This window comes from Mauremys reevesii, linkage group 8 (genome assembly GCF_016161935.1).
Source record: "Mauremys reevesii isolate NIE-2019 linkage group 8, ASM1616193v1, whole genome shotgun sequence".
NCBI classification, from domain to species: Eukaryota; Metazoa; Chordata; order Testudines; family Geoemydidae; genus Mauremys; species Mauremys reevesii.
Window position 1 is genome coordinate 6,119,143 of NC_052630.1, and position 241,866 is coordinate 6,361,008.

The 241,866-nt window shown below is 52.7% G+C and overlaps 7 protein-coding genes across 18 annotated transcripts; 3 read left to right on the forward strand and 4 right to left on the reverse strand.

Moving 5' to 3' along the window:
- Positions 1 to 3,062: 3,062 nt before the first annotated feature.
- Positions 3,063 to 47,054, reverse strand: LOC120370512 (proton-coupled amino acid transporter 1-like). Of its 2 annotated transcripts, none has more exons than XM_039485344.1 (11): positions 46,916 to 47,054; positions 40,063 to 40,210; positions 38,965 to 39,055; positions 37,451 to 37,539; positions 35,291 to 35,386; positions 33,475 to 33,559; positions 30,520 to 30,738; positions 29,753 to 29,851; positions 26,041 to 26,207; positions 19,110 to 19,279; positions 3,063 to 8,512 (listed from the first exon to the last, which is right to left on the reverse strand). In XM_039485344.1, the coding sequence occupies exons 2-11, from the start codon at positions 40,203 to 40,205 to the stop codon at positions 8,250 to 8,252; spliced, it is 1,422 nt and encodes a 473-aa protein (XP_039341278.1). In that variant the 5' UTR covers positions 40,206 to 40,210; positions 46,916 to 47,054; the 3' UTR covers positions 3,063 to 8,249. The 2 variants fall into 2 exon arrangements, with proteins under 2 accessions (XP_039341278.1, XP_039341279.1); XM_039485345.1 differs by having other exon boundaries at positions 46,937 to 46,958.
- A 3,640-nt stretch (positions 47,055 to 50,694) lies between these two features.
- GM2A (GM2 ganglioside activator) lies at positions 50,695 to 61,250 on the reverse strand. The gene is made up of 4 exons (XM_039485654.1): positions 60,891 to 61,250; positions 57,244 to 57,396; positions 54,243 to 54,425; positions 50,695 to 52,995 (listed from the first exon to the last, which is right to left on the reverse strand). The coding sequence occupies exons 1-4, from the start codon at positions 61,002 to 61,004 to the stop codon at positions 52,840 to 52,842; spliced, it is 606 nt and encodes a 201-aa protein (XP_039341588.1). The 5' UTR covers positions 61,005 to 61,250; the 3' UTR covers positions 50,695 to 52,839.
- An 11,301-nt stretch (positions 61,251 to 72,551) lies between these two features.
- Positions 72,552 to 101,339, forward strand: CCDC69 (coiled-coil domain containing 69). Its single transcript, XM_039486025.1, has 10 exons — positions 72,552 to 72,693; positions 87,049 to 87,121; positions 90,018 to 90,187; positions 91,241 to 91,328; positions 92,576 to 92,649; positions 93,837 to 93,938; positions 94,533 to 94,652; positions 95,143 to 95,240; positions 95,878 to 96,090; positions 99,206 to 101,339. Exons 1-9 carry the CDS (start codon positions 72,646 to 72,648, stop codon positions 96,044 to 96,046), a joined length of 942 nt encoding a protein of 313 aa, XP_039341959.1. The 5' UTR covers positions 72,552 to 72,645; the 3' UTR covers positions 96,047 to 96,090; positions 99,206 to 101,339.
- A 2,361-nt stretch (positions 101,340 to 103,700) lies between these two features.
- On the reverse strand, positions 103,701 to 109,457 carry LOC120370819 (platelet-derived growth factor receptor-like protein). Its single transcript, XM_039486024.1, has 6 exons — positions 109,329 to 109,457; positions 107,644 to 107,989; positions 106,377 to 106,528; positions 105,870 to 106,163; positions 104,958 to 105,097; positions 103,701 to 104,066 (listed from the first exon to the last, which is right to left on the reverse strand). The coding sequence occupies exons 1-6, from the start codon at positions 109,381 to 109,383 to the stop codon at positions 103,845 to 103,847; spliced, it is 1,209 nt and encodes a 402-aa protein (XP_039341958.1). The 5' UTR covers positions 109,384 to 109,457; the 3' UTR covers positions 103,701 to 103,844.
- Positions 109,458 to 123,933: 14,476 nt separating this feature from the next.
- On the forward strand, positions 123,934 to 162,144 carry ANXA6 (annexin A6). 4 transcript variants are annotated; one of them, XM_039484698.1, is made up of 26 exons: positions 123,940 to 124,190; positions 130,508 to 130,566; positions 134,575 to 134,665; positions 135,475 to 135,569; positions 135,946 to 136,059; positions 136,463 to 136,553; positions 140,392 to 140,471; positions 140,568 to 140,624; positions 141,471 to 141,564; positions 143,224 to 143,319; positions 144,527 to 144,585; positions 145,155 to 145,277; positions 145,964 to 146,022; positions 147,337 to 147,415; positions 148,509 to 148,590; positions 150,431 to 150,525; positions 151,316 to 151,429; positions 152,767 to 152,857; positions 153,816 to 153,895; positions 154,728 to 154,781; positions 158,037 to 158,054; positions 159,188 to 159,281; positions 159,789 to 159,884; positions 160,789 to 160,847; positions 161,174 to 161,296; positions 161,849 to 162,144. In XM_039484698.1, exons 2-26 carry the CDS (start codon positions 130,549 to 130,551, stop codon positions 161,906 to 161,908), a joined length of 2,022 nt encoding a protein of 673 aa, XP_039340632.1. In that variant the 5' UTR covers positions 123,940 to 124,190; positions 130,508 to 130,548; the 3' UTR covers positions 161,909 to 162,144. The 4 variants fall into 4 exon arrangements, with proteins under 4 accessions (XP_039340636.1, XP_039340632.1, XP_039340633.1 ...); XM_039484699.1 differs by lacking the exon at positions 123,940 to 124,190 and adding an exon at positions 124,221 to 124,332; XM_039484701.1 differs by lacking the exon at positions 123,940 to 124,190 and adding an exon at positions 127,693 to 127,711.
- An 8,389-nt stretch (positions 162,145 to 170,533) lies between these two features.
- TNIP1 (TNFAIP3 interacting protein 1) lies at positions 170,534 to 216,884 on the forward strand. Of its 6 annotated transcripts, none has more exons than XM_039483335.1 (18): positions 170,534 to 170,613; positions 193,506 to 193,676; positions 195,176 to 195,298; positions 197,325 to 197,413; positions 198,041 to 198,109; positions 202,034 to 202,222; positions 203,018 to 203,112; positions 203,262 to 203,352; positions 205,131 to 205,220; positions 205,902 to 205,967; positions 206,474 to 206,605; positions 207,471 to 207,599; positions 209,030 to 209,158; positions 209,407 to 209,532; positions 211,024 to 211,104; positions 211,668 to 211,865; positions 212,678 to 212,768; positions 213,278 to 216,884. In XM_039483335.1, exons 2-18 carry the CDS (start codon positions 193,544 to 193,546, stop codon positions 213,319 to 213,321), a joined length of 1,875 nt encoding a protein of 624 aa, XP_039339269.1. In that variant the 5' UTR covers positions 170,534 to 170,613; positions 193,506 to 193,543; the 3' UTR covers positions 213,322 to 216,884. The 6 variants fall into 6 exon arrangements, with proteins under 6 accessions (XP_039339269.1, XP_039339268.1, XP_039339270.1 ...); XM_039483334.1 differs by lacking the exon at positions 170,534 to 170,613 and adding an exon at positions 175,309 to 175,426; XM_039483336.1 differs by lacking the exon at positions 170,534 to 170,613 and adding an exon at positions 175,309 to 175,426 and having other exon boundaries at positions 213,429 to 216,884.
- A 683-nt stretch (positions 216,885 to 217,567) lies between these two features.
- Positions 217,568 to 228,628, reverse strand: GPX3 (glutathione peroxidase 3). Of its 3 annotated transcripts, XM_039483341.1 has the most exons (7): positions 228,338 to 228,628; positions 227,765 to 227,961; positions 221,632 to 221,785; positions 220,825 to 220,942; positions 219,653 to 219,752; positions 219,411 to 219,541; positions 217,573 to 218,223 (listed from the first exon to the last, which is right to left on the reverse strand). In XM_039483341.1, exons 2-7 carry the CDS (start codon positions 227,849 to 227,851, stop codon positions 218,082 to 218,084), a joined length of 732 nt encoding a protein of 243 aa, XP_039339275.1. In that variant the 5' UTR covers positions 227,852 to 227,961; positions 228,338 to 228,628; the 3' UTR covers positions 217,573 to 218,081. The 3 variants fall into 3 exon arrangements, with proteins under 3 accessions (XP_039339277.1, XP_039339275.1, XP_039339276.1); XM_039483343.1 differs by lacking the exon at positions 227,765 to 227,961 and having other exon boundaries at positions 217,568 to 218,223; positions 228,462 to 228,628; XM_039483342.1 differs by lacking the exon at positions 217,573 to 218,223 and having other exon boundaries at positions 218,268 to 219,541.
- Positions 228,629 to 241,866: the final 13,238 nt, after the last annotated feature.

The window sequence follows — 241,866 nt, forward strand, 5'->3', positions numbered from 1 at the left end:
GTCCATCCCTTTTCCCCTTCCTCCAGAGATGGCCACTGAGGCAGGAGCCGTTGTTAGGGCAGGATGGGCTCTCAGAACTGGAGTAAGGTCCTGAGCTGCCCTAAACTTCCAGGCTGGAGCTACTTTCGTCCTGTTCTGGAGCTCATACATTCCCAATGCTCAGGCCTTCCCTCCATTATGGACAATTTCTTATGCTTGGAAGCCAAGCATCCTTCAAACACAGAGCCTAATTTCTTTAGAGTTGATTTTCCAAATGGCCCTGCTAATGAGATACAGCAGCAACATGAATTATTCAGCAGTATCTGAAGAGAATTCAAGTTCCAGCCTTGTTGCTGTACTTTCCAAATGAGTAACTATCAAAGAGTGTAGGTTGAATTTCAGTTACTCAGGGCTAGTCTACACTTACCAGCTGGGTCGACGCGGTGAGTTCGACTTCTCGGAGTTCGAACTATCGCGTTTAATCTGGACGCGATAGTTCGAACTCCGGAAGCGATAGTTCAAACTCCGGTACTCCACCACTGCAAAAGGCGGGGGCGGAGTCGACCTTGGAGCCGCGGACTTCGATTCCGCGGCGTCTGGACGGGTGAGTAGTTCGAACTATGGTACTTCGAATTCAGCTACGCTATTCACGTAGCTGAATTTGCGTACCCTAGTTCGACCCCGCTTCTTAGTGTGGACCAGCCCTCAGTGTGTCATACCACGCTGTTGGGTGGATCAGGTATAACTGTGCATCCATGTGGCCACAGACACACTCTCATATACAGGAGGTAGATCTACAGACCTTTCCTGATCATATTGATACATTCTGAAAACCTTAGCTCCAGCTGCAGTTTAGAAAGAAAAGGCCCTGTCCGTACTGTAGAAAGGTTGACATGCCCCATACTTAGAGCCCTGCAAACCTGCAGCTATCTGCTTTATAGCCACAGACCAGGCTTCAGCTGGCAGATGAATGCAGATAGGAATTTTGCATCCATGCAGGGCTCTACCCAAGCTTGTCTCCCTCGCTGATAGGCAGAACAAATTAATTTCAATTGATAAGTCACAACCTTTGGAGCCACAAGCTTGACCTGTTAATTGAAGATCAAACTTTTGCTTCTGCTTTGCACACTGGGACTAGCAGTAAAGATTCTGTAACAAGCATTTAGGCAGCAATTATGTTGATCATGCAGGCGGCTAGTAGAACACAGCTGGCTTTCCTGCAATCCCTCCCAGCAGGAACATTTTGACCAACACTAGAACAGTGAAAGGAACAAACCCAGCTCCTTCCACCCAGATGCAGGATTAAGACATCATTTTAGTCACTGTTCTTGCAAGTTGGTTTCTAAAGTGAGGTGATGGTCAGAACTTATTACAGAAGAAACAGCAAATGTTAAACTGAATACTAGTAAGCTGGGCCATTTACTAGAGAGGAAAAATCATTTTATGGTGCAGGCACAAGAGGAGGAGCAAGGACACACAAGTCCTATTCACAGCTCTGCTGCAGCTTCCAACATGACCTTGAGCAAACCACTTACTTGCTCCCTGCCTCAGTTTCCCCACTTGTAAAATGGGGATACATGAATTAACTGGCGAGTTAGTTCATTGGTGTTTGGCAGGGGAAGTACTATACAAGTGCAAAATCAATTCACTGGGCGTACCGTTTATCGGGTGCTTGTCTACACTGGGAAGCGACATTGCAGAGTTATGGTAACAGTGTTAAACACAACTTAGCATTCAGTGTTCACAACTCGCTGACACAACGTCAAATGACAGGCCTTGCTTGCAATTCCCCAGCATAGACAAGTCCCTTGGAAGAAAAGAAAAAGGAAGCTCATGCCATCTAAGGGCAAACAGGCTGGCGTATTTTAAGAGAGTACTTGCTTAGCATACTGCCCAGTAAAATTAGCAGTTTCTGTTGCTCCCATTTGAATCTCTTGGGTGCACCATGATGCACCTGCTCAATAACCCACTCCCAACCAGCTCCCATTGAGTAGGATTTCTTGCAGATGAAGCCCTGTGAATTCTCCAATGCCGTAGAAGTCTCCACACATTTAGATACAGTGCTTGGAACTGAGGGATTACGGGGTCTGTGTGCCCGCTGCAGAAGGGCTGGTTCGGTCTCTCTCAAAAGCAACTTGTTAGAAAGTGCTAGGAGGGAAGGGAGGAGAGGGAGTTAGGAGGTGTGGGCATAGATTTTCAAAGCTGCCTCATGGCAATTAGAAATACATGGGAGCTGGACAGCTATTTCCCCTGGTGGCTTTGAAACCCTTTCTCCCACAATGCAGATTTATAGTCACCATGACCTCTCCTTTCCTGGTCAGGGGAGAAGTAACCCATTTGCACAGATCTGGGATACTTTAGAACCAGACATTCATTTTATGTTGCACATGTGTCCGTCATATCCTTATTTCCCTGCCAGCTGCCTTCTCTTTTGTTTTTCCCTCCTGCGCCATTGCCATGACCCACATGTCTAAAACCTGGGCCCACAAGGCTCCTGAGGGTCAATGCTCCACCCAACAGCTTAATGGCATCAGCTAGAAGGCTCCACCTCTGGGCCCTGATTGGTGGAACACCCGAGGTCTTGATTGGCCTGTGCTCCCCCTCCCTACTTAAGCCAGGAGGAACAGGAAGTCATCTGTACAATTGGGCTCGACCCTGATCACGGAGTGCTAACTGCGCCTGTCTCCTGATCCTTAACACACCTGATTCCTGATAACTGATTCTCAGTTTGACCTCAGATCCTGGTCCTGAACTCCATTCTGACATGGGAACCCGGTCTCCATCCTACACTAACCCCGAGGCCCATCCACCTACGTCCTGGATCTGACAGGAGTTTCATCATTTACATGCCAAGCCCTTTGGGGGCTGGGACCCAGGGCTTAAGGTCATTGATAAAGGGCCTTGCACACTTTGGGTGCCAAACAATATTCAACAGTGTTAAATAATTAAGAACAGCCTACTTGTTACATATAAATGATCACAGCTGGTAGCTATGGACATTTAACCCAAAAGGATAAAATTTATCCAACATCTAAAAAAAAATAAAGTTCTTAGTATAAAAATGGCATCATGGAAGCCTTTAATAAAATAAAAATAGACCTTATTTATTGAATAAAACAGAATACATGATCCAGGTACAGCACCAAATACAAATAAGTTCTTTCACTGGGCAGATATACATACTGTGTGCTGGCAATATACATACATGCTGGCACAAAAAACACACACATCAAATATATTTACACACACTTTCCCTGGTCACTGACCTGCTGCCAATGTAGAAGTCAAATGGTAGGTCTCACTGATCATCCAGTCCAATGCTGGCTGTGACTACCTTATGTCAAAATACACTTCGCTCTGCAATTATTCAGTCATTCCATGGATAAGTGTAACTCCAGGTAAATGCACACTGCTCCCCACCCCTTCATTTTCATTTAAATATAGCGGAAAGGCCCAACATAAGCTAATCAAAAAAATTTGAACAACATTGTCCTGATCATAAGAATCTACAAGCACCTCAAATGCGAGGACTTCAGCGCTGATTAGTCTAAATTCACAACTATTTGAACTGCCAGGTCAACCATTCATTCTGAACACCAGAGACCAAATGCTGTTCTCATCAGGGGTAAAGCCAGCGCAACGCCATTGACTGTGAATGGAGTTATTCCGGGGGCAGATCTAAAGTGGAATTTTGTCCCGGGTTTCTTGACCATTGCAGATGGGCATGTCATGCACTCCTTCCCTCTGCTCTGCCACGAAATGCCCTTTTCAGTCCCGTGATTGGAGATGTGGCACCACACCAGAACTAGCCCCCCACTGGGAGTGAAGAGGGACAGCATGATATGCACGTCAAATGCGACCAGGGCCACTTCTCCAATATCCCTCTAAACATGATTATATGGCCAAGGCCATTACTACAAACAAAAGTGTTTTCCCTCCTCTTCTGAACCAGCAGCAAGCTGCTAATATTCAGAGAGCAAATAATCCCGTGTTATCCAAGTGCTCTGCAACGTTGTATTTAATCTATATTGTGTTCTGTGCAAGAGTGCCCACTGAGCCAGCCCCCGGAGCTGTACCGTGTCGCATCACCTCAGGGCTGACAACAGAAAGAGCTTTGAAATGGAGGCGGGGGAAGAGGACACAGACGACATGTTATCGCCCCCAGCGGTACATGTCCCATTAGCAATCATCCTGACATTAGTCTTTTACATGGTGTGAGGGAGGGGAGGTTGATGCAGTGCTGGGGTTAATTTGAACGGTCACTTCTACCAGGGAAAATGGAGAAGAGACCCCTCAGTGGTCAATCAGGACTGCCTAGTGGCCAAGAGCAGCACATGTGGATGGGTGGGAGTGGCAGGGGGAGTGTTCCATTAGATGTAACAATCCTTACGCTGGCTGGCGGGCAAGGAGAGCCCTGCTGATAGCAGGAGGTAGCGGCTATCAGTTGCTGCCAACGTTCCATCAAACAGAAGACAAAGCCAAGAGACTGGTCCCCAAGCCTCCAGCATGCAATGACGCTGGGTAGGAAAGGTGAGGCCCAATGATTTTGCATGTCAGTAATGAAATCAGACACCAGCGTAAGTTCTATATACAATGATCTTTTACATTGCACTCTTGCCATATGTAGTGTGCACGTCAGGCTCCATTCCCCAGTGCAGCTCCATGGAACAGGAGCCTGCTGATCCTGATCTCGCTCACACTGATCTCAGGGCCGTTACCTGAGCTTTACACCAAAGCAAGCGACACCAGGGTCAGGTCCTTCGTCTTAAAGGGACTCTCCAGCTAGACAACTCAAGAGCGTCCCCTAAGTAAACAGTAATAAGCCCTCACTGGCTGCTGGGCTTGCTATGACCTTCAGCAGGTTTTGCTCTGCAGCTGCAGCCGCTCCAAGGATGCGAGTGGCAGTAAAAATGTAAAGGGGGGGACCTGCAGCTTAAAAAAAAAAAAGCTACACCACCCTACGACTGGCTTGACAATCTTGCAGGAAGACACCAGGCCTGGGCACACTGGTGTAGAGGTCTCAACAACGTATGCACCTGTGCTGAACTGAATGCAATTTCTATACTGCGACCGCATTGCGGGGAAAGAGGCTACGTAAGTAGCCTCTGCACAATAGCAGGGACCCGGGGGCAGTTTATGAATTGGAGCTCATCTGCAGATGGCTTCTCATCCTGACATTTTGTCTTCTCTCCAAAGAGGTCTAGAGCACCAGAGAACTGTAAGCCCCGCTGTTCTCCAGCGTCAGAAACAAGAAGCGAGCATGCCAGATCTGCCTATATTTCCTCAAGTTCAGTTCAACCCAATCACCGTGTTCCTTGCCGAAACCAGGGCTGGCCCTCGGACCAGCTGGGACCTGTTCCTAGAATCCGCTGGCCGCAGCGAGAGCAGGGTATCTGCGGGGTGGGAGAGGGGATCTCTAAAGGAAAGGTGTGCCCCTGGGGAGGGCACACTGAGGCTTTGAAGGAGAGGTGATAGGGAGTGGAAAAGAAGCTCGGCCCACACCAGGGGTTGGAGAGGTGCCAATATGCATTGTTTTGGTCAGGCTGTTTTCAAGGAGATATGAACAATGCTCTGTGAAGAGTTGTTTGCTTCAGGAAACAACCCGAGTAACAGGAGCTGATGAAGGAAGTGAACTCTCCATTTAAATGAAAACATCTGTGTTAGGAATGTACATGGAGAGAGCAGCACAGAAAATGTAGGTCCACAATTGCTTCCTAAACAGCTCCCTAAGGGCTCCTGGAGACAGAAGCAGCTTTTGGGGAGTGCAAAAGCACAATAAGCCCCATTTACCAGTGTACCCTCTAAAACCAACCCTTGGTACTGCCACAGCATAAATCAACATCTTCCAGTAAAGCCCTCGGGTCAAGTACTCACAACCCAACCTCTGGGGTGCAGCAGGACCTGCTGGCCGTGTTTTGGAATTGCCATTAAAAAAAGAAAACGCGCACGGACTCCATTTCCAGGCCTGCGTTAGGGCTGCAGAGGTTAGCAGCTAGGCCCTACTAGTTACCTACGACAGCCACTTTGCAGCCAAGGAAATCAAACCCTGCTCCCGTTCTAATTAAATGAAATGCTCCAGCCATTGTATAGACTGAGCTTTCCATTGCTACACTAGTCCAAGAGATCAGCGGTTTTGGATGGCTTAGAGACAGCATCAACCCTCCCTTCTGACCATTCATATTACAGCACAGGGCTTTGGGAACAAACCTCTGTTGATCACCTGCTGCAAGTCTGGCTTCCAAGCTTCTATTTCAAGAAGAACATACATTGGCCCTGCCTTGCAAAAAAACCACCCTAGCAAATAAATAAATTCAGTCCAATGCACGTTCAGACTGTGCTTTCTTTTAGACATGCGATTAACTAACCATCCTGCTGAGGTGTCGGTGGCGCCTTTAAAAATCAATGTAAAGCTAAAAAATAAATCCCTACAAAGTCATCCTGGATGGGTCTGCATGCTGAAGCGCACACTGGGACGCTATTTGATTTCCAGCCGTCGCTCTACGTACACTCCATTCATTAGCACTTTCATTCAGATGTGAGTGATGCCTTCCTCTTACGCTAACGGGAAGGAAGAGATTTTTAAGTCAAAGCCTCCACCAGGTCCAAGATCACGTACTCTAGTCCTTTGGTCATTGACAAACTGATACAAGCTGCATGAATGAGAGCTATGGCGTCCTGTCCAGCCTCGCCTTACCAAAGCATGACAATGACAAAGCTTTGAACAGCTTATCGCTGTCTAGAGATCGAGCGCCAAGTAAAGGGAAAGGAATGAAAGAGGAACACAAGAGAGACAGCTCCCTTCCCTCACTAATCAAACCAAGTGGGTAAAACAGAGAACGCTTCTTCCTACCTAGCAAGTGGTGGGACCCCAACTTCACTAGCCGGAGAACAAAGGATAGATCCAGCAAGGGAAGAGAAGAGGAATGCGGGCTCATTAGAACAATGTGCCTTCAGTTCTCCTTGTCATGATTCAGCATTGGTGCTATCAGTGATTTATAACAAACAGTGAGGTAGCACCGCCCAGCAGGGGCGTAGCTCCGGTGGGTGTAAACACAAGACATCCCTTGTAGGCGGGGTGCGTTCCAGGGGGAAGGGGAGTGAGCTGAAAGTACTGACAAGGGGACATCCCTGTCCCAGGCCCTTTTTTTGAAGAAAAAGGTGTAAAGGAAAGTGGGCTCCTAGTTCCAGAATAAAATAACTGCCTCAGCAGTTAAGTACTTTGGAGCCCCAGACACCCTCCCAGCCTGCTCCGGGCGTACCTTGTTCCTAGTGCTTTCGATAAAGCCCATATCCCTTAGACAGAGTCCAGGGGGAGTGGGGGGGAAATCACAACTAAATTTAAGTCAGGGATTTAGCACAACCCCCCATTCCTCTCTGAAACCCAGACACACACACTTGCCTCATCCCACACTACCTAGAATGGACGGAGCCGGAGATGGGGTGTGGCAGGGGGATCTAGGCCCAGACGGGGTTTGTAACATGGCTTCCAATAAACGTTGCCATCTAATGCTCATGTGTTTGGCTCCTCAAGCTAGGGAGCGCTCTACCCACTGAGGCCCGGCTTACACACAGCGAGTGTCAGACGGGGCCGTGACATCAGCCTGCCAGGGCAGCGCACACAAGAGATTCATTCTCCTTGTGCAGTTTCCTGCTCCCTTTTCCCCTTGCCATCACTGTAATTTTCCAGGTTCTACGGCTCTTAGGGATGAGGGCTCCAATGTGTCACTCACTGGCTGGAGCTGCTCTGTTGCTATGAATTAAAGTGCTGAAAAAAAGAGTTGGCACCAGAAAAGACTCAGATTCTCTTTTTCTGGGCAGAGGGGAGTTTGGAAGGGCAGAGGTACCCTTGGTTGTGAAGCAGTTGTCTAGATCCCTGAAAGAGCCCAAAGGTTTCTCCCCTCCCCTTGGTACTCTATAGTCTAGAAGCATGTTCACTTCAAACTGCAGTACCTCGGCACCTGTAGGTCTGTCATCTGAATCTGCCCCAGAAGGATCCCGGTGGAGCAAAGGAAGGCACTCCATCCCAACCAGGGGCCGCAAGTCATCTCTGCAGGGCTCCCAGACCCAAGCAATGAGACCCCCAAAGTGGGAACTGCACGCTAAGAGGAGAGGGAAAGGGAATCAGGGTCCTGTCTTTTCTGGCTGGGCACTCACCCTCATTTCTCCTGGACAAATGCCCTGAAAGAGAAGGCAGGGAGATTCGCTGCCGTGACCCTGATGAACACCCAGTGAGCGGCGTTGCTGGGGTGGAGCGGGAGAAGGAAAAGGGGTCAATGTACCCAGGCACTGGTGGTGTTGGAAATGGGGGGGGTGGCCAGTGCCCAAAGGGACTCGTAAGTGCCCACCACAAACCCCGCAAAGCCCAGGACGCTGATCAGGATGTCTTTGGCGATGGTGACGGGGTGGAGACCGTCTGAGTAATAGGTGGTGATCTCCAGCAGGGGAGGGATGATGAGGGCGAGAGCACTGCTGCTCACAGAGCCCACCAGAGAGATGACGATGTCCAGGCGGGGAATCAGGATTGCCAGCAGGCCTGGGAGAGAGAGAGAGAAAAACACAGGGCTGTTAGTACTGGCACCTGGAGAGAGACCGCTCTCCTCTGAGCAGGTGGGAACAGACAGGCCACCACAGCGTAAGGTGAATGAGGCACCAGGGGTCTGCGTTTGGCCCCCTAGATTATCTCTCTGCCTCTGCCCACCAATCAAAGCAAGCTTTGCTGGAAGCCAGCAGCCTGGGTGTCTCTTCCCGCCTCCCTCCCCAAGGCTGTTAAAGTGACAACACACCTCTAGGGTACAGAACGACCCAATCCAGGCACAACCTCCCCCGTGCCCGAGGCAGCATTGTCTGTTAGACAGGGCACTCCGGAGCCCTGGGCTTTACTCCTGGCTCTGCCAATTGAGTCACTGTAAACGGGGCACATGAGATTCTCTGGAGATAGCACTTAGATCATAGACCCATAGAATATCAGGGTTGGAAGGGACCTCAGGAGATCATCTAGTCCAACCCCCTGCTCAAAGTAGGACCAATCCCCACTTCCCTAAATGGCCCCCCTCAAGGATTGAGCTCACAACCCTGGGTTTAGCAGGCCAATGCTCAAACCACTGAGCTATCCCTCCCCCCATTGTCCACCCATCTAAAGCTGAGAGAGCTACAGATGATGGGTGCTGAGGTCATTAACCAAAGCAAGCAGTAACTTTTCAGAGGTTGGTCTTCCTGAATGGCCCCTTGGCACTCAGCATTAGGAGGCCATTAGGAGTTCCACCTTGCCCCAACGTGCACACAAGATTGGCTAGAGAGACTGTGACCAGATTGCGGGGGATTCAGCACCATCGCTCCTGGACTCACATATCATTAAATGATGAGAAATGCATCAGGCAGCACCCAGAAATCCCCACAGTGGCAGCTTCGCACTGGGAATAGGTCAGGTTCACGGTCCCAAGAACCATGGCCACTATCTTTTCCTAGAAGGACACTGACACACGGCCACGGCCACGCCCTCTCCCCTTCAGTCCGGGGAGGACGGGGTCCCCTCAGTGGCCACCAGACCAAGCTGTCTTGTCTGAGCGGGAGTCAGAAGGGTGACGTGCTCCCAGCTGGCCAGGCCACAGAAAGGCCGGCAGCCTGAAGGGTGAGTGCCTCCTTGCAATGGGGAATGCTGCTCTTCAGCGGAGGGTAGGTTTCTTCAGAGCAACAGGACATGTCAGACAACAGCCCTGTACAAAGGAATAAGCCCCAGATCCCCAAGCCTCATCTGCTGTCTCAGGACTCCCTGGGCACACAGGGGCAAGTTATTTCAGAGTTTAAGCTTAAGCCCCATCTACTGCCAATGTAACCCTCCCCACCCCCGCATGGGTTCTGCTGCCTCTGCAGGAAGGTGGAGGGAAGATGGGGCTGGATCATTAGTGCAGAGGGCAGCTTGCGATGGAGGTGGGGAGGGGTGTCCCAGCGCTCTCACCAGTCAAACATTCACACATGCAAGGGCCCCCTGTGGAACAGAGGCCCGCTGGCTAGGGTGAAGCAAGGCACCGATGTGGAAAGCAGAAGGTGCAGCCCACTGGACAGGAGGAGTTCAGATCGCTATTCGGAAACGGCATTTTGAAGTGAGCCATTAATGGCACCATGGCAATAGGACTGGGCTACTCGCAGAGCCTCAGTTTTATGAGGCGGCTCATTTAACTTATTTCTATAGGGCCTCTGGTTGTGGCAGCAAGACACCCACTTATGGACAGGAGGCGCGTCCCCTGAGAACAAGAGCTAAAGACCCAGGCCTTTGGCATCGTGCCCTGGAGGTCTGCTGGACGCTGGCTCCAACAGGCTACTGAGGGGAGTGAGCCTATAGCCGAGAAAGCCGAGCACACACGCAGCCAGAGTCCCCCAGCCAATCTGCACAGCAGTGGCAGAACGCCGAGCTAGGCACTAACAGATAAACAAGCCTTGGGCCAACCTGGGCCTTTACAAGCCTGCCAAGGCCTTGGACTGCATCTGGCGGAGCCAGCACAGAGACCGGGTGGATGTGCTTACAGCAGGTGAGCAGCTGTGTGCTGCACCCTCTGCACAGGGACACCAAGGCCTTTGTCGTTCTGCGCACAAACGGAGCTTTCCAGCTAGTCCAGAGTCACATGTTTCCCCCCACCCGACCCCATTTTCAAAATCAGGGGGTTAAACTCAGATCTACGTGCCCAGCATCAGGTGCCCATGCTTCACATTAAGCCAACCCTTCTGGTGTTGGCCCGAGTAATAGGTGCTCAGATCAAAGGTTGTGGGGACCATAAGAGCAATAAAGAGGATTTTCGAGGGACACTGATCTCTTAGGGCAGAAGAAGGGTTAAACAGCCATGACCTGCTGTGTGTAAGGAACACCACGAGATCCACTGCCTTCGTAGCATTCCAACTGCCAACAAGCACCGTGGTCATTAGCAACGATCAAGGCAATATGCATCAAGAACATGATGCTTTAAAAAGGGAGCTTGGCTTGTTAGAGGGGGAATTTTTATACTAGAACCGGAAAGAAAAACAATCACGTTCCTTGGCCAGGCGTTTTCTCTATTTGCCAATGGGTGTGTATCCAATATTGTGTTGAAACAGCAGCTCTCTCCTTAATCCCCCAGCCAAGTCACAGTCCTGAATTAGTGGAACCATTCTCTTGCTATGGAAGGTAATTGTGGTGTCACACGTGGCATGGCAACTTCAACCCTTCCCACCTCAGGGCTTGGATGGTAGTTAGAAACATGCAGACGTTCGCCACATGTGTCCCATTTTCATTAGGAACCTCCTGACTTGAACAGCTAGCAGTGAAGGGAAATTACTGCAGTTCTGCCTTCGTCACTAGAGGATGCCTCTCCTGGCCATCTTCAGACAGCCATGAATGAGGGTCACAGTTCTGGCTCAGCCCTCACTGAGAAGATAGGAAACGTGTGTTCAAACAAGAGGGAGGAGTGGAGGGTGACACCACAGAGGCCGAGGCAGAGGCAGTAGGGGGGAACACCACAGAGCAGGAAAAGACGTCAAAGGCAGCAGAGGAAGATGGACAGTGCTGCCTCTGACTTTACCACTTGACACGCTGAGTTGGTTAAACAATGACCTCCATGATAATGACCCGAAACAAGGATCCTGCTGCCGGGCCAGTGCCTTTTGTTTTTTTGTTAATAGAATCTGTAAAGTATTACAGGCCCCACTGAACTCTATCTGCAGTCCCAGCATTCCTGCACAATTCACATTCTTCACCCAGACAGTAACTGCCCAAAGGAAAAAGAAACCAAGAAAACTTAGCACCCTACTCAACCCAAAAAGGTGTAAATTAAAACAGAGATCGGTGCCCTTCTAGCACAAGTGCTGAAGGGCCATCATCGCAGTGAAGAAAGGAGCACGTGACACCAAGTCAGTGAGGGTGACAGCCAACAGACTCCACTTCCAGAAATGTGAACAACTTCTGACACTCAGCATGTGGCTGGTAGGGTCTTTTGTTGGACCTGTCATGAGACTCCCTCACATCCATCTCCACCTCTCCCCACTTTCCCAGTGTCTCAGGCCACTCCAGTGCTCCACCATAGCCACCAGAACACCTCTGGGTTTCATACCACGATTAAACCATTGACTCCGTGAGCTCCAAGCCCATAAATCCAAGAACTCTCAAACCACAAAGAGGAGGAAGGGGAAAAGTTGTATCCCGCTGCCTCAGAATAGAGCAGAGAGTTTTTTTTTTACATTCAGAAATGACACCAGCACAGATGAGCCTATCAATAAACCTAGAGAGGTTTTTAGAGGTAAGGAATTCCTTAAAAAAACCACAGGAGGCCTAGTTTTTTGTTTGACATTACAAGTGCCCCCAAAACAGTGCAAGCTTCATTATTTTGAATTTATTCAGTTGTCGGGGAGAAGTGTTCCCAAGATGGCACACACCTCCAGCCCCAGGCCAATGATTTGGTGGGTGCAGCTCTTGATATGATTTGTAGAACCGGTTGAAAGTTTTTTGTTGAAGCCGTACCCAGCAAAACATGGCTTTTTGATAAGGACAAAAATTGTGGAAAATTTGTTTTGGTCAAAATTTTAAAGACTGAAAATACTAGACTGACAACTGAAAAATGTGGAGAATCTGGGATTCTATGCCTCCAAGCCCTGCCACTCTTCCAGTTGGGATGAGATGAGAAAAAGACAAAACCCTCAAATTTTGTTTCAAGCCATAGTTTTATTTAGTGAAAACCCACAAGATTCCATGGATAGCTTCAAACAAAACAAAAATCTGTCGTCCCCCCCAGCTTCAACACTTACAGAAAACTTACCCTGGTTTAACTGCCCCTAATGATTTCCATTTCTGAAGTTGCATATTGGGCCCTGGGTGTGACATGCTCTGCTACACAGAAATGGAGAGAAACTCGAAGCTAGTTGTGAGATATTCTCTCAGCTGCCAGCCACATTAGCCTGGGTGTATGCAGCTTCATTTTTTGTAATCCTAAGCAGAATGATGAACCTACAACACTGAAGAGAGACGGCCCAGTGGTTAGGGCACTAGCCTGGGATACTAGAGAGCTGAGTACAATCCTCTGCTCCGCCACAGATGTCCTGTGTGACCTTGGGCAAGTCACTTAGCTTTATACTGCCTCCGCTTCCCATCTGTAAAATGGCAATACCACTACTTCCCTATCTCACAGGACTGTTGTGAAGATTAGTGCCTTAAAGCCTGAGGCACTCCAACAGTACAGTAGTGGGGCCCGATAAAGTACCACAGACAGTAGTTCAGTAAAATAAATCAATCAAAAAAAATTGCTGTAAGGGCCAAAGCCCCAGACAGGCAACTTATTATGAAAGGAGAAAAGACAAGGTGGGTAGCTCTCCAGCCCGCTTCATCTCTGGTGCTCAATGGCATTGTTAGGATTTTGTGTAACTGAAAAGCCCTAAGAAGGAAGGTAACCGGATTCTGCACAACAAACAAAGATTCTCGGCAATGAAAGTAGGGCACTTCAAAGCATAATCACCACAGAGAAAAGGAAATTGGTTGATTGCTTTGAAAACACGGCCTGTCAAAAAAATACTGTCAGCTACACACTCAGGGGAGGGATCCAACTCCTCGAGCCCAGGATATAGAAAAAACAAAACATTGCATTTCTGCACCCAGAGCTTATTTGTTTCAATATGGGTCACCAGAAAACAGATCTCTTGTGCAACGGAACAAGAAACGTGCTTGGAAAGAAACGTGGCTCTGTTCCGCTTGCATCACAGCGCCCCCAACGCCAGGGGTCATTCTGCCAATACAGCTGCAGCGTGAGGGGCAGCAGGGTAAGATGGCAGCTCTATTATAGCCACGGGAACCAAAGGTTCTGACAGCATGGGAGTCTGCATCTAGTTCAGTTGTTACGCTGCCCCGTGACACTCAGAAAGTTAAGTACAGAGCCGCCGCTGCAGGTAACTTGCTTAGGTTAGCGCCTCTGACAGAGCTTTCTAATCATGTCACAAGATCAGGGCCTTGAAAGTAACAGACATCTAATTCCACAGCACAGGCAAGCCTGGCTGGTTAGCTAAGGACTGGCCACGGTGAAAGCGCAGGGAGGACAGAGGGATTGCAACAGAAATCTGTTCTCTATTGAGTTTTGCTGGAATTAAACACAATGTGTCAACACAGGCAGCAACTCCTGAGTTAAGGCCAACTTGTCCTTCCGTGGCCCTACTGTGCTTAGACAGTGCAGGACCTTCTTTAGCATGTGCTGCAGTCAGTATCCGAGTAAGGTTACAGCAGCAAGAGACCAACTGGACGCAGAGCTCATCCTACCACTTTCCACTGTAAAGGTGACCTGGGGAGAAAACAAATCCGGTGTGTGGTCTTGCCTGTCTTTGGAGCATAAGAAAAAGGGGTGGAGAAGTAGTCTTAGGGTTTGTCTATCCCTTACAGCACCGAGCTGCGGTGGCGCTATCTTTGTGGACAGGAGAGCTTCTCCCATTGGCGTAGGTACTCCACCTCCCTGAGAGATGGTAGCCATGGTGACAGAAGCCCTCCCGTCGACATCGCACGGTCTACGCCAGGAGTTCGGTCGGTATAAATGCATCACTCAAGGGTGTGGATTTTCCACACCGCTGAGCAATGCACTTATATCAATGTACGTCTATAGTGCAGCCCAGAGCTTGGTATCAAGTCCGGTCTTCCTGTTCTGCTGCAAGTCTCCCTGGAAAGACCAGGAGCACTGGATTTAAAGTTGTCTCATCACACTGATCTGAGGCACAGAGGACTATGGCTCTTATGGTTTGGAGCAAGTAGCTACAACCCACTCCACCTGCCGGAAGAAGCAGAGTAGGCACCAGGGTTCTGGCACATTACGGTGCTTTCCGCAATGAGGCAACACGTCTTTTTGCATGGCAGGTAGCAGGAGCCAGCCCACTAGAAGGCAGGCAGTACCTAGCAAAGGAGACCACATGTTCACTGATTAAGCAGCAATGAGGATAGCAGAGATGATCACAATCAAGCCAGCAAGCAGCTCACCGTATGAGTGCTGGAGTGAGATTCCTGCTACAACAGGGGTTCTCAAAACTGGGGGTCAGGACCACTCAGGGGGGTTGCAAGGTTACCACCTGGGGGGGGGGTCACAAGATGTCAGACTCCACCCCAAACCCCGCTTTGCCCCCAGCATTCATAATGGTGTTAAATATATAAAAATGTGTTTTTAATTTATAAGGGGGGGGTCGCACTCAGAGGCTTGCTGTGTGAAAGGGGTCATCAGTACAAAAGTTTAAGAACCACTGTGCTCCATTCTCTATATAGAAGAAAGAAGTGAGCTGTAGCTCACGAAAGCTCATGCTTAAATAAATTTGTTAGTCTTTAAGGTGCCACAAGTACTCCTGTTTTTTTTTTTTTGTGCTAAAACCTGTTCATAATGCAGCATCTTCTAAAGCCAGTAGGGGGCACCTTTGAGCAATGTGTGAACTTGTAGCATTCCTGTAACTTTTCCTATATTACCACCACAGCTCTGTCTGCCTGGAGTCCTGTGGTTTGCTCTAGACAAGCATTAGTGCATTGAACTTTAGTGTCACCTGCTCATCTAAAGCTAGTAAATTAGCCTCTGTAAGCAGGCTGCTGTTTGCATACGATCGCCACAGATCCCTTGAACCACAGCATCAGGATGCTCATTTGAGTAACACAGGGGCCACCTGCAGACATGGAACTGGCGTTTCAAGTGGAAAGGACTCAGTGCGAGAACTCTGCCAGGATCACAACGTCGCCCCCCTCCCCATTCTTCTCTTCAGTAGCAACAATAGCTGAGAGGGGGCACAGTGCAAGAAAAGCTCGTTGTGAAGTGTTCTCAGGCGTTGAATATCAGAGGGGTAGCCGTGTTAGTCTGTATCCACAAAAACAAGGAGTCCAGCGGCACCGTGAAGACTAACAGATTTATTTGGGCATAAGCTTTCGTGGGTAAAAAACCCACTTCTTCAGATGCACGGAGTGAAAGTTACAGCTGCAGGCATAAATATACTGATACATGGAGAGAAGGGATTTACCTTACAGGCATTGAAAAATCCCACCAGCTAGTCTGAGGGCACTTTTGGAACTGTTTCTTCTATCACCTCCAGATCTTCCTTTACAAGAGCGACTGACCGTCCATGAGGATCATGTCAGAACTGGCCTCAATCTAAGGAATTGTGTGCATGGACAATGAGTTCCCACGTCACCTGCTGAGAACTAGATTAAAAACCCTGACTTGGGTAACTAATGCAATGGGGTCTGATCGCCTCACTGCAGTCTTCCAGGGGGCTTTTCGTCCCTATCCCAACACTGCAGTTTCCCAGAGTTCAGCTGGACTGAGAGCTGCGGGGTTAATGGAGAACAGGCCCGCGCAGTCTTGTTGCTGCCATCATCAGTTTCTCATTTATGTGCACTAAAGCCACAAACCAAGGGAAGCCTACAATTGTGCCAGCGAGAAAGGGAGCAATCTTGTTTTCCCATTTTTGATGGTTTTGCACCCAAGTATCATTGGCAGGGGTTATACAGAGAACACTATGAGCCTGGACATTTTACATTGGGGGGCAGGGGGAGAAGCCACATGGTTGTAGATCTTAAAAACTAAAGTGTTCTGACAATACTGGGGCCCAACTCTGCCCTCGGTTACAGGGTGTAGTTCCCACTGAAGTCAATAGGAATTGTAGCCACATAACAACTGATGGCAGCTGCAGCCTCTCGGAATTTACACAGTCCTTTTCACCTCAAGGCGAACCACCTTGTCAGGAAGGTTGGTTAGCGTCAAAGGCGAGATTAGAAGTCGGGTCTTTGGCTCCCAGGCCGCAGAAGCAGGCTCAACAAGTGGCCCAAACACGACACCGGACAGAGTGGTCGTACTGAGATACTGGCTGCTACATAGAAGCAGATATTTCACGGGCACCGAGCCACTTCCAGGAACAGGCGGCCATCGGGCCACGGCAACGGCGCGAAGGAAGCCAGGATCACTTACAAAGCTCCAGAAGGGAAAAGAGGCTTCACCTCTTGACAAAAGCTCCAACTCCAATGCTGCAGCTTAAGGAGGGGGCTCCCCTGTTCCACGGCATAACTCAAGTACGGTGCTTGCTCGGTTCTAGCTCAAGTTAAGGGAGGGAAGATGCTGAGAGATAACAGGAGCCAGACACTTTTACACCTCATCTTCCGCTCTCTCCTCTCCCTCCCCCTTTCCCCAATCAAAATAATTTCCCCCTTCTCCAGTCTCCAAAGGGCACAACCCTACAGAGAAAACTCGCAGGACAAGCGGAGTAACAGGCTGCAAAATGTGCCATCGTGAGCCCCCTACGACTCCTTGGATTGTGATGGCTCAAAGTAAAGAAGCTTAAAACCCCACTAAAAACAAGCAGCAAAAGTAAAGCACCAGCTGCAGTTCCGCAGCCTCAGGGGACAACCATTGTGCTTTCCACAGATATTAATTCAAAGGGCTTTTAACGGCGTAGGTTTTGAAGTGCTAAACTAAAACAAATCCAAACTGCACCCTCTCTCGAGCCACTGAAGCTGTGACGCAGGCTTGGTCCAAGGCCATGAGATCATTCCAATTAATATTCCTGCAAACCACTTAATGGCTTTTATCCTCTCTGAGAACCCAGTGCGATCTCACACTCATTCCGCTCCAGGGGCACAAACCCAGCAGGGATATGCCCGACAAAGGAATCCAGGCCTGTCCCCTTAGCACCTCTGGGATGACCGTTAATCCACCATCCACTTGCTGAGGGCCACCAAAACCCATCTCCTTTAACCCTTTGTTCTTTCCCAGCCTCTTGACGTACCTGCTTGGTTCCAGCCCTGGATTCACTCCAGCCTATTCCACTTAGCTGCTTGAAATCGTCTCTGGGACCTGGAGAGTCTGCATGGTGCTGCACTCCTAGAGCAGTAACGGGGGGAAGCATTCCCAGCAGAGCACTCCCCCAGTGCCAGGGGAGCTCTGCTCCTGTAGTAAAGAGCCCCACAGTAGAGGAAAGCAGAAGGGTCTGTTTTCTGTGCACACCCCCACCTTATTTCATCTATTCTGTCCTGCTCTGCCACTCCAGATGCTGGCAAATCCCTGTCCTCTTATCCTTCTGAATGACAGTTCTAATCTTTCCAGTATTAGCCTTAGTTCAAAGCAGAGCTGAGAACCCCACACCTGCCTTTTTAATTCCATTTTCTCCTAGCTACATCTCTTTTCAAACTCAGGGAGGAAGGAATAAGTCACTAGAGAATAAAAAAGCCCCCACACTTATTAGCCGGGTGGACAATAGGTCTAAGGCAAGGAAGGGTTATCAAACTGGTGGTCGGGACCCCTCAGGGGGTCGCAAGGTTATTATGTGGGGGGTCGTGAGCTGTCAGCCTCCACCCCAAACCCCACTTCACCTCCAGCATTTATAGTAGAGTTAAATATTTTTAAAATGTTTTTTATTTATAAGGGGGGGATGGAGATGCAGAGTTTTGCTTTCAAAACAGAGTCCACAGAACGCAAAAGAAAGAGGCCTGGTGAAGTAGGTCAGTTATATATGAAAGTGTGGTTGGCCGATTTAAAATGCTCCCCCTCCCTATCTTGCCCCCTCCCAGCCAGCAACTTCTGAGTCACTGGAGGAAGTTGCCTGTTTGTGAGCTGCTCACAAGCCTTAAAGCAAGGAAGAGCAGCTAGAAACCGTCTGCAGAGCGTGTAACGAACGCACAGGAGCCCTACACAAGCAGCCAGGGAAGGCACTGCCCGGTGTACTCGGTGTGCCAGGAGGTTTGCCCCACGCTCTGCATTCAGAAAGGGATTTCATCGCCAACCGGCACTTTGGGAATGAGTCCCTGATATGTGACCCAACACGGGCAAGCATTGTGCAAGTTTTCTACGTGCTGCTTCAACACAGACCACCTGCAGCTCCTACTCTGGGTGCATGCAGAGCCAAGCATGACAGCCCCTGACTAAAGCCAGGGAAAGGACAGATGCTGGGCAAGTCTTAACCACAACCTCTCTGCCCAGGAGAGCCTGTGGAGTGGGATCAGAGTCTAACAACTGTGCCAAGGGGCGTCCGACTGCGTGGAGGAGGCGAGCGGCCAGTAAGCAATGGGGGAGATTCAAGGATACGCTGCCAATACTTTCCCAAGGGTTCCCACAGCGCTGGCACCTCATCCCCTCACTAGAAGGCGAGCAAACCCAACGGGTTTGGCTCCTACTCACATGTCACGCAGACGAGGCACGTCCTGAGGAGCAGGTTGACCCACAGCGCCCAGCGCTCCGGCACCTGGGAAACAGCCCCGGGCACAATGATTTCAGCAGGGACGTAGAACTGCAGCGCGTAGGTGAAGAAGATCCCAATGGAGTAGAGCAGCTTGACAGATTGGTACAGCCTGCAAAGGGAACAGGGAGAAATCCAGTCACCTCCACTCACACCCCAGCTCCCTCAGGGGCAGATTTAAGACAAAGGAAAATAAAAATAACTCTGCGACAAGAGTGAATTTGGACGGGAAAGAGAGCTGGGCTTAATCCCCGTGGCTGTGAAACCTGCCCCGCGATCCCTCGTTAAGCGAGCAGCTCATTCCCAAGACAGGGCAGCACCAGCCTTACGCCCACAGCAGAAAGGCACCTGCTCTGGCCAGATGGCTCTGTATCCGCGAGGAGAGAGATCTCAGTGTGGGGTGGTGCCCTAGGAGTCAACAGGGCCAGAGTTATCGAGGACGAGCATTTTGAGCGCTCTGACCCCGCCCTGCCCATCGTGAAGGTACGACGGGCCAGACTGACACAGGTATTTAAGTGCTTAAAGGTGCAGCTGGGTGCCTGGGGGAATTTACAAAACTGCCTAAGGGACGTACCTGCCATTGAAAACAAGGGGAGTTAGGCGCCCAACCTACTTTGAATGTTTGGAAAATCCCACTAGATGCCTCGCTGCATCTCTGGGCACCTAAATACCTTTGGCTTCCGTGGAAGCTCCTCAGACCACATGTTCAGCCCCTGGCTTAAAGCGGGCTGCTGCTAGTCAGTTCTGGGGCTTGCATGCGAGTCTTCTCCCACGGCTCAGAAAGGGGGACATTTCATACCCTCGTCAGGCTGCGTCGCAGGGGCCAGGGATTTGAACTTGTGAGCACGTGCACACACAGCATGACACTGTCCACCAAGCTCCTGCCGACTGGAGTCCGAAGGCCTTCACTCAGCTACAGAACGGGCACTGACTTGCAGGGGCCACTTTTAAGGAATGCAGGGAGGTTAATCCCTACGAGGGCACTAACCACTGGGGCACCTGGCCACCCATCCACCAGGAAATGGGCAGAGACCACAGGTTGCCTCACGGAGGAACCAGCTGATCAGACTTCAGTTTTCACCAGCAACCTATGCTGGCTGTGAGCCAGAATTACAGAAGTTGTCTCTTATTACCTGTTCCCTGAGCTTTCTCTCATCCCTACCTTTGCTAGCAAAATTTGGGTTCTTTGCGGGAGGAAGAAAAAGCTCCTTTTCCCCTCGCTCTGCGGCAAGCCTGATTTTACTCTGTGCCTTAAAATAAAAAGATCAAGGCTACCTTCAAAGCGGTTTATCAGCTTTCGACATGAATATTTCACAGTTTTTGATTACTGCCTTTCCCCCCAGCTAGGTGGAAGGACTGCACTGCCAGGATTAGCACGGGCTTAGGAAGCTAAACGCAATGCGGACGTCACCACTGCCTGCACTTTAACCTGCTCGATTTAAAAATAAAAACAAAAACGACTATTTTTGGAGCTTGGCGCAGAGGGTTTGGGGGATGGGACTGTTAAAATAGCAGTGCTGGGCAGGTTGTGTCCTGGGAGAGACCCTAGCTAAGTCCCCAAGTCAGCAGGGCTCTCGCTAAGTACTCATTCTACAGTGACAGACGCCAGCAATACAAAGGGAAGGAGTTTGTCTTCTCTGCGCGAGAACGACGCCGATCTCGGCCCAAGGATGGCTAGGGGACACCAATCGCTGTGCAATGTCCAGGGATCCATGGGCAGGAGAACCGGCCTTTTATAAGAGTGTTGTATTACCTGGGCCAACCAGCTGGCTAGATCCAAGCATTGCATGGGGCAATCTAGATCAGGCTTCCAGTTGGTGCGCGCGCGCGCCTGTCTGGAGAAAGAAGAACATGCAGGGGGGAGCAGAGCTAGACAGCGCTTGTGCGGCACGGGGGGGAGACAAAGGGAAGCTGGAGACTCAAAAACGCCAGCGAAGGCAGGAGGGGCTGGCCACCTTTTTACAATCCTTTGGCTTCTACAGGCTGGAGGTGCTGCCCCTTCGTAATCATACAAGGTACCAAAGCCAAGTATGCTGAGAAACTGCAACTCTGTGAAGTCAGGGCTGGTGCACGGGGCAGGGGAGACCTGAACACATTCTTATGGGCAAGAGGCTCTTAAGCATTGCAACCCACCAGTGAGGGATTCAAAGATAGGAGTCAGGCAGCTGCGATGAGGAGAGAACCACCTGATCAATGAGGCCTCGAACAGCTCGTCGGTGTGAGGATGAAGCACTTGGCAGTTCTAACCTAGAGACAATAAAAATCACTCTTCCCCTTGGGACTCAATTTCAAGCAGCGCTGCTTCTCTGCTCCACACACAAGCTGATGGGGGTTGTGGTGAAATGACATTCCTGCTTTGGCTTGGGAAGATCAACTCAATGGTGGCAGTGCCAGGAGAAAAACCTACACCCTGGCTGGCTGAAGCAGTGATGGGGACAGGTGAGGTACAAAGTGCAAGCTAGAGACAGGAGCTATTTGCTGCACATGTTGGAATAGATCTCCCTCAGGTTATTTCTATGGCAATATGCCTGGAATCTCTTTTATAAATTCTCTAGTCACTTGATGCAGTCTTCAGATAGCGAGTAACTCAGGAATTCGGACTACACGGCCCACAGAACATCCTAGCTACTGAAAATGCCCACACTTATCAAGGCAGCCTAATGTACAAAAAGCTACAGGCAAAGTTTTCACATTGGCGAGAGTCCAATTTAAGGGTGTAAATACGCTGATGCCTGTGCAAGGTGGGGCTTGGGGCATAAGCCACATCCAGGTATGGGGGTGAGGTTCTGAACATCTGACCGTAAGTCACTCGTTCCTGGGTTTGGTTATATTCCTACTGTGTCACACTAAGTGACCACCAAAGATGGGAAGAGGCTACAGAGAACTAGCTCCTAAAGCAAGAAGTTTGTATCAATGCAATGCAGGTCTTCAAGGATCCAACGCAGGGCTGGCCCAGGAGTCTCTGCAGGTCACAAGGAGTCAACAACTTCCCCCCTGCTCCCCTAGGTAGGGGCAAACAACAGAAGCCCGAGTGCAGGAAGAGGGCCAGGAGGGCTAGCGACTGCTCAGCCCTTACCCCCGGCAGGGATGGTCCCACTCCGGGATGATGAAGAAGAGGGAGTCCTGCAGACGAGTGGTGCAGTCACTGCACTCCGAGGGGCAGACATGTCCACCTTCGAGGCCATGCTCCAAGAATCATAGAATTCAAGATCAGAAGGGACCATTATGATCATCTAGTCTGACCTCCTGCAAGATGCAGGCCACATAAGCCGATCCACCCACTCCTTAAGCAAGCGACCCCTGCCCCATGCTTCGGAGGAAGGCGAAAAACCTCCAGGGCCACTGCCAATCTACCCTGGAGGAAAATTCCTTCCCCAAGAGCTCCCACTGAGGCCGTCGTCCACACCAGCCCCCACCCAGGGTGCCGTCAGTGTCACAACAGCTCAGCTTTCATTCTGCACAGTTTGACAGCCACGGCCAAAAACCCCTGGCAATGAAGGAACAGTGCAAAGCCCTCAACTGCCGCAAACCTGGCATTGCTGCTCAGCATCCCACTAATGCTGCGGTTACACAGACTTGCATTCCTCCATTGATGTGGCCCACCAGCTTATGGGGAATAAACCATTTGTGTATGAACAGCAGGCTGGGACACATGCTCCAAGGACACACATTCATCAGCCACCTTAACTCAGCATTTCCACACTTAACAGAAAGTTTTTACCCTAATTTAGGATCCCAAGTTTGTTTTTTGTAATACTTCCAAGTTACCGATACTTATTTACAACTTGATCCAAGTGTTCTGTCTGGAAATTTAATCAATGGCTGCACAGTGCTATGAAAATATTAAGTGCTCTGCTTGCAAGGTGTAGAGGATTCCATTTCCCCAGAGACTGTACTGTCCAAGGGGATGAGCCAGGGTGCTATTGGCAAGAATGGTCTGGGAAATAATTCGAAGTTTAAAAGTGTGCGGTTTCTTTGCCTTCGTTGGCCTGGAACCCTGCATGTCCCAAGGTGGCTTATGAAGCAGACAGGTCCCTTCCAACCCTAACATTCTGTGATCATTTGCAAGATGATTCTGAAGCAGTACTAGCAGAGGAATAGTAAATTTGGGTAACTTGCTTACAATTTAAAGTCCTCACATCGAAGCATCTTACTGTAACAACAGCACGCCGCCACCCGGCAAAGCATATGGTTTTCCACCATTTCTTGTTGTGATGCCTGGGGAGTCGGGGAAGGAGGAACAGAGCTGAGCTGACACGAGGAGAGGAGAGACGTTTCACTTTTAGAGACCAGAAGTTGGAGTCACTCTGTGTCCTAGTAAGGGAGGTTGTCCTCCCAGGAAGGGGGGCCCACTTAAATCTCCCCCTACAACCACCTTCCTGAGTGGCGGAGGTGGAAATCAATGTCAGGAAGTCTAGACAAAAAGGGAGTTACACAACATGCCTTCTCCTGGACTTAGGCTGGCAAATGTTAAACCTCAAACAAACAGTTTCAAAAGCCTCACATCTGTGTGCCTCATGGAATCAGTCACCACAGCCTCCACGTTCCAAACAAGCTGCAAAACACAGCCCCTACCGGCTAGGAGACAGCACTGGGCTTTGAATTAGTTCCTGTTCTCCTGCTTCCCCGCTACCGTAGTTCCTTCGAGTCCTTTGAAACCCGCCTCTTACAAAAAAGAGACGGCAGCTCTGTAGCTGGAGGGTTTTGATTGGAGCAGCTGCTAGCACCTTTGTCTGGGCCCGCCAGGGGCCACGCAATTCTGTTTTTAATCTCACTCTCCATGACAAGACTAGGGTGTGAAAAACTGGGACTGGGTGAGGGTGTAACAGGTGCCTATATAAGACAAAGCCCCTAATATCGGGACATCTGGTCCCCCTAAACAAGACACTCCCCAATGTCAGCCTATCAGCCAGTTTTTATTTAGATTAAATTCCTATTTGGTAAAGCGTGAGGCAGCACAGGCTGCTCACTGACACCCGTCAGTTAGAATGCCACATGCAAGCCGTTCCTGCAAGCCCCCTGCTTGAACTGTAGCTATGTGTTGCCTTGGATTAATAAATGAAGTGTGTGTTGGACTGAAACGCACAATGCAAGCCTAGTAGAAACACCTGGGACTTCATCCTCAAAGCGCTTTAAAGCCCCTTACTTCTCACGGCCATATCACCCCAACTTCAAAAACAGGGAAACTAAGGCAGCAAAATTAAATGTTTTACCCAAGGCCAAAAGAGAGCCCTGCTTACAACCCGTCTCCCACTCACACCTTTCCCGGTAACCTCCAGGCCACTCACCCTGCAGACACTGAATAACTCTCATTGGCCACCAAGCACCAGCTCCCTAATGAAGGGGTGGGGTGGGTGTAAAAACTCTGGGACAGTCTGGTCCAAATGGGTGGAGATAGATGTATATCCTTGCAGCAGGACTGGAGCCTGATAGACACCCGCCTCTGTATTGCATGTGATGAATCAGAAACCCCAGCAAAGCTTCCACTTACAAAGGAAGACTCACCGCAGAGAGGCACAGTATCCCAAGGAAAGGGACAGTACCAGACGTGAGCCCGGAGGGAAAAGCTCTGCAATCTAAGCACCCACTCCGGAGCTATGGGTTCAAGGCCCACCAGAACCAAGCTTAGTCCTTATACAGATGCAATTTAGTGCCTGTCTTTTGGAGACCACCTTTACATTAAAGCTCCAATGGCACTTTTCATAATGGAAGAGGTTTCCCTTGGTGACTTTGGCCAAAACCTCCCCTTCCCAGGGCTGCCCAGAGGATTCAGAGGGCCTGGGGTCTTCCCGCCGCCGAAGACCCGGAGCAGAAGCAGCTCCGTGGGCCTGGGCCCTGCAAGAGTTTTCCAGGGCCCCCAGAGCAAGTGAAGGACCCTGCTCCAGGGGCCCCAAAAAACTGTCATGGGGGCCCCTGTGGGGCCCAGGGCAAATTGCCCCAATGCCCCCCCCCCCCTTCCTTCTGATACGCGCTACACCACACTGGCACTGGCTGCGTGTCACTGAGGCATTTCACAGCTTATGGCTCCTTTGAGATAGAAAGTGCCATGTTCATATTAACCCTGCCTCCCCTGCACCCACGTATGACGGAAACAAGTAGCGGGCTCCATGACAGTAGAATGTCTGGGCTACTCTTACAAGTACGCTGAAGAGACCAGGACAGCCAGAGCCAAATCTCTCCAGAAATGGCAGAGACATTCACTTTCGCTCTCCTGCCACAGAGGAAGTGACAGCAGACATGGGACAGGGCAAAGGCTGCAGGGCCATACACAAGTGTCAGTCAGACCACAGGCCAAGTGGTATCCTGACATGCTCCTCTGGACAGCAGGCAAGTGTGGTCAAGCTACACTCCTCCCCTCAGCAGCCCTGCACTGAGACCAATTACATCCACCGATTCCCTTTCGGCATCATGTGAAATGCAAGCTCCACACACACAGAACGCAAGAACGGCCACACTGGGTCAGACCAATGGTCCGTCTAGCCCAGGATCCTGCCTTCCAAGTAGCTGGTGCTACAGAGGCAACGGACAGAAAAGGGCAATTTATCGAGTGATCCAGCCCGTTGTACAGTGCTAGCTCCTGGCAGTTAGAAGTTTAGGGACACCCAGAACATGGGGTTGCATCCCTGGCTATCTTGGCTAATAGCCACTGATGGAACCTATCCTCCATGAACTCATCTCATTCTTTTTTTTCTTTCTTAAGCTATATTTTGGCCGTCACAACATCCTCTGGCAAGGAGTTCCACAGGCTGTCTGCGCACTGGGTGAAGACGTACTTCCTGATGTTAGTTTTAAGCTGCTGCCTATTCATGTCACCTGGTGACTCCTAGTTCTTGTGTTACGGGAAGTGGTAAATAGCATTGACTGGAGACTCACCAGCAGTCGGGCAGGTTGAGAGTAATGCTGGCTCGGATGCTGGCTCCAAATCGCAGGTAACCCAAGGTCCCCAGGCTGATGTACAAGATGGTGACTATGGCCATTCCCACATACAGGATCACTGGGAAGTGCCGGGGATTCTTCATTTTGTTTTCCAGGGGGAGCACCTGGGAGGAGGAGGAGAAGGAGAAGGAAAACACAAAATTAAATTTCCCTACCCTTCACCTCCAGGGGTTCGGAGTCTAGCACACCACCTCTGAGCCAGCATCTTCCTGCACGGGGCTGGCTCGGGAAGACTCGTTGGGTCCGTGCCCCAGAGTCAGAGGAGACTAAGCAGCAGTGAGGAGCAGCCATGGCACACAGTCAACTGCTGCAGTTTAGCCATTTGTCAACAGTGCAGCAGCCGCACAAGACGAGATGCTCCCTGGATCATGGGGAACCTCCCCCACCTGGGTCTTGTTGCAACGAGACCCAAGGAAAAGGAGCAGGGACTCATGTGACTGCAGAGACTAACCAAGTCACTATGCTGCAGAGGAGTTAAGGAATTGGGAAGGTAACAGTAGGGTGAATGCAGGCCCAGGGGTCGATTACATGGTTTAAGACTCTGGCATGAGGTATCCAGACTCCTAGGAATCATATGGTCAAATCCTAATGGGGTCAGCTCATTCCGTCAACCTTTCAAAAGAAGAGGAGAGTGCCGCACAACGTACCGTAGCACCGAAAGCCCTGCCGCTACCTTGTGTGCGCGGTTAGACACCCATGCCATATTCCCCACCTTAAATCCTGCTCTTGGGCAAGATTTCCTCTGTTGCATCAGCTGGTTGCCACACTCCACTCCAGAGGCAGGCATCATCACCATCCCCCTGTCCAACCCAGTCTCCCTGCACTGCTGGCTCTCAGAGAGCTACTGGCTGGGATTGCTGGGGGTGGGGAAGAATTCTACCGCATGGGTGGGACTAGTCTATACTGGGATGATAAAGTTATATTTTAGTTTGTCCTATATCTAGAACTGTTAACTGGCTTAACTACCTTTGTGAATCCTGTAGGTTTCCATTCCCCCCCTTCACAATAAATGGTTTCAAGAGACTCTCCCTTCTCCCCTTAATAGATAAAGGGGAACCCCTCCCTCTTGCGTTCTTCCTCATTCTTTAAGACTAACTGGCTTTACCATGTCATCTCCTGCTGAAAGTACCAGCACTGCACCCCTGTAAGTTATACATGAACTTCACTCAGGATCTACCAGAATGCCATTAAACTCATGTACTTTCTCTGTACAGCCTCGGCTGCTAGTCTCATGCTTGGGCCACAGGTAATGTAGCTGCTAAAGGAGTTGTGTAGGAGTTAGCAGGCGTCAGGTTTTATTTACAGGAAGCTACTATGCCTTCCCTACTTTGTAAACACAGTGCTATCTTGAGTAATTTTTATCATCTGCACATTTTGCCACCCTAGTGTTCACCCCTTTTCCAGATCATTTATGAATATATGTTGAACAGCACTGGTCCCCATACAGATCCGTGGGGGGCCTCTGCTATTTACCTCTTCATTGTGAAAATTGGCCATTTATTCCCACCCTTAGTTTATCATCTTTTAACCAGATACTGATCCATGAGAGGACCTTCCCTCTTATCCCATGACTGCTTACTTTGCTAAAGAGCCTCTGGTAAGGGACTTTGTCAAAGGCTTTCTTAAAGTCCAATTTCCTTTTCCCACTGGATCACCCTTGTTACAAGCTTGTTGACACCCTCAAAGAATTGTAATAGATTTGTAAAGTGAAATCTTGCCTCACCAAAGCCGTGTTGCCTGTTCCCCAATAAATCATGTTCATCTGCGGGTCTAATAATTCTGTTCTTTACTATAGTTTCAACCAATTTGCCAAAGTTAGTTTTTCCAGTCTCTAACTGCCAGCATTGCTTCTGCAGTGGAGCCTTGTTCAACAAAAAGGCTCATGCTGCAAAATGTCTGTTAGTCTATAAGGTGCCACAGAATTCTTTGTTGCTTTTACAGATCCAGACTAACACGGCTACCCCTCTGATACTTTTTCAACAAAAGTTAGCTATCATCCGGTCATCTAGTACAGAGGCTGATTGAAGCAATAGGCTACATAGCACCATTAGTAGTTTTGCAATTTCATACTGGAGCTCCTTCAGAACTCTTGGGTGAATACCCTCTGGTCCTGGGGACTTGCCACTGTTTAACTGATCAATTTGTTCCCAAACCTCCTCTACTGACACCTCAGTCTGGGAGACTTCCTCAGGTTTGTCACCTAAAACGAACGGCTCAGGTGTGGGGTTCTCCCCCACATCCTCTGCTGTGAAAACAGACGCAAAGAATTCATTTAGCTTCTCCACAATAGCCTGGTCTTCCTTGAGGGTCCTTTAGCACCTCAATCACCCATTGGCCCCAGAGATTATTTGGCAGGCTTCCTGCTTCTGATGGACTTAAATTTTTTCTACTAGTATTTGTGTCCTGAGCTAGCTTCCCCATCAAATTCTTTCTTGGCCGGTCTTATTCTTTTACAGTTGATTTGTCAGTGGTGCTTTTGGGTTTTCAAATATAGACTTCTGTGAGCTCCTTTGATAGCAGCTATATGTCTTAGACTCCAGTGGTTTGTAGAGGGTGCACCAACAGGGCACAGAAGCACAGCTGTTGGAGCAGCAAACTAAGCCAAAGAAAAAGCTTTTATCCCCACCGCCCCATGCTTGCTTTACAGTTCTGTGCAGTGCATTGTGTCAATACTCTGGTGTTTTAGATAAGAACTAGACAAGTTCCTGGAGGGTAGGTCCATCAATGGCTATTAGCCAGGATGGTCAGGGATGCAACCCTATGCTCTGGGTGTCCTGAGCCTCTGATTGCCAGAAGCTGGGAGTGGACAACAGGGGATGAATCACACGATGATTGCCTGTTCTGTTCACTCCCTCTGAAGACCAGTGCTTTGGCCACTGTCAGAAGACAGGATACTGGGCTAGATGGACCACTGGTCTGACCCAGTATGGCCGTTCTTATGTTCTTAATGGACTTGGTGCTTCCAGCTCATGTGTTTATGCAGCCAGGTAACACAAAACTGAAGACAGCTGTCCTCTTAGAAAGGGAGCTCTGGGAAATTGCCTATGATGTTTAACCAAGATAATAAAAGTGCTCCACCCACCCACCTCCTCCTCCTCCATATCAGCATGCTGCTTTATTTACAGCACCTACTAGGAAGTAGACAAACATAATTGGCATCACCGGAAATTAAACCGAAACCACTGCAAGATAGCAGGTTACTCAAGTGGAAGAAATAGACCAAGCAGTCCAATCTTCATGTCACTTTGTCTTTTCTGTCTCCAGCAAGGCAGCTTTAAAACCCAACCAGGTAGAGATATTCAGGGAAGCTCACTCCTATAGGCCACACAGGTAGACCCCAAGGTCTTTAAGTCAGAACACCAGCTTTGAAAGTATTAGATCTGAAGAGGAAGTAATCGAACAATTGCTGCTTTAGTATAAAGGTCTTTCAAGATTTCTTGAAAGGGCTCGATACCCCTGCATTCCCCCAGTAGCAACGAGGTTAGACAGAGGGAAGCTGTGTCTGTGCAGTGACTACACGATGAATACCAGTCACCCAGGTCAAACATTTGGCTTACAAGCACAGAGAGATCTCAGCACATACAGAACAGACACTGCAGAGCGCACACAGAGCAGCTGGTTCTTGCACTGCCTACAAGCCAACACTTACCACGCCGATACCTTCGAAAGCAAAGATAGCCGTGCCGAAAAACAGAGGGTAGGTCTTCCAGCCCGCTACGAGAGGCAGGTTGCTGGGATCCGGAATGCCCTAGAAAAGAACAGCTTGGATTTAAATGCAAGAGAGAAACCGAGGCCTACTCCAAAGGTTTCTTTTCTGTGGCACCTGCTCAAAGTTTCAGCTCACAAGCACTCAGTGAAAACATGGACTAGAAAGCTCCTGAAAGCAAGTGCACACCCAGCACTGCAAGAGTGGAGTAAGTTTCTCCCTGTCCAGTGCACCTAATGCTTTACCTACAGTACCCCAACTACTCCAGTGTACAGCCCCCTTCCTCGACCTGCAGCAGCCCCTAAGAGTAGCTCATATAATGCAGGGGTAGCCAAACTGGGGCTCTTTTACAGTTAAAGTGCCGCTCACCGAGCCCTCCATGCCCCCCTGATTCTCCACCTACCAGACTTGGGGCAGGGTGGGAGCTCTGGGCTTCTGCCCTGCAGCAGGGTGGCGGGTCTCAGAGCTTCTGGCCAGTGGGAGGGGGGCTCTTGGGGCTTCAGCCCTGCTCCTGATCCCCAAGACACACATCCCTCCCCTATGAGCCAGGCAGAATCCCCCAGACCCCTTCCTACCCCGCCGGGCTGAAGCCCCGAGCGGCACGCCCAGCTCTCAAACATCTGAAGATCATCATATGCAGTCCCTGAAGTGAGGTCTGGAAGGTGTCAGGAAGGTCTCTAGACTAGAGAGGCATTCGGCTTCACACGTACCGTGAGGATATACCAGATCATCATGAGGAGACTGCTCAGCATGGCGAGGTTGGCCAGCATGGAGAAGATGGACAGGAACTTGAGATTCTGTATGTACACGAGCAGCACCAGGAATGGCAGCAAGGAGAGGATGAACAACCGGGAGTCCATGGTGGGAGTCAGCGCCGTGGTTTTGTTGGAATGGCAGTCATTGGTGGTGCCATTTGCTGCAGAGATCACCTGGAGGGAGAAGCCAAAAAAAAACAAAACCCCTGGATCCTGAACTGTTCCCTGTCATAACTTGAACTTGGCAACCGAGTCGCGTGGCTGATGGCGAGTCCTAGCCACACAGTTATGGTCTCACAATTTAAGAGCTACACAGCCTTTATCTTGCAGAGAGGCTGCATTTGCAAAACTTAAATACTGCAAGTTCTTTTAATAACCCAGGGAGGGAAGGGGACATTTAACATGGTTCTTCCTATGAAAACACTGAACTTCTATAGCAGCTTCCATATGAATTTTGCAGAGCTTTGTAAACACCAAACGAAACTCAGACTCAAGCAAGACGCGTTATGGTCCCTGGATGGGGAAAGCGAGGCGTAGCGACTCAGACTTGCATCAAGGTCATACTGCACGCACAATGAAACGCTGGGAACAGAGCCCAGTCCTGTGCTTTAGACACAAGAGCATCCACCCCCTGCCATGGTCACAGATCCTGGATCCTCAGACACTTGAGACAAACACCTTGCCTATCACATCAAGTGTAAATCCGTCAGATTGCTGGACAGCTGAGCTAGGATTTCCAAACAAGTTGCAAATAACTCTTTTTAGCCAACCCATGACTAGTCTATGAAAAAGACAGCACAGTATATTTTTGTAAAGAACTCAACGCGCGCGCACACGCTGCATAAAGCAGAAACAGACTGTTCCTTTTTATGCCACATCATGATTGGATTAAAGACACTTTGGCGTTAGCATACAATGCATTCCCCAAGCCGTAACCACTCCTGGGTGGCGAAGCACAGCACAAAATATAAACACATATTGTGCGAAGACTTAATGCTCAAGATCTCATAGGAGGATTACCTTCACCATCATGTAAAAGAATGCCCCCAAAATATGGGCTTCTGAAACCTGCCAAGGGCTTTTCCCCACTCTCAGCCAGTAAATAAGCCAACATCTAAACTCCATTTCTAATGGTCTGCTCCTTTGTAGCTCAGCCAGCATTGGAGCTCCGAGATCGCTCCATTATTAAAGCAACATGAAGGGTTCCTGGGGAAGGAAGCCTGCCTCGAAATAGCAGTGTCAGCCGGTCAGCGAACTAACAGCTGGCTGCATTTGTCCACCTGCCCTCTATTCACGACTGAGTATGACACGGTCTGCGAGGTGAAGGAAAAAACAGGCCATCATACAGAGACAGCAGTGATGCAGAGCAGCCACTTCACATACTAATTCACTGCCCTGTGGAAAGAGAGACAGGACACCTCCAAAAGACAGAAGGCAACGTAATGCTGGGAAGGATATGAAACCCCCAGGAATTCATTCAGGTGTATTCCCAAGTGTGGTGACTGGGAGATCCCCTCCCTCCTCTCTCCACCTCCTGAGGCGGCTGGTTATCTTGACATTACGGCCCAGTTCTTTGGAGCAACCTGAGGTGGTTCTCCCCTCTCCCCCCCACCTCCACCCAGACGAGTAATACTTTACACTGATCTGAATAAAACCCAGCTAAGCCTGTTTCCAGCATTCTCACACTCCCACCAGCATCCGACAGATCAAAACACTAGCTGAGCTGCTCCGCATCTGTGGATTTCTCGCAGGAACTCAGCTCCCCACAGAGTGTTTATTAAGTAGGCACGACTGCTGATGCAGTCTCCTTTCCAGCCACGTTTTTTTTTTATAAAGAAAGAAGATACATCACAGCATCGAGGGAGCGCCCCCAGAAAAGCTCCCCTCGTGCTGGGGAAGCAGGGGGGCAGGGTTTCCCCCGACACTTTGTGGGACACTTGGCAGCGCTCCCGCAGTACACTGCCTGGCTCAGAGAGTGGGGCACGGTCAGATCTTCAATGTTTTCTTTTTATGCCCTGCCTGCTGGATTCTGGTCATTTAAAAGGAAAGGGGTGACTGGCATGGGGAGGCATGCAGGGGACTCCCAGCTTGCTTTGAAGTTTTGCAAACGCCTGTTTCTAGGCTGTAATATTTTGGTCTAATTTCAGTTGCTGGGCTTAGGGTGTAGGTGCCAGGTGGTGTTGGTAATGTGTGATATACAGGAGGTCAGCCTACATGATCTGATGGTCCCTTCTGGCCTTAAACGCTATGGTCCCTGCCCTGGGAAGTTTGCCGTCCGGAGAGGAGAGACCTAATTAATTTGTTCCTGTTTAAAAGGGCTCTCGTCGGCATCATTCTACAATAGGAACCTCCCCCTGAAACCGAGATTGTCTCAACAGGAGCGTCGAGGGACTACCATTCCGTCTAGTCCAATATCCCATCAGATTGTGGTCAGTACCAACTGCTTTACAGGAAGGTGCAAGATTCCTGCAATAGGCCATGTGGGATAATCCCCTTCCCCTCTTAACCCCTGAGGCTTGGAAGCATCCAAAGCCAAGGATGTGGCAGGCAAGTTTTATCTAGTGCAGATTTTTTCCCCAGGTCGTTGCCTTGGTTCGCTCAGTGAGTGTGGAAGACAAGAGGTCTAGCAGCTATTTATCACCTGTGACAAATACATGGTAGGGGGAGGTTGTATCTGTCACTTTCCCACTTTGCACAAACGCGGCCGGGATATTGATCTTTGCCTTTGGGCTGAAGGGTTTCATTTTCCTGTACTGCTCTAGTTATGGAAGCAAGACTCTTCTCCCTGGGTTTGGGTTTTAGTTTGCAGGAGGAGGAACAACCTGAGCTCCTCCCTCACCCCAAATCTGGAAGAGAATTTTTAAACAAGAACTCCCCACCCCCTTATCACCAAAAAAGCCAAAGTCTTACCTGTTTCAGATTGTCAGCCAGAAATACGAAATACACACAGCAGAACCCCAGCTGGGTGAGAATCAAGAAAAATCCCACTACGTACCTGTGGGGGGGGGGAGGGAGAAGAGAGAAAGTATTTAAAAAAGAATCATTAATGCTAAAGCCATGCAGCCTGCAAGACACGGACTCATGCTAGAGGTGCATCTTTTGTGAGCGATTCCTCGGCTAGGAGGTTGCAATACAGAGCTAGAGGTCAAAGGGTGACCCGGATGGCTTGCTTTTGCTGATGGTAGGCGGGAGCATTGCCAGAGGTAGAAGCTTCCCCTCTCCCTCCGTTTCACCAGGAAGCTTGCACAGCAGAAGGTCCTTTGTGTCCTCTCGGACCTTTTTAAGGCTGCGCCAGCAACTGTCAAACTAAAGTGTCCCAGGAAGGTACCAGGTGGAAGCTCCCAACGGGGAGACAAGCCAATACCTGGAACAGGCCCATCAGAAGAGCTGCAAACAGAGAAAGGTGCGTGAACAGATCTCAGCTATGCAAGAGTGGTTTCCAACCGCTGGCTCAGCAAAGGGATAAGATGGGATCCTGCATCTTATGCTTAAAAATGCCGAGCTCTCCGTTCACCTTCTCCACCCCATCTCCCATTTTAGAAGGGGCTTAGTTTCCTGTGCTAGATGTGGGTATCTGACAGTGTGGCCTCTAGAGATTTAGCCAAGAGACCCGTAAAGGCATCTCAGAGATTGTGGCCAAGGAGGGGACATGATCTTGCAGCTTGGAAAGGCGCAGAAGCACACAGTTTACACTGGGTGGGGATGAAGATCTGGACCCCCCAAAATTCATAGATTCCAAGGCCACACAGGACCATTGTGCTCCTCTAGTGTGATCTCCTGTATAGCACAGACCACAGGACTGCCCCAAAGTAATTCCACGAGCAGATCTGTTAGGAAAACATCCAGTCTTAATGTTAAAGTTGCCAGTGATGAAGAATCCACCCCAAGCCTGGGTAAGTGGTTTCAATGGTTAATTGAAGAGTGTCCCTCCCCACCCCCATGAGTTTGGATTGCCCGTTCCGTGGAAGGGACCAGCACCGCCCCCTGTAAGTACAGCCTTGCCGTCTGGGAGACTCAGCCACTTCTCCCCCCTGCATTCAAAGAGATCTGTCCCAGCAAGAGGTGTTACAGGCTCTTGTTGCTCCATAGAAGCACTGCCTCACATACGGATTGTCAGTGTGTGTAATGGGCACACTGCTAACATACGGACTTTGGCAACACCTGCAAGGCGGTGGAGTTACTGAGATGGACGGGAAGCCTTTGAACTGGCGGTTAAGCTTTCTCGGTGTCCAGCAGCTGACAAAGATGTGCCAACATGCAACGAGGTAATTAGCGTTATCTGTCCCTTCCTTGCTAGGCTGCGGAGCAAATGAGTTTCCTTTTCCCACCCAGATACGTGCACTAGAGTACCACATTGCACATGAGGAAGGATGACCTCCCGCATTTCAAGGCAATAAACACAATCCTTTCAGCGAGACAGACTCCAGCATCCTTCCAGGGCTGTCTACAAGCAACTGCGGAGCGCACAACAGTTGTGTTTGGCTAGAGCCTGGCCAGACCCTAGCGCTTCGCTTTGGGCAGCCTCTCCCACGGTAAGAAAGGTGCCACGCACAAAGCCAGGCTCCCATCAGAGTAGGACAAAGCCGAGAACGCGGATGTTGCGTCCCCTGAACTGGAAGAACCGGTTAAGTCTCTTATTTTACTCACTATTTGATTAGCATGTTTTAGAGCCCAGCCAGTTCTTCCTCTCCCAATCCAAAGCCAAAGCAAGAAGAGAACACGGTACCTTCCCCAGATGGCGTGGGTCCGAAGCCAGGCGATAGGGCTGGCTTCCAGCCCGTACATCACAGCGTCTCCATAGTCCACAAAAGGCCTTTGATATCTGAAGGGGAAGGAAGGCGACATTGGTGGCCCAGTCTACTTTCAGAGGCACACAGCGGGGGAATAACACAAGATTGCTGCTACTGGATGCAAGTCTGAAGATATTTCTGATTGGCGACCGTTAGGCCAAGGTCCCCAGACTTTTTCCATGATTCCCCCCGTGCCACGCAGGCCGCAGTCAGGACCGGAGCGATGGCTAGGGCCAGAGGCTGCGGCCGGGGGCAGGGCTGGAGGCAGAGCGGAGCCGCAGCTGGGGACGGGCTAAAAGCAGAGGTGTGGTCGGGTTCGGCAGCAGGGGCTGAGGCCAGGGCCGCAAGTGGCGCTGTGGCCGGGAATCAGGGCCACAGCTGGGGGCAGAGCAGGGCCCGGCAGTTCTCCCGTGGAGGTTGGCCCGGGCCCTGCTGCACCTCCCCAAACAATCGTCCGCATCCCCTAAGGGGGCGCACCCCATAGTTTGGGGACCACTGTAAATAACTGTCATGCCCAGATACCATATAATGGAGATGGGAGCTTCAGAAGCTCGTGTAACCACAAGCGATAACCCCACAGTATCTGCTCAGAGGAAGATGGGAATCCACCCAAAGCAGTGTGAGCCAGGGACTCGAACCAACAAACAAGGAGTGCTCCTGGCTACACTGGTGCAAGCAGGGAGATAATCCCCAAATCAACCAGGCCACGGGAAGTGAAAGTGACCTCCTCCATTTTCTGTTTCGTTCTTTAATACTTTCCCCCTCTGCGGCTCTTCCTAATCAGTGATCTCACGGCACATCCTAGGTGTTAGTGACGTGCACCTCCCAAGGCCCCTGGGAGGTAGGGAGGTGTTGCCACCCTCCTTTTACAGGTGGGGAAGCAAAGGTGGAGAGCGATGAAGTGATTCACAAAGGAGTCAGCAGAACCAGGAGAGCTTTGATTCACTGCCTGGTGGCAGCAGTTTGAGAGATCAAGGCAGGGGTGAAAGTAATTTACAGGACTTACTGGTACTGCTGGAGTCCTGAGGGGGCGTGGCCTCATCCGGAAGAGGCGTGGCCTCTCAAGATTTAAAGGCCCTGGGGCACCAGCTGTGGCTGGGAGCCCCAGGGCCTTTAAATCAACCAGGGGCTCCCAGCTGAAGAGGTGGCTGGAAGCCTCCCGGGGCTCAGGGGCAAATTAAAGGGCCCGGGGCTTTGGCTGCCAGGGGGAACCCCGATATTTGTGGGGTTGGGTCAGGGATTTAAAGGGCCCAGAGTTCCTGCTGCTGAGGGGAGCTCTGAGCCCTTTAAATCCTGGCCCCAGCCCACCGTCAGAGCCGCGGCTGGGATTCAAAGGGCTCTGGGCTGCCCGCAGCCGTGGACAGCCCAGAGCCCTTTCAATCCTCATCGTGGAAGCCAGTGCAGTCCAGCACGCCGTACTGGCTCTTGCCGGTATGCCGTAGCGGACCAGCTTACTTTCACCTCTGGATCAAGGACTGGGACAACACACACAGTGCTGTCAGGTGCACTGCCAGGCTCAGCACTGGGATAATGGGGCGTAGTAGGACATCGGGACCGAGGAGCACACCCATAGCACACTGCGTGAGTGACTCTGTGGGCCAGGAACGGCACAATCACGCGCCGTACACACTCGCCTTTATAATAGCCTCTCTCCTTACCCCCGGTGTAAGTGTTCCTCCTCATCAGCTCTCTCTCTCTCTCGCTCTCTAACAGAAACTGACCAAGCCCTCAGAAAGTCTGTGTAACTTACCTAACCTGGTAGCTTGCAAAAAGCCTCTTCCCAATATGAAGAACTTGGTGCAAGGCTCTGCGAATCTGGTTACAAGATTACAAAGGCGACATCCTCTCCAACCCTCTAGCCCACCATGCGCCACCCCCAGGGATTCAGGAAGGAAGTTTCCTGTCCACAGGCTGCACAAGGGCTTTCAGCACTTTGGCACACTTCAATGGACAGAACGCTGCCTGAGGGCTTTAAAGGACGTGTCACCAAACAGCCCCATTTCTAATGGGCTCCATAAAACTAAGACAAGGGGGGTGCTGGGGAGGGGATAGGAGGCCAACACCTCAGGCCCGACAGCAGCGAGGGTTTCTCTTACTTGTTGCAGAAGTGGTGAGCGCATTTAACCAGGATGCCCATACAATGCACTGCGGCAATTCCCATCACCAGCAAACTGAGCGGGCCCAGCTAGACAGCAGTAGGCAGGGGAGAGAAAGAGAGAGAGAAGAGCGCACTCTGATGGTTAAAACGAGAACTGCAAGGCTGGGTTCACATTAGACAGCAATGTAAAGAGAGCGGAGAACACAAGCGTGGTCCTGCCTGCATTAGACGAGCGCACCAAGGAACCCACACAAAACTACTAACACAGTGGGACACCGCTCTGATCCTGGAATCAGAGCTGCGAGGGGGAAAAGCTCTGTAGGATCCAGGCTCTGCCTTTAATGCTGGATTGTTCCCTGCAGTACAGCACAGTCCCAGGTTTGGGGCAACCTCGCGCCTGCGGACTGGTGGAGAGCAGTGGAAGCCTCAAGCGAGGTATGTTGGCTTTGTCTGATGGCAAAGCCCCTCAAGGAGCTTTACAGAAGATGGATGATATTTAAACCTCGCATGGCACCAGATTAGTAGCAAAATCAAGGGGGAAATGGAACCGCTGAGGTTTGACTCAGCGTCAGGATCCCCAGCATCCCTGGAGCTCCAGAGGGAATGGGCAGAAGGGCGGCCTGCACCCTCCACAGGTGCTGAAGCTATGCACTGTATGGCCTGTTCTAGATACTGGCGAGATGAATACGCCTGTATCAGTGCCTGAGGGTTGTAGGAGCAGCTAGATTCATAAGAATGTTAATAAGCAAGCAGGCTCAGCGGCACCTGACTGCTTAGGAATGCAGTTCAGAGCGAGGTGCTTCTGGGACAGCATTAACGCCCAAGTTCTCCCACCTGGGCTAGGCGGACGTGTTGTCGTCACACAGCACAAGGCTTTGTTTTAAGTACAAGTGTAAGTCATGACCTAATTACTAGGAGCCAAGAAGAGCCCGCCTGACGTTACACAACATGTTTTCTAAGTCTAGATAAGGGGGTGAGAGGACACCTAGCAGCCAGGGGCTTTACAATCACTGGTCTAACTGCAGCATTGCAAAGAGACCTGCAACGGGTCGCTGTACGATTGGCAAAAAGCGCCAGGCCCACAGCTCTGGAGCATGCAGCCCTGTTTGTCTACAGGATACAGCATGGTGACCAATGCATGGGCAAACCTTCCCCAACCCCCCGTTTCAAGCCTGGGCAGAGGAAATGGCACCAAGAGGAACAGCAGCGAAGCCCTGCTGATGCCTTCCCCCAAGGAACCAGCCCGACACCGCAACTCTTCACTCGGGCTTCTGAACAGCCAGCCGCTAGCCGCGCAGTCACTACTGACCTAGCAGGGAGTGGAACCAGTGACGTAGGGCTGGATGCTTTCTAGCCTATGACCAACCCCAGCACCCATCTAAGCAGGAGGTGCTAGACACACAGAAGGCCTGAGTTCAAGTCAGCAACATGCCTCTGTCTAGAAACCAAGCAGGAGCCCCACCCGCAATCGGAGTGGGTGCCTCCGTGCTATTAAGGAAGACGCCGTCTTACCACGATGCCAGCGTTTTTCACAGCCAGAGGCAGTCCCAGCAGGCCAGTGCCAATGTTCCCTTTCACCAGGTGGATCAAGGTTTGAAAACATCTGCAGAGGAGAAGATACAGAGACGGTCAGGAGTGCCACAGGATCCTCTAGCCCCAGTGCAAGCCTGCCAGCGTACTTCAGCCCTGGCCTCCCCGCCACACGGCCACTCTAGTCCTAGGCTGCTCTTGAACAGAGATTGCCAGTGGTTGGGAACAGAAAATCCCCCGGCATGATGTCTGAGCAGCGGATACGTTTGCCGGAGCAGCAAGAAGAGCTCAGCACCTGCAAGTCTTCATAAGCTCAGCTGCACCAGCAGGTGACAACGCAGCAACTGATACCAAATGAGTCTGTGAACTCAAGCATCCTGCACTGCCATTCAGGGAGATGCTGTGTAGCCCCGAGCGAACTTTGCAGGTCAGGATCTTCCCCATTTGGCAGTCTGGGCACCCAGGCTGTTAAATCATTTTTGATTACAGCTGCTTTAATGCTAGCTGCCCCAGCGGGTGCCTTTTTGCTTGAACTGGGAGCAAGGAAGATGGAGACATTAATGCAAGCATGCCACTGATTTGCTGTTAATTCGGCAAGTCATTTGCCTTCCACATCCCCAAGTCAGAACTGGCTGGAAAAAAAAGTGGCAGAGGAAGGGGCAGGGAGGAGAGGGAAATCCAAAGCTACTTTTAAAAAAACCAAGATGCTGCCAATAAGTCAGGCTTCACAGGGGAAATAAACTGCCCCTCCGCCCCCACAAAAAATAATAATCTGCTGAGACACAGCATCTGTGGAAAGTACCCAATCTATTCACACCTGGACTGCGCTTACAGCAATCCTGGCGGGCGGAGCACTTGCTCCCAGAGACCTGTACAGACAGGCACAAGAGAGTCTGCAAGGCAAGCCATAGCTCTTTACCGGTTACACAGCACATTTCACGCCCAAAGGATCCCGGAGCATCCTCTGAAGAGCACAGGGGGGCCGTGGTGGCCAGCAGCTGAACGCAGTGCCCACTCTCAGTAACGCACGGGCCGTCTGCGGCAGCAGAGAGAGGAGGTGGTTCTGAACCAGTCACTTACGTTGTCCCGTTGCTCTCCCCGAACCGCTGGTAGGCTGAAGGAGCGACAAAGCCGTTTATGCCTTCGGGGGGGCTCCCATCAGGCGTAGCCTCTGTGGAGCTGTAGTCGTTGTAGTCCTCGCTGCGCAGCCTCCTGGTGGACATAGTGGCTGTGGAAACAGTCGTATTAGGAAGTGCTACTAACTCTATGCTCCCTGCCGGAGTCACTTCTGTGCTCCCTGCCTGGAGTTTCTTTGGCTCAGCCATGGCCACAGGACCAGCTCCCTGTGCTAGTGCCAGGGCAGGCTATTATAGGGCACCACCTCACCAGCCTGCCCAGGCAGTCAGTGTGGCCAGGCCTGAATGGAGCATCCAGACCAACCAGAGAGCTTAGGCCTGTGGCGGGGTCAATACAAGTCCCGCACTCCTCCTTGAAGCTAGACACACCCACCCGGGATGCACCCAGCAATTCCTGCAGGGACAGATCACTCAGAGGTGACCTGCCCAGATACTGAACACCAGACGACACTGACGTCTGTAGCGCTTTTCCCAAACAGGCTGGGTACACAGAGCAGCCAGCCCGTGCAAGCTGGCAGCACACAGCCCCAGAGATCTCCATCTCCTTGTGACAGGTGCTCAAGGCAGAAAGGGGAAGGTCCTGTACAGGCCAGGCGGTAGGGCTGCCAGCAGGGCCAACCAGGCATCCTCAGGACTCAGGACTAAGGAAGGACTCGCAGTGAAGACAGGAACAGACATGGATGGGGTGGCTGTGAACCACCCACACCACCCATCACCTCAAGTCATCTTTTTTCTCTTCATTATTTTTTTTTTTTATTTTGAGATCTGTGTTGACAACAAGCAGGTCCCCCCCCCCACCAGGAGCCACAGGAAGAATTCAGGAGGGTTCAGGACTTCCCCTCCCCATGAAATCAGACTGATCAAGTTGGACTAGGGGTTTACACGGCTTCCTGGATAAGATCTAGGCTGACCAGACAGCAAATGTGAAAATCAGAACAGGAGGAGGGAGGTAATAGGAGCCTATATAAGAAAAAGACCCCAAAATTGGGACTGTCCCTATAAAATCAGGACATCTGGTCACCCTAATAAGATCTGATAAGAGAAAACAATGGAGAGGCTTTCAGGAGCCTTTCTACTCGGTCAGTGCTGTAGCAACTGGGCGCCCTACAGAACCGATGGGTTATCACTGCAAAGGAAGGCCTTTCTCCTGGGGCCGAGCCAAGACGCAACCAGATGCTTAATTCCAATATTAAGCCTGGAGAGTCTCCAGATGCCTTTGCGCCCTGCATGCTGACTGCAGGCCCAGGCACTATCCCTTCCAAGTATGATGTTTGCTGTGTCTTGAGATGGCAAACGTTCAAAGCCTGTAAATGGAACGAGGAAGCTTTGGAGGTTTGCAGGAGGCTTGGGAGGGAAGACATGGAAATCCACCCAGCATCTAGTTTCACTGCTGCTGGCCCAGCCCTCAGAGCAGCAGTTCCACTTGGTCTGAAAACATCAGGCAAACCAAGAGACAAGTCAGCTGTTGGGGTGACCAATGGTGGCAGCCCCACAGGCAGTATTAGCAACTGGCTGGAAACCTGTCACTAATTTGCGGAGACACGAAGAGAGAAATATGCTTTAATTACTGCTGGGCTGATCCAGGCTCGGTTTCCACTCCTACCACAGGAGTGTCACAATTCACCTTTCAGTAACAAGCCACAAGCAGAAGCAGCAAGCACCACAGCCTCGGAGATCTGCAATATACCTGCATGGAAGTGCGTGGCACCATGCGGCTCTGAGAGACTCCCCTGGGCACAAGGGGCCTGCCTCTGCTCCGACTGAAGCAATTGTGAGACTGCAGTGAAAGCAGGTTTGGGTCCAGAGCAAACAGCCATTCTCCCTGGCCAACAGGCACTCAGGTATTTGCTATAGCTTCTGGGCTGGTCAGGGAGACACTACAGAGAGGGAGAGAACAGAACAGGGAAAGAGAGGTGCAGGCGGCGGAGGGAATTGCTAGAGAGAAGAACAAGGAGTGAAAACAGAAAGCAAGGCCCAGAGAGAGATAGGACACAAAACAAGGGATGGAAAGATGGATGGATGCCTGGCCTTGGGGTTACACCACTGGACGGGGACTCAGGAGTCTTGGGTTCATGTTTCTGGCTCTGCAACACAGTCATGTGACTTGACCAACATCCGAGCCTTGGATCCCTATCTGGCAAGCAGGGATCATACCCTCCTCTGACTTGTCTGTTTAGACTGGAAGCTCTTTGGGGCAGGGACAGCACCTGACTTGACTAGGGATCTCTAGACTAGGGATCTCTGATGCAAATAATAAAAGGACAGAAGGAGAACAGAAAAGCCAGCGGAGACACGGCAACAGAGTCAGATACAAGACACGGGGGCACAGCAGGCCAGACAGGAGGACAGTTTGCTTCTCCAGTGCCGGGAAGATGAGACGAGGGTGGAAGGTACCCTGAAGAACGCTAGGGAATTTCTACCAAGCGTAACCCCCTGGGCTTTCAGGGCACCGAGCTCTTCCAGCTCCCCTCCCACCTATCCAGCCACTTCCCGGCATTCCCTTCAGGATGCCCACCAGCAGCTGTGTGTGCTCTGCTCCTGGCCCCTCCTCTTCTTCCATACTCTCCCCCACGGTAACCTCCTGGCTCCAACTCTGCCTCCTCTCCCCGGCCTGGGGTCTGTCTTTCCAACACTGGTCAGCTGGCACTAAATGGTGAGCAGCTGAACTCCCAATAGTCACCCTACCCCAAAACATTTCTTTGCCACTATGACAAGTCCACTGTCCTCCTCGCTCAGGATCAGATGCTCCATCATCTTCAACTCTTCATTTTCCTTCTGAACATCCCAGCTGCTCTCAACAGCAGCACAGCAACTAAGGGTTCTCTGGAAACATGCCACATTTGCTTTTTCAGGCTGGGGGCTTTGGCAGGAGGAAGAAAGGCAGGAGAAGAGAGGCATAGAAACAGCAGAGCATGGCATCTTCCACCCCACTATTATCTAAAGAGATCTTTGATGTCAAGCTTTAAGACCCCCCATTGTAAGAAATCCAGCAAGCAGCAACCTCAGTTTAGTAACTGCCCCGGTGCCTCTAAAATCTGGGCTCTGAAGTTTGGCAACTTAGTAGACTGAGGAACGGAGGGAGTCATTGCTCCGGCTGGAGCCAAACGTAGCACAGACAGAAGTCACACAAGCTTCCTCCTACACAGCCCTGCCCAATGCTATTAAATCCTGACCTTAAAAGTATAACCCCTGCTGTTCCCCTCCTGGCTCCCCACACTGCTGGGAGTGCACCCCACTCCCAGGCCTACTGCTAGCCCAATATATGTTGGAACATAAACATTCTCTCTCCAAATGCTCTCAGCAAGCGATCAGCAGATCTCGGTTAGAACTGTAGCGGGAGGAAAGCAAGGCTCTGCATATAGACTATTTGGATAAAGCACATGTATTAACCTGCTCCTCCACTACCCGAGACAGCGGTCACTCTTAAGAGGTTCATTTCAACCCAGAACCCTTTGCTCCAAGGTAGTCAATCATCTTATCCTGTTGCAGTCTCCCTGCGGTTAGAGTCAAGTCCACACTCCTCCTGCTGTTAGAAGTTTTACAGCCATGGAAAAGTACATACTAGAATGATGAGGCAGCTGGGAAGCTCAGGTTCCAACTGTCCTTCAAGCTACCTTTCTCCTTCCTTAGTCAGCATGGCACCTATTTCTGTCTCACCTGCAGTTAGTTTACATCAGCCCCTCCTGTCCTGGAGACCCAAGTGGTTTCCTTCTCATTCAGAAAAGGCCCCCTCAGATAACGGGTGTTACGGGGGGGGAGGGGGGTGGGAGAAAAGAGGTCTCACCACACTGCATCCTCTCCTAGTACTGCTCTTATTTCTGAGCAAGCCTTAACCCTAAATCAGCTGGCACAGAACACGCCTTGTGGGTCACCACAGTGGCCTACAGGAAGTCCATTGCACCAAGCAGCGAGGAAGGCAGGTTTGAATTGTGGCGAGGCAGTCACGCAAGGCCAGCGCACTGCTGCAGAAGTGCTGCTTCTAGTTTCCATGGTAAAGGCGAGATCTACTGCTCCACAGCAGCATCTAACAAACCTGGATGATCCCCCTTCTCAACAGGGAGGGGAGTTTTGCTGAAAAGAGGTGAGCGCCAGGTTATCAGGATGGGGACGGGAGGGCTCCTCCTAGAGCAGGGGTTCTCAAACTGGGGGGGTCAGGACCGCTCAGGGGGGGTCGCAAGGTTATTACCTGGGGGTGTCACGAGCTGTCAGCCTTCACCCCAAACCCCGCTTTGCCCCCAGCATTTATAATGGTGTTAAATATAAATTAAAAACACTTTTATATAAGGGGGGGGTCGCATTCAGAGGCTCGCTGTGTGAAAGGGGTCACCAGTACAAAAGTTTGAGAACCCCTGTGCTAGAGGTTAGAGACGAGGTGTAAGCATTCACGTGAAACTAACATCATAGTTCAAAGGGCCAAAATCCACTGAAGGCCGGGATGAATTTATCCTCCAAAGCGTTCATTTAAGCTTCTGGCTTTAGGTGAATGAAGAAGAGAGGCTCACACAGCAAAGGAAGTGGAATGATATTCTGCAAGGCTTTGAGAAGGGACAGCATGGGGAAGATAACTGAAGAGAGAAAGCGAAGCCTTTGGGAAGGTGCAGGCTTGCGCCAGACCCCACCATCCCTAACCCAAATAATTACCTTCCCCGCCTAGAAAGAATGAAGTGAGTGAAAAACATAGGTCCCCAATAGAAGAGCAAGGAGCCATCTCCTTCATGCTTAGCTCAGCTTCAGCCAAGCCATTAAAATGGGGTCCTGCCCAAAAGGCAATTAGCATAATTTCAAATCCAGTCAGTAATGCAGCTCGATCCCCCCAGCTCTTGGGCAGATTCATTTCCAAATTCTACCCATGCCCGCCAAAACAATTGGCGATACTTTTACAAGCAGCATCCTATCCACTCTCAGACCAGGCAGATGTAAATGGCAGTGGCGAGGGAATTGTTGGTGTATGTACTGTGAACAGTAAAGGCAATTGTCAGCCTGGGGATCAAAGAGAAACTCTTCCAACAAAGCAGTCTGACTGTAATTACACAGCAACCAGCTGCACCGCCTACTCTGCATGGCTCATCTAGAAACAAACCATTAGTGGAGCAGGGAGCCTGACATGCTATTTGAGGCTCACATCAGTGATGTTCTCTATACAAGAAACAACATAGTTATGTTATCCTGCTCTCCAGTCAGCACTCAATTCCTCCCTTGAATTTTCCCAGAGCACACCTCGCTGCTCTTCTCTTTTGAAACCCAGGCAGATCTGCCCATCGTGACTTGACATCTACATTTCTGGATTAAAGATTGCACAGTAGCAGGAAGCACAAGAGGTCAATTTCCATGCAATCAGCAAGAAGGAGAACCACTAAGACGGTTTGGAAAAGTACTGACAGGAGAAAGAGGGTTTCCCTCTCATTGATGCAGTTCTCAGCTAAAAGCAAAACCCACCAAGTTATTTCCTCATCACTTACAGAGAGTCGAGACAAGGACATTCAGTCCTGCCTCTGACCATGCAGGCAAGTTTACCCAAGAACCGTCCCTCTGAAGTCACTGGGGCTACCGAGTGCATAAAGATAAGCATGTGTGTAAGCATCAGCAGAGTCTAGCCCTTTGAGGTCAAGATTCTACCTCCAGAATTGAAGTGGAGGAGCCATTTCCGCCTTATTATGGGTTTTCTACTGGTCTGGTTTGGACACGGAAGGTTGGGGGGGCTGATATTCCTTTCAAAATGAAGGTGCTGTTCAGATCTCCGGAAAGACCTTCATAATTTGAGTTCTGTGTCAGATGCCAGGGCTCTTTTCTGTCAGTGTTCTCCAATGCCTGTGAGATGACGTGCAGCACCAGTGCTCTGAACGCCCCTCCAAATTACTCACCCTCCACAGGCAATTTGTATTTAGCAAACTGCCCTCATGACTCCAGCTTGCCCGTGTGTGGGCGGCTCTGAGGCACTGACAAGCATTTCCCTGTAGCTGCTCTGTTAGGTAGTTTGCTTTGCCCCGGCCTGACACACACGACCCCACCTCTCACTGCTCCACAGCATCTCCAGGTGATACTTAGTATCTCCAGTACAGATGATACTTAGTGCAACTTCGACTAACAGACACTGCCCACTACTTACTCTTCCTCCCCCCCTCCCCCCCCAACCCCATGCACCATATACACGGGTCACCCAGGTGTATGGTCAGCTTTAACTGGCACTACCGAGCACAGCCTCTATGCGGGGCACATACCACCTGGTTCACACTACCCCCAACATAACCCTCCCCTTGCACAGTACAACACCCAGGCTGTCTCACTGCACCCCTGTTCTGCTGCATGCGCCTGCAGCCCCAGATTCATCCCCACCCTGGAGGTGGCTACCCCTGGGCTTTAACTCCCCAGCGCAGCCCCTGCCTCCACCCCGGTGCCTGCAGACACCTGTCGCCCCTTCCATGCAATTAACACTGCAGAGGGCTCCCGAGGGTGCACTCTCCCCTTGCAGCCTCAGGCAGGCACTCGCACCCATCCCCCCAGGGCAGCGCCCCCATGCACGCACCCCCGATCCCCAGGCAGCGCCCCCCATGCACGCGCCCCCAATCCCCGGGCAGCGCCCCCCATGCACACACACTCCGGGCAGCGCCCCCCATGCACACGCGCCCCCGATCCCCGGGCAGCGCCCCCCATGCACGCGCCCCCGATCCCCGGGCAGCGCCCCCCATTCACACACACCCCGGGCATCGCCCCCCATGCACGCACCCCCAATCCCTGGGAAATGCCCCCCATGCACGCGCCCCCGATCCCCGCGCACGCGCCCCCAGCCCAGCACTCACCGGCAGCTGCCCGGCAGTCACCGGCCCCGCCCCTCCATCTTGCTTTTCCGGGTGCCGGTCACGCGACGCCCAGCCACGTGACGCCCGGCTCAGCTGACTCCCTCCCCCGCGGCTCCCTCGCCTCCCCGCCCGGCGTCTCCAGCCTGCGCGTGCGCAGTAGGAGGTTGCTGTGCCCCCTGGCGGCCGGAGCTGGCACTGCGCAGGCCGAGCGATCCGGCCCAGCCCCAGCCCGAGGGATCCAGGAGCAGAGCCCAGGCCAGGCTGGTGCACGGCGCTGGGCCAGCTCCGGGCTCCCTCTGCTGGTTCCCCTGCCTGGGCAGGGGCGGGGGGGTGCTTGCAGGGGGACCCCCTGGCCGGGCTGGTGCTGGGGGGCTGCTCCCCGGCATGTAACCCAGCCCTCTCTGCAGTCAGTGGGGAAGGCACATGCAGCCTGCTCCCCAGGCCCCCATGGCCTCCCCACGCCTGGAAGGACCAGTCAGGCCGCAGCCCGTCAGCAGACCGGCTGCCCGGGGCCAGGGTTCATCTCTTTGCAATGCTGGGCCTTTGCCCACTGGGGTTCGACAACCTCGAGGCTTCCTCGTTCCCAGCTTTTCCGCACACCCAGGGGCCGGGGGGATGAGACGCGTCCTTTGTTTGGCAAGGAAAGCTGAGATCCTGCTGGGCGCTGGTGTGGCTCCAGGACCTGCCCCACAGAGTCAAGACTTGGAAATGCTGTTCCCGCTGTGGGGGGTGCAGCTTGGAGCCAGAACTCGACAGGAGGAGAAATGCCCACTGACAACATCAGGGATGTGTTTCCAGGAGCTGCAGGTTTAGAGTGCTGGGCTTATGAATCCTGCATCAGCCTCTCACCCAAATGCTGTCACCCCAGTGCTCACGTGGCTGTAACAAAAGCCACCACTGCACTTGGCATGTTTCACTATCACAGAAATTGTATGGCATGCCATGAATGCTCACAGAGAAAGGAGCGTGCACCACTGAAGGGGCCAGAGCGGGAAGCGTGCACCAGGGACACACACCCAGGCTGGGGCCCTGTGTCTGGGCAATACCAATGATGGGTTATGGGGAGGAGAGCGTGCACGGGGAGGCCTGGCTAATGCTATGTTCAGGGCAATGCCGGTCAGAGCCTGAGTTGCACCAAGTGACACCTGAATTGGAGAATCTGTGGAGTAATTGACCCTGGGGCATACGTCAGAGCAGGGGCACAGTGGTCTGGGGAAATGTCTAGTGAGAGCAGCTGCTGGGAAATGCTGCCCCATACGGGGAAGCTGGGGGAGAATTCCTCCAGGCAGTCTGATAAATGCAAATTGCCTGACACCCAGGGCCCTTCCGAGCCCAGCGGTGTATTAAGAGGGGGATTTTGCACCTCCTTACTGAGATCCTTTGATACAGCTGTGTGGGTGCCCAGGACGAGGGAACATTGCAAGTTCAGCGTGAGATGCACTGAAAGCAGCACGGGATAGGAGGGGTGGGCAAACTTTTATGGCCTGAGGGCCACATCTGGGTATGGAATCATAGAATCATAGAATTCAAGATCAGAAGGGACCATTATGATCATCTAGTCTGACCTCCTGCAAGATGCAGGCCACATAAGCCGATCTACCCACTCCTTTAGCAAGCGACCCCTGCCCCATGCTTCGGAGGAAGGCGAAAAACCTCCAGGGCCACTGCCAATCTGCCCTGGAGGAAAATTCCTTCCCGACCCCAAATATGGCGGTCAGCTGAACCCCGAGCATGCGGGCAAGACTCTCCAGCCATACCCTCCAAATTGTATGGCATGCCATGAATGCTCACAAAATTGGGGGTTAGGGTGTAGGGGGCGGGGTGAGGGCTCCGGCTGGGGTACGGGTTCTAGTGTGGGGTTGGAGATGAGCGGTTGGGGGTTCAGGAAGGTGTTCCAGGCTGGGGCTGAGGGGTTCGGAGGGTGGGGGCAGAATCACGGATGGGACAGGAGGTTGGGGCACGGGAGGGGGTCAGGTTCCAGGCAGCGCTTACTTCAAGCAGCTCCCAGAAGCAGCAACATGTCTCCTCTCCAGCTCCTACGCAGAGGTGCAGCCAGGCAGCTCTGCACACTGCCTGCACGGCCAATGGGAGCTGCAGGTGCAGCACTTGGGGCAGCGTGCGGAGCCCCCTGGCTGCCCATAAACATAGGAGTCAGAGTGGGGACATGCCGCTGCTTCCGGGAGCCATGCAGAGTGAGGCAAGGCCCAGACCCCGCTTCCTGACTGGAGCACTGGAGTGGAGCAAGCCCTGGACCCCACTCCCCGGTGGGAGCTCGCGGGCTGGATTAAAACATCTGAGGGGCCAGATGCAGCCCCCGGGCCGTAGTTTGCCCACCCCTGGGACAGGAGCTTAGACCAGCCGGGGAATCCACTATCACTTGCTCCAGCCAGTGCTGTCAGCCCATCATGGTCATCAAACCAACTCACCAGATTTTCATTTACATTTAAAATAAAATCACCAGTTCTAATTTTACCGAAGGCCCAAGAATCACTCAGCCCTCTAGTTAAAAAGTTTTATTAAGCACTCGTTGTGGCACCAGCACTAATAGCCGCTGCCTCCCAAAAAACCAGCAGGCTTCAGCTAAGCAGTAAGGATGCAGGAGTTGGCAAGATGGTTAGTGCTTCTCCACACAGAACAAACCAGAGCAAAACCCACTGGCTGTTAGGACATTGTATAGCGTAGCAAGTTTAGGAAGCAGAAAGGTGACCAACGGTCTTTGTCTCTTAAACCTGTCATGAGCACACAGACTGTGCAAAACATAGTGATTAGCATTGGGTTAAAGCACAATCACAGCAGCCCATGGACTGCGGGCATTCAGTAGTTTAGGCTTATAAAGTGCTTTGCAGATCAGCCCTACACAGCTGCTAAGTAGTAGTATTAAGGTGTCATACCCAGGTATCACAGATGTAATACAGAGCAGGGTGAGCAGTGGCTGTCACATGTGCGTGCTCAGAGGGTAGACAGAATACATGGTGATGTACCACAACAGCACAGGTGTGCACTGCTGATGTCATACACACCTGCCTTGCATGAAATAATACAGGAGAGGGTGTGCGGTGACTGTCTTATCTACACAAATCGACTGTAACAATACAGGGTACAAGGTGGGGATGGCATGGCACACACATGCACCTCAGCTGCAATAGCACGTGTGCAGTGATGGTTTAAATTGACTCACAGCTCAGGTGCACTAACACAGCGACGGTTGTATACATAAAAACGAGGAGTCCGGTGGCACCTTAAAGACTAACAGATTTATTTGGGCACAAGGTTTCATGGTTAAAAAAAACAACACTTCTTCAGATACATGGAAGAAGTTCTCCATGCATCTGAAGAAGTGAGGTTTTTTACCCAAATAAATGTGTTAGTCTTTAAGGTGCCAACAGACTCCTCGTTGTTTTTGTGGATACAAACTAACAGGCTACCCCTCCGATGGTTGTATACATACAGCTCCAGTGCAATAATATGGGACGGGGTGTTCAGTGATTGGGTTATGTATTCTACACACATCTTAGGGTCAGCTGCACTGAACTGGGTCTGCAGGTGCAATGTCAGCCCTGCATGTGAATTGGGAGGCAGGGACTTACAGTGCTGAAAAAACACCACCCAAGCAATTTGATCCCATACCCACTGAAATCAACGGCAAAGCTCCCATTGACTTAACAGTGCAGAACCGCACCCAAAGTGAACAAATCAACAGCCCACAGTACACCGGATTAGGGTCCTGACTACCTGTTTCCTGGGGCACATCCTGAGCTACAACAATTTACTCCAGAGACTCTTCTCCCTAGACCGATGAACCACGCCCTGTAGAAAGTCTGATCAGCACATTTTCGGGTGCACCAGTACTTTGCTGTAGCTGCTAAATATGCTGGCTGCAAACCTAAGAAGTTCTAAACTCATTTGTTCCTCTGCCCAGGACATGGCGGTGTGACTGCCTGCCTCACGATGGGTTAGCACCTTTAAGAAATGGTCACTCTAACACTGTGATCGAGAAGTTCAGTCGGGCGATTTTCAATTTCATAATTACACTGCTTGGAATCCTCATCAGCCAATCAAATTGTTCCTTTGGTTCAAGCCATCACAACCACATCCTTTTTAGAGTAGGAGACGCCCAGAGCAGAATGTGTCATTTGGTCCCCTGGTAGTGAGAATATTAGTACATTGCTTTCTTGGTTTGTTCCCCTTTTTTCAATGCAGACATGGGCGAGAGATAATGTCCATGCTGTTGAAGATCTGTCTCTTTGGCTGGCGATGCCCACCCTCCCGGCTCGCCTCATATTACCATAAGCAATGATTTCTTCGGAATGGACCTGGTCCAGCGTGGTCCTGTTTAGGAAGGTTATTTGTTGTCAGAGAATTCAGTGCTAGCTGTACAGCTCTTCGTGTTGACAGGTTTCCTGCTGCTGCTGCCCAGGTTGACTCAGAAACATAAGAAGTGCCACCCCAAGATAGACCAATGGTCCATCTAGCCCAGTATCCCGTCTCCAGCAGTGGCCAGTAAGAATGAACATCTCATCTCTCCAGTCCAGTGTCACGGCACACATGCCTGGAGGGGGCTTGCACGTGCATCTCTCCAGTCAAGTGTTGGGGCACACATTCCTGGAGGGGGCTTGCACCCTCAAAGTATACAAGACGGCACTCCTGACCGGCAATCAACCCCCACATTGCAGAGAGGGGCAGCCAGCTATAAGCCTCTTTTCCTTTTTCCAACTGATTGTTTACAAGAATTATTTCTTTCTATTTTCTTCCTTCAGTTTTGTATTCTAAAATTCCCTGTGTGATATTTTAAAAAAAACCAGACAAACAAAAACAGCCCCACACCCCAGCCAACAGATGGCAAAACCCCCTGGGACGGTAGAGGTTAACTAGGCCACTCAATGGGTGGAATATTGTGACACCCCATTTTGTTTACACCAGTCAGCTGGAGGGCTACCAGGCCCTCCCATTGTTACTGACTGGAGGGGGTGGAGAAGGAGGCATTAAGCAACATGAAGAATGCAATTTCATTACATATGTGGGGAAATAATCAAACTAGACCCCCGCCCCGCCCCCAGGCTGGCTTGTAGCACAGCGATACAACTCCCTCAAGGCGAGTGCGTGCACAGGGGACATTCTGGCCTGGAACGCAGCTCCGGAAAGCTGGAGCCACCACTACGATATGACGGAAAGACTCAGCATTGGACCCGAGCCAGCAGTTTAACCTGATATTTCCTAGGATCAGAGAAGTCTGGGGCAGAAAAGACCCATATGGCCATCCAGCACATAGCGCTGCAGTGCGGGGCGTTCCCCAGCAAAGCGCAGCTGGGAATCAAACAGCAACTGTGATGGGCAGTTCTGTTTAGTGCTGAGTGCCTCCCTATGGGCCTGATCCCTACGGGCCTGAAATCAATGGGGGGGGGTCTATTGACTTCAGGGAATCAGCCCAAAGCTGGCATGGTGAATGGTGCGCAGCCGACCAGGACCGGGAGAGGGGTGGAGGGAAGGGATCTAAGCCCTGCTGGGAAATGCAACAAGTAGGGCTGCAATTTTAGGGACTGTGACAAAGACTCAAGTCTCCTCGCTAGGAGCCGGACCCTTGGAAAGGCTCCTATTGACTTCAACAGGCTTTGAATCAGGATCAGGAGGGACCCAACCCATCTGCCAACCTTGCCCACCTCTAAGTCCACCCTGCACAGAAGACAAAGGCCTCCCCCTGCCACCCCCCCCCCCCACCATTGGCCCTTTTTCTGAGCGGGAGAAGGGCGAACAGAGGCGGGAAAGGGCAAGCAGCAGCTGTGAGGGCAGGCGGCAGCAAGAGGCAGCAGAAGGAGGAAGAGAGCTGCCAACCGGCTCTGGTGTGTGTCTCCGCCAGAGAGAAGAGCAAGGAAACGCGGCAGCCTGCAGCGGGGGGTGGGCTCGTGGTCGGGCAGGGCTGGCCAGCCTCACTCGGAGTGGAGGGACAAGGCCACCTGGACACAGGCGAGCTGCTTGGCACCGCTGCTCAGGACAACCTGGACGCGGTAGTCGCCATTAGTCAGCCAGGAGGGCAACTGTATGATGGGCAAGTAGAACTCACTGGATGGCAGGGAGTAGGAGCCCTACGGAGGGAAACAGATGCCAAGTCGTTAGCACACAGCAGCTCTCGCCTCACCCCACCACCGGCCTCTCCTGCCCCAAGGTACAAGCCCACTGAGGGGTGACCCCCACCAAGCTTTCCGCTTCTGCCCCCATCTGCTCCCTGCCCTGCACCTCTTGTGGGATTTTAGTCATTCTCAAGATGAACAAATCAAGCATGTTCGAATATCCATAACTACTGATCACTAATTACTTCCTCACTGGTGCTCTTTGCCACCCACCCATCCCTGGGGGCACCCTGCAGCCCATTGCCCAGTGATTTCCAGTTCAGCCTCTGTGCTTGGTTCAGAGAGCTCAGCACCTCTGGGTTTCCGCCTGTATTCCCAGGCCCCATTTCCACTGTCCGGGCTAGCTCAGGATGACTGGCTCTGGCAGTGTCTGGAAGGTGACTTCCTCCACTCCAGCCAGCTTCACCACTGCAGGCAAGTTACTCTCTGCCCCTGATCTGGGAGACTTCCCCAGGCCAGAGTGAGCCCAGCTGCCTTTGGGGCAGTGTTTCCCAGCAAGGTTACAAACAACCCCCAGCTGGCAGCAGCGATCAAAGTGAGCTGACACCGGATCAAATTCGTCTGGAACCCTCCTTCTGAGGCCAGTCGAAGCGCAAGAAGATCCAGTGATCACACAGCGACTGAGCCCCCCCTCAGGGACTCCCTCACTCCCAGCCTAGGCCGCAACTCCGGGGGCCTTCCTGCACTGCTGACCCACAACGGCTGCAGATTGCCCCCAGGGATGGGGAGGCAAAGCCCAGACCCCCCTGGCACGGGCCTGCTGGACCCAGACTCTGCCTGATTCCCCACTGCCTTGCACCGGGTGTGCAAAGTGGGTGCTTCGGATTGGGTCAGAACAGGTCCATCTAGTTCAGGACCCTGTCTCCACCAACGGCCAGTTCCTCTGACCTGACCCACAGGCTGCAAGGCAATGGAGAATCCAGCCAGCTGACCCGCTGCCCTCTAACTCCCCCTTCTCTCAGCTGCCGGTTCTATTCCCTCCTCTCCAAGCGCTCACAACGCCCCTTCCCCAGCACCCAGACAGCTGACTGAGAGGGCAAGGGGAGAGGAGGGCTGCTGTGCTGAACAGGGGTCCTGGACTTAGGGGTTGTGACCACCCTGCCCTTTCCATGTGACAGGAGGCTCCCTGCTGGCTCGTGGCTAGACGGGAAGCAGGGGGTCCTGACAAGGAACACGCAGAGAGCGGCTGGCTTAGGGCTTACCGGTTTGAAGGGGCAGTGGCAGGGGATGCCGTAGCTGAGCAGAGGCTCGGGGCATGGTGATCCGGGGGGGATGGCGTTGTCCAGGATTCTGCAAAGGCCATCATACGTGCAGCTCCCGATCTCGTCCACGCAGGGGATCTTTATCCATATGTCAACTATGTTCTTTTCCACGGTAAGCACCGCCTGGGACAAAGGGTTGCACACATCACATACCAGAGAATCCCAGCTGGTTCGGTCTCCCCTCCACCCTTCTCCTGCTCCAGGAAGCCTTCCTCTGCAACCTTGCCATACACCAGCTTTTCTGACCAATCGGTCCATGGCCCATCTTGGTGATTTTCGATTGTAAGCTCTTCCAGGCTGGAAAAGCACCTCCCTAAACTGAAGACACTGGTACTGCTCCAGACTGACAGATCAGAAACCAACCCTATGTCTGCAAAGTGCTGAGTTCTTAGGGCACAATGCAAGAGATTTTTAGGAACAATAACACCTGGGGAAACCTTCCCCGGACTGCAGGTTTCCTATTCAGAACAGCCCAATGGAGACCCATCCTCTTTAATTCTGTTCCCGAAAAAACACACGACTCTACCCAGATTCTAACCCCTCACTATCTCTCTGTGGCACCCCTAACACAGTGGGACCTCGATCTAGGCAACTTCCAAGCATTACCACAACACAAACACGAAATAACAGCGATGGGAACAGCAGTAAAGGCTGCGAAGTCTTGCCCTTGGAGGTGCCGGCACACAGCTCCCGCCGAACTCCAGGGCAGAATCTGACCCACTCTGATTCCTTGGCATGAGCAGCAGCGTGATAAAAACACCACAAGGAGCAGCAGAAAGTTGATCCAGAGCCACATTCCACTAAATAAAAGAAGCGGGACAGAAATGTACTGTCCTGGGCAGCAATTCCCGTTTCGCCTTGCTGGGTGCTTGGCACCGTTGCAGCTGCCCGGCTGAGGGACAGGAGGCATTTGGGAGACCGGGGTGAAAGGCGGGCTGGTTCTTCTAACTTCTGCAATCGCAGCTGTGTCCTGGAGTCAGCCCTGGTTTCTTCCTGCCCCAGCGTCCCCAGTGAAACCAGCAGCCATCTCTCTGCCTGCTGCAGCCAGGACAGGTCACGCCCTGCGTCCTCGTTCAGGCCAGAGGTAGCTGGCGTGCCAGGCTAGCAAAGGGGAATTCCCACTGGCTCAGCCCAGCGCCGGCAGTGACCTGCCCAGATGGAAAGGGCAAGGGAGAATCAGCCCTGCTATCATTCGCTACGCACACTCTTGGGAAAGAACACTGGCTCTGCAGGCGGGGCGGCCTGCTGCTTAACACCCTGCATCAGAGACTGGATGGGAGAGTCCTGCCCCTGCAGAGCAGGGCCCAGGGCAGAGCGGGTGTAACTGCCCCCATCTGGCCAAGCCCTCGCCCACCACGCTGACACGAAGAAGGGCAGGCCGGGACTCGCAGTGTCACTGACGGGAAGGGAGCCCTGCAGCGAGGCCTGCCTCCCACACCATGATCCAGCTCACACGACAGGGGAACTTGGTGAATCAGAGCCACCAGCAGCCCTTCCGCTTTCAGCAAGGCTGAGGAACAGCTGAGCCGGCCGCTGCAGCCTTCGCACATAGCCCTCAGGCCCCCTCCAAGGGGCACACGCCTGCAATGCCCACCCCTCAGCCATGTTTGCAGCCTGGGCGGTGCGTGTCACTAATCGGTAAAGGCCAGACCCTCTGCCGGGGGTCCCAGGAAGGCGTGGGGGCTCAGGAGGGCCCCAGCCCCCCAGCTGCAGCGGGTGCTGTGCGCATGCAGAGGAGCTATAAGGAAAGGATTCTGTTCGTTATTGGCGTCTCCGCAATCAGGAGCCTAGTCTGGCATTTGGGGGTGGGTAATGGGTCTGCTCCCCCTGGCCAGAGTTCTGGGGGGGGGGGGTCACCTGGTAGAGAGGCATCTCCCACCTGCCCCTCTGCATCTCCTGGTGTCCTATCCCTCCCCCCATTCCTCTTCTCTCGTTTCAATTTCCAGTGAAGGTTTCCCCTTGTCTCTTCCCCTCCTCCTGACCGTAATCTGACTCCCCCACTCAGGGTCTCTGATTTCTCTGCCCACCAGCATCCCCCTTCTCATTGCTTCTGTGTTCCCTCCTTCCTCTCGCTCCCTCCCCCTGTGTTTCCTCATTCTCTGAACACTTCCTTGTGGCCTTTAGCTCGGTGAAATCATTCCCCACCCGGGCGAAGAAAGATCAAGGAAACGGCCCCCGTTGGAGCTCGCCGCATCTAAAACCCTCGGCCTTATTCTCAAAGGTGCTGAGCGCTCAGCAGCTCCCGCTGGCTTTGCTGGGATCTGCAGGTGCCCAGGATTTGCCAACCAGGCCGCGGCAGTTTCGGTGCCCGCCTTCCTCAGATTTGGCTGCGTTCCCTCAGAGGCGAGTCTGAGACTCATTCATCACCCTAGTCTAACACAGACGCTGCCAGGTTGCTCCAGGGAGTGGGAGGTGGGAGCAGCTTGGATCTTACCCAGTTCCACTTCGCAGGCCGGGCGTGGGGCGCAGAGAGGGGTGGGAAGTCACAAGGGAGTGACTACACACAAATAAATGGGCTGCTTTAACTTTCCTGAAGGAAGGGGAATGGCTATTGTGGTACAAGCACCTTTCTGCCCATATAACTGCATCCGTCCTAGGGGTTGCACTGACCCATTTTAGTGAAAAGTTGTCACCCAACAGCCAGACCGTGCACAGACCAAGCCAGCCTTCGGTCCCCCAGCAGCAAATATTGCTATGAATCAGAAACTCTGGGCCCTGGAAACTGACTGCAGCAGTGGAAGGTCTGGGGCGGGAAACACGCCCCAGGTCTAGCAATCCCCATTTATTCACACCTGTTGGGCATTTCAGAGAATTGAAAGGCCGCCGGGGCCAGGTGTTGTGGTGGCTTTGGGCACATTCTTTGCCAACACTCCACAGCATGTTAATGGGCAGATCCTGTGTCTGAAGAGGCCTCTCTGGCGGGCTTGCCTTTTTCACATACCTTCAGAGGTGAGCTGATGTCAGCTTCACTGGAAACCGCCACGCTGACTTTCAGGTTCCCGGGGATGTGGATCGGGTCCGGAGCTACGGACAGACTCTTAATCATAAAGGGATCGGTCCCATTGCCACAGTTCTTCCACGAGAAGCCACCAAGCTACAGGATTGAGCAAAGGAAAGGGTTAAACCATCTCTGCACTCTGCTGGGCTGGCTGGAAAGACGGCAGCTGCACTGCAGAGTTCTGGAGTGTGACAGCCCCTCAGAATTCTATTGTGGGGGCAGAGAACCCCATCCATTTCTCACTCACACACACACATACACCACACGCGCGCACACACACACACACACAGAGGGAAATGAGCTTTTCAGACGTGCAGTCAAATGCTGAAGAAATAATAACACTGTACTAACATTTCAGGAGGAGATTTTCAAAAGCTCCCAAGGGATTTAGGAGCACAATTGCCATTGCCTCTGGGATCCTAAATCCATTGGGCATTTTAGAAACTCTCCTCGGGCAATAATTATAAAGCCTTTTAACACATTTGAGCCCAACACATGCTCCTCTACCGGCATTTCCAAGCTTCCTATTGAACAATGCTTATAAAAACATGCATCTCCCAGATTTAACGTGTGCGTAGAAATAGCATATTCGCCGCTGACATCACCAACAAACACCAGACTCTGAAACTCAGAGGGCTTGTTTTATTAACAGGTTCTGAATGGAGTATATATGGCCTAGTCTACACACACAGTAGCACCAGTGTAATTGAAGGTGTGGTTTTATACTGATTTAGTTAAACCAGTGCAGCTTTGTGTGTGGACAGTCTTAAATTGATTTAAATATGGTTTAATACCAGGTTAGCTGGTGTGGGTAAATTAACAAGTGCAAGCTAAACCACCAGAAGAGTATCTACAGTGGTTTGCCATATGGACTTACCTACACACAGAAGTTGTCCCAGTTTCACTTAAATCGGTTTTGTTACACCAATGCACCAACTTTTGTGCACAGACTCTTATATTAGTTTAAAACTGGTTCGATCAGTTCAGCTTGTACCAGTAAATTTAACACAAATTACACCAATATAAACCAGATTTAAGCTGGTATAAGAGCATCCATGCACAAACCTGCACTGGTTTAACTGAACTGGTATAAAGTCACACCTCCAGTTCAAACCAACACAACTTTGTGTGCACGACTGGGGCTAAATCAAATTAAAACCAATTTCATTCAAACAAGTGAAACTTCTGTGTGTAGACAAACCATTCGAAACCAAAGTCTATTTACCCACAGGACAGGTACAGCAGAAGCAACAACAGTTTCATTGGGCATCCCCTCACATGGACTCATCAGCATACCTTGCTCCCGTATTGGGACAGACTGGTTCTGCGGGGACAACCCCTCTGATTTACAGTCGGTTCCATCCCACTGATGTCAGGGGGATAGCCAACATGTCACCAAGAGGAGAACTTGTCCCAGTAGCCCACCTCTGTCTAGTCCTAGTAAATTTCAGCATGAAGCGTTCTGCTGGAGTGGGTATATATCTATAGATTCACACCTCCAATATAAGAACATAGGACTGGCCACAGTGGGTCAAACCAATGGTCCATCTAGGCCAGTATCCTGTCTTCTGACCGTGGCTGGTGCCAGATGCATCAGAGGGAACGAACAGAATGGGGCAATTACTAAGTGGTCCATCTCCTGTCATCCAGGCCCAGCTTCTGGCAGTCAGAGGTTTCAGGCCACCCAGATCATGGGCTGCTTAGGATTTCCATGGAACATCCTGTGCTGCTTACTCAGAGTGCTTAAGTCTGAGTCATGGATAACTCTGCTCCTTCGAAATAACATTTCGCCAGCCACATCAAAGGCACATGTCCCCGGGAAGAGACAAAAGTCCAGGTCAAGTTTGAAGCTTTATCACTAAAGCCATTTACTTAGTTTGAGCGCAAACATGTGTCTGAGCAAGCAAGAGGCAAGGTTTTGTCCTCCTGATAACTAAAACAAGCCCAGCCCTCTGGGAGGGGCCACTACAGAACTGACCAATGTGAGCCCAGAACTGTCCAATGTGAGGAGTAATTGTTCTGACAGGTGAGGGCTATACGGGAAAGTAGGGAAATGCTGCTTCCACCGGAGTTATAGGCAGACATCTCTGCACCTCCCTTCCCAAGCTGCACCCCTCAGCTGCAGTGAGGCTCCGGGCCATGCGTCCATGTCCGTTCTGCAGCCTCTGTACATGCTTAGCTGCCTAACCTGCAGTTTTTGGACAGAGCCTCTGGCTCTGGGGAGGTCTCTCACACCCACACGACTCTCTCCAGCCTCTCACGACTTTGGCTGGTGAGCTGGTTGCCGCAAAAGCGGAACTGAGATTTAAAAGAACAAAATGAGAACTGAAAGTTGGGCAGGCCTCAGATAAGGCAGCACCTGTTCCTGGCCTCTGTGCTGGCTCTTCTGAGGTCACGGGCTGTTACTGCACAGATTCAACAACAATGCAATCTATTGCATGTCTGACTTACATGGCAAGGGCTCCAGGAGGCGGGTAAGGAATGGGGCAGCCATTAGGAACAGCTCAGGCCGCAGTTATCCATAGTATGCGGGTATGGCTGAGGGACCTTGGTGGACAAGCATCCGTGTCACCAAACCACCACTACGGAGACCCTCTCTGGCCATGGACACAGGCAGTGCCGGCTGACAGAAGGGCAAAGCCTGGGGGGTCTGATTCTCCACCTGGTGCCATCATTTGTACCCACGCAACAGGAGCTCAGCGCACTGCCCCATCAGGACCGCAGCAATTCACACCTGCTTGGCACAGGTGTAAACAACTCCACAATGTTCAGGGATTCGAGCTCCTTGTTAGCAGCACCGGGTTACAGGCTGGCAAGCAGCCCTGCTCTCACACATGGGCGGGCAAGCAAGCAGGGTGCTACACCCGTAGGAATCCAGGCCAGCGCGCACCACTGCTCTCCTGGGGACAGACGTGGGTGCATAGCCCCATGCTGCCAAGGACGACAGGTGGGTAAGCAGTCCTGCCCCTCATGCTAAGAGTCCCTGCTCCCCTCCAGCCTTCAGAAATAATAACGATACAGAGCTGGCGCTTAGAAAGGGCTTTTCGTTAAAGCCACACTTCACTTTTCCTTCCAAATGGTTTGTTAATTTATAGCCCCAAAAAGGTTAACAAAAAAAATCAAAATCAAAATCGAAACGCGTTGAAACAACACGACGTCTCGACTGACCCGACAGGAATTCTTCTCCCACTCTCAGGTTGTGAAACCGCTGGAGATTTCGGCTCCTGGTCCCAATGCAGGAAGGGACCATTTTGGGACACCTGGAAAATTCTGGCCAGGCAGGAAAATCAATTCCCACCCAGCTCTCCCGCTCCTGCTGCTGCCAGGGGCTGGGACCTCGCTCCCCGCTCTCCGTCCACACAGGCCAGCCCACCCCAGGCAGCCGGGGCACTATCAGGCTCTGACACTTGGTTCGTGTGGGCTAGTGCACATGATAAAGTGACCAGACAGCAAGTGTGTAAAATCGGGACGGGGGTGGGGGGAACAGGAGACCCCAAAATCGGGACTGTCCCTGTAAAATCGGGACACCTGGTCACCCTACGCGAGAACCCGCCCCACTCCACAGCCCCGGGTGGGTGAAGCCCCCTTACCTTGCTCAGCCGCCGGGACTGAGGCCTCTCCACCAGGAAGGGCTGCCCCCAGCGGCCGCCCAGCACAGCTGGGCACAGCTGCAGGGCACAGAGCGCCAGGGCCAGCGCCTGCATCGCTGCTCGGCTGCGGGGCTGGAGCCGGGAAGGGAGGCGGAGCGCGATCGGGGAGGCTCCGCTCGGGACGCCGGGGCAGCCGGGCTGATGCCGGGTCTCTGTGCCGGAGCCACACGGGCAGCGTGCGGCGGCGGCGGCGGCTGGCTCGGCAGTTCCGCCTCTGGGCTCGCTCGCCCCCTCTCCCCAGCCGCTGCCCGGCCTCCGCTCCCGCCTCCTCGCTGCTCGCTTCCTCTTTCGCGTGGGTCTGGTCAACCCCCGGGCTGGAGGCGCAGGGAGCCGGGCCGGGGATGCAGGGAAAGGGGCCCTGCCCTCTGCCGGCAAGGAAGGGCTGAGCTCCCTCTATCTGCCCCGCCTCCCTTCCCATCAGCGCCCTAGCAGCCCCGCTGCTGCTTTCCAGCAGCCCCCGCCGTGGCCAGGCGCCGGCAGACCCAGCACAAGCCGGGCCCTGCCCCAAAGAGTTTGCAATCTAAGTAGAAGACAAGAGCCCACAGGTGAGTACCGACAGACACACCGGGGTAGCACAGGGAAATAGTGCCACAATGCTGGCAGTGATCTCGGCACACTGATTCCCCCAGGGCCCCTGCCAGTGGCACGGCTGACAATCAGCCACCCGACGGTACAGGACTATCCGAATAGTCCTACTGAGTGAGGCCGAGGGCCCATCTAACCCAGTATCCTGTCTCTAACAGGGACCAGTACCAGATGCTCCAGAGGAACATGCATCATGGACACTTAAGGAGCCGTGCCCATACGATGTTTTTTTCCTAGCCCCAGTCAATTAATGGTTGCTTTATCCTATATAATGTCACTATGGATGTTATTAGTCATATAAATGTCTAATCTGGTTTTAAATCCTGCTAACTGCTTGGTGTCAATGATGTAGAGTGGCAGTGAGTTCCACAGGTTAACAGCATGTTGTGTAAAACAGTAATCAGTGTCTCTACCTGAGCAGTGTTGGTATCTCCAAACCTGAGGCTTAGAACCCTTAACCAGCCCCTCCAGATCAGACCAAAAGTGCCACCGAACTTTTCCCAGTGTGTGGGTTTGTTCCAGGCAAACAGAGGCAACGTGTCTGGGCAGCAATACACCAGTTAGGGAAGATGTGGAGGAAAGGGAGGGGCAGGTAGTGAGGATCCAAGTTTCCTAGAATCTGTGTGAACCAGGAGAGGATTTGAACAGGAAGGGGACAGTCCAGGTCTGTGCTCCGTGCTGAAGAGCTTGGAGCTTTTGTTTTTTGTAACTTCTCAGTGCTTGAGGTACATACAGCAAAATGCACATCCAGAATTCCAGCAGGCCCATCACCACTGTGGGGTCAAGGCGGGCACCCCAAGGCTGTCTCACTCTGAGTGGGGGTCCAGCAGCGAGGAGGAGAAAATTGGCAGCGTAAGGCACTTGCTGAACATCAGGCAATCGGCACAGGCTCCGACTAGCTGCACCTCCATGACCTAATGTAAGAGAGGTGGGCCGGACTCTGAACACCCACAAAGTTATTTAACCCAAACGCCGTTGCCTTTGTCTTTATATCGGGCCAAACTACGACCCTGGGATCCAGACACCCCCAACTTTGGGGGGGTTCACGATCCAGACCCACGTTTTGTGGCTCGGGCCCTTCTCCTTACCATAAAAGCGAGAAGAAAGTGCTCTGTGGGACGGAACATCTTTCCTCGCAACAAACCGGCGGGGTAGCTGCAATGCAACTGCCCAGGGAATGGGTGGAAGGGATGAGAGGGTCTGACTGAGCGTAGATTGTGACACACACAGGGCACCTATTAAAGGCTTAGTCACGTCTGGGAAGTGGTTGCGGTGTCTTCCCTGAGGGTGTGTTTAGCCGATGCGTTTGGTGCAGTGCTGATAACGTAACACCCTTACTGACGTTGGGATGGGTGGCTGGAGGGCTCTGCAGAACCAGCCGAGCTGCGTCTCTCTCCGATGTGGGGAACACCCTCGTTCTGGCGCCTGCTCACGCAGTCGAATCAATCTCTCCGTGCTGAGGCGGTTGTTACCCTCTCTCCATGGCCTCTGCCCGGTTCCTCTGGAGACAACGCACCGACTTTGTCACCCCGCAGTGCGGACGAAATGTATAGAGACAGCGCTGAGGCCTGGGCCTGCCACGCAGTGTGTATGATTGGCACTACAGCTACAGCAGCACCATGGCTCCAGCCGCGGCACCAGGTTTGGCCAATGGGGTGGAATGGGTCATTGGGAGTGGGCTGGAGAGCAAGCCCACCCCGCACTCACCCAGCAGCAATGTCTCCCGTCCTGTCCTGCGCGGCTTGGCCCAGATCCCCTCTCCGGGCTTTGTGACCCAGCCCCCGGGGTCACAGCGCCATCAGGTTTGGCTCGGCCACCCCCTGTCATGACAGAGAGGCAGCCAGGCCGAATAGTGGCGCTGCGACACGGCACACGGAGGCAGTGCCACGCGGCCCTAGGCACCATGTCACAATGGTGGGACCTGAGCCGCTGCTGATGGGTGCGTGCAGGGTGGGCTGACACCTTCTTTCTCAATTGCATAATGTGCTTGGAAAGGTACCACACATACACCTCAAGGTTACCCCCATTAGCTCCACCACTGCATGTCACAGCCAACCCAGCGAGCCCAGCATGGCCTGTACAGAATGAGCCCTAGCAGCACAGCTGGGTTGGCTCACCTTATGTAATGCCACTGGTGGATGCAACTACAGCCCATGTCTCTGTGCAGCATAAGTCATACTCGGCAGTGACCAGTCACCGGCACCCTGCTGCATACGACTCCGTGCTTTACCATCACCAGCCCCTCACAGTCCTGCTTTTCCCTGCAGCCTGATGAGTACAGGAAGGTCCCTGACAGGCGCAGTTCCCCAGCTGACATCCTGCAACTGAAATGCAAGATTGCTGAAGGTGTTTTAAGGTGTTGGGTTAGCAAATGTGGACGACGTTGTTTTCATTGCTGAATTTTCTCTTTTCTTCCTGTAAACTTTCTACTCCTTCACCTGGGTCTCTGTCTCTCTGAAAGTCTTTGTAATGTTTGTGATAGACACGTGAACTAAACATGGGCATCACTGGCTCAAAGTCACATTCTAGGTTTACTTTGTTATTTGCACAGCTCGGTGTGTGTGTGTATCCAGTGGTTCAGTATCTGCAGTCTAAAGAAAGTTCTAAAGAAAGTGACTCTTTACCCTTTAAATGGCTCCAGCCACCACATATGGAGGCAGATCTCGAACGTCCCTGAATTTCAGGGTGCTTGGGTCTGGGGTTGGGAATTGGGTCTATCTCTATCAGCACAACGTTTCATAGGACAAATTACAAAGTCACACACAAAAAGAAAAGAAAAAGGAAAAAGCCCTAGCGGCCTCCCAAAGAGCAAAATTTTATCCGGGGAAAACACCGAGCTGTGCAAATAACAAAGTAAACCTAGAATGTGACCTTGAGCCAGTGATGCCCATGTTTAGTTCACGTGTCTATCACAAACATTACAAAGACTTTCAGAGAGAGAGAGACCCAGGTGAAGGAGTAGAAAGTTTACAGGAAGAAAAGAGAAAATTCAGCAATGAAAACAACGTCGTCCACATTTGTTCATTCGCATTATAAGTTCTTTGGGCACGGACCCCGTTTTCCTACATTTCTGTGAAGCGCCATGCAAAGCACAGGCCTGGCATAAATACAATACTTTAGATGGGTACTTCACCCAAGCGTCAGGGGGCTGCTTGTACACCAGATCCTGCAAATGCTTCCCCAAATAGTCCTTCCTCACTGGAATGGCCACGTAGACGTCTGAGCTGAAACCAAGTCCAGTTCTTACACATTCTGATACTGTGAATATTAGAAGAGCACATGGAGATGCTCACAGCAAATGCAAAGGGCGCTCTCAGGATCACACAGTCTGCAGCATTGTAAATGGATAATGGGAGTGAGTACTAGCAGGGGAACCGGCTGGTTGCCAGACCAGGCTAAGTCCCTCGCTCCTTGCAGCTGCTTACATGTGTTCCTGCTGGAGAAAAGGCCGTTCCCTGAAGGACCGTCTCTGCCTCCTTCTCACCTTCTGCTCTGTTTGTGGCACCTACCCCATCTGGGATCCGCTGTGCGTGTCTAGGCTTCAGATAATCTGCCTGTGCTGGAGAGTGGGAGGTTCGACGGTGAGAGGTCTGGAATGACGAACCTCCCAAGAATGGGATGTGCACGCACCTATGCAGAGGCTCTTTTTCCCGGGTGTCTCTGATGCAGGTCCATTGTGCTCCAGCCCGACTAATGGAGGGGTTTATTTCTCACACTTAGGGGAACTCTTGGACCTCCTGCTCCCAGCACCCACACACCCATCCTCTCCTTTAACTGTCCTAACAGTTTCCCACCAGGGAATGGAGCATCATCGGGGCGGGCAGCTCAGGATGGGGGTAAGAAACGGCACTTTGGGACTTTACATTTATTTGCTCAATAGATGCCCTGCCCACAACATGCAGAATGCTCCAGCGAAGAAAGAAATCGATATAAGTGACATTCAGACGATAGCGATTGGGGACAAATGTGCTCCGCGCTTCTGCCGGGGTCGGCAGATCTGCAAGCACTTTGACCATTAGAATTAATCCCCACGCAGCAGAGAAACACCCCCAGGAGCTGTTGGAGATGCAGGTGCAGCCAGCACTGCCCCCTCCACTCTCTGAAGAGGGAAGGTGGGCCTGGAGACTGGAGGGGAGATGCAGTTTTCCCTCCTTCCCTGGCAGATCAGACCCAGCATGACCGGCTGCCCTGCTCTGGCTGCGAAAATGCATGTGGAGCCGTGGGGAGGGGAGCACTGTTCCGATGGGCCCCCACTTACACGCCCAGTCACTGACTCCGGTAGGGAAGGGTCCCAAAGGTCGGCAGAGCTCTTGGCGCAGCTCTATTTTTAGCAGCCCGGTGTTTGCAGCTCGTCCTTATTTAGTCATCAGCCGAGCAAGCGTGTGCGTGCGGGGGGGCGTGGAGGGGGGTGACCGGGGAGGGGTGCCTGGAACGTATTACCTCGCCTCACACCAGCCAGGCAGCGACAACTGCTTCACTTATCATCCTACAGTGGCTTAGGGCTGAGGAATAAATAGCAGCAGGCCCATGGACCTCTTCCTCCCACCCGCCCCTTGAGGCAGCCGTGATCTTCCCATGCCCTTGGCAGGAGGGGCGAGAAAGTGTAAGTTACCCAGCATGGATCGGTTTTCACTCTCAGGGCCCGAGAGCTACCAGGGAAACCCCTTAGCGTGCAGAGAACTCACCTGGGAAGCGGCCCTGTGCATGGGACGGTCACACCCAGCAACCGACCTGTCATTAGACTGAGACAGAAGCCAACATGGTACTGGTTAGTCTGTCACTTCAGTGTCGCAGCAGCATGGCCACACAGCTCTGCCAGCGCACCTCACACCTGGCCTGCCATACCTGTCCGATTACAGTCCTGAGCCGCCACACGGCTCTGCCAGTACCCCCAATCCTGATGCACAGCGCCCGCATTCCTTGCATTCTAGGCCCTTCTTGAGCAGAGATGGAGAGTGCCCAATTCTGTACTGGTGACTAGGCTGAGAACACCACACTCATTACACTCATGACCAAGGCCAACATTTGAAACTAGATCCCTGTCCCCAGGTTTGGGGGGCAGGGGGAGGGAGGCTGGATTTTGCCCTAAGCCTTGTGCATTTCACCTGTCTATAAGCCTCGCTTGTTGCTCTTTGTAGGCAAAGTGAATTTCATCCTCTCTTTCTTCTTTTTTTTTTACTTAAGTATTTTTTTCCGTTAAAAAGAGAGACCAGAAAAGGAACACAGTTGACTGGCTTTGGCTTTCTCCTCTCCCCACTTTTTGCAAAAACACAGGTTATTCCCCCAGAATGACAGGAATGCTCTGAAATCACCGCCCCGGCCCAAAACCAGAGCCACACTTGCCATGAAGCCTTAGAAGACTCCCCGGTTTCCATCTGAAGGAATCTGTGTGGCTATTTCCTGTAGGTCCAGTGGGCCTGAGCTCTTCCTCGGGTCGACGGACCTTCTGAAAACTCACAGCCATGCTCAGCCAAAGTTGCAGCATCTCAGCTGGTTGGACAAAACCCATAAACATACGAGGCTAGGTGAGTAGCCAGCAGAGATCAATGACAGCGTTAATATCTCGTTTGTTTATAGCCTATCCAAAAAAAGGCCTCACCCTGGCAAACTGTGCATTTAGCAAGTCCGCATGCCATGGACCCCTGCTGTGGGGCTCCTCACCCTCCCTCCTGTTGTCTTCCAGTTCAGGGCCCAGCACAGTAAAGTCGTAGCCGTGTGAGTAACTACGCGGGGTTCCAGGCATGTTTGCACAGCCCACGCTGAAAGGACCCGAACTAGCTGCTCGGGTATGTCAGCTCCAGTGGCAATCACACCCTGTGACTGCAGTATACCCATGCCCATAGTGCCATGCATGATGCCATGCCCCCAGTGCTGGGAGCTGAGAGCAGGGCTGGTACAGAACTCCTGTGCCCACTCTGGAAAGCCCTTTGTGCAGGGGTCGGTGTGTCCTCCAGAGGCCATCTCCAGCCACTTTTAGGTCCCTTTGCTCTGTGCAAATCTCTCCAGCCCATTTTGAATGACAGAAACATGGGGAAAAAAAACCAATCTCCCCACGTTCCTACCGGGAGTGAATCTGATGAGTGGTAGCCGTGTTAGTTTGTATCAGCAAAAACAACAAGGAGTCCTTGTGGCACCTTAGAGACTAACAAATGTATTTGGGCATAAGCTTTCGTGGGTTAGAACCCACTTCATCAGATGCACAGAGTGGAAAATACAGGAGCAGGCATAAATATATGAAAAGATGTGAGTTGTCTTACCAAGTGTGAGCTCAGTCTAACGAGACAATTCAATTGACAGCAGGATCCCAAGGGAGGAAAAATAACTTTTAAAGTGGTAAGAGAGTGGCCCATTTCTGACAGTTGACAAGAAGGTGTAGCCATTTATCAGATAGTAACAATCAAAATAAGTGAGTGCCAGATTGTGCCCTTGGGATCTGCATGGGGAGAGAACCCTGTGCTCACAGATCTCCCACCTCCCAGAAAGGTGTGTGTTCCGTCTCCAAGAACCAGTCCCATGGGCCCATGACGGGGGGCGCTCTCTGTAGCTCTATCCTGGGGTGAGCCAGGATAGGATGGTGTTAGAAGGTGCTTTGTGCTTCAGGGCTTCTGTTCATCTCCAACTTTAGAGACCAGGATGAGGCCTAATGTGGAGGGTGGGGAGATTATACCACATCTGCTACTGTAGGATTCTTACGCCTTCCCCTGCAGCATCTGGTCTTGGCCAGCGTCAGAGACAGGATATGGGACGGGATTGATCTTGGATCTGACCCATCTGGCAATTCCTATGTTCCTAAAGTGACTGTTTCCCTGCACCGAAATGCATGCATAGAAAGACACCGAATCCCCTTTAAATGGCTATCTGAGGAAGGAGTAAACTCCCAGTGCATTGGGGCAGGGGAAGCAACATCAGAAACAGCAAAATCTTGTCCGTGAGGGCACATCCTGTGTAGCCTGCACAGGAGAAGTTTCATAATGATTTACTGCCAGTGAAATGCAGAGATCTTTGGTGCAGCAAAGTTACACAGTGAACCAGATCTCCAGCAGGCACCAGTGCAGAGCCACCCCCCTTGCTGAGGGGAGGGCCTTCAGGGATGTAACCACCTAATCTGGCCCAAGGCCCCTGATTTAAATGGCAGTATTTTAAAAACAAACATGTGTTGTAACTGCACTCAGTAACCATAACACTCCCTGCCATGCGGCTGCCCAGCACAGGAAGCCTGGGCCTATCAGCACATCCGACATAGTTATCGTATTACAACTAGTAGCAGAGAACAGAGAACGAGAGCCAAACATGGATCCAAGCCCGCATTCACCGCAAAACCGTCGCCGGGTTGCCATTAATCCTGATGGACGGGGTGAGACCAGCCCTCCAGCTCCACAAGCCGAGAGGTGGGAACGGGAGCGCTGGGAGGATGGGAACTGACCCGGGATTGGCGCTAAGCAGCAGATGGCATCTGCGCTCAGTACCCAACGGTTCTGCGGGCAAGGAGGGTGGAGTCTTAACTGAGTCAGAGTTGTTAGAGCTGGTCATTTAGTGCACTTCCCGGCCAAGGTAAAGGTGTTCCCGACGGTACAGAACAATGCCCAGATATTGACCTTGCATGAGACAGTCAGTTCCAAAGACCACTTTTGTATGGCTGAGTTCATGAGAGCAGCAGGGCCTCCTTCTCCTCCTGTGGCCAACCACCCTGCCTGACCTCCACTCTGTCCTCTAATGCCCTACTGCACCCCCCCCCCGCCCCCATCCCCCCAACAGTTCCTGCAACACATCATCCCTCCTCTTCCCATAATCCAAACAGCCTACACCAGGACTTCCATTTTGCACCCGGGTCCTTGAATCCAGACATGCCAGAATTTGGGGGAAGTTTTATCTGGATCTGAACTGTGTGATTTAGACTTATGTCTAGGACAGACTACCAGCCCCCTGCCCCACTCTGCTAAAATCAGAGGCATTTATGGAATGAAACCCCAGGAGGGGGGTAGTGTCTCAAATACCCATCACCCTGCACAACTATTGACATCACACGGCACATGATCACTCATTTAAAAGGTGACCTGTAGAATTTAATAAGGTTCTAGAGAAATCACCCTAAAAAGCTACCGAAGCTATGGGATTTTTAAAAATGTCTTACAGAATGATCTAGCAGCTGGAAATTATTTTCTATTTCAGTCCAGAGAAAAAACGATAGAAGAGTTCTCATTTCCTAATAATTAAGTTCTGTAGGATTTTCCATGAGCGAAGGGGCATGGGATTGTGGCTATGCCTTTTTATGATGTCTAAAGAAATATTGCACCAGATTTCCAAAAGAACTCAGGTTGCATTTAGGAACATTGGACAGATCTTTGGCAGCTCCCATGAAGAATGATGGGAGTTGTTGGGTGCGGAGCACTTTTGAAAATCTGGCCCATCAGATCTGGTCCTTCCGGGGGCCTCCTTGCATGTAATCTCCACTCCGCTATTCCTTTTCATGTTATATTTAAAAAGCAGTAAGACAAGAACAGTGCCTGGGATTTCTTCTTCTTTTTGTAATATATAAATTAAAGATGCCTTTGCATATCCTGGCCAACCAGTGACTGGCTGTCTGAGAATCGGCATCTCAAAAAATGTACATGCACAAAATTGTGTGCAGATTTGGGCACTCTGTTTGCACACACAATTACCAATAATGCACTTGCAATTGCCATAATTTCAAGTGCAAGTGACCAATTAGACACATAACTGCTCAGTTGCACATGCAATTAATTCTCATGCTTCTGTGCACAATCACAGCAACCTTGCATGCAAATTAGACACTGAAATGTGCATGTATTTTTGCATTTCTGTTTTGCATGCCTTAAATTTTGAAAACCTGGGCCAGTATTTTTTATTAATTCTTAGTCACCATTGAGTCCAGTTCCTTGTGCTGATTGACACTTTGCCCACCAAATGGTATATTAGGCACATCCAGCAAATATCCTCAGCTGATGACCCAGGCTTGTCCAGTATATTTAATGTTCCCAAGGAAAACGCTGCCAGGACATGCTTCCCTTATGGCCGCCATGGAAGAGTTAAGAACACTGGCCTCTTATCTGTGGCTCCCACATCACCTTTGCAAAGAAGCTGGTAAGGACTGAATGCTGGGAGGCAAAGGTGACTCACAAAGATGAGCTCAGAGCTAATTTGCAGCAGAAGATTAAGATTATGCAGCATCTGACCCAAAAGAGAACAGGCAAGGCTGGCTCTACCAGTCCCAAGAAGACTTCTCTGATGTACAGAGCTGCAGATTGACCTGTTTGCTGCAGTGTGTCCTCCTCCAGACTGCCCTGTTATCAAACCAACATTTCACAATTCTCTGGGCTTTTTCCTCCCGTGGTTGTGACAAAGCAAACTCTGGCATGCATCAGCCAGGAAAACCACCCACAAGCCATTCTCTCCATTCACACCAGGACGAGGAAAAAATGAGCCTGGTGCCTTCCCAAAGGCCTTGTCTACACTAGAAAAGGTTTGCCAGTTGAGCTATCCAGACCAGCAAACCCTCGTAGTGTTATGGAGCTAATGCTGGTTGAAAATAGTCCTATGGAATGTTTTTCCATTAGAAAACGTGGTTTCATTTATATCGGGGTGGCCAAACGGTGGCCTGCGAGCCACACGCGGCTCTTAAAGTACGGCTCACAGAGCCCCCCACACCACCCACCATTCTCCACCTAACAGACTGGGGGGGGCTGCGGCAGTGGTGGGGCAAGAGGCTTCTGCCCCATGGGGAGTGGAGACACTGGGCATGCCTACTGGGGCTCGGGGCTTCAGCACGAGCATGGCTGAAGCCCCGGCAGGCGCACTCCGTCTCTCAAACTTCGGAAGATTGTCATATGCGGCTCGGAGGGTCAGAAAGGTTGGCCACCCCGGATTTATATGGAAACATGGTTAATTTGATGAAGTTTTGTGGCAAGGGGGAATAAAGCATTTCAATAAGGTTGAAACCTTCTGTTTTGACATTTTCAGAGTGGAACATTTTGATTTTTCTTATCACAACAAGTTTTTGTTTAAACATTTCTTTTATTTTTATATTGAAAACATTAAAAATGTTGAAATCAAAACTAAATGTTTCTGTTGATGCAAAATGATTTTTTTCCCCCTGAAAACTTTCATGTTGTGGGAAATTTTTTCTTTCCAGTCCGATTCGGAACAAAACACATTTAAAAAAAATGGAATTTCCTACAAAAGAGAAATTCCAGTCCCGCACGGCTCACGACACAGCTTATACCGGCAAAAGTGTTTGCCCGTGTAGCTTATACGGGTTCCCTGCGTGAAATAAAGGATACCAGCTGCACTTACATCAAGACTTTTGCTGGTATAAAAATGTTGTAAAAACATCACTGGCCACAACAAAGATTGGCAACGTTTCTGGCCTAGACCTGACCTAAGATAACAGCTGGGGCTGCCCACTGCCCAGAGGGATATGGGACCCTCTTTCCCCATCTGTTCCTTAACACATGAAGCTAGCAACTCCAGGGGGGGACATTTGCAGGGCAACAGGCAAGTATTTTATTTTGAGACTCCCATTGGCCTCTTCCGAAAAGCTCCCCGAGCTTGATGCAGGGGTCACTGGCTGGGAGGGTGTCCTCGGGCCTGGGGGAGGACAGACTGGATGGCCATAACGGTCCCCTCTGGCCTTAAAACCTAGTAACCGCTTCCTCCCTCGCCCAGCCTAGGGACAGAGGGCAGGTGGCCCCGCGTTTGATCAGGAAAAGTGAGGGAGCACGTGGGGCCCCGAGAAAGAGGAATTGAGACCCGGAGCTGCCCAGCCCAGCAGCAGGGGACTAGTTGGGGACTCAGACGGGTGGCTGCCCCCTCGGTTTGGAGGTGCAGGTTCCCTGCGGCGCTGGGCTCCGGAGCGGGCTCCAGCCTCCCCCGGCCATGCCAACACGTGTTATCAAACAGGCGCCTGGTATGCCGCTCGGCTCAGCCCTGCCAGCTGGGGATGTGGTTTTTTTTTGCAGGGGGGCTTCTGCTCGGGTATTTACGGCGCGCGGCGGTCCCAGCAGAAGTTCAAGCAGATTACTCGCGGTTCGCTCCCGGGCTCGCAGCTGCAGCGCCGGGCACGGGGCGCAGAGCGAGTCCCGCCCGCCCGGCCATGGGCTGCACATGCAGCACGACCGGCCGCTGCCAAGCCAGGAGCAAGGTAACGGCGAGCGACCCCCTCCCCCAGCTGGGTTTGGGATGGGTTCCGCTTTGACAGCGATTCCAGCGCCGGGGAAGGGTGGCAGCCCCCAGAGCCTGCCCTGCTGCCCCCCCCCCTGCCAGCGCCCCGCTGCTCCAGCCCGGCACAGAGCTTACCGGGTGGGGCGCTGGGCGTCTGTGTCCCCCCCGCTTTAGACAACGCCCCTTCCCCAAAACCATGAGCAGGAGAAGAGGGGCTGGCTGAAGGCCGGGGAGACTAACAGGCTGGAAAGGGGTGACACGTTGTTCCTGAAAACTGCAGCGCGTGTGTTAATTGGAGTTGTGTGCGTGGTGGAGAGGGTGTAGGGGTTCCTTCCCTAGTAATGGGTGTGGGGGGGGGGGTTGAGGGGGGGTGATGGAGAGGGTCTAGGAGTTCCTTCCCCAGTAATGTGTGTGTGTGGGGGGGGTGTCTTGAGAGGGTCTAGGGGTTTCTTCCCCAGTAATGTGTGTGTGTGGGGGGGGGTGTCTTGAGAGGGTCGAGGGGTTTCTTCCCCAGAAATGTGTTTGTGTGTGGGGGGTGTCTTGAGAGGGGCTAGGGGTTTCTTCCCCAGTAATGGGTGTGTGGGGGGGGGGGTGTCTTGAGAGGGTCTAGGGGTTTCTTCCACTGTACTGGGTATATATATTTATTCACAAGATGGGAAGACTCTGGTGAATCCCAAAGGCACAGCAAAAAAGTGCCCGTCAGAAGTGTCTCCCTGAGCCTCAGACAGCAAAACCTCTCCCTGCCAGGAAAGGGTTATCAGCAGTACCCGGAGAAGGGGTGAATTCTGCCAGAGGTCTCAAAATTGGGCCAATTCTCCTCTCTGTTCCCTGACCCTCCTTCCACCTCCAGCCCATCACTGGTTCCAGGGATGGGGGGGGGGGGGGAGGAAAGGAAGATGCTTTTAAGATTGAAGGAAATGAACTGTTCTACAGCAGGGAGGGTGGCGGCAGGGGAGAAGGCATCCGAGATAATAACGTGAGCCTAGAACGTTAAAGCAGCACCAGAGCAGGATGTCTGCAAACCTCACCCTCAAGCATCTGATGGTTAGATCCTTCCTTGTCTTTCTTTGCTACCTGAGCTGCTAAGCAGGAAGTGCAACAGCTGGTTTTCTCGGGGTGCCAGCTACATTTGAGCAAAGTACCCTCAGTGAACTATTTATTCTATGGATTTAGCCTGTCTCCAGTTCTGGTATTATCCTCAAACAGACTGATCTTTACAAGCGTGTTCATTATTTGATTGAAACTTCATGTGTCCATTGTCAGTTTCTGGGTTGTTTGGTTTCCCTTGTGCTTACAGTTATTCGCTATTTCTTATTCGGGGCCTGTGATTGGTCCCCTTAGCCAGGCAGTGCACTCTGCATGGATGATTTTAAAAGGAGGAGGGAAATCACAGAGTTTGCAAGATGGCTGCACAAAGCTTTGCACGCATTAATATTTGCAGGAGGGAGTAGCTCTGAGACTTCCAGGAACACTGAGCCAGAAAAAACCCACTTGTACAGATACTCAGGGAAAACGGAAACAAAGAGACACACCTACTGTCCAAGAGAACTCACAGGGGAGTTGCAGACAGAGGTCTGAATGTTTGTTTTTCAGCCCAATGCACACGAATAGCTGTATATTAAAGAAATGTACTAATCTTTTATGCACAAGGTCAAACACTTCTAGGCAGTCCATGCCGCTGAGGGCTCCCTGTACAAAAGAGACATACAATGAGTGAGAAATGCTGCATACAAAAGGCCCCAGGAATTGAGATGGGGGCATTTCATTGACGTGAGATGGAGTCATTTGGAGACACGTCCCTTGATTCTGATATGTCCAGTTAATACCATAAACTTAGCTGAGGCAAGGAAGGGGACACCGCCCTTGCTGGCCACATCTTTAAATCAAGACTGGATGCCTTTCTAAAGGGTATGTCCTAGCGCAGACAGAATTTATGGGCTTGATGCAGAAAGCACAGGGTGAAATGCTACGGCTTGTGTGAAGCAGTAGGTGAGGCTAAGTGCTCACAGTGGTCCCTTCTGGTTTAAAACCTCTGGCACAAGGATAGATCAGAAAGCCTGAAAGGGGGAGTATAAAAGGGACTGAAGGTGGAGGAAAGTCAGAGAGTCACAAGGAAGTAGAAGATGAATCCTCAATACTAGGATTTGAGAAGAATAAACAGTCAGACGCTACAGGCCGGGTTCCATTCATGTTTAGTGACTTCTCAGGCTGGGAGAAGGCTCTTGGACACCAGTGGCTCTTATGTTTTAAATGGGAGTGGATGTTGTAACTGCTGTGATTCTTTCACCATTGCACGGGGTTAAACCTGATTGCCAGAACTGGGGATTGGAAGGAATTTTTTCCCCAGGACCCATGTTGTAAATGACCTTGGGGAGTCATCACCTTTCTCGAGGGTATGAACCAGGGATCATCTGTTCAGATCAAATGGGCGTATCACATCTTCTGAGTGCAGGGGGAGGGCACTGGCAGGCCTCAGTCCTTCGTGTCATCTATTTCTGTCTCTTAGAAGAGCATAAAGATAAGAAAGTGATTGTGCAGGTGCCAAGTGCAAGAACCCAGCCGAGATCTTGTAGCTATATGACCACTGGAATGTGATCAGCTCTGTAACTCAGCTGCTTGAAGTAGCAGGACACAACCTGCATTTCATCTGACATCCAACCATGAGAGGTGCTGAGGGGTCTTCTTGAAAGATCAGGGCTCAGGCCTGGCATCATTCCAGCAGTAGGTTATATACATTATAATTAATGCTGCTTACACACACACAGAGAGAGACACACAGTAGAACTTCAGAGTTATGAATACCAGAGTTACGAACTGACTGGTTATCACACACCTTATTTGGAACCAGAAATACACAATCAGGCAGCAGCAGAGAAAAAAAAGCAAATACAGTACAGTATTGTGTTCAATGTAAACTACTAAAAAAAAGAAAAAAATGAAAATAAGATTTGACAAGGTAAGGAAACTGTTTCTGTGCTTGTTTCATTTAAATTAAGATGGTTAAAAACAGCATTTTTCCTCTGCATAGTACAGTTTCAAAGCTGGATTAAGTCAATGTTCAGTTGCAAACTTGAAAGAACAACTATAACCTTTTGTTCAGAGTTAGGAACAACCTCCATTCTCAAGGTGTTTGTGAGTCTGAGGTTCAACTTTATTTACTTAAAATCAGAAATGGTCATAAATTAAGATGCTAACAAGACAGTTAACTCAGCCACAAAGCTCAGTCTATATGTTTATGGTGCAATGTAATTGCACGAATGGTAGTATGTTAAAAGCCGTGAATAGACAATGGGATATAAGTGGACTGTGCCTCTGCAAGCCCTGCTCTTGAAGTTATTGGCCTACCCTTCCTCCCGTTGATGTCAACAGCAGGCACAGAGCAAAGCTCCTAGTGACTTTAGGGGGAGCAGCATCAGGATTTAAACACACATCCCTTGTTTTTTGGTGATTTCATTCTGCCACATGAATGTTGCATTATGCATTAAAAATGCAATTTTAGAAAAAAATCTTGCTCTAAAATCTAAGGCACAGATCCTGCACCATTGACTGCTCCTGCGTGCATCTCTCTACCCACGCCCAGACTCACTGACTCCACAGGGCAGCACACACATGTAGTCAATTGCAGGACTGCAGGGGTCATTCAGCCAAAGGCAGACTGGTGCCTCTTCAGTTCCTGAAGAGTAGAGTAGAGTAGAGTAACAAAGGGACACAGCAAATACACACTGAACAGTGCATGTGCTCCAAGTACCTCTGCAAACGTGCCAGTACTCCATTGGCACATCCAAAACTTTCTTAATTTTCAGCCAGGTTTTGATGCTTGGTAATGAGCCTTCTCCCCAGTTAGGCTGAACGGACACCTAAGAATCAAGTTTCCAAGCTTCAGTTTGGAGTTACCTCTAGGAGGTGGGGACCATGACCGTAATTTTTGACACTGGGAAAAGTGGTTTGATTTTCTTCTGCCCACACTCATCATTCAAAAATAGTGAAAGGGATTTGGACTAAGCTGCAAAATAATTCATCTCGGGACAGACACCCACTTTAAGGCCCCTGTACACTGCCAGAGCAGTGGGCTCATGAAACACAGCTTTCCTGCACTGCTGGATGTCCTGCTGTGCTATTTATTTGGATGGTCTTTCCAGCAGAAACTGCAGCCAGGGACATGTGCTCATTCTGGCACCTGTGAAGCGGTTAATGGTCTCTATGGGATACTCCTAGAGAGACTATCACGGAAACGGAGAGAGATCGTTAGCACATGTGGAATACTCATACTTTTCTTCCCATTGTAAGCCTTAGGCCCTATTCTCCCCTTGCAGGGCTTGAGTCGTGTAAAGTCCCTGGGTTGGTATTGGACACGGGGACAGAGGCACAATCCAGGAGCTTCCTACAAACAGCCCTTTACTGCAGCTTGCTCAGTGATTGCCCTGCACAGATTCAGCCACTTGCACCTCCTGGGGGGTGCCACGACTGGGTCCGCTCCAAACAACACCCATTGCATTCCATGGGAGTTACTCCTCTCCTGTGCGGAGTGGGGAGAGCAGACCCCAGCACTTGTGTACAGCCTCATGGCAGAGAGAGGGATCAGATCTAGACATGATGGACACAAATGCAGCAGGCCAGAAAGAGCTGAAAAGAAACAAATCAAACCAGCATTTCTTGCATTTCCCAGGTTCCCATTTCCTTTCGCTGGGGGGGATCCCAGCGGCAATAGGGCATCAGTCTCTGCGTTAGGTTTGCCCCAGGGGAAAGGCCTTTGGGGCCTGCCTGTCATTGCCCAGCTCTAGCTAATGGGCCCGACCATCCTCTCTGGACTGTCAAAGTGCACAGGGATAAGAGAGACTCTGTCCGGGAATCCCAGACTGGAACAGCCCATTATGCCACCAGGATGGGGAGCAGCAGCTGGCAGGCGTGGTGCCAGGGAGAGCGGCTGTTCTGTGTGAGGAGGAGGCCCTGTTTACCCACACGCTCTGCAGCCTGTGCAGGCCCCGTCCTGCTTCTAGGCGGGGGTGAGGGTCCATGTTGGCCTGACCAGTGCTGAGGAGGGGAGGTAGCTGCTCTGTGGTCAGGACCCTCGCAAGCCCAAAAGGGCACCAGGATCTCATGCAAATGCCTCCTCCACCAGGCTTCTGCAGCACCTGGCCACTCGGTCTCCCTTAGGCAGGAGCCCTGGAAGCTGCTGCTGCCTGAGGGCCCACGTGGGCCCCCGGGAGCCATCTCTATGGGAATGGGAAGAGGGCACCTGGGACTGAGGGGAGCCTAGTGCAAACTGTAGCGGGGTGGTCACCCGCTCCTGCCTTAAAAGGCTTAAACCAGCCTGGGGAGAGGGCTGAGGCAGGGGGGAAAGCAGCTACTGGGCTGATTGGGGAAGCAGCCACAGCTGGGCCTCGCCCCAATTGGGCCTCAGCTGGCCCTATATAAGAGGCTGGGCGTGAGGCACTAACAATCTCTCTCTGCTTTCAAAGAGAGAGGGGCCTGGCTGCTGGGACGCTCAGGGTGCCTAGAGTGAGGCAGGGCTGGGGAAAGGCCAGAGGGGCTGGGGAGCCCCAGGCTGGCAACTCTCCAGGCTGTAGGGCCTTCTCCAAGGCCCCATAGAGGTACTGGGTTCAGGGGTGAAAGTAACTTACAGGACTTACCGGTACTGGCGGAATCCTGAGGGGGCGTGGCCTCATCCGGAAGGGGCGTGGCCTCTCAAGATTTAAAGGCCCTGGGGCATGGGCTATGGCTGGGAGCCCCATGGCCTTTAAATCAACCCGGGGCTCCCAGCTGCAGAGGTGGCTGGGAGCCCCAGGGGCAAATTAAAGGGCCCAGGGCTCCGGCCGCCACAGAGCTCCGGGCCCTTTAAATCCCCACGGGCAGGATTCAAAAGGCTCTGGGCTGCCTGCAGCTGCGGGAGCTCTGAGCCCTTTAAATCCCCGCTGCGGAAGCCGGTGCGGTCCGGCACGGCGTACTGGCTCTTGCCGGTATGCCGTACCAGACCGGACCAGCTTACTTTCACCTCTGACTGGGTTGCAGAGAAAGGCAGTGGGTCCAAAACCCTCTTTCCTATGATGAGTGGCTTATACTGCAGTCTGGCCCAGGGAGTGGGGCTAGATGGTGACTGGCAGTAGCCTGTGACTGAGGTGGGGATAGGGGGTGGGGGTCCCCTGGGGAGAGGAGACCCTGAGACTGGGGGGTTACTGCCAGGAGGCAGCATCCCAGATAATGGGGCACTGGAGTCCTGGGAGGGAAACGGGCCAGGTGGCAGTAGGACGCTCCAAGGCTGGAAAATGAGCTAATTCCCAGGACACCAGCAGGAGGCGCTGCAGGAGTGAGCCCACACGGTTACAAGACCCACCAAGAGCAGGTGCTTTTGGGGAGAGGGGGGTAGTCCTGGGAGCTGAGCTGCTGCCTCCTTTCCCCTGTGGGCTGATATGGCCTGGTGGGCTCCCATTCTTACAGGATGTCAGCTGGTTCCAGGGCTAGGCAGGGACTGAGGGACCTGGTCAGATCCCTCCCTGTCTGTGCCACACACATACACCCCACCTACCCGCTCCCCAAGGGGATGCACTGTTTCCCCATGGCTTAAAGTGAGAGGTGTTCCTGGGAAGGTGCGGGCTGCTGCCAGCCCCTGCAGAAAGCAGGCAGCTAGACAGAGAAGGGTCCATCCCTGAGGTTTCCACAGGTGCCACTTCCTGATTGGAACCTGCCACCCAGTTGCCCTGGGACGAGAGGCTCGTTCCCCTGACTGCTCCTTTGGGATGTGGGCTGGGTATGGCTTGTGGCACTTCTGGCTCCCAGCTGTGATCAGGGAAGTTTGCCTGGGGTCTGGGGCCCGATTTAAGGTTTGCCCATGATTTGTTACAGCCCGAGTCCTCTCTTTGCAGCTCCAGTGCCAGCCATAAGGGGACGCTGTGGTGGCAAAAGGCAGCCAGCCTGGCCAGAGGTGCCATGGGGAACCTTGAGGTGCTCTGCCATGGGTTCAGGTTTTCCATGTGTTGGCCTCTGTGTGCTTTCAAGTCTGTGATTAATTCAGCAAAACTTCCACGCAGCTTCACAACACCCTTGGGAACACCCTGGCTTTTACAGCATGCAGCCGATACCAATCAACAAGTGGGATGACTTGCCTCCCAGACATACCTGGGGCCCAGGCAGCAATTGCACGCCCTCCCCTTGATCTGACATTGTAGTGCCTCTGACAGAGCTGGCAGGACCACTCCTTCCTGCCAGCCCCTGTGGCGCACAGACACAGGAGCACCCCGGTTTGCCTCTGAAAGAATTCTGTGCAGGTTCGTGTGCCCCCTCCCCCACATCACCATAGTGTCTGAGCAGCTTCCACTAGTGCATGAAGTGATGAGGCTAACATCTGCCACATGTGGGCCGTTCTCTGTGGCGTGCTCTGTCCAGGAAGAGACGCACGTGCAGGGGAGGGTTTTGTTGGAGAGGGGTTTTTTTAAGTGTACGTGCAGCTTTGTGTTTATTTTAGAGGAGTCCAGTTGACAAAATGTGCCTCAACGCTTGGGTCAGAAGGTGGGAAGATTTGTGATGGGCCTTTGTTCCTGGGCGAGCTTGTTCCAAGCATCCCCTGAAATGGTTCTGCCTCCTGCATGGACAAACTTTACTCTGATGGTCGAGGTTCCATTGTCCTTGAGGAGCAGAGCTGTCCATTGTGGTCCTCAGGCCAGAGCTTCTGGTGATATTTTATTGTTCCAGGCATGGTAGGAGCATATGATGCTGCTGTAAAAAGCAGTCCCTGTGCCTAAGAGAATCACTCCTTTTGGGGTAATTTACTGCTCAGAGAAGAGGTGGGCTCCCCAGTTTATTTCAGGGTTTTCAGGCTCCTGGCTGTCTCCTTGTCTATCACTCATTCCCCACCCCCAGGGACTCTGTGATGCAATGACAGCAACCTCTTTGATCTTTCCCTGTCCTGGGGAATCATGCACAAAACCACGCTGTCCTTTTACTGCTCTCTAAATGTGTCTGTCACACTTCACAGGCTGTAAAGTAGCAGCCCTTGCAGTTGTTTGATATTTCTGGACCCCTCTCAATCTCTCTCTTGCACATGCTGTGGCTTGGCGGTCCGGACAGCATTCCAGCCCAGGGTTCAGAATTCAGGGAGGCCTGCAGTTTTTAGGAAAGGCAGCACTAGTCTAATCTGTTTAGCAGCACTGGGCATTCCCCTTCTTCCCCTCACCAATTAAGTTTTTAGTCTCTCTTCCAGCCTGCATCCTCTCTAATCCATCCCCTACAAGCACCCTCCAGGAGACCCATGGCAGTGGGCAGCAAAGGACTCTCCTTGTCTCCTCTCTTTCCGTGGTTGTAGCTGTGAGATAAGAGTGCTTGCTGCAAAGTCCTTCTAGGGATGTTCTGGGGAGCATGCAGGCCCCAGCTTGGGCTTTGGACAGGCTTTATTAGTTTTGTGCTGCTGCTTCAGAGGAAACTTGGCTCCTTCTCGCATTCTGTATGTTTTGGTGGCATGGAGCCTGCTGGCCCAAGTGAACGAGCCATGTGCTTCCAGCACTTAAACACTGAGAGCCTGGGGCCAAAATCCTCCTAGCAAGGGTAGCTAGAGCAGGAAGGATCTCGTAAAACATTGGGGACTGTGACGACTCTTGACCCGTTTCCAGGTCTTCTACTCTTCAACCCATCTCTTCTCCCTCCCATTCTGGCATGGAGTCACTGTCCGTACAATTCAGATAATTTTCAGGGCTTTGTTTTCTTGGCTCTCGGGTTCCTAGTGCAGATGGGAGTTCTTCCAGTTAAAGGCCCCTGTCGTGCCCAGGGCTGGGTCCTGAGTAGTTATCCGTTTCCATTCAGTAAGTGGTGTCTGCATGCCTCTATCTGCATCAGAGGAGCTGGGCAACAGATCACCCCTGAGGTGTCTTTACCTATGTGACTATTACGCCTTTGTTTTCTGTGTACTGCACCTCTCAATCTGTAGGGACCCTCCTGTCTGCGGGGAAAGGCAGGCAGTCAGTTTGTGTTCAGTTCACCAGAGCCTATTTGATTTCCAGGGCAGAGCACACTAGGGCAACAACAGGTCCTCTTGGGTGATGGGAGGGGGCCACAGATCCCAGAAAATCAACTAAATACCTGGAACCAAGAATGAAAAAACGGACAGGTGCAGGGCACAAGGTCAAAACAAGGGATGCAGAGAGGGACCCGTAGCAGAGAACCCCATGCGCCACCCACTAATCCGAGTAGGAGTCCGTCAATGCCAAATTTACGATGGAAGGCAGCTTACAATGCAGGGATCACTGAGTAGAATTCTCTGGCCTGTGTTATGAAGTCGGACTAGATGATCACCATGGTCCTTTCTGGCCTTGAAATCTATGGTATAAGCCCTCTTCAGACTTCCATGAACCGAATGTTCTGTTGTGGTGGGAGGCGATCTGCATCTGCATGCATTACACATGTCTACACCAGCCCTGTTCTGGGAACTGTTTCCTGCCCATAGCAGCAGGTGCACCAGGTTGGGAATATTTCATTCCTGATTTTGCACACGGTACTTCCCTGGGAATCTTTCATTTCCAGATGTGCATCTCCACCATGCAAGAGGTGTAGCTAAGCCACAGAATTTTAATGCAGCTGCTGCCCATAGGGTGATCTGCTCTCACTTTAAATAAGAGGGTGGGCGGGCGGTGGTTGTTGGTTGGTTTGTTATACACAAGGCTCAGATAACTGAGGTTTTACTGCATTCACACTGTTACAACAGATTAATTCCTTATAGCTTTTCTGATTTAAATTGTTATTGCCCTTGCTATAAATGGAGTCAGTTTGAAGCTACTGGGCCATAAAATAATAAAAATGCTAGGCATGTATCTATCGCCTTTCAGCTGGGGCAGAGACTGACTATGTTTCTGTTCTGCATATATACAGCTCCTAACACAGCAGTGTGCTGGTCTGCAAGTGATGCCCCAGACACAGCCTCACTGCAAGCAATAGTAGGACTCCCAAAGCACTTTAGGAACCAGGGGTGGTTTTGTATTTCCACTTTTCAGAGAGGGATGCTGAGGCAGAGACATTGACCCAGGGCTTTGCTTAACTCACACAGCAACAGAACCCAGATGGCTGGACTCACATTCCTCTGCACTGTTAGAGATTGGGACAGGAAAACAGAACAAGCCAGTCTAAGGTGCTGTCTGTAACAAGGCAACACACACTTCATCAGTATGGTTACACTGGGACAAATGTCCTGAATGTGGACAGGGCCTGCCTGGGTGTGACTTGCGCCTCTTTCGATCCCCTTTGGCATGTACACTAAGTTACCCACCCTCTGTGCTGCCCTCCATTCAGCCAGGGTCCATGGGCCCAGTTGGGAGTTGGTTGGTGGAGGGTGTGAGACACCTGTTTGGCAGTGGGTGTGAATTTTCAGGAGTCTGATTGAGGCTGAGTGTGGTGGAAGAGCGTGTAAGTGACTCCAGTTGGATTCCTTCATGTTCCTTGACACCAGGTCTGTGCTACAGAGTTAGGCTGGTCTTGCTTCATCATGGCAGGGTGTGAAAATCTGCACCTTTGAGTGACATGGATAAGGCCACCTAACCCTGGGTGTAGACAGTGCCAGGTCAAGGGAAGAATTCTCCTGTTGTCCTAGCTACCGCTTCCTGGGGAGGTGGAATAATGACAGCAACAGGAGAATGCTGCCTGTTGCTGCAGTGAGCATCTACACTGAATATTGGAAAATGTATGGAATATACCCATCTCATAGGGCTAGAAGGGACCCTGAAGGGTCATTGAGTCCAGCCCCCTGCCTTCATTAGCAGGACCAAGTACTGATTTTTGCCCCAGATCCCTAAGTGGCCCCCTCAAGGATTGAACTCACAACCCTGGATTTAGCAGGCCAATGCTCAAACCACCAAGCTATCCCTCCCCCCAGCTGGGTTGCTGCAGCATTTCTAGTGAAGACAGCCCCAGAGCACGGGCGTCAGTTCTCTTCATTCCATTCCACAACGGTGTAACGCCACTGGTGTCACTGGAGCCGTTCCTGATTTACACCGATCTTTGGCAGTTGAACAATAACTAAAAATAATGTTGGTTTTTCCTCCAGTGTTATTAATGCAACTAAACTAAACTGCTCCGGGGCTGGAACGTGGCCTGCTGCAACTGTACCGCCTAAGCAACCTCCTAAATCTGAGTTCTATAAACCCCGCTAGGATGGAAACTGTGACAGGATGGGCTGGTAGCAGGAGCTGATGCTCTAACAAAGCATTCCTCTGAGGATGATGTCATTGTTTGAACTGGAGAGAAAGCAAGAGCTTTGCTGGTGCCAGATATTCTGAGGTGTTGCTAGAACTGGGCTTTATCCCTGTAATTGCCTTTGATTTAGTGTTGTTGTTCATCTCTCATTCCTGCACAGCCTCTGTGCTCTAGCCCAAGCTATTTCTAGGCTCTGAGCCGGGCTATAAAAAGCATCAGCTGAGCTACAAGTTTGTGGGCGTTGCTAACAGATCTGCACCCACTATCTGATCCTGGGCTCTGACTGGCTAGTGAGCAGTCCGGGGTTCCGGGCATGCAGAGGGGGTTAAGGGAGAGGAACAGCAAAAGCACTGGGAAATGTTTCCAGCCCTCTAGCTCCAAGAGTTTTGGGGCTAACCCCATCTCACTCCGACTGGTTGCTGGACAGAGTTGTACGTGTCCATCACATTGTCCAGTGCCCCCATCCCAGAAGGCCTTTGTGGGAGTGTGGGGCTGATAACGATACTAAGGCAAAGTGGAGGTTTGTACCTTGAGCCAGGAGGGTCCTAGTCAGCAGACCGGCCTGCTGGTGAGACCGACAGCCTCCCCCCGTCCCTCCCAACGGTGGAAGGACAGTAAATCTTCTAGCCTGTCCGTGTGGCTGGGCGGCTGCATAGGATGAGCGTGTGTGTGGGGGGGGGTGCATTTGTGTGCGGTAGGGAGTGTGTGTGTGGGGGGGTGCGGGTGTCTCCTCCCTTCGCTGGTACGTGCCTTCTCTACGGAGCACTTCTGCAAACAGAAATCCAGGGCCAAGTGGGAACATGAGGGTATGGCTACACTTACAAATCTGCAGCGCTGGTAGTTGCAGCGCTGGTCGTCCAGCTGTGCAGGGCCAGTGCTGGTGTGTGGCCACACTGACAGCTACCAGCACTGCAGTGTGGCCACATTTGCAGCATTTGCAGCGCTGTTGGGAGTGATGCATTCTGGGCAGCTATCCCAGCATTCAAGTGGCAGCAACGTGCTTTTCAAAAGAGGGGGGTGTGGGGCAGTGTGACAGGGACCGGGGGGTGGGGGGGAAGAGAGAGGATTTTTGGAACTGACACTGTGCAAAATCAGAAAATTTTCCCACCCCCTTACTGTTAACTGCAAACAGCCTGCATCCAACATACTCTCTTCCCCCCCTCTGCCCCCTCCCCCCCGTTTCTCTCAAGCAAAGCAAACACTCAACCCCTGTGAATGACTCCTTTTCTCGCTGCTGGTCAAGCAAAATGCAAACACTCAGCCCCTGTGAATCACGCAGGGAGGAGGATCTCATTTGATTGTTCACAGATTGATCACAGCAAACAGGAGCTGATAAGCAGCTCCGGTAGAGCAGCTCCGGTAGCAACGGAGCTCCAGAGGTTCACAACAAAACAAAGAGAGGCTGCATAACAAAACAAAGGGAGTAATTTAGTTAAAAGCATTCTGGGATACACCCTTATTCCCTGGAGGTCAATCACAGCGCTGGTGTGTGGCCACACTTGATGACCAGCGCTGCAGCACCAGCGCTGCAATCCTTATTCCCCATGCCGAGTGAGGTGTACGGCCAGCGCTGCAGCCAGGGAGTTGCAGCGCTGGAATTGCCCTGCAGGTGTGGCCACTTACTAATTGCAGCGCTGGAAAGCCTCCACCAGCGCTGCAACTCGCAAGTGTAGCCATACCCTGAGGGTATGGCTACACTTACGGTTTGCAGCGCTGGTCATCCAACTGTGTAGGAGCAGCGCTGGTGTGTGGCCACACTCACAGCTACCAGCGCTGGTGTGTGGCCACATTTGCAGCATTAGCAGCGCTGCTGGGGGTGATGCATTATGGGCAGCTATCCCAGCATTCAAGTGGCCGCAACGTGCTTTTCAAAAGAGGGGGGTGGAGTGGGGTCTAGTGTGACAGGGAGCGGGGGGAGAGAGAGAGTGGATTTTTGGAGCCAACACTGTGTGTTAGCTTCCTGACTTGAAAAATCAGAACATGTTTCCAACCCCTTAGTCTTAACTCTTAGCAAACAGCCTGCAGCCAACACGACTCCCCGCTGTTTCATTCCCTCCCTGCCTGCAATCTCATTTGATTGTTTACAGCCAGGTACAGATGATCACAGCAAACAGGAGCTCTGTTTGTTTTTTAGATAAGCGGCAACGGAGCTCCGCACGGAGCTTGTTCACAACAAAACAAAGAGAGGCTGCATAACAAAACAAAGAGAGTAATTTATAAAAGCATTCTGGGATACATCCTTATACCCTGGAGGCCAATCACAGCGCTGGTGTGTGGCCACACTTGATGACCAGCGCTGCAGCACCAGCGCTGGAATCCTTATTCCCCATGCCGAGTGAGGTGTACGGCCAGCGCTGCAGCCAGGGAGTTGCAGCGCTGGAAGTGCCCTGCAGGTGTGGCCACTTACTAATTGCAGCGCTGGTGGAGGCTTTCCAGCGCTGCAAAGCGCCAGTGTAGCCATACCCTGAGTAACCAGGAGTGAGGATGGAGAGAAAACGAGCGGGCACGTGTGATCCACTCTCGCGTCCCTCTGCTGGGATTTCTCACCGGAACAGTCCTTTACATGCCAGAGGATATCTCCCCTATAATGGGGGCAGGGGTGCTCCCAGGTTACACGTTCCCCCTCGTGTGCTGTACCATGTTAGCAATAAGGCCACCCAACGTGTCACTTTCCATCCTACCCAAAGGAGAGAGGGCTGGCAGAAGGGCACAGTGGGCTAAATGGAGATGGAGCAGCCTAAAACCGGAGGCCAAAGGTGGAAATAGCAGAGATAGTGAGCTCCCTAGGAGGAGAACTGGCACAGCTTCAGAGCTGGCTAAACAGGATGGAGTGTGACAGAGGCTTGGGGTCGCTGGCTGGGGCTGCAGGTTGAACTACCCGTGGATAAATACAAGGTGCTGGGTACATTTCAGCAGCACTCTGGCAATTGAGAGCAGCACTCTGGGTTGGACGGCACCTAGCTGAGCTGCTGGGATCTTAATGTTGCTGCAGCTCTTTCATTTAGAGGGACTGCTAAATAACTCCCCATCATGGGGACCCATTTAAGGGTGTTTCATCCATGACACAATTCCCTTCAGGTCTCAGCTCTGCCATAAACCAGCGTGGTTTGTTTTTACATTTTCCTCCCTGCATTTCATAATTCCAGTCTTCTGATTTTCCCCACAGAAACGACTAAGAGCTCAGCCGCCAAAGGGGCAGGTTTCCCAGGAGCTGACAGCCTTGAAGACCGAGAATCATGGTGAGGTGTACATCTTTTTCCTCACAGGGCTTTTCAATGCACCGACCCCTTTAAAAGCATTAAGCTACGACAGGGTCCGAACAGATGGGCCAATGTATTCCATGCACAGATGCACCTATACCTGCTAAGACAGGCAGCACTGTGAGCTCTGATACAGCCAAAGTGGCTCTGTGACCAGTGAGTCTTCTGTTCTGGTCCATACCAAGGCCATCTCATCTGTGTTTGGTCAAAGCTTCTCCGGACAGGGAGGCGATGCGTCTGAGGATCACTGGGGTAAAAGGGCTTTACTGACTTGAGTTAAATCAGAGTGGATTCTCTCACTCCAGTGTCCCTGGGGGTCTTGGCATTAGTCCCACCTGAGATGGTGTCACAGAGCCACAGGATTGGTGCTACACGCCAGCTTTTAAACAGCTGTTTGGAGGATCCCCTTCTGTGTGGCAGACCCCAAGGGGTCCCACTCTTCCTTAAGGCAGGTCACGCGGCCTCAGTGCCTCCAAAACTGAGCCTCTGGGCTTCAGCGCTCCTGAGACACACGTCCCACTGAGATAGACGGCTGGTCAGATTCTTGAACACGCTTCAGGGATCAGCTCACCTCAGCAAGTATTGGCACAGACACCTGGCAGCCTTTTCAGAACAGAGGCAGATGGACCCCAGCACTGAGAAGGCCTGAGATTAGCATAGAGGAATAAAGGTTAAAACACCATCTCTTCAGGGCACACCAGCCTTCCATCTAGTGTCCTTTTCTGGCTCTGGCTCTCCATGTCCCTGTGTCACTCCCAGGTGAGAGCTGCTGAGACCCTCCAAAAGCCAGTTCTTATCCCAGCCACCTGAAACCTTTCGGTCCACTGTCTACCTCCTGCAGACCCATGCTGAGTTCACACGCTCCGCCTGAAGGAGATTCCCAAGGATAAATGTCAGTTGCTCAGTCTTTGGGGCGTCCTTTGTCTTTGTGGAACCTCCATTGATATGGGTCGGTTTCAGCCAGTACTTGACTGACCCATTTAGTTCACCCCAAACAGATACCTGACACAACAGCTCATGTCTCTTTCTCTGCCCCATGAGCAGATTTAACACTTTTGCACCCCCCTGGGGAGCAGTGCAAAGTACAAAGGGAAACTGAGGCACTCATGGGAATTGTAAAATATTACAGGAGATTCCCACTTCATCACAGATGGTTCCTTAGAAATCGACAGAGTATTTGGCCTGCGTTCCTGGAAATGCATCCTTGTTCTAGTGGAAATATTGCAAACTTGTATGAGACAAACTGCACAGTGCAGAGCCAAGCTAGAAATAAAGATCGGTATCCTCATCTGGCATAAATTAGCCAATCTTCATTGACTCAGTGGAGTGACGCTGATTTACACCAGCCAGGGATCTATGCTGAAACTCCATCCATGTCATGCTGCCACCACAGAAGCCCCTCTACCGATGGAGCAGGCTCGGTATTGGCAGGGCATCAGTGTAAATTTTCCCTGTGCTGCCCAGGAATGAGAATCAAAGAGATTCACAAACAGTTTCCAAGATGAACAGCAAATTCCACACGCTGCTGTTCATGGACTGACCCTATTAGACACTCTCGAATGCCAGGGTGACAACACTGCTTGTGAAAAGCTGAGCAAGTTCTGAAAAATGTCACGAGTTCATAAGGGAAGCAAGTTAAAAAACCGAGCTGCTTGCCCAAGGGAAGTGGGTAGGTAGAACTCTGGGAAAAAGCTGCCTTCGTGTTTGTTTGTGGACTGAGAAATGGATGACTGCAGTCTAGTAATATGTATGACCAGGCGAACACCACAAATGGCCAGCTCAAAAACTGCACTAGCTGGCCAAAGCGTCCCACCAAATGAACAATCCCACCCCTAAGGAAGCACTCGATGCAGTAGTGAGGAGGATATTGCATGGAGCTGGAGAGGATGGTGTCTGTATGCTAGTGGGACGAATTACCTTGTGTATTGTTGCCCTGTTCGGAGGTGACACACTCTAGCCCAGGGGTCGGCAGCCTTTCAGATGTGGTGTGCCGAGTCTTCATTTATTCCCTCTGATTTAAGGTTTCGTGTGCCAGTCATACATGTTGACATTTTTAGAAGGTCTCTGTCTATAAGATATAACTAAACTATTGTTGTATGTAAAGTAAATAAGGGTTTTAAAAAGTTTGAGAAGCTTCATTTAAAATTAAATTAAAATGCAGAGCCCCCCCCCAGGCCGGTGGCCAGGACCCGGGCAGTGTGAGTGCCACTGAAAATCTTGCCTACCCCTGCTCTATGTGAATGGCTGTCTCAGACAGAGAACTACAGACAAGCTCAGAGATAAGTGCTCTCTACCAGCTGAGTTATTCAGCAGGCAGTGTTTGTTATTTGCTAAAGTTCCATTTAAATAGCTTCAGTCACCCAATCAGGAAGTGGACACTGTACCATGTGACCACTCCCACACAACAAAATGATTAGCAGTCAGCTGTAGCCGACTGTTTATGAGGCACTTGGTGGCTGGAAATGATTCGCTCCAACTAGTCATTGAGCAATGAATGCACCCACAGCAACTGGGAACGATTGACAGGAAACAAAGACCTAAATGAGACATGGTTGTGGTGCAGGGAGAAATAGCCAGCCACACCCCTCAGCCCTGAGCTGGAAGGGTCATCCCCAGGATTGGGGGTCTCCTGTCTCTATTCGATACTTGTCCCCATTGTGCAGACTGCCAACATGATGCCCATTGGTGCTAACTAGTGCCAGGTGTAGTGTGGGTAATTGTCCAGTAGGAACTGGGCTGAGATCATATTTTATGCAGGCCACCAAACTGCCCCCAAGTGATAATGAGCTTGACCAGGTCTGAGCGGAGAACAGCCCCAGAATCCTGTCAGCAAAACCAGCCAGCCACGGTCTAGCCATTTATGTTTAATTTGCAGTCATCGCAGCTCCCTTGCACGAGGATGTGGAGACGAAGACGGCTCTGCTGCTGGAGGAGCAGAAGAGGGAGATTGCGACACTCCTACAAGGACATCAGGAGGAAACAGAGAGGCTGAAGGAAGCCCACCAGGCAGAGACCCAGAGACTGACCCAAGACATTAAGATCGAGGTTGGATCAAAGTGGCTTCCCCACCCCAAGAGTGTCTGTCTAGTGTCTCAGCACAGTCACCCCAGCCCTGGGCATTCATGCTTCTGCTTCCTGACCTTCACACTGCACCACAACCACAGGTTCAGAGCTAGGGAGTAGTACATAGCAGGACCTTGATGACCTGATAGTCTCCAAAGACACCAGACAGCGTGAAATCCTTTGGGGGGGGGGGGTCAGCTAGCAGGCTTTGACATTCCCCTTCCGGCCCTGATCTCGCATGCAGAGCCAGCTGGCCTGCTCCCCCAGTTATAGACACCTGTCGGCCTTCCCCAGGGTTAGTGGACTCCGTATGGTAGGTTACTGTCCTCAGATTTCACCTCTAGACACCTAAGGCTATGAGTGAGGCTACAGTTTTGTCATGGAGGTCACGGAAACCGTGAATTTGAATAAAGTCCGTGAAATCTCAGCAATGGCTGTAAAAACACACTTGACCTGATGCACTGGGGTCGCAGCGCTGTTTGGGTTTGCCCCCTCCAGCTCCACCTACGGTTGGACAGACCCAACCTTAGAGGTGCTGTGACCCACTCCCCAGCTCGCAATGCCCAGAGCAGGAAGCTGTGCCTAGGCCCGCGATACAAGAGCTGCTGCTGCCAGGTGAGCTCTCCCCCTCTCTGACTGCACTCTGCTGTGAAATTGACATGCCAAAATCATAGCCTTAGCCCTGAGCGAAACTGAGCTCAGTGGTTCACTCCTCCTTGTCCCCCTTTTACTGATATCGCAGAGCTCTGCAAAAAGGGCAGTTGTCCAGGAAATCCTGGAAAAGCCCAGAGTGGTGCAGGTCAGCTGTCCTAGCAGAGCTGCATGTGATGCTCTTTCCCCCTCCCCCAATATATATGGTTGCCAGTGATATTAACCCCTCACTGTCATAAGTACCACAGTTAAATTCATTCATAAAAATAGGAACAGGAAACTGGATCCGCCGCCCAGGAGATAAATAAGAGACTGCACAGGCAGGTGCGCTTATTTCTCTGAGATCCCCGGATGCTTAGGGCTTGTTGCTCACTTTGTTTCTAGGTGGAAAAGGAAAGAGATTTAGAGCTTAACAAGCAGCTCTCAGAGCAGTTCGACACACTGAACAGAGAGCATGACGAGAACCTCCGAGGTAAGGCCCGAGTCTCTCCTCTGCTGGGCGCTGGCTTCCCTCTACACCCCCACTGCTATGGTTTAAACTTCTCACAGGGCTGATCTTGCATCTCTTCTCCTCTCCAACCTCCTTGGCTCTCTTGAGCGGAGGCCCGATCGCTCCTGTAATGAATATTCAGCATTTTCAAGAGACAGGGCCGTCCTTACCCATATGCAAAGTCCGCAGCTGCATAGGGCACCAGGAAATTTGGGGCACCACATTTCCTGGTGCCCTGCGCAGCTGGGAGCTGCTCCCGCCCCTGCTCTGCCCCCACTCCCCTGAGGACTGCAGCAGGGCTGGGCCTGCACTCATTGGCGGCAGGAAGTGCAGCAACCCAGCCCCAGCCGCGCTGCCGGTGAGTGCTGGGGGGTGGTTCCAGCCAGCCCTGCTGCTCCCCCACAGAGGCCTGGGGCCAGCCTTCCCCCCCCCACGGAAACCTGGGGCCCCACCCACTCCCGCAGGTGGGCTGCGTAGGGCCCCAGAATAGCTAGGGACGGCCCTGCCAAGAGATCTGCCTGCTCTTTGACTGGCCCCATTGGCAAGCACCCTCTGGATTACCATACTGTCGCCTGTCACGCTCTCCGGCCACCCTGGTGCTCCCTTACTGTCATGTTGTCTGCACCTCTTCAAGCCATGAGGGAGGGTACCCTGGGAAGGGCCTGGAGAAATGCTGGCAGGAGATATTACTCTGTATTTCATTAACTAGCATGGACCGTTTGTAGAAACCCAACCCAATGTCTGGAAAATGGATCCCACTGGGGTATTACGCTTGCAGTGCCCGTGCCTCTGAAATAAACCTAAAATTCTTCAAAAAGGAGACTCCTTCCCATCGGAGCAGGATGCTTCCCAGGGAGCTAGTAGCGTTTACACTGTAGCCAACAATGCGAGATCTGGTCACCCAGTCTCAGCAGTAAGGCTGTGAATGGTGATGGGGTCATTCCCTCTCTTTCTCCTTTCGCTCCGGGCGGCATATTGCCACTCTCCTTAGCGTAGCTCTGTGACTTTAGCTGAGCGAGTCCTCCGGGGAGCTCTCAACTGCAAGGCTGCTCCAAGAAACGGCATTTCCTCTGCTTACGGTCCCAAGCCTCTGCTGATGCTTAGCCCAGAGTAACTCTGGTCCCTCTGTGGCAGTGCCATCTACTGCCATTCTGTGCGGGTAAGGGGCTTGGGCAGGGCTTGCTTTCCTGTCTCCTGATTCTGACATTGATTTTGTGTTTCCCCTGCAGAAGTCCAGAGGGCCCATGACCAGGAGATGGTGCTCTTAAGGGAATCCTACCAAAGGTCCCAGTCTTCCTTACAGGTGCTGCTCCCCTTGCTTTGGCTTGCTGAGAAATTCCCTGTGGAGCAGAGCTCTCTAGATTCAGCGCACAAGTCTGAGGTTGCTGGGAAAAACGTGCAAGGGACCTGCCCGAACGATCCCCAGCACTGTCTGCCCCTCACTTTCATGAGAGCCAAATTGAGAAAACAAAGATTATTCGAGCTGCCCGGAGCCCACCACCCTTGGAGTAACCCAGGCTGGCTGTTTGTGGAAATGAGCCCAGAGGGGCCTCTCACAAAGTGATCTTGCCTTAATTTTGCAGCAGTCAAATAGATGCTTAAATCAAAATGGCCACCTGGGCTTTAAATTCCCAAACATAAAACAGTCCTTCACTGGCTCAGTCAAAAAAGTGCAGAGTTCCCCACAGCCCCAGCACCTTCTTCAGCCTCGCCACAGCATGCCAGTCCTAGCAGCCAGCCAGCCAGGCCCTCCCTCTGGCTCCCCTGCTCTGTCCAAGGTGCTAGCTTCCCTCCACCTGCAAGGCACCCAGTCCTCCCTCCTTGAGTTCCAGGGAGTCACTGACCCTGCTCTGGCCTGGAGCCTGATTGTCTGCTGCTTACAGTCCCTCTCCTATTGGCTGCTTCCTGCATAGCCGCTCTCGAGCTCTATTAGCCCATCACACCACCAGATACCCCATCACACCACTATTGACATAGGGGACAGGTGGGTTGTGTTTGGAATGTCTCCATGTTGTTAACGGTGCTCAGAGCTTAGGTTTTGGCTGGGGCACATCTCTACTGGCAGGCAAGTCTGTAACCTGAACACTCCAGAAGTGAAACTGGTGCTAACAAGCTGCCTGACTGCCATACCGTGGCTCAGAGCAGAATTGGCAGAGTCAGGGAGTCTGTTCTTATGCAAGCAACCCAGGAAGTGCTGATTATCAAGAGATCTCTCCCGTGGTTACCGACTGACCCATTGTAACCAAGGAAGCCGGATGGCAGAATGCATTACAGTGGGAATTGCTCCCTGCTGCCGTTAAATACTGTATTAGGGAATTGCTGCATGGGGCTTCATTATTCATTGTGAAATGTCTTGCAGTTTGACTCCTGCCACCTCTGTACAACTCAGTAGGTCATTTTCTTCCCTTATATGAACAGCGCCCCTGCTGGAGGGGAGGTTATAAAACAGGACTTATAATCACATCCCTCTTCCTTTCTCTTCTGCCCTAGGAGACGATTGACAGGTTAAATTCCCAGCTGAAATCCTTCCAGGAGAAAATGAAACGGGTGGAGGAATCGATCTTGAGCAGAGACTATAAGAAACTTATTCAGGTGCAGGAAAACAAACAAACTGTGGCCTCTTGGGAAGGTATTTCTTTAACCCATCATTTGCCGGGGTCTCCGAGCAAGCCTGTTGGATTCGCAGTAGTGGCAATGGACAGCTCAAACTTACAGAGTCATAGAAGCATCTGTATGCTATAAATGCTTTGTCACTAAAATAAAAGCTAAATAGAGGCCTCCTTGGAAGACTCCCCGTCACTGGATCTGGAGAGGGCAGTGTTCGTAGTGCCTGGTAAACTGTAGTATGGTTGAAGTAAGCAAAGGGATAGAAGTAGATCATGAGAAAATTAAGGGTACCTATTATGTGCATTATGCAGGTAGTTCAAGCTCCTTGCACTCAGGTGGCTAACGCCAATGCCGTAAAGATGTGCATGTAGGGTCTGGATGAACACTAGTAAGCAAATTTTATGGGGTAAGAATCCTATCAATCCAGGACTGAGAAGACTGGACAATTATGACTACTAACGGTCATCATCTTTGGCTCACCTCCGTTCAGGAATAAAGAACCAAACCAGAACCATGCATTAGCCCCTCCAACTTCTCCAGTCAGTGGAGGACTCATGCGTTTTCTTTCTCCCCTTCTAGGATTATGGGAGCCCCAGCCAGTTCTGGGAGCAAGAACTGGAGAGTCTGCATTTTGTCATAGAGATGAAGAACGAACGCATCCATGACCTGGACAAGAAGCTGCTGAACTTGGAAACAGTGGTGGGTTTGATGTTGTTCTACCCAAAAGTGCATGGACTCCTTTCCAGGGGCAGCAATAGCGGAGATGGAAAAGCACAGCTTGCAGGAGAGCGCTCCACCTACCTGAATGCAAACAGCGTTCTCCAGGCGCATTCCCCTCTGGCTCACCTGCTGCCTAGGGGCAGCTTTATGTCCTGGCTGGCCTCTCAGCCGAGCTAACGTGTCGGGCGCAGACACAGTGAGTGCAGCCAGCAGATGGAGGATTGCACTAATTGGACCAGGCTGCTGCAGTGCTGGGTGCTTCCTGGCATACACAGCAGGTTGCTGCTATGCATCACTAAACTCACATAGAGGTAACTTTTGTCAGTAACCATCAACGTTTTGATGTTGGCGCTTAGGCAGGGCCTCATTAACCAGCGTAGGGGATCATCTGTTGCCAAATCCATGTCACTTCTGACCCTTGACCTCTCCTTTGAATCCTCCCTTCCCAAACCCTTCTGGAATGTCACAGATGGAGAGGAACCTGCTTCTGGAGGAGAAAGTGAAAACCCTTCAGCAGGAGAGTGAGGATCTGCACGTTCAAACACAGAACCACTTGATAATGACAAGGTAACATCCGCAGCCTAGTGCAGAACCAGCTACCTGCTGCCATTGTCGGAGCTCACGGGCTGAGCTCTGGGCTAGGTATGAATTGCACTCAGGAGAGGCTGTTTTCTGAATTGTAGGCTGATAACTAGATGCTGGGACAGGCCCCAAAAGGCAGGTATGATGGCACCAAAGCTAGCACAGAAGCTGCAGGTCAGGGGGAGACAGTAGGGGTGCTGCATGATAGGGCTGAGGTTCACTAGCCAGGAGCCCTGTGGGTGTGTGACTTGGTACGGCACTGGTCTGGTTCAGGTGAATATGGGGCGTGTATGTGCATTCACAAACTTGGGCTTGCCTAGCACCCATCTGGCTCTGGGGTGCGTGTGAGAGAGCGAGAGCGAGACCATGACCTTGCACATCACCAGTTTGGCTCTGGTGAGAGTGTGTGGATGTGCGAGGGAGACCGTGACCTGGCACAATACCTAACTGGCTCTGGGAGTGCCTATAATCTGCCTCACCCCTTTTCAAGACCATTCCAGGCCCCCACTGCCCTGGCCTCTTTTGGCAGTGATCAGAACAGCTGGCAGGGCCCTGATCCCCATCTCCATCTCGGTCCGGGGTTCTTAGGAGGTGACGAAGCTGAGCTGGTGTTTCTTTGCAGGCAACTGTCTGACAAGCTCCTGGTGGTTCGGGAGGCCCTGGACAAGGAGTCCCAGCTGCGGGAGCAGGCGCACCGGGAGAAGGAAGAGCTGCTGTACAGGGTCCTGAACGGTGACTCCTCCCCCACCTTCCCCATCCCCTCCAGCGAGGTGCCGCTCATCGCCACGTAGCGCTCTGGGAAGCGGCGACGGAGGCTACTGGGATGAGGAAGCAAGTGAGGGGCACCAGAGACTCTTCCACCCCTCGTTTTAGCCCTTCCTTTATTGCACAGGTCCGGAGCGGCTGTCATGGGGACTCTGTCCGGTACTAGGGGAGCTCCTCAGACTTCCAACCTTGGGACGGCCTCCCTCTAAGGGGACTGTGCGGTATTTCTCAGGACCTTTTCAATGTGCTTGTACCCCTCATGTGTGTCCCCCTGTCTGACTCTGAACATGGGGGAGCTTACGAGACACCCCAGGACCTAGATACGTGTGGTGTGAGGTGTCCTGGCTGCCCCTGGCTTCACATCTCAGTCAGTAGCGGTGGTTACAAGGGGAGCCAAAGGGCTCTCGGTGCATTTGGGGTGGGGAAGAAGAGGCCTGTTTCCCGCACTGGTTTGCCCAGGTGAATCTGAACCGGAGCCCTGCATCTGAACAGCCTCCGCTTTTGGGGAAGTTTGGATCAGGCTTCGGGGCTGAAGTTCGCCGCTCAGGTCCATCTCTAGCCAGAACCAAAGAGAAGGATGCTCGTCTCAGATGGAGCTGTTTAAAACAGCACCTAGCTGAGTCCAGCCTCCGCCCCGGCGGCTTTGTGGTGTACGCAGGCAGGGAGCGGGTCAGGCGACCCCTAGGCGTCCCGCTCTGGTATTCTTCAAGAACAACCCCGCAAGGAAAGTTTGAGAGTCTCTGAGCTGGAACTGTGTGACCCAGGCTCAGGGCTGTCACTGGCAGAAGACGGTGCCCTCTTCTGGCCAAGAAGCAGCACTGGCTTCAGAAGAAGCAGCAAGCCTGCTGTTCCCAGCTGGAGAAACGGCTCTGAGGGCCTGTAGCAGGCCCCCGAAGTGGTGCCCAAGGGGGCAAATGGGGAATGTCATCTGGGCCGTGTGAGGATGGGGAAAGAGAACGCGGTGAGCGAGAGGTGGGCAGAGCTTGTCTCTCCCTGCTGCGCTCACTGCCCAGGTTCCAGCTCCATAGGGTTGCCCATGGACCTGCCTATCCCTGGAAACCGCATGGCAATGGCAACCGGAGCTGGACCAGGAAGCGCTTTCAGCAGGAGTTTGGAGAGCAGCAGAGGGGAAGATGGATTGTAGCAAACATGCCCCATCTCAGAAATCCCAGCCCTGCCTGCGGGTGGATCATGTGGTCCAGTAGCACCTCTGGGGAGGAGATGGGGTGCACATGTACAGGGACTGGCCTAGAGCTCCTGGTGCCCAATGACTAGGTTACATAGGCCCATGGAGGGTGACTGGGGAGTTTCCTCCTGTGAGCGGGGCTGCTTGTCTAGTCCCGCTCAGCTCCCAGGACTTTGCTCAACCCTGGCGAACCCCATGTCTCCTGCCATGCTGGTCCTTTCTAGCTCCCAGCTCCATAATGAACCTTCCTTGGGGCCACTGGGGAGGGGGAGGGATAGCTCAGTGGTTTGAGCATTGGCCTGCTAAACCCAGGGTTGTGAGCTCAATCCTTGAGGAGGCCACTTAGGGATCTGGGGCAAAAATTGGTCCTGCTAGTGAAGGCAGGGGGCTGGACTTGATGACCTTTCAAGGTCCCTTCCAGTTCTAGGAGATTGGTATATCTCCAATAATTACCATTACCACTGCAGTGAGAATTACCATCTCCTGTAGCCTTCACCTTTTGATTGTCCATGGCCCCGGTGGCTTCCCTAACAGCCTCGGCTTCTCTTCCAGGTCCCAGGTCCTCCTTCCTGTTGGCTTCTTGCCAGAGTTCAGCCCACAGCCTGCCGAGTTCTCTTTTGCACTTGTTTCAGAGCACTGCCTCCCAGGGCTTCCCTCCCTGGAATCTCCCCTCCTCAGGGGCTGCCGCAGGTGCCTGTCACCTTCTGCAGCTCCTCGTCGCAGTCCTCCAAGCTTCAGTCCAAATCCCCCTTAGACTTTGCTGTCACTGCCTCCTGTCACTTTCTAGTTCTGCACCTCCTCTCTGCCCTTTGCCCAAGAGAGGACAGCCCTGGGTCTACCTCTCTCCTGGGTCTCCTCCTTGGCCTGCCTTTCTGCTCTGCACCTTCCCTTGTAAAAGCCCAGCTCCAGTTACATCTAACACCCCTCCAGCTGCCACCTCATGGCCTAACAGGGCTCAGGCTGGGTTAAACAAGCTGGAGGTTTATACCCCATCACAGGGCCAGATCTCCTCTTGCACTAGGGCTCCTTTACACCGCTCTGGCAGGGTAAAAGAAGGAAAGGAGGCACAAATGTAATTTATTCCCCCTTTAAGAGCCCTTTCCACTTGCCAGTGTGGTGTCAAGGAGCCTTTTTGTAAATATGACTCTGGCCCCTTGATGTCATATCGGATTCGCTCTGTACAAAGAGCCCCTGATGCCTCCCGGTCGTTTGCAAAGCATTGTCCGCTGCACTCTAGACTCGCCCCTGTTGTCAGTAGCTACCGGTGTGGTGCTCTGCTGTTGTTTGATGATGATATCAGTCGGCTGCGTGCGTGTTCCCTCTGTGTGCTGCCCCAGCTCTGCGCAGATCGCTGACACAGCGAACCCCAAAGACCACAGACTCTAGTAAGGTACAAAGGAACCCGAGCCAGGTTTATTGTCAAACGAAGCACAGTAATAGTTTCCTGTAGACTCTACAAGACATACTATGAATTTGTGCCCCCTGGCAATGGACACAGCTCAGTCAGTGGCGGGACTTTCCACTGCCCCTTAGGCTGGACAAAGATGCGCACTCCGGGGCCTACTTTTATAGTTACAGGACAGATTACTCATCCCTCCTGACGTATTGAGGTACAGCCCCCTGGCTCATTAGGGGCTGTCTCCTCCTTTGATCATGTTGTTTCAAACAAATCTATCCATCATGCTGTCCTTTTGACCCTGTCATTAAGATTCACCTGCCTGTTCCTTGTTATGTCTGTGGAGTGTCCTTGTATCGAGATGTCCAGGTGCCATCTTGGCACAAGTTCCTCTCATTAGCACTTATATGTGAATGCACCTGCTTCTAAAACCCTCTTCTCACCAGCTTCTGTGAGCAGGGCCTGCCTCTGGCTCACAGCCCAGCTTTTGCTTAGCAATGCCTGGAAGTACTTTGGTTCAGGCTTCAGGCCTCAGACTGGGCCTTTGATACAAGAGTTTGTTTCAGGGCCTCATCTTACTACAACCCCCTCACTCTCTCGTAGCTACAGGACACCTCCTGGAAAAGAATCTTTTTTCCTTGCGAGCTCACCTGTTCCTGCTGTTTACTCCTCCCCACCGTCGCTGTGGAAGTGGCCGTGATCCTGGAAGAACACACGATGGCTGCGAACAAGCAGCTGTGAACTCTGGAAACCCCACGCTCACTTCACACTGGAGTCACGGCCACCGGGCATCTTGTCCACTCAGGCCCATACACCACTAACGGTGAAAATTCTCAACCAGTGAGCCCCAGTGCCTCCAGCTCCCATTGTCCTGTTTGTCAGGTGGAAAGAGTTTGTTCCCAGTTTGTTCTCGCGCACGACTGGGCTGGGCAGACCCACCCCTGTCAGCCTGGCCGTGATTCACCTGGGAGAATGGCTGTTTCTTTGGTGAGAGTTTGGCCCACGTGGACATTTTGTCGTCATTTCTGTGCTAGCAGGCTGGGCTCAGAGAGTCACGAGATTCCGTTCAGCCCACTAAGAAACGTGGGCAAATCAGGAATTTGCTTCAGGTGAAAATTGGCCATTTTCCCAAAGAAAGGTCACCATTTTCACAGTGAAATGAGGCTTTTCTGTGTCTGGGAGATGCCTGTTTCCATGGCGGGGGGATTCAAGATCTTCCCCCCTCCTTCCCTGTCCCTTCTCTTCCTCCTCATCTTTCCATTTTCTTGTTCTCTTCTGTGCCTCTTTCCTTTATAAACCTCAGCCCCAGGAGAGATTTTTAGACATTGCACAAAAACGCTCCAGATTACTGACACCGCAACTAACAAGTAGTTCTCCTCTACCATCTTTGAGAGTAAATGGGGCGCCGGCGGAGAGAAGCTGTGTCTAGAACGTGAACTGCTCCAGGGTCAATCCTCGCAGAGAGCCGAGTGTCTGCACGGTGCCTGTGTTGGCACAACGGGGGCTGGGGGGAAACCAGTCTGTTCTGCTCTGTGTAGCTCAGTCTGTGAGCGGGATAGACAAGATCCCCTGAAGATGTCTCAGACCTTTGACAGTCTTTCTAGAAGCCCCGTGAGCCCAGGGGCCTGAGTGAAGGGAACTTAGTGGGGCTCTTGAGAACAACGGATAAGTCATTGCTCACTCAGTACTGACTAATTACAGCTCCCCCATCTTGTACCTTTCCTTGCGGCCCCATGTCTTACAGAGCCCTGGGCACTCCGAGGGGGTTGGCATAGAGAGAGACTGTGAGGGGCAGCAGGCAGGGGCAGCTCTGGTGGGCTCCATTCTCCTTTCGCTTACACTGACGTGACAGGAGCAACTGCCCAGCCTAAGGGAGCGCTGATGCAGGCTCAAGAACTAGAGATGCACATGTCTAGGAGCTCAGACTAGGCCACCCCAGAAACGCGACAGTCAAAGGATGCGTCACGACAACGTGGCCTCCTGAATTGTGTGCTCCCTCGCCGAGGGCTCAGAGCCCTGAGACTCTCCCAGGGCCTGTCTTAGATGAGGAGCCAAAGCCTGCACTGGTGGCAGTGAGTTAATCCCCCCTCAGCTGAATTAGAATTTGAACCATGGTTGGGTCCCACCCTACAACTCGCTCAGAATACAGTGGCTGTGCCGAGACTAGCTGGGCCTGTGCTCTGCTAGGGTTGGCGCTCTGCCCAGTCGCCACAGGGCTTGGCATCCATCTTAAGACTTGTCTGGGGTCCCTTTGCCACAGTGATACCAGCTCCTCCTGCGGAAGCCGAACAGAGGCTGCTAACTTTGGGGCATCTGTTACTCCTCTAGGGTACTCCTCTTCTTTCTAAGTCCCCGTTGTGTTTGTAGTGGTATGTGTAAAGCCAGCCCCCTCCCTGGCTGTCTTCTCTTTCCTTCCCCCCTCCTCCATGCCCTAATGTGCCCAGAGCACTGACGGTGCTCCCCACAGACAGGTAAATCAGGGCAAGAGGAGATGGCGGCCCAGAGCAGCATGGCTGGGGATCTGACGTGTGCTGATTGGATGCACGCAAGCCCTTTCCACTGGGCGTGCGAGTGCTGTCAGACCAAGTGGAGCGTTAGCTAGTGCCACAGACTGCCCCTAAGCTTTGCACCAGGAGTGTGGAGCAGTGTGTGTGTGTAACGCGTGTGTGCTAAAGGCTGTAACAATACAGTTCTGGGACGGGAAGATGCCCAAAGAATGAAATGTCAGTATTTTCCACATGGGGGTGTGTGCGTTTCTTTGGCTTGTGGCACGGATTGCGTCAGTGACTCTTACGGGGGGTTGCAATGGGACGGTGTTGAAGGTTGTGTCTGAGGTCGTCCCCTTGGGGTCAGGGCAGGCAGCTACTTACCTCGTAGATCGCTCCCTGGGCAGCGGCAGTCCTGTGGCCTGGCCCGGAGGTAGGGTACAGCCCTCTGGCTGCACCCATTAAAGTCCGCCCTTTTCCAGGGGTATGAAACAGTCCAGACAGAAAAGAGAGAAATTCCAGGGCTCAGAAGGGGCCGGGTCCCTCTCGCACACAAAGGAGGGAAGCAGCCTCTCAGGCTCCGCAGGAAACGCCGGCCCCCACCCTCTGCGTGGCCAAGGCTTTTCCAGAAAAGAAACAAACCAGCCCGTCGTCGCTCCCCAGGCTGGCGGTGCTCCCAAGCTGCTCCTCAGCATGTGAGCCGGGGCCCTGTTCTCTAGCCTTTTCTTGCCTGGTGGGAGGGTGGTAACTATCAGCCCCACCACAGCTGGGCTGCAGAGAACCTGCCCTGTGTTTGGGAGGGAGGGTGTTAAACCCTCGTCCCAGAACAGAGGAGCAGCTGCAGAACCCAGAATGGGACCCAGCTGGAATGGTGCTGCGGCAGGTACTGCACCCTCGCTGAAACTAGTTAGAGAGAGTAGACTCGTGTTCCTAATGCACTCAGTGCTGTGGAGATTCCCACCCTACAGCTGCATGCTGGGAGGGCCCCGAGGGCCACCTCCCGGCAGAAAGGAGCTGTTGAGACTCAGGTCTGCGGCTAGCGTATAGATCTCCATAGGAAGCACCCCCCACGATTTACCTTCCTTGTCAGAGGTCTCGGCAGAGAAGCCAAGGACTGACTGAGCTACCGTCTTACCCATCTCCTGCCCCTCCTTGTCAGGACAGAGACACACAAGCAACGGGCGGGCTGGGGGGGGGGGGAGTTTGCACTAATTGTTTTCTAGCTACAGATCTGGCCCCCATCATTATAGTCTGTGAGCCCCTCGAGCACTGGTGAAATTATCTGGGGCGGGGGGAGGGTGCTACGGTGTTTATCCCCATTTTACAGCTGGGGAACTGAAGCACTGAGGCTAAGGATGTTTGAAAGAACTCAGCAGGCTGGGAGCCCATGGGGTGCTGAACTCTTGAAAACCTGGCCACCAGTGTTGCAATGGCAGCAACCTGCCTAAACGACACCCCTTATTCCCCAATCAAAGAAACCCTGAAACGAAGCAGCCTAAATAAACCCCACTATACAGAGAAATTAACCCTTGTTTTTAAAAAATCCCTCCTGTAAGCAGAGTTTTTCCCAAAAAAGGAGAAGTTGACAGAGACGCCAAGAGGCTCCCAGGAGCCGTTCTGTTGCCACTGATTGTACATGGAAGGAACTGAGCAGAATGGCAATGGCAATGGGCAGAATGAACCCCAAGATAGAATAGGGAGCTGAGCTCTTCGGAAAATCTGGCCCTCCGTGACTTTGCCAAGGGCAGCCAGGTTAGCAGTGGCAGAGTTGGGAACTGAATCCTGGTCTCCTGAGTCCTATGCCGTTGTGCTAAACACAAGACCTACCCCCGCCCTGCAATGCCGAGGAAGAAAAAGAAATACGAGGCACCCCTAACCCCAGCCCACCCCTCCGCATGACACAGAGACACTGAAATGTGGGGCCTTGCAAAGCGCAGGGCCCAGAGCGGTTGCCCCATTTTGCCAGACCCAAGGGACGGCTCTGCATATGCCCCTGCAGGCTCCCATACGCTGCACATCCACACACATATGTGATCACACATGGTACATGGGTGACTAAAATGATACGACCAGCAGCTAGCCTGAACTAGAGCTGGGCCTGACCCCAAATCGTGGATCCCACCAGCCCTGAGCTTTGGGGTAGGTTGGGCCCACAGTTCTGAACATTGCTGTTGATCCCCTCTGTGTCCAATGAGTGCTGGGCAGAATCCCAGACCCCAGTGGGCCTAAACCTGGCAGGAGTTCAGACCCCGCTCTGGATTGGACCGGAGCAGCTTAGACCTTCCATTTCTCTCTTCACCTGCGAGAGGTTTGCCTAGATCTATTTTCTTTCCCAGCAGCTGTGACCCAGCTGACGTGGTTCTGCTACCCTGGGCCCCATGTCCCATGGTGTTGTGTTGAGAGCTCAAGAGCGCAGAAGCAGTGAGAGAACCTGCCAGCCAGCAAGGTGCCTCTCCAGGGCTTGGGCACAGAGGGACTGGTTTCCCATCTCGGATCCTAGTGAAATGCTCTGCTTGCTCAGCATTGACCCAGACTCACCTGGGGCAGCCTCTCGCCTCCCCTCAGTGCACCCTGTGGACAAAACCAAGTCTCTCCTCTTTGAAGAAGCCGGTCAGTTTAATGAGTAAATAAATCACAGGAAGGGGAGGAGGGAGAATGGAAGCAAATTTGGTGCCTGTGTCACAAAGAGATCTCTGGTCCTTTTATTACTTATATGCATTGCCATAGCTGACCTCCCTGTCTGTAGCATGGCCGGGCTATCCAGTCCGGGCCGCCCTTGGGGCCGGGGTGGCTGGAAGTACCTGGACACGGGTGGAGACGGTGGTGGTGCCCTGTAGGTTCATGGCACTGCAGGTGTAAAGCCCTTCGTCTATCGCACGGGCCTCATCTATGTAGAGGATGCTCTCGGATTCCTGCTGCACCTGCCCACCTCGGCGTGCCAGGTCGGCACGTTCGCGGCTGTAGGGGGGCCTGCCAATCTGAAAAGCAAGCGAGGAATGGGGGTTGGAGAGCTCCTCTCCCTTCCTAGGCAGCCTGCACCACCTGCAGAGCGAGGGGCTGGTAAGTGCAGGGCTGGAGGCAAAGGAAGGGCTCATCCGATGCTCAACAGCCCCTCACGCATAGCCCTGGTCACTGGCATCTGCTGTAGCAAGAGGAGGCCTATTAGCCAACCCCCCGGGCCATCCCCTGTTCCATGCACAGAGCACCATAGAGATGGGCAGAAGGGACCTCAGCTTCACACCTGGTCTGCATGGTGGCCCCGCCAACCACCCCCCTCCCACTCCATGAAAAGGGCACCATGTGCATTTCTGATGAAGCCCAATTCTCCCCCCACCCCATTTCCCACCCCATCCCTGCCCACAGCCATTGGTTTCACTGGAACCATCCACCATTCTGGAGGCCCCAGCCCATGTCCTGTTCAGTTCTGTTTCGTTGGCCCTGGTGCGCTGAGTGAACCATGCTTCTGCAAGGGTCACATCAGCCCTTTCTGCTGTTTCCTGTGGGGAAAATGCCGCTGGTCAGCTGCAGCGAAGAAGCCCCTGAAAGGAAAGTTGTGTGCAGCACAAGGTCCATTCTTCTCTCTATGCCCTTTTAGCTGGGGCGGCGCCATGGGCTGGGAGTCAGGAGAACTCGGTTCTGTTTCTGGCTCTGATCTGCTGTGTGACCTGGGGCAACTCATCCTCCCTCTCTGGCCTTTATTCCCAAACACAAACACTTTCTCTGTCTAGACTAAGTCTTGGGGGGCGGGGACTGCCTCTTACACTTTGTAGGTACAATGCCTGGTGCAATGGGACCCTGATCTTGGTTGGAGCCATTCAGTATTATCAGGCTAACAACCCCCTTCCCGCCCAGCCACCTCGCTTCCCTACCTGCTGCCCCGGATACTCCCAGGTAAAGTCGACCGCGACTTCTGGTTCTCCAAACACCGTGCAGGTCACGTTGAAGTTTTCTCCAGCCCGCACAGTGGTGGCTGAGGCGCTGACTGTGGGTTTGGGAGCAGAGGAAGGGTCTGCGAAGGCAAGAGTGAAGTGGTGAGAAGGAGGATTAGGAAGGGCGGCAAAGTACCATGGGTTAGCCACTTCCCGGTCGTAGGAGACGGACTAGTCAACCAATGGCAGTTCAGGGAGCCGTAGTGCTGAGAGTCCATCGGCTCACCACCTCCCTGCCAACCCTTCTGGGCTTTAGGGCTGGGTTAAGGGAGGGACAGGCCTGCTACCAGGTATCTCCAGCTAACGGGGTCACCACTTCTCCGTAGAGACCTCTGTCTATGTAGCAACCTACCATCTCCTTGTGCTGGATGGCGTGTGTTCATCTGGTGGGCTGATGAATGGTACATCAGCGTGTGTATGGTCCTCCATAATTACAGACTGGTGCAGGTGACCAGGGGCACACAGTTAACATGCCCGGATAGCTCAGCTGGCAGAGGGACTGCTCTGCATGAGCAGGTCTGTATGAGCGCAGCAGTGCCCAGAAAAGCTAGTGACAGTGAGGAGAAGGCAACAATACGCAGCCTCGTGGGCTAATTCCTCCTGCTCTGTCTTAGGGAGAGAGGTGGAATTCTGTGTCCCCATTCCTGTCCCCACTGCTAGTGTGGTGGACCGTTTCTGGCTAGCTAGCGTTGGTCCTGAGCTGACAGGGGTGAAGCTGGCTTGGCTAAAGGCCATGGATGTCAGCACGCAGGCAGGTGGAGGTCTCAAAACCAAAGGAACACATAGGTTAGGGGCTGCAGAACCAGCTCTGGCAGCTGGATCTGCCATCCCTGCCAGGCAGCGCTCACTCACAGTTGATGTAGATCAGCATGTACTTGGTGGATATCTGCTGCACGCCGGCTAGGCTGGCCATGCAGAAGAGCGACCCTGCATACGAGGGCCGTGGGCGGTGGATCACGAACCCCCTCTTCACGTCGTACGAGATGTCAATCCCGTCCACGGCCACCTCCTCGGGGGGGAATTCACGGTGCAGGGTCACCTTGGCCAGAGGGCTGGTCACCTGGCATGGTAGGAGCGTGGGATGGTTCGTGCGCAGCTGGACCACTTCGTAGTAATCCTCCGTCGGCACAAACAGCTCCTGGGGGTCTGGGGAGGGAGGAGGGCAGCGGGGTTACATCCTGGAGGCAGGGAGACACTTCCCGGCTCTCCACCTGCGCCAGCCTCCTGTGTAACATGCCCTAGCCCCCAGCAGGCTTGACCTGGGGCTTCCCTGTCCACTGGATAACGAGAGCAGATGCTGATGCTCTCTGTCTCAAGTCCCCTGCCTGCCCCAAATCGGTCTAAGCGCAGAAGCCTGACCTGTGAAGAAGATGAAAGCCTTGCCCGTCCTGTCCTCTCCGTCCTGGCACTCGCTGTCCCGGCACTGGAAGGACCAGCAGCTGTACTCGCCAGTGTCTGCAGCCCTGGAGTTCACCACCAGCAGCTGGCTGTGCCTCTCAAAGTGCTTGATTCTGAAACAGAGGGGAGAGGGCCCCGTTCAGACTCCAGGAGAGTCACCCTGGGCCTCTGCATCAAGCATGAAACATAAGAATGTCCAGACTGGGTCAGACCAATGGTCCATCTCACCCAGTATCCTGTCGCTGATAATGGCCAAAGCCAGGTGCTTCAGAGGGAATGAACAGAACAAGGCAGTTATCAAGTGATCCAGCCCCGGCCGTCCACTCCCAGCTTCTGGCAATCAGAGGCTGGGGCACCCAGAGCATGGGGTTGCATCCCTGGCCATCTTGGCTAATAACCTTTGATGGACTCATCCTCTATGAATGTATCTAATTCTGTTTTGCACCCTATTATAGTTTGGCCTTCACAACATCCCCTGGCAATGAGTTCCACAGGTTGACTGTGCACTGTGTGAGGAAGGAAAACACCCACTTATCTCCACGCCCACAGTGACGGCCTGGGGCCGGGGAAGGGGCTTCCTGTGCCCTCGTTGCCTGTGCCGAAGGACTGACAGGGTCACGGTAACAATTCCCAATGGGCACCAAGTGTCACGCTCCCCACCTACCTGCCGACCCAGAGGGGTGAAGTCCGGAGGTGGTTAATAACCGGAGACGTGGCCAGTGTGCACCAAATGCTGAGAGGTGGATAGGGCCTGGGACAGCCCCTCCGTTAACATGCTCCCACCTGCTGTGGAGCTCGCACTGTCCCCCAGCCCAGGGCCGTGGGGCGTGAAAGGCAGGACGGGCAATGGAAGCCGCAGCCAGGCTCAAGCTGAATGTCAGGCTTGGGCTCCCTGAGCCTGGCTGAGCACCTGCCAGCTTTGCTCCCTGGCGGATCTCACAGAGCGAGCAGGGGGTGTCTGTGTGTTTGGGCCTGTTAAACGAGCTCCGATTGTCCATGCCAGGGTAACGCGTCTGCTGTATGCTTGGCCTCCAGCACAAGGGTCTGCCCAGCATCCCCAAATCCAGGCCTCCTGCATGTAATTTACTGAAGCCATTTGATGCCTTTGGCATCTCGGGGGAATGGACCCCACACAGGCCCTGCTCACCCCTCATCCATGACAGGCCCTTGACAATCACCCCGGGCCTGGACAGCCTCCCAGAGCCCGTCGCACATCCCGGACACGCACCTGAGCCGCCCCTCCTCCTCGTCCTCCAGGTACGCAGGGAACCTCCACCTGACGGAGCGCCCTCGGCAGCGCAGCTCCAGGGTGCCGCCTGCCGTCAGCGTCAGGGAGTCAGGCACTTTCTGGAACTGCCCCCTGGTCACCACCCGAGTCAGGATGGACGCAGGCTGGTGCACCTGGCTGGGAGGGGCTGTGGGTTTCACTCGGGCTTTGCCCTTCGGGGGCTTGGCTACTGCCTGGTGGAGCTTTTCACCTGTTGCTTTGGGAGGTTTGAGCTTGTTTGGCTTGGGCTCTTTTGTGACCTTCTTCTCGGTGGCTTTGGGGGGCTTTTCCTTCTCCTGACATTCAGCTGAGGACAGAGAAGACACGTTTGACAGCAGAGCAGCAGCAGGCACAGGCCCACGGGGCAGAGGGCTCAGCGTGGCTTTGCAGGTTCTTGGGCTGTTCAGCAACAGGGCCGGGTCAGGTCCCAGGCCTTGCAGGGATGTTTATTCTCCCTCCTAACCCACAACACAGGTTTCATGGACACACTAAGGGGCCGGTTATGAGATGCCCCATTTCTGTGTGTGCAGCTGAGCCAACAAAATGAAGGGGAGGCACCAGTTTACCACAACACGTTGACCGGAATGTGGCCCAGCGCCTCAGCTGATGTTCATCAGTGTCGTTTCACCAGCTGAGCATCTGGCCCTGGGTTCTTGGATCCCTGAATTCACATCCACAAAAGGCTGTTTGCATATTCAAAATGGGAGTGTGCCTGATACAATGACCATAATCAGTAACGGGTTCAAAATCAGAGACCAGTTCTGGAAATCGGGTCCCAAATGTCATATCCCCTAAGGGGCAGAAATCTGCAATTCTTGCAGGGTAACATTATTTACCAAGGACATTCTTACCTACTCACCGTGCAAAGGACATGACTGGCAGGATCCCTGTGCCATATAAGACAAGACTTTACCTAGTAGGGTTACTTCTCTTCCTACTCTAAGCTACTTCTGGGAATTGGCACAGGAGGATGCTGTGACAGTGTCGTAGCTGAGCAGACAAGAGGTCTCTCTGTTCACTCACTGGTTTGCCTGCTCTCTGTTCATTGATTGTTGGGAGGCATTTGTGTAACACATAGCGTTTGCCTCCTACCTGTGATCCCCACATGCACCCACCCAAGCACAGGACATCTGGGATGCACCTGGCAGAGAGCAAGAAATTGGGCATCCTAACTTAGATGTGGAGCTCCCAAATCTGCCAAGCCATCAGCCTGGCTCACAACCCTCCTATGTATCCTTCTTCTCTAGCCAGGGAAGAGATGGCTCCTGTACATGATGCATGTCTGAAGGGAAGCTCATCCAGCTTCATTTTATGCTGACCCACAAAGCCAGCAAAACCTGGGATCTTTCCCTTGATGACGCCCAAACCAAAATAATTGGGGCTGCGGCCCATTGGCAAAGCTGTTCCAGTACCACGGCCTGACCAAAGCTGCAGAAGCAAGTCCCGATACAGCCACAGTCCCTGAGTTCCTGCTGGTGTTGCAGGCAATAAGGGACTTTCCAGCATGCTGCCCTGCCCTCCAACAAGGCATCCTTGTGTAGGCCACTGAGGAATGCGAGGAGCACCAAGCTAGGGATGGAGAGGGAAGCGTATGGGCTTGGGAAATGAGTAGGAGGAAGGGAAGGAGTCATTAAAGCAAGACTTACCCAAGATGAGGAGGAGAAGGCTGCAGCCCAGGACAGCCAGGGCCTTGGAGTTCATGCTGGGGCAAACACCAGGGAGCTGCACTGCTGAAGTGAGGCTGCAGCAGCTGCAACTGTTCACAGCTTCACAGCAATTCCACACTCTCCTGTTCCTTCCAAGAGGGAGGAGGGGGCGCTGCGGGGACGGAGAGTCCGGGGGACTCGGGAGATGAAGGGGAGAGATTTCAAAGCAAATCAAAGGCTTGACTCTTCGCCTCGTTAAACAAAATTCCTTTCACCCCCGCGTGCCATGAAGGCATTCAGGTTCCTTCGGAGGTGATGAATGGAGCTATTCAAAGCCTGGCTCCAGCAGTCACACTCCAGGCTTAAAAAGAAAACAGTGTCCACCTACTCCGTTTCCAGGCGATGCCTGGTCCAAGAGCCTGGGGCAGGTGGAGTGGTTAGATGCAAAGCGCTTTGGGAAGGGGCCAGCTCTCCCCCAGTGTTTGAACAAACTCCTAGCACAGTGGGGTGCCAATCCCGAGGGAAGACACTGGGTACTAACTACCCCGACAATGGTGATAACACAGTGTGGGTGAAGGGGAGCTTCTTGTTTGAATCCTGTGGTTTGCTTCCCCTTCCAGCTATTACCCTTTGATACACAGTAGTGAAGGGTAAATGTTGCAGTGCAAGATCATGTCACAGAGTGTAACACAGTATAGGCCAGCGGCCTGGAATAATAGAATACTTTGCTCCTACACGGCACTGTTCATCCTCCGATCTCAAAGCACCATCCCTGCTGTACAGCAGGGGAAGCCAAGGTACTAGGAGATGAATTGACTAGCCCAAGGAAACTCAGTGAGACAGTGGCAAGACCAGGCCTGGCAGTTCAGAGCCTCGACACCTCTAGGCCAGGCAGTTCAGAGCCCCAGCACCTCTGGGCCTGGCAGTTCAGAGCCCCAGCACCTCTGGGCCTGGCAGTTCAGAGCCCCGGCACCTCTGGGCCTGGCAGTTCAGAGCCCCGGCACCTCTGGGCCTGGCAGTTCAGAGCCCCGGCACCTCTGGGCCTGGCAGTTCAGAGCCCCGGCACCTCTGGGCCTGGCAGTTCAGAGCCCTGGCACCTTTAGGCCTGGCAGTTCAGAGCCCCAGCACCTCTGGGCCTGGCAGTTCAGAGCCCCGGCACCTCTGGGCCTGGCAGTTCAGCGCCCCGGCACCTCTGGGTTTGCTGTATCCATTGTGAATGTAAAACAATTGCTTGATCCCTGGCCTCTCTTCCATTACAAATTAAGCCCTGATTCATGGGGCCTCTCTGTGGTAGGACAGTTCTGCAGGATGCTGGGCAAACTTGTGGAACAAAGGCCATCCCCGCAACCTGGAAGATGGGTGCACATATTAACTAGATATGGGGGCTGTGGGGCCTTAAAGGGGGACACAACGTGGCGTGGAGTGTCCCTGCGGTTTGGGGGAGATTTAGGGTTAGGGTTAGAGCTGCTTGTGGGCAGAGGAAATATTCAGTGTTGACTTTTTATGTATATTTGCTGGAGAAGCCCCGTTTCTGAGCTTCCATGGAGAGCTGCAGGTTAATTCCCTGTGGGACGATGGCGGGACCTGCTTCTATGCTTTTGTTGGGTTCAAGTGCATTGCTACCATGGGTAAGGGAGAAGGGGAAAAATAAGAGAAGTATTATCCCCATTGGACAAATAGGGAAACTGAGGCAGGGAGGGTCAGTGACTTTGCCCAAGGCCACAGAAGGAGTTGGTACAGATGCCAAAGTCAGAACTGAGGTGTTCCTGGCTCCCAGCCCTGGGCTGAACCTGCCAGACACACCCCTCGCTCTGACTGCTCTAGTGGGGAATGGACCACACAGAGGCCTCGGATGCATTCAGGAGGCTGGCCGGCAGGAGAGGAAGAGAAGTCTCCAGTCCGTTCCTTGTAGGTGCCACAATACTGCAGCTGCCAGCAGGGGCCACAGGCCCAATAAAGAACAAGGATTGCTGATGCCTGCATTGACCAGCCAAGCGTGCCTTTCCCAGGGGAGGAAGTGAAGAACCCCCAGAAATCCATCCCAACAGGGATCGTCATCTCCCTCTTGGTCTGCTTCCTGGCATACTCCGGGGTTTCGGCTGCCCTGACTCTCATGGTGCCGCACCACCTCTTGGACCCCAGGAGCCCACTGCCAGTGGTGTTCGAATGCATTGGTTGGAGCATGGCCAAGAATGTTGTGGCTGTGGGGTCGCTGTGCTCCCTGACCACCAGGTGAGAAGGGGGCTGGAGGGGGTGGGGGAGAAGCACATTGGGAAGAAGTTATTTTCGCTGAGTTTAACCTCAGACTCGTTCATGTTCCATAGGCCCAAACAAAGTTTCCAGAGCATCAATAAAGCCTCGGGTGAGCTTTAGTCTTTGTGGAAGTCAGAGACGGAGAGAGCCATGCCTGCTTCCCCTCCCAGCCCCAACTCAGCTCAGCCAATGCACCCCCGACATGACCAGCAGCACCCCTGCTTTTCCAGTCCTGGGCCCCAGCAGAGCTCCGTCAACTCACCCCAGTTGTGACCTACTCCCTCCCTTCCTGAGCAAGGATCTGTAGTCAGGCCCATTCGTGTGCAGCCTTTATCATGTGAGCAAACATCTGCTGGCCTCTAAGGGAAGAGATCAGCACATCACTCGTGACCACACCTGAACTCAGTTCTGGAGAGAGGAAAGGATGAGGTCACACAGTGCAGCCGCTTACTCTATCCAGGATTCCTACCTTGTAGCCCAAGGCCGTTTTCTGGTCAGGTGCTGTGCTCGGTGGTGCTCGGTGGTGCTCGGCCAGGCCTGTGTTAGTGGTGTTTTGTGAAGGCTTGTCCCAGTACACAGCACAGATCTGCCAAAGCTTGCTCCGTGTGTCCTAGAACAGGAAAAAGAAGCAAGGAAGGTTGCTTGGGTCAGGCTACACCTATTTCCCCATCTGTCTCCTCCCTCCCCTGCAGCCTGCTTGGCTCCATGTTTCCAATGCCACGGATCCTACTTGCCATGACCGGAGATGGGCTCCTTTTCAGGCCTCTGGCCACAGTCAGCAGCCGCCAAAGCCCAGTGGTAGCAACTCTGGCGTCTGGCACAGTGGCAGGTTGGTGCCCTTACAGTGAAGGTGCTGCCATGGGATGCCAGCCGTTAGCTGGGGGGGGGGGGCGGGAGGAGGGTCTGCGGGGTCTGTAGAGGGCAAAACCTGCAGAGACAGAGAGGTGGGGTGTAATTTTCAGTAAATGGTGGTTAGTGCTCTCACCTGCCAGGCTGGGGTTCAGTTCAGAGTCCGTGGTCTCTCTCACACCTGACTATTGCACAGACTGGGCTAGCTATGGCGGCATTTTCTTCAGCAGCAACCATGGCGGCTGGATCTTCGGCCGCCCCGGTTGCCGCCAGCATTTAGGCAGAGGGAGCTGGGGCAGGGAAGTACGGGGAGGGCTGCCTGCAGCAAGTAAAGGGGGTGGGGCGGCACACAGGGGAACTCCCTGCCCTAGCTCACCCCTGCCCCGCCTCCTCCCCGAGCACGCCGGGGCTGCTTCACTTCTCCCACCTCCCAGGCTTGCGGCGCCTAAGCTGATTGGCGCCACAAGCCTGGGAGGCGGGAGAAGTGAAGCAGCGATGGCGTGCTCGGGGTGGAGGCAGAGCAGGGGTGAGCTGGGACGGGGTGGGTGCCTCAGGGTGGAGCGGGGGGTGAGGAGCTGCCACAGGGGGAGCGCCTCAGGGCGGAAGGAGGCAGCTGCTGTGGGGGGAGGGGGAGCGCCTCAGGGTGGGGGCTCGGGGATGGGGGAGGGCGCAAAGTGGAAGTTTCGCCTAGGGCACGAAACATCCTTGCACCGGCCCTGATCACAAGACACTCGTGTAGTCCTTCTGGGCTGGCCTCAGCATGTGAGGAACAAGCTCTGGGCAGAAGGCTGTGATGCTTTCGAATGGGTGTTGAGATGCCCACTTTGGGTGGCTGGTTTGCATCACACATGGCAAAGATCCACAGAACACATTACAGACCTCAGCTGCCTGCTTCGCCAAAGCAGCTTCACTGCCTGATTCACCCAAGAGGCGACAGTTATTGACGGTGTCAAATAAGCAGAAGTAGCTGGCTGCGACAGACATGCCTGTTTTGCAAACCAGACACCCCCCCCACCCCACCCCCGGCTCTTGGCAGCGGGCAGCGACCCCTGGGGGTCATTGTGAGAGTTTCACTGGAGGAAGAGCTGGCCCCCACTCTCTCAGCTGCCAGGAGAGCGACTGTGATGTGAGGAGAACAGAAGTACTTGTGGCACCTAAGAGACTAACACATTTATTTGAGCATCAGCTTTCGTGGGCTACAGCCCACTTCATCAGATGCAGAGAATGGAACATATAGTAAGAAGATATATATACATACAGAACATGAAAAGGTGGGAGTAGCCATACCAACTCTAAGAGGCTAATTCATTAAGATGCGGTACAGACTAACGGCTGCTAATCTGAAACCTGTGATGCGAGGGCTGGGCATGGAGGATGTCAGGGGCGGCTCTATGTATTTTGCCGCCCAAAGCGCGACAGTCAGGCGGCTTTCGGCGGTGCGCCTGAGGGAGGTCCGCTGGTAACGTGGATTCAGTGGCATGCCTGTGGGAGGTCTGCCGGTCCCACTCCTTCGGTGTACCCGTCGCCGAATTGCCGCCCAAGCCGTGGGACTGGCAGACCTCCTGCAGGCATGCCGCTGAAGGCTGCCTGACTGCTGCCCTCACGGCGACCGTCAGGCCGTCCCCCGCGGCTTGCTGTCCCAGGCACGCACTTGGTGCGCTGGTGCCTGGAGCCGCCCCTGGAGGATGTGAAGAAAGCAGGGCCCGTAGGGCTCTGAAATGCATGGAAGCACCCCCTGGCCCAAGCACTTCAGCGCATTTATCTCATTTCTAAGGCTGAAGGCAAAACCAGCTCATCCGAATGCTAAATGGAACCCAGGCCTCCTGCCCTGGGTCTCTGCCAGGCTGCGCCAAGGAGTGAGTTCCAGAGAGGGGTGGTGGGTGAGGAAGGATGGTCCAGGGGCTGACCTAGCACTGGAGAGAGCTGGGTTCAATCCCCCAGGCTTCCCCTGTGCCCCGGGGCAGATTACTTATGGTTATGTGTCCATGCTGGAGCTGTAATTTCCAGCCCAGGTAGACACCCCCCACCTAGTGTGTTAAAAACAGCAGTGGTTCTGCAGTGGTGCGAACAATGGGGCAGGCTCATCGCTGGAGTATGCATGTAGGGTTTCAGACAGGGTGGTACTCAGAGTGGCTAGCCTGCCATGTTGTAGCGACTGCACTGCTCTTCTTAGCATGCTAGCTGGAGTAGAGCTAACACAGGTATGTCTCCCAGAGCTGGAAATTACCCTCCAGCCGTCCCCTTAGTCTCTCTGTGCCTCAGTTTCCCAGCTGTACAATGGAAGCACTTCCCTACCTCACAGGGGTGCAGGGGGTTGTGAGGTGGGGGCAGATAGATACTACCACCTACTCAGTTATTCCCCGTGGTGTAGTTGTGCATTTGATTTTTCCTTTAAAAGTGATACTTTGCACTGTCTTGACTGAATTTCACCTTGTTGAATAGTTCATTGGTGCTGCTAGGCATCTCAGCTGTTCCTCACCTGGGCCGTGTGTGAACTAAATGACTATTGAAATCCTCCCTGTCGCTTCAGAGACAGCACCATCTTTCCTCCAAGTGCCAGTCCTGTCTCCCTTTCTCCCCCAGCTCCAGCTGGCCACACGAGGCAGACAACTTCCACCAGACCCAATGCCAAAGCTGCCCGGGGGCTGGGCTGGCAGAAGGTTCTCTGACAGACTCAGCTAGCACCTCCCTCCAGCATCCTCCATCCTACCATCTCCATAATGCCCATAACGCCCCTGCCCTCCTGGGGCAGGAAGGTAGAACGGCTGTGAGTAGCAATACCAAACGACCTGACCTCAGCCATTCAACCCTGCTGCACCAGTCCCCTCACTCCGGCCAGTGTCATGAACCCAGATCACTGCTGATGTGGCAGCATTGGAGTGGGGAAGGGGTGCATCGTTGCCTGACTCACTGATCACACTGCTCTAAGCCCCAGGACAGTTCAGAAGTAACTATTGGATCTACCTTTCTGCCCTCCTCCTCTGGACACTTCTTATGTGATAAAACGTGGCGTGAATCCTAACATCGACTGAGCGCCACATTTAAAGGTACATTTATCAGACCCTTTGCTCAGCATGTTCTCTGTCTCCCTTTCCCTCTCTCTTGGCCTCGTGGTCCTGTGGAAACGCTACCCTTATTGGCAAACCCTCCGTCCCTGCCCTCTGCCCAGTACCCGGTGTAATTCCAGGATCGGCGACGCCTGTCCCTCTTTTGCAAGGCACTCTGCAGCCACTTTGAATTGCAACTTCTGACCTGATTTTTCCCGCTATAAAATAAGCTACTTACTTCTCCACTCCGTCAGGAAACTTACGCCAGCTCCAACCTGAGCAAGGGATGGGAGAAGAGAGACACCCCACCCCATCAGGAATGTTTACTCTGTCCACATTTAAATCTATTTCATAAGTGCCGAAGCCCACCCCTCTGCCCATTTGCTCATTACCCCTGCCCTCTACTAGCCTCTATATTTGGCCACACAATGGCAAATCTGTGCAGAAATATTTTTCCCGCAACTGTTTCCAAATCATACACATGGCACACTATGCCAACAGGCTCCGGCGCATTATCAAGGCAATGTAATTACCATCTGAAAATTGCCTGCGCTGGCAGAATAAGAGAATCTCTCTCTGATCTCTTTCCTTCCTTTTCCCCTTCTCCGCTCCTCTCACTTTCCCAGTCTCTCTATCTCTCCCTTACATGGGGAACGCTCTGGGGAGCGGGAGAATGGAAACGTGGGTCTGAAAGTGTGACGAGGTGCCTAGGTCAGTGCAGGGACACTGTTACACGGTACCGGGGGAGATTTCAGTGAGCACATCCCTGGAGTAACTCGCCTTAGATGAGTAGAAAGACTCAGTAGCTACAAACTGCCGGAAAATAGTCTCAAGAAAGCACATAGCAAGCAATGTCTCAGACAAAACACGTGTCGTGCATATAATGCTTTGCACTCTCATAGTGCCTGGCATCCACAGATCTTAAAATACGCTGCACACATTGGACAATGGAGCTTCACAACCCTTTGGGGGTGTGTGGAGGGGGGGTGTTTGTTTATGTGGGAGAACTGAGGCATGTGGAGATATAAGACTGAGGGGGAACCTGATAACAGTCTTCAAATATGGTAAGGGCTCTTATAAAAAGGATGGTGCTCAATTGTTTACCACGTCCACCGAAGGAAGGACAAGAAGTAATGGGCTTAATCTACAGCAAGGGAGCTTTTGGTTACACATCAGGAAAAACTGTACGACGATCAGGATAGTTAAGGACTGGACCAAGTTAGCAAGGGAGGTTGTGGAATCTCGCTCAGTGGAGGTTCCTGAGAACAGTTAAACACCTGGCAGGGATAGTCTAGGCTCATTTGGGCCTGCCTCATCAGGTGGGTGGGTGGGTGGATTAGATGACCTCTCAGGGCCCTTCTAGCCCAACTTTCTATGATTTGCCCAAGGTCACAGCAAGTCTGTGGTAGAGCAGGGAACAAAATCCAGTTCATCTGTCTCCCAGGTCTATGTTGTGCCAACAAGCTCATGTGTCCACCTCCAAGCTTTGAACTGGAAGTCCTAGTTCTTTAACACATGCCCTCTGTAGCGGGGTGGTCACCCGCTCCTGCCCTAAGGGGTTAAAACCAGCCCTTGGAGAGGGCTGGGGCTGGGAGCCTTAGGCTGGGCTGATTGGGAGGCAGCCTCAGCTGTGGCCACGCCCCAAACAGACTCAGCTGGCCCTATAAAGGCAGGGAAGCCAGGGGCAGACACATACTCTTTCTCCGTGTTCAGAAGGAGAAGGGCCTGGCTGTAGGGAGCTTAACTAGGTACCTGGAGGGGAGCAGGGATGGGGACAGGCCAAGGGAGCTGGGGAGGCTCCGGCCTAGGAAAGCCCCAGGCTGCAGGCCTGGTGAGGCCTATTAGGTACCGGGGTTGCAAAGGGGCAGCCCACAAGCAGGCAAAGGCAGCAGGTCCAACCCTCCCTGCCTATGATGAGTGACTGATACACTGCAGTCTGCTCCAGTGAACGGGCAGGCGCTCTGACGACTGGAGAGCTAATTCCCAACAGAGACCAGCAGGAGGCGCTGCAGGGGTGAGTCCCACACTGCTACACCCTCATAATAAACCATTACCTTGCTTGCAGAAGCTACCATATCAATGAGGACTTTATGGGAGGAGGAAGAAGCAGGTCAGGAGGCTGACAAGGCTGCCTGATGTGTATGATAATATTTGTATGTGCATTACTCCTGGCTTGGACGGATTAGATTTTTATCAGTAAATGTTGATTTCACCGTACGCACGCTCACCCCAACAAAAAAATGTTTCCAGCGATAATAATAAAAATGTAAAGATAGGCAATGCAAGAAAAATGCTGCTTGGGAACGTATTAGAGTTTGATGGGAGGATACTGACTTCGCCTACGCTGATGTGTGATGTTGACCTCCCCCATAATTTTGCACATCTGTGAAAATTTAAATCTGCGAAAAGAGAAAAAGATGTATTAAGATAAACATTGACGTTCTCTTTCGAAAGTCTAAAAAAATAAAAACGGAATTCTGCCCAGCCTAAATACTACACTGCTGAAAAATCTGCAGCAGGAAATACCTGGGATCAAGCCAACAGGAACGGGGCAGACCACGGCTGCACAGTTGTATGTCCGAGGCATTGCTGGTTGACAGAGTAAGTCGCTGGCTTCCAGCGTGCTGTCTCGACTGTGTAGTGAAAAGCCATGCCAATCAGCTTAGAGCGTCATGGCCAAGTGGGCTGGAGTGGAGTGCTAGCTGGTAAAAGGGCAGGGAGTGGAGACAAATGTTGTTTTCCATCATAGAGAAGGGGACAGCCTGACAGTTGTTAACAAAGCTTTTATTGTCTCCTGCAACCATCTCCAAGGAGCAACTGCTCCTAATGCACCTAATCGCATCACAGGCGTGACTGTCACCCCAGCCAACTGGGTTATACAAAGCAGATGGGGTTGTGTCACCCAGAAAACCAGGCTTGGGTGACAATGCTAGTTAAGTGACCTGTCCACGGGGAGGTAGCAATGCCAATCTGTCAGTACTAGGACATGTCTAATTTGGGGGAGAGGGATAGCTCAGTGGTCTGAGCATTGCCCTATTAAACCCAGGGTTATAAGCTCAATCCTTGAGGAGGCCACTTAGGGGTCTGGGGCAAAAAATTGGTCCTGCTAGTGAATGCAGGGGGTGGACTCAATGACCTTTCAAGGTCCCTTCCAGTTCTAGGAGATTGGTATATCTCTAATTATTTTATTTTTTTATGTCTCATTAGATCCTAGGTGGGGGATGGGGATGCAGAGGGATTCAATTTTTTTTTTTATACTAGGGAAAGCCCTGCCTTTTCCCAGCGGTTGGACATTTTCCCTCAGGCTGTGCCATCCCCTTCTCTGCCCCTTTCTCACCATGCCCCGCCGGCTTGGGGAGAGAAGGGAAATGGGCTCAGGGAAGCGGCTCGGGGTTATAACCAGGATGCCCGTTCTGCTGATTGCCAGGATGCCACTCTAATTGCCAACAGCAGGAAGTTGGCCGCGGGGTGTTCCTCTCTGCTCCTGCAGCTCTACCCATCTGCAGCGATCCTCTGCTCCCTCTGCTGACCCCGAACGGCTTTGGAGCTCGCTGCAGGGGAGCCTCTGGGGTACATCGAGCTAATGGAGGGGTTCTCAGACTTTGTACTGGTGACCCCTTTCACACAGCAAGCCTCTGAGTGCGACCCCCCTTATACATTAAAACCACATTTTTACATATTTAACACTATTATAAATGCTGGAGGCAAAGCAGGGTTTGGGCTGGAGGCTGGCAGCTCGTGACCCCCCCATGTAATAACCTCGCGACCCCCTGAGCGGTCCCAACCCCCAGGTTTGAGAACCCCTGAGCTAATACTGTCTGTTGCTGCTGGGCCAGCAGGTGGCAGTGTGGACTGACACAGATGCTGGAGCCGTATCGCAGGGCTGGCTGTTCTGCCTTGGGGGGGCAGTTCTCCGGCTGGGGTCCGGGGAGCGCAGGCGGTGGAGGGAGACTCCTTTGCACATTGACAGTAAGGCTCCCATTGGGAGAACTGTCTGTGTCTCTAGCAGCTAAGGTCAAGCACCTCCGTGCTAGTGTCAGGCACCATCAGACCTCAAGGGACCAGACAGCAAGTGTGAAAAATCAGGACACCTTTTTTTTTTTTTTTTTGGACGGGGAAGTGGGGAGTGTAGTTGCGCATATAAGACAAAGCCTCTAATATCGGGACGTCTGGGCACCCTAGTCAGACCTGCCAGCACCTGAAAGCGATGGACAGGGCCAGGCTGCAGAAGAGAAAATTCAGTGACACACATTGGGTTGAAAGCGTGATGGAATGGGGTGAGTAGATTTTCACGGACGTGCTTGTCTAGCCGCCTCAGCAGGTGCCTTATTTCTCCCACCCCATCTCCCAACAGGCAGTGCAGCCAACTCTGATGTTTCTCGTAAAGCCCCCGCTGCAGGAATCAGGAACTTGCGGAAGAATTTCCACTGCTCTTTGTGGGGGAAAAAGGAACTTTCAAGCCCCAGTCGATGCAGAGAAAAGCTTGAGAACATGCAGCGAGTGCCACCGAAAGGCTCAGAAACCAGCCGGCAAAGAAAAAGATCCCAGCCTTTATTACTGGAATAAAATCTCTTGTTTTAAGCAAATCTTTGAATTTGGGGCGCCAGACTCGTGATTTTTTAACGCTTCGGGTTGGCAACACTGAGTCACTCCCATTGACTTGTATTCTGCCTAGAGCAGTGGTTCCCAAACTAGGGGTGCGGCTTGTTCAGGGAAAGCCCCTGGCGGGTCGGGCCAGTTTGTTTACCTGCCCTGTCCGCAGGTTCAGCCGATCACTGCTCCCACTGGCCACGGTTCGCCGCTCCAGGCCAATGGGAGCTGCGGGAAGTGGCAGCCAGCACGTCCCTTGGCCTGCACTGCTTCCTGCAGCTCCCATTGGCCGAGAATGGTGAACTGCGGCCACTGGGAGCTGCGATCGGCCGAACCTGCGGACGCGGCAGGTAAACAAACCGTCCCGTCCCATCAGGGGCTTACCCTGAACAAGCCGCGCCCTAGTTTGGGAACCACTGACGTAGAGGATCAGTCCATCAAGATGGTCAGGGGTGCAATCCCATGCTCTGGGCACCGTTAAACCTCTAACTGCCAGAAGCTGAGCTTGACAACAAGGGATGGATCACTCCAGCGTGGCCTGTTCTGTTCATTCCCTCTTGACTCCTGTTCTGCAGGGGAGGAGCATAGGGCTCCTGCTGAGGAGCCTTTAACAATCCTTTACCAAGGGCCCTTCCTGGTGAATTTCCCAGCCGGGCGGCTTGAACCCTAAATCCATGCCTGAGAGTAGAGTGGAAAAATAGGAGACATTTTGCCAACAAATATAGGGCCCATCCCTTGCCAAAGGCCCCGTCGCCATATGTAGATGGCTCTTGCTCTGCTCTTTCACTGGAAATAGGGGCAGGAGGCGCTGAGCTGGATTTGGGGCCATTCCTTCTGGCAGTGTCGTTCCACATGCAGGCCTGGCTGGAGACAGCAGGCAGGGTGCTCCCTGTGCAAACAAGATCTGCCCCTCGACTCCTGAGCGCATCCTGTTAATCACTAACGGTGCCCTGGCCCCACTGATGTCAACCTGAGTTCTGCCATTGCCTTCAGTCGTGATCACTGTCATGGTCCCAGCTCTCCAAGTGCTTTATAGAGGAGGTCGGTATCATTACCCCCATTTTGCAGGTGGGGAAACTGAGGCACAGAGCGAGCTGTGACTTCCCAAGGTCACCCAGTAATGCAGTGGCAGTGCTGCGAACAGAACCACTGTTTCCTGAGTCCCAGCCCACAGCTCAATCCACTAGATCAGTGGTTCTCAACCAGGTGTCCCGGGCCCCTTGGGGGGCCATGAGCATGGGGCCACCAAGCATGGCCGGCGTTAGACTCTCTAGGGCCCAGCAGAAAGCCAAAGCTCTGCCACAAGGGACTGCAGCCTGGGACCCTGAGCCCCACCACCCAGGGCTGAAGCTGAAGCCTGTGGCATGGGGACCCCCAAACAATTGCCCTGCTTGCTACCCCTTAACACCAGCCCTGGCTTTTATATGCAGAAAAACAGCCATTGTGGCACAGCTGGGCCGGGGAGTTTGTTGTAACTGTGATGCATTTCAGTTTCAAATATAGAAATGGCCCCAAGCCCTCTATCTATGATCAGTGTGTTCACACTGTTTCACAAGAGACTGAACCAATTTCCTGGCCGTTCATGATCATGAAAGAGCAAATATTTGCTTTCATGGGGGCACAGGTCTGCAGGCAAAAGAATTGTGCATGAACTCGTGCACCTCGCTCTGCACATGCAAACCGTCTACCTGCACGTGCAACGCAGGGATTGTTTGCACTATCGTCTGTTTCATCCCTTGTGCTTTCTACATCTAGGAGAAAACCCCAGCAAATAGACTGGAAGTGCCAAAGAAACAGCCCGGGGGTGGTCGCACAACTGACCCTTTTAAAAACACTTGAGAAATGGACTCGCTATAGGGGCTATCTGTGCAATAGAGAGCAGCAGGCCCGGGGCACACTTCCTGGAAAGAAATATAGGGCCTGATTCTCATTGACAGGAAGGCAGTGGAGAGGCCTCAAAGCGGGCAGGCCTCTTTACCCTGCTCGAGTGGTGTAAAAGGGCCTTCGTGTCAATGAGAATCAGGCCCCTAGCGATTTCAATGGGAATCGTTTCCCTCCCCTTCTCTGGAGCATGGCCAGACTTGTGCCTTGGTGCCTGGGACCCTCTCTCAGCTGTTTGCGGTAGCTCTGGCAACTGCCCGCGACGCAGCTGCCGAGGGCTGGGCGCTCGCCACGTCATTTGAGTCTCTCTCTGGTAGAGCCCAAGAGCCCCCTGATGTTGGAGCAAGTTCTGCCAGCCAGGAACGGAGCCCCCACTACAGCATGGACCTCAGCTCCTTTGAATCCCCACAGGCCAATGCTGGCGGGATTGCTGGGTTAAAATCCCTGCTCCGGGAGGTCCTGCTGAAAGGTGCTAATGGCTGCCACCTGGTGAGCCTTTGACTTATTAAAGTCCAGGGGTGTGCCGAGCCCCTGCCCTCAGCCTCAGTGAAAGAGCAATGGGAGTAGGCAGTAAAGCAGCTGCCTGCAGCTGATGGAGGCTAGGACGCAAGGCACTAACGTGCATGGCTAGGCCTGAGCAGAGCTAACCCGGGTAGATTAATAGGGGTTTTCCCTAGGGGCAAGTGCAGGGGCTAGGGCAGACGATTGATTTGCATCCTTTGCAGGCTATTTGGCTGGAGGCAGAACAACCTGTGAGCATGAACCAGAAAGCAGAGACACGTGGAGCTTCTTGGGCGTGCCGGAGCGGCAGACTGGGGGATTTCTGAGCAAGGAAACTGCCTGCTGCTGTTTCTTTCTACCTCTCCTCCCGCTGTGGCTGCAGCAGCCCGGAGATGGAAGTGGCTGCTGCAAACAGCGCACGGGCAGGGGGCTTAGAAATGTCAAGGTGCAAAGCACTGGAAATTGGAGGGCCCCGAGTTCCAGCTGCACACCCCAGAGCTGCTGTAAGCCAGGCCTGGTACGTCACCATGCAGCCATGGGTTACGCTATGACCACATTCAAGTTAAGACTCTTAGTATTTCCATTACCAAGCCCAATTTTTAGGTGCTTGCAAATGGCTGAAAACCCTCCTTGGTGTCTGACCCGAGAGGCTGCTCCTCTCTCAGAAGAGAAGGAATTGGGCCTTTTCAGAGAGCACAAGGGAAAGACACCATATATGGTCTGGCTCTTGCTGGATCTCTCCTCACTTATATGGAGGATGCATCCCTTTGCCCCTCCACTGTCCTCTCGTTCACTCCCATGCAGCGTGATACTGACACCGGGAGTGACCACCAGAGATGCTTGAGCTGGGAGCCCCCACAGTTCAACGGGGCAGGGCATTCTCCATGAAGCCCCGAAACTTGCTTCCCTCCATGGTGGGTCAGAGCCCGGCTTCCTTAGTTAACTTTCCTGCAGCCTGCGATTTCCCCTGAATCAGGGTCAGGGATGAGCTGATGGGGCAGAGGGGACCATTGCATTACGGTCATTGGTGGACGTAGCTTAGTGGTGGCACAGGCAGTTTGATTTATATATATTGAGCATTTAACACAATTAAGCTCTTTTGTATTCAGAGGGTATAAGACTCATGCCATAAAACTGAAATAAGCGTTATCTCCAGTACGTGCCACATAATGCACATCATGAGACTGAGGGCGGTGGCATATGGCCGCTGTGAAAAGCACCAGGGCTAGCCTTTCCCACCATGCTGTGCCCTACACGGGGGGGCTGCAGTTCTATCTCTGCAGCCTGGAGAGGCACCCGGGTTATCCCTCTCATTGCTCTTGTCCTGGATGTGGCGGTGCGTATAATGAGATGCACTACTGAGCTCTGCTCCCACTGGGGCAGCGAGATGTTAAATCAGCGTGAGGCAGCAGCTGGATTATTTCTCTGACCCCTGTTGCCTTTTCTGAGTGAGGGTGACATAGGGCAGTTTGCTGGTGCATGTTCTTTCTAGAGTGCCATGGGCGAGGGCCGCTCAGGGCAAACCAGTGGCTCTCCTGGTGGCCTCTGCTCCTGCCTGGGCTAGCTCGGATTGGAAGGCTCTGGAGTGTGTGACGTCGCTCCACCGGAGGAGAGGAAACAGCTGCATTGCAACGAGGGCAGGCTGCACACTGCCATACCGAGCGCTGCTCTGCACAGCTCCTGGGCTGTCTCACTGCAGGCTGAGAAGGGCTGCTCCAGGGAAGAGGCCTTGGCAGGACATGTAAGTCTGAGCCTGGGAAAAGGGTCGAGGGGAAGCTGGAGAGTGCCAGGGCTGATTGCGGGGAAGGGGGTCTGGCCAGCCACTGGACTAAAGGCAAATCAATAGCCCCTCCTGTGTGCATTGCAAAATGTTCAGCGTGCTGGTGAGTTTCAAGGGTTTTTCTCTTTTGAGTAAATTAATGATTATTTATTATTAATGAAAATCACCAGAAGTCTACCTGGCGCTCTCCAAACGGAGAGCAAGCCCCATTCGGGAGAACTGGGTAGCGTTTCTGTAACTAGAGACGGCTGGGAGCTGGTGGGTGTGTTCTGGGCCCCTTCCCCAGGGTGTCTGTCTGTGTGTGTGTGCAAAACCCAGCCACAAGGATAAGCCTGGCTTAGCTTTGCTTGTCCCAGTATTCGGGCAGAAGACAGAAAAAGACAAAAATCCCAGTGACACACACCTTGGGATATGGGTTAAATCCACGAACTTCGTTTGGGGAAAGCAGATCCCCAGGGAATTTTGCCTCCTGTTTCATAAAATGTCCCGTGCAATAGTTATTTTATAATGTATATTTTTAAAAGAGTCATGACCCTGTGGGGAGATGCTTGAGCTCTGGGACAGTCTTGGGGAGCTGGGGTCACTTGTCCTAAGGCTTAAGGCTGAATTTAAAAAAGCAGACTGCATTGGATTTGTAGCGTCCCGCGTCTCTGTCTTCTGAGGTGGCGCGTGCATCTTTTTTTAACCCTCTCGATGTTTCATTTGCTGCCCTACAAGGCACTTCTTTTAATGTGAAGAGCCCCAAAGGGCTGGTGCAGGAGGTCCCTGAGCCAATCCCGATTCCAGGGGGATGGGTGGAGACTGTGGCTTCATTTTTGCTCCGGGAATGACCTTCTGAAAACCCCCTCCTGTCTAAAGCAGAAGTAAACCCCTCCTGAGGCTGCCGCCTGGTACGGTGCTGGGTAACAGCTGGCAGGGTGTGTTCTCACAGTACCGCTGCCAGCCCGCAAGCTTTCAGAATAACCCCTAGGCCTCTTGTCTCTCTGTCCATGCTGCACCCTGGCATGACTCTGCAGGGCTGGGAAGAATGTAAAACCAAAGCCCTGCTGCTTAGAGGAGCCCTGCAAAGGTGGGCCAGGCTGGCTGGGGCTGTGAATCCGTCAGTAAAACACAGGGGCTGTGGCTGGCCCGCACACCATGGCTTTCACTGGCCCGTTTGGGGAAGGGGAGCTCAGGACAATTATCCTGCCACTGTACCAAGGATTTAAAGGATGTGGGGAGGGGCTGCTGAGTGCCCAGACACCCTGGGTGCAACAGCAGAGAGCTCTCCACTCTGGTCAATTATTTACTAGGTGCTGTGAGAAAATCCCTATAAGCCCTCCGACAGCATAATGAGCAGTGAATCCTTTTGTCCGCCCAAGAGCCAGCAAACATGGACACACCAGCACCGCCTCCTAGATTCCCCCGCCCTGGCCATCAGGGCTTTCCATTGATTCCCTTGGTCCAGGTCGCTCTTCCTGGTGTTCAGCAGTCAGGGAACGAGCTGCGCTTGCCAGGAGAGGCGGCAGCCCGAATTGTCATGTGGGGCCAGCCCCCCAAGTAGGGGTCCCGTCTGCCCCTCCCCAGCTCACGTGCCGCAGGCGCGAGGCTGTGCGGCACAACGGTGCGTTTACTATCTCATCCCCCATCGGCCTGTCTTTGTCTTCCAATGAGTGTCCCAAGTGGGGATCGGCTCTTGTGGTTTGTCTTTTCATAGCTGGACCTTGCCTAGGCAGTTGTCACGGGAGGGGTCTCCCCTAGGAGCAGGGGGATCAGGAGCATGTTAAAAAGCAGTGCTGGATGGGGCTGTGGTGACTCCAGCATGGGCCTGCTCCCATCCAAGAACGGGGATCATGCGGAAGGCCACCTGCAACCCTGAGCAGCTGCTCGTTCCGGGAGGGGATCCAGGTGCTGTCGGGAGCTATCAGATCCCCAGTGAGATGAATTTGGCTGTCTCTGTTGCACATTTCTCTGGGGCTGCATGCAGAAGTGGGAGCCAGGCCCGGGTAGGTGATCTGTATCAGAGGAAGTAAAGCAGGATGCTTGCATAGGGTACAGGCCTCTTCATTTCCTCGCAGCAGTATTCACAAGCAGCCCTCTCCCCCACCCGGGGCCCCAGGGAGGGGCCCCATCTGTGCAAGTACCCTCGCACGGCGCCGCCCCCTTTCAGCACAGCTCTCCCCCTCGTGGAGCCGTGGCAGGTGCTGGGCACCCTTTGCAAAGCCTGTCAGTTCAGCTGCCCTGGGCCCTGAGCCCTGCACGTTCCTGGTATTTCGCTCTCCGGGCTTGCTGGCTTCAGTGTTTGTGGATAAAAGCCCAGTTTTTGGAGCTGGCCCCGAGAAAATATGGCCTCAGTGAAAGCCCACATCAGCACCCCCCAGGCCTGGCTAGTGAAGACCAGCAAAGCTGCAGAGTTCTGTGCCTCTTGGCCAGTTTGTGGTCAGACAGCGCAGCCCGTGCTGCTGGAGGCTGAGGAGTGACTCCAGCTGGTTTTTGGATCCCTGCCCTGCAGCCAGACTGCAATGCAGGGACAGGCTGTCAGCCAGGAGCCAGCCAGGCCTCTTACTGCGAGCCGGGCTCTCTCATTGGAGATCCGAGCTGTGCGCTCTCCACCCGCCCCTGCCAGACATTTCTCTCCCACCCTCTCTGGGCAGAGCTGCAGCCAAGAGGATGCCTTCGGAAAGAGAATAGGAAAGCAAAGGGGGCTGAAGAGGCCACTGGGTTTCTCAGCAGAGCATAAGAATCATAAGTAATTCTCAGAATCACAAGTAAAACTGTGACGATGCCGGATGCTTCTGTCGCATCTCAAAGCACTTAATTCATGTTTGGAGAGCACCACAGTGCTCTCCTGAGACAATACTGTTATCACCGTTTTAGCAAGGGGGAAACTGAGGCACGGGGGAGGTTAAGTGACTTGCCTGGGGTCACCCAGGAAGTCGGTGGCAGTCAGTCAAGAAGAGAACCCAGGACTTCTGACTCCTCGCCTCATGAGGAACAATGAGGCAAGTCCACCCTTCCTGCTGCCCCTGGAGATGATTGTGGTGTCCGAAATCCAGCCGGACGACCTCCCCTCAGGCTCCTCTGGGGCTGTGCGGGAGATGAGCCTCCTGTTTGAATGCAGTTAGCTTTGGCCGTTCGCACACAGGCTTTGTGGAAGTGGACAGGATGGAAAGTGAAATGTATTCAACGTATGGTTTTGAAAAGTGCTCCCAGCCCGAATTGCTTCTCTGGGGCTTTGCCACTATTGAATTTTCCTGCAACATGGTGCGTTGGCTCCAGGAAGTTGTGGGGGATACGAGTTGTCCCGAGACCCGATGGGTGTCAGATAACACTCAATAGACTCATTCATTTCCAGGCTCCGTTATCCAGCTGCTTCTCTCCCTCCATCATCCTCTGCTTCTCCCTAGTCCCGAGGAAAATGAAAATGGCTCCCCCTCTTTGGTGAATCTCCTCCCTGTGGGGACGGGGTGTCCGTTGCCTGGTGGCCGGCAGTGACTTTAGCGGTGAGGGCTTGTTTCCGTTGGTGTAAAATCTATCTTAAGGTAGGAGTATGGTGAGCTGCCATGGAAACCGAGCTGTATTTCCTAGGGTCGGGTCTCTGTATGTCTCTGGCATCCGGCTTGATTTCTAGTCTAGGCAGAGTGAGGGGCCCCTGAGAGGAGGCTGCACAGCGCGCTGCAGACCTTGAAATGTGGCACTTGGTCCTAGCCCCGGGCTCCCCTGAGAAATAAGGGACTGGTTGGAGCTGAGGCGAGATTGTGTCTCTCGAGGGCCTGCGGGATGAAATGGCGAACAGGGAGCGAACCAGCTGCTCTCTAGAACGCAGCGCAGCCCCATCCCGCCCTGCCGGGTCTCTGAACACAACACCCCACTGCAGGGGGTCTGGATTGTGACGTCGTCACTTGTAGCAGGGGCTTCCTCCATCAGGCATTGACCTCTGCTGCTGCCTCAGTTTCCCTTCTCCCTCTGGTAAGCCTCCCACTGCAGGCGTAGTCATAATAACCCTCCCCTGCTGGGAGTTTGGCTTATTAACAGCGTTCGACACACGAGCCATCTGCCCAGCCTCCTGTGCGTCACAACCTTTGGTGCAGGGCTCTTCGCTCTGTCCCTGACGAGGCTTTCCCGCCATGGGCTTGCTCTCCCCAACCTCTCCTCTCCAGCTCCTGCCTCCTGCAGGCTTGTGCTTGCCAGGACTTCTGCCTGGGAGCTCCTGAGAGCCTTCTCCAGCCTGCTGTCTCCCACAGGCCCCCTATACGCTGTCACCCGGGACTCACTTGCCTCATCTGTGCCAAACGAAGCGAGGCTGAGCCCAACTGCCTTGTGCCCTGAAAGGGCCAGCACTGGAACTGGTGCTCTGGGACCTGTATGTACCCGGGGACCACTGCCCTGCTCCACCAGCCACCCCTGGCGCCCTGGGTGGCTCTCCTGGCTGGCAGGGCTGCCCAAAGATTTTGTAAGATGTGTCTGAATGCCTTGCGATATCTTGGGGGCCAGCGCAGCATCCTCTCCTCGTGGGGATGCAGCCCCTTGCAAAATAGGATCCCGAACCCCGACTGGGCTGTCTGGACGCTATCGCAGTGCAAAGGAGGATGATACGCGAGCTGAGCTCACCACAGGGTGATGCCAAGCCAAGATGGCATGACGTTGTTCCAGAGGAAAATGTCTCTGAGACGGTTAGCGTTCCGCTGGCTCCTAATATCAAGTGCTGTCAGTATCAAGCCCAATTCTGAGGTCCTCGCTCAGGCACACTCCGGTTGACTTCAAGGACTTTGTGAAAACGGCTGAGCATGCCAGGATCTGGCCTTCGGTTTCCACTCCTGATGATCCTGGGCTTGAATGGGGCTTAGGTTCCAAATAAAACCTGCCTGCTGGTATGGTCGGTGGCTTCGTTGGGAGAAGCCAAGCACTGGAGTAGCAGAGGCCAGGCCTTAGGTGCGTTGGCAGAATCCTGGAGGGGAAGCTTGTTCAGTGCTGCCTGCTCTGTACCTGTCCAGAGCGATTTGTTCCTCCCCTAGAGGCGTTCTCCAGTAAATGGCGTACGTAAGAGAGAACAGCTGGGAAAGCAGAGGGAGAGGAGAATACAAGGTGACTGGAGCAGGAATAGGGGAGCTTTTGTATTCATGACAAAAGCTGAATCTTCCTGACATGCTCCTGTGGGGTCTGGTTGTTTTATTGTAACACCAGTTGCCGTGGCAGTGCCGAGGTTTAATTACAGCCAGATGAAAACACACAGGGCCTGATCCAAAGTACATTGAGTTCAGTGGGAGACTTTCCATTGAATTCAATGGGCTTTGGGTTGGGCCCATCGCCTCTGTAAATTAGTGCCAGCGGAAGGAGGTCTTAAAAATTGAACTGGGCCACGACAAATTGCCTAGGGAGGTTGTGGAATCTCCATCTCTGGAGATATTTAAGAGTAGGTTAGATAAACGTCTATCCGGGATGGTCTAGACAGTACCTGGTCCTGCCATGAGGGCAGGGGACTGGAGTCGATGACCTCTCGAGGTCCCTTCCAGCCCTAGAGTCTATGAATCTGTGAATAACTTGTCGCCAGCAAAGCTATGGAGACTGAGCGGCCGACAAGAGACAGAACACCTTGAAGTGATCAGCCGGGGACAAAACTCTGGGGAGGGATCATCTCCCGCCAGCCATGGAGAGCTCAACCCTACGAGGCAACAGCAAGAGCATCTCAACCACTCAGGATGCAGGGAGGCAGAGCGGGTCTCCTAGGTAACCAGGTCTCTGCCCAGCGCAAGACTTCAGGGCTCTGTGCTGAAAAGCCAGTTCCTCTCGCAGGCTTTCCACTGGGGAGCGGGCTGCCAATGGCAATGTTCCCCGGGGACCACGCTCTGCTCCTTGCTGACTCAAGTGCAACTTACTTTGTGTTTCTTCCCTCCCTCCTTCCCTGGTTTCTTGGAACGATGCTCCATGTGCCAGCACATAGCAGCGGGATTTCTGCCCTCCAGGTCTATCAATACATACAGAGTGGCTCTAGGGAAGAGAGGGGATGAAGGGCAGAGCAAATCTGGGCAGCATCTCTGCCCGACAGAGGCATCCGTGCCCTGCAACAACTGTATTGGGTGTGTGAGCCTGGCCAAGCCTCGGATAGGGGCCAATAAAGGACGTAACGGACCAAACGTCTTGCCTCAGTTACGCCGGTGTAAATCTGGAGTGGATCCCCTGACTTCAGTGGCGTCACTCCGGGCTTACATGGCTGTGACTGAGAGCACAACCCCCACCAAAGTCATTATAGCTGTTGGGTGAAAGGACATCTTGCCTGACGTTTTTCTTTCTTTCTGCAGCTCCCTCTTCCTCCTCCCGCGTTGATTCTGACCCAGAAGCCATGGCGCCCACAGGCAAGGTACTGTACTAACTCTAGCCCATGGGACATGCACTGGTTACCTCCTGCCGACTCCTCTGCAGAAATGGAGAGGCTCAGGGATCCCCCGTGCACCATTTTGTCCTTGGGACAGACCCACTGGTTCACTTCAGTGGTTTTGTGCCTCTCTGGCAATGTAAAGCAGCCGGTCCTGGCTTAAAGGATTGGCTACCAAGAATCCATCCCATATTTTGCCAGGGGGCTGTGTTAGTGAAGCTAACAGGTTGATACAATCCACCAACCCAGCTTATAATTCTTGCCATAGTGGTCCTGGGTAACTCAGCATTTCTGCTCAGGGTGGGGGCAGTTTCGTTGTTTCACACAGCTTTAAGGCTGAGAAGCAGGAAAGCAACCACAAGTTTGGCAGCTGGCGTTGCTTTTCAGCCACGAGTCATGAGCTTGAGATCTTGCTGACAGACACTGTTTACCGTCTTTCAGCCTTCGGCTAGCGCTCTGTGTAAACACAAAGTAGAGGCACAGTAATCCAAACGATTGTGATCTGAGTGGGGCTGGGAAGAAAGACAGAGGGGAACACAGATGGGAAAAAAGAACTAGTAGGAAAAGAAAGAAGAAAAAAAGTGGGGGCGAGGGAGTCAGGAGCCTGTATGGGGACAAAAGAAGTCGCGTGTAGCACAAACTTCTCATTATAGATCAGACCAGTTCATGGCCTTCAGCCCAGATTCTGATCTCAGCCACCCCAGTGTAAATCTGGAGCAACTTCACACAAACCGAAGGACTGACTCCTGATTTACACTGGTCTAATGGAGATCACAGCCTGGCACCACTTCCCTGGTTTTCCAAGCAAGTGGTGCAAGTCCTGTTTTTAAAATGCCTGGGGTGACGGTTGTGGCTGGATGCCAGGCAGGCTCTGGAAGTTTGAGAAGTTCTAATCCAGAGCTTGTTGCCAAACCTTTAGATGTAGTGTAGACAGGGGGAGGAGGGGGACGAGTGTGAGCGAAGGGAAGGGTCACCATGGCTGTCCCTGCTCCAGGCTAGAGGAGCTATCTGGGAGTGATGTTTAACAGCCACAGGTGGGGGCTGTTTGCTACAAACCCTGCACTTATATCAGATTGGGAGAAGGGTCTTTCTGCCTGCTCGGCCCTGTCCTTAGTGGGCACTTCAGCGATCCCACAACGTCCCAGCCTGGCCTCTCATCATGCCTAGAGGAAACCGATCTGGCAGCTCCCCTGAAGGAGAACAACTCTGTTCTGCTAAGAGAGCAAGTCCCTTCACCTGCCATCTGGCAGCTGCCGAGCCCCAGGGGGTCTTTGGTGTCAGTGAGGTCTGCACGCACCCACGCCTGTCACTGCTGGAGGGCAGCTCCTGCCACCTGATCCCTCGCAGCCCCCATGTGCAGCTGGGGCTGGCGCTTGCAGTGGGAAGAAGTGCCACTGGTCAGCGTGTGTTATGTCTCCCTCTCTGTGCCTGATCCACACAGGGTGTGAGTCTGTTAGAGCCCCTGGCTCCTTAGCTCAGGCTGCAGGGCCTTGTGTGCCTGGATCTAGAGGGCCCAGTTCAATCCCAGTGCTGGCCAAGATGGTGGCTGTCATAGTGGCAAGGGGTCAGCACCGCTCCTCTCCCTAGGGGTGTCCAGGTGTTCCTACAGGACACTTGGGCAGGAGGGGTGGGTGAGGAGCTGGTGTTCTCTCATCTCATCCACTGGGCAAGTCCTGTCACTGAAACAGGGGAAGTCCCTTAAAGCGACAGACAAATAGTCACACTGTAAAGAAAGTGACCCCCGAGAGAGGTAGCGAGAGCATAGGGAGGTGAGCACGTGCACCCAGGGATTAGGGTGCTGAGGCTGTGTGAGGAGAAGCGAGTGAAGCTGTGCAGGGAATTCAGCTTCCACCCAGCACAGAGCAGCTGCCTATTTATAGCGAAAAGGGCTCCAGCTGTCTAGAGGCCCCTGTGACTCAGAAGTGGGGGATGGGAGCAGGAGGGAGTGAAGTCTATGCGCTACATAAACAGCTGAGGAAATGAGGGGAAGGAAGGCTGCCCCCATTCCCAGCATCTCACGCTGCTGCGGCCCAGCAAGGCAGGAATGGGGGTGGGGGATGTTATTGCCCCAGGAAAGCTCACTACTAGCACAGAGCAGCCTCTGCTTCCCCTCCTCCGATTCATTGTCATAGGGGCTCTTCATTCCTGCCAAGTGCGTATATATACAGCACAGTTTTGGGCTCCTGCGTTTTGTTCCCAGCTCTGCTACTGACGCACTGTGCAGCCTTGCCCATGGCACTTAGCCTCTCTGAGTCTCAGTTTCTCCACCGGGCTCAGAGTGGTGTGGCTGTGAGGGTGAACAAGTTAATGTTTGTAAAACACATTGGGACTATGAAGTGCCCTGTCAGTGCTGGGGACGATTAAAGCCTCTGCCCGAGTGGTGGGCGCTGAGTGTGTCCCTGCCAGCGTGATCTATGCCCTCCCTGCCCCCAGGCAGAAAGAAGTTCTGCTGGTACCTGATTAGCCACCCAATGAGCCCCTGCTCTGAGCTCTCCCCGGAGATGAGTATCCACGGAGAACACGCCCCACCCCCCACATTCTGCGCGAGTCGGTGACAAGTGACTCCTTTGCCGGTGGCTTGGCCTTGTAACGGTTATTCACGTCTCTCCAAGGCATTTGTGCGGGAAGCGGCTCACACTGGGAATAAGGGACCTCAGGAGCTTCCTTACGGGAAAGCAGGGATAACGCCTTGCCCTGCCGATGAATCACCCGCAACATGATCCTGCCCTAGCAGCAGGGAGAGTGATCGGCTTCTCTTATTAGCCATGCCAGAGACTCTGCACACGGCCAGCTTTTCCCGCTCCGGGAGGGGATGGTGGCTAGAGCAGAGGTGCTCTAAGAACAGGCTCACGGTCTCCTGCTTGAGTCACCAGACCCTACTGCTTGCTTTTTGCAGATCTACTTCTTCCTGCTGTGGTCTCTCTTCAATTCCTTGAACTGAACCATTGTGGAGGTTGAGTGTTGTTAATCAGGTGTCATATCTGCTGTCCAGTAGAGCCTCAGCGGCTCACAGTTCTGCTTCCGTGTTCCTGCACAAGCTCTTTTCTAGATTCTGCCTCTGTGATGGCTGCTTCAGCACTGGGCTGAGAGGAAGGCGTCGGTGGCTAAAAATTAGCCAGGCACCATGAGGGAAATCCTAGTTTCTCCCAGTTTGACTTGACTTCTTCATTCTTAGACTCTATTCCTGTGCTATAACTGTGCATGGTGACTTGATAGCAACACGGGGCATAGGAATTGCCATGGTGGGTTGGACCATGGGCTAGGTTGGACCTAGGATCCCATCGCTGACCTTAGCCAGTACAAGAGGCTTCAGAGGAAGGTGCGTGAAACCCCAAAGGCAGGTGATGGGACAACCTGCCCCTCAGGGAGCCTCCTCTCAACCCCCCGCGGCTGGAGGTTGGCATGTGCCATGAGGCAGGAGGCTTTGCATCTCTCCAGAGCATTTTGTTTTTGAGTGTTCACTATAACAACTCTGGCTGGGCCTGCCTTCCGTATTGATGGCCAAGCCCGCCTGGTCAGTTGTGCTAGAACCGCAGAGCAGCCGCGCACACTGGAGCAGCTAGGACTGCAAAGACTAAGGGTTCAGGGAGGATCCTGGGGCCTGATCCCTGTGGTTAGAGCAGGCCCAGCTGCCTCAGGGGCCCGGAGCACAGATGATTGCCGCACCGTGGGCTGCTGGCCGGGCTGAGCTGCCTCGCTCCGGAGAAGGGCCAGGCTGGAGCAGAAACAAAGGCAAGGTTCCATCAGGGCACAGGGAGATGACTCCTCTGGGAAGCCTCCAGCTCTTGGTGGATCTGGGCCCTCTTTCACCGAATCCCCCTGTGGAGGCCGGGTGACAAGCCCAGTGGTGGAATTCAGCTGTGGCTGGGTGGATCAGATGTCGGGTTTGCCCCACGCGTTCACATTGCCGCCCTCACGCCAGCTCTGGCCAGGCGGTGGAGAGGAGCCTCCAGCTGGCGCTTCCTCATTTGTTTTCTTGTTTCCTCTCTCTAGGCTGGCAGGTACAGGGGCTCCGTGAAGGAGTTCCCGAACTTCAACGCGAGCCAGGATGCAGAGGCTCTGTACAACGCTATGAAGGGATTCGGTGCGTACTTTCCATTGCCGCCACGCTAAGGGCCCAGTCCACTGTCCGTCGAATCTCCAGGGGTCTTGACGTTAGTGGCTTTGGAGCAGGCCTTGTGCTGGCATTCTGCTAATAGCTGCTGGGGCGGCATGGCCGGGTGTGAGCGGAATGGAGGGGTGACACTGGATTGTCCCTTTTCTGAAGGCAGGGGAGAGCATTAGGGGGAGAAGGCCATGAAAGCACCTCCCTAGCCCTTCAGTACTGCCCCCTCCGGTGCTGGCAGGCTGCGCACACTTCATCACCTCCCTGTGCCTCCATGTAATTGGTAAACGAGGATGCACAGTGCATGTGTTTTCAGGGCACCGCTGCCTGTTTCTGTAGGGTGCTGGAGTGGCTTCATGATGCACAAACACCCTTCCTACGGGAAATGCCCCCTGGCTTACCTTGGGGTCAGGGAGAGAGAAGAGGAGGACATGTCTGCAATGTATCTGGGGGGCAGGCAGAAGGCCCAGCGCTTCAGTCTGGATCCGACCTGGGACAGTCTCTGGTGCACAAGTGCAGGATCCCCACGGGGAAAGCGAATGATTGGGGCATTCCCTGTGCTAGCGTGCTATGCCCCCCTTTCCCGAGTGATGCCCCTGAGACCAATCAGTCCATTGCCCAGGTCCCAGGCAGGCCAGCCGTGGATGGGTGCGCCCTGGTCGCAGCTCTCTGTCCTACCAACTCCAGCACAGAGCTGGAATCCGCTTCTGGTCCAGGCAAAGCTGGATCTTAGAGCAGACCCAGATCAAGGCAGTGGGACGAGGGTGACTGACCATGTCTCCCTGCAGGCAGTGACAAGGAGGCCATACTGGACCTGATAACATCCAGGAACAACAAGCAGAGAATTGAGATCAGCCAGGCCTACAAATCGCTCTACGGAAAGGTAACCCCAGAGAATCGGAGGGTGACACATCCTGCTCTGTGATCCACAGGAGAGGGACCCTTTGCTGCCTCCTCCCAACCAGAGCATGCAGGATGTACAGCCCCCTGCTTCTCCCAGTCCCTGCCAGACTGGCAATGGGCGCACAAAGCAAAGCAAAATCATTGGGAAAATTCGCTAGCTAACGGCTGGGTGGGGGAAAGCCTTCCGATACCCATGGCCAGCCCGGACTCTGCCAGCAGCCCTGCTGAGAAGGTCATGACCTCCTCCCAGACAGCTAACGAGGCTGTCTTAATAAGTCCTTTCTCCCGGAGAGTCTGCCACTCATGCATCCTTCTCTCTCTCTCCCCTTGCACTCCCTTCTGTGCCCGGTGGCCAGGACCTGATCGCAGACCTGAAGCGGGAGCTGACGGGGAAATTTGAGAGGCTGATTGTGGGTCTGATGCGGCCCCTGGCATACTTTGATGCCAAGGAGATTAAAGACGCCCTTCAGGTAAGGGGCAGGAAAGGGCACGCTCTGACCATCCTGGAATACGGTATGTGCTACAGCAGGGGTTCTCAAACTGGGGGTGGGGACCCCTTAGAGGGTTGTGAGGTTATTACATGGGGGGTCACGAGCTGTCAGCCTCCACCCCCGCTTCGCCTCCAGCATTTATAATGGTGTTAAACATGTAAAAAAGTGTGTTTAGTTGATATGGGGGGGTCGCACTCAGAGGCTCGCTATGTGAAAGGGGTCACCAGTACAAAAGTTTGAGAACCCCTGTGCTACAGCCTAGTTCTGGGTGTACTTATTCCCGCTTCCCGACGCAGTCCCCCAGAGGCTGCCCTTCTCGGCTGATACCCACCTGGCGTCAGCACGTGACATCTCACACAGCGGTTGTGTTTCCTGCTTGCAGGGCATTGGCACTGATGAAAAATGCCTGATTGAGATCCTGGCATCCCGGACCAACCAGCAGATACACAACCTGGTGGAAGCCTACAGAGACGGTTAGCATGGGGGACAAGGGCGTCCTGGCTTCTCTGGGGCCAGGAGGCCAGCAATCACTGCCCTGTGGGCAAGGGAGGATTTAAGTCAGATGGGGCACAGGTTCACCAGAACTAGAATATCCCCCAATAGCCTCTTCCTCTGTGTTTCCCCCTTCGCTGCTCCTGAGATGCACTCCTCCACTCCAAACTCTGTGCATGCTTCTCGGGGGCACCTGCCTGCATCCTCGCATGTTGGTGGGAGAAGGCCTCGCACTTCCCAAATGTTGCTGTTGCATTTGTACTCATCTTTCTGATTGGTGCTGGGCAGCTGGAGTTAGAGAAGCGAAATATCTTTCTTTGAGAAGACAACCGATTTTTTTAACAAAGGAAATGCAGTAGATTGAATCTGCGTGGATGTCAGTAAGGCATTTGACACAGTTCCACATGGGAAATGGTTAGTTAAATTGGGGAAGATGGAGATTAATATGAGAACTGAACGTTGGATAAAGAAGTGGTTAAAGAGGAGACTACAATGGGTCATGCTGAAAGGTCAACTCTCAGGCTGGAGGGAGGTTACTAGTGGAGTTCTCAGGGATCAGTCTTGGGACCAATCTTATTCAATATTTTTATTATTGACCTGGGCACAAAAAGTGAAAGTGTGCTAATAAAATGTGCAGATGACACAAAGTTGGGAGGTATTGCCAATATGGAGGGGAACTGGAATATTATACAAGAAGATCTGGATGACCTTGTAAACTGGAGTAATAGAAATGGGATGATATTTAACAGTGCAAAGTGCAAGGTCATGCATTTAGGGATTAACAAGAATTTTTGCTATAAAATGGGGATTTATCAGTTGGAAGTGACAGAGGAGGAGAAAGACCTGAGTGTGTTTATTGATCACAGGAGGATGACTATGAGCTGTCAATGTGATGCGGCCGTGAAAAAGGCTAACATGGTCCTGGGGTGCATCAGGCAAGGTATTTCCAGTAGAAACAGGGAAGTGTTAGTACCATTATATAAGGCACCGGTGAGACCTCAGCTGTGTGCAGTTCTGGTCTCCCATGTTTAAGAAAGATGAATTCAAATTGGACCAGGTGCAGAGAAGGGCTCCTAGGATGATCAGAGGAATGGAAAACCTACCTTATGAGAGGAGACTCAAAGTGGTTCTCAAACTGTGAGTCGGGACCCCAAAGTGGGTCGCGACCCTGTTTTAATGGGGTGGCCATGGCTGGCTTAGACTCGTTGGGGGCCGGGGCTGAAGCCTGAGCCCCATCATGCAGGGCAGAAGCCAAAGCCCGAGGGCTTTTCAGCCTTGGGCAGCAGGGGTCAGGTTACAGGCCCCCTGCCTGGGCCTGAAGCCCTTTGGCTTTGCCCCCACCCCCACCTAGGACAATGGGGCGCAGGCGGCTCAGGCTTCAGCCCCTCCTCCTGTGGTCATGTTGTGATTTGTCAGACGTTTGCGAACCCCTTGGGCCTAACCCAAAGAAGGCTAAGGGGAGATAGGATTGCTCCTATCAATACATCAGAGGGACAGATACCGGGGAGGGAGAGGAGTTATTTAAGTTAAGCACCAATGTGGACCCCAGAACAAATGGCTACAAACTGACCATCAACAAGGTCAGGCTTGAAATTAGGTGAAGGTTTCTATCCATCCGAGGAGTGACGTTCTGGAGCAGCCTCCAAGGGGAGCAGTGGGGGCAAAAAACCTAACTGGCTTCAAGATTGAGCTTGATAAGTTTATGGAGGGGATGGTATGACAGGACTGCCTGCAATGGTGTGGCCCCGTCGGGGACTGCTGGTAGCAAAAATCCCCAGTGGCTGGAGACGGGACACTAGCTGGGGCAGGCTCTGAATTACTACAGATAATTTTCTTGGGTATTTTCCTGGTGGGTTTTGCCCACATGCTCAGGGTCTCTCTGATCGCCAGATTTGGGGTGAGGAAGGAATTTTCCCCTGGGTCAGATTGGCAGAGACCCTGGTGGTTTTTTCACTTCCTTTGCAGCATGGGGCAGGGGGTCACTTGCAGATTTAAACTGTGAATTCTCTGTAACTTGAAGTCTTTAAACCATGCTTTGAGGAAGTCAGTAACTCAGCCAGAGGTTAGGGGTTTATCACAGGATTGTCTGGGTGAGGTTCTGTGGCCTGCAACGTGCAGGAGGTCAGATTAGATGATCACGATGGTCCCTTCGGAGTAGCTGAGTAAGGATATACATTACCATTTTAAACCTAACCAGTGTCCCTTAAGTGACTTCCCACAAGATGTCATAAGAACATAAGAACATAAGAAAGAGGCAAAGGGTCAGACCAAAGGGTCCATCTCTAGCAGTATCGTCAGTGTCCACCGCCAGTGGCCAATGCCACCCCCTCCAGGGGTGAACTCAACAGGCATCACTCGATCCTCTCTCTCCTGCCATCCATCCATCTCCAGACTCTAGGGAGACACCATTCTACATTCCCACCCATCCTATAGCCATAGCCATTTATAGCCACCCACCATTTTGAATTCCCCCAGTCCCTTTTTGTTTTTAGCCTTCCCTAGCCCCTCACCCCAGGTAAAGAAGGAGTAAGTCAAGTTGACGCTGTGAAGAAGAAGAAGACTTTTTTTGTTTTTTTTGCTGCCTGCTGCCTATTAATTTTTGGTGACCTTGTTCTTGTTCTTGTATTATGGGAATATATAAATTTTTTTCCTTATCCACTTTCAACACATCACATGATTTTTTATAGACTCATCCCCTCCCTCTTTCTCTTCTTTTTTCCAAACTGAAGAGTCCTAGCCTCTTTAATCTCCTCCTATGGGACCTCCTCTAAACCCCTAATCATTTTAGTTTTTTCTTTCTAAACTTTCTAGTGCTAGAATATTTTTTTGAGGTGAGGAGACCACATCTGTACACAGGCAATTCTAGTTCTCAGTCTCTCTCTCCCTTTTTTTTTTTTCCTTTTGCTTTTTTTTTTTTTTTTTTGACCTCTGCATCTGCACGAGAGATAGACAGAGACTACTCCACGACTTTTTTCTCCTTTTTTTATAGCTAAATTTAGCATCATTAGCCCCCATCATGTTGTATGTATATATAGTTTTTTTTTTTTGTTTATATTTTTGTTTTTTATCATTAATTTCATTTGCCATTTTTTTGCCCATCACTTAGTTTTGTGAGATCTTTTTTGAAGTTTTTCACACAATGCTTTTCTTCTTAACTATCTTGAGTAGTTTAGTATCATCTGCAAACTTTGCCACCTCACTGTTTACCCCTTTCTCCAGATCATTTATGAATAAATTGAATAGGATTGGTCAGAACATGTTAGTATTGGAGCTGAGTGGGTCTACTATTTATTTAATTTTCTTTCTTGATATAGGAATTAAATACAGTGCTCCTGTCAGATAATTTCTAAGTTATTACCTGCACACAAAAAATTAGAGTTTTCAGTTGCCTAAGTAGCCCCTGGAATCATGGTTAAAGTTGCCCCTTCCCCCAAAAAAACCTGAAATGGTGCCCCTGTTGGCAGGCACAGAATTAGCCCCCCTGTCCTCCATGCGCAGCGCCAGTGGCTTGACTGGAGCCGCCCCCCAAATATAGAAGTCAAACGAGGCCTATGGTGATGGGGCTGTGCGGGCGAGGGGAGTTGTTGGCAGGGGGCAGTGCCTCTGAAATGGGTTTGGCTTGGTTTGGGCTTGTTGTGAAAGGCAGTGCAGCTTTGATTGCATCTGGGAGAGGGGTGGCGTGCTGGACAGCAGCTCCACATACATCCTTTGAACCCGGGGTCTGCATCCTGGGAGCCAAGGAATGTATCTTGTCTTGGGCTCCGGCCTAACCTGAGTACAGAGCTGAAGTGCTTTCCGTTTTCCTTTCCAATGCTCCAGCCTACGAGAGGGAGCTGGAGGCCGACGTCCTGGGAGACACCTCGGGCCACTTCAAGAAGATGCTTGTTGTTTTGCTTCAGGTACGTTGATCTGTCCGCCTCTCCCCATTCCCCTCGGTCTGTCCACTGCCCTCATTCCTCTGTGACTGAGGTGCTGGCCTCTCGTCTCTGATGCAGGGCACGCGGGAGGAGGACGATGTCGTGAGCGAGGACCTGGTGGAGCAGGATGCCAAGGTAAGTGTCGCTGATTTGAGACTGGCTTGCTTCCCTGGCAATCACTATGGCACAGCCAGTGACGGGCAGGAAGGATGAGCTTTTCATGGCACTGGCTGCATCCCCAGCTGGTTCAGATCGGAGCGACGCTGATTTATCCCAGCCAAGAACATGGCCTCTCCGACTTCAGTTTTAAACACATTTTTTGTAGTTTATTCATTGCTCTGCTACGTGTCTGGGCAGCCAGAAAGGGGCCCAAAGCCCTGGCTGTGGACACTCCAGACTGGATAAGTTCAGCTCTGACTTCTGCAGCTCAGGTCCATGTTTATCACCCCTTCTTACAGCGTTTGAGAGGCTGTGTGGACAAGAGTCACTCAGGAGCTGCTTTCTAACTGAGTAGAAAGCTTCACAAACACACATGGCTGTGGGCCAAACAGGATATGAACCTAGGTGTGTACGCGCACACACACACACACACACACACACACACACACACACACACACACACACACACACACACACACACACACACACACACACACACACACACAGAGTCTCTCTTCCAGCCATGTGATCTTGCAAGGTTGTGACTGCTTTTATTGCACACAGACATAGTCAGATATGGCAGGGGGAAGGAAGACAAGACAAATCAGATTTTGAATTGATAAAGTCCCTATAGATGAAGTCAGTTAAACAAATGATCGAGCCTGAGAGCGGGAAGGAGCTTTGCCTTTTGGAAGCAGAGGCATTAGGGTTTGGAGCTGGCACCGAAGGCAGGTGTTGAGCGTGTTCGCTCCGGGTTGCATGGCCAGGATTTTAGCACTCTCTGATTCTGGGCTTTTGCTGCTTTTTTCACCTTTCTGCAAGGATCTTTTGGAAGCTGGCGACCTGAAGTGGGGCACAGACGAGGCCCAGTTCATCTACATCCTGGGAAACCGAAGCAAACAGCATCTCCGCCTGGGTAAGCTGTTTTCAAAGTGATAATGAGATCACCAAACCACAATGCTCCTCCCTCCTCACAAAGCAGCTAGCTGGTTCTTGCAGATTGTGTGTGGGCATGCCAGCCAGTCTGGGCTCTCGCCATCTGGTGGTCACGCTTGGGAAGGACCAGTAACCATTTTCCATGAGATCTAACGAATTTTGACAAAAGAACAGGAGTACTTGTGGCACCTTAGAGACTAACACATTTATTTGAGCATAAGCTTTTGTGGGCTACAGCCCACTTCATCGGATGCACAGAATGGAACATATAAGAAGAGTATATATATACATACAGAGAAGATGCCATACCAGCTCTAAGAGGCTAATTAATTAAGATGAACTGTTATCAGCAGGAAAAAAACTTTTGTAGTGATAATCAAGATGGTCAGTTACGGACAGTTGACAAGAGGTGTAAGGATAGTTATCAAAAGGAAATAGATTCAAGTAGTGTAATGACTCAGCTATTCCCAGTCTCTATTCAAGCCAGAGTTAATGGTATCTAATTTGCAAATCTATTCAAGTTCAGCAGTTTCTCCTTGGAGTCTGTTTTTGAAGTCTTTCTGTTACAAAATTGCCACCTTCAGGTCTGTTACTGAGTGGCCAGAGAGGTTGAAGTGTTCTCCTACTGGATTTTGAGTGTTAGGATTCCTGATGTCAGATTTGTGTCCGTTTATTCTTTATTCTGAAATTTGAGGGAGGAGACCCCGGTGCCCATTCCATCTCTGACAAAATCTTATTGGGCTGTTCCTGGGGGAGCCCTGAATGCTGAGAGACCCTGAATGTTCCTTTTCATCTTCTCTCAGACCTCATGGCTGCAATAACTTGTTCACCCCAAGAGATTTTGTTTCTGTAGAAGTGCTTCGTAGCTTTCATCATTGTCATTGGTGCCTCTGCCGGTTAAAACCCACATCATTTAAGGTAGTTGCCTTAAAAGCAGACTTCCTGTGAAAGTAGAGGAGTAGCCAGCCACTGTAATGTCCGAATGACTCGCAATCTGGCTAATGCACAACGGATGGGAGTGCGCCTGTCTAACCCACTGGTGGGTGTGTTACAGGCAGTGGCGGTGGAGCCATTTGTATAGTGGAGGTGCTGAGAGCCACTGAACGTAACTGTAAACCCTGTGTATGATGGAAACCACTTCAAGCCGGGGGCTGCAGGTTGCAGGGATCCTCTGCACTGGTACACAGAGGATTTGAGTTGTTACAGCCCCAAGCCCTAGGGTGGGGGTTTTAGCTCAAGCTGTGGGAGCCCACGACGCTCTTAGTTCTGGAGGTCCCCAGTTCAATCCCCGCGTGTCAGCTGAAGATTTCAGATGGCCGACACATGCTCTGTGGCCAGTGGGGGAGCACCGCAGGGACAGCTGCAATCCTGGCATATGGCAGTGAAGAGAAAACACAACAGATTAGTTCCTCCTCTCGCCCTCCCACGCAGCAAGGGGCAGGGTGACTGAGCACAGCCGGACGCTCTCCCGCCCCTTGCCAGCCAAACACCTAACAGGCAATAATCCCGGCCTCCGAGAGCCCCCAACATGCAGCACGGTGTCTGCTCCCCCACAGAGACGCTGGCCTCCATTTCCCCCGCCTCTGGGCCAGGCCAGTGTGGCTTGTGACGGGGCCTCTCTCCTGCTTTCACCCCACAGTCTTTGACGAGTATCTGAAGATTTCCGGGAAGCCCATCGAGGACAGCATCCGGGGCGAGCTGTCCGGGGACATCGAGAAGCTGATGCTGGCAGTGGGTGAGCTGGTGCTGTCTGGTGGAGGGGCAGGGCTGGAGGAGACCCTCGAGTCAAAAGGGTCAAACGAGGGGACTTAAAGTGAAGGGACTGTCTCCATATTTACACAGCTGAAGAAGAGACCTGAGCACTCACCGATACCGTGATCCCACGGACGTCACCTGGTGGGGTGGCTGCTCAGCACCGCTCAGAAACGGGCCGCTTTTATTTAGGTGCCTTAACGTGGATTATGGGGCCTCCTCCCAAGCCCACTGAAGACCAGGCAGAATTCCTGATGCTATCAATGGGCTTTAGATCAGGCCCCAGGTGCCCATCTTGAGGCACCCAAGTTTGAAAATTTGACACTAACCCCTGTGGAAAAACACAGACTGGGTCCCCCCAGGTATACGAATGTGGGACTTGCCCGACTGCACGAGGCCGGGGTCTGTCAAGTCTGGTGTCCTGTCTCGGAAAGAGATTCTGGGCGGACAGTTGTTCGTGCTAAAACGTGTAACGTTCCCCTGCGGGTGCAGGAAATGGCTGGAGAGCTCCGGACAGTAGCGGGGAGCCCGCAGCGAGGCTGACTCGCAGAAATATGTGCAAATCCCTGCTGTGTCACGTGCTGTGCGTGTAAAGGCAAGCCCACCTCCTGCAGTCCTCCCTCAGTCTGTACCCCCGTTATTGTAGAGGGTAAGGAAGAGCTGCGAGGGTCCCGTGTCTACGGGAGTTACCTGTAATCTGCAGCAGGAAAAGAGAGCGCCAAGAGTTGACCCACCATTAAAAAGATCTTTACTGGCTATTACGTCACAGCATTTCCCTCTAACTAGATTAGCCAACAGCTGCGACACCTGAGGCACCACAATACAATAACTCATCCTGGCTCTTTAGTGGTAACCACTGTCCTGTGGGTGGGTCACACCTTAGAGGGAGCCTTGGGAATTATACTGGGACGGGAGGAAAACAGACACGGTACAGGGAGAATAACTGAGGCTGGGGAAGCTGGGGGTGGGCGGGTTAGGGAGCAGCATCTAATGTGGTGTCGGAGGTGTGGGGAAGAGACCGGGAGCCTGGAAGATTTGAAGGAGTCAGCCGTGCCCGGAGCTGGAGCGCTGTGGTTAGAAGGGCTCAGGAAGCCACTCTGCTCTGCTGGCCAATGGGGAGCCCTGTCTGTTGGGGTCACTGGACTCTTGTGATTCTTCTTGTTTTTTCACCTTCATTGTTTCTCCTGCAGTGAAGTGCATCCGGAGCACCCCAGAGTATTTTGCTGAAAGGCTCTACAAGGCCATGAAGGTGAGTGGTGCAGGACGTTCTCAGGAGCCCAGGCTCCGCAGATGCTGTGTCAGGGAAACTCCACTAGCGAGGCATGAACCCCGTTTCCTTTAGTCCGTGAGAGGCACGGGGCTCTCTCTTCTGGGTGCAGGCCTGGCAGGGTTCTAGCACTGGGGCTTGGGTGGGGGGAGTTCAGCAGAGCGTGGGACAGAGGGGTGGGAACAGTCTGGGCAGATTGATTCTGGCCATGGAAATCTGAGCCTAGGCTTGCGTAATGACACTGTTACTCTGCTCTGAAACTGCACCCTAGGAGAAGATTGCACAGCTCCAGGAGAATTAACCTGCAAGGGGCTTGGGGACGAGCAGTGTGAATGAGCAGAGATTCTGACAAGGGGCCACGGGGACATTGACTAGCTGGCATTCGGCTGGTTTCGCGAGTTACTGGGAGCCCAGCTGGGTGACCAGCGCAGAGAGAACCCCCCGTCCAGGGTTTTGCCTCTTTCTGAGCCGGTGAATTGTCTGCAAACAAGTTGTGACTTTCTGGCATGATTGTGTGGCTAAGCCATGGCCTGTGGGGCCGTCCGTTCCAGGGGCTGGGGACCAAGGACAACACGCTGATCCGCGTCATGGTCTCCCGCAGCGAGATCGACATGCTGGATATCCGGGAAGTGTTCAGGACCAAGTATGAGAAGTCCCTGCACAGCATGATTAAGGTAAAAGGAGGGCACTGTAATTCAGCTTTGATCCCAACCACATACATAAGGGAGACCCGTGGGGCCAGGGAATCTCATCCTCTCCCCATCTTTTGATGGTGTCGGGAGGGGCGGCAGGGAGGTGGGCTTGGAAAACCAACAGGAGAACGTTGGGGAGCTGTTGGGGTTGATTTTGGCTTTGTGAAAAGCTCTCGTCAGCCTCTTCTCTGACGCGCAGAACCCCTTAATCCCCACTCGCTGCTGAGGCAGCTTTAGGGAGAGACTCTCCGATGCTCCCTGGAATCGCCCCTCAGGCATTTTTGGAAGGATCTGACTAGATTTTTTTCCCCCTCCTGGTCTGGACACCCCCAGAACTGCACCCAGCTCTGGGGTTCCACCGCCCCCGGCTGGCTAAAGCTCCTTCTAATATGTTACCAAACTGATTTGTTCCTGAATCCACAGTGTGATGGATGGTGGCCCCCCAACCGGCCCCAATCTGCCGTGTGCCCTGGCTTCCTTGAATGCAGTCAGGAAATCCCCTCCCGCTCATGAGCTACTCTGTGAGACCCAGCGTCACGCCCCTCTCTGCCCCGGGGAAGCACATGACCTGCGTGAGCTAGACAACCCCGGCTGAGGCCTGGCTCCGCGATGTGGCTAGAGGCCCATCGGCGAGGTCTGCCCTGAGGCCTCTGCCTCTTCCTTTGCAGGACGACACGTCCGGCGAGTACAAGAAGGCCCTGCTGAAGCTGTGTGGGGGAGACGATGAGTAAGCATGCCCGCCGCGCCCGCTGCCTACCTCGTACTGTCCCGCCAGCGTCCCCCGGGGTCTATGGGAGGCCAGACTCTAGGCCAGACTGGAGCTCCGCCTGGGGCCCTGCTGGAGGGTTTCCTGCAGTCCAGGGAAAGCCACGGAGCGCTGGTCTGGTGCCAAAGTGGAGCGTCCACATCATGGGTTTGATCCTCTGTCAGTGACGTCAATAGGAGCAGGCCCCGTAGTCCACATGGTCAGCACAACCAGAGGGGTTAGAGTCCTGTCCCAATCCCCTCACACCCCCTCCCCGCCCCCAATTGTTGCCTCTAGAGGCCCCTGTCAGGTGTTGGCTTTGGGGGAAGCCCCACCTGAGCTGAAGCGTCTGTAGCTGCTTGAGGGAGCTGCTGAAGGGGTGCCGTGGTAACCCGTATCTCCAGCTTGCATTGGGACGGGACCCCCCTCCACACCTGCAGCTGAGTCGCTCTCCCACTGGTGATATGCCAGCGTGAAACAGCCTCCTGTCATAGGAACCGCCCCTGTAAAACCCCAACCCAACTCCCCCCACCCTGCAGGGACAAGGCCATTGTCCAAAGCCATGAGAGACCCAGCCTTGTTCACAGTCCTGCGGTCCCCCCAGTGGCACCCTATCGCTGCCAGCTGGGGGAAGGCAGGGACACGAACGGGGGAGCACAGCAGATGCAGGCTATGGACTAGAGTGGGTCCCATGCTGTAAGCTGGGTGCTGGGTGCAAGGAGCAGAGAAACCTCCCTGCCCTGTTCCCGGCCCACCCATGGAGCCAACGCCTCGTCACCTACCAGGGTCCCAGAGCGCAGTGAAGCAGCTGAACAGGCGATGCAGTGACCCCGAGTTATGGCAATGCTAGCGTGAAACACACCTCCGCCCCCACGGCTCAACTCACCCGCCTCGTCCGGTCGCGTTATCCTGACAATGCACAAAAGCCCCACTAGTGTCTCAGCAGCTCTGGGTCACGTTAAGATTCAGGCTGTGGGGAAAGGGCTGCAGCTTTGGGTTGGGATGCTGGCTGATTTGTCCCCAGGGGCATTAGGAACTGAATTGGAGTGTCAGCTGGTTTGGCCTGGGGGCATTAGAGATCAGGTGATGGCGTGGGCTGGTTTGGCCTGGGGGCATTAGAGCTCGGGTGATGGTGTGGGCTGATCTGGCGTGGGGGCATTAGAGCTTGGGTGATGGTGTGGGCTGATCTGGCGTGGGATCACTCAGCGGTTGGGTTATGGTGCTGGCTGATCTCTCCTGTGTTGGTGAGTTCCCCAGTTGCTCACTGTCCTTGTGTCCTATCCCCTCCCATTTCAGCGCTGCAGGTGAGTTCTTCCCTGAAGCTGCGCAGGTGGCCTATCGGATGTGGGAGCTTAGTGCAGTGGCTAAAGTGGAGGTCAGAACCCACTCCAATCCCTCCTACTCTGCTCCCTGCTAGCTTGGAAATCACAGCTTCCTCCCTCTATGCGCTGGCACCTTCTAACTGGCTGCTGCCCTGGCCAGTCAGACATCTTTACCGTGCATATTAACACCAAGCTTCCCCTGAGGTTCTGATTTCCAGTGATGCGTTAACCCCAGAAGTGCTGGATGCTCCCCCACACCCGGCGGCAGCACGTGTGTCTACTAACACATGTTGCTGACACTGAAATGCAAGCCTGGTGGATCCTGCTGGTGCTGGTGCTGTCCAGTGCCATGTCAGCACCGTACACTGCGTGCAATCTGGAGCCTGGCTTCAGTGCCTCATGGAGGTCTCATGCACATGCAGCAGTGGGGCTCAGGGTGCCTCGTGTTCACCACATTAATGGTGTTGCACTCATGAGGCATCCCAGGGCTCTGGAGGGTGGTGATGGGGGTGGATCTGCTTTCAACCCCCTGAAGAATGGCAGCGCAGCAGATCATCTAGGAACCTTTTGCAGATCTTGTGTGTGTGACCAGGGGGCTCTGTCCCCAGCAGCAAGGCTGTTCAAGGAGCTCCCTGGGAACGTTGCCTGGCAGAGTATTAGATGAGGAGCAGGGTTGGGTTGTGTGGCAAGGACCTTCCCAGCCCAGTCAACCTGTGGAGGGGGACAGACGGCTCCGTTCCCTTGGGTGGGAGCTGCATGAGGACACCCGAGGGTAGAATTTGGCCTAATGAGGGAGGAGAAAGACTTTCATCCCCTTTGTGCTGCTGACTCTCAGCTCTGTCCCATTGCCTGGCGTGTGAGGTGGTGAAGCCCAGTCTGGCTCTCGTGCAGCATGAGGCGAGGATGGTATTTATACAAGCAACAGTGCCTCCTCTTTGGGGCTTCTTTGGCTATCTCCTTCCCCGGGGGCCAGTATCTGGACACTGCTGGCTTGGCATCCACACACAGACCCCCACCTGCTTTCTAATCCCACTAGCTGCTTTGCCTTTGGCTTGCTGGTTAACACGCCTTCTCCCTCTGTTTCTTCTCCTCTCCTGGCCCAGTGGGTTTCTGGATTTAATCTAAAACCTCTTAACGTTTCTGCAGCTGAGAGGAACCGTGCGCCCGGCTGCAGACTTTAATGCTGATGGTGACGCAAAGGTGCTGAGGAAGGCAATGAAGGGACTTGGTAAGTAGGACACTGTGTGGACACTGGTGCAAGGTGGGAGGCCCTGTCTCCTCTGTCTTCTGGGGAAATGTTCCACTCCCTAGTGGATTCTAGAGAAGAATACCCATGAAGGACTGAGACTATCTGAATAAAGATCTAGAAACATAATTCTGCAGATCGACTGGAATAAAAAACTGTCTGCATTAGGCTCAGGCAGCTGGAGTTGGAGCTGCGTAGAGTGGAAAACTTGTAGTGAAGGATTTACTCAGAGTTTGGCCCATTTTCCATATCACTGATTGTCCCTCAACAGACAGACTTTGTTTTGCATGTTTTCTGCAAACATATTTCAGCCTAAAAGGCATCTGCAAACTCTTCACACCCGTGAGTATGCCTTCAAGTGTTAGAGATTTGTATGTGTGTGATTGGTCACGAAAATCATGTGATTTTTTTTTTCTGTTCCCCCATTGGATGGCCTAACTTTTAGAAGCTACTTCCACCCAATATGAATTTTATTTAGTTAGGGAACAAACTTTGATTCCTGAATAGATGATTCTGGGCTATGGGCCACAAATCCCCTTCTCATGAACACTCGTGTTCTGGCACTTTGCTTGTGCGCATCTTTGTGGGAAGGAAACAACAGGAAGAGATGAGCACCTGAGTGACTGAGATGTTTATGAATAGTTGCTTTCAATTCACCCAGCTCTGGTTTACAAGTAGGATGGGAGGGGCTGTTTGGGATGGCCCAGGAGGGATATCAGAGGATGTGATTAAATGTGATCAAAGAGAAATTTAGACTAAATATCAGGACACTTCCTGCCAATGGGATCTCCCGGAGTGTGTGTCTCTCTCTGGACAGCTAAAGCCCATCTCTTAAGTCATTGAAAATTAGACTGGAAAACATACAGTAAGAAACAACCCTTCACTGGCAGGCTGATAAACTAATCAGGCCCTTTGGTGTCCTCATTGAGGAAAGTGTCTGGGGTACCTGACTCTGGTTCATCTGACTCTGGCTTTCAGGGTTAGCAGTGTAGACGCTTGGGCTTGGGCTCTGGCTGGAGCCTGGCGTCTGAAACCCAGCAAGGGGGGAGGGTCTCACAGCCCAGGCCTGTACGTCTACTCTCCTATTTGTAGCCCCACAAGCCTGAATCACGCTGCCATGGCTGACACACTGTGGGTCAGGAGGAAGCAGGGTTAATGTCAACCTAACAGTTAGCTGTAGCCTCACCTTTCTCCTGGTAGGGGCGAATCCCAGAATCGTAGCTACCCGAGCTAGAAAAGAGCCATTAGACTTTCAGTGGGACTTAGGCGCCTAAGTCACTTTTGAAAATGGGACTTGCTCCTCACTGATTTCTAGACACTTGAAAATTCTCCCCCGAGTGTCCGATTGTTTTGCGGGCGGAAGTTGCCGTTGCCAGCTATGCTCAGCTCTCTGCTCAGGTTCTCCCCCATGACTGGCAGACGCTGCACAAGCCCAGCCCTGGGGAGTGCTGCCAATTTGGGGTGATTGTGTGACACCACTGCCTTGGACGTGCTGTGCTGTAGCGTCCCAGCCATTCCAGGCTGACTCTGAATACCAGGCCTGTTGTTAGAAACCGCCTCAGGGTGGGGAAGGCTTCTGCCCCAAGCCCCTCACAATCCTGCTGAGAAGGGTCTAGATAGCGGAGCTCCCAGTCCCCTAGACACCCAACTTTCCGCCTCACAGGCCTTGTGGCAGCAAATGTGTCTCAGGAGCTTGGACTTTGTTGAGTGGGCCTGTCTGGAGGCCGGACTGGCTCAGTCTGTGCCTACCTGTCCTCCAGGCCCATCCCCCCAGTGCAAAGTCCCCTGGTCTTCACGTGGGCTGGTTTCTGTGTCATTGCAGGCACTGACGAAGGCGCCATCATTGATGTGGTCACACACAGGAGCAACGCTCAGAGACAGGAGATCTTGAAAACCTACAAGTCTCACTTTGGCAGGGTAACGACGAGGCTCCTTTCCCCGGACGCTTCCTACCACCTTCCCTTCCTTTCTGCTCTTTCCCTTCCGTGTGGTTGCTCATTTTCACCTTCTCTTTCCCCACTACTGTCTCCTCTCTCTCCCCCAGGCCTGATGAAGCTGTGAGGGAGGGAAAGACTCACAGACAGAGTTCAGCATCCTTCCTATCTGTCCCTTTCCTGTGAGAGAGATCCCAGTCAGGAAGGAGTCTGGTCTTTAGTGGAAAGTTCTTCTGTCCGTTCTCGCCCAAATAACCCTGTCAATGAGGGCCATGTTTTCAAAATGCCCCCAACTTTTGGATGCCTCGAGTTTTGAGTGTCCAACATTAGATAACTTGGAATCTGATCTTCCAAGAGCTGAGCTCCTGCCTGTGAAATGGGGTCTCCTGTGGGGCATCCCAGAACAGAGGCACTCATAATGAGAGGAGACGCTTGAGTATTTGGGCCCCAATATACCATTTCCATGTCTCCATAGTACCTGCACTTCACACTCATTGATGGATTTTCTCCTCATGCCACCCAAAGTGCAGAAGCATTTAGCCCCTTTTTACAGATGGGGCACTGAGGCACAGGGTATAGCCGAAGTATTCGCCCATGGTCTTTCGTCTTTGCTCCCCTCTCTTATTCCTGGGTTCTGCACCTTTCCCCTTGCTGGCCAGCAGGGAGCGCTGAAGATTAGGGGGTAGCCGTGACTCCCTCCATCACTAGCTGCTCTGAGCTGTGACTGGTGAGGAAGACAGGGTTAAACATCGGGACATCCATCCCTTTTGCAGGATCTGATGGCCGATCTGAAATCAGAGCTGTCGGGAAGCTTGGCCAAGCTGATCCTTGGACTGATGATGACACCGGCACAGTTTGATGCCAAGCAGCTGAAGAAAGCCATGGAGGTAAATTGTTCAGTGGAAAACTTCTCTACAGCTGTCTCTGAGTCAGACATGATGCTCCCGCTGCGTGGCCCAATGCACGGGAGCAATGCCATAGGGTGGCATCTTTCATCCAGCTGGCGATTTCCGTTTGCTTCTCCTGTTGCACCAAACTCACAGGGAGAGAGGCAGGGGACGGGCCCAGACCCAAAGCAGAAATAATCAGACTCAGAATACCTAGCTCTCATACAGCTCTTGTCGTCAGTAGATCTTAAAGCACTTTACAAAGGAAGTCAGTATCACAACAGGTGGGGGAAATGAGTCACGGGGAGGTGAAGTGACTTGCCCTAGGTCATTCAGCAGGCCAGGGGCAGAGCTGGGAATAGGACACAGGTTCACTGAGGACCTGTGCAATGCTCTGCCCACAAGGCCATGCCAGCAGGAGTTTGGGACAGGAGCTATAATGGGAAGGAAAGCAAAATGTGACAACCTGAGACAGCACCATTTGTCAGCGAAGAGAGAGAGCAGCAACTCTCGGGCAGTTGCAGCTCAGAGACTTGATGTGCATCCCACGTGTCCTAATCGTCCCCACCCCAACAAGAAAACATGATGAGGATAGAGAAATACTTTGCTGTGATTTCTACCCTCTCTGGAGCCTGCTGCAGCTCTTAGCATTTAGAACAGCAGAACTTCCCTTTAAAAACCCAATGGGCACCTGCAGGATTTTCAGGGCCAAAGGGATTTTTCTTGCCTCCTTGAATCCAGAGAGCTCTTCAAGGGCCAGTGGATCACTGAATGCCTAACTGCAATGAGAGAATCCCCTGATAACTATGCGGGAGAGGAGCCAACCCAGCAATCCAAGGAGAATAGCTTCTGTTTGCTGTGCTGTGAATTAGTCATGGCTTGAGGTCCACAAACACAGAGTCGGGTGTCACTGCCTTGGGGGATTCTCCGGTCTCCACAAATACAGAGTAAATAAACAGGAATGAGGACATAGCAGCAGGGCATTTACCCTGGAGTTACCCTGTGCTTAGGGATTTTGTCTCCCGTTGCTGTGATTAAAGAGATCTTGCTTACTGTGTGACTGGGATGATGTGGAAATGCCCAGCCAGAAGGGTTTTCATTCGAACTTCACCAGCAACATCCCTCTGGAATAGGGTGACCAGATGTCCCGATTTTATAGGGACAGTCCTGATATTTAGGGTTTTGTCTTATATAGGGGCCTATTACCCCCTACGTCCTGTCCCGATTTTTCACGCTTGCTGTCTGGTCACCCTACTCCGGAAGGCACTTCCCATCCCGCAGTGTGTCGTGCGTTGCTAACGTAGGGACGTGCTGTTCTCTTCCCTTTGTGCTTCCAGGGGGCTGGCACCGATGAGAACATTCTCATTGAAATTTTGGCCACTCGGAACAATCGGGAGATCCAGGCGATTAACGAGGCGTATAGAGCAGGTAAGGAAGCCGGAGGAGAGATCTTAGAGAAATGCTGGGGGGAATCTGCCTGGGCAGTGAGCTTGGGGAGAAGAGGGCTACATTTCAGCATTACTGAAAGTGGGGGACTCAAGACCGATGCTGACCAAGCTCCCCCCAGTACAGCTCTGCCAGGGTAAGTGGTCTATGTACCGCTGCTGCTCCAGGCTTAGCTTCCTCTCACAGCTCTATGGAGGCACCTGAAGCCTTCTAGGCATGGTCAGCGTCTCCCACATGACCCTGGCCTCCATTCAGGAGCAATGGAAACGTATGAGGTGCTTGGCACAAGTCCTGGATTTCCTGCATGTCCATCCTCAGCAAACGGGATCCCTGCCCGCCCGCCTACCCAGGCTCTTGTCTCAGTGCCCATCCCCATCGCCTCTCCCTGAGCGCCTGTCGTTAGAAAACGGGAGAGTCCAGGATCCCAGTCTAAGGCCTTCCCCTTCTCTCCCAAACACCCGCTGCCCTGGACCAGCTCCATGCGTGGTAACTAGCTGTACATGCCTGTCCTGGAGCCTCGCCAGGGCCTAGTTGTGCGACTCATGTCCTACCCTTGCCCTCTCCTCTGTCCGCTCTTCCTCCATCTGGCCCTTTCATTGGGGAATCTGTGGAACCGAGGGCTTGTCCTTTACCATGTGGGATCCGGTGAAGGCTTTTCAGCCGGCCTCCAATTCTGAGCACCCATTGTTCCGTGTCCAAAACTGTGCCTGTAAAAGCTGTTGTGTGTCCATTTTATGTGTGCAAAGAAGACAGCTGGATACACAGGCCGTAGGGGCGAAGGACCGCTCTCACCTGCCCCGTTCCATCCCCAGGGCCCGTGTGGGAAGCATGATCAGCTGCCAGAGCAAAACCAGATGCGTGAGCGGAAGGCGGGGGGTTGACTCTTTGAGGTGGGATGCATATTTATACTGTGTTCATTTTTGTGCTCCTTTCTCCTCAGCCTATCACAAATCTCTGGAGGATGCGCTGAGCTCTGACACATCAGGACACTTCAAGAGGATTCTTGTCTCCCTGGCTCTGGTAAGGTCACTTTTTCTCCAGTGCACTTTGCTTGTGGGACTCTGGTTTTCCAATCTAACCCCTCGCAAAACTCCAGTTTCCTCATAGCCCCCCTTCTCCCCGACAGTTGACAGGGATGTGGTTGTGTGTCTTCAGGTAGAATCTAAGACAGCTTGTCGAACTCGGGAATACACCAGGATGCCTTGGTGTTTGCCCTTTGATTGATTGTACCCACTCAAATCTTTCACTTCTAGCTCTTGCGACCTATAGGAAAGCAACATGCCAAGTGGCCATCCAGTCAGACTGCACGCTGGGGTGGGACTGGAGATCTGACAGTGGGTGGTCCTGGGGTCTTTGTGCCCCAGTTAAACTCCTGATAAATATACTGTCACTGCAGAGAACAGGGAAGATCCAGGGAGCCAGATGGCTTAAAGGGACATTGCCACACAGATGGTACCATGGACTCTAGTCCTCTAATTTTATATGGAACAGGCAGCAGTAGCGCTGGCTTCCCATCCCCATCCGTGTGTGTCAGGTGTCTTCTGGAGAGACCCCTGGCAGGGGTGAAAAGGGAGTGCAGGCTCCGGGGTGCCCATTAGTGCTAAATGCGTGGCCTTTGGGATGTAGACCTGTGTCCATTAGGAACCAGGCAGAATGTCACCAAACAGTTGTCAGCCGGCCAAGGCTTTTGCCACCAACCATGTGACCTGGCTGTTAAAGACTCTCTCTGCCACTGCTAGTAGCCTCGGCCGTCCAGTATCATTTGGGTTTGCAGCAGGGACAAGGACCCTTCTGCTCTGAGCAGACATTTCTTCCAAGATCCTTTCTCCATGACTGTCATGTTTAAACACAGGGCAACCGTGACAAAGGAGGAGAAGACCTTGCACAAGCTCATGAAGATGCCAAGGTGAGAACTGCACCTGCAGGTGTGCACATGTACACACATGCTCACAGACGTGGGAGTGGGTGTTATTTATCAACCTCTCCTTTGCTCTTTGGATCTGAGAATGTCCACCCCGAGACCGCCTACCCTCTCCGTTTCTGATGGGTTCCCTGCACCTAGCACTGAGGCGCAGGGGGCCTTCAAAGAGTTTGTGTTGCTTAGTAGCTCTTCTTTTCCCAACCTAAAGGAAAAATCTCAATGAAATTTTCCATGAGAATAGTCTAGCTGGGGCTTGCAGAAATCACACTGTACTGCTAGGAGAACTAGATGGAGCTGGGGGCGTGGTGCTTCCTTTTAGAATTTAAATCAATCATTTTATTAGTTAAAAAGATGTAGAATTAGTGAGTGGGTTGGTGTCCGAGGCCCTGAATGAAGTGCTGAAACATGTGCCAGTCTGCCAGGAGGTCACTTTGGCACTGAATTGGACGGAATTTTCAGACCATTCTGGAGGGATTTCCTTTCTGGGTTCCATGGCGGTTTCATGCTGGTTAGTGCAATCGTTGACTCTTTTCCTGTTTGTCTCCTATCTTCGCTTTGCTCCTTCCGCCTGCCTTGAACAACGCCAGCCGCTGCACTTGGAAAGTCAACAAAGCCAAAATGTTCAAACCGGGAGCCTAACATCCGGCACCTAAACAAGGAGCCCGGTCTTCTGAGGTGCTCCAATGGGAGCTGTGAGGTCTCAGCACCTCTGCAAATCAAGCCACGGCTTCAGGTGTCCAACGTCAGGCCCCCGTGTTCGGAACGACTGGTCTTCATGACTCAGATGTTTCCATGCATAAACCCACATGAAAAATGCCTAGTGAAGCGGAACCATTTCTGGGACAAAACTATGTGTGTTTGGATAAAACTGCCACCCTTGATTTCTGCAAGCCCTAGTTCTAATATCCTGGAGCCATTGCTGTTGGCAGAGCTCTGTAAACATACAGGGCAGCCCCAAACCATGACAGAAGACAAGGTCCCTCTCCTGAGAAGCTCCCAGTCTGGACTCCTGGATTGTAAATGTTCTTATCAAAGGAAACACCTCCCCCCTGCCACCATCACTTAGTTGCTCAGAAGCTAGTTTGCAAAATAGCCACCATTTTTGTGGGCCACACAAATAAAAGTCAGATCCCCTTGCTGGCAGCACCGTTGCAGTTAGCTTAGGAAGGCTGTCCCGTGGGGAGAAGCTCAGCGCTTTCGCTTCGCACAGGCTGGCGTCAGTAACTGCTGTGCTTTTGATCCACGGGAGTTACCGATCCCTTGCGTTTTGCTGGCAGTGACACTGAATCGCAGAGTGGAAGGCAGCTGAAACAGCTGAGCTGCACCTGCTTCCTAATCTGAATCAACCAGGAACTGCTGAATTCATGATTTCAGCACAAACCCGTAAACCAGCCCCCGTCCTCAGTGAGCATGGCACGAGCGCCCGGTTGGTTAGTCAACTGGAACCAGGCAAGGTTAGCCTGGTGGGATCAAGCATGAAGACCCCTTGACACAGCTCTGCCCTCCGCAGAGCTCACACTTCAACCCCCTTGACAAGAATCATCTCCCTTCCCCCCACCCCCGCACTGCACCACCTGGAGCTCCAAAGTCTGTTTACGAATCTCGCTGGCACTGAGCTATCTGAGGTGGCTTCCAAGGGCTGTTTGAATATTCTGCTGCTGCAATGCCTGTGGACACGGCTGCTCCCTGGCCCCGCCATTTGCTGCTCTCTGTGCTTGAAGCCTGTTGACATGTGCCTTTCATTAGCACGGCCGGCACTGTCCTCCTGGAGAATGTCGTTAGCATTGCTACCAGCAGAGGGGGGGCTAGCATCACTACCGCATGCTGCTGTGCTTTCCTACGCCTGTCCCGGGCCTGTCCCGGGCCGTGCTGTGCCTTCCTACGCCTGTCCCGTGCCGTGCTTCATTCGGACCTGCCGCTGATTGTACCGGAGAAAGAGAGAGGCAGCGATCAGTGGCTAAAATGACTTATGCTGAGCAGATGAACTCGAAATCCCAGGCCTCTATTCAGGCCATTCCAGCCAAACTACTCCCCATGGCTCAGCCCTGGAGGAATGCACTGGAATAATCTCACATTTCATCAGATAGCAAGACCAATGCCCTCACCACCCAGTGCCTGACCTTCACAGGGCTCGGAGAGGGCAGAGTAGTTTTTCGAGGCTGGCAGAAGAGAACAACGGTCCCCATGTATTTTTGTAAGCCACCTTCTGTGTGTGGAACACCTTCCCTCTCTCCCTGCACCAAACAAACCCCCTGACCTCCCAATTCCTGTGGCTTGGCCTTGCATCACCCAGCTCCTCTCTGGCATGTGCACAGGTGGCCCTTCACGTCCTCATTCCTCTCGTGCTCCAGGCATGTCCACACTGCAGTCACAAGGTGTGATTGCTGCTCAGGTAGACTGACCCGAGCTAGTTTTAATCCAGCCAGAACAGGTATCAAAGCAGCGAAGAGGCAGCAGCTGCACGCCTGGCCCCGTAATTACCCTGGCTTGGACAGCCTGTGCTGAAGTGCGCACCGCCGCCTTCACTGCTGTAAACGCCCCTGGGACTGCAGCCCAGACATTGCCTTAGCCTGCAAGCTCTTCAGAGCAGGGGCCTTGTCTTCCAATGTGTTTGCAAAACTCCATTCGCTCTGTGAATAATAATGATGGGCAGGGATGGTGCCCCTAGCCTGTGTTTGCAGGGAGCTGGGAAGGAGCGACAGGGGATGGATCCCTTGATGATTATCTGTTCTGTTCATTCCCTCTGGGGCACCTGGCATTGGCCACTGTCGAAAGACAGGAAACTGGGCTAGATGGAACTTTGGTCTGACCCAGTAGGGCCATTCTTATGTTTTTATGCTCCATCACCCTGCTGGGAGACCACCCCTCCAACGGGATTTCCACTGCGCGCTCCGTTCTCCTCTGACCCACACGAGGGCCGTCTCTGGAAGGGATTGTTAGCAGAGGAGGGGTAATGGAGTTTTCTATATTTTACCCAATGCACTTGTGAACAGCCTGATTGCCTGCCCTGGCGACCGCTGGCATTTTCAGCAGCCGGGTCAGCAAAGGGCATGGCCAAGCCGCTCAGTGGCCAGAACGGTGGGCGCCTCTCCAGGCGAACACGAGTCCTCTTCTGCCACCCTTGTCTCCCTCTCTCTCGGTGGGGGGAATGATCAGTGCCTGCCCCAGGAAAGGGGGTGAGCTGCACATCTCTGACCCTGTTGCTTTCCTCTCCCCCCCCTCTCTCTTTCTCTCTGCCAGGTGGTCGCTGAGAGCCTGGTGAGTGCCTGCCCTTTTATTCTTTGACCCCCATCTGCATGATTAACGGGATCCTACCTCATTTGTTTGCAGTGCTGGAGGGGGAGGGGGCAGTAAACCCCTGCCCACTGCACACCCAGACCAGGCCGCAGGCTCCTCCTGCTGGGAGCTCTCCATCTCGCTCACCCCGCCTCCTGCCTCTGTCCGAGCTCTCCCGTGAGGTCAGCTGGGGAGTTTTGCAGGAGTGCAGGCTCCAGGTCTGAGCCCACGTACGCAGTGTCCTGGGCGAGCAGCCTAGGCAATGGTCCGAATCCTCACTTTTGCTGCATAGAGGAGGCCATTAGGCTCTCAAAATGGCGCACACACCATGCGTGCGAGGTGACGCCGGCGATGCTGTTCCGGTTGTGTACAGCCCACTCAGGACCACAGCAGGCTGCTCACTAATGACTTTAGACTCTCGGGCCTGCACAGTTTTTTAGACCGGTTTAACTGTTTCTATTTGTGGTGTGACTTTCTACTGAAATAGTGAAATCAGTGCAATCCCGAGGGTGGGCGCAGTTCTATCGGGATAAAGATGCTTTGCATCAGTATAGGCTATTCCTGTTCCCTATGGGAATAAAGCACCTTTGCACCAATACATGCCCATACACACAGGTGTAGCTCTTTAACTACACCAGGTCTCGTTACAGCGCTACAGTGTTTGTGTGTAGGCAGGGCCTGAGTAAAACATAAGATCACAGAAATGTGGGGCTGGAAGGGACCTCAGGAAGTCATCAAGTTCAGCCCTCTGGACCAGAATCAAACCTAGGGAGCCAAGTTGGTTGGGAAATAATTAACTTTCCCTGTAAAACATTTTCAACAGAAACAGGGAGGAAAAATCCTCGGTGTTGCAATTTTTCAGATTTTCACTGAAAACCACAATGTTTCTATGTCTGGGTTTTCCTGTTTTTCAGTGAAAACCCAACGATTTTCAAGAGAAATGGACTTTATTTTGTGAAAATCTCAGTTTTGTCAAAGAAGCTGTTTTCTTTCTGGAAAGCTTTTTGGACTGAAATGTTCCCACCGACTCTCCCAGGAAGAACTGGTGTACAGCACGGCCCCTCCTGCTCTCTGCACTGTCTCCTCTCCTCCTTCACTCTTGCTTGCTTTTGCAGAAACTATCCGATGTTTCCAGCGGCGACTCCACATCCCTGGAAACCCGTTTCTTGAGCATTTTGTGCACCCGGAGTTACCCCCATCTCCGCAGAGGTAGGAGCAGATTAATCACCAGCCTCTGGCCCTACGACGAGTGGTGAATTCTCTGATCTGACCTGCGGTGCCCACATTGCCGCTTCCTGGAAGAGTGAGCTTGTGACGGCCTCACCCGTAGTGATGCAGCCCTTGATAAGAGGGTGGAAATTTTCCTTTCGCCCGAGGGAAGGAGTGGCAGACCCTGCACCTCTGGGTCCTGGTTGCCAACTGCACCTGCCTTAGGAAATACCCATGTGCTGTTTTGTAACCGTTCCTTCTGGCACCTACTTAGCCTTTCCTAACACGGACCAGAGGGCTTGATCTTCAGGTCCGAGGTGGGGGGGGGGCTTAGGATGCAGAGGAGGGGCATAGATGGCTTTGTGCCCTGCTTCCCTCCCCTCAAGTCTTGGGGTCAACTTGAGGCCAGTTCGGCCTACAGCAGAACTTAGAGCGGCCTCGGGACTGGGGGGCTGGGACTTCGTACGCTCTGGCTTGTGACTTGCTCTCTTCTCCGTCGGTCTCTAGTGTTCCAAGAGTTCATTAAAATGACCAACCATGACGTGGCACACACCATCCGGAAGCACATGTCTGGAGACGTGAGGGATGCCTTCGTGGCCATAGGTCAGTTCCCCGCTGTGTGCTCAGTGGGTAGAGGGGGCCCGGGATTCCACTGTGGCCCAGTGGGAGATGGTGCATGGCCCTGTGGGGCTCTCTGCTATTGCCCATGCAGGGGGTTCCTTTACTAGGTTGTGCAAATCACAATCCACTTTAAGCCCCGCAGTCCCATGTGCCACACCTCTCTAGGGCTGGCTCTAGGCTGACCAGACAGCAAGTGTGACCAGGGGGTGGGGGGTAATAGGAGCTTATATAAGAAAAAGACCCAAAAATTGGGACTGTCCCTATAAAATCGGGTCACCTTAGCTGGCTCTGGGGCACCTCTTCTCTCCCTGGAGCTAGTCCAATGGAACCAGAACTTCGGAAGGGATTGTATTACTTCAATAGCGGGATGGTATCGGGAAAGCTGTCTTTTTAGTCTCTCTTGTTTTCTGTGTGAAAGCCATGATCAGACTAATACTAGGGACAAACAAAAGAAAATCAGGGATTGGTTCTGGTCCATCTTCTCCATTCAGTGGAGAGGAGGCGGCTGGATAATTCAGAGCCTGCTAATTACCTGCCTGGATGGTCTTAGAGAGTGACCTACGTGAAGTTGGGACCTAGGGTGAAATCCTAGCCCCACTGAAGTCAATGGGAGTTTTGCCATTGATTTCATTGGGATCAGGTTTTCCCCCTGGGTTCCTATCATTGGGTCCCCCACTAACATTCAGGGAAGGTGGTTGCTCCCTCTGAAATACCCAAGCGGAGAGCAAACAGCGCCCCCAAGGCCAAAGTTGTTGGAGGGGCTGTACTGTGGGGAATGGTTCCCCCATGCCAGCCCCCACTGGGTATCCTGGAGCCATGCCTCTATTGCTGGGGGTGTGGGGCAGGGCTGGTTTCCAGACTGCGTCTCTTCTCTCTCTGCCTGCAGTTCGGAGCGTCAAGGACAAGCCGGCGTTCTTTGCGGACAAGCTCTACGACTCCATGAAGGTGAAAACAAACTCTCTGTGTGGGGTTCCCATGGCAACCTGGCGCTCTTTGCATTTTTCAGCCTGGCTGGAGCTGGGGCAGCCCTGTGGCAGTGGCTGGTATTTTCCGTTCCAGGGGTTCTGGTGAAGCATCTGTCTGGCTGCTGCGGCTGCAATACCTCTGCCCCGCATTATGTCCAATGACAGCGTCGCTGCTGCCATGCTTCCCTGGGCACGGAAATTTGGGAAACTCGTTTAATTGATCAGCTAGCGGAATGGTGGGAGGGGACCCCACCGTGCTCCCGCCCTGCCCCTTTTGGTTACTGTACTTTCTCCCCACGTTGCCAGGGCATCGGCACCGATGAAAGAACCCTCACCAGGATCATGGTCTCCAGGAGCGAGATCGATCTGCTGAACATCAGGCGTGTGTTCAAGGAGATGCACGAGAAGTCGCTCCACCACATGATTGAGGTGAGGAGGGGGCGGGAACTTCCCTGTCACATCCCCGCTGGGCACTGTCCCTACCATTGACCAGGAGCGGGCCAGGCTTTAAAGATGTGTCTCTTAGCTCGGCCTTTGCCCTTAAAGTTGACTGCAGAGGAGTGTCCTGGGCTCTTCTGAATCGCTGGCCATTAGTGTCACCATGGTGACTGCTGGCCCCCACTGTTTCGGGTAGCCAGCTACTCCATCTGCCAGGGGATGCAGGATTGTGCCCTGCTGGATGGTAACCAGCACTTTGTCCATTCACGCTTTAAATGTACCAGGCAGGCAGTGAACATTGTAAGTGAAAATTTCTAAGGTATTTCTAAGAGGCTTGTCCCCATAACGTCTGTGCACCAACAGTACTGATCCCTGCCTTCTGCTGGAGGAGATCAAAATGCTTAAGGGCCAGATTGCGCTCCCCTTATCGTGTTGACACAAGATTCTCCTTCCTCCTGGCGGGTGAGACTGATTTGCAGAGGCAGAGATCCCAGATGGATTCTGGCTTTTCATTTTTCTCTGGCGTTTGTTTCCTTCTTGCAGAAGGACACCTCTGGCGATTACTGCAAAGCTCTGCTGGCCATTTGCGGAGGGGACGACTAAGCTGCTCCAGGAGCCCTGTGAAAGCCCGTCCTGTGTCTGAGCCATCACGTGCACACAGCCTAGATGTCACTGTAGCTTTTAGGGGGCTTCGGAGGACGTTCAGTTCCACTTGGAAGAAGATTCACCTTGTGCTAGAAAAACGTGCCACAGAAGAGTGTAACATTGCAAGCAGTGCAGACCACCCGGGTGGTCTCAGGGTAGGGATTTTATGGGAGGGAGTGGGGGGGGGGGATTATTGTCTGAATTGGTGCAAGATGACTCGTGTCCAAATGTGTCACTAACCCAGGAAGTTACTGTGATATAAGAAACGTTTTAAACCACAGAAATAAAACCTTAATGTTGCTGACCATGAAACGACTCCAGTTCGCTTATTGCAAGACCTTCGTGTGCGAGCGAGCCCATCTTCTCAGCTGCCTTGTGTAATGCTGAGTGCCGCCTAGTTCTGTTATCTGATCACACTGGCTGCTGCATGCTCTGCTACCTTCACTCCCATGAGTATTTTCCATGGGAAGTCTGTCTTTTCTTTCTGGTGGAGTGGGGAACAGAATAACCAGGGGAAATAGTGGGAATGGCACATGCAAAAACCATCCAGGAACTTCATGGTTTAATTCCAAAATACAGAGCTGTCAGGAGTTCTCCAAGTGCCATGTGACCCGGAGTCTGCTCCAAGTGGAAGCAGAAATCCAGTCCAGGATCTGTCTAAACTGGGAAGAGGTTGATTAATTAAACCCATTGTTCATTCCCTGGCAATAACCTATGTAAGCTTCCCTTTTCCTCTGTGAAAAATCTGGACTGGATTTCTGTACCTTTATGGAAAGGACTGTGATTACAATTCTGGATATCAGGTATTCATGTGGATGTTGATACAATAAAGATGAAGCAAAAATCTGACCTTCCTGCCCTCACCTGTGATCCCATTCATGGTCTGATGTGCTTTACAAGCTGCTAATGGGGCATTCAAAGCACATGTGCCAAAACTGTAATATGCACCTAACAATTACTTATTCTAAAATTGCGTGGATACAAAAATGTGTATCTGCAGCCGATCCGCGATCCACAAAAATTGTCTGTGGATATCTTCTGATTTTCAGGACTCTGCTTACCGTGGCCGGGCTGAGGCTCAGAGGCACCCCTTATTCCCCCGCACGGGCAGCTGTGGGGAGCCAGCACAGAGTCGCTGACCCTCCACCTGCCCTCAGCCGGGTGGGGAGCCTGGGGGGTGGGGACATGGCCGGGGGCTGCTCTCAGCCCCCCCGATCCCTGCACCAGGGTCATAGTGGGAATGGCACATGCAAAACTCATCCAGGAACTTCATGGTTTAATTCCAAAATACAGAGCTGTCAGGAGTTCTCCAAGTGCTGTGTGACCCGGAGTCTGCTCCAAGTGGAAACAGAAATCCAGTCCAGGATTTGTCTAAACTGGGAAGAGGTTGGTTAATTAAACCCATTGTTCATTCCCTGGCAATGGGTCTGCCATGGTTGGGGGGGGGGGAGAGGTGGAGGGGCCTTGGGGAGGAAGAAGAGGGGAAGGGGAAGGGATCCACCGCTGTGAAGAGTGGACAGGCGAGGCCCCCCTCATTCCGGCACCACTGGTCACTGCTGCACGGTGACCTGCGGAGCTGCCTGCTCGGTCCCCTGCACAGGGCAGATGGAGGGTCCCCACAGCTGCCAGCCCAGCTGTTCTCATGGCCAGGCTGTGGCTCCGAGCCCCCTGGCCAGAGCTGGGTCAGGGAGAGCCACGCTGGCAGCTGTGGGGAGCCACTGCGGACCTTCCACCTGCCATGGGTAGAGGGCCTGAGCAATCCCTGGCCCGTGTCCCTGCCCCCCCCAGAGCCCCCACCAAGGGCAGGTGGAGGATCCACACCACAGTTCCTCACAGCTGCCTGCCCAGTTCTTACCATCAGAGCCCTGCGCAGATGCAAAATTTGTATCTGCAGCCGAGCGGCTATCCACAGAAATGGTCCACAGATATAAAGTGGACACGCGCGGATTTGCAGGGCTCTACAAAAGGGCATTTTCCAATGGAAAACTGTTCCATCAAAAAAAATTGGACCCACTCTCCTAGTACCTCACCATACCCTGCCACCCCAGGTACAACAAACAGGCAACCCAAGCGGAGGGACGACGTTGCAATGCAAGCTCATAATCCCCAAAACAGCTGGTTTCAGAGTGGGCCACTAACCTAGCAGCTGGCATTTAACCCACGTTGCTGCCATCAGTTGGGAAGAGTGGAGAGCATTTTGCAGGAGGATGTTTGAAAGGGGGCTAAAGCTATTGTATGAAAGTCAATTCAGTGCTGGGCCTGTCGGCCTTGTGGGTAGGAGCAGGTTAGACTCAAGAACGGAGCAGGTCTTGTGGTTGCTCTGACCGACTCGCTCCTTCTCTCTGCTCATCGAGAATGTTCCAAGTAGGCATCTATTTGTGGAAGCTGTGAGGCAGTTACTGCTTTTAGTCACCGGGGGCGAGGAGGGGGCGAATTCGGAGTAATTCCATTGACTTAGTGGAGATGTGACACCTCTGTCGGAAGAGGAATCCGGAGCAGCACGTCAAGTGCATCTGTTTTCTTGGAAACAGGAGGGTTGAGAGGAACATGCAAATGCTGGCAAATGTGATGGTGAGCTACCATGGCTCTCCTGGGCACGGCACCCTTGTGTAACTCTGACTCCTGAGGGTGGGGCCTGTTTGTCTGCATACGCTAGGGCCCACCCCGAACCGCACAACTAGAGACAAGCTGCTTCCATTCACTGGCAAGCCAAGCATAGAGAGATGATCCTCAAAGGTCCAGGAGGTCTGTTTATTTTGGCCCTGTGCTCAGAGGAGATTGCCCTAAACTCACTCTCCACCGCCTGCCAGAAATTCCAGCTGAACCTGACGCACCGAGACCAGCGTCTTTGTTTTCATGCGCGAGGAATTTCCCTGGGAGGGTGTGGCTATGAATTCAAGTCCTGGCTGCTCCCTGTTAAGTGGATGAGGACACCAAAGTCACTCAGTGATAGGAGGGAAAAATCCTCCTCAAAGGGGCTCCCTTTGCAACACCGATTCTCTGACACCCCCCTCCGCCCCCCGCCACTGATGGTTTAGCCCCAGGGCATCCATCTATTGATCTAGGTCCTTATCTGGCCTTACTGCTGTAGTAACGAAGCTCCACTAGCTATTGCTCCAGCAGAAACAAGCCATCATCATTGTAACCACCATGTACACTAATCCTAACACCCCGAGCTCCATGTCTGCTCCCACGGTTGTTAGTGCTAGTGGGGCTGCCCCAGCACTCACTGGTGGCAGAATTTCCGAAGATCCTTAGTGCAGACCTAGACCATGCAATCCATGTCTCATCACTGTGGGAAAGTCAGCAGCCCCTAATAATAGGAGAGCTCTAGTGGTTTGGGGAACTCAAGCACAATCCTACAGGACTCATTCTGCATTTGGAGTATTTTCCCTCTTTATCCCGCCCATCGGGTGCTTTGGGAAATAATCCAACTCCACCTTCTTCTCTACTTCCCAGGCAGCCCCCATGGAAATTCTCCTTGTTCATCATCATGGACGAGTGGGGAAGACTTTGGTGATGCAAGACGGTTCCTGCTCCCTCTCCCGCTGACTGGAATGATGCTCCCAGCAGAGTGCAGCTATTTCTGCAGTGAGAAGTGTAACCAAAACCACAAGTGCAGTAGCACCGACTTGAAACGATTGACAAGGAAATGAGGGAGTAACAACCTCTGGGCTCCAAGGTTTAAGACTGACTTCTTATGCACCAAAAAGATAAGTCGGTCGCCGTGTAAACTACTGGCACTTTCTGTGATGCAGAAAATTGGTGGGGCGGGGGGGAGAAGTGATCTTATTTAACTTCTGACCATCTTCTTGGTGCTGTGCAAGGCCTTAGAGAAGGAACAGGCTCTGCTGCATGAGAAAAGCAGGATGGCGTTGGGATGGCAAGTCACGTCTTTGGATGATTTTAAAAGTGAAGAGTTAATTGAAGCAGCCTGAGCCAAGCCTAGTGGTTCCGGTGCCCAGGGTTTAAATGCATCTTGATCCCCATCTGGCAGCACCTCTTGCTACTCTTGTTCTAGGTCCCTGTCTCGCAGCCCCTGCTATCCCGGTCCTGTGAGGCTCATGGCCAAGTCTGCGGGTGGGGGACCTTTACAAATGGAGATATTTGAAGGTGAGAGGCCTTGCATCCAGGCCATCTTCACCCATCTAGGATTTTAGTCCTGGTCTCCAGAGGAGAGCCAGGACTATTCCTCCAGTACACCTCTCTTCCCCGTCATGCATTGGATCTGAGCCTGTTCTGAGCTCAGACTCCATGGGTTGAACTTTCCCAGCCTTGAAATCTTTCTCAGGACCTCACCTGGCTAGGTTATGTAGTTCTGAAGGCAAATGGTGACCGCTGGTAATTCAATGGACACCTGTAACCAGGAAAGTGTCATCGGTCCTAGGTGGTATATCCTCTCTCGCCTGTCACACCCCAAATAGCTTCTCCCCCTGCCTCCAGTAAGTACATGAAAAAGGCCATGTCAAACACAGAAATAAATGCAAGAGGAAAGTTGTTCTATTGGTTTAAGAGCCACAGCGCTATAGAAGGAAGTGAGGGGGCGTAGAATAAAAAAAGGGAAGCATCCGAAAGCTGACTCGTGGGTGAGATACGAATGCAGGTCTGGGTCTGCCCTGTCCCCCCCGTCCCTCAAAAGGAAAACGAAGCCTTCGGTGATCCAACAGGAAACTGTCTGTGAGGGCCAGGGGTTCATGTACCAGTATGAGAACAGAGAGGGCCAGACGCACACAGCTGCTTTGCATTCTGCTGCAGCATTGCTGTCAGTGAGGGATTGTTTCCAGGCAAAGCAAAATTGCATTTCATTAGTTGCAACACTTAGAAAAACCCCAAAGCCAGTGATTTGAGTCCCAAATGGATGAGCTTTCACTCTGAGTCAGTTCCCAGGACTATTTCGGGTCCTCTTTGCTGCTGACGGACTCTGGGAGGTTTGGCGAATGTATTCAGCGCGAGGATGGCTCTGGGGCCTAGCCCCTCTCCCTACATTCCATGCTGCGGCCTCATTAAGCTGCTGTCTTCTGGCCAAAACCAACTGTGCTGCTTTGGAGAAATCTGAGTTCACTAAAACGCCAGCAGGCTGGGTTTTGGAGCAGTGTTTTCAATATGTTTCTCTGTACAAGGTGGGGAGTGAGTAGGTTATGTTTGTTTGTTTTTTTCTGGCTTTTCAGCCCTCCCAAACTATAGACAGATAAGGAGGAAACAACAGTCTTGATTCTAGGGTTGCCAAGTTTGGTTGGACTCCAAGGACAATCCTGGAGGGTTGACAACCCTTCTTGACTCCTGTTTTCACACGAAACTCCCTGTACCAGTTTTAATGGAAATGGCTTGCGCAGAAAGGGACCTGGTCTCACCAGAGACAGTGGATGGAAACCAGAGTTGGGTCCCAAGTTGATGTGCATGCTGGAGGTGTTGGCCACAGGGCCCAGTTATTTACAGAGAAGTATCGCTGCAGAAACCTGGTAAAGGCATGACCATGTTTTGCCATTGTATTACTCTTTCAGTTGTGTCTCTACTGCCTAATTTGCTCAGTGCATGCGACAAACCCCCTTCCCCACCCACAATGGGCTGTCCCAGGAACCTGCTCATCTCTGTGGTGCCAACATTCCAGCAGATGATGATTGCTGATCGTTTCTTGTCGTCGTGTCTAGTTAAAGGCAATTTGATGGCAAACAGTTCTGAGTCTGTGGGGTTATAGAGAATGCCCTGTGTGTTACTGGCCTTGAAAATTTAGGCTTGAAATAGCTAAAGCCTAAAGCAAAGCAAAACATGATCTGAGATCTCTTAGGACCAAATTCTCTGTTACTGCATATTGGTGTGGCTCTGCTGCCATCACTGGAGCTGCACCAGTTTACACCAGAATGTGGCCCATAGAATTGGCCATGACATGTGCCTCATCTTGATTTCACAGTTCTTGTTAGCCACCAAATGGTCTTGCATACCTACAATAATGGGAAGAGAATAATGACCTCCTTGCTGATGGAACACCACCCAGCTCCATCTCTGGCTAGGTCCTGAAGGTATTCTGGCTGGATATTCAGTTTATGTCCATCACTGACAATCTGATCGTGCCACCGATGCTTTTGGTGCCCATAGGATGCCTGGCTCGGTAGTGGAGATCCTTGGCACACATTCTGGGAAGTGGGGGAAGTGATTTGATTAAATGAAAGGGTAAAAGCCCCAGCATGATGGGATGGGTCAGGGAGGAAGCTGCCCTTTAGGCATGAGTCTAAATAGCTTGGTGCATTCCATAGGCCAGGAGCTGCAAAAGGTATGGAGAAGCAATTGCCTACCTTAACTCTATTCTCTTCTTCACTCTAATAGTCTTGTCCCCTTCCTCTCCTCCCATTATCACGTCTCCCCTCCACACCTCTTCTTTCCCTCCCTCACCTCCTCGATGGTCCACTTTCCTCCTCTCTGTAGCCTTCCCCTCTTTCCCTCTCAGCTCCTGCCTCCATCCTACTTGATCTCCAACTCATCCCACTCCCTTGCATTCTGTCCCTGAGCCCTCTCATCCTGCCAGGGTAATCTGAGTGCATGATTTACATAGTCAGATCTTGATGTTCTGGAAATCCCCTTCTGTGGCCAAAGCTTCCTCCCTGAGCTCAGAAGGCGTCATTCTCGCAGTTCTTCTGCTTTCCTTTGTCAACCAAAGCAACAAAACAGACCAGCCCGGACTAGTAAATACTACAGCCACAGGAGCAGCGAAACCCCACTTCTGATGTCAATAGACACCGAGATGTCAGAAATGTGGTGCCCTGCACAGATAAAGTGCAAAAATGGCCTAGAAAAGCACTCAGCCTTTGATCCTGTCCACTCCCCCCGTGCCTTCTCTTGAGGTGCCCTCTGTGTCTGGGATTTGATTCCTGACCTTTGTCCCCAACCCCTCTCTCCCCCCTCCACTTGTACAAAGTTATAGGGTGAGATTACAAAATTAACCTGAGCAAGTAAACAGAGAGCACCCAGGATGTCTTGTTACTCAGCGCTCATCTGCATGCAGAGTTGCACCAGTTTAACAAAAGGTACAATTTTAAACTCATCTACATAAATTAGTGCAAAAGGCACTGTGAGGGGACTCTGGTTTACACCAGGTCAGTTTTGGTTTAGCAGGAGATGATTAGGAACAGGTTTAAGCTAAACCGTAATAAGTCACTTCTGAATTGAACTGTGTGTGTACACCTTGGGGTTTGCACCAATTTAACTAAACTGGCATAACCAAACCAGTGCAAATTTGCTCCCTTAGTTTCCTGTTCCAAGTGCCAAAGCCAGGTACAGTAATGCCAATAGGGGAGCAAGCTGGATTCCAATCTGCCTTATGCAGCACCAGCCAAGTTGTCCCCTTAATTCTAGAAGTAAGGTGATGTAATGAGCTGGGCGAACACAGCCTGAATTTCTGATGCCAGGTAGAAGATGCAGGATGAGCAGCTAGAAAAACTGAGCCAGATGGTCCAATAAAAAATATCACCTCACCCACCTTGTCTCTTCAGATTCTGCTGTCAGTTATCGTGGTGCACCCTGCACTGGGTGCATCTAGAATAGAAAAACAAATGCTCACAACAGAGCAGGAGCCAGCAAGGGTGCAGCTTCTGTGTGCTAAACTGCTCTAGGTGCTCTGAGACATGAGCGGAGTTATCCTATCAGAGAATTTGTCCTGCCGTGTAGATGGGGCTCTGGCATTTTTACTGCCAGGACATATTCGGCGCATATTTGCATGATACTGTGGTAAGAGCACTGTCTATATCAGTGCTTATACCGGTGCAACAGCTGTTATATAGTACAAGCAGTAATTTGGCTAGTATAGACAAGGCTGCTGGAATCAGTGGGTCTGCGTGAGTGGACCTGACAGCAGAACTTGGTCCTCTCATCATCCTTTGACTTGTGGAATGAGGGAATCGGAGGAATACAAAGTCCATGCTGGCAGAGCAGCATTCTGCACTATAACCGCCTTAACATTATGGCCTCAGTCAAAGGTCCTCTGGAGAGTTGGGATCAATCTCTTTAAAATGGAAAAGACTCTGACTCTTTCATGTCTACTCCAGCACCTGCCAGTTCCAGCCATTGAGCAGACTGTCAAAGAACTTGGTAACCACTCCACGTGGTTTATTTAGAATGACTGCAGGGCTGGCGTCTATTCACCCTGCCTTCAGAATTGTACCACTGGCCCACTTGACTTCACCGCTGCTGAGGCTGATGGGACAGTGAGGGAATGTCAGTGGGATGCGCTGGTCACTGGCTACGGAGGACAAGGCAGGCTGGCCAGTAGGAAGTATTTCCTAGTAACACTAAACAGGCTTCCTACGGACGTCACTAAACATACGGGAATGCGGGAAAGAGAACAATCTTCCGGTGGCCAGGCAGGAACTGGATGATCTCATCAGCCTTCCTAGGATTCCGTCACTGAATCATTGTTCTGTGGTTCCAGGCTGCAATTACTAACTAAGAAGTGAGGTTCACCCCCCTCTTCATGAGGACAGATGCAGGAGAGCCCCTCACGCTGTGTGTGGCTCCTTATCAAACCACTCCAGCTGTCTGGGGCCTCATCATGGGGAATTCCCCTTCTCCTGCCTAAAAGTAAACTCAGCTGGGCTTTCCTTCCTGTATTCGCTTAGCAGCCCAGGGGCTGGACTGAAGGCTCTCTCTCGCCAGCTCCCCTTGGCCCTACTTGGGTGAGTAACCAACGGTTCTTTTAGCCAGAGCATGTGGTAGATAAGAAGAAAGGGAGAAGAGTCAGTTGTTAGGTTGTAAATCAAGATTTTAGAACTATGGAGATAGAGACACGACACCTCTTTCTCTCTCTTTGACAGAAATAGACCAGAGTTTTTACAGTCTGCGTTAGGCTATTTATTTGCAGGCTGAGACACTACGTTAAAAACAAGCCCATTTGTGGCTCAATATGGCTGTATTTAGCTTTGCCTCCAGGCTTTCTGCTGGCTTACAGAACAAAAAACAGAACGAAATGAGCTCCAGTTGTTTTGGGAGAAGCGGGGATAATTTGACTGTTTTTCAGTCCCGGGGTTCCCATAGATGCCTGGGTGCACAGACTGCCTGGGTGGTATATTCAGCTATAGAACATTGGCATTTACATTTCCTGCACTGGTTTAAAATGCAGGACATGAGAGTCCCAAAACCAAAGCTTTACAACATGGTGAGCTGTGAAATTAAACCCTGTAGAACATTTTAAGGCATTGTTCTATTTAGAGCATCGAGAGCCTGGGCCACAGAGCTTACCCCTTGTAACGTACTTTAATGACAGTGTTCTCCGGCGTTTCCTGAATCCTCCAGTTTCCAACAAGTGATTGTGGTGCATGGGCAGTGTGCTGTGGGAAGCCAAGGCTGGAATGGCTGACCGTGCTGTAGGGCAGGATTGAAGTGTATAGGCAGACTTCGGAGAGAGCCCACCATGGGCTAGTAGGAGTTGCCACAAGTCAGCATTGAGGTGCATAGGCTGAAAGCTATCGGGGAATGGTTCAACTTCTCTGCTTGCAGTGTGGATCCTCTGCTTGTTCCACAGCCTGCTAGGCATATTCCCTAGCACCTTCCTGGCAAAAAATGGCTAATAATTAAATGGAACATCAGGTCCAGCATATGTTAAAATCTATGCAATATTGTGCAAAAATGGGAAAATTCCCTGCAGTTGTCACCGGCTCTTTTTTTCCTGTCATTATCCACCATCCTACAATAACAGAAGCAGGGTGTGTGGGGAGGGGGGGAATGCGATAAGGAAACAGATTTCAATGTCGGTTTTCCAATATATTATGAGAACAAACAGCTCAAAAGGCCAGATGACTTGACTCTCCCCTAGGCACTAAAGGCTGGGGAATTCTCGCAATCTGAGCTGCTCATGATGCCAGGAAAGCTGCAGTAACTCTGGAGCAGCTCTTTGCACTGTACACAGGCGTGCCTCTCATGGATTCTTAGAGCCACACAGCGCTCTTGACCTTCGTACACAGTTCCCCTTGATATCAAGGGGAGTCAGCCATAATTACAAGGCTAGGGAAATGTCTGGTCATGGTGAAACAAAGCAGTGGGTCTCTGGCATGCTAAGGAAACACAGTGACCATCCTCTAGCCAGCGGAATGCTGCGTCTGACAACTCTCGGTTACATCTGTGTAATTCACTTGTGAAAACTTGCAGTAAGAAAGGGTTTTGCACCTCCATGCGCCCCATGCCCCACTTTCACCTCCCCAGTCTGGCAGGGGGGTTCCACCTGTGAGTCTGTGATGTCCTGAGAGCCAAACTTGGGCGCATCCACCTAAAGACCCAGAGTTTCCGTTCTGATTCTCTCCTCCCCAGAACCATGGGCTCCTTGCTGACAGCTGCACAGACTCCCCCCTCTAGTAATGCCAGGTGCTTCAGAGAAAATGAACAGAACGGGGTTATCATCAAGTGATCCGTCCCCCGTCATCCAGTCCCAGCTTCGGGCAGTCAGAGGCTAGGGACTACCACAGCGTGAGGTTGTATCCCTGACCATCTCGGCTAATAGCCATTGATGAATCCTCCGTGAACTTATCTAATTTTTTAAACCCCATTGTAAGTTCGGCTTTCACAGCATCCCCTGGCAAGGAGTTCCACAGGCTGACTGTGTGTTGTGTGAAGTAGTACTTCCTTCTGTTTCTTTTAAACCTGCTGCATGTTAATTTCATTGGGTGACCCCTGGTTCTTGTGTTATATGAAGGGGTAAATAACACTCCCTTATTCACTTTCTCCACACCATAGCCCTCTATCATAACCCCCCTTAGTCGTCTCTTTTCCAAACTGAAAACTCCCCCCTCTTTCTAATCTCTTCTCGTATGGCAGCTGTCCCAAACCCTTAATTATTTTTGTTGCCCTACTCTGGACCTTTTCCAATTCTAATATATCTTTTCTGATACGGGGCAACCAGAACTGCATGCAGTATTGAAGGGGTGGGTGTACCATGGATTTACATAGTGGCATTATGATATTCTCTGTCTGATTATCCCTTTCCTATTTACTGCTGCTGCACATTGAGCTATATCATCAGCATGGGACCTGCTCTTCTTTGGCACCCCACAAATCACAACACCCACCATGCGTAAGTGTCCCGTAATGATTGCTGATACTGCCAGATGCAAGCAGACAGCCAGTGGGCAGCTAACATGTGGGGCTAAGACCACCTTTTTGTTCTGTGTTCGTACAATGGTGCCCTGGTCCTTGGGCAGTCCGGGGCTGCTGCTTGCTATGGCAATATAAATAGTAAATATTAATAGAATCAGATGCAGGCTTAAAGGCTTTTTTTTTCCCTGAGCAACTGTGGGTTGGAGAGACTGAGAGGAAGCGGCAGATCGTGAGCAGCCCAATGTTCACTGCAAGCACCACTGTGGCGGTACCCACTTCCATCCAGGAGTGGAAATCCCCCTCCACATACGTAATCATTTGAGAAAGACGATCAGTCTTCTGCCTCCCGCCCTGCCCGTTTCACCTTCACAGATAGCCAAGGTGGGATCAGTGACTCGAAGACTCCAAAACAATGCGAGTGCTAAATTTAGGAAGGGAAATTTAGGGACATAAGAGTGGTTGCCTCTTCCTGCTCTTTGCGTTATAGAGACAATGACAGTGTTCTGTAGCTATGATCCAGCATGCTACAGCTCAGGAGAGTGATCCCATAGGGCACAGGGCCATCAGCCCAGAATGCTCCAGAACATCACAGTGTACAACTCCTATGCTGCAGGACATGGGGTTGTCAGTCCAAAATGCTCCAGAACATCACAGTGTACAATCTGCAGCACATGGGGCCATCAGTCCAGAATGCTCCAGAACGTCACAACGTACAACCCGATGCTGCATGTCATGGGGCTGTCAATCCAGAACGCTCCAGAACGTCACAGTGCACAACCCTGATGCTGCAGGGCACAGGGCCCTCCATCCAGATGCTCCAGAATGTCACAGTGCACAACCCTGATGCTGCAGGGCCCTCTGTCCAGAACACTAGTGTAGTTTCCTGATGGTCTCTCCCATCCTTTATTCTTGCTACTTTCTCGTTCCCTTAATAACTGGGTCTGTGGATGAGGGGAAAGCAGTGGATGTGTTATTCCTTGACTTTAGCAACGCTTTTGATACGGTCTCCCACAGTATTCTTGCCAGCAAGTTAAAGAAGTATGGGCTGGATGAATGGACTATAAGGTGGATAGAAAGCTGGCTAGATCGTCGCGCTCAACGGATAGTGATCAACAGCTCCATGTCTAGTTGGCAGCCGGTTTCAAGCGGAGTGCCCCAGGGGTTGGTCCTGGGGCTGGTTTTGTTCAATATCTTCATTAATGATCTGGAGGATGGCGTGGACTGCACTCTCAGCAAGTTTGCAGATGACACTAAACTGGGAGGAGTGGTAGATACGCTGGAGGGTAGGGATAGGATACAGAGGGACCTAGACAAATTAGAGGATTGGGCCAAAAGAAACCTGATGAGGTTCTACAAGGACAAATGCAGAGTCCTGCACTTAGGACGGAAGAATCCCATTCACTGTTACAGACTAGGGACCGAATGGCTGGGCAGCAGTTCTGCAGAAAAGGACCTAGGGGTTACGGTGGACGAGAAGCTGGATATGAGTCAACAGTGTGACCTTGTTGCCAAAAAGGCTAACAGCATTTTGGGCTGTATAAGTAGGGGCATTTCCAGCAGATCGAGGGATGTGATCATTCCCCTCTATTCAGCACTGGTGAGGCCTCATCTGGAGTACTGTGTCCAGTTTGGGGCCCCACACTACAAGAAGGATGTGGAAAAATTGGAGAGAGTCCAGCAGAGGGCAACAAAAATGATCAGGGGGCTGGGGCACATGATTTACGAGGAGAGGCTGAGGGAACCTGGATTGTTTAATCTGCAGAAGAGAAGACTGAGGCGGGATTTGATAGCTGCTTTCAACTACCTGAAAGGGGGTTCCAAAGAGGATGGATCTAGACTGTTCTCAGTGGTGCCAGATGACAGAACAAGGAGCAATGGTCTCAAGTTACAGTGGGGGAGGTTTAGGTTGGATATTAGGAAAAACTTTTTCACTAGTAGGGTGGTGAAGCACTGGAATGGGTTCCCTAGGGAGGTGGTGGAATCTCCATCCCTAGAGGTTTTTAAGGCCCGGCTTGACAAAGCCCTGGCTGGGATGGTTTAGTTGGGAACTGCTCCTGCTTTGAGCAGGAGGTTGGACTAGATACCTCCTGAGGTCTCTGCCAGTCTGTGTCCACACCCCTCCCCCGCTCCCCAGGCTCCCTGCCCTGCAGCTCCTGCCCTTCCCCCACCCTCTCTTGCCCTCTGTTTCTCTCTCCCTCTGCCCGCTGCTAGCAGCCGGTCTGCGGCACGCCGGGCGGGGGGGGGGGGGTTTGCTGGTTAGCTTTCAGGCCTGTCAATCACGGGTGGGAATTTCCAGGGGAGGCGGGGCTGACTCACTTCCTCCTCCTGCCGCGAGCTGAGAGGTGCCCGCGGGAGGCTCGGTAGGGCGCGCGCCGCTGGCAGACCCGGGCTGCCCGTCCGCAGGTAGGACGAGACCCTCCCCGCCCCTCCCCCCGCGTGCCCGGGCCCCGGCTGCAGCCAGCCCCGCTGGGGGCCGCTGCACCCAGCCCGGGAAGGGGCGGGGCCCCGGCTGCAGCCAGCCCCGCTGGGGCGCTGCACCCAGCCCGGGAAGGGGCGGGGGGCCCCGGCTGCAGCCAGCCCCGCTGGGGGGGCTGCACCCAGCCCGGGAAGGGGCGGGGGGCCCCGGCTGCAGCCAGCCCCGCTGGGGGGGCCCTGCACCCAGCCCGGGAAGGGGCGGGGGGCCCCGGCTGCAGCCAGCCCTGCTGGGGGGGGCGCTGCACCCAGCCCGGGAAGGGGCGGGGGGCCCGGCTGCAGCCAGCCCCGCTGGGGCGCTGCACCCAGCCCGGGAAGGGCGGGGCCCCGGCTGCAGCCAGCCCCGCTGGGGCCCTGCACCCAGCCCGGGAAGGGGCGGGGGCCCCGGCTGCAGCCAGCCCCGCTGGGGGGGCCCTGCACCCAGCCCGGGAAGGGGCGGGGGGCCCCGGCTGCAGCCAGCCCTGCTGGGGGGGGGGGGCGCTGCACCCAGCCCGGGAAGGGGCGCTGCTGCCGGGCTCCGCCGCTCGGCGTTGTTCTGGGCTGGCCTGGCTGCATCCCCTCTGCAGGGGGCTGGGCTGGGAGACTGGAGCTGAGTGTTTGTAAAGCAAACCGGGGCTCGGCAGATCGGGCTCCTTCCTCCTTGGCCCCCAGCTGCTTGTCTGTCTCCGGAGGCGCTTTGCTTTCCCAAGCGCTGCCCCCCCCCGCCCCCGCTGTGGGGCTCCTGGGAAGGGAGCCCCGTAGGTGTGGGAATGGAGGTGCCCCCCCCCGGGATGTTGTTATTGCAGAGGGGGTGGGGAGGTTGATGGAGGTCTCGCTCCGCACTGCTTCCCTGGAGCGGTGGGGTGGGGGGTCACCCAGGACTGATAATGGGTTCGGTGCCATGGAGGCCGGGGGTGGTGGGGGCGCGTGTGTGCAAAGCCACCCCCCTGCCCTCTCGGCGGCTCTCCAGACATCTGCGCTACCCTCCGCGCTGGTACCCAGTGACTCACTCTTTCTGAGCGGGCCTGATTCGTGGACCTGTGGTGGAAAAGCTGAGGTGCGGTGCCCACCTGGCAAATCATGAGACATCGCCCTGCCAGCCCATTTGCCCCAAAGGTCCCCGGCAGTGCTGCGCTCCCTGGAGTGCCCCCTAAGGCACTGTGTGCATGTGCAGGGCCGGCTCCAGGCCCCAGCGTGCCAAGCGCGTGCTTGGGGCGGCATGCCGCGGGGGGCGCTCTGCCTGTTGCCGGGAGGGCGGCAGGCGGCTCCGGTGGACCTCCCGCAGGCGTGCCTGCGGATGCTCCACCAGAGCCGTGGGACCAGCGGACCCTCCGCAGGCACGTCTGCGGGAGGTCCATCGGAGCCGCGGGACCGGCGACCGCCAGAGCGCCCCCCACGGCGTGCCGCCTTGCTTAAGGCGGCGAAATTCCTAGAGCCGCTCCTGTGCATGTGGTAAGGTGTGGGGGCGTTACATGCTGCCCATCCACTTACTGTGCTGCCCATGCACAGCGTGGACCTTGGGGGCGTGCTTGGAACTGGGGTGCTGCTAATTATAGATGTCACTTACAGCTTTGTCTTGGGGACAGTGTCCGGCATAATAGCAGCTTCCAGAAGAGAAAGTTACCCATTCCCAGGAGCCATTTGAGGCTCCCTGGTGAGTCCCTGCAGACTGTGCTGCTCCCCAGGTAATATTGATGTCCTGCTCGCACGCACTATTTTTAATTCGTGGACTCTATGGACATACATTAGATAAACCTCGCAACAGCCCTGGAATAACGATACATAGTATTATCCCTCCTGTACGGCTGGAGACACTGATCCTCAGAGAAATGACTTGACTCACTCACATTGCTCATGTGTAGAATCCAGGAGGCCTGACAACCCGTTCTCTGAGCTGATCACTAGACACAGCCTTCCCTGCAAACCTTGTCAGAGAGAGCATCGTGCATGGAAGGCCTCAGAACTGGCCTTAGAAGAGTATCTGGTGGACACCTGGTTCTGTGTGCTGCAAGTCAAAGGATTTGATGGTGGGATGGGGGGAAGAAATTTCTCAATAGTCAATCCAGTTGTGATTTCAAAGAACAACGTCCTAGCTGATCTATGAAAGAGAGACACGTGTTCTCCCTGTAGTTTACCTTTCCAGATTTGCATTTACCTGGCTTGGACTGAAAGTCAAAGATGAGCCCTAGGAAAATATAACTTGCTGATTGCCTTTTTGGGTTAGATCAAAGGTTACTGAGCTGTGTAGTCCATGGACCATCCGTGGTTCACAGAGTGCTTGCTAGTGGTCCAGACAGCTAGCTGGTCATCTGGGGCTGGCATCTCTCCTTGGTTCTAGGTCCTTAATCACACAAAGACAACTAAAAATAAGACCAAGTTGTAATGGTAATGAGGGACTTTATCCACTTATATGTTGGAAAAGTAATATGGCAAAACACACAATCTCCAATAAGTTATTGGAACGTATTGTGGTCAACTTCTTGTTACAGAAGTGGTAGGAAGTAGCCAGAGGGGCAGCCATTTTAGATTCGATTCTGGCTACCAGGGAGGAATTGTTTGCAGATCTGAAGGTGGAAAGCAGTTTGGGTGAAAGTGATCTTGAAATGATAGATTTCATTATTCGAAGGAAAGGAAGGCATGCGAGCAGGGGAATAAGGACAATGGACTTCAAAGAAAGCACTTTAACGCACTCAGAGAACTGGTAGGTGAGGTCCCATGGGAAGAAAATCGAAAGGTAAACGTGTTCAGGAAGGCTGCCATTTTCTCAAGGAGACAGTATTAATGGCACGACAGCGAACTATCCTAATGTGAAGGAAAGATAGGAAGAATAGTAAGAGGCCAAAATGGCTCCATCGGTTAATAAACTAAGAATCGAAAAGGAATCCTGCAAGAAGTGGAGACATGGACAGATTGCTAAGGATGAAGAGAAGAGAATAGCACAGGCATGTAGGAACAACATCAGGCTACAGCACCAGATGAGTTGTGCCTCGCAAGGGACATAACCGGCAATAAGAAAAGGTTCTATAAATACATTAAGAGTGAGAGAAAGATGAAGGAAAGTGTAGGTCCACTGCTTAGCAAGTAAGGAGAGCTAATAGCTGATGACACCAAGAAGACTGAGGTATTTAATACCTATTTTGCTTCACTTACAAAAAGTTTAATTGTGACCAGATGCATAATTAATATTAACAAAAAGGGGGACGGACATAAACCAGAACAGGGAAAAGAACAGGTTAAAGAATATTTAGGTAAGTTAAATGTATTGAAGTTGGCAGGACCTGACGAAATTCACTCTTGACTACTTAAGGAACTAGCTGAAGCAATCTCAGAACCCTCTTCAGCAACTCATGGATGATGGGTTGAGGTCCCAGAGGAGTGGAGATGGGCAAACATAGTACGTATCTTTGAAAAAGGGAAGAAAGAGGACCCAGGGAGTGGGAATTATAGACCAGTCAGCTTAACTTTGATACCCGGAAAGATACCAGAACAAATTATTCAGCAATCCATTTGTAAGCACCTAGAGGATAATAGAGTTATAAGGAATAGACAACATGGTTTTGTAAAGAACAAATCATGCCATATCCACCTAATTTCCTTCTTTGATACTGTAACTGGCCTGGCAGAGGGGAGGAAGCAGTAGACATAATGTTTCTTGATTTTCGTAAGTCGTTTGTCACAGACCTTCATGACATTCTCATAAGCAAACTGGGAAAATACGGTCCAGATGAAATTACTATAAGGTGGTTACATAACTGGTTGAAAGACCATACTCAAAGAGTAGTTATCAGTGGTTCTCTGTCAAACTAGGGGGATATTTCTAGTGGAGTCCTGCAGGGGACTGTCCTACGTCAGGTATTAGTCAATATTTTATTAATGACTTGGAACAGAGAGTATGCTCTTAAAATCTGCATGTGACACTAAGATAGGAGGGTTTGGAAGCACTTTGGAACACAGGATTAGAATTCAAAATGACCTGGATAAATTGGAGAATTGGTTTGAAATGAACAAGGTGAAATTCAATAAAGACAAGTGCAAAATACTACACTTAGGAAGGAAAATCAAATGCACAACTCCAAAATGGGGAATAACTGGCTAGGCAGCAGTACTGCAGAAAAGGATCTGGGGGTTAGAGTGGATCACATATTGAATATGTGAGAACAATATGATGCAGTTGTGAAAAAAGCTGATTATCATTCTGGGGTGTATTCACAGAAGTGTAGTATGTAAAACATGAGAGGTAATTGTCCCGCTTTGCTCATCATTAGCTGGAGTATTGTATCCAGTTCTTGGTGCCTTTCAGAAAGATGTGGACAAATTGGAGAGAGTACAAAGGAGAGCAACAAAAAAGATGAAAATGTTTAGAACACCTGACCTATGCGGAAAGCTTTAAAAAAAAAAAAAATGGGGCCTGTTTTGCCCTGAGGAAAAGAAGACCGAGGGGAGTCCTGATAACAGTCTGCGTATATGTTAAGGGCTGTTATAAAGAGGACGGTTTGTTCCTCATGTCCACTGAAGGTAGGACAAGAAGCAATTGACTTAATCTGCAGGAAGGGAGATTTAGGTTAGATACTAGGAAAAACTTCCGAACTATAACACTAGTTAAATATTGCAATAGGCTTCCGAGGGAAGATGGGGAGTCCCCGTCATTGGAGGTTTTTGAGAACTGGTTAGACAAACACCTGTCAAGGATGGTCTAGGTTTACTTGGTCCTATCTAAGCACAGGGGGCTGAAATAGATGACCACTCAAGGTCCCTTCCAACCCTACATGTATATGATTCTCTGAAATACATGCAGTCCTTCCAGTTTTACTTTCTCATGTAAGCAAGTGTTGTTGTGACCCCAGGGATATTGTGTGGTCCAAGATGGTAGGGAAGGTATTTGGGAGTCAGTCTCTCTGTTAAAATATGCTCTGTCCTATGGGAAAAGTTTGAGCAACAGAACAAAAAACCAGTCCCCACTCCACAGAGTTTACAATGAACAGAACAACCTTTCTCGGTCATTTTTCTTGTCTTATATCCAGGAAACCAGGACCAGGCTGGTGCGCCTACCAAATTGCTGGTTCATAATAATACTCTTTTACATAATAACACACACATGCAGTTTGGCCCAGCCCCCACCCCTAATCCCACTGTGCTTCCTGGATTATAAAGATGCTTTCTCTGAGACAATCTGGAAAGCATTTAGCGACCGAATGGCACGTGCTCCAGCTGTTGTAAGCTCTTCTAGCCCAGGAACGTGCCTCTCTATATTTATAAGGCATGGTGTACATTTCCAGCTCTGCATACATGTTTTGTAACAATATTAGGTGTGAGTGAATGAGCACCTCATAAGGGCTGGAGTAGGGAGGTCTGTTCCCCTGCCATCCTGAGAAAGCTTTTTGGTTATTAACCTAACATTCACTTTCTTGCAGCATAGAAATCATGCTTCTAAATGTAGATATAACAACATCTGTGAGAAAACTGATCTGTTTACTAATGTACCTGGAACCACACCTGAAAAGCTGGAGCTGTATCATGACACAGCTGCATCATATGGTCATCTTATTTCTATGCTAAGGTTTTGGGTGGAGGGGGTATATCCTGGAGCAGCCTCAGCTGTCTCTAAATGTAGTTATTGTTTGTTATCTCCTGCAAAGACCGTTATGGGATGCTGGAGTTGGGGGTGTGCATCCCAGATAGCTTGATCCATGGCGTTTATCCTGGGAGCTCTGGAAACTGTGACACTCATACAAGATTTCTCATCCAGCGCTCAGAACAGTGTTTGAAAAGGCAAAATAAGTGACAGGAAGGGAAGTGAGTTGTTAACGGCCTTTTCTTCTTGTAGAGGGCTGAGCTGATCCTATAATACCTCTTCAGCCTGACCCGCAGAAAAGAAGGCTGTTTAGCACAGGGCTTGAAGTTTCACTTGCCAATGGTGGGTACGAAACGTTGCCCGGTGAGTGAAGAGAGCATAGAGGAGCTAAGCCATCAGTTTCTACAGAATTTCAGCTGTTATTTAAAATAAGAATTCTAGCTCTTATGGTTATGAAGATAACTTTGCAATTGGGACTCAGTTCCATGCTGACTTTCTGAGTCTGCTGGCAGTTTTACTGCCACTGTTGCTGCTCAGAGTTTCCTCAAGCAGCAGAGTACACTTAACAAGTTCTCCTTCATTTTAAATGCTTCTGTTTGGAGCTTTGAAGGCTGCTAGGAAAGCATGTCAGTTTACTCTGCTGCTTTGGAAAGCTGTGATCAGCTGAGGCAGGTACTGGTGCTGTGTGGGAAGCAAAATTAAAGTACTGGATTTAGGGAAAGGGTAGATTAGTAGAGAGAATTTATCCTCCCAAAAGAGGATGAGGTCCCCAAGCAGCATCCAAGGACAGCATCCTGCAAAGAAGACCATCGCCCCACAGAAGGGGTTTAGCTTCTCATCAGGGCAGGTAATTGCTTCTAGCAGGAGCCTATGAGAGCAATGGCTTTCCTGCTTGCTAACTAACCTGCCCCCTGCATGGCCACTATCCCAGGGGAGTTACAAGAAGAGCTGGAAAAAATTGTGACGAATCATTTTTCCAGCATTGTATTTGATGACAAATGCTGTTTCATCAAAACTGAAATGTTATGTGGAAATGTATCTGTTTGAGCAGCAAAGAATCCTGTGGCACCTTATAGACTAACAGACGTTTTGCAGCATGAGCTTTCGTGGGTGAATACCCACTCCGAAGAAGTAGGTATTCACCCACGAAAGCTCATGCTGCAAAACGTCTGTTAGTCTATAAGGTGCCACAGGATTCTTTGCTGCTTTTACAGATCCAGACTAACACGGCTACCCCTCTGATACTTGTATCTGTTTGGACACAGATTTCATCGGGAAGTTTTCTTGGGTCTGGGATGCAACTTCTGGACAGAGGGTATGCCTACACTGGAGCTGGATGGTGTAATTTCCTGCTTGAGTAGATATACCTCTGCTTTCTGTTGTTGAGCTGGTGCACAAAAACCAGGAGTGTAGCCATGGGCAGTGGGATGCCCGAGTACAGTCCGGTAAAAGACCCATAGTACATACTCAGGGCAACTAGGCTGTCCTGCAGCTCACTCCATCAGGGCTACGCCACTTTTTGAGTGCTTGCTTTCTCAGAGCTAGCCTGGGTATGTCTGCTCAAGCTGGAAGTTCCACCTTCTTCAGCTCCAGTGTAGACATACCCAGAGACCGAGACCAGAATAGCTGATGGCCCAGAGGTTAGGGCGCTCAGCTGGGGAGGTAGGAGACCCTGCTGTGAAGCAGGTAGAGCAGGGACTAGAACTACTGGGCGATTGGCTATTCTGGGGTGTGTCTCTCTCTCCCAATTGACTATTCTGGGGTCTCTCTCCCTCCCTCCCTCCCTCTTACACCCTCACCCCCAATAAAATGGTCCAAAGGTCTTGGTTTCATTCCGGATCAGAATGAAACCAAATTTCGAAACCTTGTTTTTTTGAAACCTTGAAATAGTTGTTTTCCAACCAGGCCTTATGGTAAATAAAATGCTGGCATGGTCTCTGCAGGCAGCCGGCCAGGAGTAACCCACTCTAGGCTGAATCCACTATAGTACAATCTGAAGTTTGTTCTCCAGGTTCAGCTCCTCATTCAGGAAAGTCCCTTCTCCCAAGCAACTCCCCACCCTGCAAGTTTTCTGACACGCGCTTCCCCCTCTGGCTTCACCTCCAAGGGTACATCTACTTGGCAGCTGGGAGTGTGCTTCCCAACGTGGGGAAACAGACCTGCACTAGAGATGTTTGAGCTAGCATGCTAAAAACAGCAGTGCGCCCGTGGTAGCCAGCCAAGTACGTACCCGGGGGGGTTAGGTGGGTGGGTGTGAGAGCTGTTTGTAGAATACTTGTATGTGGACGGCGGAACTACTGGAGTTCTCACTGAGACCTAAACCGATTGTAGCCCCTGCGGTATCTACCCTCCTGGCCACAGACGGCACATCCGTATTATAGTTAGCTGCTTTCCAGTAAAGAAGGATGAAGTGCTTTTGCTTTCATTCTGAGGAGAGAGTTGCTGTCCTCAGCAGGTGCCCTTTGGAAAGCCAAGTGTGCTGCCAGAGTTCAGGAGATTGCTTTCAAGCCATGGATTCCTGGGTGCCCTGGACAGTCTTGTGTTGCAAGAAGGAAAACCCCTGCTCTGCATAAGGATCGGCTGACGCTGAGTAGCGTTTTTCCGGCGTGCTGTGCCAGTGACTCCTGAGGCTTGGCACACCTGCTTCCTGGCTCTGCTCATGGGGAGGGGCTTCGGGCTCAATTTCCCATGAGTGCCAGGGTCCTGCTAAATGGTTTGGTGGTGTCTAAGGGATGTGTGGAACAGGGGAGCTCTGAGAGAGCCTCTCTCACTGGCCAGCCTCCCAATTGGGCTTGTGGGGGCAAACTGAATTAGCTTTAAGAGAAAGCTGGGTAAATTCATGAATGGGATTATATGATGTATGGGGCTGCTTGTGATGGGGGGAGGGGGGACGCAGGGCTCGGCAACCCTGGGGCTCACTGCCAGTTTATATCTTGCATTCCTAAAAGCTGAGGCTTCAGGGTTTCACACTTCGGGGCAGATGTGACTTTGGTCCACCCCCGGGGCTCTGAGGTGACACTAGATGTTTTCTTTCTCTGGTGCAGGATGGTTCTTGCTCAAGGTCTAACTCGGGGTAGGCAACCTATGGCACGTGTGCCGAAGGCGGCATGCAAGCTGATTTTCAGTGGCACTCACACTGCCGGGGTCCTGGCCACCGGTCCGGGGGCTCTGCATTTTAATTTAATTTTAAATGAAGCTTCTTAAACATTTTAAAAACCTTATTTACTTTACGTACAACAATAGTTTAGTCATATATTATAGACTTATAGAAAGAGACCTTCTAAAAACGTTCAAATGTATGACTGGCACGCGGAACCTTAAATTAGAGGGAATAAATGAAGACTCGGCACAGCACTTCTGAAAGGTTGCCGACCCCTGGTCTAACTGATTGTCATATGGGAGTTGGGAAGGAATCCGCCCCCCAACCCCCCGGTCTGATTGGCAGTGGCCTTGGGGACTTTTCACCTTCCTCTGCAGGGTGTGGGTGGGGTTCACTTGCCAGGTTTATCTGGGTTTATCTCACTTAATCATTGTCCTGCCATTGCCGGGGCCTCGTGCATCGATGCACTTTGGTCCTGCCTGTTCTCTGTGTGTGACACATACTAGCCTAGACTCCTGTGGGCTGTCCTACTTTGATCTAATTTTGGTTGTGGGATTTGGGGTGTGGGTGCCACGCGGTGTTGGTGGCCTGTGATGTACAGGAGGTCAGACTGGAAGATCTGGTGTGGTCCCGTCTGACCTTAAACCTTATGATTCTTGAGGTCCCCCATGTACGCTGTGAAAATGCCCTATTACAGTCATTCCGTCTCAGCACAGAATGTCTCCCCCCCACCTCTGCTGCTGCTGGAACTCCTTTGACTGCTAGTGTAAACTCACCAAGGTGTTTCTCAGCACTGTGAATTGTTTTCAGGGCCACCAGAGAAGGGACGGCCATGGCTGTCAGCAGCAATGCAGGAATCACTCTCCCGGTATATCTGGGGCTTCCCAGGGGCAGGTCAGGGCCACATGCAGGCCGGCTCTCTGGTGGTTCAGGGTCACAACTTTATTGTGAGTCTCACAATATTTGGTGTTTTTCCTTAAAACCCCAGCTCCTGGAATGACAGGAGCCCATGAGAATCTCCATTTTCATTTGAAATAGCTGTGGCTACTTCTCTTCCTATTCTCCCCCTCCCCATACTGTTAACCCTAGTTATTTAAAAAACAACCCAAGCCTACAGACCATGTAATTAAAGCCAAGATTGAGTCACGGGTATTTTTAGTAAAAGTCATGGACAGGTCACGGGCAATAAACAGTAATTTACGGCCTGTGACCTGTCCATGGCTTATACTATAAACACCCCTGACTAAAACTTAGCTACCCGGGGCTGCCGAGCAACGGCTGGTGTGGCTGCCTCAGGGCTGCTGCCCCAGCCACTACTCTGGCCACCCTGGTACCACGGCTCAGGTGGTCCCCGTGGCCAGCCGCACGGGCTGCTACTTGGATAGTCCCTGGGGCCAGCTGCCTGGGCCGCAGAGCAGCAGCAGGTGCAGCCACCTCTGGGGCTGCTGCTCCGGCCGCTGCTTGGGTGGTCCCCGGAGCGGCTCCAGCAGCGGCCAGTGTGGCTGACCCCGGGGCCAGTTGCTCGTGCAGCCCTGGGGTCAGCTGCACTGGCTGTTGCAGCTGCGGATTCCATGACTTTCTGTGACCTCCATGACAAACTCGCAGCCTTACATGTAATTAACCAAGCTGGGCCAATTCTTCATCTTTCCCACTTGCTTGTATGTTGTATCAATCTCCTCTACCCCTTACCTGTCTGTGTCTTTAGAGTGTAAACCCTTTACAGCAAGGAGTGTCTCTTCGGTGCTTGTACAGCCCTGGCACAATGGGGCCCCAGTTTCTGCTGAAACCCTCTGACGCTACCGCCAATATCTGTATTCGCTACTAAAAGTACGTTTCTAGCCTCATGGTTGTGAAGAAAAGTTAGAAAATGTGCACCCCAAAGGGAAATAAAAAGAGCCCACTGTGTGGTGGTTTTGAGCCAATCTCATGATTTCTGGAGGTCTGGTGCATGTTATTTTTTGGGTTGTCCTCCATGTATGTGCCGGTGCCTATATTTTGCAGTGTTTGTTATGGGGGGAGGAGTGAATGCACTTTGCCTTCTACTCTAGTTAACTCAGTCCCCTGGGTGTGCCATGGTTTCTCAATGCGGGGCGTGTGGAAGGAGGGGAAGATGATGCCAACAACTGTGGTTTAAAGCTGAGGGTTCTGTGATACCAGTTGCTCCTCTTGCCCAGAAGAAATTATTTTTTCTCTTCCATTTGTCCAGCTGCTTCTGCCTTTTTTTTTTTTTTTTAAAGTGGTATATTTCTAACACAGCCCAAACCAGTGCGGCTTCTTATTGCTTCCTCATCTGTATATGGGCCTCGCCAAGAAGAGGAACGATCTGGGACCAGCATTTTGTTGCTAGTCAGTGGGTTGGTGTTGAACTTGTAGGGGGAGTTTTTGGTGGGTCACACCAAAAAGGCTGCTGTTATGTGAGTCCATTTCTCAGTGGTGGTGAGTGCTACTGTCCCAAAGGGCTATTATTCACTAGATCGTGACTAGGTTCACACGGTCGCCACTGGATGGCTGATAACTAACCTCTCGGGTTTTTAAATAACCTTGGGGGCTGGGGAGGGACTGGTCATGGCCAATGAAATCTAAAAATAATCACAACTAGAAGCACATTGCAGGGAAGCTGGAAGTATGAGAATGTAATGCCCATGCTAGCAAAGGGCACGCGGCACTAGTTTGAACCAGTTATGGTTCCAGAAAACACCGTGCAAATTTCCCCCGCTCAGCTCTGCTGATGCACCTCAGTCCTGAGCCGTGCCACCTGCGCCTGGTCTGTGCTGGGCTCTCTCTGCCAAGGACTGCCAGCCACATTTCACTAGTGATTAAGAGGAGGTCACCAAAGTCGTCATGACCGTAGGCAGATTTGAACATGGATCTCCAGAAGTGAAAGGCTAGTGCCCGGATGTACCGTCCTAGCTCCCTCGTGACTGGCTTCTATTGTATACTGTCTCAAAGAGCCCTTCCAGAGGAGGCCAACTCCCCAGGGAAATTCCAAGGAAGTGGTGGTACGTAATTTGCACATGCCCATTGTATTGAATTATAGAGCGCAAGTGGGACGGGAAGGAAGTTGTTTGTGTTCTTCCTGGCATGGACCTGGCTATGGGTTTGTGATGCTCCTCCCTGTACACCATGACCTCTCACAGCGTGGTGGTAGCAGCAGGAATAGAACTGAGGTCATCTTAGTCCAAATGCCCAAGCCCCCACTGCCTGAGCTAGGGAGGAGTCTCTACTGGCTGTTAGCAGAATGGGCCCGTGTTCACAGCTGAGCCGTCCTAATTCCTTCCAACAGAGGGCCACAGCAAAGCCCCCTCTTGGTTTGAAGTGAAGTTGAAACGGGCAAATCGGAATGAGCTCCATGGATTGCATCTGGTGCACTTCAGGCTACTGGAACTTTCTTAATCGCGGTCGAAGAAAGTTCCTATACCTGCCTGATTCCCTAGAGAGGTTTCGCTTGGGAACACTCCCCACTTGAGTATGGCAGTTCTGGAAAAATCCCACACTGGAATTTTTCCTGGCATTATTACTGGAATGTGGAGTACAGTGAAGGATGGCACTTAGTCGAACGCTGCTCAGACTGGAGAGACCTTGCCTTGAAGACCCTTGTTCTAACACCCATTGCCTTTATGCTTTCCAGGGGTGCTTAACAACCATTAACTAGTACCTGCTACACCTGAATGGGTGCTAAGCCAGCGTGATCCCCATTTTGCAGAAGGGGCCTCACAGCAAGTCAGTGCTAGGGATATGGTGGGAACCCAGGAGTCCTGCCTCGCAGCCCTGATCTCTCTGCCTCTCCTTTCTCAGTCTGCTTTGGTGCTGCCTGCTAGTTAAAGTGGATGGAGATGGGGGAGAACTTTAAGCAAGGGCTAGCACCGAACCAGTTTTACTGTCTCATGAAAATATTTGAGATGTCGAAAAAATGTCCTGTCTCAAATAGGGCTGAAAAGTCAAAACCTAGAAAATTTTCACAAACTGAAAAATAATAATAATAATAAATAAAATCCATTTGGGTCAATTTTGACCAATTTTTATTGCTTTTTTTACTATAATTAGTTTAATTTTGAAACAAAAAGTTATTTCAACCTGGAATGTCAAAATGAAACATTTCAACAATTTTAAAACTTCAGCTAAAAAATTTTTTTACTTTTTATTTTTGTAGAAAAAACTACCCTTTCCCTGAGTGGTTTCAGTTTCAACGAATCGGTGTTTTCTGACGAAAAACAGTTGTCTGAAAAGGTCTGACTAGCTCTATTGTCAACATACTGGGCATGGGGGAGAGATCTGAACCAGGGAAAGGAGGAGAAGCTCATTCTTGTGCTTAACGAAAGAGCAAGAGCTGTCTCCCCCTTACTAATCCCCAATGCTGCTGACTTGGCACTGATGGCTCATTGAGTTGTATTTTTCTCCCAGACACTGCGATGTGGCCATTTAGACATGTGACATTCTTGATCTTTAATCTGAATTCTCCCCCACCCACTCTCGTCCTCTCATTTCTCCTTGTGCTGAGTTGTTATAAAAGCCCTCCTCTGAAAGGTCTCTGTGCCCCCACTCTCTTCTCCAGCAGGCTGAGAACAGAGCTGGTGGGCAGGTGACCGCAGTCAGCCTTGCGTGACTGTGTCCTCTCCCTCTGGTTCTCTTGAGGTTGTTGTGCTCTCCCCTCAGATAGTCTCACGACTCGGGAGGAGTCGTCATCGCTTGATGAAAAGACCAGGACAACTTGAAACCCCAGCCCCCCCATTTCTCTTCAGTTCAGGGCTGAGGAACGGTGAAGTTCACGGCTCCTTCTGGCCCTAACTCAGAACATGAACAAAACTTTTGGTGGCCTTGTGGCAGAGGGGATGGGAGGGCCCCATGGATTACCAAAGGCGCCTGTGGAGTCTTGAACAGCAGTAGGATCATGGGGGTGGGTGTGAGAGAAAGAGCCTTGAATTGGACCCTGTGTGTGACAGAGAAACGCTGTGTGTGTCACAATGGGCTGGGCTGGACCTAAATACCACTGCTAATTGGTGGGGAAACACTTAACGACTTTGACATTTGAATTGCCCTCATTAGGCTTCAGAGTTGACCAATATGGATGGCTTGGCGCTACTGTTCCAGGCCATCAGCAGACTCAGGCAGACAAAGGCCACTGTCTGTATGAGACTAAAGGTGGCTCAAGTCTTTCTAATCAGCCAACCTCTGGCTATTGGAATCATTTGTTTAGGACAATGGTTCCCTATGGCTCATTCTCTTAAGTGAGATCTGTGCATTAACCTACCTGTCCTCCCAACCACTCAGTCCCATGAGGCTTGGCAACCAAATGTTTGATTCTTGGATAACGAGGAAGAACTGCTAAGACAGCTGGTGGTGAATACCTCTCCCTCCCCCCCATGTGAGATGGTCCCAGTTCCCCGGCATGTCTAAGGCAGCCTGACCGCCTGTCCCTTCCTGCTGGCTTGCATTCTTTTTAGGGAATTCTTTCGCCCTCGGTGCATCTCGTCTGTGGGATGCTGAATCTGACAGTGCTGAGCACTTCCCGGTGCTGGATGCTGTCTCGCTCGTTATGGGAGGTCAGCAGGTACTGAAACTGCCCCAGCTCTGTCAGCTGCTCCCACATGCTCCAGAAACAGAGCCTTTGGTCAGGTAGCACCTGAGAAGCTAGTGACTGTTCTGACTGCTCTTCACCCCCTTGAAGTACTCTCTGCCTGAGCGTCCCCCTGGTCTGAGAATGCAGATCCGTGTGTGTAGGGAGGGGGCTCGCTATTCTAAATGCAGACAGGTCTTGGTGGGTCATGATGCACCTGTCTCTCCCCTTTGGAGACGTGGTATCATAACTCCCTCAGGCCACAGAAAGCACGAGTCTTAACATCTAGGCTTGGTGCCTTGCTGTGGGCCTCCATGCGCCTTGTGCAAGCTCCCCATGTGCTTCTGCCTGGGGAGGTCAGGGCTGGAATAGCAGAAGGCGCTGCTGGCCAGGATGGCGGTCCAATGGCAGAGTTATGTGCTGTGGAGTGGTCGGGGGCTCACTCAGTGCCTGTCTATCACTGCTGTCTCTCATTGGTCCCTTCTGGCCAGGCAATCTTTGTGATCAACTAGTCTGGCCTTCTGTCTAACACAGGCCATAGAACTTCCACAGAATAATTCCTAGAGCAGAGCTTTGTCAGTAACGTCCCATCTTGATTTAAAAATGGTCAGTGGTGGGGAATCCATCCCAACCCTCGGTAAGTTGTCCCAATGGTCAGTTACTCTCACTGTTAAAAATTGACGCCTATTTCCAGTCTGAATTTGTCTAGCTTTGGCTTCCAGCTGTTGGATTGTGTTAGACCTGCTAGATGGAGGAGCCCATTATTAAATATTTGTTCCCCGTGTAGGTACTGATAGACTGGGATCCAGTAGTTCTCTTTCACGAGCACTGCCGGTTGCGGAAATGAATGTGGGATTTGCCCTGTGTCACCTGTAGTGCACTGGAAGCCTTTGCAACATGTACATGATAAGATAATGCACTCCAAAGCTGTAAACGGAGGGACTGGACCTGCAAACTTTCTCCTGGGCCTCTAATCCATCGTAGTGGGCTTTGTTGGAATCCAGTCCTGCTTAGTGAAATACATCCGCAGGGAAGGTGCACAGAGCTGTCCCAGTGCGTTCTAACTAGCAGTTTAAACCTTGCTCTGGAGGAAAAGTCCCTCGCTAGGTCATGTTAATTATCTTCAAACAATCAGTAAGTTAATTGCTATTCTGGTTGCAGATCCTGTCAGGTGGCAATTGTCATCTGGAAAGTCCCTGATCCCACTGACAGGCAGGTTATGTAAACTTGGAAGTAGCTCTGTGCCTCAGGCCAGGGGGCTTCAAATTTTCAGAGCATGGACTAGAGCTTTCCTGTCCCACAAAAATTTGAGATACAGTATTGAGAAAATTCCCTGTCCCAAACTGGGATGAAAAATCAATCTTGAAAATTTTTGTCAGTGGAAAACCTGGGGGGAAAAAAAGTTGTTTCAATTTTGATCTTTGTTCTTTGAACGACTCTCCTCCCCCCTCCCCTTTTTAATGTAAATGTACTAAAATTTCAAACCAAAAAGTCATTTTGTTTAAAACCTGTGAAACTTCCTGCTTGTCTAAATGGACGTTTTACCATTTTCTAATCTCAAAACTTTTTTCTTTTCCCAGTTTTTTGAGTCAGGAGATTTGTTGAATCCAGCCCCTGCTGTGTGAACAGATTTGATTTTGATGAATTGGCATTTTGGGGGTAAAAAAAACAAAACGGTTTGTCGAAGAATTCCTGACCGGCTCTAGAGTGGAACTCGTGGTAATACAGTGATTCTCGGGTAGCCACTCCACCCTGTTTCATAACATCCCTGTGGTAAGCCATTGCTTACCTGGAAAAGTAATTAGGGAAGTACTGAATGTAATTTAGCAGCCTTTGAATGCCATGTAGCAGCTGGCAAAGGTGTTCCTGGAGCTTAAAGGAGGACTGTTTCACTTAACTGCAGCAGAAAGCCAGCCAGGGTTTTGTTTTGTTTTTTGTTTGAGACACCCACAAAAATGGTGGCTTAATAGATAAATGTCCTGGTGTCAGCTATTGTCTCTCTTCTCCCTCTCGCCCACCGCTACCTGATTCTCTGCACATGGCTGAGCCACATCCAGGTACTTAGGCCCAGCAAATAACTTAGTGGTTCCCGGGCCTTTTGTTTCTGGTTTAACTGGTTAACACAGACTGTTTTTTCCACCTGGGAATATGTCTGGGTTGGGCCATGGAATGTATCCAGGAGGCACCTGGGGCCAAAAATGCTATTTAACCAACTATTGGGCTTATCTGAGATGTCTCACAGCCCGCTCTGTGGCTCTGTGTTGACACAGTCATCATCTAGTGAATTGCAGAAGATGGATCTAATAGGGTGGAGCCCAACACAGTTTGATCTTGCAACACAGACAGGACTAAGCTGTGTGTTTGGGAGCTGGTTGAAGGCGGTTTTGTTTACTTGTAATTAAAAAACTTGGCCATTTTCTGGCAATGGAAATATTCATGTAAACATTCTGCTCTTTCTCAGTCTTTTACAAATTTTTCATGGAGACTTTTCCCCCCTTACCTTTTGGTTTCCCTTTGTGAGGTTTTCATTTTTGGGGTTCTGTGGGGCAGTTTTCTCTCTGTTCTGTTTGCACTGACAGGTTTACTTGATCTGTTTAGTCGTGTGGCAGGAATCTCGTCAAAAGTGAAAAAAATCATTTTAGAAAATGTCACTTTAAAAAAAAAAAATCCTTGGAACATTTCTTTACCAAAAAAAATCTTGATCTGTCAAACTGTGATGAAAACAACTTCCACGGCTCTCGTGATCTTTTTTCAAAAATGTTTTAACCAGCTCTAATGTTAACCATATGGCCAAATAGCAGGAGAGCCCAGCAGCTCCAAGGAGGAAGGGGAGAGGACCAAGCCTGATCAAGTGGAATGAGTCTGCAGTGAAATGACTTTGAGGGAGGTGGGGAAGGAGATTGGAAATGAATGCCCTGAGTGGGTTTTAGCCCACGAAAGCTTATGCTCAAATAAATGTGTTAGTCTCAGGTGCCACAAGTACTCCTCGTTCTTAGGACTAACATGTATCACTCAGAAGCTTCAAAAGATAATTGCAGTAAACCATCTTGGGGCTGGTCTGCTCATAGGTGTCTCACTGATTTAATGATATCGGTTTCTGAACTGATCTAGTTAAATTGGTGCAAAAACTGTGCGTAGAGCAGCTCTGCTCTTGTCCTGCAGATGTTCTCTGTAAGGGAAAGGTGTGCAAACGCAATGCTCGGGGTCCAAAACAACCGGAGTTTCTTAATGTGAGTAAATGCAATTGAGAGGGAATAACTTGGTCTCCTCTCTCCTGACACACTGCCCATGGCTGTAGCTTGCGTGACGTTAATGGGTGAGAGATGACGGGGGGGTGCAGCAAAAGAATCTGCTGTGTTGCCAGTGATGCTTCCAGGTGGCTTTTAACACCGGTGGGGCACTTGTGCATGCTGGGGACAGGGCGAAAGGAAGGGGTGAGACAGGGTTTGTCCATGAGCAGGGGATGCCAGTTGGTGCCCAGTCCTGTGGCTGAGCCACACCCAGCAACGGAGACCAGCGTGCTCATTGTTGCTGAACTGAGCCAGGCTTCAAGTGCAGGTCTGCAGCGAGGCCGGGGAGTGCAGAACCCACTGTAGCACATGCAGCCACCCACCCACCCACCTCTTGTGACATTTACATATAGTGGTTGTGAGCTGCAGGCCAACTGGAGATAGCTGTGTCTGGCAGCCACTGGAACCCCAATGCTGGTGAGCTCTGGGCTAGGGCTCGAGGTACCCCAGGGCCGTTCTTGCGCTGCAAGGAGCTCAGGTCGAGAAGGGTGACGTTCTGATTTGTTGCCTTTCAGGGATGGCTGGTTGGGAGGTAGATGATTAAGCTGCAGACATGGAAGGGAAAGGACCCTACCGCATCTACGACCCTGGTGGGGGGACCCAGGAAGAGGCGGCCGCAGCCTTTGAGCGGCTGGTGGAGGAGAACACCCGGCTGAAGGAGAAGATGCAGGGGATAAAGTCTCTAGGTAATTGTTGTGGTGCTGGACTTGTGCGGGGGGGGGGGGAAGGGTGGGTTTTCTTTTATCCTTCCCCTTTCTGGAGAGTCCACTGCCTCCCTGTGGCAGACCCTTGCCTTGCAGCCTCGATGCCGCATCCAAAAGAGCATGGTGCTCTCACTGCTTCATCAGCTAGAGGGGGTGCTACGGAGTGACACCCCTCTCTTTCCCCACCCCAGGGTGCGCTTGCTGGCTCTGCAATACTCCCTAGCTGGGGCATGGAACGTGGGACGATACGTTCAATGTGTAGTCCCTCTCAACCTTTCCTGAACGTGCCCTGGACGACTCATACCCAAGGGGTGATTCCCTGCCTCGGAAACCCCTCCAGGTATGAGTTGTGCCATTTTGCAGTGAGTGGCACAGCTGTGCATACTGGGAGTGGGCATTAGCTTGTCACTGAGAAGGCAACACAAAGCTCTTTGCTCCCTGTAAAATCTGTCGTGGTGCCAGCAGGATCTTGTGGCTTGTGCACAGGGACGTGCGGATGGGCTGAGACACCTGCTGTTTGTGTCGCCTACGGAAAGGCCCGCGGTCTGTGCTAAATGGATGGGTTGCTATGGTTGCTGTGCTGATGCATGGCTGAGAATTAAGTATCTTAAATGTGCTCAGCTCCTCTAGCATCCTTCTGTGATGTACTGCAGGAGCCTTGATCCAACTAGCTTTTAAATAAGGCTATGCTCATGTTCAGCTACCAGCTGAAACTCCCCACCCCTAATCCGTTTGATGGCTTTTTCCCCTCTTGCTGTAGTGGGACCTGATGACACTTAGTCCACCTCCACTGCTGGCTTCTGTGCTGCAAATGTAGGGGAACCTCTTGACTCTGTGGACCCAAATAATGCAGACTAAGGCCTGGTCCACACTTACAAGTTAGATCAATCTAGCTACATCACTCAGAGCTGTGAAAAATGTCGCCTTCTGAGTGCTGGGGTTAGGTCGACCTAATGCCTGGTGTAGACACAGTGAAGATGACAGAATGTAGCTGCAGTGTAGATGTACCAGTAACATCTCGGAGTTCACAGGCAGCAGAAGACTGTGATGCACCGTTCCAAGACGCCTGACAAGATGCATGACTGTGGGAAAAGATTAGATCTAGTTGTACTACCCAGTGGAGATCAAAGGCTTTGGAAAGGGGACCCTCCTGGCCCAGGGTGAGGTTTTCTGGCTTAAGATCAGAGCTTTTAAACACTGGGGAAGACATGAAATCTATAATCTCCCTGTAAGATGTGCTGTCCTTGATGTTTCCATGCTAGAGAAGCAACAACTGTAGTTCTGGTTTGGGATTATTTGCTTGGGAAGAATTATTTCTGTCGTGTGACATTTCCATTTCTCCTGGTCGTGAAATACAAGGGGGGGAGGGGATTTTTGCAGGCTGGCATGGGGAACTGGCCTCTGGGGCATGGCAGCTATATACGAGGGAAGGGGTGTAAATACCAGGAAATATGAACTCCTCTGTTTACTGTATACACCAGGAGAACTGCTGGAGGAGTCCCAGATGGAAGCATCGAAGCTGCGGCAGAAGGTGGAGGACCTTGTGAAGGACAATGAGATGCTGAGGTCGTCTTCCTCTTTCGACAAACTGCCTGAAATAACAGGTACGAAGGTGGGAAGCTTACCCAGGGAGAGCCCTCCAGTCCAGATTCAGGAATCGGACACAAAGTATTTGTCTGAGCAGATTCACACTTGGCTGGATTTCATAGTAGTTTTTTCTCCTCCTGTTTTCTATAGAACTTCTCTCTCTCGCGCGCACACACACGCGCGCACGCACACTTACTTGACCTTTCTTCTCTGACCCTGATTTCCCCAGGGAGCTGCATGGCCTGTGGAGTGTCTTTGTTTCCCACATCAGTGGTAGAATGGCCTGCGAGTCTGTGACTTTAGACTAGCATGTAATTGCAACAGCTGCTCTGCATTTATGGAGAGAGGTCAGAGCAAGGTTTGGCAAGTCACATCTGACCTGCCCATTACCCTTCCCTAGTGCAGATCCATTAGGGATGGTGTCCCTACCCTCTGTTTGCCAGGAGCTGGGAATGGGCAACAGGGGATGGATCACTTGATGATGACCTGTCCTGTTCATTCCCTCTGGGGCACCTGGCATTGGCCACTGTCAGAAGGCAGGATACTGGGCTAGATGGACCTTTGGTCTGACCCAGTGTGGCCGTTCTTGTGTTCTCAATGTAACAGCCTGTGGCAGCATTTTAAAATGGGTATGCAGACGGTTGGTGCCCTGTGGTCCAGGAGTCCTGTGTGCAAAAAGGCTGCAACCTGCCTTCTTGCAAAGAAGTGATTCCTAACCTATGCAATGGCCAATGAAAGGTGAAGAGCAAAGTTAAGTGTCCTAATGAAAAGAGCTGGCTGCTGCCCTTCTTTTACATTGAGATTTGCCCCTGCAGCTAGTCTGCCTTCTCCAGCTCCTGCTCCCTTCTGAGGACAATTTGTTGAGTGCTGCTGTAATTTGTGCATGTTTCAGATAAGCCATGAAAACTTGAGGTCCTGTCTGATTTCTGTGGACATCAAGCCTTCCCTGGCGTGCTCAATAAGAGTGGGGACTTACTCTTGTTGGCCAAAATTTCCTTCCCTGCAGAACCAGCAAGTACCCTAATGTAGACAAGCCTCCTGCAGCCAAGCCCGTTTCTAGAACCGTTTTTAGGTAAAGCTGCTTAAAGCAAGTCTAATCGAAGGAGTGATTCAAAATGGCTGTGGCTGCCGGAGGGTTATCTACCCCAGGGCTCCCACAAAGTCAGCTGAACTGGTGTTAGAACCAATAGGAATCCTTGTGAATTCCCGCATAGGCGTAGGGGAGAGGGGAGAAGCTCCAGTCAGGTCAATGGGGTCGCATGTGGTGGGGGGGCAAATTCCGCACCTGCCTGGGGCTTTCAGTTTGGGGGGAGGTAACGCCGCCCTGCCCCCTCTCCTCCCCGCCCCACCACACACAAACTATATCCGTGTGAGGGCTGTTGTGGTTACAGTTGTCTGCTCACAGGGACTGGCTGACGAGCCTTAAAGGGCTGCAAAGAGAATATCTGAGCCCTGGACCTGATCTTTCAGGATAGCGGCATGAAGCATCCGAACAGGGGAACTTCCAGCTGCTTTACCTGACACAGCTGACTGACCAAAGGCAAATGCCTGGGAGTTAATACACACAGTCTGCGTTTGCACGGCATGCAGGGCATTACCTGGGCCACTTCCCCACAGAGCAGCCACTGGCAAGGGCCAGGAGAAGGGTTTACAAGTGTGGTGCTTAGCCCTGGAAGCCGTTCCTCGGGGCCTGTTAGTCTGTTGCTGCTGGTTAGATGGGAGGAAACCAATCCACACTCTGACCTCTCTCTGCAGCCTGTTGATGTTACAAGACTCTCTTGTTTTGTAGCCAGGGGGGAGGGATCAGAGAGGGGCCAGTTGAGTAATTATTTGTTGCCAGTGCAGAATTTCACCCACTGGAAGCCTGAATTCCCTTTCCCCTTCCGGGGAATGGGTTGGAGGTTTCTGTCCTGTCGCACTGCCTGGAAATCATTGTTCTCTGTGACTTCCTAGCCTGTCTGGTCTCTGCCTCTTCACTGCTGTCCCGTTTACCATGCCAAGCTCTGAAACATTCACAGCTGTGACGTCCTCTCCCTTTTACAGGAGGTGATCCAGAGCCACACCTGTCCCCTGCGGGTCCAGGCAAAGCTGAGAAGGAGCCGGATGCAGAAGCTCAGAAGCCTCCATCCACTGTAAGTCTGATGAAAGGGAGGCATTTGCCCTTTAACCCTTAGCAGCCCAGGCCCTGAAATTATCAGGCAATTAAAAAAATATATATATATTCTGAGGCTTAAGGAAACAGACATGTTGGAAGGGGCTAGAATTCCTGCCTGACTGGGGTGGGTTCCCGGTTTTGTTTCCCACATCAGAGATAGAATGGACTAAGTCTTTAGACTAGCATGTAATTGCAACAGCTGCTCTGCATTGTAGCATTAGACTGCAGCGCCAGCCACCGTTACCTAAGCCCATTCGCTTTCCCTTCAGGGGCTTCCATCCCAGCTCTGACCCCTGTAGACACAGGACTTGCTTTCTGTTTGTGGGGAAACCTGTCTGTCCTAGGAGGCCCCAGTCACTGGATTCTAGTCCCCAAACCTGGAGGATCATCTTTACAATGCATAGAGTGGCTTAAAGAGCTGACCCGCTGGCCCAAACCGTCTCTGTTGTGTACTAGAGCTAATGGCATTACGCTAGCTGGCGGAACGGGGAAATGTCTCCCTTCCCTGCCGCCCCTATAATCTCCGTCCTCCCTTTGCTGTGATGGGGCACTGCGGGATTCACTTTCCCTGCGTGAGGGCCCGACTCCCTCTCTCCCTTTGCAGGGATCCTCCTCAGAGTTCGAAATTGTATCTGGTGAGGACAAGAGGTTTTCCCAGGAGAGCAGGAAGTCGGTGAGTTATCTTGCCAGCTCGGCTCCCTGAGGAGAAGCTCGTTTGGGGCTCGAGACAGGGCTATTAGTACACCGCGGGGGCACAGCGTGTCCACGGGCAGGCGGTGGGGACTGTGTGAGATGGGCAAGGCCGTTTGTGGTCGTTTCCCCTGCACTGACAGTGTTTGCTCTTCCTGAATGGGAATGGAGGCCAGGTAGGTGGCGGGCGATCAGGGGCAGTAGCTAGGGAAAGAGCGCTGATTCCCAGCTTGTCTAAGTGAGTAGCAAGGCCAGAGCAGCAGCCAGCCAATTCTCCCTGCGCCCACTTCCCCATCGCCTCGCCCCGTTTCAGTCCCTGGCCTGATGCACGAGGGCTGTGGCACGTGCACAGGAACCACCGCACGATGGCTCCCCTTGGCCCATTTCCCGGGACATGGTCAGGAAGATCAGAAGGGGGAAGCAGGAGGCTGCTGCAGAAGGGCCTTCTCCCTCACTTATGCAAATGGACCCGTGCCTGTGACTTCCCTCTGGGCAGCTGGGCGTTCAGCCAGGAGGGCAGGCCGTCGCCCTGGGAAACTGGGCGCCTCGGGGCTGAAGAAAGGGGCTGTAAAGTCCTGAGTGGCGCAATCTGGCACTGCACATTTCGTAACTCTTTCAGTCTCTGCGCAACTTGACAATTGTTCGGTTATGCCCCCCCCCCCCCCGCCATGCCCCCCTGCCACACACACAGTCGATGGGATTTTTGCACCCACCCTGGCCTGTTTAGGATCCTCCTGTCCCCCTGTTAATGATCCCTGTAAAAGCCACCATAGGACTCAGCATGGCTAGCAGGCTCTGCTCAGCAGGTGCCCACTGCTGGCACAGCAGAGCTGGTCGGGCAGGGTCCTGACTGAGGCCCATTGGGTAGCCTGCACTCAGCCTGCCTGTGGTAAGCTTGGCTGTACCCCTGACAGGAGTCCCAGGGGAGTGCATCCCTTGAGAGCATTGCCAGTCACTGCCTCCCGGCCCTTCTTCCGCCCTGAGCAGGCTGGTGCTGTCGGCGCCGTTGTTTTTCTGGGAGTCTGGCTGCAGGCTGCAGTGTGTCGGTGAGCAGCATTCAGGCTGATTCAGACTAGGAGCTGAGCCGCTGAGGAAGGGGGCACTCGCCCCCTAGCGTCCACTTTCTGCCTGTACCCAGCCCTTGTGTGTCAGCCTGTGTTTTGGTTCCCAGAGCCTGGCCTTGTCCTGCGGCGGTTCTGCGGGGAGCAAACCTAAAGGGGGGAATCCTTCCCACCCTGCCTGCACTGCGGTGGAGCGAGTCACTGCACGCTTTGCTCTGGGCCCAGACCACTGTGTCCGAGTCGGGCAGCATCCGGGGCTGGGGAGGGAAATAGGACAGTAAAGAGAATAGCTTCTTGTTGGATAAAAACAGCCCCAGTGCCAGGTCCCAGAAACACATGCTGCTCCACTGGGACAGGTCCCCGGGTTAGTGCAAGGCCCAGCCCATGCACACATTTGCACCAGTTTCACTAAAGGGTGTGACTTATAGCGGTTTAATTAATCCAGTGCAGCTTTGTGTGTGGATGCTCTGAAATCAGCTTATAGCCGTCCGGCTTCCACCTGTCCATTGAGAGGTGCCAGCTCAACCCATTTAAACCCATAGGGAAACTCACCCAGTTTTAAGAGAAACCGGTGCAACCTGTGCGCGTAGAGAGAAACCAGGAGCAGGCGAGAGGGCGGCTGGGTGCATGTGTGGCAGACACTTGAGGTGGGGTGATGCAAAGTCAGAAGCGTGTTATGTTGGTGCTGGGGCTGGAATAGCAGGGAGCTACTCCCCAAGCCGCCCTGCTCCGTTCCTATCTATAGCAGCTCCCCCTGGCAGACGCTGGGAATGGAGTTCGCTCCAGTAACTTTACTGCTTGGCATTGTCTTAGCCAGTTTTCTCTTGGCTCTTCTCATTGGCAGGGGGCTTTACAGCTGACCTGTGTGCTGCCTGGCTGGGCACATACAGAGGCTGCCACGTGCAGTGTTCCCGGACAGGGTGCCCTCCTCAGCGGTATTGCTAACGGTGATAAAAGCTAATGGGGGCCAGAAAGCCACAGAGCTGAGAACGGCCTGTGGTTTGTGAAGCTGGGGGATGTTGCTTTTTCACGTTCCCCTTTGAGTCAGCCGCGGGACGCGTGAGAGGTGGATACAGACTCCTGCAACTCTGGGATTTCCCGGGGCCATTGGGGGCAAAAGGACGGGGGGCGGGGCATCAGTTGGGCAGCCCCGGGAGCGGTGCTAGGCTCCCAGCAGGTGAAAGGCTCACAAGACTTGGCGTGGGAGGAGCCCGTTCTTGGTGGACTGGCTGGGTGGCACGCAGGGTGAGACCTGTTCCCTCTTGGGAGTCATGGCTCCAGAAGGTGTCTTCGGTCTCCTAGGTAACCAAACAGTTAAATACCCGCAATAGGTTAGGGCAAGTCAGGGCTCAGTAACCGAACGGTGCAGCCGGGAGTTCTGTCAACATGTGCGTAAGTACGTGGGTGTGCGGGTGACGCATGCCGGCAGGTGTGCCCGGCCACGATAAATACAGCCCGGTCCCATCTCGGCTAGCGTCTGTCATGGGGCCTGGATCCCCACATGCCCTGGGGTTACTGGGAGCAGGACCACGGCAGAGACAAAGCCCAGCGGAAGAGAGGAATTACGTGGTAGAGGCAAGAGAGGGAGCTGCCTCCAGCTTAGCTTGGAGAAGCAGAGGAGGGCTGCGGGGAGGTACCAGGAGCTGCAGAGGAGAAGGGCCTTGTGCCGGCAGTGGGACAGAGAGGAAACGGATGAGACAAGTTCTGAGCGAGGCTGCAGCGGGTCCTTGGGGTCCAGCTCCTATACGGAATCAGGTAGCACAAGCTGAACTTGTTCCAGTGTGTAGCTCAGAAGCGGCACCTTCTGGCACTTCCCAGCAAGGTGCAGGGCGAGGGGAGTCGCTGCCCATGGGGGCCTGTTTGCTTACTGGTCCCCCAAGAGGCCAGGCAGCGGAGAATCCAGGTTCAGTGGTCTCACTGGACTCTGGCATTCAATTGGCGGCCACAGGCAGAGCAGGGTTGTCTACCCGAGTCATTTGGGCGAGCTCTCCTATGCTCCAAGATTCCTCGGTTATCCCAGGGCTACCCACAGTATGTCTCCTGGGGGGGCCTGACCTTGAATGGAGACCCCCCCCCCCCCCACGTGGGGAAAAACCTGCACCGGGCTGGTTCAGATCTCACTGGCAGGTCACGGGGTGTTCTGGACGCTCTGGGCTCTGGCTGGCCAGTGAGGGCAGGATGGGACTGGTGCTTGCCAGTGTTGCCTGTGTGGGGTGGGTAATAGAGAAAGAAGCCGGGAGAGCCTAGAACTCTGGTAGACGCTTGGGTTTCACTGGAGTGTCTTTTGGGATGTAGACGGGCACTGTTGTCTAGACACAGGAGCCACTAGAGGGCACTGGAGGCTGAGTCCTGTGTGGAGGGAGACACTGTTCCTTCAGCAGGGAGAAGCAAGGATTAGGTCTAGAAAGAAGGACCCCGGGGTGAGCCCCAGTAAATCCCCTGCCCTGTGCTGATGCCCCATTCGGGTTCTGCTTAGGGGGTTGAGTTGGCCCCACATTCATTCGCCGCTCGGCATCTCAGCAGGAGGATGAGCACCAGTTCTCAGAGGCTTCTGGGTTTGGCTGGTATCTTCTGCCCGCCGGAAGGTGCTTGCTAAGCTACCTTCACTCCCCATGACCCAAGTGCTTGGTTAGGGAGCGCTCACCTGGCAGGGCCGAGGTGGGGCTAGCTCCACGCCTGAGAGCCCTGGCTGGAAGGTGCTGCTGACATGCCGAGAGAGGTTGAACTCTATGGCACTGGCTGAGTGACTGGCCGCCGCCTCCCTGGCACACCCCTGCTCTCCCTCAGCTCCATGGGGGCGAGGCTGCCGGGCTGACCTCTCTGACCGACTGCAATTCCTCTCCCAGGACGCAGAGCTGCAGAACGAGGACACTAACCTGATGCTGCACCTGCAGCGGCTGGAGAGCACCCTGAGCATCTTCGCCGAGGAGCCGGACAAGAACCAGGTCTTGGCTCACCTAGGGCGCATGGCCCTGGAGTTTAACCGCCTGGCCTCCAAAGTGCACAAGAACGAGCAGAGGACGTCCGTTCTGCAGGTAGGGACGTTCCTTCTGCACCCGGCAGAGAGGGCTGTGGGGTCTGTCCCCCGCTGGCGTGCCTAGGAAACTTCCTTCCCTCTCACCTCCTCCACTCCACTGTAAATCCTGCAGGGGCCTCCACAAGGGAGCACTGCCTAGCTGCCTTTCTCCACGCTCCCCCTTTTCCTCTCCTCATTGCTCCCCCCTCCGCCACATCAGTCCCTCCTTTGATCTTTTCTTCTCTATGTCCCCATGCTCCCACCTCCCTCTGCTGTCTGTGTGAGAGAAACTGCAGGCTCGTCTGTGTCCAGCTTGCTCTCGTCCAGCGTCCCCTTGTCACTTCCCTCCAACTTCTGGCCATGAACAAAGCACTAAGTGCATGGGGCGAGGGGGAAACCTTCCCTCGGGGGCAGAGTGATTGTGTAATTGCTCATTACTGGACATAGAATGACTTGCATCTTCCTCCGAAGCACTGATGGTGAATGCTACTGAGAGACAGGCTGCTGGGTTAGCTGGACCATTGGTTCAGTTCCTATGGTCCCTAGTAGGGTTGGCCACTTTAGGACCACCCTCTGAAGCACTGAGGTCACGTTCTGCCTGTGAGCGAGATGTGTAGTGCCCCAGGGATAGTGTACGTGTGCGTCTCCCCTCCAGTAGCATTAGTGGAGGAGAGACCAAGTTGGCCATCAGGGTGCTGGGCAGGGGCCTGGCCTTGTTAAACCAAGGGAGTTCCGTCGCTGGAATGCCCTTTCCCTCTATGTCAAGGGGGCTGTGTGAAGCATGAGCCTAAAGCCACTCATGTTCCTCTGGCAGACGCTGTGTGAGCAGCTGCGTAATGAGAACGAGGACCTGCGGGCAAAGCTGGAGAAGGATTTGGAGCAGAGGAACCAGGCTACGGAGAAGCTTAGGTGAGAGCAGGAGGGATGTTGGTTGGGCAAGATGCGTGGTTGGCGGGGTGGATCGGATGGAATTGTTAACTTCTTCAAATGCTGGTTGCTGTATGAATCCTTGAGAGTTTCTCAGTCTGCGTTTCTGTTGTGCTCTTCCCGCCGCAAAGGTGTGAGAACCTGGAGCTGAAGAAGATGGTGATGATGAGCAACAAGGTGGGCGTGAAAGGGGACGGTGTGGAGAGCGCTGGCCAGCAGCAGGTAGGAGCAGCCAAGACTCTTCCTCTTCCCTGTGCCATCCCAGGACAGCTCCCGCGCTGCAGGGACAGCTCCCACCCTTTGTAACAGTATCCTGATCGCACCTGGGAATGGAGTCCCAAGTCCAGAGCGCCGTGTGATCCTGCAGGGTGCCTGGAAGCCCTCTTGGCAAACCCCCCATTTATCTTCAAAGCATCCCTTAATCCTTCATAGGCTGATATTTTGAATCTCCCAGGGCCCGATTCTCCCCATTTACCCCTGTGTTGCTGGGGTGGTGCCCCTGACTCCAGCAGTCACCCCTCTGTAGAAGGAAGCCTCCAGGGTGGGAAAGCAGGCCCTAAGCTTGGAACAAGTGCAGGTATTTGTTTCGTTAAGCGGCTTATTTTGGAGGGAGGGACACCAAGCTACGGCAGAGCTAGGAGTCATTCTGCCATGCTCCCTGCAGCCTTGCTAAATGCCACTGGGTCAGTGTTAGCTACCAGCTGCAGCAGCAGAGAAGTCCAGAGCGGCAGAGCACGGCTGCTCCCCATCGCCAAGGGTTGGGCTGGAACGGCGCACGTCGTTGTAAGGGGAGGAATGGTCTTGGGCGACCAGGGCTTTGCCACTGAGCTGGGGTGCGGACCCCCCTCCACAGTGGGGAGAATGCTACTTACGCCGCAGGAGGTGGTGAGGCCAGGTGAGTGCAGGTGCACTCGTGAACCGTTGCCTTGAAACCCTTGTGTGACTGGGAGGGCGGGTGATTGCTCGGTCAAACCAGCAACAGAAGCGAGCGGAGGGTTCCCGTGCTGAGAGAGGCAGTAAAGCAGCAGGGGACCAAAGCCAAAGGCTGATCTCCCTTGAACTAGAAGCAGCAAAGAATCCTGTGGCACCTTATAGACTAACAGACGTTTTGCAGCATGAGCTTTCGTGGGTGAATACCCACTTCTTCGGATGCAAGTAGTGGAAATTTCCAGGGGCAGGTGTGTGTGTGTGTGTATGTGTATATATATAATATGCAAGCAAGAAGCAAGCTAGGGATAACGAGGTTAACCTGCCCCTGGAAATTTCCACTACTTGCATCCGAAGAAGTGGGTATTCACCCACGAAAGCTCATGCTGCAAAACGTCTGTTAGTCTATAAGGTGCCACAGGATTTTTTGCTGCTTTTACAGATCCAGACTAACACGGCTACCCCTCTGATACTTGAACTAGAAGGCATCCCCGGCCGTTGTAGGTGGATGGCTGGCTGCTCCCACCACATCCGCTTCCCCAAAGAGCGGGAGATCTCCCTTTCCCCGGGAAAGGGGGTGGGGACAGGACTGAGGCAGACACCAGAGGGCGCTGTGTGGGACCCACGCCGCCTGGATCCAAAAAGCAATTCCTGACACTAACAATGTCTAAATTTCTCTCCCCCTCCCTACCCTGCAATTGCTTGGGTGGCTGTTGGGGGATGGTAAGTGGTGGCCAGAGTTGAGGGATTATGGGGGCAGGCCAGTGGACTCTGCCTGGGCTGCGAGTTCACGTTGGTTACCTGCAGAGAGACAACGGGTGCAAGACTGGTGTCAGTGAGTCACAGGGGTGGAGGTGGGTTCTGCTCCCCGCCAGGCGGGGCTGACGGCCATTGCCATGTGAGGCAACATGAGCCGTGGTGCTCAGGTGTGCTGGGATGGCAGGGGACAGCTGGGGGGGTGGGGCAGGCAGCTGTTGGATGCAGGACTCCTTTCTCCTGCTTCCCTGGCTGTGGGATGTGTCTGGCCCAGCTGCCGTGGAAGTCCTGAGGGTTTCTGTTTGCTGTGTCTCCAGAGTGCGGCAGCGGCAGAGAAAGCATCGGGCAAGGGCGTGCCAGGGGCCAGTGAGAAGAAGGTGAAGATCCTCGAGCATCAGCGCAATGAGGTGAGCTGGGCCCGCTGCGGAGCACCCCGGCATTGCTGGCTTAGAGCGTTCGCCTTTTCCCCCAAAGGCGAGCCAGGCCTGGCTCGCGCGGCCTAGTGCTGATGTACGCACCTTACAAAGCAGCCCCACGCTTGGCATGACGGGCCGTGTCTGCTCGGGACAGGCCCATGGCTAGGAGGGCAGCGGGGGGCTGCGGATCAGTCTGAGGTGCACTGGCAGAGCCTGCGGCGGGGGGTGGCGGTGCTGGGGGAGCAGGGGCTGGGGATTGAGATGGGGCGCTGGGGAGCAGGGGGGCTGGGGATTGAGATGGGGGAGCGCTGGGGGGGCTGGGGATCGTGCTGGGGGAGTGGGGGGCTGGGGATCACACTGAGACATACTGGCAGAGCTGGGCTGCTCCCTGCCTGTCTGTGACATTCCTGCTGTGTCTCCTGCTGGAGCTGCTAGTTGCTCAGTAAAAGTCACCTAAGCATGAAGGTTTTACAAACGATGGTTCAGCTGTGGCTGGCTAGTGGGAGAAGAACTGGGCTCGGCTTGGGTGCTCTGCTCACACAGCGCTCCTGAGAGAGCGAGAATGCCTGGGGATAGGAGACTGGTAGGCTGCAAACGCCTGTTCGCCCCACTTGTTGGGGCGGGGGGAGATGGGTCCATGCCCCAGTTAACCCTGTGTCTTTCTCCCCCTAGCTGCTGGAGGTGAACAAGCAGTGGGATCAGCACTTCAGGTCCATGAAGCAGCAGTACGAGCAGAAGGTACCTCCTAGGTGTTAGCATGTGCCAGGGCAGATGCTGTGTCCGCACCTGTGAGCGCTACACACAGACCATTCTGGGCGAACTGTTCTCCTCCGAACTGTGCAGTTCTTCTGCAGTGTCTCGCAGGCGAACGTGTGCGTGTGTTTGCAGGGAGCAGCATGGGGGCTACTCGGGTCTCCCCCGCCCCTTTAGTGCACTCTCCATTCGCGAGGCTCTGTCCCCATCCATATAACCGTTCACTCCCCTTCCATCCATGCCAGCCTAGGCATCTATGCCATCCTCATCTTCACCGTGGTATCGGAGCCCCTCTCTTGCCCTTGGAACCTCCTGTTTCATGCATGACACAGGCGGGGAGAGGCAGCTGAAGGGGCTGTGGGAAGTTAAGTTAAAATGCAGGTGCGGGTGGATGGGCAAATGGGGTTGGGGGTTGCACCTCTGCTGTGCACAACCAGCTGCGGGGGGCGCTGCGTTCCAGACGGTCACATGGCCACCCTGTCCCCCGGCAGATCACAGATCTGCGCCAGAAGCTGGCAGACTCCCAGAAGGCGCTGAACGAGCTGGAGGCAGAGCGGGAGCCAAAGCAGAGGGACTTTGATCGCAAGCTTCTCCTGGCGAAATCCAAGATAGAAGTGGAGGAGGTGAGTCTTGGGCGGGAGGGGCTGTATCCTCCCCCCCCACCCAGGAGCTGGGCAAAAACCAGGCACTTGTGCGTTGGCTTCCTCTTGCCACAGTAACCCTGGCTCCTCCCAGCACATCATCTCCCTCTGGCTCCCCAGGGGACTCCTGAGCCAGGCTTCTTCGGCTGAGTCAGAGCCACTGTGTTAGCAGAATGGTTGGACAAACTCTGGGCCGGGGCAGTGGGGAGGGGTGGGACGTGTAGCTCTCCTCCAGGCTCTGTGAGGAGGCAGCGATCCTTCTGCGTGCCGCGCCTTGGAGCAGCGGGCAGGCCCCATGTGGGCTCTCTGGGGGCACTCTGCCTCCCAGTGCCGGTCTCCTGCCTCAGCGTAGTAAAACCCCCCTGCATGGGAGCAAACAGTTGGAAGGAGGCTGCCTCCTGTCAGGCCCCAACAACCAGGCCTGCCACTTACCAGGCCCATCTCGCTGCTTTCAGACTGACAAGCCTGGCTGGCGTGGGCAGAGAGAGAGAGTGTCAGCCTAGGGGGAAATGTCTGCTGGGGGTGAGGGAAAGAGGCTCCGAAATCTGCTGAGCCCTCCACAGGGGCCAGTTCTAGTTGAGGGAAGGGCAGAGAGGTCTGACTAGACTCCCTTCTGCTGAGCCATGGCCATGCGAGAAGGCACCTTCCCGATCAGAGCAGAGGTGCTGCTCTCTCTGCTCCCCGGTGCTTGACCCGAGGGATGAGTCTTTCCTCTCTCGCACCCACTCTGCCACCTGGCTTCTCCTTTCTGTCACGCCCAGGGAGGGAACGACAGGCCTGGGAGGAAGGGTGGTGGGTAACGTACGGCCACACCTTCCTCTGACCTCCCTGCCTCTGGCTCTTTCAGGCAGAAAAGGAGAGGCTGGCTGGGGAGGTGAGGGATCTGAAGCAGAGAATCAGGTTCCTGCAGGAGCAGCTGGCACCGGTCACCAAGCAAAGGGAGTACCAGGAGAAGGAGATCCAGAGGCTAAACAAGGTGGGTAGTCTGGCAGCATCCAGCCCTGGTCGCCCCTAATAAGTCTTTGGTTTCCACGGACCTGTTCAGACAGGAGTTCCTGTACCTCTGGCAAACTGCAGTTCCCCAGGCACTGCCTGCACCTCCTATGCAATGCACTGTGTCTCCGAGCAAGGCAGCAGCTGCCCCTTTCCATCCCCCTCCTCCCAGCTGGACAGGAAACCCAGAGCAGCTGCTCCCTGTCCTGCCTTCCTAGCCAGGATCTTTCACAGAAACCCCTCCTGGCCAGCTGTGCGGTGCCGGAGAGCAGTGGCCCAGGGAGACCTGCGGTGCCTGAGCCGGGGAAGTGCTAATGTTCTAGGAATTGGCTGAGCTGAAAGAAGAAACGTTTCTCCCCCCTGGGAAGAGTCTCTGATGGAATCTGCCTCCCTCGCCTCGCTCAGGGGTGGATGCACCCTGCCAGGGGATTATGGGAGGGCCTCCGCTCATGGCTCCATCAGACAGTGTGAGGGCAGCTGGGGGCACGTCTCTACAGCTCAGCGGTTGGTAGCTGCAGGTCGCCGGGGTCATAAATGGAGCCTGTGCTGACAGTGCACAGGCCGCATGTTGCAAGCGCAGCCTGTCTCTCTTGGGGATGGGGCATTACAGGGGAAATAGCCCTTTGTGGCACTTGGCTGGCAGATCCCCCTTGTGCATCAAGCCTGCCTCTCCTGGTGTTCTGGATAGCAGCCTGCCCCTCCTCAGACCCAGCCTGCCTGTCCCTCTCCGTCAGTTCCGAGCCATGCTGGCTGACCTGCCCCTCGCCGCGCCCATGTCTGAATCCTGGAGGGACACAGCTGTGCCCTGGGCAGTGCATGCCAGAGGCTTTGCCCAGACATCCCGCAGCAGCGGCAGGCGCGTCTCGCTGTTGGATAGTATCAGGGGGTAGCCGTGTTAGTCTGTATCTACAAAAACAACAAGGAGTCCGGTGACACCTTAAAGACTAACAGATTTATTTGGGCATAAGCTTTCTTGAGTCTCACTTCTTGCATGCATCTGAAGAAGTGAGGGTTTTTACCCACGAAAGCTTATGCCCAAATAAATCCCTTAGTCTTTAAGGTGCCACCGGACTCCTTGTTCTTTTTGTCGCTGTTGGATAATGACCAGGGCTCTGTTTGGTCCTTATCTGGAGTGGTGAGGGGGAGGGAGGGCCAGTGATAACGCGGGATTTTCCAGGAGGCAGAAAGGTGGGGATTTTGTTTCTTTTAATCAGCAGCTGGAGCAGGAGAGGAGAGAGGGCCTGGGTGGTGGCTGAGCCCTTCACCTGCACCATGTCCAGGCTTCACTTGGTTTGTCTGCACTAACTGGATATCTGTTGTTCCGGGGCTGCCTTCTCAGCCGCCTTCCAGCTGGGCGTCTGCCCCACTACCCTCTGCACTCTAATGGCGCCCTCTGTCCCTCTTCACCCTCAGGCGCTGGAGGAGGCTCTGAATGTCCAGGCCTCTGCTCCTGCCCCTTCTGCACTCAGTAACGCCGCGGAGCCGGGCGGGAGCATGAGACCACACGAGCTGCTGACCCAGAACGAGCTCCTGAAGCAGCAGGTAAGGAGGGATTGTGGCTCTTTCTCTCACTCCAGTTCCCTGGGCTAGCTAAGGCTGCAGAGCCCGTGAACTCAGACCCTGGGAAGGTCTCGGGTCGCTGAGCAGATTTCGGTGTGAATGTTTGTTAGCTTGGCATGAAGAATTTCAACATGCGCTCACAGAGACGGTGCCTGCCCTGCCACCCCCTGGACCCTGCGGGAGGTGTCTGACAGGGCCCAGTGACCCTCTCTGCCTCTTCTCTCTGCCAGGTGAAGATCTTCGAAGAGGACTTCCAGCGGGAGCGGCGCGACAGAGAGAGAATGAACGAGGAGAAGGAGGAGTTGAAGCAGCAGCTGGAGAAACTTAAGAAGCAGTTAACAGTGTCCAACAACCAGGTAGGGCCGTGGGGTGAGGAGTGGGGGAGTCGTGCTCAGAATGCTCTGTGCTCTGAAGCAAACGTCAAGAGGCGTTTTGGGAAGAGGAGGGACAAGTCTGTCCCCGAGCCTTCAGCTCTGCCACGCGATGGCGTCTGCTGTGTGCCTGGGTGCGTTGACACAGCCAATGCTGGGAGAGTTGACTGGGCGCAAGTGAAAGCCACTGGCAGATGGAGCTGGATCTCTCGACACGATCCTTCCCTGAGCCCCGTTTGTGCCGATCGGCCAGCGAGCTGACCCTGGAGGGCGTGTGGTGTGGGCAGTTTGTTCACCGCTCCGCGCAGATGGGATGGAAGTGAAGGCCGTGCCGGCTGGGAAGGGGAAATCGGGTGGGAGAAGACGGCAGTTTCCAGAGTGCTTTGGCGTCAGCAGGGGCTGGGGGGGCAGAGACAAACACAGCAGACAACGTACATTCACAGTGTTCAGGGCCCTGCGATCCCACCTAGGATGGCGATAGACCCGTGTCCCCAGCGCCGGAAAGCTTGCGTCAGCCAGCAGCGTTCAGGTCTCCCCCCCCCTCCCTCCCACCCCCGGGTCAGCTGAGCCCCCTGGCTTCGCTCTGTGGGGTGGGGGGGTACGCGACAAAGGCCTCCCGCGAGCCCTGGCTTCTCACCAGCCCCGAGGGTCGGTCACTAAAAGGTTATTGAGATGAAGTTGTTTTCTTGCCTCTGTCGTGGCCTAGAGCCAGCTCCTCCCAGCCTTGGGGAGCTTCGTGCTGAGGGGGGTGGGGGATGTCGTCTGTGAGATTTTAAAGCTCTCTTCTCCTCGCGGGAGTCGCTGAGAGGCCTGGGCGGAGGAGCCGTCTCCTCCATCGCAGCCCCGGGCAGCAGCTGCTTGGGCTGCTCTGTTTGAAGAGCTGCAGAAGCTGCCCCCTTGGGGAGATTTGGGGCTGTCCTCCCCTGTCCCTCTCGCCCCGGCACGCAGCCCAGCCAGTCACTAGCTCTCGGGGCAGCCAGTGGTGGGAGACCCAAAGGAGCCTGTTGGCATCGGGGGCGCCAGGCAGGGCTTCCGTCAGTGCTGATGAGGTGGCTTTCGGTGCTTGGCCCGAGGGAATCCTTCCCCCTCATTTGAGTGGGGGCTGCCAAAATTCCCCTGCCTTTTGGGCCGTAACCCCCCACAGGAAACCAGCAGCCACCGGCTGCCAGTGCCCAGCGCCCGTGAGGCCGTGACCCAGGCCGGCCTGTGGATTTATTTTAAAGCCCCTCTGGGATCATGCTACGGACGGACCGGCATGTGCCCAGCGAGGGTGGGGGCAGTGGGTGCTTTCAGTGCTCCGGCACGGGCCCCAGGTTCGGCCCCAGCGTGGCTCTCAGTCGCTGCTACCAGGCTGCTGGGCCGCCCTGCCCTCGGCGGGCAGGAGTTCTGTCCAGCGTCCGCGCGGGGGGGGGGAGGGGGGTGCTGTGCCGCACCGCGGCAAGGCCCCTCTCCGTTCTGACCCCGCCTCTCCTCCAGCTGCGGCTCTTCAAGGACGACTGTCAGAGAGAGAAGGAGGAGAAGGAGAAACTGAAGAAGCTGCTGAAGCAGCACAAGCAGGTATGGAGGGTGGTGGGCGGAAGCAGCTCTCCCCTCTTGGGGACGGGGTGTTGGCCGGAGCAACGTGGGGGTTTTCTGGGGGCGGGGGGTTGGAAAGGGAGCAGCAAGGCCAGGGCTACCCTGGGAGTTTGGTGCCCAGGCTGTAAAAATGCCTGCATGCTGGTGTGCAGCTGTTCGGGAGGCTATGAAATCAGAACGTGGGCCAGTTACCGGCATGCTCTCTGCATCCTGCCCCCAGCATAGAGGGTGTGTCGGGGCATGGTTGGTGCGGGGCGGGTGTCTAGCCATAGCAGCACTGAGGTTGCTGTAGGTGATGCTGGGGACTGAACCTGCCCTTGGCTGGTGCCGGGATCAGAGGACATGAAAGGATCTTACAGGCACCTTTGCCTCTGCCTAGGATCTTGTGCCAAGTGCATGTCGGCCAGAGCCAAGGACCAGGGCTCGTGGTGCACAGATGCTACCATGACAGGCACATTAGGCTGCCATAGGTGGGCGGAAGTGGGGTCTCTATAAGCTGGGCTGTCTCGGCTTTGTTCCTGAATCTGCCCATCTGCCTCTTGCAGGTTTCTGGAGAGAGGCTGCACCCAGAGCCGGTCCCAGGGCCTCTCAGCCCTGCCTGCCCCATGTACCAGTTCCAGTATAGCCCTCCAGTGCCCCACCCCGTCTACCGTGGCTACGAGGACTGGCAGCAAATCCGGTACCCACCTTCAGCGATGCCGGGCGACCACCCACCAGTGCAAAACTTCCACCACTTCCCTCCTGTGAGTACCATCTTGGGAAGGCATAAGGCTGGGCCAGGGTGGGGCCATCCTGCTCCTTGCATGCACCTCCCAGCCTCTCCTGCAACATCTGGATGTGTTTCAGGCAAGGTGGTTCCTGTCATACAATCCCCAGCTAGCAGCCTGGCCACCTCAATCCACCCAACCCCCTGCCAGCTAAGTGTAGGCAGCCGCCTGCCCGCTCGCTATGGGCCTCATTCCTTATCCCAGAGGGAGTGCAGCTGTGCACACACAATGCGTGTGCAGTCAGCGTGACTGCGTGCACATGCCAGGGACTGCACACACAAATGACTGATCTGGACGATTTGCACAGACTGCTGGTGGGCCGCACGTGGTGTGTGACTTACTGGCAGAGCCAGGGCCAGCCCGCAGGAGTCCACGATCCATTTGCTGGACTCCGACCACTGATGAACTAAAATGTCCGTGTCTGTATGTCTGACCTCACTGATATTTTCCTCTCCCCCATCTATCTATCTGCTTATCTGGCCCCAGCACTAGAATATCTGAGATCCTCACATTCTTGAATGCATTTATCCCTGGGAGGGTCTATTACCCCATTGTACAGAGGGAAACTGAGGCACCAAAAGACTGTGTGACTTGCCCAGGGTCACACAGGAAGCCTAGTGGGGCAGGGAATTGAACCTGGATCTCCCAAGTCTTGGGCCAGGGCTCTAACCACTGGATTATCTTCCTACATCCCCATCTGCCTCCCGCCAAGTATTGCTGTACGGAATCTGAGACCTCCTGTTTCCTGCCTTCCCTCACGCTGCCCCGTTCTTTGCTCTTCCTTTCAGCCAGAATACACCTGGCGCCCACCTTGTGCTGTGTCCAGGACCCAGAACTCCCAAGCAGTGGAGGGAGTGAAACCGCTGCCCAAGGAATCCGGTAAGGAAATGCTGCTCTCGCATGCCAGGGCTTTCTTTCCTTCTGCTGAGAGTGGCGCTGCGTGAGAACCCTGGACAGCTGCCGTTCGTGTTGCAGCTCGGAAAGGCACAATACTGCAGTGCATTGAGGCAGTGGGCGTGCATGGTCAAATCCCTTCTGTCACCAGCTTGGCATTGGTTTGTCCATGTCACAGACCTGCTGCATGAGGATCCGGGGGCTGTAGTGGAACAGACCAAGGTGCTTTGGGAGAGCCCGGCATGGGGAAGCTTGCACGCTACTCCCTTGCCCTCACTGGGCCTCAGCTCTGCCACTGCTCAGCCCCAGGAGCATGGAAGCTGAGAGTAAAGTTAACTACAGGCCTGAGATGGCCCCTGACAACCCCCCTGGCCCAGCATGTGGGAATAACATGGGATGCTGCTGTGATCTGTTTAAAAATGGCTCTAAATAGCGTGTGTCCCAGGAGAACGGAGCGATACTTACGCAATGTGGGTGTGCTTTCTGTCTTTCAGAACCTGCAGGGCTTGGGTTACCAAAAAGCCAAAGGCCGGTTTAGCTGTGGGCTAATGTCAGAAGAAGAGGGGGCGGGGAGTGTGCGTGCCTGAGTGTATCTAGACCCTGCCTCCTGCTAGTTATCCTGTTCACACACTCTGTATATAACAGCAGATCCTTGATGGGCTGGGAGCTGCTGAAGAGAGAATGCCCCGTGCCCTGCGGAGCTGCTGAGGAGCAAGTAGCATAGGTGCTTCCTTGGAATCCCAACTGGGAACCCGGCCTACGGGGGTTGTGCAAATGGCCACGTGTGGTGATCTTGTTCCTAGCCATGTTGCTTTGGTTTTAATTTGATTCCCGGCCTTGCATTCTGCAGCAGCACCTGCTGGGAGCCTCCCATTTCCTGTGTTTCACCAGAGCCTTCCGTGGAGGATTTTGCTGCAGCCTGGTTTTGTATTTTAACGTGTATTTGCTGGCTGACCCCAGAGACTTTTTCCCATCAAATAGTTTAGGTGGGAGAGCCGCCCCATACAATCCCATGACGAGCAGAGAGGCCAGCTGAACGGATGTCTGATACCCTGAATAGATGGGTGGGGGAGAGGGTTTAATTGTGTGTGGTTCTTTTCGTAGTTAAAAAGAAGCCAAGCTGAAGCTAAACTGAATCCATTGGTTCACATCATTTATCTGTGAACACTCTCTAGGACTAAAGGGAGCGCTCTGGCTTGGATGGCTTTTAAAGTGTCCCGAGTCCAGGAGTCAAATGTAAATGTCTCTCGCCTCTCCATTGAAACTCGGGCGTGTAGCGCTTGCCCCGTGTAGATACTACCCAGCCCTGTGTACATACATATACATACACACTTGCTGTCCATAGAAGATGTGGCATCCCTCATTCTTTTTCTAGATTGACCTCACAGTCCAGTCTCTGAGTGATCAGGGAGCCGCTGGCCTATGGTGTGCAATAACCCTGCCTTTATTGCTCCCAGGGAGCAGGCTGTGAACTCTACCCCTCTTCTCCCATCTCCCCAAAGCAGAGCTAACGAGCCGCCGTTCGGTAACGAGTTAAGATTTTAGGGCCCGATTCAGCAAGGTACTTTCAGCACGTGTCTAACATCAGGCGTGCTTTGACGTCGGTGGGACCTCTCACCTGCTCAAAGGCAAGTGGGTGCTTTACCTTGCTGAAGTGGGGACCCGAGGGAGAGGAGGAAAACCTGATGGAAGCAGCAAACAATAGACACAAGTTCCTTTGTGGGCCCAGGCAGACCTGTTCTATCCCACTGCGGTGCGCCCCTGGGCTTGGCCTGCTCTGCAGACTCCCCGGGGTAGCTGTTGCGAAGTGCCGGGGTATGCTGAACAGGCAGCTCTGAGTACTTGCTGTTCAGTACTGGCAGTGGCTTTGATGGGGTGACGGGTCTTCCAAAGAAAAAAATGACAATGAAACAAGGTCTGAGGACAGGAAAGGAATGGCCGTGTTCCGATTCCTCAGTCTCCCTGAAGAGGCTAATGTGTCTGTTCTTATGCGAGGGTATTGTGTGTGCAGTGTATTGTTGTCTGTAATTAATCTGCTGTATGTTAATTACACAAATGGTAATGTGTTCTTGGGAGGGGGCTCTTGCCCCTCCTTTCTTGTGGGTGTCACTTCCCCTGGTTCCTCCAATTCCCTGTTAGCTGTGCGGGCTAGTTCTGGGAACAGTGGGCAGATCTCTGCCGTTCTCTATACTGTCGAACGATAACTGGAAGGGAAGGGGAGCAGAGGAGCTTTTCACCCCATCTTCTCTGCAGAGAAAACACCCAACTCATTGTCCCTCACCTTTTCCTCCCCTACTCCATCTGCTAGGGTTTCCTTTCTGGGATGTGAGTGGACTCCGGTCCCCTCCAGATGCTGACAGTCCCTGGAAAGGGACTAACCCCATCTGAGGGAGGTGCTGTGGGTCGACGTAACCCTGGACAGTCGTAGGACATAGGGGGGTAAATTCAGGAAGTGAGCAGTATGACGGAGCACCCCCAGCTCTCTAAATCACTTGCGCTTCATTAGCCTAAAGCTGGGCCGAAGGCTGGACTCCTTTTCAAAGTAGTTTGGGTTTTGTATTGTTTGTGCAGAAATGTGCCTATCCATACTGGTAGATATTTCAATATAACGCCTGTCTGTGTGTACACACCCTCCCCATGATCTCGATTTAAATCTGCTACATCGGCCAGAGGGTGTGAACTTAAACCCTGGGGGAGCTTGCAGTACGGGAGGCCAGCTGATAGCTCTGTCTGTTCGCTGACTCTGCACTGCACATGTTGCAGTCCATGGGGTGCGTTCGCTCACCAGCCATTCACTGGGCTGTTGTCCGTGATCACATGGCACCTGTGTCCCCAAGAACCTGTATCTGGCATCGCTGGCATGTGACTGAGGGTTTCAGACTGTCAATCTAACAGCGCTGTATGTAGTGAGCTGGCCTCTGTTTGTCTGGTTCATAGGAGTGGCCCCATGGGCTTCCCAGGCACTGTTCCCATGCGCAAAGCAAGCGGATTTGGCCATGGCGGTGTGAAGACAAGGCTACCACTGTAACCCAGGCTAATAGAAGTGGTTCCTTGACCTCTTCTAGGGGCTAGTTCATAGATAGAGACTTGAGTCTGCTTCTGCCTCTGAACTAATGGACCTGCTCTTTCAGCTCAAAATCTGCCCTGCCTGCCCCAGACCAGAGGGAGAATAACAAAACCCCAGCTCTGGAGGCTGGCTGTACTGTTCCTGTGAATACGGCCCGATAGCAAAAGGGACACCCGCCCGGCTTACAGCGAGTGAAGCCTGTAACTAGCATACGCGTGTGTAAAACGCTCCATGATTTGATCTCCCCTGACATCAGTCACTCAGCTCGGTGGGTCCCCTCAGGGCCTGCTGGCTTCCTGCGACTGCCCAGTTCTGCACCCACTGCCCCGTGTCTAGTTTTTTTTTTCAGCGTGGCTCCTAAACCACCCAGCCTCTCGTTCCTTTGCTCTGGTTGCTGCCTGTCCCTTCAGTTCCCTGTTCACATGGGTTAAATCCCATTCCTTACAGCTCTGTATCTAGGCCTGGATTCGTGTCAGTCTTGTATGCGAAAAGCCATCCCTGCTCCAGATGAAAACTCGTGTGAAGAGTGACATCCCCAGAGGGGTCTGACTAGGTTCGGCACTGGGCCCTACCATGAAATGTCTAGCTCTGGCTCTGGGCTGCCTTTCTAGCCGATGGCTCTGTGTTTACTACGCACAGCGACCCGCGTTGTTATTGCAGCTGAAAAGGGATGAAGGGGCCAGTTTTTCTTACCCCAATCCCCATGGGTTCCCCACACGGAGAAGACCATTTCCATGGATTTGGGATGTTTCACCATCCATTTTGCTCACACGTCTAAGACATGCTCATGTTTTAAACTGATACAAATCCAGCCACTCAGCCTAGGTTTTGAAATGCTCCCTGTATAGCAAATATCCTGGAAAACAAACCCCCTCCATTCCCCCAGGGGGCAAACGTCTACCCCAGAGATGCATGTACAAATCTCTGACACGGGTTGGTTGGTTTCTGTGCAGAAAAATTATGATGAATTGTAACAATAACTGTTCCTTTGCAATACTCCTTAATAAACGATCTGGAGATTTTTTCCACCCCCAGCATTGTCCACTCTGGGCTTGCTTTGTCGCCTTGTGTTCTCAAACAGCGGCGATGCCTAGCAAAGGGTTCCCGTCTTCGAGTGAAAACAGTGTGTTAGGCTGGTGCCCTAAACTGAATTACTGGCAGAGTTTTGCTCTTCATCACAGTGCTTCTTAACTAGCAATTGCCAAGCGTCCCCAGCCGGAAACGACTCCCTCACCCCCTACACACGTATCATCTGCTACTGCAGGGAGCTGATTTTGGGGTGCCCATCTCCCCACTGCGTAGGGCATTTGAGGGGGATGGGGGGTGCTTTTGCATGAGTAGATAATGGCTGGAGAGGACGGAGGGGGGGCTTCCTTTTTTGGGAGCAGAACTTTCCATGCTGCTCCGGGCCTGGCACACTTCCCTCAAACCTGCACCTAGCTGTACAGGTGGAGATGGATGAGCAAGACACAATGTCACCCCAGTCCTCTCAGCCAGTGTCTGTCCCAGGGTGGACACAGCCCCACTCCACCTAGGGCTGCCCCTAGGGACATCCAAGCGCTTCCGCAGCCTCGGTGCTTCTTGTGATCATCTGTCCAGCGAGTGGCTTAGATTGAAACAGGAGAGGGAGGGAGCTCTCCCTGCACCAGCCCACAAAGAGGGGCCAGGGGTTGGGGTGAGTCCGGGACTCTGCCACAGACTTCCTGGGGGACCTTGAGCAAGTCACTTAGTCTCTGTGTGCCCCATCTGTGAAATGGGGATAAGAGCACCTGTACTGAGGGTAAATCCATTGAAGACTGAGGCACTCAGGTACTCAGTGATGGGGGGGCCACAGAAGCAAATATGGCAGGGAAAGAGCTGCTGTGCCCCTGAGTCCAGGAGAAGAGGGGAGTTGTGCTTGAACCCTGCCCAAATGTGAGGTCAGAGCCATCTGACTGGGGTGTCTCTGGAGCCAGCATGGGGCCTGCCCCTATCTGCGGGGCATGGGTGGGTTCGGCCCCATGGCTGAGGAAGGGGAGTCCTTTGACACTGTGGCGGGAGGGTTTGTGATCAACAGAAAGAGGCAGGTGGGAGGTCAGGTGCTGTGAGATAGAGACGCCCTCACTCCCTGGGAGGCTGAGGGCATTGGCACCACCGAGCTCTCAGCCCAAGCCAGCTGGTCCTGTCGCTGTCACAGGTAGGGTGAGGACGCCTGGGTCCCCTGGCAGTTGCAGCATCTCAAGGGCCCTTGTCTATGGGCTCATCTGGGTAGTGGCTATGCCTGGGATGACAGCAGCTGGTGTTGGAGCCCAGGAGAGAAGGAGATGACTGAGCCGAGAGCTGGGGCCCAGCAGGATCCAAGTGCCAGATGGACTCGCTGGCTTATGCCCTTGCCTGAAAGGAAACCCCCCAAAATGCCTTAAAAACCAAGCGTGCCCTTGCATGGTTGCACAGGTGTTTATTTTGCATTTCTACAGCTCTACACAGGCTGCAGGCGTGGGAGGAGAAGCTGGGTTCCTGGGAGAGAGAGGAGAACGCATCCCTGCACAGGAAACTGCAGAGCAGCTTGAATGCACTGGAAGGGCCGCTCTACACCCATGCAGGCTTGGGACAGGTCCACCCTTTGGGGGCTTTCAGACCTAACCTTCATGGTGATGCATTCCCCTAGCAGCCAGAGCCCATGCCCTGCTCTCACGCACGCCCAAGCTTACACACTAAGCCACAGCAGCTAGAGAGAACTCGCCCTCTAGGGAGCTCAGGGCTGCAGGAGGAGAGAGTCCAAGGGGCACTTTCCAGGTGTGGAAGGTTTTGTGGGGAGGGATGGGACCAGGCACATTATCCAAGCCCATCTGTCACCAAGGGCTCTCCTGCCAGGTCAGGGACAAGAGCAGGAGGAGCCCAACTTATGGGGATGGCAAAGGCAAATATACAGCGAGATCAGTTCTAAGGGAGAAGGGCTGGACTGCTAAATAAATAGTGATAAGTGGCTTTCAGCAGGAGTCTGTTCCTGAGGGAGCAGCGGAGAGGGAGGGCTGGTCTCTGTACTTGCAAAGGGTCTTTCCCCTCCCCTGAGATTTCCCCTGTCCGTGTTTCTCTAGGAAGTGGGAAGCTTGGCTAATAGTGAATCTCTCCAGAACGGAGAGGGTGGCTGTGGAGAAGGGCCGGTTAAGGATGGCAGAGGTAGGTGACTGGTGTAAATCAAATGTCATTTTAGGCAACTGTTTCCCCAAAACATGTTGCAGGACCAGTCTATAGCGAGTGGGGGTCAGGGCCGGTCTCTACAGAGTAGCACGAGCGTGCATGCAAACTAGTCTGTAGAGACTGGTGCCTTTCCTAGCAGATTCCACCCGTATTGGTGTCATAGCAGAAGGGATTTTGTATCAAGGGATTCAGCTCTTCGGATGCATCGCATGGAGATTTTTAGCTGTGGATAAAGCATTGAGTCCCACCCCATCCCACCGCTGACATCTCTACATTAGTCGTCTCTGACCAGGGACTGTCTCCTCTGACCAAAAACCTGCCGCTTCATGTAATCTATGATGTCATTCTTCACCACGGCCAAGTTTGTCCTGGGGCCCCACCTCATCACGGGTCGCCCAGTCGGGCCAACCAAGAACTTCTCGAAGTTCCACTTGATGTCGTGGATCTTCAGGGGCTCCCAGAAGAGCCTTTTGGGGTCACCGAAGCTTTCCACCACGGGAGGGCAGGAGTTCTGCAAAAAGAGCGAAGGTCGAGCATCAATGAGACTGTGTGCTGGGGAAAGCTATCCTGCCCCCCAAACCTGGAGGCTTGGTCTCGGGACAGGGCGCTTGGAGGCACGCACCTTCAGGAAGGTGTAGAACTTCTGCTCCTCCTCCCCGTTCACATCCCCTTTTTGAAAAAGCTGGAAATTCGGGACAAAACCGCCCCCGGGCCGGACGTATCTGAAATCAGAGAGAGAAGAGTCAGGTTCCAGTTCAAAGGAACATAAGAACGGCCATACTGGGTCAGACCAAAGGTCCATCCAGCCCAGTATCCTGTCTACCGACAGCGGCCAATGCCAGGTGCCCCCGAAGGAGTGAACCTAACAGGTAACGATCAAGTGATCTCTCTCCTGCCATCCATCTCCACCCTCTGAAACAAACAGAGGCTAGGGACACCATTCCTTACCCAGCCTGGCTAATAGCCATTAATGGACTTAACCTCCATGAATGTATCTAGTTCCCTTTTAAACCCTGTGATAGTCCTGGCCTTCACAACCTCCTCAGGCAAGGAGTTCCGCAGGCCCATCTTCACCTGGCATGGAGACAGTGATGAAACTGCTCCTGCCCATACATGCTGCCCGGCTGGTGGAAGCCTGGGCTAACCCATGTTCTAGACACAGCAGGGACCTGGTGAGCAACCAGGCTTGTAAACTGTTTTCTAAATGATTACTAGTCTACGCGCCCAGGCAGGCTGTGGGGGCTGGAAACATTTTTAAATCACTCCCGTGCACTGTTACACTGATGCTGCTGCAGTTGCTGGCATAATGGGGCCTCAGCCTTGCTTCCCCTACGTCACCAGCAGCAGGGAGGAGCCTGGGCCCTGGGGGAGGCAGCCTGCAGGGTCAGCACACAGTTGTTAGATTGCAGCAACCGCCTCTAAAGGCCGGGACCCAGACCCACCTGCTTAGTGGCTGGGGCCAAGCAGGAATTGTCCTTTTGCATTCCTGCCACACACTGACTGCGCTGGGCTTGGTTCAGCACTGATCTACACTCCCGAACCCGTCAGATACCAGGCGGAACGGCTGGCTGTAATTATTACCCTGGGGCTTAGCGTGGGTTCAGAGACGCAATAGGGAATCGGTGCCATTCTTGTTACTGATCTCCAGTATATCCACTTGAGGCACTGCCCGCTTCCACCCTCTTCCAGCCCAGGTGGCAGCCAGGGCATTTAGAGGAGAGAACCCAGAGCAGCCACCCTGACTTCGCCCCCGCAAGGCATCTCAGGCCCCTGCGTCACTCAGCCTCTACTCACTTCAGCGCAGGGAGGATTTCGGAGTTCTCGCCGGGTTCTTGTTTGCCAAATTGGTTGCTGGGGAAGGCCAGGATGATGAGTCCATGCGGCGCCAGCTCCTTCTGTAGTGCATTCAATTCTGTGCACAAGAAAACCCCACCAGAGGCGGGTTAGTCACAGCAATAGATGGGAGCTGCTCACCCGGTGGCTGAGCCGCACGCGGTGTCACCAAGCAGCCGGTTGGTGTTCGAGATGGCACCCATTTGTGATGGAGACACACCTGGCTGGGAATCCGAAGCACAGGGGAGGCGGGAGAGGGCTCCAGTTCTGTGCATCTCCCAGGACTCTGAGGCCAGGATCAGACCCCAGGGGCAGAAGTCCTAGCATTCTCCTTCAGCAGTAGTGAGCTATACGCCATCGCATCAGTTTCCCCTCAGTCTTCCTAGCAGCAGCATGGGTCTCCTGGCACTTGGGCCCCGTCTGTGCTTAAATCCCTGCTTGTGCTGTCATCTCTCCCTGTCTCCGTTATAACGTTGTGGCAAAGGGGAAATCGCTGGAGCCCAGGCATGCCCTGGCTGTCCCTCCTCCGCTCCGTCTGCCCCCCAACACCCCTGATCTGACCCCTGCATCAGCAGCAGCTTTCCACTCGCTCAGTGAGGATTCCCACCCCACCCCCCTCATTGCCACGTCCTCTTTCACTTCACAACCTTCCTTTTCTCTTTGGCCTGCGCCAAGGTCCCCCGCCCCCAGTGTCCTGAGGTGCGCAGAGGTGGCTATCCCAGACTCCAGCACAATCCCCCCCTCCTTCCTCCGGGCAGGGGATCTTACCCAGGTACTGCATGGTGAGTCCTCAGTAGGTAGCCACGTTGACAAAGAGAATCATCTTCCCTCTGTACTTCCCGAAGGGGATGTACTCCTGCCCGTCTATGGTGAGGGCCCCATACCTGTAGATTGTTCCCTCCACCGAGTTGTAACAGTCCACCTGGAAAACAGCCAGGCAGGGCACGTGAGAAGAGGCAGGGCTGGAGAGAGGCAAGCAACAAGGTCTGATGACCAGCGATTAACTAGCTGCTTTGGGTTTTACTCTGTTTCCCGAGGCGCTCCAGTCAGAGCCCCCAGTTCCTCTCCTGGCTTCCCCTTCACCCGCTCTGCCTGGTGGGTGCCAAGGCACACTGCTGGGATCCTCTGGCGTGGCCGGGTTTGGCTCGGCTCAGGAGGGGATGGAGACAGCTGTGAGGTTCTGATCCGCTTTGAGTCTGAACCCAGCCCCTCCCACCAACCACGGGGAGGTTTGGATCCAGGGATGATCTACTTCAATCCTTCCTCTTCCTTTCCTCCCGGTCCTTCTCCACCTCCTCAACCCCTGCCATTCTGCCTTCACTGCCACCCTTCCCTTCATCTCCTCCACCTCCTCGCTGGCCTCCGCTTCCCTTCTCCTCAGCCCTGCTCCTGTCCTCAGCCTCCTTTCCCCCCTTCTTCTCATCGGTCACGTGCTCCCTGAGTGCCTCTCCCCTCCAGCCAGCCTCCACCCCTCTTTTCCGAGGAATCTGCAGAGGGGCAACACCCAGTTTAGGGAGGGGAAGGGGCCCAGTGGGACGCCATCCCCTGCCCCAGAGAAGGGCTTTGCCATTCCATGCCATTTGGTGCATTCCCCGAGAGAGCAACGTTCAGGTGACCCCCTGGGAAGTGTGTGTTCCAGGGCCCCACCTGCGCCCCTCCCCAGAGTTGGGGCAGCCCCATGGCACTCCCTGGTGTGTCGGCCAAGATGGCGGTTGTCACAGGGGAAGCTGGGTTAGCCGCATGCAGAGAGGGCGATACGTTCTACTGGCGAGAGGAAAATCTTTTCCCTGGTTCCCCTTGTTCGAACGCTGCTCTCCTCTTTCATTGCACCCCTGCTCCCTGCAAACAGGCCTGGCTTAGCGAGGCACAAAGGAGCACGCATTAACAGTCAGGCGGGGGCGCTCTCGGGAGTTAAGCCCTAGGGCGTGCCTCTCCCACGCTGGCTCTGCTAAGGGGGAGGATTCATAGGGGCTGGAATTAGGGGGGCTGCCGCATCCCCGGGCTTGACGTGGTTTCCATCATATGCAATTTGGGTCAATGGCTCTCAGCACCCCCACTATTCACATTGTTCCAGCCCCCTGCTAGGATTTGTCTCTGGCAGCCTTGGCTGGGCTCCCTGGATCGCCTGGTCAGGGTTTCCCATGCAAAGACTCTTCCCAGACCAAATGGCAGCCGGCAGCCAATGCTGGGCTCTCGCACGGTCTGCTCAGCCCACTGGAGTCTCAGAAATGGTGTTTGACACGCACTGGCCTCCCACCCAGCGCCTCTGACTTTCCAGGGCTGCAGCTGCTTGCATGTTTACTCCACCCAAGCAGCAGCCACAGAACCACAGGTGGGGAGGGAAAGGACCAAAAATAGCCACTGTGTGTCAACAGTGAAGAAGAAACCCTGCGCCTCTTTCTACTGCGGCTCGCTCCTGCGCAAGGAGAGGCGCTGACCTGCTCACGCTGGCCCCTCTGCTGCTTCTGCAGGGATGGGAGAGGAACAGCCTTAGAAAGGAGGTGGCACTGGCTGCCCCATCCTGTGCGCGTGACGAGCCAGGGGAGATTGCTCCGTAGAAGGATTGCTGTCAGAGGGATTTACACTGGCTTGTTACTCCTCACTGCCTGGCTCCTGGCTCAATGGCTGTCACCTAGAAACAGGCTGTTACCAGGATCCCACTCAGCCGTGTGTGTCAGGCAGAGCCGCTGGCTCAGAGAGTGGGGAGCCAAACTGCCCCAAGGTGGCCCAGGCTCCCTGTTCACCAGGACAGATTTAGAGAGACACAGAGAGGGGAAGGGACCTTTCTCATCAGGACGAGAAACAAAAGCGCGTCTAGCTGCTCCCCTGGCAGGGGAAGGGCCCTGGCATGAGAGATTGCCTGCTCCTGTCGCTCCAGCTCCCCAGACGGTCTCAGGAAGGGAAACCTTCCCCTGCAGACTCTAGGATCGAAATGCCAAGCACACAGCCCAGGGCCAGATCTGGCCTATAGGCTGGGTTCCAATTCTTCTTGCGTAAGCACAAAGTGCCTAGCCCTTCAGGCTGTGAAGGAAACCTTCCCACAGTGACCTGAGTGTAACCAGTGCAGAATGGATTCCCTGAGTCTGAAACAGCAGCTCTAGGAGGCATGAACGCCCTTCACCTCAATGTGGTGTTAACTCTTAAACCTAATGATGATGCTCCAATACGCCAGGTTTTTCCAATAAGTTGGGTGTTGCAAATGTGTGTCTAGTGTATACAATCACAGCAACATTGGGTAACTACCCATGCCAATGGCCACGCCGACAAAGAGCACAGCTTCATAGATTCCAAGGTCAGAAGGGACCATTGTGATCATCTAATCTGACCCTAAACTCTCACTGTTTAAAATGTACATCTTATTTCCAGTCTGAATTGGTCTAGCTTTAACTTCCATCTGCTGGGTAGTGATAGACCTTTCTCTGCTAGACTGAAGAGCCCATTATTAAATAGTTGTAGATGCTTCTAGGCTGTAATCAAGTCACCCCTTAACTTTCTCTTTGTTAAGCTAAATAGATCGAGCTCTTTGAGTCTCTCGCCGTAAGGCAGGTTTTCTGACCTTTCAGTCATTCTCGTGGCACTTCTCTGAACCCTCTCCAATATGTCACCATCCTTCTTGAATTGTGGACACTGGAACTGGACACAGGATTCCAGCAGCAGTCGCACCAATGCCACATACAGAGTAAAACCACCTCTCTGCAATTCAAGATTCTCCTTTTTATGCCTCCGAGGATTGCGTTAGCCCCTTTGCCCAAAGCTCATATTCAGCTGATTATCCACCAAGACCCCCAAATCTTTTTCAGAGTCCCTGCTTCCCAGGATAGAGTCCCCTATCCTGTACGTGTGGCTTACATTCTTTGTTCCTAGATGGATACATTTACATTTAGCCATATTAAAATGCTTGTGCCCTGTTCACCAAGCCATCTAAATCACTCTGAATCAGTGACCTGTCCTCTTCATTATTTACCACTCACCCAATTTTTTCTGTCATCTGCAAACTTTTATCAGTGACGATTTTATGTTGTTTTCTTCCAGACCTTGATAAAAATGTTAAATAGCAGCGGGCCAAGAACCGGTCCCTATGGAACACCACTAGAAACACACCCGTTTGATTAGGATTCTCTGTTTATGGTTACACTGAGACCTGTTAGCCAGCTTTTAATCCATTTCATGTATGCCATGTTAATTTTATATCTTTCTGGTGTTTTTAATCAAAATGTCATGTGGTACCAAGGCAGATGGCTTACAGAAGTCTAAATATATTGCGTCAACACTATTACCTTTATCAAACAAAACTGTAATCAAAACATCAAGTTTGTCTGATAGGGTCTGTTCACCATAAACCCATGCTGAGTTGCATTAATTACATTACCCTCCTTTAATTCTTATTAATCGAAGCCCTTATCAGCTGCTCCGTTATCTTGTTTGGGATCTATGTCAGACTGACAGGCCTCTAATTACCCAGATAATCCCGTTTACCAGTTTTAAATATTGGCACATTGGCTTTCTTCCAGTATTCTGGAACTTTTCCAGTGTTCCAAGTCTTATTAAAAATCAGCTTTAACAGTCCAACAAGCTTTTCAGCCAGCCCTTTTAAAACTCTTGGGTGAAAGTTATCCGGATGTGCTGACTTAAAAATGCCCAACTCTAGTAGCTGCTATTTAACATCCTTCTGAGATACTAGTGGAATAGAAAGAGTATTATCATAAAATCTGACTACATCATTTGTTTTTTTCCCCAAACACAGAACAGAAATATGTATTGAACACTTTTGCCTTTTCTGAGTAATTATTGATCGTTCTACCATTTCCATCTAGTAATGGACCAATACCATTGTCAGGATTCTTTTTGTTCCTAACATACTTTAAAAACTCCTTACTTTGTCCTCAACTCTGCTGGCCATAAATTTCTCCTTGTGTCTCTTTGCTTCCCTTATCGATTTTCTACAATTCCTAGCTTCTGATTTATATTCATTACTATCCACTTCCCCTTTCCTCCATTTGTTATATATTTTATTATTTTTTAGAGCTGCTTTTACTTCCCCTGTACATCAGAGAAGAAGTGAAGAAATAGTTATGGGTCTAAAACCTTCCAAAGTTTGTGGGGTTTGTACATATAACCCCAACTCTGAACTCCCTGAGTTCTTAAGTTGTTTGCTCAGTTGGAATTTTGTTTCACTCATGTTCTCAGAAGGCAAGATGCACTCAGGCTGATATGTGCCAGCTTAACGTCGGTGAACACGGTTTATATAACTGTAATGTGACTGCTATTTGCTATGCTCCTCACAACCATTTCACTGTTGCAGCCCGTCTGTCAGATCCATCTGTTGCCTCTCACTATCATCTTAGAATGTGAGTTCTTTTCGGTGGGAGGACCACCATTTCATTATATGTCTGTACAGCCCCTAGCACAGTGAGGGCCCTGATTCCTGACCGGGGTTCGACATGCTACCTTGGTCTTTGCAGAAGCCCTTACAGAAGGTATAGGGGAGACTAAGCACTGCTGCAATAATTGTATCTAATTACCTCATGCAGCCTGGCATGCATTTCCCGCCATGTCCAGCACTGGGGTGTCAGCGCACCTGTCTCTCGCACTTATCACTCTGCAACCCTTCCTTCCGACACCCTGGGCCCGGGGCATCTAGAATTATCTCCCCCTGCCAGCTCCCTCCCATCCTCTGCCAGCAGGAGGGCAAGGCAGCCTCCACGCACAGGGTTAACAGACTGGGAGCCAAACGTTTGTAGCTTTCTCCCTTTCCACCCAGCTCCTCTGATTCAGTCCAAGACGCCACCACTCCAGGCTTGTGACATCACAGTCACTTCCCAGGCGATGGATGGGTGATGCAGAGCAGCAGCCTAGGAATTATGCAGCACTCAAGTCTCACGTAAGCCCGGTTTTGGGAGCGGATAGCCCTGCCAGAGACAAGCATCCGGGGGGTGGGGGGAGGCAACAGCTCAGCCAGCCTTCCCCACAGAGCTCTGCCAGTGCCACTCAAGTCCCAGGCCTGCGTCCTAATCACTGGGCCCTCCTGCCTCCCTGGGCCCCTCCCACAGCTCTTCTGATGCCCCCCACTCCGGCCCTACCACCTCCCCGCTAGTCCAGTCCTGGCGTTGGCCTGCACAGAGCTTGCCAGTCCCGTTGACCGGTGTGCTGGCTTCATGACGTGGCCTGTCAGAGCTCAAGCGGAGAGCCACCCAACTTGTTCCCAGTGTAACTTGAACCGGGTTTCTAAGCAAAGATCCCTGCTCACTTAAGCAACAGAGACAATGACACTGATTAGATGTTTTCCCTCTTCCTCTAAGAGCCCCAGGCAGCCAGGCTCCCTGGAATAATCATTCCCTGGGGCCCCAGGACTCTGCACACGCCAGAAGGAAGCTTCACCCTGATAGCTGAAATGGGGGCGCTGCCACAGCAGTAGGTGGGGTGCAGTGAGGGAGCAGGGAGAAGAAAAGGCAGCGTCTGTGTCCCCTGCACTAACACCGTGTATTTAAATGGGTGAAACCCAGTTAGGCAGAAGGGAAAGAGGGAATCAGCTGAGAGAGGGAATGAGAAATTACCCCTTTCTCCCGCCAGCAAATCAGTACATTCCCCTTGTTTGCCTGCTGCGAACAGGAATTGGCCCAGACCAAACCCCCATTAGAAATGGGAACTCTGCTCCTTTCTGTGGGGAGCTGTTCACCCCAAGCCCTCTGCACCCCGCCCAGATCCCAATGCACCTGAACTTTGGGGCGTTGAAACCCCGATCCAATTTGTGTCCATCTCTCCTGATGAGTGTAGGGGCGAGACCCCCAGACAGGGATGAAGGATGCCCTCCCGACCCCAGCATGCTCCCTGGGACCCAACAGCATCGTGTCAAAGCACCGACCCAGCATGCACACCGCTCTCCGGTGGGATTTCCCCTTACCTTCTGTCTCTCCTGTCCCTGGTTAGGCTGAATTAACCCAGCCAAGAACAAGGGGAAAATCCAAGAGCCCCTGAGTCTGCCCCCCATGGCAGCTGTGGGGTGCCAACCCCCTCTTCTTGCCCCACGGAGCACAGCAGCTGGGGGCCCGTGTCCGGCTGGGCTTCTCCGTCACTGTCCTCTTCCCCACACTGTGCCACCTTGGAGCACAGCAGCAGGGAGAAATAAGAGGCTGAGCCTGAGTCCTCCTAACCAATCACAGGGAGGCAGGGATGGCAGGGCTGCTACCGGAGCTATTAACCGTGTGGGCCCTGGTGAGCTCCAGAGGTGTTTGGGGGAGGGAGAAAGGGGATTGATTGCTTCAGCTAATGGAGAATCTGGACTCAGATCAGGCGTCCCAACACCCTCGTGGCTGGAGAGTCGGGTTGCAGGGCTTTGGTTCGGCTTATAAAAAAAGCTCGGGCCCCAGTGTGAAATTCTGGCTGGGATCTGAGTGCAGATTCTGCTACTCTCCAAAGCAGAGGGGGATGAAACCAAAGAGCAAGGGGTGGAGGGGAAAGGAGATTAACCACGTACCTGACTGTTACGTAACACACTACGGGCCTGGCTGCAGCACAGCAGGGCCTGAGCTCCTGGAGATCAGGATCAAAACAATGGAGAAATTCACGGCTGTTATCGTGGCCCAGCCCATGAGTCTCACCCTGGTTCCACTGCTCCTCTGTGTCTCTGTCATCAGGTCACCAGGTCACTCGAGTCAGACCCCCGATGCTGACATGTAGCTCAGTCCCAATGTCTCCACTACGCTTCCAGCCACTGCAGTGACTCGGACAAGCAACCCCCTTGTTCTCCCCCTGGCTCTTTGCCTTCCAGCCCCCAGCCCTTGTGCCGCTTCCTGAGCCCACTCAGCTCTGAACTCCTTCTGCTGTGGGGCTCCCAGCCCCCTCCCCACCAGAGGTCAGGAAAGGGGCCAGCTGGCCACTGGGAGACCAGAAAGCCTGATTAGCAGCTGGAACCCATCAGGGCTGCCTCTCGGCAGAGCAGAGGCTTGTGGGTGGGGCCTCGGGAGCAGGTGCTCTAATGGGGGCAGCTGGGGTTAGACTCCTTTCTAGGGAGGAGTTACTGGTGAACTGGCTAATGCAGGCTGGGGTGGGGATCAGGAAGTCCTTCAAGCTGGGCTTGCTCTGCTTGCCCTGGGAGCCTCAGTGCATGAGGAGCCGCTCTCTAGGGAGCTTCGGCAAACACATGCAGACCTTGAACTGGACCTGCCAGGCCCCCAAGAATACACCCTTCACCTCCTCCACCCATGCCTCAGGGCACGGCTGGGAAAACAGAGAAGGGGTCAGAGCGGCTAAGCAGGGAGGTGCAGAGCCAGGAGGGGCTCTGACGGGGAGGACAGTGACAAGGAGTTTGATGTGGTGGAAAATGGGGAGTCAGCGGAGGGAGGTGTCTTGGCCAGAGCGACGGGCAACCAAAATGCTCTTACAGCTGTTTTGTCCTGGATGGGGGAGGGGCGAGTGGGGGGCTGCGGAGGCTGCAGGAGGAGATGAGCAGGGCCTGGAGGAGATTTTAGGTGTGTGAGGAGAAAGGGCAGACTGGGGTTAAGAGATGCTCTAAACCGCGGCCCCGTGCAGATCCCAGCGCCACCAGGGTAAAAGCAGCAAGGTTTGCAACCAAGAGATGAGGTCATGACCTCTGGCCAAGCACAGCGCAAAGAAAGTCCCCTCAAGCCTCAGCTGCTCCCTGGACAGGCACAGGCAGCCAAGGACCCGAGTGCCCCCCAGTTTGGAGAAAACAAAATATTTACCTTGCGTTGGCTCAAAGTTCAGTCTGACTGGTGCTGAAGCGAAGTCCCTGCCAGTGTCCCTGCAGGGGATTGGTGGAGAGCGGTGAGCTGATTGAGGGGACATTCAGGGGAGCAATCGAAGCGAGTTCTTGGCCAGGTCATGTAGAACTGGGCAGTGGCATGGGGGGAGGCAGCGGACAGCAAATACTGGAGAGCAGCTCAGAACTGCAGGACATAAATATGAATCCCTGAACTCATGAAAAACTGAATAGCTCCGGGGTGGTTCCCTTTGCTAGGCCGGCTGTAGCTGTCTGGGCTACGGAGGAATATTCCCTACTGGGATCCGTGTAGTTCAGGGAGGTGGGCAGAAGCTGCCAGAGAGGGGGTCTGGATTGATCAGAAAGGGGCAATAAAGAGTTGGGATTTTCCTAAGCCCTCAGCTTTGGCCTCACTTACATATTTCAATAGCACCTAAGAGCCCTGGTCATGGGCCAGGATCCCACTGTGCTAGGCGCTGTACGATGAGCATTTCTGAAAATGCCACCCTGAATGTTGGGCTCCAGCTGATGTCCCTCCCAGGGACTTATCAAAGCCCCGCAGGCACCATCTATGTTCAGCTGACACGGACAGTCCCAGGAAGAGACGGGAGCACTTGTTAACGTGCCTGAGAGTTTGCTGCCCTTTGGGACATGCTAAGCTGGTTAAGCTTTAGTGTCTTTATCAGAAAACAAAATAGCCTTGTTCACTTCTGCGGGTGAAGATCTCGGGCCGGTGTGCTGCGGGAGAGGAGGGTTATGCAAGCTGGGACTGGAGGGATTCTGGCTGGAGAAAGCAGTGTGTCAGTGTCTCTGATTTCAGCCAAAGTGCCCTACGCTTTGGAGGATTACATAGCTGGAGATAAGAAGGAGCACCCCAGGTGCCCCTAGATGCTCATTCTACAAACCAATCCTGCCAACATTTAGAAAGGGTAAACAGAGCCACCTGCATAATTATAGGCAGGTCAGCCTGACATTGATCCCAGGTAAAAGAACGGAACAGCTGATACGGGACGTGATTAATAAAGAATTGAAGGAGGGTAACGTAATTAATGCCAATCAACATGGATTTATGGGAAATAGATCCTGTCCACCTAATTTGGTAACATTTTTGATGAGATGACAAGTTTGGCTGATAAAGGTGGAAATGCTGATGTCATATGCTTAAAAAACAGGAGTCCTTGTGGCACCTTAGAGACTAACAAATTTATTTGAGCATAAAGCTTATGCTGAAATAAATTTATTAGTCTCTAAGGTGCCACAAGTACTCTTGTTCTTTTTGCTGATACGGACTAACACGGCTGCTACTCTGAAACCTGTCATATGCTTAGACGTCTGCTCAACATGTTGATTAAGAACCTTGAACAATACAAAATAAACACAGCACACATTCAATGGATTCAAAACTGGCTAACTGATCGGTCTCAACAATTAACTGTAAATGGGGAATCATCATCGAGCGAGTATGTTTCTAGTAGGGTCTTGCAGGGACCAATTCTTGGCTCAATGCCATTTAACACTTTTATCAGTGACCTGCTGGAAGAAAACATAAAATCATCACTGGTAAAGTTGGCCGCTGACACAAAGGTTGGGGGAATTACTGGTGGAGAGCAATCTGGATTGCTTGATAAGCTCGGCACAAGCAAACACTCTCCATTTCGATCTGGCTCAATGTGAAGGCGTACATTTAGGAAGAACATACGTAGGCCATAAGTAAAGGATGGGGACTCTATCTTGGGAAACGGGGATTCTGAAAAAGACTTTGGGGTCATGGTGCATAATCAGCTGATATGAGCTCCCAGTGGGACACTGTGGCTAAAGGACCTAATGTGATCCCTGGGTGTTTATATAGGGGAATGTTGAGTAGGAGAAGGAGGTTCAATCCCCTCTGTCTTTGGCACTGGGGTGTGCGCTAATGGAATCCTGTGTCCAGTTCCTGTGTCCACCGCTCAAGAAGGATGTCGATACGTTGGAGAGGGTTCCGAGAATGATTAAAGGGGCTGGTAGGAGTGCGCAATTGCCAAGGAGAGCAGAAGGCCTAGTGCTAACATTGGCTAGTGCTACCCTGCCCCTGTGATAAGGGCGGGGTGTCAGGCTCTCAGCAGAAAACGTTTGCAGTGTGGATGCTTTTGAGGGAAGCCAGACACAGCAGGGGAGCTGGCTGCCATTGGCTCTGCTAGGACTAACGTTCCCCTCGAGTCCTGCCAACAGGCTGCTCACGATCCACTCTGTCCTCCATCAGAACCAGTCCGGGGCTGTGCAATCCTCTGAGCTAGACCCACCCCTGCTCCCACTGCATCCCGCGTAGAACAGGAGCTCCCAGGGCCAGTCCCTGTAGGGTGCATGTTCCCAGCCGTGGGTGCAGAGGGCTAAATTCCCATCGTGAGACTCCGCTGGCTCTCGCTCTGATGGGGCGGCCCAGAGACGGGCTCTCTGGCCTTGATCAACTAATCTCTCATCCTGGCCAACAGGAAAAGCCACCCACCCCAGCAACAGCATGTACCTTCCATAGCTAGCCGAGGACTTGGGAAACCTGCCTGCAACTCCCAGCTCTGCTGCAGACGCCCTGTGGAACATTGGACGAGTCATTTCTCCCTGTGCCTCAGGCAGGACTGTTACAACCCCCAGGGGCTTGTCTCTGCCACGGGCTCCCCTCAGGGGCAGAATGTGCCCAGGGCTTGGTGGCACCTGCTTATGTCAACGAGGCTTTAAAAACAGCAGCCCACTGTTGGCTGCTTGGTTTGTTTGTCAGACCCAGGAAAGCAGGGGATCAAAGACGGGCCTCGCCCCTTCCTGAAGTGCAGCCTGGGATTGTTTACAAGAGCCCTGGGGCAGCAGAGATAAAAAGAGACAGGGGTTGTGTTGTGTTTGACCACGACCCTGGCACCTGGAGCGCAGCCCGCAGAGATGATAGGGCTAGTGAGATCAACTAATCTCTCATCCATGCCAACAGGAAAAGCCATCCACTCCAATAACAGCATGTACCTTCCCGTCTACAAAGCTTTGATAATCAACTATATCTTCCTGTAATTCTCAAGGAGTCTTCCAAGCCTGAGGAAAGGCCAATCTAGTGTGGGCTTCCTCTTCTCCGAGTGAGGTCGGTGCTGATGAAAGATGGGAGCACTGGGAAAAAACCAACCCCTTTATCCACAGTAGGGATTCAGCACAGGCCACAGCATTGCGAGCTTCCCCCTGCGCTGCCCCCCACCCCTACCACTGAGCGTCACCCTGCGAGAGGAGAAGCCAGGTCAGCCGCCCTGCCACCCCGTTCAGTTCTTGGCCTCTCTTCGGAGGGTGTCAGTGGTTTGTCGTTCTGTGGGTGTGATGTGGCCACCTGCTCAGCGGAACCAGGACCAAGCCCATCGATCTATTCCGGAGAGGCCAGAGAGCCATCAAACAGCACTGACCAGGCCCGGTGAGGCTACTGGACAGCCAATCTCCTTTCCAGGGCCCAGCAGGCGGTTCCTTTCAACGGTGTGTATGCCTTGCACGACTGACGTGCATTATCCAGTGACCCCTGCGTATGGCTCATAGGAGAAGGAAGCGCACTACACCGCTATTAGCATACCACAAAATCCCCTCCTTACATACAGGCGCGCTGGGGATCACAGGCTGTCCCCAGGCTCTGGCATAAGTAGCGTATCATATGGCTACTGAGTGGTATGGCAGGTTTTGCTGAATCTGTCTCTTCAGCTCTGGGGGAGAGTCATAAGGACAAAGGCAAACCTGTTATCCCAGAATGCGTGATCTTCCAAAGGAGACGTTCATCTGCCGAGTGGTGCCAGGTATCAACTCTCCCCCTCTCGTGTGTGTCTGCCCTGATGGGGATGTAAAAACCAAAAGGCTACAGAATGCATCAGTCAGTGCAGGGCGGCTTATGCAGAAGGTGGATCACTCACTCCACCCTTGATTCAAGGCCATGCGCATCATTCTGCTTCCTCCTTTCTCCCTTCTCCACCAGGGACAGTTCCTGGGAGGACCCCCAACCTGCAAACTCAACCCTGTTGCTTTGCATGGCTTCTGGCCAGGGAATAAGAGACCCAAGGACATGTAGGCGAAAGTGTAAGATCAGTGGCCAGCGGGTCTCAGGGGCATAATACCTGTGTAGCCAACAACACTGACTAGAGGAGGAACTGAATAGCTTGAGAAAATGCACAAGAGCCTGCCCAACGTCAGCGCATGTATTGTGCTGCTAGCTCATGCAGCGTATTGTTACGCTGGGCAAACAATTCATCTCAGCCCAGGACACCGCAAGGGGACTGCAAATAGACAACCGCAGCGATGGCAACTGGCATGACTGTACCCCTGAGATCAGCGGGCACCCAGCAAGCCAGGGCTCATAAATCAACAGCTTTCCCATGGCACTAGTGATATGAACGGAGGGCCCCCTTCTGAGTAACCTCCAGCACAGCAGCAGCCCCTGGGGGCTTGTGTTCTTCATCCACCCATTGGGCTCCTCTTCTCCAGAGCAGAACTGGGCTGCAGGCCAGGGAGCTAGAGGGGATAGGTTCCTTGTCCCTCACTATCCCTCTGAGCCTGCAGACACCTGAGGGTTGCGGTTCTGATCACAGAAAACCCAGCCAGACTGCAAAGACGGGCCAGACTCTGGATCCGATGTGTAAGCAAAGGGACCCTCACTCCGAGCTCCCTCAGAAGTTGGAACCTGGTCAGAGACCAGAGCAGGGCTGCAAGTTTTAAATCTATTGGTGATGGTTGAGCCATTGCAAGAGAGATGCTAACGCTCTCCCAGCTCCCACTGGAAATTGACTCCACTTCCTGGGAGGTGGGGAGCTGGAAAAGAACTGTACCACACCCCCTTCCACTGCACAGCTCCACATGTGACTAACAACGTCAGGGCTGTCTCCTGACACCCTGGCAATCTCGCATGGCTCCAGGAGTTCTGTATTTAGCACCAGGAGTGTGATAGCTGCTCTGGCAGGCTCCCACGGCAGCTCCTCTCTGTTTGCTGGGAAGGTTCATAAGGAGAGGGCCGGTGCAGGGACAGAACACACCACCTCCCCATCCAGCTGTGCCTCCTGCCCCGAATGCACCCAACTGGAGATGATTTGACGTTCCCAGCTGACGTCAGCATGGAGATGGGGATTGCAATGGATGGAAGGGAAGGAGAAGTGCAAGAGAACTGTGTTAGCTCCGTGCATAGTGTGGGGCAGGTAGTGCAGCCCCACTGATGTGCACGAGCCAAACAGGGGGCATGCCAATTATTAAAGGGGTGGGGGTGGGGAGAAGAAACGAGACCAGTGCTGTATGCTCCTCCACCACAAACCCCACCACACGCAGCTACAACAGAAAGCGGCCCCAGGCTCCACCTGTGGATCTGCACAGGGGGGTGTTCAGGGTGTCACGATGGGCGGGCGGCATTCTGAAATCAAACACAGTGATCAGTGTCAGGCTGCCGAGGCCCTAAGAGCTCCAGGGAAGCGACCGATTAAGCAGGAGGCCTGGCTTGCTGCAGCCCTGCAGACTGCAGCGTTATGTCCAGGCCAGTTGCCCTCACAGTGGTTGTATGTTTGCTGTCTCCGCTGGGCTGGGATGAACAGTGTGGAAGATTGCGGCTCGTCCGCCCCGTGTCACAATACGCGGCGTGAGCTACTGGCACAAGATAAGCTGGCCCTGGGCAATCACTTATGCATCCTCCCGAGCTATTCAATCTCTAGACAGATTCCTCCAGCATTCCAGCTGGGGCAATGGGGAGAGCTTGTTCTGTCACGTGCAGTTGTCAAGCACTAATCGCTGGCCGTGCTTTCCACGCATGGAGGTGTCTTTCACTTCTGGTTCCCCCCTTCGCTCTCCTCCTCTGTGGGTGGTGACCCCATGCCAGACCCCTATGGCAGCTGAGATACAGCAGAGCTGGCTTGTTCGCTGGTTGCTTATTCTTTGTGACGTCTGCAGGCGTGGGTGAGAAATACACCGTAGAAGAAATCAGTATGAGTCTGGTTACCGGTGTACCTCTGTCTTTGCCCCAGCATAGTTCCCCCCTCCCACTTTGCCCCCCACAGAGCTGGCCAGGTGCAGCCCCACAGCAGGTATATGGGGCACCCCACTTCCATTGCATTTTCCCAGGCGTGTGTTTTTACTCCCCAGGGGATGATCAGGATTTTAGTTTATAGCTTGTGCTTGGAAAGAGGAACAAAGGAGCACAAAATGCCTCTGCTGGCCAGCAGAGAAGCCCTCAACCAGAGCTATGGGGAGGGGGTGGTAGCTAATCCTTGTCACCTGAGCAGGGAGCTGGTGATGCAGCCAGTGCAAAAGCAGCTGGCGAGGGAGGGAGACCAGCACAGGAGCAACCAGGTATTCATGCAGGAAACCCGCCCAGTGGCCTGGTCCTGGGGCGCGAGGGCTGGGAATGGATGCAGAGGGTCTGGGTGAGCTGGAAGAGCAGCGAGTGCCTTGGGCGACAGGATCTGCCCAGTCTGTGTAGAAATGGCAAAGTGAGTAGAGCCGAAAGCTGCGTAGGGCCAAGCTTAGGCCTTGGGAAACCTGCCTGCAACTCCCAGCTCTGCTGCAGACGCCCTGCGGAAGATTGGACGAGTCATTTCGTCTCCCTGCGCCTCAGGCAGGACTGTTACAAGCCCCGGGGGCTTGTCTCTCTCACGGGCTCCCCTCGGGCAGAATGTGCCCAGGGCTTGGTGGCACCCGCTACCGTCAGCAAGGCTTTAAAAAGAGCAGCCCATTGTCACCGGCTTGGTTTGTTTGTCAGACCCAGGAAAGCAGGGGATCAAAGACCGGCCTCGCCCCTTCCTGAAGTGCAGCCTGGGATTGTTTACAGCAGCCCTGGGCCAGCGGAGATGAAAGGAGACAGGGGCTGTGTTGTGTTTGACCCTGACCCTGGCGCCTGGAGTGGAGCCTGCAGAGATTTTGCAAGGTGTCATAGGGCATTACTGGAAAGCCCTGGAATGGACCTCCATTAAAACTCCCTCGAGAGCCCTGTGCTGCGTGCGTGGAGGCCAGGGGCCGAGTGCAAAAGGAGGAACCTGCACTGCGGCTAGCACCTCGGCACCCCAGTCAGAGACCTGGATTCCAGGGTGCTCACGCTGCACAAACGCAGAACACAAAGACCGTCCCTGCATCAAAGAGCTCCCAATCTAAGTCTGAAACAATTAACATTCAAATTTATTCTTTTTAGACCCTCCCAAAGTACCAAATGCACCTATGCTTTGTGGAGCGGAGCAAATGATTCCCAGCAAACAATTTGCCTGAGGAATTTGGCCTCCTTTCCTCTTTGTGAAATATTCCTGAACAGCTACGAGGGCATCTGATGTGCCTCTGTGAATATAGTCCAGTCACCAGGGCTACGGCTTTCAGAAATCACTATTTGAGCTTTCTGATTGGTCACCTAGTAATTGATTCAGGTCTCTGCTTGGAGGCCTCCCAAACCCCCATGGAACTGTCAAGGAGTTTGTAGTACCGAGCAAACCTGCCCCCATCCGAATACACGGGTCACGCTTAAAACTTTACTTCTTATATTTGCAGCACCCCCACTTCACGACTGGCAAACGCTGCTGCGTGTGAAACTTGGTTCACGAGAATGGCCCTGGAAAGGAAAATCATCCCCACTACTTGTGCTCAGCCGAACAGAGCCTGCAAACCTTCCGAGGGTCTCCTGTCCCTAGATGGCCGTTCGGTGCAGTCTGTGGCATGGATTCTTTCAGCCCACTTCCTAACTGGAGAAGTGTCTGCAGCAGGAAAAATGACCTCTGTGTTGGATGTAGCTAGGTAGGCACTATGATTTCACTTCCTCTGCACCGCACTTTGCATTTTGAGGCGCCCGCTGTCTGCTGAAGGCAGCTGCCCTCTGGGGAGGCAGATCTGGGGCAGCAGGTTAGAGAGAAGAAGACACACCCTGGGTGCTCTCTCCTGGAGTCTTTCATTTTGTTCTACCTTTATTTGATGTTTCCCTGATACTCCATCAAGAGTCATGCAGGCTGGCAGTTCAGAGCTGCTCTCTGGCTCGGGAGAAGCAGAGCAGCCATCACAGTTGGTACCAATGGGCATCTTCAGCAAAGAGAACAAGGATGGGCAAGGAGACCTGACCTCCCCTCTTCCTTGCGGAGGTGAGACCTCCATAGCAGAATCCAGGGGAGGGGTTGGTGTGGGGAAAGTCTGCCACTAGCTGGAGAAACTGGGGCCTTTAATCTCCAGGCTTTTCATTCAAGCCCTTTTCGCCAGCAACAAAGTAACTGAAAGGAAAGGGAGAAGCCTGCATATTTCCAAAGCGCGCTACCCATTTCTCTAGTGCAGGGGCCATGAGGAGCGCTACACTGCAACCAGAACAATTTATTTACATGCCAAAGGAGGGTTCTGTGGGTTAGACAAATGTAACCTTCGCCCTTATTTGTCCTTTGATCAGAAGTCAACAGGCTCCATTCCAGTGCCTAGCCCCAGGTTTGTTATTACAGATGCTTGGCTTGGGGGTGGCTTGTGGGAGGTAAACGGGCTTGCGGTCATTCCATTTCCCCTGCTCCTCCAGACAGAGCTGCTCTGTGGTCTCCCTTCATTTCTGGCTGCGGCTAGGGCCTGGAGAAACTCCCTCAACCAGCTCAGCGTCTGTCTGGAATAACAGTGCCCTACTGTCGCCAATGCTCACAATTTTTATCACGAGAGTCGCAATATTGGGTTGTTTTCTGAAAGCCCCAGCTCCTGGATGCATGGGAAGAGAGAATCTCAGCTTTGATTTTTAAAAAAACTACGTTTCCAGCCCTCCTGTTTATGGAGAAAAGCTGGAAAACGTAACCCGAGTGCACCCTGCAGGCTCGGAAACTAAAAGGCAAAGCAACACTGCCCCCCATGTAATGTGCTTTTAAAAAACCCTCAGGATTTTTTGGCCACTTTCATGACTGGGGGGCTGGTTCATGGTTTTTGAACATTTGGGATTGGCAGTGCTGGGGATCATGCAGCTCCCAGCCCAAACATATGAACACTCCCCCCTCTAAGAAAGGTTTTCATAGCTGGTATTTTCATATCAGATTGCTTGAAAAGTCCTTTTTCGGGTTGACTGAAAAACTGCACGCACTTGGCGAGGCCAGGCTGTGCTGCAGTTCACATGGGCTGTACCAAAACTCGCTAGCACCATCTTTAGGCTCTGAGGTGTATTTATCTTAACTCAGCATAAGAAATAGAGATTTGGGATAAGGAGACCTGGGAAGGGATCCCTACTATCAAGCCAAGTGAGACATACACATGCTCCCACCTCTGCACACAAGTTAACGCACCCTCGTGCACTTGTGCAAACTGAAGCTCGCCCTTTTGCAAGTGCATGCGTCTGAAAACACAGACGTTACACACGCACATGTCCACCCGGAGGCAGCTGCATGCTTTTGTATTTGTGCCCTCAGCTCCACTCTTTATGCAGCTGCACTAGGTTGACCAGATGTCCCGATTTTATAGGGACAGTCCCGATATTTGGGGCTTTTTCTTATATAGACACCTATTACCCCACACCCCTGTCCCAATTTTTCACACTTGCTATCTGGTCACCCTAAGCTGCACACACCTGGTGGCACCCACTCACTTCGACACATATACACTGCAACACACTCCTACATGTGCCACACGTGTCTCTCTGCCACTGCTCAGGACCTTCCAGCTTTCATTGCTGAATTCATTTTCTTCTCTTTTAACCCGCTGGCCACTTTTCGAATCATCTGCTTTGCGGCTGGCTCCTCCGCAGCATTTCAGTTGAACTGGCTCCCTCCATTCCCATTCAGGTCAGATATCAGGGCCTAGGCTGCAGGAACTGAGCATCGGGACAGGAGTCGCTTGTCCTCTGCTTCTGCTGCCAAGTGGGAGGTCTAGTGTCAAGTGGCTTTCTCCTGAGGAAGGAGTGGCCTGGCCTGTGCGTCCCAGAGCTTGTGACTCTGAGGGGGGATGGAGCCCCAAACAGCTCCCTACATTGCTTGCCCTGCTTCCAACTCAGAGACCCTCCTATCCTTATTAGCTCATGCAAATGGGGAGAGAGCCCTTGATCTCAAGCTAAATGGCAGATTTTTCTCCTCTCCTGGGTTGGCTCAATGAAGCCATCCCCCCACAACTGGTCTCAATACACCCTCCTAACTGCTCACCTGGCTGCAGTCCTAGCACCAACAGTGGCATCTGCACCCAGAGACACTCAATTAGCTTTGTGAGCTGTCTGGATCTGCCTGAATACAAGATTCCTGCATGTGCTCCATGAGCCCAGTTACTAGCGCAGGGGTCGGCAACCTTTCAGAAGTGCTGTGCCGAGTCTTCATTTATTCCCTCTGATTTAAGGTTTCGCGTGACAGTCATACATTGTAACGTTTTTAGGAGATCTCTTTCTATAAGTCTATAATATAGAACTAAACTATTGTTGTATGTAAAGTAAATAAGGTTTTTAAAATATTTAAGAAGCTTCATTTAAAATTAAATTAAAATGCAGAGCCCCCCGGATCGGTGGCCAGGACCCAGGCAGCGTGAGTGCCACTGAAAATCAGCTTGCGTGCCGCCTTCGGCACCCGTGCCATAGGTTGCCTACCCCTGTACTAGCGTAAAGATCACAGCAAAGCATGAAACTTTGATGTCTCCCAGGAAGATGATGCCAGAAGTGAGACCAGTCAGCTCTGTGTTCTTGGGGAACCAGGGTGCAGTATCCAGCCTGTCTAACTCATGAGGGACACCCCCCCACACATGGTCTCTACTTAAACCAAGACTGATCAGAGGAAACGCTTGCAGAGAGCAGTGAAGGGTGTTGGGAGACACACCTAGACCCCTGCTGACAAGGGTGACAAGATTAAGACATCTCCATTTGCATACAGAATGGAGAGCAGAGACAACTCCCCTAGCCTCATCCGCATGAAAGATGGGACAGGGATTAGCATACAGAATGAAGAACAGAGAACTGCACTGAACTCTGGGACCAGAAAAAGCAGGGAAGCACTGCATCATGGGAATCTCTGCTCCAGATGTTAATGAACCTACACCTGCCTGTGCCCAGCTCAGCAGTTATCAGACCAATTCTAGTAATGAATCCTTGATTGATATCCAAAATACTGAAGCAGCCTAGTTGCATTGTGAGCTCCCTGGAAGAAACCACCACCCATAGGCAAGAGTGATCAACTCCTATTGTCTAGCCTAAAGAAAACCCTTGAGTCATCAGTTTACCTATAAACAAGTGTAGTGTTCTCCCTTGAACCATTGTATTTTCTCTACAAAAATCCCTACTCACCCTCCAGTCAGGGTTCTGATGCTTAGATCCAAACTCTGCATCAGTTCCACTGGGACTCCATATTCTCCAGACTGATTGTGCTGGGGGCTCTGCCTGTCTCCAGCACTCAGGGCCCTGAGCTACCACCATCACCTGGGAACCCCGACCAGTTCAAGCCTCATGGAATGGGTGAGACCCCCTCTTTCTCTCTCTCTCTCTCTCTCTGTTTTCCTTTCTGCCTTAGGTATTAACCTTTAATAATCAATGTTATATTGGTTTAGCCTCCTTGTGTAGTTATCACTAGTATTCAATAAATAACTTTTATGGTTAAGCTGGTTGCTTCTCTCTCTCTTGCTGAACTTTACTCTTTTGTGTTTTTAGCTTCCCCCATTCACTCTACAGCAACGCTGCTTTTACCTAAGCTAAAGATCCCTGCAGCGCCCAAAATCCTGTGGGGTTTGCTCATCAAGTAGGTTACTGCCAGTACAATTGTGATGTGAGAGTGGGGATAGGGACGTGCTGAATCTGGAACGCATAAGGGTGGCAGCTTAAAGTGCTGCTCAATCCAGCCCATTGAGTCCAGAGATATATAAGGGATCAACTTGAAAGTGCTGATTGACCCGGTCCACTCAGATTTGCGCTGTGTGTGTGTGTGTGTGTGTGTTCACCCAGTTCTGGGCTGGAGTAACCCAGGACCTAGGTTCCCTAGGGCTGGGTAGCTCCATTGGGAGAGGACTTGCAGAAGGGAGACGTAGAGCTCCATATGAAAACACACGTGACACAAGCAGTACATTGATAGAATTACAGAACCTCCCACAGAAGAGTAACCCGAATAAATGAGTGTACCCCAAAGTAACGGGCAAATCTGATAACAGAAGGGTGAGGAAAGAATTCCCCGCGCTGATGAGATGAAACTTCCAGAGAAAGGCAAAGCCTCGTGCCAACAATCGCATCTTCCTTCCACGCCAGATCCATTTGGAATCCTTCCAGCTATGCACTCCTCTTCAGTGCTCCTTTGTCTCTTCTTCTGGAAGCTCTATGCATTAGATAGATAGATAGATAGATAGATAGACCCCCCCCCCCGCATGGAGGGAGTAAAATGTGTTTT

Coding starts and splice junctions, on each gene's coding strand:
- LOC120370512 (XM_039485344.1), bottom strand. CDS start 40,205: ATGTCCACCAGGAGGCTGCGCAGCGAGGACTACAACGACTACAGCTCC. Junction 39,056..40,062: donor GGGGAGAGCAACGGGACAAC/GTAAGTGACTGG, acceptor TCTCCTCTGCAG/ATGTTTTCAAACCTTGATCC. Junction 19,280..26,040: donor CTCAACCTGCCCGACTGCTG/GTGAGTCTCCAG, acceptor TTCCCTTTGCAG/GCTGTACCAATCTGTCAAGC.
- GM2A (XM_039485654.1), bottom strand. CDS start 61,004: ATGCAGGCGCTGGCCCTGGCGCTCTGTGCCCTGCAGCTGTGCCCAGCT. Junction 57,397..60,890: donor AGTCCCGGCGGCTGAGCAAG/GTAAGGGGGCTT, acceptor TCAATCCTGTAG/CTTGGTGGCTTCTCGTGGAA. Junction 52,996..54,242: donor GCCACTGCCCCTTCAAACCG/GTAAGCCCTAAG, acceptor TTCCCTCCGTAG/GGCTCCTACTCCCTGCCATC.
- CCDC69 (XM_039486025.1), top strand. CDS start 72,646: ATGGGCTGCACATGCAGCACGACCGGCCGCTGCCAAGCCAGGAGCAAG. Junction 72,694..87,048: donor GCTGCCAAGCCAGGAGCAAG/GTAACGGCGAGC, acceptor TTTTCCCCACAG/AAACGACTAAGAGCTCAGCC. Junction 95,241..95,877: donor AACCACTTGATAATGACAAG/GTAACATCCGCA, acceptor GTTTCTTTGCAG/GCAACTGTCTGACAAGCTCC.
- LOC120370819 (XM_039486024.1), bottom strand. CDS start 109,383: ATGAACTCCAAGGCCCTGGCTGTCCTGGGCTGCAGCCTTCTCCTCCTC. Junction 107,990..109,328: donor CCTTCTCCTCCTCATCTTGG/GTAAGTCTTGCT, acceptor CTCTGTCCTCAG/CTGAATGTCAGGAGAAGGAA. Junction 104,067..104,957: donor GGGAGTATCCGGGGCAGCAG/GTAGGGAAGCGA, acceptor CTTGCTTTTCAG/ATTGGCAGGCCCCCCTACAG.
- ANXA6 (XM_039484698.1), top strand. Junction 148,591..150,430: donor GAAGGCAATGAAGGGACTTG/GTAAGTAGGACA, acceptor GTGTCATTGCAG/GCACTGACGAAGGCGCCATC. Junction 159,885..160,788: donor GGATGCCTTCGTGGCCATAG/GTCAGTTCCCCG, acceptor CTCTGCCTGCAG/TTCGGAGCGTCAAGGACAAG.
- TNIP1 (XM_039483335.1), top strand. CDS start 193,544: ATGGAAGGGAAAGGACCCTACCGCATCTACGACCCTGGTGGGGGGACC. Junction 193,677..195,175: donor GCAGGGGATAAAGTCTCTAG/GTAATTGTTGTG, acceptor TGTATACACCAG/GAGAACTGCTGGAGGAGTCC. Junction 197,414..198,040: donor CTCAGAAGCCTCCATCCACT/GTAAGTCTGATG, acceptor CTCCCTTTGCAG/GGATCCTCCTCAGAGTTCGA.